A 282,324-nucleotide genomic window follows, 5' to 3' on the forward strand; every position below is an offset into this window, starting at 1 on the left:
CAGGCAGACAGGCCACCCACTACTCACGGGGTCTAATTTTTTTGACAGATAGGCGACAGGTCTCTTCTAAGGTCCCCATTGTTGGGTCAACACTCCTCGAGCTACTCCGCTCCATTCGTCCACGAAAAGGACAAATGGCTTAGTTACGTCTGGCAATGCTAGAGCGGGTGCTGAGAGGAGGGCTTTCTTGATATCATCAAAGGCCTGTTGTTGCTCAGATCTCTAAACAAATGGGGCTGTCCCCTTGGTAAGGGGGTACAGAGGGGCGGCCAAGGAAGCATATCCGGGTATCTACAATCTACAAAACTCCGCTGTCTCCAGAAACTCGCGAACCTGGCGTGCTGTAGTGGGGACCGGAATCTGCGTCACAGTCTGCTTCCAGGCTTCAGTAAGCCACCTTTTCCCTTTTCTCAGGGAATATCTCAAATAAATCACTTGTTTCAGATCTCTGCTTTCTTAGCAGATGCTCTATACTCTAATTTGGCAAGTTCAGTCAAAAGGGCTTCAGTGGCTTCTTGGCAGGTCTCCTGGGTGGGAGCGGCTATCAATAAGTCATCAACATATTGCAGCAAAGTTACCTTTGGGTTTGAACCTCGGTAGAAAGCCAAGTCCTGATGTAAAGCCTCATCGAAGAGGGTGGGCGAGTTCTTGAATCTTTGTGGCAAACGAGTCCAGGTCAATTGCCCAGTAATTCCTGTGGTGGGATCTTTTCACTCAAAGGCAAACAGCGGTTGGCTGTTCTGGTGCAAGCGCAGACAAAAGAAAGCATCCTTTAGATCTAAAACTGAATACTAGATGTTTTTTGGGGCCAGGGAGCTTAGTAGGTTATAGGGATTTGGCACGGTGGGGTGAATGTCCTGTGTCTTTTTGTTAACTTCTCTTAAATCTTGTACTGGTCGGTAATCTCCCGTTCCTGCCTTTTTTACAGGCAGCAAGGGGTTGTTCCATGGGGATTGATATTTTACTAATATTCTTTGTTCTATAAGCTTATGGATATGTGGCCTAATTCTGTCCTTGGCTTCTTTACTTATTGGATATTGCCTCACAGTCACTGGCAAGGCTGAAGCTTTTAGTTTTATGATTACAGGGGGCTGGTTCTTGGCGAGCCCCATGCCAGCCATCTCCACCTAGGCTCCTGGGAATCGGTCGAGCCACTCCTGACTAATTCGGGAGGGCTCTGGTTCTATAAAAAGACAGTATTGGTCTTCTAATCTTATGGTCAGAATACTTACGTTCAAAGGCTTATTTTCCTGATTAGTCACTAGAGGTTTCTCAGCTTGAAAAGATATTTGGGCTCTTACTTTGGTCAAGATGTCCCTTCCTAACAGGGGTGTAGGGCATTCCGGTATAATGATGAACGAGTGACTTACTCTTCCTACTCTTAAGTCTACTGCTCTTTGGGTGGTCCATGCATATTGTTTCTGGCCTGTAGCTCCAATCACTCAAGACTTTTTGCCAGAGAGAGGGCCCTTGTCTTTAGTTAATACAGAATGTTGAGCACCGGTGTCTACTAGGAACTCAACGGGTTGCCCCTCCACTTTCAGAGTTACCCTGGGCTCGGGGAGGGGTTCCGAGCCCCGTCCTCCCTAATCTTCATCTTCTAGCATAGACAACACTTTTTTTGGAGGCTTCTCCAGTGGCTTTTTAGGGCATTCTTTCACCCAATGTCCTTTCTCTTTGCAGTATGCACATTGATCTTTATCTAAAGGAGGCCGGTTGCCCAGGTACCCTGCCTTACTAGTTCTACTACTAGAGGGCGGGCGTCCCTTACCTTCTACTACTGCGGCCAAGATTTTTGTTAAATTTCTCTCATGCTTCTTATTCTCCTCTTTACTTTCTTTTTCCTTTTCCTTCCTTAATTCCTTCTCTTCCTCAGTCTCTCTCTTATGATAAACTTTCTCAGCTTCTTTCACCAAATCTCTCAACGACAAATCCTGTAAGCCTTCTAGTCTCTGAAGCTTCTTTCTAATATCAGTCGCTGATTGCCCAATAAAGGCAAGAGCCACTGAAGCACTGTGTTCTTCAGAAGTGGGGTCAAAGGAGTATACCGCCTGAAGGCTTCCATCAGGCGTCCTAAGAACACTGCGGGTGCCTCAGCGGCTCCCTGACTAACCTCTCTTACCTTGGCCAAATTGGTGGGGCGCCTTGCAGCCCCGCGAAGACCTGCCACCAGAGCCTGGCGATAGATGGTTAGTCGCTCCCTACCTTCTGGAGAATTAAAGTCCCAGTTGGGTCTGGTCAGTGGGAACCCCCTTTCTATATCGTGAGGATGTTGCGACGGTCGTCTGTCAGCTCCAGGCACGTTCTTTCGTGCTTCCAGGAGGATCTTTTCTCTTTCTTCCGTGGTGAAGAGTACCTGAAAGAGCTGCTGACAATCATCCCAAGTGGGCTGGTGAGAGAACATCAGGGACTCTATCAGTCCCATTAGTCTCTGCGGTTCCTCTGAAAAAGGAGGGTGGTTAGCTTTCTAATTATATAAATCGGCAGAGGAGAATGGCCAGTATTGCAGAGATTGGAAAGGCGGGTCTCCTTCCTCCCCAAGAATGGGGGCCCCATAAGACCTGAGGGGAAAAATACCTGATGGGTCCAATGCGGCCCCTCGGCGCCGCCGAGTTCCCTGGGCCTTTCCCAGGGCTGGCCCCGATGCCTCGGTACCAGAGGCTAGAGGCATCGGAGTTGCCAGGGCCGGAGGCACTGGGGCCTCGGCTGCCGGGGCCTCGGGCGCCGTGGCAGTGGCAGGAGGGTAAGGAGGGGGATCATCAACCATGAGCAAGTCTTGAGTGTCAGGGTGTATTTTGGTGGTCTCTTTCCCTTTTCCCTGAGGTTGAGCCTGAGCCAATAAGACTCGAGAGTTCGCTTTCTTTCGCACCCAGGGCTTTACCCAGGGCGGTGTATTTTCTACCAATTCTTGCCAGACCACAATGTAGGGCTGCTGATCCGGATGTCCCCGAGTTGAATTCTGGAAAACAACAGCTTTTACTGCAAGCAGAGTGGAGAGGTCAAAAGTCCCCTCCGGGGGCCATCCAACATTAAAAGTGGGCCACTCGGAGGTACAGAAAGTCTGCCACTGCCCTTTTTTAACTTTTACTGACAAGTCATGTGCCCTTGCTCTCACTTCTGTCCAATGACCTAACGTCAGGCTAAGTGGGGTCATCACGGTCTGTCTCATTGCCAGTATAACAATTATTTTACATGTAAAGGACACATAAAACAGAGACACACAGAGATTAGACACACAGCTGCCGCTTTTTGTCTTCCTCAGATTTCTGACCAAGAACCGGAAGGAATCAGTGGGCTGATACTCTTGGCGCCCAAAAACTAACTCTATCTCATCCGGTTCACTTTTGCGGAAAAACAGGTGGGAGGCCACCAGGCGTCCCTGGCCCTCCAAACTCCCCGGGGCGTCCCCCAGGGTTGCAGCCTGCGGTGCTCCAAGTACGTCTACCGACCGCAGTCGCGACCCCTTACGGGACTGGGACGGCTGCCAGACAGAGGGTACCCTTTTCAGAACTCCGACAGGTCTCACTGAAAAGCAGAACACAGAACACAGACAACTCAAGGCGCCACTAATCTTACCTCTTCCTCTAAGAACGGCTTCGGGAGTGAAGCGGGGTGAGTGCACGATCCCGGACGAGCCCCCAAATGTTGGATTCTCCCAGAGGAGAACGCCGCCCCAAATCACTCACGGAAGGCGTCTCTCGATGCAACAAGCAAGAGGAATTTATTCAGAGGCCAGCTAGCTGGGGTCCATGTGTTAGCCCGACGCAGCGGGTCTCAACAAGGACCCCGAACACACAAAGCCAGAAGTTTTTATAGCATTTTCAAAGGGGCAGTATTTTCCACAGTCACAATACAGTGTTTTTTTTTTTTTTTTTCATAGACACATAAATTTTCGGCTGACGCCTCATCCTGGGGGTCTGGTTAGATAAAATCACTTTCAGAATGTTTAGGGTAGTTCTAGCAAGATAAGCTTAACTGATTGAAGTTGGCTGACTGAAAGTCTCTACAATTAACACTGGCTGACTAACTTGTTTTTCGAAGTTCTAGTAATTTTTCTCCTTCTAGGTTAGAAAATAGTGTTTAAGCCTTTAAGATGGCTGTGCTTATGCTAACTTTTGATTCTTCAGGTTCTACAGCCTGAGGCACTGTTTGCTAAAGAGTAAGATTTTCTCACGTCTTAACTTCTTGGGTATTAAAATGCAATCTTATTTTTAAGGTGGAATCCTTCCTGCCTTTAACTGTGTTGTGAATGCCTGGGCTTACTTGCTAAATTAGTTGCCCAGTTTGCAAAATCACTTCATCAGATCTGAAGAAGAAAGACAGCACATAGGCCTGGGCCTTTTAGTATGCTAAAGAGAACCTTACACATGATTATAAATGGTTAGCATAATAAAACATTTGCTACTCTTCTTTATCTGGGGAACATTAACCTTACTTAAGCGTGATTCTAGAGCTTAATGTTTAACATAGAGTTTTAGCAGGGGGATTGCCTTGCATGCAGTTGCAGTGCTCTGACTGCAAATATCCCACCCTGCCCCCTCCGGAGGCCCTCACCCTACTCTGACCACATTCACAGTCCCTGTCTCAATAACACGTAAAACTAAAAACATACCCACAAGTCTAGCGCTAAACACATTTTATTTACTCTTCATGCATGCAGTTTTTACAGAGTAGCAAAATGAAGTTGTATTCTACCTGTGTAAAAACAATGTTATAATCACATTTATTTTTAGTCATGACTTTTAATGGTGTATATTCCATATTGATATACCATAGTCTCCAAATATGTGATTTGAAGTTTTCGAATTTTCATATTACAAAGTGCAACTACAAATGGAATTATTGAATCAAAGGCAAGGTCTTTAATATCACATATTTATATTAAAATAAATGGGATTTATTGGAATTAAAACTATCCGATTTTTTTTGTATAAACTGTGTGTAGGAAACAAATTATCCTTTGTGTTTTTTACAAATACAATAGTGTTAATAGTATCACAGTTTGCAAAGCCAGTTTGCATATTGCTACTCTTGATACAAATGTCAAGTAGCATTAACATACCACATTCACAAATGTCAGGACTTGATAAAAGCTTACCAGGAAACCCCCAAACACTGTTTTCCCCCCACCTTTGGCTTTTGAGTTTTAACACTGACATTCTTTCATAGACTGTAGCTTTGACCTGTGATTTTCTAGTAAGAAACACAGAGAGAGTAAGTGATTTCAGCTGCGCGAGGAAGAGCAGGGCTCGTCCTAGCCTTCGGTAGGCAGGTTGAGGAACAATTTTCCGGTAGCCCCCTGGGCGAGACGTCGGCCAGGTATCTGTAGACCGCAGACAGCAGCATAGACTCAAAATCCGGTTGGGTCCCTCCTCGCCCGTAGCCACTGGGGAGTTCTGCGCAAGCGCAGCAGTTGTGCGACATCCTTTGCTTACGACCGAAGCGGTGTGTTCTGGGAGTTGCTGGCGCGGTGCAGGGCTCTTAGGAACAGTTGTGCGACATCCGTCACTTACGACCGAAGCGGTTTGTTCTAGGAGTTGCTGGCGCGGTGCAGGGCTCTTAGGAACCGAACGGCTTGGGCGCGGGTAATCAGCTCCCTTTCCCGTTTCCCCACTTCTTCTAGGTTCTTGGGACTACTGTGGAACTTCCGGATCTGATGCGGGATCCTGGTCGTGGACTGCCCCACCGTGCTCCTCTACTGCTCAGGGTGCTCCGCGCCCAGGTGGGGGTGAGGGGCGGGGTCGGGGGCTGGGCTGGACTCCATCCTGGCGTCTTAGGGCTGAAATCTCCCCGGTAACTCACGGTTCTTCTTGTTTTCCAAGACTGGTATTCGGGGACTGTGACTTGCAGGGTCCGCCATGGAGCCAGAGCAGATGCTGGAGGGACAGACGCAGGTACCAGGAGGCCCTGGATTCGGGGTGGCGGTGCGCATGCAGCGGGAAGGGTGGTTGATGTCTCTGTGACCTGTGTTTTGTTTTTTAGGTTGCAGAAAATCCGCATTCTGAGTATGGTCTCACAGACAACGTTGAGGTAACTCGCCCATTTCCTGTGTGTATCTGTGCGTTTTATGAAAACTTGGGATCCATTTTTACTAGGTTGCTTTACACAACGGAAACTTTATGTGAACTGAATTGTTACAAATTATGGATAGCTTGCTGTTATTAGCGGTACTAAAACTTCGTGGTATACAGAAGTGCAAACAGGTTTTGAGTCAAGACATAGGACTTCCGAAAGTGATACAGAGAAACAAACACACATTATGGAGATTGTCAGAATCGTTTTGATTGTTGGCTATTAATGTATCTCTTGGGATATTGCTTTGGAAAAATTGCACATTAAAATTAAGAAACCTATCGTCTTTGTAGCAGAATAGTGGCCTGGTGGAGTCAACATTTGGTAAATGTTGATTTATTTTCAAGTTCATTAGCAGGTGGCCATTGGAAGCTGTAACAACACGTAGTAGCTGTAACACATGGCCTTACATGGTTAATTCAGAGAGTATTTGTGTAACATATACAAAATAATGTATAAAAATTCTTCTATAGAACTTTTTCATGTAAGTAAATAGAAATAAGAGTATTTCTTATTTCCAGTAAAAGGCTTCCTGGAATAGATGTGTATATTTTATTTAAAAAAAGGAAAGGCAGACATTACCAGTGTTGGGATAAACAAGGGCAGGCAGGAGCGTTTCCAAGAAGGCTAATAATAGTAATAACTGCTAATTTTCTTCAGTAGTTTTACTATGTACCAGGCACCCACCTGAGTAATTTGCATATGTTGTGTCTTCAGCCCTCTAAGGCTCAGAGAAGTTGAGTAACTTGTCTAAGGTCACCAGGAAGTAAGTGGAGAGCTTGTGTATTAAACTTAGGTTGACATTTTTGTGGTACAATTCTGTTGCCCATCCTAACCAATTCCTGGAGTTCACTGGGATGTGGAATGGCTACTCTGTGCCTATTAAGTTGCTAGAAATGTTTATTAGTTTGATAGCAGTATTAAGAAGAGAATCTGTCTCTTTTCAATGTGTAGTTTATAACTGAACTGATAGGTTTTGAGTCAAGAGATTGGACTTCTGAAAGTGATACAGAGAAACAAACACCCATGGAGATTGTCAGAATCGTTTTGCTTGTTGGCTATTAATGCATCTCTTGGGATATTGCTTTGGAAAAACTGCACATTAAAATTAAGAAACCTAAGAAACTGATACACTGAATCAAGTGAAGACACTCTGCACCTACCCTGTATACTTTGTATACAAAGGCAGTGCTGTGACGGTAGAACAGTGATACACAAATGCCTTTTCTCAAATCCTCAGACCAGTTTCCATGGGAAGTGAGAAAAATGAGAGTGGAGTTTGATAATGACACATCACTTGGTGAATGTTCTTCCTGTGTCTATAATTTTAAAATGCCCATTCTTTTTTGAATTGATAGTGATAGTAAAATAATAATTATGTTTGTTTGTTTTTAAGTTTTTACTTGGCAAACAGCATTATTTAACAACCCTATGTTACATTGTGTTATTTCTAATTTACTTGTTTTTGGTATCTGCAAGTCTGGATACCAGTACTCTACATTTGTTGCTTCTTTTTTCTCTTATGATTCCATTTTATTTCTTTTATTGGCTCCTTACAAGTTTTTTTAGGTGGTTGTTTAAGGTTTAACTTCACAATTTACCTTCAAGTGGTATATATATATTTACATGTATAGTATGAGAACCTTACAATAGTATTCTTCCATTTCCTTTCTCCTGGCCCTTGGACTATTGTTATATATTTTACTAATGGATATATTGTAAACCCTGCAGTTAATTATTTTTATTATTTTTAAAAAAAGTCAATTATCTTTAAAGAGATTTAAACAATGAGAGGAGTATGTCCTATCTACCTACATATTTACCATTTCTGGGCTTTTCATTATTTTGTGCAGATCTAAATTTCCACCTTGTATCATCTTCCTTCTACCTCAAGGGCTTCTTATAACATTTCTTCTGGTGCAGACCTGTTGGTAAATTCTTAAGCTTCTGAATGTCTGAAAAAGTCATTATTTTGTGTTTGTTGTCGAGATATTTTTTGCTGGGTATAGATTTGCTCCACTGTCAAATCTGCTATCATTTCTGTTTTTCCTTCTCCATACTTTAATGTCTTTTTATGCTTATAAGATTTTATTACAGATTTTAAATGGCTTGATTATGATGTGTCTTGGTGTAGCTATTTTAATTTTTATGTTTCTTGTGCTTGCTAGTCATTGAGTTTCTTGGATCTGTGGGTTTAGAGTTTTCATTAAATTTGGTAAAATTTTAGCCATTATTTCTTCAGATATTTGCAGTTATTTTGTTAACTTAATTTACCTGTGCTTTCCTCTGTCGTCTTGAATACAGGGAATAAGAAATGGTTCAGTGGTGTTGCCTATTCTGTCATCTGTATCTTTTCTGGGTTTGTTTCTGTGGATTTTTTTCCCATTATGAGTAGTATATTCCTGCTTTTTTGCCTACCAGGTAATTTTTTACTGGAGGTGTGGCATCGTAAATTTTGCCTTGTTGGGATACTGGTTATTTCTGTATTCCTTTAAACATTCTTAAGCTTTTTACCTAGGTCACGGTGAAATTACTTGGAAACAGTTTGATCTATTTGAGGTTTACTTTTGAGCTTTGTTAGGTGGGATCAACCAGCCTTTTGGTTAGGTCTAATTTCTTCCACTCATATATTCTACCCAGTGCTTCATGTTTTATAGGTTTTCCCATTCTGGCTCACAGGAATATAACTATTTCTGGCCTTGTGTGAACTCCAGGGATTGTGTTTCCTGCTCTTTCCAGGTAGTTTTGTCCTCAGCCTTGGGTAGTTGCCCTACATCTGTGCACTGATACTCACCTGAAGACCAGAAGGCAGTTTCTTTAGTTTCTTCCTCTGCTGCTCTCTTCTCTCCATGCAACTCTCCTCTTCAGTACTGAACCTTGCAAATTCTAGTTATCTTGATCTCCCTGGATTTACAACTCTCTGCTCAACTTAGGGAGACTGCTGGTTTCTGCTTGGGTTCTCTCTCCCTGCATCGCCTCCTCCAAGTTCTCCAAGCAGAAAGTAGGAAGCTGGAGCAATCATAGCGCCTGCTTAATTTTTTTCCATTTTTGTGATCACTGTTACATACTATTAACAGCTTATTTTTATTTATTTATTTTTTTGGTGGTAGTTTGGCTATATATATATGTATGTATGTATGTATGTATTTTTTTTAAGGTTAATTCAGTATTTAAAATTGGCACATAGTAGACAGTCAATGTTTGAGTGAAATAAATGACAGGATTTGATCAAGGAATTTTTTGTAAAATGTATAGGAGTTGCTTAGGCACTGCTGTTTCTTATTAAAGGCTTTGGAATGCCACGTAACTTTTTAGTTTTTACCATTTATGGATATTAGCTATTAAAATTTACTGATAAACAATAAGTTTCTTACTCTGGGCAAATAAGTAGCTATTTTATACATTAATAAATATAGAAAATGATGTTGAAAAATCATAAGCAAAACTAGATTAGTTGTCTGCCATAGTTGTGGGAATTGTCTTTGGAAACCATGGTATATATGTTGTAGGTGTGTAATTAAATTTTTTTTCTCACTTTTTACAAAATAAAATTAAGTGTAAAAATATAAAGTCTAGAAAAATGTTTTTGTTGTTGACTCATTTATATCAATTTGAGTATGATTGAAGTGGAAGTTCATTTAAATGAAAGTGTTCTTAATAGTGTTTTGTTTTTTAATAGCCACTTATTTCTAAATTTCTAAAGTGGTAGATTTGCTTAAGAAAGCAAAGTTTCAGTGAAGTAGTTTTGATGCTCTGGATGTCAGCTGAATCTATGTGAAAAGCCCAAAATTTGAGAGTTCTTAGGAGGAGAGAGGATAATTAATTATTTCCTAAACATTGTTTAAATATCACATCAATGATCCTTTTCATAGTAGTCATTTCTGGTTTTTTGGCTATTGTTTGCTTAGTATTTTTTCCTGAATCTCTTCACTTTTAAAAATCACTGATGCATTTCTTTAAAAAAGAAACATGACATAAATGGAAAAGCATTCTCATTGTGATAGAGGGTAACCATAAAAATGAAAATAGTGAATACAAAACATGGTAATAAGGTTTAGCTAGATTCTTTTGCCAGTGGAAGGCTCTGAGCCTGAAGTATCCTCTCTCTTAAGAAAGTTTAGCAAGTGTTACAGAAGTTAAAGTTAAAGGTATAGTAGTACCGAACTCAAGACTTTTTCCTTGATATTAAAATAATTGAAACAGGGTTCACTTTCTCACTGTGATTCAGTGCTACTTAGGGTCATAGCCAGATATTTTGAAGGACACTGTAGGAAGGTGTTCTCATGAAAAAAGAAAAAAGGACTTGTATTGATTCCTAAAAAGGCAGACAGGGAGAAAGAGTAGGATCTGGAAATATGACATTAAAAAAATGAAATACAGACATACCTCACTTTATTGCTTTTCATTTTATTGGGTTTTGCAGATGATTGCATTTTTTTTACAAATTGAAGGTTTATTGATACCTTTGATAAAGTCTATAGACACCATTTTTCCAACAGCATTTGCTCACTTTGTGTCTCTGTGTTACATTTTGATAATTCTCGGAATATTTTAACTTCTTCATTATCATATTTATTACAGTGATCTGTGATCAGTGATATTTGATGTTGCTATTGTAATTGTTTTGGGGCACCATGAACCACACCCATATAAGACAGTGCACATAATGTGTGTGTTCTGACTGTTTCATCAACTGGCCATTCCCCATTTCTCTCCCTTTCTTTGGCCTCTCTATTATGTGAGACACAATATTGAAATAAGGCCAGTTAATAACCCTGCAATGGCTTCTAAGTGTTCAAGTGAAGGGGATAGTGTCATGTCTCTCACTTTAATTCAAAGGCTAGAAATGATTAAACTTAGTATGGTAGGCATGTTGAAAGTTAAGATAAGCAAAATGCTAGGCTTCTTGTGACAATTAGCTAAGTTGTGAATGCCAAAAAAAAAAGGGTCTTGAAGGAAATTACAAGTGCTGTTTCAGTGAACATATGAATGATAAGAAATGAAACAGCCTTATTACTGGTATGGAGAAAGTTTTAGTGGTCTGTATAGAAGATGAAACTAGCCACAACACTTCGTAAGCCAGGGTCTAATCCCGAAGCAAGGCCCTAACTCTCTTCAATTCTGTGAAGACTGAGAGAGATGAGGAAGCTGCAGAAGAAAAGTCTGAATCTAGTTGGTTCATGAGCTTTAAGGAGAGAAGCTCGCTCTCTAACCTAACAATGCAAAATGAAGCAGCAAGTGCTGATGTAGAAGCTTCAGCAAGTTAACCAGAAGATCTAGCTAAGATAGTTCATGAAGGTGGCTACAGTAAATAATGACTTTCATTGTAGATGAAACAACTTTTATATTGAAAGCTGCCATTTATGACTTCCATAGCTAGATAGAAGTCAATGTATGACTTCAAAGCCTCAAAGGACAGGCTGACTATTAAGGGTTACTGCAGCTGGTGATTTTACATAGAAACTAATGCTCGATTCCCATTCTGGAAACCCTCAGGCCCTTAAGAATCTACTTTGCCTGTGGTCTATAAATGGAAGGCTGATGACAGCACATGTTTACAACATGTACTGAATATTTTGAGCCCACTTTTGGACCTAATGCTCAGAAAAAAAGATTCCTTGCACAATATTACTTCTCATTGACAATGCATCTATTCCCCCAAGAGCTCTGATAGAGATGTACAATAAGATGAATGTTTTTTTCATGCCTGCTAACACAACATCCATTCTGTAGCCATGGATCAAGGAATAATCTTGACTTTCAAGTTTCAGTATTTAAGAAATACATTTTGTAAGGTCATAGGTGCCATAGATAGTGATTCCTCTGATGTTTCTGGGCCACATAAATTGAAAATCTTCTGGAAAGTATAAACTATTCTAGATGCCATTACGAACATTCATGATTCGTGGAAAGAGGTCAAAATATCAGTATTAATAGGAGTTTGGAATAAGTTGGTTCCAGTCCTCATGGATGACTTTGAGGGGTATGTCAGTAGAGGAGGTAACTGCAGATGTGGTGGAAATAATGAGACCTCGAATTAGAAGTGAAGCCTGAAGATGTGAGTGAATTGCTGCAATGTCATGATAAAACTTAAACACATGTGCAGTTGCTTCCTATGGATGAGCAAAGAAAATGTTTTTTTTTGAGATGGAATCTACTCCCGGAGAAGATACTGTAAGTATTGTTGAAATGACATTAGAGGATTTAGAATATTATGTAAACTTAGTTGATGAAGCAGTGGTAGGGTGTGAAAGAATCGACTCCAGTTTTGAATGAAGTTCTGCTGTGTGTAAAATGCTATCAAACACCATCATATACTACAGAGAAAAAAAAATTGCTTATGAAAGAAGAGTCAGTCAATGCAGCTATACCAAGAAATAGCTACAGCCACCTTAACCTTAAACAACCACCACCTAATCAGTCAGCAGCCCTAAACACTGAGGCAAGACCCTCCATCAGCAAAAATACTAAAACTCGTGGAAAGCTCAAGTGATGAGCTTTTAGCCTTTTTAGCAATAAAACATTTTTAAGTTCAGGTATATACTTTTTTTTTAGGCATAATGCTATTGCAGTCTTAGTAGGCTATAGTACTGTGTAAAGATAACTTTTATTGGCATTGGGAGAAGAAAAAATTAATTTGACTTTCTTTATTGCAATATTAGTTTTATTTGCTGTGGTTTGGAGCTGAACCTGCAATGTCTCTGAGGTATGCCTGTATTATACGTTCGAGAGAACTTTGAATGAAATTTAGAGATGGGTCTGATTTTATTGTGGCAGAAAGATTTGCAGTTCAATACCAGCTTTCTAGTCATTAATTTACCTTCTATTAGTGTTAAATTTCCATTAGTTTTTGCTCTGCACTCAGAACAATCTAGTTATTTGTAATATTCATCCATGTGTTTGAATTCACTAGAGGATAGTAGAAAATGAGAAGATTAATGCAGAAAAGTCATCAAAACAGAAAGTGGATCTCCAGTCTTTGCCAACTCGTGCCTACCTGGATCAGACAGTTGTGCCTATCTTATTACAGGGACTTGCTGTGCTTGCAAAGGAAAGGTAAGAAACTAGTGTCTGCAAATGGAGTTATAAGAAAAAAGTAAAAAGAGGACTTCTCTAATGGAAATAATATTAGTTATGTATAATTATTTTTTACTATATACTGAATTTATATTAACATTTTTTAGAAATAAGCCAGCCATAATCTCAATTCAGACATTTTCATTTTTTTCTACTAGTTTTAGATCATACGCATACTTGTAAAGATTTGTAATTGTGTACCTGTAATTTTATATCTTTTTATTAACATAAAACTTTTTCCATATCTCTGCATAGCCTTTGTGATTATAATTTAAATCATAATAACACCATAGTTAACTTAGCCATTTTCTCATTGTTGATCGTTTAGGTCCAGTTTCTCAGTCACCAAGCAGTTTATCTGTTTTCATGCCTCTTGTTTTTGTTTAATTAAAGTTCCCAAGAGTTGGTTTCCTAGTTCAAAGGACATGACTGTTATATGTTTAACACTTGATATCATGTTTCTGCCCAAAAGTTTATCCTTAAAATTCTTCCAGTATCATTATAGCTTCAACTTTGAGTGTTACAAGCTTTTTGGTCAAGTTGTTTTAATTTATGTTTTATTATTAGTGAGATTACAGTTTTTCTTTTTTTTGTACATGTTCCCCCCCACCAGTAATTCTACCTAAGTTCTTTTTGTAAAAACAGATGCAATAAGAGTTTTTAAAAACGTAGTATTAGTCAACATTTGTTAGATATAAATTACATTTTACTCAATGAATAATAACACTAGAGCAAACTAACGTAACTTGATAAATAACTTGATGGAAATATGTCTCATCTTACAGTGACTTTCTGATTTAGAATAGGTATTAATTAGCTTGTGTAAAAATGAAGTGAATAAACATTAAATAATTGTTTTAGAGTACATATTTATAAAACTGGGTTTATGACTGCAAGATCTTCTTGGCTCTACTACTGAGAATTAAAATACGGGCATCTTTTATGTTTTTTTTTTTGTTGTTTGTGTTGTTATTTCTCTAAAGAAGGCTAATATGTTAGAAGTTCTAAGTACTAATGCCAGATGAAAAAATATGAATTTCCACGTAACATGGTAAGAGTAAGTACAATTTTAAAGTAAGGAGGTCTGGCAAAATAATCAACTTAACAGTAAATAGTATGTGAAAAATGCTGTCTATGTCTAGCAAGTTCAAAGTGCTAAGGGGATGTTTTGACATCACTGTAAATCAGTTTTAAATATGCCTTTTCATCGTAGGGTTTAAAGTAGATGTTACCACCAACTTTTGATCTTTGGACTGGTTTTTTTAGTAAGAATAATTTATGTAAAAGTGATAAACATGAAATAACACCTCTTTATGAAATTTTTTCCAGTTTTATTGAGAAATAATTGACATTAATCACTGTATAAGTAATATGTACAGCATGATGGTTTCATTTACATGTATTGTGAAATGATTGTCTCATAGGGTTAGTTAGTAGCCATCATTTCATACAGACACAATAAAAAGAAAAATGAAATTTTCTCCTTATAAGAATTAGGATCCATTCTCTTAACAACTTTCCTATATATCATGTGGCAGTGTTAACTATAGTCATCATATTGTACATTATATCCCTAGTACTTATTTATCTTATAACTGGAAGTTTGTATCTTTTAACCACCTTCCTCCAATTCCCCTTCCCCCCACCTCCTAATTTAAAATTAGTTTTCACTTCTTAGGTGTGTTTAAATGTTTGAAGAGAAATGTAAGTGACTCTTAAAAAAGAAATAGAACAAAACTTACTTGTCCAAATGAGTACTTCTTCCTGTGATTAGTCAGTTCAGGAGTTCACCTTGTCTCAGTGATGTTACAGCCACTTTTCTATATTGTTTTTATACTCTTCTGGAAGGATAATACTTAGACATGAAATTTTGCCTATCACAGGTGTATACCTTGATGAATTTTCAGAAACCAAACATCCATATAACTTGCCCTCAGATCAAGAAATCGAACACTGCCAGCACCCCAGAAGCTTCCCCTGTGAACCCTTCAAGCTGTTATTCCCCCTGGGTAATCAACTGTCAGTACATTTTTGAAACTTGTACTTCAGAATTGAGTTCATTACTAGGTTTAAGCCATATAAAAATTTTAGTCTCTTTATATTACATTGTTGGCTAACTTGATTGCTTATGTCATTCACTGTTATTTACTACAAATGGCCCTTGAGTGTACGATGAAAAAGTTAAAAAGGAGAATTTTCATTTTGAAGTAATACATTTAAAGTAACATCCAGAATACAAATTTCTAAATTTTGGATTTTTTTTCCCTTACAGACCACCAAATCCCATTGAATTTCTAGCATCGTATCTTTTAAAAAACAAGGCACAGTTTGAAGATCGAAACTGACTTATTGGAAAGAACAGGAAAATTTGTTTTCTACTGTAGATTTAGGTGATTAAGAGGCAGCTTTAATTGCCATGATTCCCCCCTGCCCCACCTTTTTGGAAGCATAAGAACCTTGAGGACAACAGAACTTATTTCTGGAATTGCAGAAGAAAACATATCACCCTTACTTTGATTTAATCACCATAGTTATTTAATGAGTGGTATTCTGTGCAATTTTTTTCTTAGATTGTCTTTAACTTTGTTTTTAAAATGATCTTCAAAATAAACTGTTAAAATGTCATTATTTTAAAATAGTTTTTGTTCTATATGACAGATATTTTATGATTCAGTTGCTTTCATGAATTGCTTCTTTCTCGTATCTTAGAATGCTACAGTTTGAAAATATACCAGAGTCAAGCTGAATATAAAAAAATCTCAGCTACTTTTTCTCAGCATTGTCACTGGATCTCTCAGAGTGTGGGATCTGGGCATCTTCAGCTTTTAACAAACATCACATATTATTCTGTTGCACAATAAAGTTTGGAATACTGATAAAAGCATTGCAGAGGGTAAAATATCCTCCCATGCAACCAACTTTTATGGTAATAATACAGTAATAGCTATCATTTATTGCAATTCTATGGGCCAGGCACAGTTCTGTTACACTTAAATTATCTCTAATATGGCAGCCCTGCAAAGTAGATACTACTATTCCCATTTTGCAGATGAAGAAACAGATTTGGAGAGGTTAAGTGACTTGCTCAGGACCATACTGCTGGTAAGTGCTTGAATGGGCATTCAGACCCAGTCCTACCAATGTGTTCCAGATGGCTAACTGCTACATTGCTCTCTCCTGTGCTTAAAATTCTGGGGGGAGGAAAAATCAATTGCCCTTCTGTGTGTATAGTAGAAGCCCTTTTACCTGGCTAGTGTAACAAAGTGAGTCTTAGTAGGGAGTCATAAATGACATTGAATACTTAAAAATTTTTAAAAACACCTACATTTACTTGGTAATATTTTGATTTCAGTTTTTTCTCTGGGTAAGGGTCATTTGGAATTCTGTATCATTTTTCTTCTGCAAACCACTCCTCTATTATGTGGTCTAAAAATTTCAGTTTCAGATTTTTGGAAAATAGAGTAAGATTTTAGATACTTAAGTAATTTATAGAATTCTACACTTAATTCTTGATTTTTTTTCTAGTCTTCAGTCACCTCATCTGCTTCTAATTTGACAGTTTTTATTGAATCATTTGAAAGCATTCCACCTAATTTTTATACACACATCTTTTGCATTACTTGTATTTCAGTAGTTTATGTAGTATTTAATTAAACTATGTAATGGCAGTACTAGTACAACTGATATAAATAGGTTGGAGAACACAATTGACCCGTGTAGTTATACACAAAAACCTGGGAGGAGAGTGCAATAGTGTGAGAGTTCCCCAAAAAAGTGTAGTCTACCAGCTTCAGGAGTCCAAGCTTGTGGCCATTGTTAGTGTATTTTAGTATGGAAATGGAGAACATCACTTACTCCAGTAAGTTAGTTAGGTAAAAAGCACTCTACTTATACTTTGATATACAATACTTTGATGAGGTATTTTATGTGTAGCTGACCACTATAATATAGAAGCAGTTCCTACTTTGACCACCTAATGGGGAAGATACTGCTTACTAAACAAGTACATAAGTAGAGTAAAAAGTACTGTATCTTATAGAGTGAATTCTTGAATTATGTTGAATTATGATAGGTGGTTTAGTGGGAGGCCCAGTAGAGTAAATTAGGAATAGAATCATAGAGGAAATAGAGACCTTGAATTCAAAAATATCAAAGTACAGTTGACCCTTGAACAGCCCAGGTTTGAAGAGAATACGTACACTTGTATGCAGATTTTTTTCAATAAGTCATTGGATAATTTTTTGGATATTTGTGACAATTAGAAAAAAATTCCTTTCTCTAGCATTATTGTAAATACAGTATATAATACATATACAAGATAGGTATTTTATACATATGTCTTAACTTTATATTATCAGTAAGGCTTCTAGTCAACAGTAGGCCATTAGCAGTTAAGCTTTGGGGGAGTCAAAAGTTACATGTGGATTTTTTACTGTAAGGAGGGGTTTGGCAACCCTGAGCCCAGCATTGTTCAAAGGTTCCTGTAATTTGGATAGGACACTACCTATTTCTGAGGAACCTTTGAGAAGAGTTACTGAACCTTTGTTTAAATCTCATTTAAGAGAAGGTAGGTGGAATTTAAGATTGATAACTTCCTATAAGAAACATGATAGAATAGTTTAGAGACAGTATAAAATAGTATAGCCAGATATTTTCCTGGACTGGATTCCAAAAAGGTCTTAACAAATTGGAGGCCTCAAAGATACCATCAAATGGTAGAAATGAGGGACAAAAGATGAACGGTGTAAATGATATCACTGAGAATCCACTTGTTGAAAAATCTCTAGATTTAAATTAGGTAAGTAGGGAAGTAATATAATAGTGGAAAATTGGTCACCAGAGATAAAAGGGACAGTCAATAATGAATAATGATTTTCTTAAAAACAAAAAACAAGAAACTTGTCAGCCTTTAAGAGAAAGTTTAAATCTTTTGACTCAATTATTTCATTTGTGGGAATCTTAAAAAATACAAACAATAAACTTGAAAAAAAAGCTTTATGTATAAAAATTTATTCCAAAAAAAAAGGAAGTGGACACATTTACATTGTATAAGAATCATTAAGTATGTAAAGTACATAGCCCAGTGTTGGGTACATAGTAAATGTTTAGTAAATGTTACATATTAACTTTGGTTTCTAAAAAAGAAGGGGGTAGTCAGTTGATGCTAGGTTAGAGTAAGCTGTTAATGGAAATCAAAAGTGTATCTTTATGCTACACTCTTGTCTCAACCTTGATTTGTTCAAAATCAAGTGATGTGTGGTATTATCATTATAGAATATTTTTCTTACACAGGGCTTTTAGTAATTAGAGGACTCAAATGTCAGCTTTGGATAAGTAAAATCTGAAAATGGTCAACTTAATATTTCCATGTAGATTCCAAAAATTGAGCCTAAAGATGTAAATAAATTAAGCTTTTTGTTTGGGTAGTTTATTTATATGGCACACAATTCAAAAGATACACAAAGGTGTACATTGAAAAGGTTAAATCTTTTGTCCATCCTTGTATCTCAGCCACTCAAATAATTACTGTTACCAGTTTGTTTTTCCTTCTAGAAGGATTCTGTGTATATAAAAGTGTATGAGAATATAAGTACTCATTTTCACACAAATGGTGGCATACTTCATACATTGTTGTGCAGTTTGCTTTTTTCATTTCTGGGGGAGTTCCTTCCATACCAGTATATAACACCACCTCATTCTTTTAATGGGTACATATGTATGGATGTATCATTTTAACAAGTCTCATATTGATGGACATTGTGGTGGTTTCTAGTCATTTGCTGTTACAGACTGATGCAATGAATTTGTGATGTGCTGTTTCAGAAGCTATGTTGGATTCTGGGACTGCTGGTGCATTATTTATTGAAGTCCGTCCTTAAGACTTTCTATTAATGAAGATTTCTTCTTTGCCCTTCAGTATGAATATTTATGGAGTGTCCAACTCAAATCGCTAATGGATATATGGAAATTGTTAATAATATGGGACTTATACAGTTGTGCCAAATAGGCTTCCCTGGGGATATGAAATGAGTATATTTTGCATTATATGGATCTTTCTTAATTTAGGGGAGGTGGTGAAGTGAAAATTTCAATTTAATTTTTTAAATCAATCTATCCTTGAATAAGGCAGCCAGAATAAGATGAACAAGATGACTAGTGATGAGATACATTGAGCGCTTTCTAGAGATAATAGATGATTTTCTAACCTTTCACTTCAGTTGGCATTGTGGTCTTTGATGTGTTTGATAAGAAATCTGACGAAAGAAGTCTCCAACTGAGCATTTTAATGGGAGGAAGAAGTTTGATTTTAAATTAGATTTAAAACAGCTTATAAATTGTTTTCACATATCTACTTAATGATTCTAACACCAAGCCTGTGTATTAGATATTACTGCTGTTTGCCTTTGACAGATGAGGAAACAGGCTTGAATAGATTAAATTACTAAATGCCCATGATCTCACAGCTGATGAATGACAGAACCAGGACTGAAATCTGGCTTTCTAATTTGGTATGCCTGAAATATGTAGCTTTCTTAGGTAGTTCATTGTCCCTTCTCTCCCTTTTTTGGCCATAGAATCAGAATCAGCAATAATTAACTTCAAGAGCTATCTGTCATCAATACCAGTATAAATCATATTAACAGTTTCCTTTTCTTGAAATTTACAGTGAAATGTTTATTGTTTTATTAGTTACCGTTGAGTTTTGGTACTTCAGGAAGAGTACCATAGAACCAGAACTCCAGCTTTCCCACCCTAAGTTGACTACCTGGCATGTGTTTTTTTTTTCCTGCATAATATCTTAATATTTGGGCAGGTTAGTGGTGGAGTGAGAGGGTTAAAACTTGAGTGAAAAAATACCTAAATTCAGTGGAGATTTTTTAATCTAATAACTGTAGAAAAAGTATGAAAGTGTTTCAGTAACTGATTAGGCTTTAGGATTGGGATCTCACACAGAGCCTTGAAACAAGTTGAAAATGAAGAGAGGTGGGAACAGAGCAGTACTTAAAAAAAAAATGTGTACTATGGCGCAAGGGGAACGATTATTAGGCAGCCAGTTGTTTGCTTTGGATTCTTCAAGGGGAACCATTTAGTATGAAACTCAAATATAACAGTTTTATATTTTTAACCCCAAATCTTTCATTGAAAACATGAAACTTTCTCACTCTACAGTTTTAGAATGGTCTACTTCATAACACTTCCTCAGAGGTCCAAAATACCCTACTTTGCTGTGATTCTAATATGCGTTTAAAGAAATTCTTTGTTCCTGACAGCTACATGGAACTCTGGGATTTTTAAGGCCGGGGCGGGGAGGGGGGTTGAAAGTAATGTTTGTTGTATGCCTACTCTATTAGGCTCTTAGTATTTATTAACTCATATTCCTAGGGACACCACTAGAGTACTGTTGTATCCATTTTACAGATGAGAATAGCTGAGGCTAGCATAATCACTCTTTGGTCTAGGTAGGGAGTTAGACATGCCACCTACATTACTACAAAACATGAAATATGCTTAAGTGCTTAAACGATGTCCAAGCCACAAGTAGGTGGTATGAGTGGCCCTGTGAAGCAAAAACTAGCATTTGCACAACAGGCACACATGTGCCTGTTTCTGCAAATAAATTTCCCAACGTGGCCACAGACGGGTGCGAATCCACTAAGGACTCCCGGGTGTGATGGGGGGACGAACCGGACAATCCTCGTGGAAAGCCGCATCCGAGCGTCCTCAGTATTCTACATGTACGGAAGTTGGCTAGGGTCGGGGGGCTTGACCTGCGGCTGCGTCCTGCTCCCCGAGCCCTCCCCGCTTTCAGCCGCTGCTGCCGCTAAATCCCGGAGAGTGGAGCGTTCACGTTGAGATTCCTCGGCGGGCCTGACAGTGGCTGCTGGGCATGCTCAGTGGGCAGGACCCGTTAGGAGTGGCGAGTAAGGAAGCGTTGGCTCCTCTCCGGTCTGCCTTTCCCGGTTCAGGCCCCGGCCCTGGGCTTTCGTGAGCGCCGGGCTGCAGCCGCCGTTGCCTCCTCGCGGGGCCACTCGGCCCCAGAGGCCGTCTGGCCTGTCCGGTTTCCGCCGTTAACCTCGCAGCGCGGCTGGAGGAGGGGCGGGGCCGGGGCCCGCGGGCCAGCGGCCGGGCGGGCAGAGGGCCCTGCCGGGGGTGGGGTGGGTGCGGGGAGTCCCGCGGGGGGTGGGGGGAGGGGGCGGGCGCGGTGTCACGGGGGTGGGGTCACCGGCGGTGGCTTGGGGAGGCCGACCGGGCGGGGAGGGGTCCGTGGGGGCTGCTTGGCGGAACCAGCCCCGGCTGCGGAGCAGCGGCGACTCCGGAGGCCGGGGCCAGAGCTTTCCGGGCTTCGGGGAGGCCGCCGCGGGCCCCATCTTCCGGCGGTCGCCGGAGTTTGTGGTGATTGTTGCCGCCGCCGCCGCCGCCACCGCCCCCGCTGCCATCTCCTCCTCCTGGGCCGCCGCCGCCTCCTCCTCTTCCTCCTCCTCCTGGGCCGGGCAGATCCCCTCCCCGCTGCCGCCTCCTCCTGGGCTGGGCCCGCGGTGTCTCGTCCCCTCGCGGAGCCGCTCCTGCCGCCGCCGCCGCCGCCTCCTCATTCATCCTCGTGCACCATAGGCGGCACAGGCACCAAGATGTCCAACCGAGTGGTCTGCCGGGAAGCCAGTCACGCCGGGAGCTGGTACACAGCCTCAGGTAGGGCCCCGGGCCGGCCGGCCCGCCCGCCTGCCGCCGCCACCTGGCCCTGCGCCCGGCCGGCCGAGGTCGGCGGCCCGGCCCCGCGCGGCAGCGGGAGGCACCAGGGCGCGGACGGCCGCCGGCCGCGGGCCGCGTGGGGAGGGAGCGGGCGGGAGTCCGGCCTCGTCGCCTCCCCCACCCGGGCGCATCCCGCCGGGCCGCCCTGGCCGGCCGCCCTCGCGCTCACCCCGGAGTTGGGCGAGAGGGAGAGTTGCCGCCTAGGCAGCCTGTGCCCTCCCTCGGGAACAGGCGGGAGGAAAGAATGTGCTCCGGGACCCGAGCCTGCTTGTCGCCTCCTCCGGTTCCCGGGAAGCGGGCGGCCGACCGCTGCCACCCGGGAGGACGGTTTGCCCGGCGCGGGAGCCGCGAGACCCCCCGCTCTCCTGCCAAGCGAGGGACGCGCTTTCCTTTCCTCCCCGCGGGCGGTGCGAGTGCTCTCAGTGTCAGTGTGCACGCCGGTTCTGCTCACCCGTCTCCTGGCAGGAAATCTTCTCCTTTTTCTCCGGCAGTTTAGAACGAGGCAGCACTTCCCCCCTCACCTTTAAGGTGCCCAGCCTCTTGAAAGGAGTGAAGGGTAGTACTTTTTCACGTTGCCAGACCAGAGACCAGGACTCCGCCTGTGAAATCACTAAGAGGAGGGCCTTTCCTGGGATTTGCAGCTCCGTAGGTTGGGGGTAGGGTAGAAGTACTGCTGAGCAGAGGCTTGGGGTGGCCTCCCAGTTCTTTTGTCGGTGTTTTTATTGTTACTGCCTTTCATGAAGAGGGCAGCTGGAGCTGGCTGGCATCAGCACTTCCCTGAGCAGCCTCACCCGTGTCTAGTCGCTCAACACCCAGCAGGTGCTGGAACTACCCAACAAATTAGGCTAGGTTTTGACTGACTTTAGCCTTCTTTCAATACTGTCTAAAACACTTCAGAATTCTTTATGTAAGAAAGTGTAAGGACTTTCCTTTTAATAAAGCTCGTGTTAGAACGACTGTTTTCTGGAATTACTTTCAGGAATCACATTTCTGTAAGTTTACAAAGAAAGTTCCACTGTGATTCCTAATAGTTTTCAGTCATTTGGTATTGGCTTATCACTAACTAGACCTAATTTTAATCTGAATCGTATCATGTTTCTCTTTACAAATAGGTGGATTGGATAGTGACATAGTTTGTGAGAAAAGAAAGATTTGGAAGAAAATTCGTTTTTCTGAGGTTGCTAAACTAGCTCATTAAATACATGCACTTTATTGACTCACTGATGGTTTGCTGTGTTGAGACACCAAAGAATAGTGATGACTGGATTTGCAAGCCTTACAGGTAGTTGCAATTTTGTATTAAGCAAATGACACTTAATGGTTACAGTGACTTCCCTTCATGGTTCTAAAGTACTTCATAAACATTTAATCAATTTTCACAACCTGAGAATGTCAGTTAAGCTTCTCTTGTTCAACATATTGGGATGTGCCCAAGACTCTGTACTGGTCAGTGGCAGAAAGGAATCTGAGAAATGGCAGTCCTGGCTTCTGTGTTTGTCCTCCAATCAGTGTATTATTAATATTAAGGTCATCAATTGATAAAAGTTTCCAGGATTGAAAATCGCTAAGCTTTTTTCTTCAGTGTGTTTGGAAGAGTTAAAAACGTCTTGGTTCACTGTCATGGCCATCTTTTAGTTTATTTCTGTTGCTTTTTTTCTATACCTTTCTATAATGTTTGGAACTTTTTTGTTATTTACTTTTGTTACTTACTTTTTGTTATTTACTTCAAATAACACATTGCATTGAAATGGGGCAAATGATTCTGGAGGAATTGTTATAGATTCTTGAACATTCTTTGGGTAGTAAATAAAATAAGGCACACTTCAGACTTGAAAATACTTCTTTGGTAATATTCTCAAATATAAGAATTCTTTAATCCAGTTCTAAGCATTCTGTGTTATAGCTGTTTGTCAATAGTAAAGTAAAATGGACTACTTCTTTAAAATTTTAAATAACTCCTTATTTCCCTTAATTCTCAATGAAGTCAATAATGCCATTTTGATAATGTGAGTTGTCATAGAGAACCTTACTGTTTAAAAAAAAATTTAGCGTGTGGCTTGTGTATGTCTGACTTTAACTTGGTTCAGGTTTAATTTAAAGCAGTTGTGTTGTAAAAGCTTAATTTACAATTTAAAAAGAAGTGAACTGCTAATAACTTCTATATTTAATATTATCCCATTATCCTATATTGATAACGTTGATCTTTGAAAAAATTCCACTTGTGTTGTTTTCCTAGTAAACTAGTCCTAAAAATGTAATAGGAGAGAGACAGATGTATTTGTAGATTATCATTCTGTAGTATCTACAGCATTAAGATTTGTGTCCAAAGAATTAAAGTGTACAGTTACTGATACAAGTAAGGGTGAAATCTCATTTGCTTCAGTTAAATAGCTAATTCAGAAAAAAAGCGTTTATGTATGTATACACACATATGTATGCACCCATATATCTTCATTTTTTATTTACTCCTTGTTATATGCTAGATCCAGTGATAGAAGTATAAATTATTCCCTGCCCCTGAGGAATTTACAATTTATTTGAAGTAAATAATAACAGCAAATAAGTATCAAAAGTTGAGATGTACTTTTAAAAGTCCTGAGGAGGGTGGAATAACTTCAAAGTAGGATTTGAATTGTGCTTTGAAGGAAGAGTATTTGGGTAGGTTTGGAGGGGAGAGAAAAACATTGGGGATGCTGCAAAGATACAGAAACAGGTTAAATATCAGTAGGTCAATTTAATAAGAGTGGAAGGTTCATGCCAGGATGTACTTCCATCAGCCTGGAATAGTAGGTTGGAGCTAAAGTAGGGAAGCCTGTGAACTATACTTCAATAGGTTTTGACTTATTCAGTAGGCAGTCAGGACCAATGGAGAAATTTCTGAGTAGGGAACTCATGCAAGTAGCATTTTAGGAAAATTAATCTCATAGGAAGGTTAATCCTCACTTCTTTACTGGTGTACAGCAGGGATCAGCAAACTAACTATCCCCACAGCCTAAATCCACCCTGTGGCCTTTTTTTGGTAGAACCCACTAGCTAAGAATGGTTTTTAATTTTTAAAGGGTTTAAAAAACAAACAAAAACCAAGAAATTCAGTAGAGACTTTTTGTGGCCCATAAAGACTAAAATATTTGTTCTTTGGCCCTTTAGAGGAAAAAGTTGTAATTAATGTAATGATTCTCAAAGGGTGATCTCTAGACCAGTAGCATAATGTATCTATACTTTGTATTTTCTCCACATTTATTACAGTTTTTATTTCAGGTCCCTTATTATCTTCTGGACAGTTATAACTCCTCTTACTGGCCTTTCTGATGGCCTTATCCCCTCCTTAAATCCATCTTCTACATATTTCCCTGAGTAATTTATCTGACCCATAATTTCTTTGCATAAAACTCACAGACCCATCTTGCCTGTTGGATAAAGTCTGGGTTCCATCATGACTTGGCATCTTCCTATCTCTTTCACCACTTCTCCCCACCCCACCCCAGTTCTTAATCATTTCTTTAAATACTCTGTGCTGTTTCTTATCACTGTACTTTTACTTAAGCTGTTTCTTCTGTTGGACTGCACTTTGACAGGGTAACTCCTACTCATCTTTTAAAGACTCAGGTGTTAACACCTCCAAGAAAGCCTACCCTGATGCCTTGCCTCCCCCAGCTGTTTTGGATGCTCCTTTTTATTTCCCTAGTATCCTGTGCGTATGTCTACACATTTGTCTAAAGTGGTTTTATGAATTTATACTCCCACCATGAGTGTATGAGAGTTCCAGTTGTTCCACATCATTGTCAACCCTTGGTATTGTCAGTTTTTTATTTTTAGTTATTCTGGAGTGGTGTGTAGTGGTATTACATTGTAGCTTTTATTTACCTGATGACTAATGAAGTTAATCAGTTTTTTATGTTAGCGACTCTGTGTTTATTGACCATTTGAATTTCTATTTTTGTGAAATGTGTGTTAAGTCTTCTGCCCTTTTTCTATTAAGGTGTTTACTTTTTTCATAATGATTTGTAGTTCTATATGTATTCTGGATACAATCATGCTAGATACATGTATTACAGTTATCTTCTACTTTGTAGCTAACGCCCTTTCACGATCTTAGTGTTTTTGTGAATCAAAGTAATTAATTTTAAAGAAGTCCAGTTTATCAGTTGGCTCTTTTTGTTTCCATTTATGAAATCTCTACCTTCCTCAGTGTCCTGAAGTTTCTTTCTATATTTTCTTTTAAAAGCTTTATCTTTTTATCGTTTATATTTAGATCAGAATTCACCTCATTTGATAGCTGTATATGTATGAAGTAGGGGTACATTACATACTTTTATTTGTTGTTGAAATAAACATACATATAGAAAAAGTATACAAATAAAGTATACACTTTGATGAATATCCACAAATATAATATATTATATGTAACCAGCCCCTTAGATCAGTAGTACATTTTCGGCATCTCACAGGGATACGTTACATTTTAACGTTTTCCAAAATTGGTGTATGTAAGTGTATATACTTAGTGTGGGTTCCTCCCCCTCCCCCCCAGAAAGTGGTTGCTATATTGCTGTATCTTATAATTACTGGTGTCATAGAATTGAGGAAATAAAGTCTAAGGACTTCAAAGAACATTTTCCAAGTGTCCTTTGAAGAAAAAAACATTGCAATTTTTCTTAAGTTTGTTTTATTCATTTTGCTGTATTTCTAAACATAATAAAATAATCTTGATAATAATTACACAATAAATGCACAGTAATGATAATTGCATAAGGTTAGCAAAATTGGTGTACTGTAGTTGGAGAACAGCTGTTTTGTTTTTCTGTCATGTACCTTGAGTTCTAGAGTGTCAAAATTAGTATGTGAGAAATTGAAAAACTGAAAATATATTCTCCTTTAAGGAGAAAAGACTATATTGGTTTTGAAATTAACTTTTTTAAGTTATTAAATACGATGTGTATGCTGACTTTTCTTTGCATGTCTATTAAGTTTATCTTGGAGAAAGGCAAGAAGGAAAGAAATTTAATAAGCAAACTGCTCATTATTGCGTGATTACCTCTAGCTCTTTCTCATTTTCTTCCTTGTCCTTTCACATGCAATTTTCAAGTCAAAATTATCCTCTTCCGTACCTCCTTGGTATAGTTTGTATCATATGCTTTTGGGTTTCTGTCCATTTGAAAGAAGATCAAGAAGACAACAAGTAAAAAGGTGCATTATGTGTATTCCATCAGTATATTACATACATCTGTATATAATCTTTAATTCTCCAAAGGGCACTACAAGGTTGGTATTATTTATGGGTGTGGAAACAGTGACTAGGAGAGGTTGAGAAACTTATGTTTAAGGTATAATAAGTAATTGGATGAGCCAGTTTGACTCCTTACCTAGAGTTTTGTGTAAGGGGTTGGGATGTATAGTGAGATATGCTGCCTCAAACAATGAACTTTTCTGTTTCATTTCAGGTTTTTCATAAACTACAGTATGGCCATTTAACTCACTCTTGTATATCATTTATAGTGTACAAAGCATTTTCTTATATGTTTTTGATTTTCACAATAATCCTATTATTAGGTATAGGATAGGTAAGGCAGGCAGATCTTTAATCCACCCTTTCTTTGCTGTTTTATTAAGAGAAACGAAAACTTAGAGGAGGCTAAATTGCCTGAGTCATACTACTAGTCAATGGTGGAGCTAGAATTTGAATGTAGGACTTCTGGATGAAGCCTACTGTTTTTTCTATTTATAGTAATGCCAGAGTAAGAAAGAAGTTGAACTATTTGGAATCAGTAAGCATCTCTATGATTGTCAGGTAAATATTTTAGATTATAAAATGATAAAAAGCATAACCCAAAACTTATGAATAGTGAATATTATTCACAGGGTATTAATACTGATAAAGGAATTGGCTTACTTTAATTAGGCTATTCCCAGAATTTGTATTGGGCCTAACAAAACTTGGTACAGAGAGGCGTTATTTAACATTCAGTGATTCAGTATTGAACAAACTGATATTCTGTGTGAAAGGTGCTGCTCTAGGGACTAGGTGTATAGCAGGAGATGAAACAATAAAAAAATCCCTAGAGTGTATATTCTATTTGAAGGAGACAGACAGTAACTAAGATATGTAAGTAAAATATGTTAGAGGAAAGTACTATGGAGAATTATAAAGCAAATAAAGCAGAGTGGGCATATAAGAAATGTTAAAGGATTGGAGAGAAGTTTGCAATTTAAAAAGCATGGAAAGTGAAGATGTCATCACTGGGGTGACATTTGAGTGAAGACTTTAAGTAGGTGAAAGAATAAACTTTGAATTGCAGATTATTTAGGGACTAGATAATTTTAGGCAAGGGTATAGCAGGTTCAAACATCCTGAGGCTGGAGCAGGCCTAGAGTGTTTGAGGAACAGCAAGCAGGCCATTGCAACTGGAATGAAGTGACCTGGGATACAGTAGCCTGATACTAAGTTACTAGGTAAATGGCTGGAGCAGGGGCACAGAAGTGTTTTGGCCAGATGACATTAGGTCTTGAAGACCTCTGTAAGGACTTTTACTTGAGTGAGATAGCCATTGGAAGGTTTTGGCAGATGATGACCTGATCTCAGTTGGTGAAAGCAGTGGCAAGGGCAGAACCAGAGAGACCCTTATAAGAGGAAAGCAGTAATCCCAGAGAGATATGGTGGCAGCTTGGATTGAGTAATAGCAGTGAAAGTGGGTAACAAGTGTTTGGTTACTTGGATATTCTTTGAAGGTAGAGCTGAAAGGATTTGTCAGCACACTTGAAGTGGGGTGTCAGGGAAAGAGGAAAAGAGAAAGGAGCAATTGCAGTAATGGAGTTGCTATTATCTGAGATAGGGATGATTTAAGACAAATAAATTTGGAGGGGGACGGTTAGAAGCTCCATTTCGGTTTGTTCAGTTTGAATTGTTTACAGTATAGTCAGGTGGATACATGAGTCTGGAGTTCAGGGGAGAGTTCCAGACTGGAGAAGTATAATTGCAAATTATCATTATACAGATGATATGTAAAACCAGTGTCAGGGTGAAATTACCATAAGAATGAGAGTAGCTAGAAAAAAGAGGTTGACTGAGCCTTAGAACATTTCCTACTTGAAGAGGTTGAGGGGACATGAAAGAGATCATGTAAGGAAGACAGATGAAGCATCTCAGGAGGAGAAGAATGAAATGTCTTGGGAGTCAAAGAAAATAAGGCATCTCAACACAATTTATGTGGATTTGCCTGGACATTTTTTCTTTGACATACACTTTTAAGTCTGGTATAAGCCACTCTGTTCTTAGCCATCTCTTATACTGCTATCAGAGCTTCCTAACTGGTTGCGTGTTTTCCACTGTGTTCTTTACACAGCAGCCTAAGAAATCTTCTAAAATGTAAATAAGATAATAATCTTTCCTCAAAATCCTCCCATCATACTTAGAACCACTTTCAAAATCCTTACTAAGGCTTAGAAGGTCTTACATTCCATGACTTCTGCTTAACATTGTGATCAGCTCTGACCTCTGCTTCAGCTCTTCTGGTCTCCTTAGCCTTCCCCAAACACATCAAACTTATTTCTGCCTTAGGACTTTGCATGTACTTCATAAGATTGACTAATCCTGGCTAGGTAGTTAAGAAAAGGATATTTTTATTGATTCCCCCCCTTTTTTTTGGATAGTGACAGGTCAGAGAAGAAATTGGAAGAAGTAATGAAAATGGGTGGGCTAGCTATTCTCACAGTGTTTTGAGAAATAGTAGTCCTGGAGATGACTTTGCAAGAAAAGTTTTATGGTCAAATAAGTTTAGGAAATGTTGGATGTCTTTCTTGCATGGGCCAGATTACTAACAGCAGACTTGTTTTATGGCTCGTGGTTTGTCTTGGTGAGTGCTCCATGTTTATTTGAAAATAATGTATGTTTTCTGTAGTTGTGGGTTGGAATGCTGTCTAATGTTAACTAGGTTAAGTTGGGTTATTTTATTTAAATCTTTTATATTACTATTAACTTTCCTTTTAAAAATTAGTTCTGTCAATTCCTGAGTGCAGTGTTGTAATTTTCAACCATAATTATGGATTTGCTAATTTTTTTCTTTAAGTTTTGTTGATTTGTTTTATGTATTTGAATCTATTATTTGATGTACATGTTTGGGATTATGTTTTCTTGATGAATTGACTCTATCATTATGTATGTCCCTCTTTATATCAGGTAATATTTCTAGTTTTGAAGTGTTCTTGTTTTATACGGGCAAAGCCAATCCAGTTTTCTTATGGTTAATGTTTGCATGGCATATGCTTTTCTCTCTGTGTCAGAAGTCACCAAGACTGCCTTCAGGATTGATGATTTGTTGTGATTCACAGGACTCAGAAAAGCTGTTATATTTTTTATTACATACAATTTATTACAGAGAAAGGATACAGATTAAGATCATGAAAAGGAAAAGATGCGTAATGTGGAGTCCAGGAGAAACCAGGCATGAGTGTCCAGCTGTCCTCTCTCAGTGGAGTTGCTCATACAGTGCTTAATTCTCCCATTAATGGTGTGTGACAACAAGTGTGACATGTTGCCAACCAGGGAAACTCACCCTAGGCCTTGGCATCTACGGTTTTTATTGGGGGTCAGTCATGTAGGCATGGAGCACCCCTGTGACTGATGTTAGCTATTCAATCTTCAGCCGTCTTCTGTCCAGCACAGGTCACAGTGATACAGTGGGTGCCAGAACAGAAACAGGAGTTCAGTATGAGTCACATTGCTAGCATAAAGTATGTGATGAGTCCCCAGGTGTACAAAGACACTTTTTAAAACAAATTGTGGTAAAATATACATGACATAATGTTTACTATCTTACCAGTTTCTAAGTATATAGTTCAGTGTCATTAATTACATACATAAAATTTGCAACCATCACCATACTGCAACTGTAACCAACATTTCATCTTCCCCAACTATGAGTCTGTACTCATTAAATACTAACTCCCTGTTGACTCTTAGCCCCAACCCCCAGCCCCTGGCAGCTGCCATTCTACTTTCTTTATCTATGAATTCGTGTATTCTAGATGCTTCATATACGTGGACTCTTAAAATATTTTCCCTTTTAGTCTGGCTTATTTTACTTAGTATGTTTTCAAAGTTCATCCATGTTGTAGCATATATCAGAATTTTATTCCTTTTTAAGGCTGAATGTATGTAAGTGTACCATATTTTGTTCATTAATTCTTCTGTTGATGGACTGTTGGGTTGTATCCACCTTTAGTTTTTTGTGAATAATATTGCTGTCTATGAATGTTCGTTTGGTGTATATGCTTGAGTCCCTGCTTTCAGTTCTTTTGGGTATTTGTCTGGGAGTGGAATTGCTGGGTCATAGAATAATTCCATGTTTGACTTTTTGAGGAACTGCCAAACCAATGTCCATAGCAGCTGTACTATTTTATGTTCCTACCAGTAGCACATGAGGGTTCCATTTTCTTCACATACATGTCAATGCTTATTTTCCTCTTTTTAAAAATATAATAGCCGTCCAATGAATGTGAACTTGTACATTATGGTTTTGATTTGTATTTCTCTAATGACTAGCAATGTTGAACATTTTTCATGTGCTTACTGGCCATTTGTATATCATCTTTGGAGAAATGTCTATTTAGGTTCTTTTCCATTTTTGTTTGCATTGGGTCATTGCTTTTTTGTTACTGAGTTATAAGAGTTCTTTGTATATTCTGGAAATTAATCCTTTATCAGATATATAAATTGCAAAAAGTTTTTCCTATTCTTGAGATTTTTTTTTACTTTCTTGGTGATACCCTCTCATGCACAAAAGTTTTAATTTTGATAAAATTCAATTTTACCTATTTTTTTCTTTTGTTACTGCTTTGGTGTTGTATTTAAGAAACCATTGGCAAATCTAAGATTTGCCTCTGTTTTCTACTGAGAGTTTTATAGTTTTAGCTCTTACATTTAGATTACTGATCCACATTGAGTTAGGTTTCGTATATGCTGGTGGGTTGGGTTCCAGCTGCATTCTTTTGCACATGGATATTGACTTTCCTCAGCACCATTTGTTGAAAATACTTCTTTCCCCACTGAATGTTCGAATACATTGGCTATGAATGTTTGGGTTTATTCCTGGACTCCCCCTTCTATTCCATTGGTCTACATATCTGTCCACCCTATGCCATTTACCACATTGTTTTGATTACTTTAGCTTTTCATTTTTGAAAGGTAGTTTTATAGGTGTCAAGTTCAATGAGTATGTTGACATTACCTTTTTTTTTTTTAAATTTTAACAATAATATATGTTTATTGGAGAAAAGTTTAAAATTACAGATAGGTATGCATTTAAAAAATCATCTGCAACTCTTTCTTTTTTTTTCTGGTATCATTAATATACAATCACATGAGCAACATTGTGGTTACTAGATTCCTCCTATTATCAAGACCCCACGGCATACCCTATTACGGTTAATGTCCATCAGTGTAGTAAGATGCCATAGAGTCACTACTGGTCTTCTCTGTGCTATACTGCCTTCCCTGTGCCCCACCCCTACGTTATGTGTGCTAATCATAATGCCTCTTATTCCGCTTCTCCCTCCCTTCCCATCCTTCCTCCTCCCGAGTCCCTTTGCCTTTTGTAACTGTTTGTCCATTCTTGGGTTCTGTGAGTCCGCTGCTGCTGTTTTGTTCTTTCAGGTTTTGCTTTGTTCTTATGCTCCACAGGTGAGTGAAATCATTTGGTACTTGTCTTTCTCCACCTGGCTTATTTCATGAGCGTATTACCCTCTAGCTCCATCCATATTGTTGCAAATGGTAGGATTTGTTTTCTTATTATGGCTGAATAATATTCCATTGTGTATATGTACCACATCTTCTTCATCCATTCATCTACTGGTGGACACTTAGGTTGCTTCCATGTCTTGGCTATTGTAAATAGTGCTGCGATAAATATAGGGGTTTATATGTCCTTTTGAAACTGGAATCCTGCATTCTTAGGGCAAATTCCTAGGAGTGGAATTCCCGTGTCAAAAGGTATTTCTATTTTGAGGTTTTTTTTTTTTTTCTTGTAGATAATTATTTTTTATTGAAGGGTAGTTGACACACAGTATAACATTAGTTTCAGGTGTACAACACAGTGATTCAACATTTATATACATGATAATTCTAGGTACCAGCTATCACCATACCAAGTTGTTACAATATTTTGACTATATTCCTTATGCTATACATTACATCCCGGTTACTTATTTATTTTACAATTGGAAGTGTGTCTGTTTTTTTTGTGTGTGAGGGCATCTCTCATAGTTACTGATCAAATGGTTGTTAACAACAATAAAATTCTGTATAGGGGAGTCAATGATCAATGCACAATAATTAATCCACCACAAGCCTAATTTTCGTCAGTCTCCAATCTTCTGAAGCATAACAAACAAGTTCTTACATGGTGAACAAGTGCTTACATAGTGAATAAGTTCTTACATGGTGAACAGTACAAGGGCAGTCATCACAGAAACTTTTGGTTTTGCTCATGCATTATGAACTATAAACAGTCAGTTCAAATATGAATACTCATTTGATTTTTATACTTGATTTATATGTGGATACCACATTTCTCTCTTTATTATTATTATTTTTAATAAAATGCAGAAGTGGTAGGTAGATACAAGATAAAGGTAGAAAACATAGTTTAGTGTTGTAAGAGAGCAAATGTAGATGATCAGGTGTGTGCCTGTAGACTATGTGTTAATCCAAGCTAGACAAGGGCAATAAAACATCCACGTATGCAGAGGATTTCTCTCAGAACAGGGGTGGTGAGGTTCTAAGCCTCACCTCTGTTGATCCCCAATTTCTCACCTGATGACCCCCCTGCAACCGTGCCTGTCTTAGGTTGTTCCTCCCTTGAGGAATCTTACCCGTCTCTGGCTAACCAGTCATCTTCCGGGGCCATAGAGGGAAATGTAAAGTTGGTAAGTGAGAGAGAAGCCTTATTGTTTGAAATGGTTAGCTTTTTATTTCTTTGCATATTTATGCCCTGTAGCTTCTATGCCCAGCATTTGTCTTGAGGTGTCTTTACCACTTGGAAGAATTATGATACTCGGTAAATTTGATATGAGGCATGAACTCTATTTAAGGGTTGTAATTAGGAAGGAAGAAGAAAAGCTATAGAAGTAGCAGGTGGAAGAAAACATGGGAAGATTGATTATTTCTTTGACATATCTTCTTGTAGAGTAACTTCAGCATGTATAGGTTTTAAGCTACTAGTTAAATTGCGCACACACATTAACATAATAGGAGTATAGTTATGTAACCAAAGCATACCTGTAATTACCATCCATCTCCAGTGAAACCAAGAAAACCAGTTAGGCACCTTAGGCATTTGTGAAAACTTATCTATGATATGGTGGATATTGTCCAACTGAACTTGAACAGTCTGAGAGAAATCAGACAAATTAAAACAACCCATTCCTGGGGACTGTTCACATCCCTTATGTTCTTTTAACAGTAAATAGTCTGTAGTTGTAAGATTTTGGAGCACTACAATTTGCACTTCTCCTAATTCTTGGTTGAGTTCCGACAGTATAGATCCAGTCAAATTTGTTGTTTTACTGTATGCACAGGCCAGCTTAGATATCTCCTTCTTCATTCCCATGGCAAGTCCAGGAACTGGTGGGATGAGTGCATCTACAGCTGTAGCAGTGCGTGGATCTTTGTTGAGGTTTTTTGATGATCATCTTCTGGCATGAGTCTTCCAGAGAGTGCTGATGTTGGAAGTTCTTTTTCATATTGTATCTTACTTGATTTTCGGGGTAGCCCAATTAGACTTTGATCCTCTGTATAAACACAAACAGGCCCTTTGCCTACACTTTTATATGCCCTTTATACCCTTGTGTAGAACTCATTGGAGGTCACCACACAGGAACTGCCTTTTTTTTTTTTTTTTTTTGTGGTATCATTAATCTACAATTACATGACGAATATTATGTTTACTAGGCTCTCCCCTCTACCAGGTCCCCCCTATAAACCCCTTTACACTCACTGTCCATCAGCATAGCAAAATGTTGTAGAATCACTACTTGCCTTCTCTGTGTTGTACAGCCCTCCCCTTTCTCCCACCCCCCCATGTATGCTAATCTTAATACCCCCCTTCTTCTCCCCCCCCCTTATCCCTCCCTACCCACTCATCCTCCCCAGTCCCTTTCCCTTTGGTACCTGTTAGTCCATTCTTGAGTTCTGTGATTCTGCTGCTGTTTTGTTCCTTCAGTTTTTCCTTTGTACTTATATTCCACAGATGAGTGAAATCATTTGGTATTTCTCTTTCTCCGCTTGGCTTATTTCACTGAGCATAATACCCTCCAGCTCCATCCATGTTGCTGCAAATGGTAGGATTTGCCCTTTTCTTATGGCTGAGTAGTATTCCATTGTGTATATTTACCACACCTTCTTTATCCATTCATCTATCGATGGACATTTAGGTTGCTTCCAATTCTTGGCTATTGTAAATAGTGCTGCAGTAAACATAGGGGTGCATTGGTCTTTGTCAAACTTGATTGCTGCATTCTTAGGGTAAATTCCTAGGAGTGGAATTCTTGGGTCAAATGGTAAGTCTGTTTTGAGCATTTTGATGTACCTCCATACTGCGTTCCACAATGGTTGAACTAATTTACATTCCCACCAGCAGTGTAGGAGGGTTCCCCTTTCTCCACAGCCTTGCCAACATTTGTTGTTGTTTGTCCTTTGGATGGCAGCCATCCTTACTGGTGTGAGGTGATACCTCAATGTAGTTTTAATTTGCATTTCTCTGATAATTAGCGATGTGGAGCATATTTTCATGTGTCTGTTAGCCATCTGTATTTCTTTTTTGGAGAACTGTCAGTTCAGTTCCTCTATCCATTTTTTAATTGGGTTATTTGTTTTTTGTTTGTTGAGGCGTGTGAGCTCTTTATATATTCTGGACGTCAAGCCTTTATCGGATGTGTCATTTTCAAATATATTCTCCCATACTGTAGGGTTCCATTTTGTTCTATTGATGGTGTCTTTTGCTGTACAGAAGCTTTTCAGCTTAATATGGTCCCACTTGATCATTTTTGCTGTTGTTTTCCTTGCCTGGGGAGATATGTTCAAGAAGAGGTCACTCATGTTTATGTCTAAGAGGTTTTTGCCTATGTTTTCTTCCAAGAGTTTAATGGTTTCATAATTTACATTCAGGTCTTTGATCCATTTTGAGTTTACTTTTGTATATGGGGTTAGACAATGGTCCAATTTCATTCTCCTACATGTAGCTGTCCAGTTTTGCCAGCTCCATCTGTTGAAGAGACTGTCATTTCGCCATTGTATGTCCATGGCTCCTTTATCAAATATTAATTGACCATATATGTCTGGGTTAATGTCTGGATTGTCTAGTCTGTTCCATTGGTCTGTGGCTCTGTTCTTGTGCCAGTACCAAATTGTCTTGATTACTATGGCTTTATAGTAGAGCTTGAAGTTGGGGAGTGAGATCCCCCCTACTTTATTCTTCTTTCTCAGGATTGCTTTGGCTATTCGGGGTCTTTGGTGTTTCCATATGAATTTTTGAATTATTTGTTCCAGTTCATTGAAGAATGTTGCTGGTAGTTTGATAGGGATTGCATCAAATCTGTATATTGCTTTGGGCAGGGTGGCCATTTTGACGATATTAATTCCTCCTAGCCACGAGCATGGGATGAGTTTCCATCTGTTAGTGTCCCCTTTAATTTCTCTTAAGAGTGACTTGTAGTTTTCAGAGTATAAGTCTTTCACTTCTTTGGTTAGGTTTATGCCTAGGTATTTTATTTTTTTTGATGCAATTGTGAATGGAGTTGTTTTCCTGATTTCTCTTTCTGTTGGTTCATTGTTAGTGTATAGGAAAGCCACAGATTTCTGTGTGTTGATTTTGTATCCTGCAACTTTGCTGTATTCCGATATCAGTTCTAGTAGTTTTGGAGTGGAATCTTTAGGGTTTTTTGTGTACAGTATCATGTCGTCTGCAAATAGTGACAGTTTAACTTCTTCTTTACCAATCTGGATTCCTTGTATTTTTTTGTTTTGTCTGATTGCCATGGCTAGGTCCTCCAGTACTATGTTAAATAACAGTGGGGAGAGTGGGCATCCCTGTCTAGTTCCCGATCTCAGCGGAAATGCTTTCAGCTTCTCGCTGTTCAATATAATGTTGGCTGTGGGTTTATCATAGATGGCCTTTATTATGTTGAGGTACTTGCCCTCTATTCCCATTTTGCTGAGAGTTTTTATCATGAATGGATGTTGAACTTTGTCAATGGCTTTTTCAGCATCTATGGAGATGATCATGTGGTTTTTGTCTTTCTTTTTGTTGATGTGGTGGATGACATTGATGGACTTTCAAATGTTGTACCATCCTTGCATCCCTGGGATGAATCCCACTTGGTCATGGTGTATGATCCTTTTGATGTATTTTTGAATTCGGTTTGCTTATATTTTGTTGAGTATTTTTGCATCTACGTTCATCAGGGATATTGGTCGGTAGTTTTCTTTTTTGTTGGGGTCTTTGCCTGGTTTTGGTATTAGGGTGATGTTGGCTTCATAGAATGAGTTTGGGAGTATCCCCTCCTCTTCTATTTTTTGGAAAACTTTAAGGAGAATGGGTATTATGTCTTCCCTGTATGTCTGATAAAATTCCGAGGTAAATCCTTCTGACTCGGGGGTTTTGTTCTTTCGTAGTTTTTTTTTTACTGCTTCAGTTTCGCTGCTGGTAATTGGTCTGTTTAGATTTTCTGTTTCTCTCTGGGTCAGTCTTGGAAGGTTGTATTTTTCTAGGAAGTTGTCCATTTCCCCTAGGTTTCCCAGCTTGTTAGCATATAGGTTTTCATAGTATTCTCTAATTATTCTTTGTGTTACTGTGGGGTCCGTCGTAATTTTTCCTTTCTCGTTTCTGATACTGTTGATTTGTGTTGACTCTCTGTTCTTCTTAATAAGTCTGGCTAGAGGCTTATCTATTTTGTTTATTTTCTCGAAGAACCAGCTCTTGGTTTCATTGATTTTTGCTATTGTTTTATTCTTCTCAATTTTATTTATTTCTTCTCTGATCTTTATTATGTCCCTCCTTCTGCTGACCTTAGGCCTCATTTGTTCTTCTTTTTCCAATTTCGATAATTGTGACATTAGACCTTTCTTTGGGATTGTTCTTCCTTTTTAAAATATGCTTGGATTGCTATATACTTTCCTCTTAAGACTGCTTTTGCTGTGTCCCACAGAAGTTGTGGCTTAGTGTTGTTGTTGTCATTTGTTTCCATATATTCCTGGATCTCCATTTTGATTTGGTCATTGATCCATTGATTATTTAGGAGGGTGTTGTTAAGCCTCCATGTGTTTGTGAGCCTTTTTGCTTTCTTTATACAGTTTATTTGTAGTTTTATGCCTTTGTGGTCTGACAAGTTGGTTGGTAGGATTTCAATCTTTTGGAATTTACTGAGGCTCTTTTTGTGGCCTAGTATGTGGTCTATTCTGGAGAATGTTTCATGTGCACTTGAGAAGAATGTGTATCCTGTTGCTTTTGGATGTAGAGTTCTGTAGATGTCTATTAGTTCCATCTGCTCCACTGTGTTGTTCAGTGCTTCTGTGTCCTTACTTATTTTCTTCCCAGTGGATCTATCCTTTGGGGTGAGTGGTGTGTTGAAGTCTCCTAGAATGAATGCATTGCAGTCTATTTCCCCCTTTAGTTCTGTTAGTATTTGTATCACGTATGCTGGTGCTCCTGTGTTGGGGCATATATATTTAGAATGGTTATATCCTCTTGTTTGACTGAGCCCTTTATCATTATGTAGTGTCCTTCTTTATCTCTTGTTACTTTCTTTGTTTTGAAGTCTATTTTGTCTGGTAGTAGTACTGCAACCCCTGCTTTCTTCTCACTGTTGTTTGCCTGAAATTTGTTTTTCCATCCCTTGACTTTTAGTCTGTACATGTCTTTGGGTTTGAGGTGAGTTTCTTGTAAGCAGCATATAGATGGGTCTTGCTTTTTTATCCATTCTATTACTCTGTGTCTTTTGATTGGTGCATTCAGTCCATTAACATTTAGGGTGACTATTGAAAGATATGTACTTATTGCCATTGCAGGCTTTAAATTCGTGGTTACCAAAGGTTCAAGGTTAGCCTCTTTAGTATCTTGCTGCCTAACTTAGCTTGTTTATTGAGCTGTTATATACACTGTCTGGAGATTCTTTTCTTCTCTCCCTTCTTATTCCTCCTCCTCCATTCTTCATATGTTGGGTGTTTTGTGCTGTGCTCTTTCTAGGAGTGCTCCCATCTTGAGCAGTCCCTGTAAGATGTCCTGTAGAGGTGGTTTGTGGGAAGCAAATTCCCTCAGCTTTTGTTTGTCTGGGAATTGTTTAATCCCACCATCATATTTGAATGATAGTTGTGCTGGATACAGTATCCTTGGTTCAAGGCCCTTCTGTTTCATTGCATTAAATATATCATGCCATTCTCTTCTGGCCTGTAGGGTTTCTGTTGAGAAGTCTGACATTAGCCTGATGGGTTTTCCTTTATAGGTGACCTTTTTCTCTCTAGCTACCTTTAAAACTCTTTCCTTGTCCTTGATCTTTGCCATTTTAATTATTATGTTTCTTGATGTTGTCTTCCTTGGATCCTTTCTGTTGGGGGTTCTGTGTGTTTCCGTGGTCGGTTCGATTATTTCGTCCCCCAGTTTGGGGAAGTTTTCAGCAATTATTTCTTCCAAGATACTTTCCATCCCTTTTCTTCTCTCTTCTTCTTCTGGTACCCCTATAATAGGGATATTGTTCCTTTTGGATTGGTCACACAGTTCTCTTAACATTGTTTCATTCCTGTAGACCCTTTTATCTCTCTCTATGTCAGCTTCTATGCGTTCCTGTTCTCTGGTTTCAATTCCATCTTTGGCCTCTTGCATCCTATCCATTCTGCTTATAAACCCTTCTAGAGTTTGTTTCATTTCTGTAATCTCTTTTCTGGCATCTGCGATCTCCCTCCGGACTTCATCCCATATCTCTTGCGTATTTTTCTGCATCTCTGTCAGCATGTTTATGATTCTTATTTTGAATTCTTTGTCAGGAAGACTGGTTAAGTCTGTCTGCTTCTCTGGTGTTGTCTCTGTGATCTTTGTCTGCCTGTACTTTTGCCTTTTCATGGTGATAGGAGTAGTTTGCAGAGCTGGGACGAGTGACAGCTGGAAGAACTTCCCTTCTTGTTGGTTTGTGGCCCTCCTCTCCTGGGAGAACAGCGACCTCTAGTGGCTTGTGCTGGGTAGCTGCGCGCAGACAGGGCTTCTGCTTCCTGCCCGGCTGCTATGGAGTTTATCTCTGCTGTTGCTCTGGGCGTGGCCTGGCTCGGACTGCTGCTCCAAAATGGTAGAGTCGTGTTGGAGGGGGAGCGGCCTGGAGGCTATTTATCTCTGTAAGGGGCCTCCGTGCTCCCTGCAGCCCAGGGGATTAGGGTGCCCAGAGATCCCCGGATTCCCTACCTCTGGACTTAGTGTCCTGCCCTGCCCCTTTAAGACTTCCAAAAAGCACCCGCCAAAAGAAAACGACCACACACACAAAAAAAATTTTTTTTAAATTAAAAAAAAAAATAAATAAAAAATGGCCGTTCGTTTTTCTTTATTTTCTGGTGCCAGCGTCAGGCATCTGCTCACCGGTCTTGGTGTCCTGTTTCCCTAGTATTGGTGTCCCTATCCCTTTAAGACTTGCAAAAAGTGCTCGCCAAAACAAAACAGAAAAAAAAAGTAAAATGGCCGCTCGCTTTTCTTATGTCCTCCAGTGCCAGGCCTCCGGTACCCGCTCACTGGTCTTGCTGACCTGTTTCCCTAGTATCTGGGGCCCCGCGCATGCACTGTGTCTGCGCTGTGGTCCGGATGGCTGGGGCTGGGTGTTCAACAGTCCTGGGCTCCGTGTCCCTCCCGCTCTGCCTATTCTTCTCCCGCCGGGAGCTGGGGGGAGGAGCGCTCAGGTCCCGCCGGACCGGGGCTTGTATCTTACCCCCTTTATGAGGCACTGGGTTCTCGCAGGTGTGGATGTGGTCTGGATGTTGTACTGTGTCCTCTGGTCTTTATTCTAGGAAGAGTTGTCTTTGTTATATTTTCATAGATATATGTGGTTTTCGGAGGAGATTTCTGCTGCTCTACTCATGCCGCCATCTTGGCTCCACCCTCTATTTTGAGTTTTTGAGGAACTTTCATACTGCTTTCCACAATGGTTGAACGAATTTACATTCCCACCAGCAGTATAGGAGAGCTCCCCTTTCTCTGCATCCTCACCAGCATTTGTTCTTAGTCTTTTCAATGTTGGCCATCCTAACTGGTGTGAGGTGATATCTCATTGTGGTTTTAATTTGCATTTCCCTGATAATTCGCGATGTGGACCATCTTTTCGTGTGCCTGTTGGCCATCTGAACTTTTTCTTTGGAGAAGTGTCTGTTCAGATCCTCTGCCCATATTTTAATAGGGTTGTTTGGTTTTTGGGTGTTGATGCATGTGAGTTCTTTAAATATTTTGGATGTTAACCCGTTGTTGGATATGTCATTTACAAATTTATTCTCCCATACTGTAGGATGCCTTTTTGTTCTGCTTATGGTGTCCTTTGCTGTACAGAAGATTTTTAGCATGATGTAGTCCCATTTGTTCATTTTCTATTCTGTTTCCTTGCGTGAGGAGGGAAGAAGTTGCTCATGTTTATATTTAAGAGAGTTTTGCCTATGTTTTCTTCTAAGAATTTTATGGTATCATGACTTACATTCAGGTCTTTGATCCATTTTGAGTTTACTTTTGTGTATGGGGTTAAACAATAATCCAGTTTCATTCTCTTGCATGTAGCTGTCCAGTTTTGCCAACACCAGCTGTTGAAGAGGCTGTCATTTTCCCATTGTATATTCATGGCTCCTTTATAATATATTAATTCACCATATATTCTTGGTATTATATTTGGGCTCTCTAGTCTGTTCCTTTGGTCCTTGGGTCAGTTCTTGTGCCAGTATCAAATTGTCTTGATTACTGTGGCTTTGTAGTAAAGCTTGAAGTCAGGGAGCATAATGCCACCTGCTTTATTCTTCCTTTTCAGGATTGCGTTAGCTATTAGGGGTCTTTTGTGGTTCCATATGAATTTTAGAACTATTTGCTCTGGTTCGTTAAAGAATGTTATTGGTAATTTGATAGGGATTGTGTTGAATCTGTAGATTGCGTTAGGCAGGATGACCATTTTGACAATTTTAATTCCTCCTATCTGTGAGCACAGGAGGTGTTTCCACTTACTGGTTTCTTCTTTCTCTCAAGAGTGTCTTGTAATTTTCAGAGTACAGGTCTTTCAGTTCCTTGGTTAGGTTCTTTCCTAGCTATTTTATTCCTTTTGATGCATTTGTGAATGGAATTCTTTTCCTGACATTACTTCTTTCAGCACTTTATAAATATTCTATTGTATTTTGGCTTGCACAGCTTCTGAGATTCTGTGATTAAAAGAAAAAAAATTTCTGAGGGTCGGAGCCAAGATGGCGGCATGAGTAGAGCAGCAGTAGTCTCCTCCCAAAACCATATATATTTTTCAAAATACAACAAATACAATTATTCTGAAAAGAGAGACCAGAAGACACAGGACAACAGCCAGACTACATCTACACCTGCGAGAACCCAGTGTCTTGCAAAGGGGGTAAGATACAAGTTGCGGCCAGGCAGGACCCGAGCACCCCTCACCCCAGCTCTTGGTGGGGGGAGAGAAGTTGGAGTGGGGAAGGAGAGGGAGCCCAGGACTGCTAAATAGCCAGCTCTAGCCATCCGCACCAGAGCACAGACACACAGTGCGTGGTGTGCTGGATACTAGGGAAACAGTACAGTAAGACCTGTGAGCGGGTCCCTGCAGCTGGTGTCCCTGGGACAAAAAAAAGCGAGTGCTTTTTAAAAGTCTAAAGTGGACAGGGACCCCACAGCTGGAAGGAAGAGTCCCAGGACACTTCACCCAGCAGCTGGGAATCCCAGGGACCTCCGGGAACCCTAACCTCCAGGGTGACAGCGCAGCTCAGAGGCGCCACCCAGCTGTTTCCCCTCCGATGTGGCTCCACCATATTAGTGCAGCAGACTGAGGCCGGCCACGTGCACAGCAACCGCAGAGCTTAACTCCGCAGCAGCTGGGCAAGAATCAGAGGCCCTGTCTGCACGCAGCTGCCTAGCACAAGCCGCTAGAGGTCGCTGTTCTCCCAGGACAGGAAGACCACAAACCAGCAAGAAGGGACATTCTCCCAGCTGACAAACGTGCCAGCTCCGCACAAATACCTCTATCGCCATGAAAAGGCAGAAGATTTTGATACAGACCAAAATCACAGAATCAACCCCTGAGAAGGAGATAGACCTAAAAAATCTTCCTGAAAAATAATTCAAAATAAAAGTCATAACCATGCTGACAGAGCTGCAAGAGCTTAGGGATGACATCTGGAGGGAGATAACAGAAATGAAACAATCTCTGGAAGGATTTATAAGCAGAATGGATAAGGTGGATGAGGCCATTGATGAAATAAAAACCAGAGAACAGGAACGCCTAGAAGCTGATGCAGAGAGAGATAAAAGGATCTCAAGGAATGAAACAATATTAAGATAACTTGTTGACCAATCCAAAAGGAGCAATATCTGCATTATAGGGGTACCAGAAGAAGAAGAAGAGAGAAAAAAGGATAGAAAGTGTCTTTGAAGAAATAATGGCTGAAAACTTCCCCAAACTGGGAGAGGAAATAATCGTTCAGACCACGGAAGTACACAGGACTCCCAACAGAAGGGACCCAAGGAGGACAACACCTAAGACACATAATAATTAAAATATCAAAGATCAAGGACAAGGACAGAGTTTTAAAGGCAGCTAGAGAGAGGAAAAAGGTCACCTACAAAGGAAAACCCATCAGGCTATCATCAGACTTCTCAACAGAAACCTTACAGGCCAGAAGAGAATGGCATAATATATTTAATGCAATGAAACAGAAGGGTCGTGAACCAAGAATACTGTATCCAGCACGATTATCATTTAAATATGAAGGAGGGATTAAACAATTCCCAGACAAGCAAAAGTTGAGGGAATTTGCCTCCCACAAGCCACCTCTACAGGGTATTTTAGAGGGACTGTTCTAGATGGGAATACTCCTAAGGCTAAATGGATGTCACCAGGGAAAATAAAATCACAGCAAAGAAAGCAGACCAACCAAATACTAACTAAAGGCAAAAAATAAAATCAACTACCCACAAAAGCAGTCAAAGGAAACAAAAAAGAGCACAGAATAAAACAACCAACATATAAAGAACGGAGGAGGAGGAATAAGAAGGGAGAGAAATAAAGAATCACCAGATAGTGTTTATAACAACTCAGTAAGTGAGTTAAGTTAGACAGTAAGATACTAAAGAAGCTAACCTTGAACCTTTGGGAACCATGAATCTAAAGCCTGCAATGGCAATAAGTACATATATTTCAATAATCACCCTAATCTAAATGGACTGAATGCACCAATCAAAAGACAGACAGTAATAGAATGGATAAGAATGCAAGACCCATCTATATGCTGCTTACAAGAAACTCACCTTAAACCCAAAGACATGCCCAGACTAAAAGTCAAGGAATGGAAAAAGATATTTCATACAAACAACAGGGAGAAAAAAGCAGGTGTTGCAGTACTAGTATCAGACAAAATAGACTTCAAAACAAAGAAAATAACAAGAGATAAAGAAGGACATTACATAATAATAAAGGGGTCAATCCAACAAGAGGGTATAACCATTATAAATATATTTGCACCCAACACAGCAGCACCAGCATATGTGAAACAAATACTAACAGAATGCATTCATTTTGGGAGACTTCAACACGCCACTCACTCCAAAGGATAGATCCACCAGACAGAAAATAAGTAAGGACACGGAGGCACTGAACAACACACTAGAGCATATGGACCTAATAGACATCTATAGACCTCTACATCCAAAAGCAACAGGATGCACATTCTTCTCAAGTGCACATGGAACATTCTCCAGAATAGACCACATACTAGGCCACAAAAAAAGAGCCTCAGTAAATTATAAAAGCCTGAAATTCTACTAACCAACTTTTCAGACCACAAGGTATAAAACTAGAAATAAATTGTACAAAGAAAACAAAAAGTCTCACAAACACATGGAGGCTTTACAGCATGCTCCTATGTAATCAGTGGATCAACAAACAAATTAAAATAGAGATCAAGGAATATATGGAAACAAACAACAACAATACAAAGCCCCAACTTCTGTGGGATGCAGCGAAAGCAGTCTTAAGAGGAAAGTATATAGCAATCCAGGCATACTAACGGCACAATTATTGACATTGAAAAAAGAAGAACAAAGGAGGCCTAACGTCAGCAGAACGAGGGACATAATAAAGATCAGAAAAGAAATAAAACAAAATTGAGAAGAATAAAACAATAGAAAAAATTAGTGAAACCAAGATCTGGTTCTTTGAGAAAGAAACAAAATAGATAAGCCTCTAGCCAAACTTACTAAGAGAAAAAGAGAATCAACACACGTCAACAGAATCAGAAACGAGAAAGGAAAAATCACAACAGACTCCACAGAAATACAAAGAATTATTAGAGAATACTTTGAAAACCTATATTCTAAAAGCTGGAAAATGCAGAAGAAATGGACAACTTCCTTGAAAAATACAACCTTCCAAGGCTAACCAAGGATGAAACACAAAATTTAAACAAACCAATTACGAGCAAAGAAATTGAAGCGGTAATCAAAAACCTACCCAAAACAAAACCCCAGGCCAGATGGATTTACCTCGGAATTTTAACAGACATACAGAGAAGACATAATACCTATTCTTCTTAAAGTTTTCCAAAAAATAGAGGAGGAAGGAATACTCCCAAACTCACTCTATGAAGCTAACATCACCCTAATACCAAAACCAGGCAAAGACCCCTCCAAAAAAGAAAACTACAGACCAATATCCCTGATGAACGTAGATACAAAAATACTCAACAAAATATTAGCAAACCGAATTCAAAAATATATCAAAAGGATCATACACCACAACCAAGTGGGATTTATCTCATGGATGCAAGAATGGTCAAACATTCGAAAATCCATCAACATCATCCACCATATAAACAAACAGGACACAAATCCCATGATCATCTCCATAGATGCTGAAAAAGCATTTGACAAAATTCAACACCCATTCATGATAAAAACTCTCAGTATAATGGGTATAGAGGGCAAGTACCTCAACATAATAAAGGCCATCTATGATAAACCCACAGCTAACATCATACTGAACAGCGAGAAGCTGAAAGCTTTTCCTCTGAGATTGAGAACAAGACAGGGATGCCCATTCTCCCCACTGTTATTCAACATAGTACTGGAGGTCCTAGCGACGGCAATTAGACAAAACAAAGAAATACAAGGAATCCAGATTGGTAAAGAAGAAGTTAAACTGTCACTATTTGCAGATGACATGATACTGTACATAAAAAACCCTAAAGACTCCACTCCAAAACTACTAGAACTGATATCAGAATACAGCAAAATTTCAGGATACAAAATTAACACACAGAAATCAGTGGCTTTCCTATACACTAACAATGAAACAATAGAAAGAGAAATCAGGAAAACAATTCCATCAAAAAGAAAAAAATACCTAGGAATAAACCTAACCAAAGAAATGAAAGACCTATACCCTGTAAAGTATAAGACACTCTTAAGAGAAGTTAAAGAGGACACTAACAAATGGAAACTCATCCCATGCTCGTGGCTAGGAGGAATTAATATTGTCAAAATGGCCATCCTGCCCAAAACAGTATACAGATTCGATGCAATCCCTATCAAATTACCAACAACATTCTTCAACGAACTGAAACAAATAGTTCAAAAATTGATATGGAAACACCAAAGACCCCAAATAGTGTAAGCAATCCTGAGAAGGAAGAATAAAGTGGGGGGATCTCACTCCCCAACTTCAAGCTCTACTACAAAGCCATAGTAATCAAGACAATTTGGTACTGGCAGAAGAACAGAGCCATAGACCAGTGGAACAGGTTAGAGACTCCAGATATTAACCCAAACATATATGGTCAATTAATATACGATAAAGGAGCCATGGACATACAATGGGGAAATGACAGTTTCTTCAACAGATGGTGCTGGCAAAACTGGATAGCTACATGTAAGAGAATGAAACTGGATCACTTTCTAACTCCATACACAAAAGTAAATTCATAATGGATCAAAGACCTGAATGTAGTTATGAAACCATTAAACTCTTAGAAAAAAACATAGGCAAAAATCTCTTGGACATAAACATGAGCGTCTTCTTCATGAACATATCTCCCTGGGCAAGGAAAACAAAAGCAAAAATGAACAAGTGGGACTACATCAAGCTGAAAAGCTTCTGTACAGCAAAGGACACCATCAATAGAACAAAAAGGTACCCTACATTATGGGAAAATATATTTGTAAATGACAGATCCGATAAATGTGTGACATCCAAAATATGTAAAGAGCTCAGGCACCTCAACAAACAAAAAGCAAATAATCCAATTAAAAAATGGGCAGAGGAACTGAGCAGACAGTTCTCCAAAGAAGAAATTCAGATGGCCAACAGACACGTGGAAAGATGCTCCGCATCGCTTGTGGTCAGAGAATTGCAAAGTAAAACCATAATGAGATATCACCTCACACTAGTAAGGATGGCTACCATCCAAAGACAAACAACAACAAATGTTGGCGAGGTCATGGAGAAAGGGCAACCCTCCTACACTGCTGGTGGGAATGTAAATTAGTTCAACCATTGTGGAAAGTAGTATGGAGGTTCCTCAAAATGCTTAAAATAGACATACCATTTGACCCAGGAATTCCACTTCTAGGAGTTTGCCCTTAGAAAGCAGCACCCCCGTTTGAAAAAGACAGATGCACCCCTATGTTTATTGCAGCACTATTTACAATAGCCAAGAAGTGGAAGCAATCTAAGTGTCCACCAGTAGATGAATGGATGAAGAAGATGTGGTACATATACATAATGGAATACTATTCAGCCATAAGAAGAAAACAAATCCTACCTTTCACAACAACATGGATGGAGCTAGAGGGTATTATGCTCAGTGAAATAAGCCAGGCAGAGAAAGACAAATACCAAATGATTTCAGTCATATGTGGAGTGTAAGAACAAAGAAATACTGAAGGAACAAAACAGCAGCAGAATCACAGAACCCAAGAATGGACTAACAGTTACCAAAGGGAAAGGTACTGGGGAGAATGGGAGGGTAGGGAGGAATAAGGGCAGGGAAGAAGAAAGGGTGTATTACGATTAGCATGTATAATGTGGGGGGTGTGGAATGGGGAGGGCTGTGCAACACACAGAAGAGAAGTAGTGATTCTACAATATCTTACTATGGTGATGGACAGTGAGTATAATGGCGTTTGTCAAGGGGACTTGCTGAAGGAGTGATCCTAGTAAACATAATGTTCTTCATGTAATTGTAGGTTAATGATAACAACAACAAAAACATTTCTTTCTCTGAGTAGTCTAGTGTCTTTGTTTCTCTACTTGCTTTAAGATTTTTTTTCACTTACTGCCATTTTTCTGCTATTTTATTATCATGTGCCTTTGAATAATTTAATTTGAGTTTATCCTGTTTGGGATTTGCCTAGTTTCCTGGTTTTGTAGGTTATAATTTACAGCAAATTTGTCAAATATTCAACATTTCCACTCTTCAAATATTTTTTTCAGCTCCTTTGTATTCTAGACTCCAATTAAAAGTATGTTAGAAAGCTTAATTCTCTGCCAGAGTTCACTGAGAATTATTTTTAATTTTTTTCTCTCTGTACTTTTGAATAATTTCTTTTGCTTTGTTTTCAGGGTCACTGATATTTTTTGTTATTGTTACAATATCTGATTTTGCTTTTAATCTCACCAGTGACATCTTTTAATTCAAAAAATGTTAATAAGATAACTGCTGGTTTCACCTGAGTATTTTCTTATTAATTCCTTTATTCATTACTGTTTTGGTTTTTTTCATATGATGGATTTGTTTATAGTCTTAAAAAAATTTACCTGTTCATGTCCTAGGAATCAAACTGACTAATGCTTATTCTTGTAAGCAATACTGTTTTTCCTCATAATAGATAAAAGAGTAAAATTTCTTTGGTTTTCTGAGATTAGAACAATCTAGAAGTTGAATATTGGATTATGGTTTAATATTGGTTTAGGATTATTTTCCATTAAGTTAAATTATTAAAAAAAAATTTTTTTTGACTACATTCATGTTTTAATAATTATAGGTATTCATTGAACAGTATCATTCATATACCATCCCTGTGTATTCCATATTCCCCTTCCCTTATAGGCAGTTGCTTTAATTAATGAGTGTCTGTCCAGTGTTTCTTTATGCATATACAAGCACATATGAATACATGATCATTTTCTCTCTTCTTTCAGAAGCAAATGGTAGTAAATTGTGTAATTATTTTATACTTTTTTTTGCTTAACACATTTAATACTTGAGGATGTTTTCATATTATAGAGTCATTATTCTACTTATCACACCTATTTTTGGTCATTGCTTATTCTGATTCTTGAAAGGAAGATACTTATGATGTATTCAATAAAGTGAACCAGAGTTCAGTAGCTAAATAAAATATCATTAAATCTCCACCATTTGTTCTCAGGCGGTTTAGTCTCTGAATCCCTTTACACTTTTCAAAATGATTGATTACCCTAAAGAGCTTTTGTTATATTTAATTTCTATCGGATCAGAAACTAAAATTGAGAAATTTTTAATTTGTTTGAAAATAACAATAATACACCCATTGCACCATTGCATGTTAATATTGATAGCATTTTTAATGAAAATCATTATCTTCCAAAACAAGGACATCCCCAGAACTTTTACTTTTGTAGAATGTTACTTTGAGAACCTCTGGTTTGTAGACATCCTTACTTCTTACTTGGCAATTATGGTAATAATAATACCACCTCCTCCCCCAAAACAAAAGCAAAAACAAAACCCAAGAATTTTCCATTGTAGTAGTTACTCTCCATACACAGAACACATAGAGACACACCCCTAGCGGGTATACTGTATTCTCCTTCCATTAATTATAATGGCTCATTTTGGCAATGTTCTCAACAGGACCGTGGGGAGATATAATTATAAATCGTAAGTTGTTTTGATATACTTCTTTCACTTATGTTTGTTAAAGTGTGGTGAGGAACTGTTGGGAACCCACTGAATTAGGATTGTTGATAGGTGGGACCCAGGTGTCTGCGTTTTTACCATATATTGTAGGTGGTTCTTACAGGATAGAGAACCACTGCTTTGAACCTTTTGGATGGAAACTGGGTTGCTTAGAATAAAAGATGATATTATAATTATCAGTTTTGTATTTACTGCTCAGAGTGGAAGATGACATCACCATTATCATCTTTGTTTCTAGCCCCCAGAGCAGTATATGGTACAGAGCAGGAGCTCACTAAATGCTTTATGAATGATTGAATGACTAATCTGACTAAATTATTATGTTATTTCTATGGTACCAGTTTGCCAAATATATGATGACCGAGTTAGCCTCACATTTTGTATTAATTATATTTTAACGTGTGCTTACAAGTGTATGTTTAGAACTTAAAGTAAACAAATATTGTTGACTGTACTGCTTAATGATTACTGCTTTAATGATTTTCTGTTATATTTAGGTTTCTGATTATAGATTGCTTACATGATGTGGCTTATGCCTGCCTATCCTACCTCATTTTTTGTTATTCTCCCCTTCCTTGTTCATTATATTCATGAAACTGGTAATATTTCCTCCCTGGTTCCTCTAACTTGCTAAGCTGCTTACCTCATGGCTCTACTGAGGTGTAGTATGATTATTAGTCTCTCTAGAAATCTTTTCCCTAAGCTCTTTCCTTGGTTGTTTCTTCTTTTTCTTTAGGTCTCAATTCACTCGTCATATACTTCAGGTGCTTTTCCCGTCTTCCTTCCTCCCTCTCTGCCTCTCTTTACTGCCCATGGAGTGGCTGTGGAATCAATAGTTCTGTGTAATTTATAACATTGATCACAATTTGAGGTTACTTGGTTTACTTATTTGCTTTCTGCCTCCCTTCTCTAGAATATATGTTCCATGAGAACATAGGCCTGCTTGTCTTCTTTATTATTGTTTCTCAGTACCAGAAACAGTCTAGGCATTTTGTAAACTTTATTAAATAAATAGATGAATAAGTGAGTGAAAAGAATATGGAAGAAAATTATTATTTTTCTCAGTAATATCTTAAAGGTAACAGTTATTTTTATTAATAATTAAGGACTTTACATGAGTAACTTTGTTCTACTGGATTATCAAGTTAACTATCTTACACAGATTAGGTTTCTGGTTCATAACATTACTTGTGGAATAGACATTTCTCTATTTATAAATAAATAAGCATGATTCTAAACAGTTGTTCAGACAAATAAAAGGGGGAGCAATAGTAATTTCTGGTGGGAAATAAGCTTGTAAATCAATCAGCCTTTGCTATTTATGACTATCCAAGAAGAAGTCATTTTGGATTGAGTATTTAGATATATTACCACTTTCAGCATTATAGCTTATATTTTAGCAATTTGGAAATATGCGGCCTATCTTCTATTTCCAAAAATACACTTATCTCCTTTTATCAGCTTTATTGAGGTACAGTTGACATGTAACATTGTGTGAGTTTAAGATGTGCAATGTGATGATTTGGTACCCTTATTGAGAAATGATAATGATTACCATAGAAAGGTTAGTTAATAGTTCCATCACTTCACATAATTACCATTTCCTTTTTGTGGTGAGAACATATAACATTTACTCTCAGCAAATTTCAAGTAGACAGTACACTTTGTTAACTATAGTCACCATGCTGTGCATCAGATACCCAGAAGTTACTTATAATTGTTAGTTTTTACCTTTTGACCAACCTTTCCCCAATTCCCCCACCCCATAGCCCCTGGTAACCATTATTCTACTCTCTGTCTCTATGAGTTTAATGTTTTTAGATTCCACATGTAAGTGACATCATACATTATTTGTTTCTCTGTCTGACTTGTTTCACTTAGCATAATGACCTCAAGTTCCGTCCATGTTGTTGCAAATGGCAGGATTTCCTTTTTAATTGCTAAATAATATTCCATTGTGTGTGTGTGTGTGTGTGTGTGTGTGTGTGTGTGTGTGTGTGTGTGCAGTTGTATCACGTTTTCTATATCCATTCATCTGTTGGCAGACACTTAGGTTGTTTCCATGTCTTGGCTATTATGAATAATGCAGCAATGGAGAAATGGGCTTCTCTGGAAGCTGTCCTACACAACTGGGGAAGCCAGGTGCATCCTTTCATTTTTGCCTCATGGGAGAAATTATGGGCAGAGAAGGTTTCTCTTGGCACTGAGCTGTGCCTTGGGTCCAAGTGACAAGGGTAAAGTCAAACTGGTCTCTTACCTTCTCTAGTACATTTAAACATGTAATTCTTTTTTTTGCTCCAGTGGTGTGCTGGTACTTCACCAGACTCCTAGATTTGCACAAAGGTTCTCTCATTTGTGGGTGATTATGTAAGACAGTGTTCTCTAGGGGCTCCCAAACTATGGCCCAGAGAGGTTGGAGCTTCCTCACAGGCCACTGCAGGGTCTAGAGCCAGAATCAAGGTCTGTTTGCCTATTACTCTACACATGGGTGAGTGAGAGTCCTCCCAGGTCTGTTGGCATAAAGTGCTGGATCCCATAGCTCCCACAAAGGAAATTTTGTTCGTGGATGCATGCCAAATTGATCTGTTGAGTCAAGACTCTTCCAGGAATGTGGATTCTGGCCTCTGTGTGTATGTGTTTAAAGCTGTACAGGTGTTTCTGATGAGTATTTTTGCCCTAGTGCTTTGCCATTTGGAGATTCAGGGTTTGCATCTTCTGAAATGGTGGTATTGACTAACTTAAACTGAGAAGTAGAAGGGAGGGAGCTGTTTAAATTAGCTAGGCTCTGTACTTTGTGTAAAATTCTTTGACTCCTGAGGATACCTCATTGGCTGTTGGCCAGCCTACAGATTGACTCTTCTTGGGTTCAGTTCCTTGTCCCTGCATTCCTGACATAGTCAGCTGTGACCAGATTGGAAAGGTCATATGGCCTTATATTACTATACTTGGTATTACTTGTCTCTGCATTTGACTGTGGTGAAGAGGTAATACAGAAGTGACTAGGGGAGAAATTAGTCTAAATAGTGGTTAGAGGAGCCTTTCTCTGGAGGCAAAAATTAAACTGACATTCCAAATGCCGTGGAGTTCTTGGGGAGATTGATTTCCAGTTAGAGGGAATATGAGGCTGAAATACAGTGAAGAACATTGGTAGTGGAGGCTTCGACTACATCATACAGAGTCTTGTAGGGCTGGTAAAATGATTTGGGTTTTATTCTAATTATAATGGGAAGCCATGTGAAATGAAAGAACTCAGAAATAGTTTTGATCAGGCATTAAAATGTTTATCATTTTAATTATATGAAATGAACAGTAGTGATTTGAAAATCAAAAAGTTCTTAAAATGTTTAAAAATTATTTTGCTAATGTGAGTTTTAACATTAATATCATTTAATCATCAGTTTTAAATTCTTTTAAAATTTGAAAGTGTTGGGTTTGAATAACTCAGTTAAAAGACATTTTGTGTTTGGACTTCGACAGTGTTTATCAGTTTGTCCATCTTGATACAGTAACAAGTGGCTGATTTCTACATATCAGTTAATCAAGAAGTGTTTACTTTATACGTGGTAGTGTTTCAGTAAGAACTTTAAGAAGTAGACGATACGTACAAATGAACCCTCACCAAACTTCAAATGAGCCAACAATTAGTGGAAGAGCTTTCTGGATTCTATTTAATGGTATAGCCAACATTTACTGGGTCCTTACTCTGTGTCAGGTACTTGCAATTGCATTTCTCTTTAAATTACAAAAACCACACGAAGAAGCTGAGGCTTGGGTTGTTCAAGGTCATGAAGTTGACACTGGTGTTCCAACCATAGGGACTCTAGGGCTGGAGCTCTTAACCATTGTTTCATATTGCTTCCCATACAGGAGTTTTAATAAATTAATGTCCTAGATTATTAAATGTGCATGTTTATTTGAAAATGTTAAGTAATCACTCAACTTGTAAAATATTTTATTTTGTGGGTTTTCATAGTGTAATATCAATAAAAGCAAGGTGATCTTTAAAAAATTCCTAAATATGTAAAGTTAGTTTTTAGCCATGAATATTGTATAAACCGTACATTGCACATGTTTCTATGTGTTGTTTTGTAATTAAAACACATTTTCAAGCATAAGAACTTTTAGTGGCTCCCTTTTTTCTGTCTATATGGAAAACAAGCAAATTTCTTAACATGGACTTTAAGGGGTCATTGTAAATCTCCCCTTCTCAACTATGCAGGCTTTTGTTTCACGCTATTGGAATTGTCATTTTCACTTTTTGTGCTTTTGTTCATAGCTTCCTTTTGTTTGCAAATACCCTGCCATTTTCTCCTCCCCTGGCTCTACTCTAAAATCTAAGTTGATTTAAGTCATTTTTCTTCCCAGCATTTTTTCTTTTTCTGAACTCAAATCCCTCATTAAGCATTGGGTATATGTTCTGCCTTGTTTTATTTAGTTGTTTCCCCAGCTAGATAAACCTCCCAATGGAAATGCCTGTCATTGATACCTTTTTGTGGTTGCTGTCTTATACACACAAGTTGCTCAGTCATTGCTTGCTAGTGAAAAAGAGGATAAAAAGCTGTACATGCAATGTCAGTAATGTTTTAAAGAAAACATTTCATTTTGTTCATCCTGTTTTAATATAAATCTGAAAGTTTGTAATCTGAAAATTTATATTCTTGTGGAAAATTTTGGTGTTTAATCAGGATGTGAAAAGTTGGAGCTCTAAAAAAGGGGGAAAAAGCTGTGTTCTATGTTAATCTGTGTAAATAGCAAGAATATGATATAGTAATATTGTGAATTTTTAGAAAATGGATATTCCCTTGACATTTGATACATTTAACTATCCATACTTCAGAGCAGTTTCCTTGAATATCTTACACTGGTTTTGAAAATACATTCCTTATAGTTCAGCATATTTCTAAATTTGGAATGTTCATGGGGTAAGCTTTTAAGTTTAGCTTGTTTGCACTGTTTATTAGTGTTTTTCAATGTTTAAAAACTATAAACTCATAATTTGCTTCTTCATTTGCCACTTTATTCAGTGTTTAGTTGAGGAGCACTAATTTCAGGAGAAACATCTATTACAAGTAATTGAAATATTAGTTATATTAAGAGTCTAGATGGAACATAAACTTATGTTCACAATTTATGGACCATTTGAAGAGAAACTGGTTTGTATGTGCAGTGAAACTTTCTAGACATTATGGGTTCTTTTTTTATTGTCTCTGTGTATTTTTATTGAAGTATCATTGATACACAATCTTACATTGGTGTCAGATATACAACCCAGTGGTTCAATAATTACCCATATTATTAAATCTTCACCCCCACTAGTGCAGTTACTATCCGTCAACATAAGATGTTACAGAACCATTGGCTATATTCTCCATGCTGTGCTGTACTGCACTCCCCATGACCAATTTATATTATGATTGAAATTTTTCTTCTCCTTTATTCCCCTCCCTACTGCAGCCCCTCCCCCATGGTAACCCCCAGTCACTTCTCAGTGTCTATGTCTACTGCTGTTTTGTTGGTTTTGTTTTGTTTTTATATTTCACAAATATGTGAAATTGTATGGAATTTATCTTTCTCTGCCTGGATTATTTCATTAGTGTAATACCTTCTAGGACCATTCATGTTGTTGCAAATGGCATTTCTTTATGTTTTTTAATATATGAGTAGTATATATATTTTAGAATGTTTTAGAAATGTGGCCTGTTAGTGACCACTAAGGCTATGTCATTATAAAATATATATTTTGACATTTTCAGCATTTTACATTTTTGCCAGTTAAAATGTTTTAGAGTCTACAGCCCTTTCTCAGCTCAGCATTGCAGTGTACTTCTTTTCCTTTCCTTTCAGTCTCTAGAGAGACTGCTTCTAGAGACACTTTGTTTCTAGGCAAAGACAGTTTGTATTTAGTACTCAGCCCACATGGGGTATAGGGAAGAAATCAAAGTAGGAAACTGCCTCTTTCTAGATACTCCGCTAAATGATGTGTAAGCTCAGTACTCTTGAGATCTGGGTGGCATCTTCCCTGTGTCTAGGTGGTAGAGCATGGTTTGAGGAGGAGTGTAGACTTTCACCTCACTGAGGCCATTAAGGCCCTACTGTATGTACATACATTGCCTGCTGACTCCTCCCTGTCGCACAGATCTGGAGAGAGAATTTGGCTAGTAAGAGGAGCTTTGTCTTAGGAGAATGCATAAATTATGGTATCATAATACTCACCAAACTGGTATTTATGTTTTTTAACATTTTAATTTTTTTACATTAGCTTGACTTTCCTATTGCAGTGTTTAAATGGGAGAAACCTTATTTTTTAATGGTATTTCTCTTCTGGCTTAAGAAAAATTAGTGTGCCCCTTATAAGTTCTATGATTTCATTAGTTATTTTTATTATTTATGACCATTGTTTTTTGTGTGTGTGTGTGGCATGCAGTTACAAACACAAGATAGAGTTGATTTAGATTTTGTTACTCTATATCTGTCCATAGTCCATAGATTTTCATAAGTCTATTAGTGTTTTGTTGTTTGAAATGCTATATTTCCTGAGATATCGAAGCCATGAGAAAACAAACTGTATGCATGTGCATGTTTTAAGTTTTACTTAGAAGCCAGTTTGAGTCATTAAAAAAATATCCATTACATAATCATCTTAAGTATCCATTAAATAAATCATCTTTTAGGTATGTGTAATGTAGTTTTTTTAAAACAATCATGTTTTGAATGTAAAACCTGGAAGTGTGATTTTTTCCAACCAATATTATGTTAATTGTAAATAACTTTCACCTATTTAAATTGTTAACTGCAAATGATATGATAAAGTGACTTAGCTTCTTTTTTGAGTGTCAATCAAAAACATAGTAAATAAGTGTTCATCCCTATTTTAGTATTATAGAACAAGTTAGTATCTTTTGTGGATGTCCATGATATTAAGCAGGTACAAAAGATTGGAGGGAGAGGGAGAGAGAGAAATTAGCAGTTTCTGATTTGCTGATTTTCATTTATATCATCTTTATGAATTTACACTAAAGATTTGTCTAAGTTGTCTTTTTTGTTAGTGAGGTGAAATTCAGATAATATAAAATTAGCTTTTTAAAAGTGTACATTTCATTGGCATTTAATACATTCACAATGTTATGTAACCTTTCCCTATATCAAGTTCCAAAACATTCTTACAACCTCAAAATAAAACCCCATACCTATTAAGCAGTTATTCCCCATCCCTGCTTCCAGCCCCTATCAACCACCAATGTTCTTTCTGTCTCTGTAGATTTACCTGTTGGGGATATTTCATATAATTGGAACCATACAATATGTGACCTTTTGTGCCTGGCTCCTTTCACTTAATATGCTGTTTTTGAGGTTCATCCACAATATAGCATGTATCAGTACTTCAGTCCCTTTTGTGGTTGAATAATATTCTGTTGTATGTAATACTATATTATATCTGTTCATCTGTTGATAAACTTGAAGTGTTTTCATTTTTTGGCATTTGTAAATAGTACTATTAGGAACATTTGCATGGAGCAATCTTTTGAATGCCTGCTTTCAGTTCTGGGTATTTACTTAGGACTAGAATTGCTGGATCATATGGTAATTCTGCATTTAATTTCCCTGGGAATTGCCAAACTGTTTTCCACAGTGGCTGCACAATTTTACATTCCTTATCAACAAAACATGAGGATTCTAGTTTCTCCACATCCTCTCCATCACTTGTTATTGTTGATATTGTACAAATAGCAATCCTAATGAGTCTGAGTGGTATCTCATTGGGGTTTGATTTGCATTTCCTAATCATTAATGATGTTGAGCATCTTTTCATATGATTATTGGCCACTTGAATATCTTACTTGGAAAAATGTTTATTCAGGTCTTCTGCACATTTTTAAGTTGGGTTGTTTGTCCTTTTGTTGTTAAGTTGTAAGAGTTCTCTGTGTATTCTTGTTATTAATTCTTTGTCAGATACAGGAATTGCAACATTTTCTCATATTCTGGAGGTTGTCTTTTCACTTTCTTGAAAATATCCTTTTATGTACAAAAGTTTTAAATTTTGATGAAGTCTGATTTTATCAATTTTTTTCTTTTGTTGCTCATGCCTTTGATGTTGTATATAAGAAACCATTGTCAAATTCAAGGTCATGAAGATTTGCCCCTATATTTTTTGCTGAGAGTTTTACAGTTTTAGCTCTTAAATTTAGGTTATTGATCATTTTGAGTTAAGTTTTGCATATGGGGTGAGGTGAGGGTCCAAGTTTATGTGGATATACAGTTGTTGAAGAGACTCTTCTTTCCCCACTGAATGTTCAAATCATTTGGCCATATTATGTTTGGCTTATTTCTGGGCTCCTAATTCTATTCCATTGGTGTATATGTCTATTCTTATGCCAGTACCACACTGTTTTGTTCACAGTAGCTTGTAGTAAGGTTTTGAAATCTGGAAATGAGAGTCTTCCACCTGTGTTCTTTTCTGAGATTATTTTGGCCATTTAGGGCCCTTCGAAATTCCATGTGAATTTGAGGATCAGCTTTTCCATTTCCACAAAAACGGCTTGAAATTGTAATAGGGATTGCATTGGATCTGTAGATTTCTTTGGAAAGTATTGCCCATTTTAACAATACTAAGTCTTTCAATTCATAGGTACTGGATGTTTTTTCATTTATCTAAATTTTCTTCATTTCAGTAATGTTCATAGTATATATATATCTTTCACATCCTCTATTAAATTTATTGCTAAGTATTTTTGATTCTATCATAAATCAAATTTTCTTAGTTTCCTTTTTGAATTGTTCATTGCTAGTGAACAGAAATACAACGGACTTTTGTTTGTTGATCTTATATCCTACAACACTGCTGAATTATGTTATTAGCTCTAATAGTTTTAATTAGATTCTTTAGTATTTTTTTTATGTAACATCATGTCATGTTACATATAAAAAATTTGTGAATGGAGATAGTTTTACATCTTTTCAATTTGGATGCCTTGTTTTTCTTTTTCTTGCCTCATTTCTCTGGCTTGAACTTTTAGGTACAATATTGAATAGAAGTAAGTAGGGTTTCTTGTCTTACTCCTAATTTTGGGGGCAATGCTTTCATTAGGTTGAGGAAGTTTCCTTCTATTTCAAGTCTATTTTAAATCCTAGTGTGGGGTTTTGTGAAATGCTTTTTCTGCATCAGTTGAGATGATCCTGTGTTTTTTTCCTTTAATTTTACTAATGTGGTCTACTACATTGTTTTATTTTCATATATTTAACTACCCTTGCATTTTGGGGATAAATCCCACTTGGTTGTGGTGTATAATCCTTTTAATATATTGCTGGATCTAGTTTGTTAGTGTTTTGCTGAGGACTTCTGCATCTGTATCATATGGGATGCTGGTGTAGTTTTCTTGTGACGTCTGTGTCTGGCTTTGTTATCAGGATAATGCAAACATCATAGAAGGAGTTAGGATTTTCCACTCTTCGGTTTTTTGGAAGAGTTTGAGAAGGATTGGCATTAATTCTTCTTTATATGTTTGGGAGAGTTCATTCTTTCTTTGTTGGGAGGGTTTGATTACTGACCCAATATCTTGTTATACATATGTTCAGGTTTTCTATTCTTGAGTCAGTTCTGAAATTTGTGTGTTTCTAGGAATTTGTCCATTTCATCTAAGCTATCTAGTTTGTTGGTGTACAGTTGTTCATAGTATTCTCTTATAATCTGTTTCATTTCTGTAAGGTCATTAACCTCTTTTAAATTGTTTTTTAATAGACCTTTAAGTTTTTTCTTGTTAAATTGTTACTTGAATTGTTATGTTTATGACATAGCCCAGTGTATTTCATGTACTTCAACAGTTGGAGGAATTGGAAACAAAGAAGTACGACATCCAGAAGAGGCTGTGTACTTGTTTTACTGTGCATTAGTTCAAACAGTTACGTTTGTCAGACATTCAGACCACATCCAAGCTACATCAGTTATATAAACATTTGAGTAAAAGATTACTAACAAAAATTGTATTACACACCTAAATTTGTACCTGTCTGGATCTTGCGGCGTAAGACTTACTTGATGCAATTTTATGTCATTGCATATTCCCTGTGCTTGGTTTTAGTTGTACTTTAATTATGTTTGTACTCAAGAAAGAAAGGTCTGCCTACAATCTTTATAATTTAATACTCATTACTTGCAGGATATGTTATTAGCGTCCATAAGAGTCTACCAATGTGTAAATTAAGAACCCAAAGATGTAAAAAAGGGAAAATTTTAAAGTGAGGTGTGGAGGGAGTTAAGCTTTTTTTTTTTACCATAGTCTGGGTAATGGGTGACTATATGAAATAACTTTCAACCTGCAGTGTTGTTTCAGATGGGGCAAAGCAGTCAGCAGTGCTAATGAAAAGTGTTTTGCTTACTTAATCCCAGTAGGAATGAAAGTGCCTTTTTTTTTTAACTTGTTCCCAGTGTGAATGACAGTACTTTCTAAGTGTAAATGGGAACGAAGCTGTTTGGTCAAGAAAGATGTTAACAGATAGTGCCCCAAGATTGATTAGAAAGCCAAAGCCAGGCTGTGTGAAATGTCTAGCACTGAATAGGTACTTAATAAATGTTTGGTTAAATGGATGAATCAATAAAAACAAACTTTAAAACTGCTTGAGTAGTGTTCTGAAATATAAAAGAGGCTGAGATCAACTATCATTAGCTCTTTAAAATACACTACAAAAAATTCAAATACAAGAATAGGATTACATACTATATGTAAAACTGTTGAGAGAGTCCAGGAACAGAGTTGTTCCTTTTTTGGAGAAATGGCTGTTGCAAACTATAAAAAAGAAAAATTTGTGTTAATTTTATTACAAAAGTAATTCAGGTACATTATAGAAAACTTGTAAAATATAGATAATCTAAAGCTTCTGGAATAAATTGTGATCCTAAAATAAATTTTCTTACCTTTTTTTAATGCCTTTATATAAAAATGGGATAATTTTACACACACACACACACGTCCAGCATGTGGAACTTTTGGTTGAAATATTGGGGATTAGGTATCCTGCCAGAAAATTTCCTGTGTAATTAATATACTCTTAAATGGCTAACTGGATGTAATAACTAGCTTTTCCTTTGCAAGAGATAAGTATTAAATTGTTTATAACATCCAAAATAAACATTAGTAAGTATGAATAAAAATGTACTATGCACATTAGATCAAATCAAATGGTTTGGCATTTTAATTTTTTAGTAGCTTATCAACCAATACTACTACACCTTTTTTTTAAGTTTAAACTTCAAAATTTGTCGTTTCAAATATGCTGTAGACTGAGAAAGGGCTTTGGTATTTCTAGATTATGAGAAAGGGTTAAACACTTGGAATAGAAATGTTCTGTTTAGAGAGAGAACATATTCACTATCTAAATGGACAACACTGACAATACAATTAGGATGAAAACGAAAAGCACAAATAGGCATTGCATTGTAAAACAAAACACTTAGTATATATGTCAGGAATTTTGAGGGGAAGCATGGAGTTTGGAATGCAAGGATATGAAATGGAGGGTACTTTTGAAATCAAGGAGATAAAAATGAAAAGGAAGGAGAGACCTCCTTTGTAATTAATCTGAGGCACTTGGAGGATTTATCACTCTGTAATTTGGTCACTAGCAGAACAGAGACTGTCTAATAAGTATAAGGTTTGCTACCAGAAGATGGAAACCTGCTAATACTGTTAGGAGAAGCAGGCAGTGCAAGATTCAGAGACTTCCACATCAGATTATCATGAGAGCTGAGCAGACTTGGTGATCCCAGGGTGACTGAGTATTTGCAGTAAGCTCTGCCTTGGGTGTTGGCAGACCTGGGCACTGTGGTGGTAATTGAAGCCAGAAGGAGCTCATGTCTGCAGATGTATGTTATTGCCAAGTGAGGCAGAAACAGTACTAAGATCACTTCACAGGATGACATATACTTGGAACTGTTTAAATGATGTGAGATGGTTTCATGGGTTGGCTGGGGGAATATATTTAAGGCTTATTGGAAGAAAATTAAAAAATCTTCAATGAAGTGCTTTTATGTGCGAGGTCCTGGCTTGATACATACTCTGTTTCAGTCTTTTTGGGTTAGGCTTTGGTGGGGGCCGGGGTGGGGGAAGACTGGATTTTTATAAAAGCACACCAGCATTTTCTTGAATGTGGTTGTGAACCACAGAATGAGAGACACAGGAGGACTCCTGATTCTTGGTTGGCAGTAGTGAGTTTTGATGATGATTGTCTAAACATTCTGGTCAGTCCCTAATTTTTTTGAGGTCTCAGGTGGCTCTCCCAAGATAATAATTGAGAATAGAGGTCAGAACAGTAGTATCATGGTGACTACTATCAGAACTCTTTAACTGTATAAACATCAACTAAAAAATTTAAAACCTTCCACTAAACACACACACTAAAAAAAAAAAACTATGAAGTTTTATTAAGGAATTATATATATTTTAAAAATAGTTTCTATTTACTGACTGCCAAGTGATTGAGACTAACATCTTTTTTTATTTTTTTACATTAGAACTGCCTAGGTATCTTTTTTTTTTTAACAATCCTATGAGGGTTTTACATGAACAACATTGTGGTTACAACAGTCATCCATATTATCGGGGTCCCCCCCACCATTGCGGTCACTGTCCATCAGCATAGGAAGATGCTACATGAGTCACTACTTATCTTCTCTGTGCTATACTGCCTTTCGTGTGCCCCCCTCTATGTTATGTGTGCTATTCATAATACCCCTTAATCCCCTTCTCCCCCATTCCCACCTACCCTCCCCAACCCCTTCCCTTTGGTAAATGCTAGTCCATTCTTGGGTTCTCTGAGTCTGTTGCTTTTGTTCCTTCAGTTTTTGCTTTGTTGTTATACTCCACAGATGAGTGAAATCATTTCATACGTGTCTTTCTCCACCTGGCTTATTTCACTGAGCATAATACCCTCTAGCTCCATCCATGTTGTTAGAAGTGATAGGATTTGTTTTCTTCTTGTGGCTGAATAATATTCCATTGTGTATATGTACCACATCTTTATCCATTCATCTACTGATGGAAACTTAGGTTGCTTCCATTTCTTGGCTATTGTAAATAGTACTGCGATAAACATAGGAGTGTGTATGTCTTTCTGAATCTCGGATCTTGTTTTCTTCAGGTAAATTCCTAGGAGTGGAATTCCTGGGTCAAATGGTATTTCTATTTTTAGTTTTTTGAGGAACCTCCATTTTGGTTTCTATAATGGTTGAACTAATTTACATTCCCACTAACAGTGTAGGAGGGTTCCCCTTTCTCTGCATCCTCACCAGCATTTGTTGTTGCCTGTCTTTTGAATGTGGACCATCCTAACTGGTGTGAGGTGATATCTCATTGTGGTTTTAATTTGCATTTCCCTGATAATTAGCGATGTGGAGCATCTTTTCATGTGCCTGTTGGCCATCTGAATTTCTTCTTTGGAGAAGTGTCTGTTCAGATCCTCTACCCATTTTTTAATCAAGTTATTTGCTTTTTGGGTGTTGAGGCGTGTGACCTCTTTATATATTTTTGGATGTTAACCCCTTATTGGATATATGTCATTTATGAATTTATTCTCCCATACTGTAGGGTGCCTTTTTGTTCTGCTGATGGTGTCCTTTGCTGTACAGAAGCTTTTTTTTAGTTTGATATAGTCCCATTTGTTCATTTTTGCTTTTGTTTCCCTTGCCCAAGGAGATATGGTCATGAAAAAGTTGCTCATGTTTATATTCAAGAGAGTTTTACCTATGTTTTCTTCTAAGAGTTTTATGGTTTCATGACTTAATTCAAGTCTTTAATCCATTTTGAGTTTACTTTTTTGTATGGAGGGGACTTACTAACATCTCTCTTATAGCAATTTTCATTTAATGAAATTGTGTCAATAACTACAAAACAATTTAGTGTTCATTATTGTATCTGTCTTCCTTTATGGAAGGAAGTCCTGTTTTATTCTATATTTATACAAAGCTTCTTCGCCATCATAAAAATACTTGGTTACTATAGAAAAATTAGAAGCTATAGGGATGACCAAAATAGGAATATATATTTTGACACTGAAAAATAACCATTGCACAAATACTGATTTTATACCATTTGCAAATTTGGCAACATCTATGTGAGGTTATTTTTGCCCAAATACAATATTCTTTTCTAAGATTTTTTAGCTTAAATTTTTAATTCTTAATAAATTTTATCTAAAAGAGTGTATGTGAGATCCTTGAAATGCATGGAGAGCCAGCATCAAGTGGTTTAGCATTCTCTGGGATCTGAATATCAGGCCTAGTTTTAATGGCAAACAGTTAATAGAGGAAACGGTTATAAATACCTTATCTTTTTCAAAAGAAGTGTGTCTACTTAGAACTGTAATGATAAATCATCCAAACAACCAGTAGTAATAAGTAACAGTGGGCAGATGACTGGCAGTTGGCAACTTTGTAAAATTTGTTACTTCTAAAATAAGTGTCCATTTAAGCATGGGGAGTACACAGAGTAACTATGTAAACTGGGAATGAAGAGGTGGTGTTAGGAAAAAGTACCTAACTGCATGTAGACTTTTGAGGATTTTCTTTAGTTTTAAAATAAGAATAAGCTAATTGAGCTAGTGTTTGTTTAGTATTTTAGAATAGGTGAGGGAGTTGGCTTTTAAGAAACATGTTTTTACAAGTTACTCTAATGCTAAACCACCCCATATAAGGTGTTTTATCCTTATTTTTATAGATGAAGAAACTGAAATTCAAGGTTTTTTGTTCGGGTCACACACTCAGATATTTCTGACTTTGTCTTCCTTTCTTTCCCTTATGTTTACTATGATCTGATCTCAAAAGTTCTTTCCAAGTCTAAAATCTGTGATTTTACTCATATGGAGAGAATAATATAAGGAATTCTCATTTATCCCTTAAAGAACTACAAGATTATTAGCCCATTGCTGACTTGTTTCATCTTATCCTCTTACAGTTGTGTCCCCAACACTATTTTTCCCCCCACATTACTTTGACAGAGATCCCAGAATATCATTTTATCTGTTAACATTTCAGTATATAGCTCTAAAATAAACTATTTAAAAAAAATTTAAAATCATACTTTTACTGTTAAAAAAGCCCATTAATTACTTCATATGCAGTTAATGTTCACATTCTTCCTGATGTCATAATTCCTTTTTTTTCTTTTTTTAAAAAGACAATATTGATTCTTCCTATTCTTGAATGTGGAATATCTCTCCAATTCTTTGATTTCATTCATCAGAATTTTGTAGTTCCCTCATAGAGATTTTATACATATTTTGTTAGACTGTAATTATCTAATTTTTTTGTGTGCTAATGTAAATGCTATTGTGTTTTAATTTGAAATTATACTTGTTCATTGCTGGTATATAGAAAAGTGATTGACTTTTGTTTTTTATCCTGTATCCTGCAACCTTGCTATAATCACTTATTTATTCTAAGAATTTTCTTTTTTGTCAGTTCTTTTGAATTTTCTGCATAGATGATCATGGCATTTACTTCGATGGACACAGTTTTGAGTCTTTAATCCTATCTTTATACCTCTTATTTCCTTTTTTGTCTCACTGTATTAGCTAGGGTTTCTGGTTTCATAGAAAAACTGTGATGAGAAATGGGACATTCTTGTTTTGTTCCTGATGCTAAATCTGTAAACCTACATATTCCCCCTCTATCTCATTCACTGTCTCTTGTTTTATTCCTTGCAATTATATTTCATTGTTTTTGAAGAAACCCATGCACCCAATTGGATGGAGTTCATCCATTTTAGGGAAGGCAGTCTGCTTACTCAGCCTACAGATTCAGATGTTAATCTCATCCTGAAATTACTGAAATTTATCAGAAACACCCTCATAGATGCACCCAGAATAAAATTTGACTGTCTGGACATGCCATAACTCAGCCAGAGTGACATATAAACTTAACCATTACATCTGGTATGAGATGTTCTAAGGCTCATTTTACATTTCCTGCCCCAGATGTGGGTAGAATCCACTATTTTTCCAAGAAGCCCTGATCTTTTTACTCACTTAAACAAAATCAAACTGTCAAAGTCTCCTTGATAATGTTGGCAATTAATTAATAACTGGTGATTCTTTTGATGGCAAAGATATATTGAAATTCCTAATTTTCAAAGCTTTATTTTAAAAGGTTTTGTATGAGGATTTTTATCAAGAAAGATAATTTCTTAAGAGTCATTAAAATGTTTTATGTAGTACTTAATATTCTTACTTCTTTTCTCACTTTTGGAAAAAAGGTTCTTGGTATTTGCTCTATCAACTATTAATGTTGATCTTTGTTTCTGATAAAACACAGAATAAAAGGTTTATCTAGTAATCAGGGTCATACCTAGTAAAACACATACAAATGATTGATAATTTATCTTCTTTAACCATCAACCTAAATAATTCTACCTGTTAGTATATTACACTAGACTGTAATTACAGACATAATTGAGTTTACCCTCTTTGTTTTACAGAAGAGGAAGTTGAGGCCCACATCTGTGAGAAAGTATATAACCTTTATCTCTTGCCTCTAGGAGTACGCAGTGTGCTGTGCAGTAAGACAACCCTGCAGTTCAGAGACAGACCAACGAGGCTCAAAATCTTGGCATTGCCACATACTAGCTGTATGAACTTAAGGAAACTGGCTTTTTGTTTATTTGTAAGCCAGAGATAATAGTAAGTGTATCATAGAATTACTGTGGCATTTAACCAAGAATAACATTTTAAGGAACCCAGTACTGTGCCTATCACACTGTAAGTTCTGCTTATTGCTGTCTTCCCAGTTTGCAGTTCTGTCTGCCATATTTTACCTCCTTTTTGAATCAGACATCAAGTATATCTAAAGTAGCTGAAAACAGTACACTTTTGTTGCATTTGTTACCTTGTTCATAGTATTTGCTTAAGAAATTTTTTCTTAAATAGAATAAAAAAATTTGGTCTGGTTCTTCTCTGAATTTTTTTGGATGACAGTTACTGAAGTTCAAATTGAATAGATCTTTTCATTCTGAAGAACTTTATACAAAATAACTTGTATCTCCATTTGTTATAATTATTGAATATTAATCACATGTTTTAAATTACATTTTGTGTCATCAGGGTAGAATGGAATCATGTTCATGCTTGTATTCTGCTGCAGCAAACAGGATAGTTTAAACATCATAATTAATAGATGTTTTAAAGTTGTTTGATGTCCTTTGATGAAAATAATGCTACCAAAACCAAATGCTAGTATTTTTTTTCCTTTTTAAAACTTGAAGTATCATTGATATACCATCTTACATGATTTTAGATATACAACACAGTGGTTCAGCAGTTATCCTATTCAGCAATTACGTCATCCCCTGAAGGGCAGTTAACTATCTGTCAACATAGGAAGATGTTGCAGAATCATTGCCCATATTCTCCGTGCTGTGCTGCTATCCCCATGATCAGCATATATTATGATTGAGAATCTTTGTGCCTCTTTATACCCAAATGCTAGTATTTTTAATTACCTCTCTCTTTTTTAACATAAAATACTGATTTGAGTTCTATAGAGCAGCTGCAGGATTGTTTACCTGTAATACATGTTTAACGTGAATGTTGAGAAAATCTTAGAAACTGTCTTCCAAAAATTACACAGATTTAGGTTGTTTCCTCTTTATTTGGATAAAATTCTAATAGCATACCTGAGTGTTAACTTTCCTAAGACGTTAATAGATGGCCTTCTTTGTTGAGAGATATAAAAATATGATTACTAATGCCTAACATTATGGTTCATAAGTTGAGGTGTTGGAGACTTTAAGTTGGGAGACCTAGATAGAGACAAGGAAAAAAAAGGAAATGATAGTTGCTTTCCGTTCTTCTTGGAGTGAGTGGCTTTCAATTGCTCTCTCCATTATCTTGTCTGTAACTATTTGTAAACTTACTTTTTACCCCCAACCACTGAAAACTACTCCAAGGTTACTGAGTAATCACCAAATACATTGACTGGCATTTTCTTTGTTCTTATTGTGCTCATTCATTACAGAGCATCACATTCTATTGATCTTGAAGATCTCATCTTTTTGCCTCCCTAATACTGTCTCTCCCTCTGTCTCTTGAGCTGCACCTCTTTTCCGCCTTCCTTTCACTCAGCTTCTTGCTTATATTCCCAAGTAAGACCAAGACTCACATTTTAAACATTTGTGCTATTATCATCAGTCTAGACACACTCAAATGGCTCTTACCCATTCCCTTGTCTTTCACCTTCTTAATTAAATGACTCTGAAATCTATGTTTCTGTCCTTGATTCCTTTTCTGCATTTAAGCTCTTACTCTTTACCAGTTAGGCAACTTTACTTGGTTGCTTTATTGTCTCCTAAAACTTTCAGTATGTCCAAGTCTAAATATTCATCTTAGAACAGACTTCATGGTATTCCTTAAATCTGTCATTAATACTGGTACTCATTCATCTAGCCCCTAGTTATAGCCATCATTGATTCTTTCAATCACCCCCTCCAGTTTATTTAGCTACAGAATTCTAGTAATTTTAATTTTGCTTAACACAGTTTGGGAAATGCTGAATTACAGAATTAAGGTTGGTTGAGTGGATATCTCTATCTGTCTATATATAAATTGGCCTAAATATAGAGGAGTTTGAGAAGGAATTTTCTTTCTTTTTTTTAAAAATTTCATTTTGGTATCATTAATCTACAATTACATGAAGGACATTATGTTCACTAGGCTCCCCCTCTCACCAAGTCTGCCCCACATACCCATTCACAGTCAGTCCATCAACATAGTAAGATGCTGTAAAATCACTACTTATCTTCTCTGTGTTGCATAGCCCTCCCTGTGCCCCCCCCCCCCACTATACATGTTAGTCGTAATGCCCCCTTTCTTTTTTCCCCACCCTTATCCCTCCCTTCCCACCCGTCCTCCCCAGTCCCTTTCCCTTTGGTAACTGTTAGTCCATTCTTGGGTTCTGTGCTTCTGCTGCTGTTTTGTTCCTTCAATTTTCTTTTGTTCTTATACTCCACATATGAGTGAAATCATTTGATACTTGTCTTTCTCCACCTGGCTTATTTCACTGAGCATAATACCCTCTAGCTCCATCCATGTTGTTACAAATGGTAGGATCTGTTTTTTTTCTTATAGCTGAGTAATATTCCATTGTGTATATGTACCACATCTTTATCCATTCATCTACTGATGGACATTTAGGTTGCTTCCATATCTTGGCTATTGTAAATAGTGCTGCGATAAACATAGGGGTGCATCTGTCTTTTTCAAACCGGAGTGCTGCATTCTTAGCGTAAATTCCTAGAAGTGGAATTCCTGGGTCAAATGGTATTTCTATTTTGAGCATTTTGAGGAACCTCCATACTGCTTTCCACAATGGTTGAACTAATTTACATTCCCACCAGCAGTGTAGGAGGGTTGCCCTTTCTCCACAGCCTTGTCAACATTTGTTGTTGTTTGTCTTTTGGATGGTAGCCATCCTTACTGGTGTGAGATGATATCTCATTGTGGTTTTAATTTGCATTTCTCTGATGATAAGCGATGTGGAACATCTTTTCATGTGTCTGTTGGCCATCTGAATTTCTTCTTTAGAGAACTGTCTATTCAGCTCCTCTGCCCATTTTTAATTGGATTATTTGCTTTTTGTTTGTTGAGGTATGTGAGCTCTTTATATATTTTGGATGTCAACCCTTTGTCGGATCTGTCATTTATGAATATATTCTCCCATACTGTAGGATATCTTTTTGTTCTGTTGATGGTGTCCTTTGCTGTACAGAAGCTTTTCAGCTTGATATAGTCCCATTTGTTTATTTTTGCTTTTGTTTCCCTTGCCTGGGGAGATATGTTCAAGAAGAGGTCACTCATGTTTATGTCTAAGAGATTTTTGGCTATGTTTTTTTCTAAGAGTTTTATGGTTTCATGACTTACATTCAGGTCTTTGATCCATTTCGAATTTACTTTTGTGTATGGGGTTAGACAGTGATCCAGTTTCATTCTCTTACATGTAGCTGTCCAGTTTTGCCAGCACCATCTGTTGAAGAGACTGTCATTTCCCCATTGTATGTCCATCCTCTGCTCATTTTTTAATAGGGTAATTTGCTTTTTGTGTGTTGAGGTGTGTGAGCTCTTTATATATTTTGGATGTTAGCCCCTTGTCAGATATGTCATTTACAAATATATTCTCTCATACTGTAGGATGCCTTTTTGTTCTGCTGATGGTGTCCTTTGCTGTACAGAAGCTTTTTAGCATGAGGTAGTCCCATTTGTTCATTTCTGATTTTGTTTCCCTTGCCCATGGAGGTACGTTCAGGAATAAGTTGCTCATGTTTGTATTCAAGAGATTTTTGCCTATGTTTTCTTCTAAGAGTTTTATGGTTTCATAACTTACATTCAGGTCTTTGATCCATTTCATGTTAACTTTTGTGTATGGAGTTAGACAAGAATCCAGTTTCATTCTCTTACATATGGGTGTCCAGTTTAGCCAACACCAGTTCTTGAAGAGGCTGTCATTTCTGCATTGTATATCCATGGCTCCTTTATCGTATATTAATTGACCGCATATGATTGGGTTCATATCTTGGCTCTCTATTCTGTCCCATTGATCTCTGGGTTGGTTCTTGTGCCAATACCAAATTGTCTTGATTATTGTGGCTTTGTAATAGAGCTTGAAGTTGGGGAGGGTAGCCTTCCAGCTTTATCCTTCCTTCTCAGGATTGCTTTGACTATTTGGGGTCTTTTTGTGGTTCCATATGAATTTTAGAACTATTTGCTCTAGTTGATTGAAGACTTCCATTGGTATTTTGTTAGGAATTGCATTGAATCTGTAGATTGCTTTAGGCAGGATGGCCATTTTGACAATATTAATTCTTCCTGTCTATAAGCACAGGATGTATTTCCATTTCTTGGTATCTTCTTTGATTTCTCTCCTGAGGGTCTTGTAGTTTTCAGAGTATAGGTCTTTCACTTCCTTGGTTAGGTTTATTCCTAGGTATTTAATTTTTTTTTATACAATTGTGAATGGAATTATTTTCTTGATTTCTCTTTCTGCTAGTTCATTGTTAATGTATAGGAATGCAACAGATTTCTGTGTATTAATTTTGTATGCTGCAACTTTGCTGAATTCAGATATTAGTTCTAGTACCTTTAGGGTGGATTCTTTAGGGTTTTTTAATGTACAATATCATGTCATCTGCAAACAGGGACACTTTATCTCCTTCCTTACCAATCTGAATGCCTTTTATTTCTTTGTGTTGTCTGATTGCTGTGGCTAGGACCTGCAGAACTATGTTGAATAAAAGTGTTGAGAGTGGGCATCCTTGTCTTGTTCCTGATCTTAAAGGAAAAGCTTTCAGCCTCTTGCTGTTAAGTATGATGTTGGCTGTGGGTTTGTCATATATGGCCTTTATTATGCTGAGGTACTTGCCCTCTATACCCATTTTGCTGAGAGTTTTTATCATGAATGGATGTTGAATTTTGTCAAATGCTTGTTCAGCATCTATGGAGATGATCATGTGGTTTTTGTCCATCTTTTTGTTTATGTGATGTATGATGTTGATGGATTTTCAAATATTGTACCATCCTTGCATCCCTGGAATAAATCCTACTTGATCATGATGGATGATCTTTTTGATGTATTTTTTGAATTTGATTTGCTAGTATTTTGTTGAATATTTTTGCATCTATGTTCATCAGGGATATTGTTCTGTAATTTTCTTTTTTTGTGGTGTTTTTGTCTGGTTTTGGTATTAGAATGATGTTGGCCTCATAGAGTGAGTTTGGAAGTATTTCCTCCTCTTCTACTTTTTGGAAAACTCTAAGGTGGGTGGGTATTAGGTGTTCACTAAATGTTTGATAAAATTCAGCAGTGAAACCATCTGTTCCAGGGATTTTGTTCTTAGGTAGTTTTTTGATTACCAATTCAATTTTGTTGCTGGTAATTGGTCTGTTTAGGTTTTCTGTTTCTTTCTGGGTCATCCTTGGAAGGTTGTATTTTTCTAGAAAGTTGTCCATTTCTTCTAGGTTATCCAGTTTGGGTATAATTTTTCATAGTATTCTCTAATAATTCTTTATATCTGTGGTGTCTGTATTGATTTTTCCTTTCTCCTTTCTGATGCTGTGTGTGTGTGTAGACTCTTTTTTTCTTGGTAAGTCTGGTTAGGGGTTTATCTATTTTGTTTATTTTCTTGAAGAATCACCTCCTGCTTTCATTGATTCTTTCTATAGTTTTATTCTTCTCGGTTTACTTATTTGTCATCTAATCTTTATTATGTCCCTCCTTCTACTGACTTTGGGCCTCATTTGTTCTTCTTTTTCTAGTTTAATTTTGTTAGTTTAGACCATTCATATGGGGTTGTGCTTCTTTACTGAGGTAGGCCTGTATTGCAGTATACTTCTTTCTTAGCATGGCCTTTGCTGAATCCCACAGATTTTGCAGTGTTGAGTTATTATTGTCATTTGTCTCCATATATTACTTGATCTCTGTTTTTATTCGGTAGTTGATCCATTAATTATTTAGGCGCATGTTGTTAAGCCTCCATATGTTTGTGGGATCTTTCATTTTCTTTGCTTAATTTATTTCTAGTTTAATACCTTTGTGGTCTGAGAAGCTGGTTGGTACAATGTCAATCTTTTTTAATTTACTGAGGCTCTTTTTGTGGCCTAGTATATTATCTATTCTTGAAAATATTCCATGTGCACTTGAGAAGAATGTGTATCCTGCTGCTTTTGGGTATAGAGTTCTGTAGTTGTCCGTTAGGTCCATCTGTTCTAATGTGTTGTTGAGTTCTCCATCTCCTTACTTATTTTCTGTCTGGTGGATCTGTCCTTTGGAGTGAGTGGTGTGTTGAAGTCTTCTAAAATTAGTGCATTGCATTCAGTTTTCTCCTTTAATTCTGTTACTATTTGTTTCACATATGTGGGTGCTCCTTTGTTTGGTGCATTGATATTTATAATGGTTATGTCCTTTTGTTGGACTGACCCCTTTATCATTATGTAATGTCCTTCTTTTACTCTTGTTACTTTCTTTGTTTTGAAGTCTATTTTGTCTGATACAAGTACTGCAACTACTGCTTTTATCTCCCTATTAGTTACATGAAATACTTTTTCCATCCCTTCACTTTTAGTCTGTGTATTTCTTTGTGTTTGAAGTGAGTCTCCTGTGGGTAGCGTATAGATGGGTTTTCCTTTTTTATCCATTCAGTGACTATGTCTTTTGAAATGCATTCAGACCATTTACATTTAGGTGATTATCAATATGTATGTATTTATTGCCATTGTATGCTTTAAATTTGTGGTTACTAAAGGTTCAAGGATAACTTCCTTACTATCTAACAGTCTTATGTTACTGACTTAGTAAACTATTACAAACACAATCCAAGGTTCGTTTTTCTTCCTCGTCCATTCTTTTTATATTAGGTATCATATTCTGTACTCTTTACTATCCCTTGACTGACTTTGGGAGTGGTTGATTTGATTTTTGCATCTGCTTAGAAATTAATTGGTCTACTTTCTTTGGTATGGTTTTATTTCTTCTGGTGATAGCTATTTAGTCTTAGGAACATGTCCATCTATAGCAGTCCCTCTAAAATACACTGTATACAATGCTTGTGGGAGGTAAATTCAGCTTTTACTTATCTGGAATTTGTTTAATCCCTCCTTGAAGTTTAAATGATAATTTTGCTGGGTAAAGTTTTCTTGGTTCAGGACCTTGTGCTTCATTGCATTAAATATATCATGCCGCTCCCTTCTAGCCTGTAAGGTTTCTGTTGAGAAGTCTTATGATAGCCTAATGGGTTTTCCTTTGTAGGTGATCTTTTTTCTCTCTCTGGCTGCTTTTAATACTCTGTCCTTTTCTTTTATCTTTGCCATTTTAATTATTGTATGTCTTGGTGTTGTTTTCCTTGGGTCCCTTGTGTTGGGAGATCTGTGCACCTCCATGGCCCAAGAGACTATCTTCTTCCTCAGACTAGGGAAGTTTTCAGCTATTATCTCCTCAAGGACACTTTCTATTCCTTTTTTTCTCTCTTCTTCTGGTACCCCTCTAATGTGAATATTGTTTCGTTTGAATTAGTTGCATGGTTCTCTCAATATTCTTCCATTCCTAGAGATCCTTTTTTCTCTCTGTGGCTCAGCTTCTTTGTATTCCTTTTCTCTAATTTCTGTTTCATTTACTCTCTCTTCTACTTCACCTAATCTGCTTTTAAATCCCTCTGTTGTATTTTCATTTTAGATTCTGAATTCTTGAACGTTTGTATCTCATTCCTGAATTCCTCTCTGAGGTCATGAATATTTTTCTGTAGCTCTGTGAGCATGTTTATGATTTGTATTTTGAAATCTCTTTTAGGGAGATTGATGAGTTCAGTTTCCTGTGTTTGTGGGATTTTGATTTGAACCAGGTTCCTTTAACGTTTCATATTTGTATGTGGTGCCCTCTAGCGTCCAGAATCTCTACTCTTTGGAGGTGCTTATCCCCTGGCAAGATGGCAGTGGTTGCAGGGGAGCTGCGTTGGTGCCTGTTGGGAGGAAAGATGTTTTTCCTGCTTCCTGGCTGCAGTGCCTTTCTCCACTGCAAGAGTCAGTGGGCAGAGCATGCAGGGAGAAGTCTGTATGCTTTGCAGTTGTAGTGCTAGTGGGCGGGGCTGCCCCCTGGCTGGCCTGGCACAATTGCACGGGAAGCCGGTTTGCAAGCCTTTTTTCACATTACAGGTCCTGACCAGGAGGAGGGCGCAGCAGGCTGCATATAGTGGAGGGGCCTCGTAGCTGTGTAGCCAGCCAGGGGAGTGGAGTGCCTTTAGCTCCTAAAAGTTCCCAATCTGCTGTGCAGAATGTGCCCAGAGAATTTTGCCCACCTGTCTTTTCTCCTGAGCAGCAACCTTTGTGCAATCCTTGCCCCTTTAGCAGCTCTCTTGCTGTTAGGAAGTCTCTCACATTGCCTGCCTTTCTTTTGTCCCAGAGTGGCCAGATGTCGATCCCCTTTTTCACAAGTGACTGGAATCTCAGTCTCTCCAAGTAGTCTGCCTGTCTTAGCTTTCCAGCCCTGCTAATCTCTGGAGCACCATGTAATGTAGTTTTGTGCTCCCAGAGCAGATATCCAGGTCTGGGTGTTCAGTTTGTCCTTGGCCTCCACCCCTTCCTGGCTCTGTTTCTCTTCCTCCCTCTGTTGGGCTGGGGTGGGGGAATGGTTGCATCCCTCTGGATCACGGCTTTGGTAGTTTACGCTTTTCTTTGAGTTCTGCTGGTTTTCCCAGGTGTAGACAGTGTGCTGCCGCTTCCTTTCCTGTTGCTTTTTCAGAATTTCATGTATTTGCTATGGTTTCATATTATATGTGGTTTTAGGAGGAGGTTTGTTTCACTTCTCATGCCTCCATCTTTAGTCCTCCTCTAGTACATCATTGAGAAGGATAGGCAATTTGTATAAATAGGATTAGGAATAGAGAATTCAAATTTAAACATTGTTGATAATGCTAAACCTATTTTCAGATTACAGTTTTGTAAATGGCCTGGAGGGAAAAGTATACCGTGATCCTCCAAATTTGCAATCCTTTCAGGTATGAAATGCTTATGGAATGATATTAAGTAAGTACATGAAAAATTTGAGAGTCTGTGTATGAGTTAGTAGAAAAGTGGTATTCAGTTGCCAAACACAAGAGTTGGTTGGTGGATCCCAAAAGAAAGATTGTTCATTTAGATGGTTAATTGCCCCTGTGGAATTGTATTCTGAATTAGAGAGTTAGCTAAAAATGTAAGTAAATTCTTACAATGTTTAAACACACTAGTGGGTAATAAGGAATTCAGGATACTTGGATTTGGCCTAATCTTTGAGGTTTATATCAAGGAGAACAATTAATGTTATTCACAGCAAGAGTTTATTTTTTGATTTGATGCAGTGCTGCTCTGGATGGGTTTTAGGTCAGATTGAGTGTAACAGTTCTTATGTTCCCAAGGGCTTATTTTTTTTCTGTGTGAGGAGCCCTATCATAGATACATAAAGCAAACAATATCTCTTGAGTTGTATCAAAAAATAAGACACTAAGTTTTGCAAATTGTCTTAAGAAGAAAACCACAGGTGTAAAGATGGAGTCACTCATGTTTGTCTAGGTCACCAAACCAGTAATTAATTCCTAATCTGTTGTTTCACAGTCCCCCATCCCCAACCCGGTGTAATGTTAACTAGTCAACATGGAATTTCTTCATGAGTAGTAGGAAATATAATGATAAACCCTTTTGTTTTCCCTTAGGAGGGTGAGCTTACCTAAAACAATGACTACTCTGCTGATAATTTCCTTTCTCCTCTGCTTCTACCTTTAGAAACCTTCTCTGCAGCTCAGTGGCACTCCCCTTTACTAGATAGATGGAATGTTACCCCATTTTTGAATTGATTAATAAAGCCAATAAGGTAACTGAACTTAACCCAGTTGAATTTTTGTTGTTTAACAGGAGTACAACAATAAATATTAAGTATGTGAAAATAGTAGGATGTCAGTAATTAGAGAAAGGATTGGGGAGGACTGCTGGAATGTTTTTTATTTTTAAAATTAATGAGATTATTGTAGTTGATGTGGCTTCTCAGAAACTTTTCATTGTGTGAGAAGCAATAGTTCCCAAATGCTGGTCTTTGAATTTTTTGCTGTTCTGCATTGAAATAAAAAATATAAGAACATTTTAGTGAGTGTAGTTTTCATAGTGTTAGCATATTTCATTGATTTTTCAGATGTACATTTTCCCACATTTGAACATTTCTGAAATAAAGATGTGTTTTATAGTCAGTGACATCTTAAAATCATTGTCCATTTTATAATAATAGTTCTTGCTGTTTATATGTATGTGAATTTCATGGTTAATCCTGCTGGTATGACTGGACAGTTGCATCCCATTGACATTTCAGTTAACAAGCCATTTAAGGACCATCTATGGAAGAGATTACCATTACTGGGTTGTCTTTTGAAACCTGTGAGTTACATCTGCTCATGTTACCTTTTAGTAGGACCAGGAAAGGTATGGCATTGAGGCTTGGACAATGTGTGTCAGCTGCTTGGATAAGAGTCCTAGAGGCAGTGGAGGAACACTTTTTAAAAAAATTTTTTTATTAAGGTATGATTGATATAAACTCTTATGAAGGTTTCACATGAAAAAAGAATGTGGTTACTACATTTACCCATATTATCAAGTCCCCACCCATACCCCAATGCAGTCACTGCCCCTCAGTCCCCTTCTCCTTCCCTCCCCACCTGCCCTCCAACACCCCTCCTCTTTGGTAACCACTAGTTCATTCTTGGAGTCTCTGAGTCTGCTGCCATTTTTTTCCTTTAGTTTTGCTTCATTGTTATACTCCACAAATGAGGGAAATCATTTGACATTTGTCTTTCTCTGCCTGGCTTATTTCACTGAGCATAATGTCCTCCAGCTCCATCCATGTTGTTGTAAATGGTAGGATTTGTTTCTTTCTTATGGCTGAATAGATTCCATTGTATATATGTACCACATCTTCTTTATCCATTCATCTACAGATGTACACTTAGGTTGCTTCCATATCTTGGCTATTATAAAAAGTGCTGCAATAAACATAGGGGTGCATATGTCTTTTTGAACCTGAGAAGTTGTATTCTTTGGGTATATTCCAAGAAGTGGGATTCCGGGGTTAAATGGTATTTCCATTTTTAGTTTTTTGAGGAACCTCTGTATTGCTTTCCACAATGGTTGAACTAGCTTACATTCCCACCAGCAATGTAGGAGGGTTCCCCTTTCTCTGCATCCTCACCAGCATTTGTTGTTCTTAGACTTTTCGATGCTGTCCATCCTTACTGGTGTGAGGTGATATCTCATTGTGGTTTTAATTTGCATTTCCCTGATGATTATTGATGTGGAGCATCTTCTCATGTGTCTGCTGGCCATCTGAAGTTCTTCTTTGGAGAAGTGTCTCTTCATATCCTCTGCCCATTTGTTAATGGGGTTATTTGCTTTTTGGGTGTTGAGGTGTGTAAGTTCTTTAAATATTTTGGATGTTAATCCCTTGTCAGATATGCCATTTACAAATATATTCTCCCATACTGTAGGATCCCTTTTTGTTTTGTCGATGATGTCCTTTGCTGTATAAAAACTTTTTAGTTTGATGTAGTCCCATGAGTTCATTTTTGCTTTTGTTTCCCTTTCTCGATGAGATGGGTTCAGGAAGAAGTTGCTCATGCTTATATTGAGGAGATGTTTGCCTATGTTGTCTTCTAAGAGTTTTATGGTTTCATGACTTACATTTAAGTCTTTAATCCATTTAGAGTTTACTTTTGTGTATGGGGTTAAACAATAATCCAATTTCATTCTCTTGCATGTAGCTGTCCAGTTTTGCCAACACCAGCTGTTGAAGAGGCTGTCATTTCCCCATTGTATGTCCATGGCTCCTTTATCATATATTAATTGACCTTATATGGTTGGATTTATATCAGGGCTCTCTAGTCTGTTCCATTGGTCTATGGGTCTGTTCTTGTGCCAGTACCAAATTGTCTTGATTACTGTGGCTTTGTAGTAGAGCTTGAAGTTGGGGAGCATAATTGCCCCAGCTTTATTCTTCCTTCTCAGGTTTGCTTTGGCTATTCGAGGTCTTTTGTGGTTCCATATGAATTTTAGGACAATTTTCTCTAGTTTGTTGAAGAATGCTGTTGGTATTTTGATAGGAATTGCATTGAATTATAGATTGCTTTAGGCAGGATAGCCATTTTGACAATATTAATTCTTCCTATCCATGAGCATGGGATATATTTCCATTTCTTGGTATCTTCTTTAATTTCTCTCGTGAGTGTCTTATAGTTTTCAGAGTATAGGTCTTTCACTTCCTTGATTAGGTTTATTCCTAGGTATTTTATTCTTTTTGATGCAATTGTGAGTGGAATTGTTTTCCTGATTTCTCTCTCTGCTAATTCATTGTTAGTGTATAGGAATGCTGCAGATTTCTGTGTATTAATTTTGTATGCTGTAACTTTGCTGAGTTCAGGTATTAGATCTAGGGGGAACACTTTTAAGATAAATGTTGCATCATTAATTCTCTAAATGTTACCTAGGATGATAACTATGGAAAAACAAGATTACCAATGACTCTTCAGATAAAAAGTTATCCCTCCTTTTCTTTTAGGAACCTACATCATACCAGAAAGTACAAAATTTCCTGTATGACAGTAGTTCTTTATTAGATGATGATTGGGAAAATATAAATTTAAAAAAGGGAAGGGAAATTTCATTAACACTTTTAAATGAGTGCATATGTCTTACCCATATTGATCTTGTATTTTTCTCTGGGTAAACCTTGGTGAGTATATAGGTTTGTGGAACCAGGAGCGTTAACTATAGGTCAGCAAACATTGCTGTCACCTGGGGAGTCCATTTGAGAAACTTACTCCAGACTATGCTACAGAATCAGAATTAGCCTTTTAATAAGATCCTCGGGTGTTCATTGTAACATTGTTTTGAACGAAGTTTATAGAACACATGACTTGTGTTCTGAATGAGGAGGCCATTGATATTTTTTGTTGCAAAGAGGAATAGGAGGAGTAGGCAAACAGGAAAGTGTAGAAAACCAATTTGGCTTACCTAATTACCATATCTTAGAGTGGTTTATTAATTAGTTGCATAGAAATTTCTGAAAAGCGGGGCTGTATATATATGTGTGTTTCAGACTCTCTGGTTTTGTCACTAGGTGAAATCTTGTTTGATTTAAGGATTGAAACAGAAGTTACTGAATTGACCTGTAGGACATTCTTTATCGTCTGTTTCTTAGGGAAATACCTTAGCAATGATCCTTTGAGAATCAGGTTTGACTATTTTACCAAAGAAGTAAATGCCTGTTTATCCCTCTCAGGGTAAGAGTGCGCAGCCATTAAGTAGTTTTGCTAGGATTTAATAATGCTTTAGATTTTTCCATTCGGCATTGTGCCTTTATCCAGTGGTATTTGAAATACAAAGGATGTAGTCTTTATCAACTTCATGTATTAAGGATACCATATTGCCAACTATAAATTAGCCTCTGTAGAAGAACACAAATTCATTTTTTTACTTGACAGTTTATAGATGAGTAATTAAGCAACCACATGTAATAAATGGATACACTCAATCTTACTAAAAAATAAATAAGAAACTTAAAGTTTGGTTTTACCTTAGGATCTGTCTGAAGAAATTGGTCTTTTTGTAGAAGCTCTGATAAGAAAGCTTGGTTTAGTACTTAAAATCAGTGAAGTTCTTGGCAGTGGGGTGGCTGAATTGGAAGATATTATTTTCTTTGCTTTTATCTGTTACTCAGTTTTTGTTCTGTAAACTTCCTGTAATGTTGAAATATTTAGAACAATACTTATTTTATGAAATTTATTAAGCACTAAAAAAATTTACTTTGGAAATAGGAACTTTTTCATTGAGTTAATGAGATTATGTGATATAAGTTTTTTGGGAAATTTTGCTTAAATTTAAGTTTTTAAAATAAACTACATCATTTGATTGCTGAGTCAGACCTTTTTGTACTTCAGTAATTTACAGATGGACTGTTCATTATAAACTTGTTTATATGTATAGTCCTAAATATAAACAGGGGAATTTCTAAATCAGTAGATACTTAATCTCAATGGCTATTAGGGAAATACAAATTAGAAGAAATAAAGGGATACCATTTCATACCTAATAAGTGGCAAAAAAACTAATTTAATTCAGACAGTACCAAATTTTGGCAAGGATGAAGGGAAATGGAAATTTTAATCGTTGCTGATTTTGGAGAACTATAATTTAAACCAAAACCTCCATCCATCTCAGAAAGCCTCACTTCAATAGTAAGAGAGTACAATTTTATTTTTGAGTAAGTATTAAGCCAAAATGCAATGCACATCTGTAACTGTGGGGAAAGAAAATCCCCAGGCAAAATACCTCTGAAACTGAAATCAGTCAAAGGGAGAAATAAAGTTTAAAACCCATTTATTGCTTACAAACTGCAGTACAGAGCTATCTCTTTCCTGCTCCTGCAGAAGCAAGCAAGAGCTCCCCCTAACCTCTCAGGTTCAGATAAGCCCTCTGTTGCCCAGGTAATTGCCCACTGATATGGAGAGGAACTCCTGCTCTTCACTCCTGAGGAATGCCTGTTAATATGCAGATGTACCAAAGCCAGGCGAGATATTCTGAAAATATTACAATTTTACCCACAACATCATAGGCAATCTACTAAGAGATTGCAAAGACCTAAAAGAACTCACCCTTTTTTACAGCCAAGCATATAACAACCCTTTACATATGTGTTCTCAAGATAAACTGTAAGTTGTTCTCAAGAGGACTTGTTAACAATATTTGCCACACACAGTTCATCCTAAATTCGCTTGGTAATTGGGGTAATTGTATGTATTAACTAATTGGCTCAAAAAATCCTTGTATCTTTATGACCAGAGTTAATTTTGCAACTTGGAGCTAGATGGCCAGCTAAAGTTAGGCTCCTGTCTTCCAACAGAAACTGGCAGAAAGGAGCCCTGTCTCCCTTGATGATCCCATTTCAAGGAGATGCCTACCAGGTCCTTGGGAAAGACAGTCCTGACTTGCTGGGTAAAGGCTTATTTAGCTTCTAAAAGGTTTTTCATAGATTTCAAAGGGAAAGAGAAAGAATTTACAAGTTTTCTGGAGACAATGCTGTAAGAAAAGTGTGTGTGGGGGGTGTCTCTTGCCTTATTTTTAACAGAGAATCAAACCTCTTATTTTTATTTGCCCCCACACTGATGGGTAAATTGATCTGTCTGCTAAGTGGGCAGTTTAGCAGGGTTCTAGTATAGTTGAAGATGTGCGTACCCTATGATCCAGTACTTTTATTTTTAGATCAATCCCAGAGAAACTCTTAACACACATTTATAAGAGACTTGTAGCCTTTTATATTAACAGCGAAACAATGAAAACAACCAAAATGTCTGTGAATAAGAGAATGAATTGACAAATTTTGTCATACAGTACAATACTATACAGCATTGGAAGTGAATGAACTAGGGCTATATATATATATATATCAACACATATAATTGTTAAACATAATGTTGAGTGACTAAAACAAGTTGCAGAATAATACATATAGTATATTTTTATAACATTAAAAATGCAGAACAATACCACATATCATTTATGGATACATATATTAGTGAAAGTATTTACCAAAAAAGTACCAAAATCAGGAAGTGTTTACCTCTAAGGAGGGAGGTATATAATGGAGTCAGCAAGATATTCAATGGTGGCTTTAATATTTTATTTCTAAATAGAGGAAAATCTGAAGTGTAAATAAGAGAATGTTAAGATTTATTTGGATAGTGGTGCATGGGTGTTATATTATTATCTAGATTCTTTTGTAATATTTAAGTATTTTATGATTAAAAGTTTAAAAAGAGAGCTGGAGAAAAAGGGTGCCAGAAAAATGGGGTGGTAGTTGAGGGGAAATCAGTCAGCTAGTATCATTTATTTGCATGCTGATGATCTAGTAAAAAGGGACAAGTTAGTGCAGGAGACAGAGGCAGTTGTAGGAGCAGGGTCCTTGAGTAAGAAAATCACAGGGGGAGTCTGTCAGTAATTTCTTTGGCTTTTGACAGGAGCAAGGACAATTTGTTCACACAGGAGGGAAAACAGAATAAGTGATGGGAAAGAGGAAGTACTTCTCTGAATTTAGGGTGACAATCATTCAAAATTGCCTGGGGCTGAGAGGTTTTCCAGGATGCAGTACTTCCAATGTTAAAACTGGGAAAATCCAGGTAAACCAGATGGTTGGTCATCCTGCTTCAGATTGTTTTTCCTTGACAAAATGAAAAGCATAATCATCTTCTGAGAGAGAGAAGGAGATGAAGGTTTAAGTTGAAAAGAGAAGCTGTCTAGCATACTGTTCTAAAGATGGGAGAGCACATTCACTAGATTAATGTGGTATGATTTCTGAACTTTGCTAAGTGTCTGTTGAAAGTTATAGGTATAATTTCAAAGTAAGTATGATTATGTTTCTTAGTCTCATTCAGCTGTTCAGGGAGAGGCACTGGTTTAAGTGGAAGGTTGGCTTTAACTATGACTTGATTATGATGGAGGAAGAGAGGAGCAAAGAAGTGAGGCCATAGGCACAGGGGTGCTTAGAGTGATGGATCAAGTCTCAGGCTGGATACGAAGGGAAGAAGAGAGGATGAAGGACAGTGGTAAAAGTGACTCCAAATCTGTTGGCGTCGACAGATTTCTAGGAGCGAACTAGAAAGAAAGGAAGTGGAGAGAGAGTGAGATGCTTGAAATAGAGGTTTTTGAGGTGGTGTAGTTACCGGTTATTGATATGATCGTGGGAGTAGGGAGCTGGAGTGGATGGAAGAAAAAGTCTCTGGATGTGGGAGCGATCATTCTGTGGATGTGATTTCAGTGATTATAGCAGGTTTTGATGCTCTAAAAAATATTCACTTGATTCTTTGCATATACTAATGGTCTTCTGCTTCTCGTTTTAGTTTTTTTAGGCAGTGCCTCAAATTGTAGATTGTGTTGTTCTGGAATGAAGACTATTGTAAATAAATAAGTAAATGGAAAAAAGCAAATTTTATTTAATAAGTACTTGGTCTGATCATTTGACTTGCTTAGTAGTTGGTTAGGTTCCAAACATTAACATCCAAACTGATGATCCCACTGCCCAGTAAGCTATTTTAGTTCCAAATATGTTCAGTGAGGACTTTGTGTCACATTTGGTTATCTATAGTACGTTGCTTTGCTGACTCCAATTTCCCTCTTCTCTTTTTATAGGACCGCAGCTGAACGCACAGCTAGAAGGTTGGCTCTCACAAGTACAGTCTACAAAAAGACCTGCTAGAGCCATTATTGCACCGTAAGTTTTAAGGGTCTTTACCCTTTACCCAGAATCTTTCATATGCTAATTATTAATAAAGAAATGGGTATCTACAATTTCAACTAAAAGTTAAAAACCAAATGCTATGTTGAGCCAAAGAAATTATATGAAGCAGTTTTTCATAATTCCTGTGGCTTTCACTTTAACTCAAGGAGAAAGGAATTGGCTACTTTGTTTTGTTAGATGCAGTGATTTAAAATTTATTTTTGTTAATAAAACTGACTTTTAAAGCAGAGGGTTGTTTACAGTATGTAAACATAGTGATTTCAGATTGGTATAAATGAATAAGTTCTATTTTAAACGTTAAATAGATATATTTTGATCTAGACAATTTTTTACTTATAATGAAAAAAATGCATTAACCAGAATACGGTGCAATATGGAGTAGCAACCAGATTTTTGGGGGAGGGGTTGATTTTTTAAAATAAATCTGCGACTATTTTGTCTTTGAATGTTAGAGGGCTTTTTAGAACTATAAGGTAGCAAACACACAGTTAATGATATGTTTATATATGATATGAATTCAGCTGACTTTGATTTGGTTTCCAGTTCTAATCTTCAAACGCATTGTTTTAAGACATATGTTAACACTTTTCTGAGAAGCATAAATTTTGGAGTTTGTGTTATTTATCTCTCAGTAGCATCTTTTATGTAACTTCTGTTGAGTTATTTTTGGTGTTCTGATAAATAATAGTGAAAATAATAGTGACAAAAGATCTACACACACCTATGTTTATTGCAGCATTATTTACAGTAGCCAAGATATGGAAGCAACCCTAGTGCCCACTGATAAATGAATGCATAAAGAAGATGTAGTACATATACACAATGGAGCATTACTCAGCCATAAAAAAGAAGGAAACCTTGCCATTTGCAATAATGTGCATGCCCTAGAGGGTATCATGCTAAGTGAAATGAGTGAGACAGAAAGATAAATACTATATGATTTCATTTATATGTGGCATCTAAAAAACAAAACAAACAAGTAAAAAGAAATAGACCCATAAGTACTGACAATAGACTATTGGTTACCATAGGGGAGGGAGGTGGGAAGATGGATATAATAGGTGAGTAGGGATGTAAGAGGTACAAACTTCAAATTATAAATTAATCCCTGGAATGGAAGTACAGCATAGAAAATATAACCAGTGATATTATAATATCTTGGTATGATAAGGGGGTAACTACACTTAACTATGGTGAATATTTAATAATGTGTATAATTACTGAATCACTGTGTTGTAATGAGAAGCCAATATAGTATTGTATATCAACTATATTCCAATTAAAAAGAAATAATGGCAACAACTTAAACAATATGGGAATTAAATGAGTAAATACATATAAAGAACCTGCATTAATGTTTGACACATAATAAGTATTCCATAAATGTTAGGAATTTTATATGCAAACATTTTGTTAAATACTCCATTTGTGTGATCTAACAATCTCATTTAATAGATACGGGAGGCTGACTGTACCTCTTAAAAGCTGTGTGACATACAAGTTATTTAATCTCTTACGCCTTTGTCTCAGTAGTAAAATTGGAATAATAATAGTACCTCCATACAGTTTTTTTTCATGATTAAATGAACTAATCTTTATAAAACCTTTTAGCACAATGCCTTACTATTGGTTATTAGTCACTCAGGCTGTGTACCAGGCTAACTGCCTGGTGTTCTTAGTACTGCTTGTTTCATTAAGTTTTTTTCTGAGGTTTTATCTTGTTCTTTCATTTGGAAGATATTCCTTTGTTGCTCATCTTGCTTGACTGTCTTTGTTTTTTCTTTGTATCAGGTGAAGCAGCCACCTCTCCTAATCTTGAAGGAATGGACTTGGGTGGATGGACCTTATCTTTCAACCTTCCCTAGTACTTGGTTTCATGAACTCTTCTGATTGTCTGGGTATCCTGATTTATTCTTGATAGGACCCAGTTATTGACGATGTGTCAAGACCTGTCTGTCCCAGAGGGAGGGATTAGTCAGCACCTGGTTTCAGGCTGAGTTACAGCTCAGATAGCAGCTTTTAAAATATGCAGTCCTGTGGCAGTCCTACCCAGGCAATCTGAAAGTGTCCTCTGGGTAACGGTTACAAAAACTGGGACTTCGGATGAGTGTATGATCTCCTTTCTGGGAGGTACCAGTGACTTGTAGCGAGGCTGAGGGAGAGTACAAAGATGGTGTCCTCTGGCTTAACATTGCCTGAGAACCTTTATAGCCTCCAGATGTGTGGCAGATACCCAGGGAAAGAGGGCTTCAGGTTGAGGAACAGCAAGCGCAAAGACTCTGGGGCAGGATATCCTTAGTGAGTTTGAGGAAAGCAAAGAGCACAGTGTAGCTGGAGTGGCATGTATGTGCAAGGGAAAGAGTAGTGGATGAGGTAGGTAGCAGGAGCTAGATCATGGAGAGACTTTGTAGACCATTACTAAAACTGGTTTTTTTATTCCAAGTGAATATGTCAAGTCATGAGAAGTTTTGAGCAGAAAAGTGACTTGATGTGACTTAGGTTTGAAAAGGATTATTCTTGCTGCTGTATGGGCATTCTGTTTTATGGGAACAGGTAGTGCAGTTTAGGAGGCTTATTAATAATTATGCTGAAAAGAGAGGTGATGTAGTGACTTTGACTGGTGGCTAGTGGTGGAGGTTGTGAGAAGCAGTGTATTCTGGATATAATTCAAAGGTAGGACCAATAAAATAGGTGAATAGTCAAGAATGACTCTTAAGTTTTTGGCATGGGAAATTGGAAGATGGAGTTGCTTTCATACTGGTAAGAGGTGAACAAGGTGGAGGTAGGGAGTAGATTTTGAAATATATGTGTAGATCTAGAATTTTATTTTGAGCATGTTAATGTTGAGATTCCTATTAGCTGTCCAAGTGAAGATTTCAAATGGACAGCTAGATATGTGAATCTGGAGTACAGGAAAGAAAGGCCAGGCAGTGCTGGTGTATATATCACACTTCAAGTCTAAACAGGCTGTTATTGCCTAGGGAATACAATAAAGATGAAGATAAAAGGTTCAAGGACTAAGCCCTTAGGCAAGACAACTTTAGAGGTCAGGATGAAGGTGAGCATTTCCAAAGAAGATAATGAAGGCAGACCAGAAAGGAAGGAGGAAAACCAAAAGTGAGTGGTGTCTGGGAGGCAAAAGGATAACACATATGTCGGTAAAAAAAATAATCATCTGTGTAAAATTCCGCTAGTAGGTTTAATAAGATGAGGACTGAGAATTGACAGTTGGATTTTGCTCACTGGTGATCTTGATAAGAGCAACATGAGGATGAAAACGAGATTGCAGTGGGTTCAAGAAAGAATCACAGAGGGCAATGATGACAGTGAGTGTGGATAGTTTTTTTCTTTTTTTTGAGAGATTTTGCTATAAATCAAAGAAGTAGGGCAATGGGAATATGGTGTCAGGGGAGGATTTTTATTTAAGGTGGGAGATGTTATTTATAATGTTGATCCAATGGAGAAAGAAAAACAAGATAGGGATTTTTGGAGAAGAGAGGAAATTTGCATAAGTGAGATCCTTGATTGGATGAGAAACAAAGGATTAATAATCATCTCTTTATAGTAATTCCTGATACAGGTTCTTTTCTCATTCCCATTACTTTGCTGATATATTTGGCTGTTATGGTATGCTACCTTCCTAGTTAAAACTTGTTCTAAATGTAGAAGTTGAGCTGTATCAACATATAATTAAGTTGAGGTTAGTTTTTATGAAAATGTAGTTTGACTTGTTCTTTCTTGTAGTTAGTTTTAAATTAAAATTGTTGGTAGTGGCCTGGGAAGTGAAATGTTTGACTCTTAAGTTACAAATACATTGATTTGTAAAAGATTCCCAAGTTACTTTAGATTTTAAAATGAATTTTTGAAAATAGTTTTGGCTGTGGTGTTCATGTTTCTGCTATATACTGACTTTGAAATTGTGTTTATGCATGTAGGTCATTTCCATTTTGTTAACATGTGGAAACTTTGAATACAGTCAGGTTTATCTTATTATAGTTTCCAGAAGTAATTATTTTTCTTTTCAGTGTTACATTTTTTTTTGTTATCATTAATCTACAATTACATGAAGAACATTATGTTTACTAGGGTCCCCCCTTCACGAAGTCCCCCCCACAAACCCCATTATAGTCACTGTCCATCAGCGTAGTAAGATGCTGTAGAATCACTACTTGTCTTCACTGTGTTGCACTGCCCCCCACCACATTATACATGCTAATCGTAATACCCCCTTTCTTTTTCCCCGCCCTTATCCCTCCCTACCCTCCCATTCTCTCCAGTCCCTTTCCCTTTGGTAACTGTTAGTCCATTCTTGGGTTCTGTGATTCTGCTGCTGTTTTATTTCTTCAGTTTTTCTTTGTTCTTATACTCCACATATGAATGAAATCATTTGATATTTGTCTTTCTCCGCCTGGCTTATTTCACTGAGCATAATACCCTCTAGCTCCATCCATGTTGTTGCGAAAGGTAGGATTTGTTTTCTTCTTATGGCTGAATAATATTCCATTGTGTATATGTACCACATCTTCTTTATCCACTCATCTACTGATGGACACTTAGGTTGCTTCCATTTCTTGGCTATTGTAAATAGTGCTGCGATAAACATAGGGGTGCATCTGTCTTTTTCAAACTGGAGTGCTGCATTCTTAGGGTAAATTCCTACAAGTGGAATTCCTGGGTCAAATGGTGTTTCTATTTTGAGCTTTTTGAGGAACCTCCATATTGCTTTCCACAGTGGTTGAACTAATTTATATTCCCACCAGCAGTGTAGGAGGGTTGCCCTTTCTCCACAGCCTCGCCAACATTTATTGTTGTTTGTCTTTTGGATGGTGGCTATCCTTACTGGAGTGAGGTGATGTCTCATTGTGATTTTAATTTGCATTTCTCTGATGACTAGCGATGTGGAGCATCTTTTCATGTGTCTGTTGGCCATCTGAATTTCTTCTTTGGAGAACTGTCTCTTCAGCTCCTCTGCCCATTTTTTAATTGGATTATTTGCTTTTTGTTTGTTGAGGTGCCTGAGCTCTTTACATATTTTGGATGTCAACCCTATATTGGACCTGTCATTTATGAATATATTCTCCCATACTGTAGGGTACCTTTTTGTTCTATTGATGGTGTCCTTTGCTGTACAGAAGCTTTTCAGCTTGATATAATCCCACTTGTTCATTTCTGCTTTTGTTTCCCTTGCCTGGGGAGATATGTTCATGAAGAAGTCACTCATGTTTATGTCCAAGAGATTTTTGCCTATGTTTTTTTCTAAGAGTTTTATGGTTTCATGACTTACATTCAGGTCTTTGATCCATTTCAAATTTACTTTTGTGTATGGGGTTAGACAGTGATCCAGTTTCATTCTCTTACATGTAGCTGTCCAGTTTTGCCAGCACCGTCTGTTGAAGGGACTGTCATTTCCCCATTGTATGTCCATGGCTCCTTTTTCATATATTAATTGACCATATATGTTTGGGTTAATGTCTGGAGTCTCTATTCTGTTCCACTGGTCTGTGGCTCTGTTCTTATCCCAGTACCAAATTGTCTTGATTACTGTGGCTTTGTAGTAGAGCTTGAAGTTGGGGAGTGAGATCCCCGCCCCCCCCCCCACTTTTATTCTTCCTTCTCAGGATTGCTTCGGCTATTCAGGGTCTTTGGTGTTTCCACATGAATTTTTGAACTATTTGTTCCAGTTTGTTGAAGAATGCTGCTGGTAATTTAATAGGGATTGCATCAAATCTGTATATTGCTTTGGGCAGGATGGCCATTTTGACAATATTAATTCTTCCTAGCCAAGAGCATGGGATGAGTTTCCTTTTGTTAGTGTCCTCTTTAATTTATCTTAAGAGTGTCTTATAGTTTTCAGGGTATAGGTCTTTCACTTCTTTGGTTAGGTTTATTCCTAGGTATTTTATTCTTTTTGATGCAATTGTGAATGGAATTGTTTCCTGATTTCTCTTTCTATTGGTTCATTGTTAGTGTACAGGAAAGCCACAGATTTCTCTGTGTTAATTTTCTATTCTGCAACTTTGCTGTATTCCGCTATCAGTTCTAGTAGTTTTGGAGTGGAGTCTTTAGAGTTTTTTATGTACAGTGTTATGTGTTCTGCAAATAGTGACAGTTTAACTTCTTCTTTACCAATCTGAATTCCTTGTATTTCTTTGTTTTGTCTAATTGCTGTGGCTAGGACCTCCAGTACTATGTTAAATAACATTGGGGAGAGTGGGCATCCCTGTCTTGTTCCTGATCTCAGAGGAAAAGATTTCAGCTTTTCGCTGTTCAGTATGATGTTAGCTGTGGGTTTATCATATATGGCCTTTATTATGTTGAGGTACTTGCCCTCTATACCCATTTTACTGAGAGTTTTTAACATGAATGGATGTTGAATTTTTTCAAATGCTTTTTCAGCATCTGTGGAAATGATCATATGGTTTTTGTCCTTCTTTTTGTTTATATGGTGGATGATGTTGATGGATTTTCGAATGTTGTACCATCCTTGTATCCCTGAGATGAATCCCACTTGGTCATGGGGTATGATTGATCCTTTTGATATATTTTTGAATTCGGTTTGCTAATATTTTGTTGAGTATTTTTGCATCTATGTTCATCAGGGATATTGGTCTGTAGTTTTCTTTTTTGGTGGGGTCTTTGCCTGGTTTTGGTATTAGAGTGATGCTGGCTTCATCGAATGAGTTTGGAAGTATTCCCTCCTCTTCTATTTTTTGGAAAACTTTAAGGAGAATGGGTATTATGTCTTCTCTGTATGTCTGATAAAATTCCGTAGTAAATCCTTCTGGCCCGGGGGTTTTGCTCTTGGGTAGTTTTTTGATTACCACTTCTATTTCTTTGCTGGTAATTGGTCTGTTTAGATTTTGTGTTTCTTTCTTGGTCAGTCTTGGAAGGTTGTATTTTTCTAGGAAGTTGTCCATTTTTTCTAGGTTTTCCAGCTTGTTGGAATATAGATTTTCATAGTATTCTCTAATAATTCTTTGTATTTCTGTGGGGTCCGTTGTGATTTTTCCTTTCTCATTTCTGATTCTGTTGATGTGTGTAGATTCTCTTTTTCTCTTAATAAGCCTGGCTAGGGGCTTATCTATCTTGTTTATTTTCTCAAAGAACCAGCTCTTGGTTTCATTGATTTTTTTCTACTATTTTATTATTCTCAATTTTATTTATTTCTTCTCTGATCTTTATTATGTCCTTCCTTCTGCTGACTTTGGGCCTCATTTTATCTTCTTTTTCCAGTTTCAATAATTGTGACTTTAGATTGTTCATTTGGGATTGTTCTTCCTTCTTTAAATAAGCCTGGATTGCTATATACTTTCCTCTTAGAACTGGCTTTGCTGCATCCCACAGAAGTTGGGGCTTTATTCTGTCGTTGTCATTTGTCTCCATATATTGTTTGATCTCTGTTTTAATTTGGTCATTGATCCATAGATTATTTAGGGGCATGTAGTTAAGGCTCCATGTGTTTGTGGGCCTTTTTGTTTTCTTTGTACAATTTAGTTCTAGTTTTATACCTCTGTGGTCTGAGAAGCTGGTTGGTAGAATTTCAATCTTTTTGAATTTACTGAGGCTCTTTTTGTGGGCTAGTATGCGGTCTATTCTGGAGAATATTCCATGTCCACTTGAGAAGAATGTGTATCCTGCTTTTGGATGTAGAGTTCCATAGATGTCTATTAGGTCCAGCTGTTATAGTGTGTTGTTTGGTGCCTCCGTGTCCTTCCTTATTTTCTGTCCAGTGGATCTATCCTTTGGAGTGAGTGGCATGTTGAAGTCTCCTAAAATGAATGCATTGCATTCTCTTTCCTCCTTTAGTTCTGTTAGTATTTGTTTCACATATGCTGGGGCTCCTGTGTTGGGTGCATATATATTTAGAATGGTTATATCCTCTTGTTGGACTGAGCCCTTTATCATTATGTAGTGTCCTTCTTTATCTCTTGTTACTTACTTTATTTTGAAGTCTATTTTGTCTGATACTAGTACTGCAACACCTGCTTTTTTCCCCCCTGTTGTTTACATGAAATATCTTTTTCCATCCCTTGACTTTTAGTCTGTGCATGACTTTGGGTTTGAGGAGCATATAAGTGGGTCTTGCTTTTTTATCCATTCTATTACTCTGTGTCTTTTGATTGGTGCATTCAGTCCATTTACATTTAGGGTGATTATTGAAAGATATGTACTTCCTGCCATTGCTGGCTTTAGATTTGTGGTTACCAAAGGTTCAAGGTTAGCTTCTTTAGTATCTTACTGTCTAACTTAACTCACTTATTGAACTGTTATAAACACTGTCTGGTGATTCTTTATTTCTCCCCCTCCTTATTCCTGCTCCTCCTTTTTTTATATGTTGGTTGTTTTATTCTGTGCTCTTTTGTGTTTCCTTTAACTGCTTCTATGGGTAGTTGATTTTATTTTTTGCCTTTAGTTAGTATTTGGTTGGTCTGCCTTCTTTGCTGTGATTTTATTTTCTATGGTGACATGTGTTTATTTTAGCCTTAGGAGTGCTCCCATCTAGAGCAGTCCCTCTAAAATACCCTGTAGAGGTGGTTTGTGGGAGACAAATTCCCTCATCATTTGCTTTTCTGGGAATTGTTTAATCCCTCCTTATTTAAATGATAACCATCCTGGATACAGTATTCTCTGTGTTCCTGTTGTGCCTTGGTTCAAGGCCCTTCTGTTTCATTGCATTAAATATATTATGCCATACTCTTCTGTCCTTTAAGGTTTCTGTTGAGAAGTCTGATGATAGCCTGATGGGTTTTCCTTTGTAGGTGACCTTTTTCCTCTCTCAAGCTGCCTTTAAAACTCTGTCCTTGTCCTTGATCTTTGCCATTTTAATTATTATGTGTCTTGGTGTTGTCCTCCTTGGGGCCCTTGTGTTGGGAGTTTTGTGTGCCTCCGTGGTCTGATCGATTATTTCCTCCCCCAGTTTGGGGAAGTTTTCAGCAATTATTTCTTCAAATACACTTTCTGTCACTTTTTCTCTCTCTTCTTCTGGTACTCCTATAATGCGGATATTGTTCCTTTTTGATTGGTAACACAGTTCTCTTAATATTGTTTCATTTCAGGAGGTCCTTTTATCTCTCTCTGCGTCAGCTTCTCTGTATTCCTGTTCTCTGAGTTCTATTCCATTTCCAGCCTCTTGCACCTCATCCAGTCTACTCTTAAGTCCTTCCAGAAATTGTTTCATTTTTGTAGTCTCCTTCCAGACTTCATCCCTTAGCTCTTGCATATTTCTCTGAAGATCCATCAGCATGGTTATGACCTTTGTTTTGAATTCTTTTTCGGGAAGATTGGTTAGGTCTATCTCCTTCTTAGGGGTTGACTCTGTGATTTTGGTCTGGATCAAATTCTTCTGCCTTTTCATGGCAGTAGAGGTAGTTATGGGAAGCTGGTGTGTGTGTTGGCTGGGAGAATGTCCCTTCTTGCTAGTTGTCTCCTTCCTCTGCTGGGAGAGCAGCGACCCCTAGCAGCTTGTGCTGGGCAGGTGCGCACAGACGGGTTGTCTGATTCTTGCCTGTCCGCTGTGGAAGAAGCTCTGCTCGGTTGTTCTGGGTGTGGCTGCTGCCGCTATGGTGGAGTTGCGTCAGAGGGGGAATGGGCGGGAGGCTGTTTATCACTGTGAGGGGCCTCGGAGCTGCGCTGCTGCCCAGGGGGTTGGGGCACCCAGAGTTCCCTGGGATTCCCAGTTACTGGGATAATTCCGCCAGGGCGCTTCCATCCATCTGTGAGGCCCCTGTCCCTTTAAGATTTTCAAAGATCACTCGCTTTTCTTTTGTCCCAGGGGTGCTGGCTGCGGGAACCCACTCAGAGGCCTTACTGTCCTGTTTCCCTAGTATCCAGCACACCACGCACTGTGTGTCTGCGTTCTGGTGCGGATGGCTAGGGCTGGGTATTTAGCAGTCCTGGGCTCCCTCTCCCTCCCCGCTCTGTCTCCTCTCCTCCCGCTGGGAGCTGGGTGAGGGGTGCTCGGGTCCCGACAGGCCACGGCTGGTATCTTACCCCCTTCATGAGGCGCTGGGTTCTCTCAGGTGTAGATGTAGTCTGGCTCTTGTCCTGTGTTTTCTGGTCTCTCTTTTCAGAATAGTTGTATTTGTTGTATTTTCAAAAATATATATGGTTTTGGGAGGAGATTTCCGCTGCTCTACTCACACCGCCATCTTGGCTCCCCAGTGTTACCTTTTTTTGAAGTAGATATGCAACAACAAATAATGCTGTTACATAAGCGCAAAAAGGTCATTGTAAGAGCATGCTTATCTAGTATTTAGAAAACTTAAGAATTCTAAATTTCTATTTTTATTTCAAATCCAGTTTACGAAATTTATTTCAAGTCTACCAAAAACACACTTTAAATTTTATAAATTCTATCTCTTTGGGACCAGCTTTTCTTAGATGTTGCCTTCATAGGCATAAATCATATAAGGAGAAACCTTAAAAAAAGAAGCTCAGAATCTACATAGCACTTTTTAAAGTGCTTGTATAGATTACTTGTTTTCATATTGATGTGGATTAAATAGAATGGTGTCATTGTTAGAATAAATATTGACTCATCAACCCAACTATTGATCACTCTAAATGAATTCTAATCTATATTGCATAGGTAAGCACATTTGGGAGATTCATAATAATTTATTTTGATTAAAAATATCATTGTGGTTGAATATGGAACTACCTTATTTCTCTTAAGGTGCAGCAGACTGGAGTATGTATATTGAAATGATATATATCCCCAGGAGCACCAGTATATATATCGAAATGATTTCCTGAACTAGGAGTTCCAAAAACCTTCCTACCATGATTGTCAAATATCTTGATACCAAAATTGTTATGATAAAATAATTTTTACTCTAAAGCAGATACTATGAATATTGAAGCCCCTCTCATACATCTAAAATAGTTTGATTTGTTAGCAGTAACCTCATAGGCATAGTAGGGAGTAAAGGATACTTCAACTTTTCACTGTGATTCTTCTTTATTGTTTGACTTTTCTACTGTGTACATGTGTTATTTTAATATAAAAACTACTTAATAAATTTTAAAAGCTAAGAAATGTTTATAGACAATACTAGTTTATATATAGTGAAGTGTACCTGTAGAGCTCTACAAGTGTATATCATGAGATAATGAATCTTCATAAATGATACAGTTAATTTAAGTTATTGGAGGTATGTAACTTGTTTATTTCTAACCCTTTTTTACATTAAGCAGTTGGCTATTCATGGCATTATCCTTGATCTTATATTTTTTGCCATTAAAAACATCAAGATATTCAACACTGGTTAGTTTATTCTTATTTGGCTTGAATAACACTGATAACTTTCCTTAGCTCATAGTGTTGTTATTTAGTATTTGTGAGATGGCATTTTATAAAAATAAAATATTCTGAATAATGACTATGTAATAATCTGGACATTTTTTTGGATATAATCATCTCATATTTTTTATTGAAGCAGGGATCTTGAGAATCACTGAGCGTGCATTTGAAAGAAAAGAATAAAAGGCTAGGTGCAGAGAAAGAAAATAGAAAAAGGCAGTGTGGCTTTTGCTTCTGCAAACTATTTAGGGTTAATTGTCATTAAAGGTTTATCCTATATGTTCAGAGGTATTTTAAATTTTAGTTTATAGCTTTCTAGATCATAGCTTAAGTAGATCTTTTTTTTATTATTATTGCTGCAGGACATCTTGTTTTATCTTGTCCAATCTTTCTATTTTTCATTTTTGCTGCTATTAAGTAGAACTAGGACAGGGGAGCCAGACTTTGTTGAATCCAAGTAAATGTCCTTTTGTTGTTTTCTTATCCTCTTTGATGAAAAGCCTTTCCGAGAATGTGTGGTATACTTTTGGCATTCACAGTTTATACTATTCACGTATAACCTTGAAGGGCTCAGAATGAACAAGTGAAAGTCCATATTATGTAGTAATTGGCAATTTTCCTCACCTAGGAATTTAAATTATACCTACTCTGCAAGGCTGCTGTGTAGGAAGTTGTCACTTAACCAGTAAATGATCATAGACAGTCGCCTTGCGTCCTTATTTGATTGCAACTCTGTGTGGGGCACAGAAATTCTGGAGAGTTAGGGGCTGGACCTGCTGATGTAAGGAGTTTACTATGTAGCATAAAAGGAGAAACAAAGGTACTCTGTTAAAAGAAGGATCAGTATTTAGAGGCATGGTCGTAGCTAATGACGAATTACAGATATTAAGGGGTAATTTTGCATTTGCCTTCATGAGAAGTTACATTGGGAATCAGAGTGACCTGGAAAAGCTAGCAGGAATGACTTTGCATTAAGGATTTTAAGAGCTTTTAGGAAAATGACTAGGATACACATATTATGATGTATATTTAAATATCTACTGAGCTCAAATTTTCATTGTTCTGTTATGCACAAAAGAAAAATTCCTTTGATGTTCACTTAATAAAGCCTCCTTTATTGTGAGTGATCCCTTGATGAAACTGTGTTTCCACATACATGTAGAATCATAGATTCTTTTAGCAAGAGAAGGGTTTAGGAACAGGTTAGAGATGAGTGGTGATATTTGTTGATCATTATTCTGGCTTTTTTCATTACCATGTATCTGGGCCAGCGTAATGGAAAGTATTAGAAATTCTCTTCTTTGACTATAGTCATTGTCCTTACATGAAGTAGTTTCTCATGATAGGAGTGAAGAGAGAGAGTACACTTAATGATTATTTCAAAAGATACTCTGCAGTGTATTCTCTATCCACGTTAATACTCTCCCTTTCTTTTTGCAACTTTTTAACCTTTACTTCAAGCAGGCTTTTAAGCTGTCAACTTCAGAAAGGCCTGAAACCATGATAATTGAGTTGTCTTATACAACATACTTAATTTATCTCAGTTAATCATGTTTTTGAACTATTACCCTTCTCTGCAGTCTTACAGGATATATGATTCTGTAAGGATTCTTCTAGCTTTTAGGGTTATTGCTTTTCATACTCCTTCCTGTCTTCCTTCAAATGTGTAAAGTTCTCCTGCAGTGATTAAGAATGGGTTCTGGAGCTCTTACTATGGGCTTTAAATCCTGGCATGACCTTGAGCAAGTTTCTTAACCTTTCTACTTTAGTTTCTTCATCCAAAAAATGAGAAAAGTAATAATTCTTATCTCATAGGGTTTGTGTGAGGATTAAATGAGTTAATGCTCTGTATTGCACAGATGAGTGCCTGACACATAATAAACTCTCAGTAAATGTTAGTTATTCCCATTATCACAATTGTCCACTTCTGAATATACTTACTTGGTCACTAGGCTATGTCAGTTTTTCTTTTTCAACTCTAGAGCATTCATTTCTCATTTCTCACTGATACCATTCTAGACCATGACATTATTACCTCATGCCACAATTTCCAAGAGAGCTTCATTTACCACCTCCTACCTCTGATCTGTCCTTTGTGCTCATGTTGTTCAGTATTAGGCTAATAACAGTTTCATATTGCCACTCCTCTGCTCATGAGCATACAGGTAACTTGTTTTATCAAGCCCAGACTCTTCAGATTGACTGTGGTTTAGCATTATTCTCTTGTTGCACTCAGGGTAGTCTCATATTTTCTCATCTACATCATATACTTGGACATTTCCTCATGTTCTTTCTTCAACTTTTATGCCCTTCTTTCGTGCCCTTATTACCTTCTACTCTTACTATTTCTGTCCTGTCCATACTTCCAGAATCCAATATTTTTAAGAAGATTTTCTGTCTTTTCAGACCTGAGCTTGGAAATAGGAATAGGATTGATAAAACCAGGGGAGACTCACAGACTAGAAAGAAAGGTTGATTTAGAGAATAGAGTGTGGATGGGGGTAAGGACCTCTAAATTCAAGAATGGAAAATAGGAACTGAAGTCTGATCTAACTGAAGATCTAAGACGGACTAGTTTACGTATAAGGATTGGGACTTGGAGGGGTGGAATATGAGTGACTACCGAGAGAGCGAAGCTGTGTCAAAAATCTGAGATGTCATTCTGGTTTGGGAAAGATCAGGGCAGATCCATATGGATCACATGTTTTTAAGGTCCACATGGCCAGGCAAGATAGCATATTTCTGAATTGACATAGGAATCTGAAGCATTCAGTATTGGGGTCTTGGGTACTGAAATATTGGTGATACAACCAGAAGACAAAGAGCCCCTGGTTAGGCTAGAGTATCCAGATCTGTGTAGGATGGCAGCAAAACTGAAGGTGCTGAGCAATAGAGCACCTGTATTTCCTTCAGGCTAAGTTTAGAACTGGGTTGCAAGACTTGCTATACTGAGACAACTTGACAGGCTCCTTTGCCAAAGATATAAGGATAAAGTGAGTAACACTAATCTAACCAATAAAGCCTTCAGTGATTTCAGTGTGCTTAAATGTATGTCCCATACATCACTTAACTCCTGATTAGCATACTACTTATCTTGTGTTGCTGTGATTGACATATGTGAATCTCTCTCAGTTCCTATCATAAGCTTGTTCAGATGAGAACCGTTTTCAAAATAGAGCTTTATTGTGCTATGATTAACACATGGCTGCATATATTTAGAGTGTCCTATTTGATTTGTGCCCTCCTGTGAAACTATTACCACAATTAAGATAATTAACAAATTCATCATCCTTAAAAGGTTTCTTGTGCCCCTTTGTAATTCTAACCTTCAGTCCTCTGCCATTCCTCCCATACACTGATTTACTTTCTGTCACTATAGATTAATTTTGATTTCCTAGAGTTATTTAAATGGAATCATGTAGTATGATCTCTTTTTGTCTGGCTTCTCTCAGCATATTTCTTTCTGTAATTTTTTTACCATTTTTTTAGCATAGTTATTTTGAGTGTGCCAAAAGTACTCTCCTTTCTAATGCTGAAAAGTATTCCATTGTAAGGATAAACCTCAATTAGTTTATTCATTTACCCTTCTGAGGGACATTTGGATGTTTCCAGTTTTTGGCTATTTCAAATAAAAGCTGGGATGAACATTTGTGTACAGTCTTTGTGTGGACATAGTGCTTTTTCATTTTCCTTAGGAGTTGAATGACTGGGTCATAATGTAGGAGTATGTTTAACTTTGTAAGAAATCGCCAACTGTTTTCCAAAGTATTTGAACCATTTTCCATTTCCACAAGCATAGATTGAGTTTCAATTTAATATCATTACCTTACTTGGTATGGGCACTTTTAAATTGTAACTATTTTAGTGGGTGTTTTGTGGTAGCTTACTGTAGTTTTAATTTGCCTTTCCTTAATGACTAAATGATGTTATTCTTCTGTGTGTTTATTTGCTATCCCTTTGTGTTCTGTGATGAAAAATCTGTTGGTATCTTTTCCTATTAAAGAAAATTGTGGTAAAGTACACATAACATAAAAATTGCCTTCTTAACCACCATAACCACTTATTCACTTCAGTAGAGTTAAGATAATAACATTGTTATGCAACTAATCTTCAGAACTCTGTCTTACAAAGTTACCTATTTCTTTTTTTTTTAAGTATTGGATTTGTTTTGAAATTTCTTGATATATTCTGATATAAATCCTTTATTAGATAATGTTCTTTACAAATATTTTCTCCCAGTCTGTGTTTTGTCTTTTCAATTTAACTGTGCATCTTGAAATTGGCTGTGGTGGCAATGATTTACTCCACATTAATTGGCAAATTGCTATAAATCGGAACTTTATTTACTGTTTGTTGATTGTCTAACTTAAATTATGGGGAAAATGTTAATAATGCTAAAATTATGTTATGTCTGTAGCCTTTACATTGTGAATATCACAAAAAAATGAGGAAAGAGATATTCTTTCTAGTACCTGAAAACTGTAATCAGTAAAGAAGTCAACATCACATTTGAAAGAGTGAAGTTTAGGCATATATCTTAATTGTTCCACTCTTGAAATTGCAATCATTGACTGACTATGCATATAAGAGCTCAGCAAAATCAGTAAAAGCATTCTGTGATAATCAGTTGGTCATGGGTATTGACCATGTAAATTGCAGTAAAGAGATTTATATATTTTTTCATCATTTTAAAATTGTGTTATACATACCTTTATGTACATATGCATACATTATTTTTTTTCTGCAGAGCTAGCTGTTAAATATTTACCAGTGTAACACTGACCACACACTAATAAATAAGCACTGAGGGAAATGTTTCTAAACTCATGTAACTTGAATGAGTCAAGAAAGAAAAATTAGGTCAGGAAACAAAGTTACTCTATAGGTGGTAAGTGAAGCAATCTGATGCTTAGTTTAGACCAGAGGATAAAAGAGAAAAGTAATAGGGAAAGAACATGAAAGGCATGATGCACAAAAAGCCATGTTAATTCTTTTGCCCCTGAAGACACAGAAATGAGTGGCTAGTTGCAGGGTGTTTGTTTTGGTCTGATTTGACTTGCTCTTGGTCTTACTGTTATGTGATAATCTGCTAATGGTACTGAAAAGGAATGTTAAAAAACATATATCATTAGTGTTATATTAGCAACTTCAAGTAGGCTTTGAAATATCTTAAGATATGATTGTCCTTTGGACCAAAAAAATTACAAATACTTTTTAAAATTTTAAATTAGAATACAGAACAATTGTGTGTTCTCTATTATTTTCTGGAGGTTACATCATTAGCTACACTCCTTTTTAATCTGTACACTCAATTCTGTTATATTTACTATAGTTACTATATTCTTTCAAGTTTTTTTTCCCCCTAGAATATCTTGATTTTTATTCTGATGATTAAGTCTAAATATATTTTGTTTTATAGCCATGCAGGATACACATATTGTGGGTCTTGTGCTGCTCATGCTTACAAACAAGTGGATCCGTCTATTACGTAAGTAATATAGTTATAGTTCTGTTTAAGTGGGAGAAGATTGGGAATTACATCATAATCACTTGTCACAGTAGTTTGTTTTGCATACTTATTGTTATCATAAACTTGATTTCATCAGGAATTTGACCTTTTATGTATTTGATTATACCTTTTACAGGTTATGAAATCTTTAATACTATTTTCCATTGTCTGAACATTTAGTTTTTACCTTTCCTTTGATAGGTAAATGTTTAGTTCTCGAAATGTTAGAAGGTTAAATACTTTTTTTAAATTTTTCCTTGAAAACCTGGAGATGAACAATTTAAAGGAAAATGCAAAGTTCTTTGTCCTGTTTTGATAACTTTGTAATTTAAAATTATTTCACTTGTTGTGGTTAATGAAAGAAAATAATTTCTCACTGACAGGATAAGATAATCGATTTTTTAAAGAATCTAAAGTGAATTAAGTACTATATTAACTCTTTAATAATTCAATGACAGCTCTGAAATTAGCTTTAAAAAAATCTTCCTGGCAAATTGGGACTGATTAAATAGTATACTACTCTAGAAAATAAGGTATTTGTAGAACTTTCAAACACTTCTGCTGGGAAATAGCCACCCACATTACTTAATTTGCTGACCAATGTTTTACTTAAATAGTTAATTCATTATATGTGAACCAATATCAGGCTCCAATCTGTATTGCCAGTTGTATACACACTATGTGAATAAGTAAAATGGATCATCTTAATTTGGCCAAATATTTATTATTAGGTTAGATTTGTACCTGTAGAGATGAAGCATAATCATCGAAAGAAGTAACTCACAGCAGAATAAATTCACAACTCATGAATTTAAAAAGAAAGTCTCACCCCCAGTTTACTCCTTTGCCTTTGAATGATTTCTTCAAATTTTTAAAACAGAAAAAAGCTGTTCTTTTTTGAAAATCATTCTTAATAAACTTTTAATAATAAAATGATGAGTTGGTAAGGTTTCAGTCCTGCCTCATTCACAATGCTTTGAGGAGTGTTTTTAACAAATCTCTTGATACATACTTAATATACAATTTTAACTAATATGTTTTATGAATAAGAGCAAATAGAAATTGTAAAAGTTTTTCAGAAGCTTTCATCGTTTGATCTTGGTTCTATAAATGTGCTATAATCAAGATTAGTTTATATAACAGTGTTTTCCAAACCTTTTTCTATTTGACAGAATTTTTATTGATGATGTTATGTGTTGAAAGAGTACCCCTGAATTAAATTTGGCCTAGGAACATATAGTGAGGTACAGAACCTATATTGGTAGAAGTGGAAAGTGTATGTTAAATAAGTTGATGGAAAGTGAGAATAGAAGGAGAAAGAATAAAAAGGGAAACGAGCCAGGGACTAAGAAGATAATGATAAAGGAAATCAGCAAAAAGAGAGGCAAATGATGCATGAGAATATGATCAGTTTATTTTTGTAGTTAGTGTATAATAATTGAATTCTGAATAAATTTGAAGATCTAAGTGTTAAAAATAATGATTGACAATCATAGTTGTATTCTCCTGTAAGTGGCCATACCTGAGATCTGCAGTGTCTTTAGAGTCCTTTGAGAAAACAGAAAAAGAGCATCCTTTTGGATTTTGGGAGCTATGAAGTGTAGAGAAAAATAACAGTTCTAGAGAGAAGGTTAAATTCTATACGATTACCTTCCATTCTTACCTTCCACACTTATCCATTCTCTACATATCAACTAGGGTTATCTTTTGTACTGTCTTGCACTTTGATGGATCTATGATTTTGTAACATCTTGCATGGAACATTGGAGAATATTTTTCATTGAGTTATGCAGATCTTTCAAATGTTGACATTTCATCATACAATGTCAAAAAATCCCGTTTGTTAATATCACCACTAATTTTATCAGAAAAATCTTTAATTATTGGGAAGCTATCAATCTCACAGTGATAAAAGTTTTACAAAAGTCTAATTTTCACTTAAAAGTTTCAGTTTTATCACTGGCAATGTTTTTGTTGACATGACAGGCTCATTTTGTTTATTTTCTAGAAAATTCCTGCCAAATAGCTAAATTGGAGTAATAATTTGTCTACTATCATTTTTTGTAGTAAAAATTGTAGTCCATGAGAAAAGAGATTAGTCTAGCTCATAACTCAAAATCACACAAATGCTTTACCAAGCCGTACTTCAGTATGCAGCAAAAATGCTGATGTATTTTTTACCACAAATTGAATCTATTTTGTTGTCATACAGAGTATTTCTATAAAACTGTACTCCAAGTTCAAGAATTAATGAAGTAAGTGAAATTGGCTTTAAAAAAGAAAAAAACTTGGTGTGGGTGAAGGTGAAGAATAATGACAGTAATGTATTGATTCCATTACCTTGATGGTAGTTCTAATTTGGCAGTGGTTTACTTAGCCTCACTTTTGTACTGTAAGTGTGAATGTCTACAGCATGGAAAAGATAAATAACTTCCTTGTATTATTATGAAAATAGTTTTGATTTTGTGGACTCCGTGAAAGGGTCCTGAGGGAATCCATAGTTCACACTCTAAGAACTGCTGTAACACAGGGTGACTGGATTTAGGTTGTAAGGATAAGGTGTTGGGAAGGCATCTCTGAAGGACTGATTTTTAAGCCAGGCAAAAGAAATAATAGTTTGAAAGCTTTGAAGTAGGCAAAGTTGTTCGTGTATACGAGAAGTATTGTGATCAGTGGGGGAAGAGTAATACAAGAAGGGGTTCGGTTAATTTGAGACGGTAGAATCCATTTTAAAGATTTTGAATGTTATCTTCTGACCATGAAAAGCCTTAAGTAGGGAAGTGATATGATCTGATATATTTCAAATGGAGCGCTCTGGCTGTTTAAGGAATTTAAAAAACAATACATTTAATTAAGTTCTTTTCCCTATTTGTAGTTGCAAAATCTCTCTCTTACTGAAACTTAATTGAAAGCCTGGAATTCAGGATGTACTTAGCTAGAAACTTGATCTTTCAGAAAACCTGTCAGTGCAGAAAAAGGGAGTAAAATGGAACCTTCTTCGGAGCCACATGACATTTTATTCTTCTATTTAAAATATCTCCACTTGCTATGAAACATCTTGAAAAAATTACTTGTGTACCGTTATTTAGAATAAATAGTTGAATATTTATGAGTGCAGACAATTGGGTAACTTATTTATGAGGCACACAGGCTACACCAGACTATACTCATTATGGTCAGTAAATCCACAAATGTCAATTCTCTTGCATATTATATGTGAACTACATTTATTTCTAAGAGAATGCATACTAATTGCTTTTTCAAATTAAAGGTTTTACATGTGTGGCAAAAGTTAAGATATGCTAATATTTAAAAGTTACTCCTTTAAAGACAAAGCACCTTGCAGTTAGTTGAAAGGACAAAGTGGCATTGCTCCCAATGTCTGTATTACTTATTTCTCTCCAAAATACTCCTATAGCCTTGGTGTTTATGGATCCAGCAATCAAGGAAAAAAAGATAATGCATATTTTTTATTTACACTGTTAATTTTCTTTTTGTTAGAATATAACAAAGAGAACCATTTTGAGATTACTGCTGGTTTAATATGATTTTTTTCTCCTTTTTTCCAATGACACTTAGCCTTTTTTGATTTGTTTGGGGTGCATCACTTTTAAGGGTTTTGTATTGATGGGACCTAAACTGCTTTTTTCCTGTGATCTCTTTTAACCAAATGTGGAACTTCACTGTCTTACTAATGGGTAAGTTTCTGCCAAACAGAAAGAATCTATTGGGTATGCAGTTGGTTAATTCACACTGGTTGGAGCTCTTTTCCCCACCAACTCTTAATCTTTTCATTTAAGTTGTGTCTGACAAAAAAGCACGTAAGGTAAATAGGCATTGGAGGAGGCAGTTAAGCTTCCCAAGCCCACACATCCAGTGTTTATTTCTGGAGTAGTGCTCATCTTTTGGCCACTGTTAGAATCTTTCTACACTTACCTATGAAAGGTATCTATGCCTTGAGTTTAAATTGATATTTTAGAAGTCGTTTCTTATTTTAATTATATATCCTAGATTGCCCAGGAACGTTCTGATTTTAAATGTTCTATCCCTCTTTCTTTTCATAGAAATGCATTCCTCAATCATAAAACTGCCTTTTTTTCATACTTGATTTTACCTGTCTTTAGGCAAGTCACCTAAACAGAGTTACCATTATCTATGTCCCACATTAGACTTTAATTTAAAAAATTGTGATGATATTTATATATGTTAAGAGAGAACATAATTGTACCTCTTTTGTTCATTTAGGAATCTACAGATTTTATCTTTTTTTCTGAAATGGTTATTAGGTTGATCATAGAAATGATGTCAAGAAGGGAGTATTAGCAGTGGAGGGAGGGGGAGAAAGAGGTGGTATTTCTGACTAGAAATGGTCTAGAGATGAAGTCCTGTGTTTGTGTGGTGTTGCTATGAGTGACATCTCGAAGTTTTGGGACTCTAAACTGAGAATTGCTTTTTCCTTATCCACCCCTGCCCCCGCCTTCCCTCTACAAGTAACATATATCAGACCATAGGTTAATTGTCTTAGCTGTAATAGAATTTTATCAAAATAAGTATTGCTAACAGTTTTTGTCCTGCAAATTTTTGATATGAAAGAACTAGCTCATTTCTCAGTCTTTTGTCTATTAATAAGTGAATGAATAGTGCTTAATTTTCTAAGGCACAGAAACTATCATATATTCCCTTCTTTGTCATAGTTTTATTTGTTTTGGGTCTGTAACTTTGGTGTGTGTGTGTGTGTGTGTATGTGGTAGGGGAAGTTCTGTTCCTATGAATCTGGATCGTTTTGGAATTTAGATTGTAGGGATGTTTGAGATAAAATGAGAGGAACTTAATTTTACTCTTGATGTTGGGATAAAGGGATTGCAAAGATTTAAGCTGCAGTTCAGCCCAGTTCTTTTCTTTAGACTACTGTGCAAATAACACATAATCAAGTTTCTCTGTTTTTGAGAATGACTGCTACTTGAATGGGAACAGAGAAAGTTTATTATACAGAATTTTCTCAACAAGATGCTGTTCTTCTTTGCCATGGAAGAAATGTGGAAGTATCTTTATCAGAAAGCTTCTTTGTAGTGATATTTTGTATGGATTTCTAGAATTTATACTATTACATATTTCTATTAAAATTGTGGTAGGTCTTAGAAGGCGAGTTTAGAATGTGTTAGAATTTTGAGATTTTACTTAATAGCTGAAATGTTCAAAATTCAATTAATATAGCTATTGAAAACTTTCTGTATCCTAGCCATTGTGAATACAGAGATGATTTTAAGCATAGAAGATTTATTTACTATAGATAATCATCAACTGGTATTTCCAGGTGTTGAACATGGTTCTTTTAAAGGCTTTCCAACAAAACACAGAGATAAGGAATTGAACCTCATTAAAATTAGGAACACATCATTAGTAGGTATATTAGTTTGTTAATACTGTCACAAAAACAAACTGTCTGAAAAAAGCAGAAATTTATTTTCTCACGGTTCTGGAGGCTGAAAGTCCAAGATCAAAGGTGCTGGCAGGGTTGGTTTCTCCTGCAGCCTCTCTCCTTGGCTTGCAAATGGCTGTCCTCTTGATGCCTCTTCACGTTGCCTCTCTCTGTATGTGTCTTCCTTTTTTTACAAGGACACCAGTCATGCTGGATTCAAGCCTCACCCTACTGGCCTCATTTTAACTTAATCACTTCTCTGAAGACCTTATCTCCAAATACATTACATTCTGAGGTACTGGGGGTGGGATTTGAATATATAAATTTTAGGGGAACTCAGTTTAGCCCACAGTAGTGGTTGATGAAATTAGTGAAGAAGGAAAACAGTACCACATGTAATTTTTAAAAATTATATTTTTTGGTCCCATTATTTAGTAAGTCTTGTGTAGAAGTGCCATTGTTCTTTGTTTTTTGTTGTGTATCTCCTAGCCGGAGAATTTTCATCCTTGGGCCTTCTCATCATGTGCCCCTCTCTCGATGTGCACTTTCCAGTGTGGATATATATAGGACACCTCTTTATGACCTTCGTATTGACCAAAAGAGTAAGTATATAGAAATCTTACAGCTTTTAAACAGCTAAAGATTTTTTAGAAGTAGGAGTTACACTAATTAAAAATAAGAAATATGAATATCATAGGTAATATCTCCAAGTTATAATTAGAGATTGTTGTAACTAATCTGCAGAAAACAAAAACAGTGAAAGAAAATCCTCCATATGCATAGAAAACAACTACAGTTTTTCTGCCAGTCACAAAAATCTGTCAGAATCACTAGTCTCTAGACTGTAGTGCATTTATATTCAGGGACATGCCATTTACTCATTGTACTGTGAGACAAGAAATTAGTACCCACAACAACTTGATGAAAAATTCTGGGCATGGTAGTCTGCCTCTTTGTATATCACTTTCCTCCTTGTAAATAGATAATGGTGATAATGCCTTTGTTTCCTCTCAAATGATGTTTATGAGAAAAAAATGAGACAGTAGTTGTGAAACTGAAAGAAACGTACTACATAAATCTTAAGTGTATTTTATTTTTAAAACATGTCTATTATTTTGATTTATTTTTTCCATAGGATTCCAAAATTCACATTTTTTCATATAGTTGTGTTTCATCTTATACATTGAATGTGTAAAGTAAAACCTTTTGACTTTATAATAATATTTTTGGATGAGTGGGGGAGCATAATTTAAAAAATATAGAACAGTACAGAGAATAGTGTAACCAATACTCATGTTCTTATCTACAATTGACTCAGAATTTTCCCCTCATTAAACTCAATTTACATTGTAACCGTCAAAGTAACCACCATCATGAACTTGCGATGGGTCCCTCCAGCTCATCAGTGCACCTTGAACAATGTGGGAGTTGGCTGCGGCAATTCCCTGTGCGCTTGAAACTCTGCATAACACTGACTTCCCCGAAACTTAACTCCCAAAACTTAACTACTAATAGCCTGCTGTTGACTGGAGGCCTTACCAATAACAAATAGTTGATTAACACTTATTTTGTATGGTATATGTATTATATACTGTAGTCTTAAAGTAAGCTAGAGAAAAGTTTTTCCACACTGATGCAAATCTCCAACAAATTTTCCTCTATATTATTGAAAAAAAATCTCATAAGTGCATCCATGCAGTTCAATCCCATGTGTTCAAGGGTCAACTGTATATTATAAGTATGTAGGGTGCTTATTGTTTCAAGAAATTTTGCAACAAATTCTTCTGTAGAATGAAACAAGCCATTTGCAAAGGAAATGAGCACCTCTTTTATTTTTTATACCTATGTTTTAATACTGTAGGGTTTTAAGTATGATTGAGGATTAGCAATTTGTTGTTAGAATATATATCTTATGAATGAAGTTGGAGTATAACTAGCCTTATTCCTGGGATAGTTTTAGGGAACACACTTTATTTTTAAAACATTATTGGGACATTCAGAAAATTTTGGTTTTGGCCTGCTAATGAAAGAATGGCAGAATGATTTTGTAGAAAAAAGTCATTAACACTTTCTTTCTTTGGTATTGGTGAACCCATTTAAGGACGTAGTTATAAAAATCTTGGTTCTGTTCTATATCTCTCTAAAAACTGTCTTATATCTCCTTTTTTTACATACTAAGTTATTTCTTTTTCTTATATAATATCTACTTTTAAGTTCATCAGAAGGGTCTGAATTGCTAGATTGTTTTAGTATCACTTACACCATGGCACTGTGGTCAATTTATGTACTGGTCAATCCCACAAACTTAATATTTAACTTTGAGGGAAATAATATTCTTAATGGGGTTTTCTGTTCTTAGTATGGCAGGATCCTGAGGTGGCAGATTGAATCCCATATATATTATTAAAAGTAAAAACCCAGAAACTATATTATTAACCTCATGAATAAGCAGCACAGTGGTTTTTTCATATTTTAATAGAGTTCTAATCAACTATGTTCTTGCTAGCATATGCTGACTGAAGTCAAGGAAATGCTTAGGTCCAGAGCTGATTTTAGATATAATGAAAGGAACTGATGAAAGTTCTGAGTTACTATTTTTTATATAAGTAATATACATATATTTTTTATGTAACTATATAACATAAGAAAATGCTCAGTAAGTCATTACATGTATTTTTGTTTTTGCTGGTATGTAAAAAATTAGTTTTTCTTACTTTTAAGAAATATAAATGAAGGAAAATATTATGTGGTGCTTTGTTTCTTGCCAAAGCATGTAGGTATTTTGTGTTACTGGGTGGAGTCTCACAGGTAAGGATATACATTAATATATTTGTTTTACTATATTTTGAAATCTCTTTAGTTTACGGAGAACTGTGGAAGACAGGAATGTTTGAACGCATGTCTCTGCAAACAGATGAAGATGAACACAGTATTGAAATGCATTTGCCTTATACAGCTAAAGCCATGGAAAGGTACATTAATTAATATTAGACATCCCAGAGAAATCATAGATACTCATTTCTTTGGAATTATTTTGACTAGAGTAAGATAATCATTCAGATAAGGATATTTAAAAAATTGTTGACATTTGAAATAAAATAAAAATTTTAAATTGGATTTTCCTAACGTGGATTGAAGTTGATTTTGTGTAGTTTGCCTTTGAAAGCTGAACAAATGAATTGACATGTTATTTTGTTAGGTGGAAATATAAAAACTCATGTGTGTATATATGTGTTGTATGTTGGTTTGCCTGTTATTTTACTTATTAGACATTTACTTTTCTCAGAATCACAATTAAATTATTTTATGGTAATATTTTACATTATTACTTATTACTGTAAGTAAGTAATCACGAAATTGTAGATTTGGAAGTAACATTGGAGTTCATTTATTTCAGCCTTACATAAAGTTCATGAATCTCTTTTATAATATGCTTGACAGATTAGTATTTGGTACCTGCTATTAGTGCTCACTAGACCAATTAAGTAGAGTGAGGGCACTATTTATTTTATTCTTCATGTAATATCCCTGTGCCTAGCACAATACTCATCACATAGTAGTCATTAATTTATTTCGGTAAAATGAAAGAATTGTTTAAAGAGCTTTCTTTCTTCTTTTAGGGCAATATTCAAATTAGAGAGTCTTCTTTTATAGTTCATATTTCTCTAATTTTTTCAACCATTTCTTTTATATGGACTTAATATTCCAAAAATAGTTTGACTAGTTCTAAATAAGGTAAAATTACTCCTTTCTTGAATCTTGGCACTGTATTCTCTTAGTAAAGTAATTGGTGTATTATAGGTTCTCAGTAAATATTTTTAATTAAATGCGTTAATGAAGTCTGAGATTACATTAACATTTTTTATGCTGATGTGGCTTTCTTACTATTAGCCAATATACTGTGATCTAAAACCCAAAGCTTTTCATTATGCTAAGGTGGGATTATTTTTTCCTCTTGTACTTTTGTGGTTGATTTATTTTTAACCCCAAGTATGTATGTCGTCTCAATTACTTTTGTTTAATTTTTTCTTGTTGGTTTCAGTCCATTATTGTAGTCTTTTTGGGTCATTTCCACTCTGAATCCTACTATAGTATTACTTAATTCTCACTTACATTATCCACATCTATTTGCAGTAACTGAGGAATTATATAAACCTTTTCTAAAATAAGTGTGATATTAAATTACAGGTGGTATAATTTTAGGTTAATTGTGTTTTAATACATTCTAATTCTTCAGAAATTGTTAAGCCAATATATGCTGTTTATTTCTTGGGTATAATGAGAATATCTCATTCTTCAACTAGATAGAATAATAGAAAACTTTTGTTATTTGCTAACATGTTTGCATATTTTGTCATGAGGAAATATATTTTAGGCTTAATAAATTTAAATGCAGTAGAAGCAGTATAAATTGCCAACAATATCCTTCAGGAGGTTTTAACAAAATAACATTTGTGTTGTTATTTGAAAACTAAAACATGTACAATATGGAAAATTTAGGAAAACAAACTTAAAAGAAACAAATGAAATTCCTATTCATAATTCCCCCTGTATTAAATTGTGTTAGATAGCCACTGTTAAAATATCACTTCTCAAGAAAACCTTCCTTAAGTCCCAGATTATAGTAGGATTCCTATTACTGACTCTTAGAAAGTACTCTGCACTTTTCCAATGTAGCCTTTGTTGTACTCATTACCTTTATCAGTTATCCATTCCTGAATAACAAATTGCCCCAAAAGCCAATGGCTTAAAATTACAACTATTTTACTGCTCACCATTTTAGAGTCAGGCTTTGGGTGGGAATACCTTGGTGTGGTCCCCAAGATGTTGACTGAGGTAGCCGGAATGAGGCTAGAGGATCCAGGGGGGCCTTACTGCTGGCCTTAGCCACCTCATTTGTTCTCTTTGTGACCTGTTTGCTCATCAGCCAGGGCTTTCCTCTCTTCTTGGCCTCTGTCTCTAGAAAGATAGCTGAATTTCTTTACATGGTGAATCAAGGTAGTAAGAGAACAAAAACAAGTTTCTTGGCTTATTAAGGGCTAGGCCTGTAAACTACATAGCATTCATTTATACCAAGTCTGTTTTTCAAAGCAGAACACAGTGTCTGCCAAGATTTAAGGGAAGGAGAATTAGATGGGAGGAGTAGTCTGTGTATAGCAATAGGAGGAATTGTTGGCAGCCTTTTCTGCAGATAGACTACCACAACTCTCCTCTGGAGAGCTGACGTCTCTCCAACCTGCAGTACACACTCAGTCTTCCTAAGGTGCCCAGAAATCTCATCCAGTTATGACCTCAAGTTCAAGGTCCAGTATCTTATGATTGTTTTAGGTTGTATGTTAATGAACCTCCGTGGGTGCAGCTCCTTTTGATTTGAAAACCTGGGAAGTAAGAAGAAAAGTTAAAACACCCCTCCCCTCACCCCCCTTCAATACACACACACACACACACACACACACACACACACACACACACACACACACACAAAAAAAAAAATACACAATTTTGAGACAGGACAGTCAACCACAATAGGTACTCCCATTGGAGAGTGAAACAACAGGAAGCTTATAGCAGCCTTTGGGCCAGAGCAATTCTGAAACCTAACCAGGGAGTACAGAGTGCTCTTTGATTATATCTTGGTTTTGTCTACTGGTAGTGGGTTCATAATTCACTATTTTCTACAGCTCTTGGCTGGGTCCCTTGGGCTCTTGGCTCTATTCTCTGAGTTCTTTTTACTTTTCCATAGGAAGTGGGTCTTGTTTGCTTCTATAGAGCAGTTTGTCTATGTATGTGACAGTTTAAAGGCTTAAAGGCATTTTTCGACTTCAAACTGTTTTGTTTTTTGTTTTTGTTTAGTCCAAACTGATAGAATTCTATTGAACACTGTATTTTCTAAGTGCATTCCTTTAGACAAAGTCATATCCACATTTTTTTCTAAGACAGGACTCTCTACTTTGGATCCCAAATTACGGTCCTATAAGTTTCTTAGAAGCCCTTTAGCCTGTCTGAGAGAATATGCAAGGACTGTCTTATTAAGTCTTTTGCAGGTCTTAACAAGGATCACAGAAATGTATTTTTGATTTAATGATTGTGAGCCCATGTTTTATTGGGAGCACTGTGGATTTGATCTTTGTCCTCATGTTGTTGCTTTGACAACTTTTGCTATCTATAGAACCTAGTGATGAGAAACAGTTATTTTCCAGCCAAGCAACTCCTGGTTAGAAATATTCCTTTAAATACTGCTTGTAATTCTTTAGCTTATGTTTTTCTTCATGTACCTTCTCATATTTGGCTATAAAGAAGCCACTGACACTTTGAATATTTTGCCAGGAAATGTTCTTAGCTAGATCTAGAGGTTCACTAGGTTTATTTTTAATATTCTAAGTTACTTCATGTGATAGTTATGCTAATTATTCTTCCTGTATATATGTGGCTCACCCTAGCCTCCTATAGCAGTGTCCTTACTTCTATTCTAGTTTCCTTCTTACCCTTTCAGCTCCTGCTAGCCCCTCTGTCCTAAAATCCAGTATTGAATGTTTTAGTGTTATGGGACTACCCTTTCCAAGTACCATTTTTTGTCTCAGTTATCTATTGCAGCAAACAAATCACCTCAAAGTGCCTTTTTTTTGGCATATGATTCTGTGGGCTAGAAATCTGTTCAAGGGTGAGTGGTGACATCTCATCTCTGTTTCATTTGCTACCATTGGAGGCACGTTGTCTTAAGGTGAAGGCTCCAAGATGCCCTTATTTCCGGTGTGGGGCTGTGATGCTGGTTGTCTACTGAGGCACCTTAGTTCTTATCTTTGTATTCTCTGCCTCCACCTGTTGTCACTCACCCCATAGGGCTTCTCTCTTCTCTTGGTATCTATCTCCTGCGGGATAGTTTTGGACTCTCATAAAGTACGTGGCCTTTCAGGTAGCAAGAAAACAAAAGTACAAACTTCCAAGCCTCTTAATATCTAGGCTTGGAACTGGCCCAGTATTACTTAGGCCACATTATACTTGTCAGAGCAGATTGCAAGCCTAGGGTCAAGTGGAGGGAGCAATAGAGTTTTATTATTTTTTTAATGGGAAGAGTGGCATGAGCATTCAGAGGTGGGAGGAATTTTTGGTGACTGTACTTGTAGATAGTCTACCGTGGTACCCCTACACTTGGATAGCTCTTTGGGTGATCACTCATGGATAAGTCCCCCTCTCCTGGTAGTTCCTGAATCTTTTCCCTGCCTCAGGGCAGCTCATCCTCTCCATGTTTTCTGTGCCCAGATCATTATGATGACATAAAAGGAATTCAGTAATTGACTGTTGAATCAATTAATAATAGTCTTTCCATTTTTCAATACTTTTATTGTCAATGTTTTTATTAAACTTTCCAAAAATGAGGCCAAAATGTTCTTTCTTATTAATTGTTTTTCATATCATGATCATATTTCTATGTTATTTTTTTCTCTTTATTGGGTATACATAGGACTTTTTAATGCATGTCTGTGTAATACTTTAATCAGTTGCCCACTTAATTCTTCTTGCTTCCTTAATTTTTTCATTATTTTAAATAATCATTACAGGTTAAAAAATAAATATCTAAGGTATTTATAATTCTGTTATCTTAAAGAGATTTACAAAATGATATTCATTAAAGTTAAAAAAAATAGTATAAAGGAGAAAATATAAAGTGACCCATAATCTCTATTCAAGTAGTCCTATTAATGTGAAAAAAATGCAGCTACATGTTTTGAAAATGTAAACAGTATCAAGAAGTACAAAACGAGCAGTTAAAGTCTTTCTGCCTCTCCTATATATGTTTGTATGCATATATAAGATTTATACATACATGTGTTTATTTGTATAAATTAAAACATAAATAAGAGATCATGTGTACTTTATTCTGATTCTTTTTTCCATATGTTGTCTTTCCTATTGAAATTAATAATAGTTTTTATTATTGCATATAATTTTGTTTGTAAGAATTAATTGGAGTATGTAAAAATCATCTATCTTGAAAAAACTAGTTAGCTCTTAAAATTAACTGCTTTGGATCCCAACTTCTTACTCTTAGCATGTTATTCTGTTCTGTTAACTTCCTCTTCCTTCCTCCCCTTTTACTCCTTCCTCTGTATCATCCCCAATCACTGTTTGTCTGTAGTTTAAATTTTTAATTAATTTTTTGGTAATATACATACAGTAAAATGTATTATATCATAGAATTCTGTGAGTACTGACAAATGTGGCATCATGTATGTCCACCACAGTAAAGTTATAGAACAATTCCTCTCCCCCAGTTTCACTGCTTTTTGTTCAGAAAAATGTGCCAAGTAAATAGGATGCTTCAGGTACTTTGAAAATGCTGGACTGAGAAATACAGTACTGTAAACTGTTCCTTTTCACTGTAAATATATCATCATTAACTTCTTAGCCATATAATACTTTTTATTATTGCCAATATTTTGAAACATAAACAACTTGAAAACATGGGACATTGTATTGAAATCTCTTCCATCTTCTGGTTTAGGTTCTAGCCAATCTTAAAAATTCAGAGTGGTTAGGATTTGGTAGTTCTTGGAGTACTTAGACTGTTACTAAGAAAACCAAAATCTTGATTTTATACAGTTTACCCAGATGGGTAAGCCTAAGTCTTGTAATTATTATGTTTATTCATACTGATTATATTTTTGAGTTTCCTGAGTGAGAACACTACTATCAGATACCTTTCTATGGTGTTAGATACTATTAACTGAACAGTTTTTCCTGTTCTTAATAACTTGCATTAGTATGGTACATTTGTTACAATTGAAAAAATACTGATACGTTATTGTTAACCTAAGTCTATAGTTTAATTAGGGTTCCTTCTGTGTTATATAGTGTATGGGTTTTACCAAATGCCTAATATGTATCTACCATTTTAGTACCTTGCAGGATAATTTTACTACCTTAAAACTCCCCTGTTATTCTACCTGTTCATCCTTTCCCCCAACTTCATGCCTACCTATTCCCTGATCTTTTCTCTATCTCCGTAGTCATATAGTTTCTGGAATGTTATATAATTGGAATCATATAATATGTAGCCTTTTCAGGTTGGCTTCTTTATTTAGTAATTTTAAGATTCCTCAAGTCTTTTTTTTTTCCAATAATTTATTTCTCTTTTTCTGAGTAATATTCCATTTTGTGGTTTATCACAGTTTACCTATTTCCCTATTAAAGGATTATTGATATTGCTGGATTCATGCTTACCATATTTGTTACTGTTTTCTATTTACTGACCTTGTTCTTAATTTCCTTTTTGTCTTCCCCTCTTTTACTGTCTTCCATGGTTTTAATTGAGTTTTTTATGATTCCATTTTTTCCCCTCTTCTAACATAGCAATTATACTTTTTTCCCCTTTTTTAGTGTTTGTGCTAAAGTTTGCAACACACATTTGCAACTAATTCAAGTGCACTTTCAAATAATACTGTACTGCTCCACAGTGGTACAAGCACCTTATAACAAGTATTCCCAATTTCTCTTTCCTGTCCCTTATAACATTTTTCATTAATAAGCTATAATTACATAAAATATTATTGCTGTTATTACTTTGAATAAATTATCTGCTAGATCAAGTAAGAATAAGAAAAATAAAATGAACTAAAGATTTTTTTTTATCTTCATTTATACTGCCTCTCATGTGCATCCTTTTTTATGTAGATCTGAGTTTCTGACCTATATCATTTTCCTTCTCTCTGGGGAATTTTTGACCAGTTTATAGCTCTGATTTTATCATTTAAAACTTGCTACTTTGAATTGGAAAAGAAATTCTTTTCCCTTTACTACTTTCTCAGGAATATACAAGACACTCCTTTTCTGATATTATTTTAAATTATAAATTAAGAATAATGTATTTTATATTTGGGGACTAATTAGTACACTAGTAAGCAAAATTCACTTTGGCCCCCAAATGGTAATTTTTCCCCCTTAAGTTGTATTAGTTAATTTATGTAAAAAATTTGTTTTTAAGGTGACATTTACCCTCACAATTTAAAAATTTTGTTTAATACAGATTTTTCAATCTGTATTAAATTTGTCATAGAGCTACCTAATTACACTAATCTATGTCCAGCGAATCATGAGGAATACAAAAATAAGCAAACATTGTGTAGTTCCTCAGCATAGAGCCTGGTAGGAGAGAGAAGAAATGTTATATAAATAAATGTAACATTCTGAATGTACCAGGTGTAACTGAAGAGTTTATGGGAGTAGAAAAGGGGGATGTGGGCAATATAATAGATAACCGCTGAGTTAGTGGAGGACAGAGAAGGCCTCATTGTAGAGGTGGCATTTGAGTAGACTTTGAAGATGGCTGTAATTTCACAGAATGGAGCAGAAGGTTTTTATGGGAAAGGGAGTTCTGTGAATAAAACAGGAGTAGGAAGCCCAGCCCTTACTTTAAGAACAGAATACTAATTGACTTATCTTGTGGGAGTTGCAAAAGTCTTGGCTAGTAACAGAGGTCTGCTGTAGATGTTTTTGTTTGGTTTGCATAATGAGAAAAAGTTTTTTCATATATATATATATATATATATATATATATATATATATATATATATATATGAGTGTTTTTAGTTGGATATTAGTCCTACTACTATTTGTTATCTTATAACTTAATTCACTTACACACACATGTGGTACCAACCTGGAACTGTAGACATTTAAGTAGATGACCTTTGGAGACATACAGTAAGAGGGACAGGATTAGGAAGTTGAAACAGTCAGTTGGGACCAGATTATGGAGTACATTGAGTGTAATTTTAAGATATTTGTACTTTTTAAATTATGACAATACTGTATTTTATTGGTAAAGAACTAGTAAAAGTTCCTCAGCAAAGGAGGGAAATGATTCAAACTTGACTGTAAGACTATTATTCCTTGGTGGTGATGTTACTGTGAAGTATAGATTAGAGCTGGACATTTTTTAGTAAGGAATCATGGAAGCTATGAACTAAGGTAGTGGAGGATGGGGTTGCCAACTGAGCAGATTATGGGAGACATTTAAAGGTTAGGATCAACAGAATTTGGTAGATGTTAGTGTGTGAGGGAGTGAAATGATTTTAAGATAATGTCAAAGTTTAATTAATGCCTAATAGTATTTCATTATCTAAGAGGGTAAAGCCAAAAATAGGTATAAGTTTAAGGGAATAGTAGAACATGGAAATGTTGATTTGTTCCTAACAAAATACTGGAATTTCTCTTTAATTTTTATAGCAAAGGTGTCCAATTTATGATAGGATTGTTTTACTTCCAATGGTTGAGTTTCCAAAGTAGAGTTTAGTGTGGTTCTCTAGTCTCTAAAACATAACCCTCCCTTTGTTAAACCTTTCTTACCAATATACCTACTTGAATGAAAATTAAGATATACCCTTTGAAATTAATTTTGATAATCTCATTAGATTCACCTAACTGATTAGATAATAAAGATTTAATAGACTTAACTGTTAATTTTAATTGTCATTGACAGCTAGCTCACCTTGGTCCCCCTTTTCCTTCTCTCTTACCCCTCCTCAAGTTTTTTGCCTCTACTTGGTGTTTTCTAGATGTTTATAGTTTGTTCTTTCTCATAATGAATCAGGGTATTTTGTATGAAGTTTGTATGTGTGTCCCTGTGGTCCAAAGGTGCATTTGATCAAGAGGAAAAGCTGAGAGATAATCTTTCTTATGGGGCCCCTAAAAATGGCAGTTATGATTCCTTTATGTCTCTTCGCTTTTATCACTTGTTTTGAGGGTTCCACAACAATCCTCACATTTGAAGACTCATTAGGACTCATGGTTGTATTCATGACTATGGTTTATTATAAAGGGTATAATACACAGCAGGAACAGCAAGAGAAAAAGATACATCAGGCAGAATCTGGAGGAATCCAGGTGTAGGCTTCTATGGATGGGCCGAACAAGATGTGCTTCCTTTGGTATATGCAATGTTTCTGGCTATGAAAACTTGGTTTAAGATACAAAATCTAGGAATTTTATTTGTAATTGGGGCTAGTCCTGTAGGCACTCTCTGCCTGGGTAACTAGCCACAGCTACTGAAATTCCAGACTTCCAGAAGGAAAGCAGGTGTTTGCCATAATCACATTGTTTATGAGCAATCTAGGCAAGCTGGTACCATGTACCAGGTGGATAAAAGAGCCTTCATCAACATTAAAGGAACATGTAAAACCTAAGTTTCTAGATGTCAGTGAAGGGCCAGTCTTTACAAGCAGACACTTGTAAAAAATGCAGTGAAAGACCTGCTATGTTAACTGTCCTGCAGAATTCCCATTTCTTTTTTCCAGGTCCAGACTCCTGAATTGCCATTCCAACTTTTTGAATTTTTGACTCACTTAAATGCCATCCTAACTCTTATAATACCTTAGGTTTGTACTAGTTCTTAAAGTTTTGCTTTTCCTTACTGCTTGTGGCTTCAATCAAAGTCTTCAAATATTAGTATGGCAGAAAGAGAAATATGGTAAGATTTGCTCTTGTATAGTCTTTAACAGAGTGGGACGGCTGGTCTCTGGATGTAAAGAAGCCTGAGATTTTCTACCTCTGTTCATCTTAAATGACAGCCCACAAAAGCAGTGCCATTTTCAAATAAGTGTTCTTATTCTGTGACTTTCATACCAATGGCTACTTGTATTTCTTCATGTTTTGTGGTTCAATCTTTTTTGTTGTCATTTATTGAGATTTTAGAGCAAATGCCATTTTTATACGTTTCTTAGTTTACTTTTTCATGAATGTTGATTCCTCTTGAGTCTTACCTGTACATCAGACCAGTTTTTAGAATTACAGAAGATGGAGGAACTCTGGAATAATAGATAAAAATTCTTTTTTGGTTGTAATGGGACAATGTCAGTTTCTATGACCATGAAAAGTATGACGAGGTAGTGTAAGACATTTGAGAAGATTGGAATATACTTTATTTTTATCAGAGTTTTTTGTACTTATCTACATATGTTTTGTTCTCTTTTTTTTTCATGAATATTTTCTTTCTGAAAAAGGAGAGGATAATCATGTAGTGGTATTGTGACAACAGCCTTAGCACCTTAAGGATAAGGATACTTTTTCTTCTGACTGGATTAGTTATGATTTGGCTCTGGACTGCTTCTAAAACCTTTGAGAAATTGGGAGAACTTGTATAGAAAAGAAAAATTCTTGTATTTATCAATGTTGTTCAGGGGAGAAATAACCAAATTAATGCCAGAGGAAGAGTAAGCACATAACTATTTGTATGTAATACTTCACCTAGTTTAAAATGTCATCATTTTTAAGATTTTAATTATTTATGTACCACTAATTAAGTAAAAGCACTGCCAATTAAATTAAGTTTTCTTATTTTTTACAACGTTAGTATTAGAATTCACTTTTTTTCTTGTAGTGAGAACTTTTAAGATTTACTCTTAGCAACTTTCAACTATGCAATATAATATTAACTGTAGAATTAATTATGAAACCATACTAACTGTAGAATTCAAATTTTTTATTAGAATTTTGACAATTAAAAGTGCCATTAAGAATATTGGTAATATAGTATATTGTTTGTTTTTCAAGTGAGTGCTCCATTATTGGTTCTGGGATTTTAATTTCTTTTTTGTCTGTTACACATTTGGGTATATTACATTCTGCCTCATGGTTTAAGGTATAGAACAGGAAAAGAAGGTATAAAACTTTCTATTACTAAACTGCTCACAAAAAGCCTTGTAAGGTTAATTATTATTAGCTCTAGTTTTATTGGTGACAAAATTAAGGGTTATGATAGTTTTAAGTAACATGCTGCAGGTAGCATAGCTTGCAATTGGTAAAGATTGATTTCTTTTTCTTAGTCTTATAACAGTTTTATTAAAGTATGATTTATATTGTATAACATTTACCCACATGAGAACAACTCAGTGATTTTTAGTACATTTATAAAGTTTTTAACTATTCTCACAATCTAGTTATAGACCATTTTCATCACCCAAAAAAACAAGCTTCGTTTCCATTTGTGGGCAGTTCTTGCTCCCACTCTCAACCTCAGGCAACCATTTACCTGCTTTCTGTCTCTGTAGATAAGAATTTTCTGGCAATTTCTTAAAAGTAGAATCATATAAAATGTAGTCTTTTATGTCTGTCCTTTTTCGTTTAGCATACTATTTTGAGGTTTATCCATGTTGTAGCATGTATCAGTGGTTCCTTTTTATTGCCAATAGTTATTCCATTATATGAACATACCACATTTTGTTATTCATTCACAGTTGGTGGACATTTGGATCATTTCCAATTTTGGCTATTAGAAACAATATTATAAACATTCTCATACAAGTCCTTATGTGAATATACATTTTCATTTTTCTTGGATAGGTACTTAGGAATGGAATTGCTGGGTCATATGATAAGTCTTTGTCTTAACTCTTTCAGAAAGTGCTACACAGTTTTCCAAAGTGACAGCACCATTTTATACTTCAGGAGCAATCCACGAGGGTTCTAGTATCTCCACCTTCTGGCCAATCCATCTTATTGTCAATCTTTTTTATATAACCATTCTGATAGATGCGTAGTGTAACCTCATTGTGGTGTTGATTTACATCTCTCCAATGACTCATGATGTTGAGCCTTTTTCCAGTGTTATTATTAGTCATTTGTATCTTCTTTTGGTAAATGAGATTCCATATATCTGCCCTAGTTTTAATTTGATAATTTGTCTTTTTACTGAATCATAAAAATTTTTATATATTCTGGATACAATTTATTTTTTCATATATATGATTTGCAAAGATTTTGTCTCATTGAATGACTTGTCTTTTCATTTTGTCATTGAAGTGCAAAAGTTTTTGATGAGTTCAGTTTATCATTTTTTTCTATATGAAGTCTGCTTTTGGTATCATATTTAAGGAATTTTTGCCTAATCCAGGGTCACAGAGATTTTGTCTTCTTGAACAGGAATCAGCAAACTACAGCTTACAAACCACATCTGGCCCACAACTTGTGACTGTACATCTTTTATTGGAACATAGCTGCAACTATTCATTTACATCTTGTCTTTGGCTGCTTTCTCTTTACAGTGACAGTTGAGTAGTTGTTACAGAGTTTGTATGGCCCAGAAAACCTAAAATATTTACTTTATGGCCCCCTTCCAAAGATGTTAGCTACACCTTTTTTAGACATGTTACAATTTTAGCTCTTATAGCTATGTCTATTATCTACTTTGAGTTAATTTTTGTGCATAGTATGAGGTAGAAGTCTAAGTTCACTTTTTTTCACATGGATATGCAATTATTCTAGCACTATTTATTGAAAATACTATACTGGAAGTGATGAGTCATTTTCCCTTTAGTGCTTTCAAGATTTTCTCTTGTCTTTGGTTTTTATCAGTTTCATTATGCCACATTTAGGTGAAGGTCTCTTTATGCATATCATACTTTGGGTTGTTCAGTTTCTTGGATCTGTAGCTTGTTTTTCATAAAATTTGGAAAGTTTTCAACCATCATTTCTTCTAATACTTTCACTGTACTCTTTCTGGGACTCCATTGTATGCATCCAGGTGTGTTTGATGTTGTCTGTAAGTCTCCAATGCTCTATATATTTTTCTTAAACTTCTTTTTTCTCTGTTCTTCAGATTGGATAATTTATCTTTAATATCACTGCCTCTTTATGTAATATTGCATTGCATTGGGTTTTCAGACCATCTACTATATTTTGTATTTCATTTTTTATACTTTTCAACTCTAAAATTTCCATTTGGTTCTTTTTATTTTATTTTATTTTTTTAAGAGGGCATCTCTCATATTTATTGATCAAATGGTTGTTAACAACAATAAAATTCTGTATAGGGGACTCAATGCACAATCATTAATCCACCCCAAGCCTAATTCTCATCAGTCTCCAATCTTCTGAAGCATAACGAGCAAGTTCTTACATGGTGAACAAATTCTTACATAGTGAATAAGTTCTTACATGGTGAACAGTACAAGGGCAGTCATCACAGAAACTTTTGGTTTTGATCAAGCATTATGAACTATAAACAATCAGGTCAAATATGAATATTCGTTTGATTTTTATACTTGATTTATATGTGAATCCCATATTTCTCCCTTATTATTATTATTATTATTATTATTTTTTTTAATAAAATGCTGAAATGGTAGGTAGATGCAAGATAAAGGTAGAAAACATAGTTTAGTGCTGTAAGAGAGCAAACGTAGATGATCAGGTGTGTGCCTATAGACTAAGTATTAATCCAAGCTAGACAAGGGCAACAAAACATCCACGGATGCAGAAGATTTCTCTCAAAACAGGGGGGGTGAGGTTCTAAGCCTCACCATTTGGTTCTTTTTAAAGTTTACATTTATTTGTTCATATTTACCATTTGTTTAGTAAACTTCATCATATATATATATATATATACACATACACATATACATGTGTTTATATACACACATCTATTATACATATTTATATGTAACTTTATGTGTGTATATATAAATCTATCTATATATCTATATATAATAAAACTTCTTTAAGCATAGTTTCCTTTGAACACATTTATAATAACTGTTTTGAAGTCTTTGTCTGCTGAATCTAATATGTGGTCCCACTTGAATACTTTTATTTTTTTCCTGAGACTGGGTCACACATTCCTGTGTCTTTGGCTCATGACTTTTTCTTGAAACTGGACTTTTTACATAGTATATTATAGCAACTCAGTTCTGATTTTACTTTCTTGAAGGTGGTAGTGGTGGTTTCTTCTTTTTTCAAAAAAGTAACTTTCATGGACACTATCTGCAGAATCTGTCTTTCCTGCAGTGTCTGGCTACTGATGTATCTCCTCAGCTTTTAAAAAAATTCTTGTTTATATTTTTTACCTTGGCTTTCTAGAATTTGCCTCTGTGTCTGCATTGATTAGTGCTTAGCTAGGAGGTTGTGCTTGAACAACTCAAGCCAGTAAATAAAGCTTTCACCCTCTACTGGCAGATTGTGTGTGTGCTGGGGAGCACATTCAAAGATCAGGCTGTTTTCAAGCCTGCCTCCTTCGTTTCCTGTTGGGTCTTCTCTGGTCTTCCTGTGTGTGCCTGCAGAATTCCAGTCAGCTGGGGATATGTGAGAGCATGGTCACTCCCAGGTCTCCACTTCCCCTTTCGTGTGCCGTCACCCTCTCAGTTAGCCAGCATCTGGGGAGCTTGGTTTCTTATGGGTCTCCCCTGCACATATGTACTGCCTCCTAGTCAGTATTATATGGAGCACGTTAGTCCTCTCAGAATACATGAATTTACCAAGTCCCTCTGTGATTCTCTCCTTTCTTTCCAAGGTTTCCCTGTTAAATTTCTAGGTATTCCTCAGGTTTGTGGTTTTCCTCAAATGGTGCAACTCAGGCTACAAGAGCTGCAGGAGTTTGTGTTTCCTTCTGGGTGTGTGGCTTTTCTGCTCTCTGCTCCAAATCAAAGTCGGCTACCTGCAGCTGGTTTTCACAGCCAACCTCCCCTTGCTGAAACTACCATGTTGGTGGAGTTGGGCAGGGGGATAGAGACAGCCACTGGTAAGATGCCAGATTTCCACAGTTCTTCTCGAGAAGTTCAGTTATTTTTCGTGGATAAATTCTTCTCACTGTGTTTTTTGCCTTTGGTTCATTTCTAGAGCATGAAGTGGTTGTTTCTGACAGTTCTGTTCAGTTTTATTATTGTTTTTTGAGGGCAAGATTTTGTACTCCTTCACTGGGGAACACCAGCTTCACAAACTGATTTCTAAAACCTAGGATATTACATTTCAAAGCAGAGTGCTCTTTTCTCTAATTCATGCTTTATGGGATAAAGAACAACAGGTAATTTTTTAAAAAGAGAAATGATGAAGAGATGAATGGATGAATCTTGATTCAAAGCTTAGATTTCCAAGTAGCATGGGACTTACCTCTGCATACATAGATAGACAAACTTTCAGGCTTAAACTGAGGTTGCTTAAATGGTTCCGTGGGTCTTGTGGAGAGCAGAAGTGATGTTTCTTCAGAGTGCACCAGCTATTGCTGACAAAATACTTTCATATGGTATTCCTCATTTTGCAACAGTTTTACAAAATAGGTATTGTAATTGTAATCATCTTACAGATAAGGAAATACATTTTTAGGTTAGTGACTTACCCATGCTTTCAACATTTGTATGTGACAGAGATGCCCTGAGCCCATTTCTTCTGACTTCTTGTTTTTTATGCTCTGTGTAACTGCTTCTCTATCATGTCATAACCACTTGCAGAATCTTTGATGATCTTAGTGTATTTATTTATATAGGTAGTACTTGAAATAAGAATAGTTCATAACAATCTTCTGGAATTTTTACTAGAGCTCAAATTCTTTTCTTTCAAATCACAGTGACTCTTAACTTATTGAAGAGCCCCTATTCATTCATGCAGTTGTTAAGCAAACTGGTAAGAGCCAGAGAAAGAAATATCCCATGGCAGCTTCCTCTGCCAGCTTCCTCTTTTTTTCTTACTCCATAGATGCAGATTCTGCCCAAGAAGCCCCTGCATTGCAGAGGGACTGGAGATCTGTATGATCTGTTTATTTCGCAATTGACAAGGGTAAGGGGGCCTTTATGGGGGAGGCGCTTGGGTGCCCTGAATTTAGCTTTATCAAGCTGGGCTATCATTTATTTTGGGAATACTTAAATTTAGTATTAAAAAAAATCCTTTTATGAATTCTGTTTGCCCTACATCAGTTAAGTGTCAGATTATCCTATTAAAAAGCATTTATTATAATGGTGATTTTTTTTTTTTTTAAAGTCCTGTTCAGAGCAAGTCAGACAAACATGATTCACGCTTCTAAAATTCCAAATCTGGGATCATTTAGAATATAAATAATATTGAATATATGTAAGTAAAATTTCACTACAATGAAAGTTTTTAAAGGTTTTGGATAAACATCTGTTTCTGTAGCCTGCCATAGTTATTCTTTATTGAATCTGCTCTGTTCCTTTTCCATAAATCTGTCAATCTGTAGAATGAAAAAGGGACTTGTGGATATGCCATAAACATTGTGGGTGGGCATGTTGTCTTTTTCTTGCTGCTAGAAATTAATATCTACTTCCTTGAATTCTATGTCCACCAGTGAAATTTGAGTTGTATGTATCTTCAGACTGTCCTGTATCTGCTTTTATTAGTATAGGTGTAAGGTGCAGTTGGTGACTCTACGGGAGCCAAGATTAAGTTTTGTAGGTCTCACTTGGCAGGTTCATAAAACAAGTGCCAGAAATGGTGGTATTTATAATAGGATAGGGTTAATAGGTGAGAAAGAGTTTAATGCTCTTTTAAAATTGGAGAAGGATTGGGTAGATGATTGACGCTTTGATGGGTAGTTGAGAAGACTTGACTTGGTGATGGTCTGATAGGCTTATTTTATTTTTGAAGATATTATTTTACCTGGTAGTATAAGAGCCTTGTTTACCTAAAAAAGGATTGTACATTTCTATGATTTAAATAGATATTTTTAGTATTCTATACTTCTCATCTTTTTAAAAAATGGTCTTCTTTAAACAATTTATAGATTTTAAGAATTCAACAGTATTATGTATATTATCCTTACCACTATTAATAAATGTTCCACTTTTTAGTGCCAACACATTGGACAATTATTTTTATTTTTGTACTTCCTAAATGACTTTTTTTTTCTGTTTTCTTTAAGCCATAAGGATGAGTTTACCATTATTCCTGTACTGGTTGGAGCTCTGAGTGAGTCAAAAGAACAGGAATTCGGAAAACTCTTCAGTAAATATCTAGCGGATCCTAGTAATCTCTTTGTGGTTTCTTCTGATTTCTGCCATTGGGGTAAGTTCTAGATTTTAACATATCATGGTAGATACTGTATACTTGTCGTTAAAGGTATCTTTTCATTCCTAGCTCTGATTTTCAGTTCTTTATCACTTTCCTTGGAAAGTTTTACTTTTAGCAGTAATGTTAAAAAGTGAATAAAAAAGTCTTCTGGTCATTAAAAAAGGATCAGATTATAATAGTGGATTATGGATACATTTCCAAAGGCGACTGGTATAACTGGATTCACACTGTGAGGGCATCCTTGCTTAGATACTTACGTTAGTGGGAGTTAAGATCTTTTAACTCCATTTCCAGGTAGAGTTGTGTGTTGGATTTTCTGAAGTTAGTTTTTTGGTAAATAAAATATGCTCTTCTTTAGAATGTAGAAGAGCACTGTGTGCTATGCCAATCCTTTTGCACATTTCCTTTTTTTGTAATTAGTCTTTTTCTCTTTCTATTTTTCCTTCGGTTCTTAATTTTTGTCCATAGTTGCCAAGAGTTTAGACCTGCCCTCCAAAGACTATAACATGAGGCTTGTAGCACTGTGGTCTTTACTGGTAATGGTTTATAAGGGTAAGGACCTGTAAGCAATTTCTATTATTACTGTGAATTAAAAGAAAAAGGAAGCTTCACAGTGAATAGTAAAAGAAATAGTGAATAGTAAAAGTAAAAGAAATGAGACATTTGTGGAGCCCTTTTTAGGGAATTTTGTTATTTCTGATTTCTTTGGATACAGTTTGCTCTTATTTATTCATTACTGTTCTAGAGTATTTCTGAATATCTTATTCCTTTTGGGACATCTCTTTGACTTATTTATTCATTGATTTAAGGATTATCTGTTCATTCTTGTTATTTCTTTGATTTTAGGGAGAACATAAAGCACAAGACCGTTAATTTTAAGGTAGAGTGCTAGCATGGCCCGAAAAACATCCTCACTGAGATATAGTGAGCTGTCGCTTTTTGTGTCTTCCACATAGATTGCCAGAGTTGATTCAGTATTTATCTGGCTTCATTAGGCTGGTATCTTCTTCTCTTACCTCTTGTTATGAGTGGCCTTGAGATTTCAGTTCAGGATAACTATCCTCCCTAATAGTGTAGTATTTTTGTTTAAGGCATTCATTTCTCATGTGGGGCTGATCGTCCTCCCAGAGGGCATTTGGAAATGCTGGGAGACATTTTGGTCATCACAACTGGGGTGGGATGGGGTGCAAGGTGGGGACAGCTGTTGGCCTCTAGTGAGTATAGTCCAGGGAAGCTGCTAAATCAACATCCTTTGCACAGGGCAGCCCCCACATCTAAGAATTACCCTGCCCACTGTCAGTATTGCTGAGGTTGGGAAGCCAGGTTAAGGGTATACAGATAGCTGTGCTACCTCTCCAAACTCCCTAGGAGGTGCTCACGGTTCTTCAATGATGAATTCTGTTGGCTAGTTGGGTGCCTTTGGCATAAGTTATTTTTTGTGGATTTAAGTATGTTACTTAGATCTGAGAGCTAGGTTATGTAGAAAAAGCCCTTGGGAAATTTGAAGTTTAGTTATAGTTGATCTTAAAAACTAGAATCATTATAAAAAATGGGCTATTTTTTTAGTATTGTGTATTCTTGTTGGTAGTAGAGCATGTCTGTATGTTTTAGAAATTAAAAATTCTTGAAGCATGTGTCCTCTATCTCTTTGCATAAGGCTCTTATGAATCACTTTAAATCACTTTATGATTTAATTAGTTCCGCTGATATTGTTCTTCAGAGTCTAGGCTCTCCCACTAGGTTGGCACCATGAGTAACCACATCATAAATCCACATAAAACATTAGTAGATACCTTAATATTGCTGTTTTCTGTGGAACCATCCTTTTTACCTCATTAATATATTCTAAAATAAACAAACCCTCATCCATTACTATTTTTCAGTACAATGGTTAGAGAGAAAAATGAATTTTATTAGTTTTATTTTCTATCTTGATTCTCAGAAAATTATTTAGGCCATTTGATATCCTAATTTCTGGGAAATTGTAATGTTTAAATTGTAAGATAGGATTTCCTGGTAATAGTTACAAAAAAAGATTCAGAATTTACAAAGGTTGATAAATGTTACCTAGGGTAATAATCCAGAAACTAAGCATATTTATATTTACATTTGGTGGTTAATAGAACTTTTCCAAGTGTTTATTTTTTTTAGTATCACTGTTACTAACAATACTCGTTAAGTGCTTGTTTTATTCTTGTGGAAAGCACTTCACTAATTCTTATTAGGAAATTTGATGCAGACCTGGGGGTAAGTGGATGGTGTTGGCACAGATACTATTTCAGAATTGGTAGTCTCCCTTCTACTATAGTAACTGTCATTCTTGTTAAGTAGATTCATTTTACATGCCTGTTGAATGAAGTAATATGAATCAATGACTAGTTATGGGTTAAAATGTCTTTATTTAGAAATTAAGTTTCATGTTTCTCAAAGTTATGCTCTAGTGGCACTGGCCATCTTTCTTAAATTAATTATTGCTATATTCCCATCTCAGAAATCTAGGTTTTTCTCATGAAGATAATCCTTAGTGGTTTTTTTCCTCATCTTCCTTTTTTTTAAAGATACTATACAGATTGAATTTACCATACTAAAGTAATGATTGCACTTAATACTGTATCATTTCACAGAAAGGATAGGATTCCATTTCTCAAGTACTCAGGGACCTTAAAAGTTTCATTGAGTTAGGTTCTTAACACAGTCCACATTTCTAAATAGCTTATTTTTGAAGAAAAATCACTTAATTGATTATGGTATAGTTGACAGATTACTCAGATACAGGAGAATTTTATTCTCGTTTTATTGTGTAATATATTAGAGTATTGGCAGTGACTACATTTTTTATTTCTAGCCCTGTTTCTCTTTATATTTTGTCCAGCCTCTGTGAAAAATAAAATGAGAACATTGGTGATAGAGACATTCGGAGACTTACATGTAATTGGAAGGATTTTGCCTGGTTGACCTTATTTGTTAGTCAATGTACGTTACAAGAATGACTTTTTTAAAAAAATGTATTTTGCTTTAAAGATGTTCATCTTTCAGATCCCATTTAACTTTAATTTAGATTTGAAAGAGACAGAGAGATAAAAAGTAGAAAGACTAAAATACTTCCCAGTTTTCTTTTTCAGTGAGACAAGCCAAGGGAGAGTTGGGAAATGTACCCCTCTATTATGCATTCTTTTTCTATCCCCTTTTATAAATTCCTCCCCCAAGCCATGCATTTCAACTTGTCTTTTATCTATAGTCTTATCTTATGACAATGCATTAGTCAGCCCAATAAGATGATGTTTCCCTGGTAACACAATGACCCTTCCTTGGCTACTATCAGTATGAATAAAAGAATGTTAGCTGCTAGTGTTTGATTTTTACTATGATTAGGTAATGTTGTCCCTGTATTTTGTATATTTATCAAGTTCCAACATTCTATAAGATGTCTTCAAATAAAGGAGTTTTATCCCAACCTCTTTTAGTTTTTCTAATAAATAAAATTTTCATTCTATTTTCCTAAGTTTCATTTTTATTCTTCTTCATATATACTGTTAATATTTGTGTTTTTCTGACCTCCCTGAAATTTATGTTTCCAAACTTAGAAAATTGACAGCTTTCATTAATTGAAATAATTTAATTTTCAGTGATCTAAGAAGTATCTAAATGAGACTGGATCTAACAGAAATTGATTCTTTTAAAGTTGATTCATGCTTCCTTTTAATTTTCCTTTTCTGGTGGCTCTAAGTAAAAATCAGTTTCAATAAATTTACTCAGTAAATGTTGATAATAAATTATTTTGTTAAAATACGAAGTTTACTGTAGTCACTTTAGCAATTTTGGATTTTTATCTATAAATATATTTGTCCAAATTCACATAATTTCTTTTTCATAAATATGTGCCACTAATTAGCAATGGCATTCCCCTAAATACTTATGAAATTTATATCTTTATTTGGATTTCTAGTTTACTATTAAATAGTTTATCATTAGCTGTTATCTAGTAAATTATTAAGTGATTATTCATGCATATTCATCTCCCTTTCTGTTGTTACTCCTTTGAGTACTAGGGTATTACTCTTTTCTAAATATTTATATCAGTTCAAGTATAAGTTAGCTAATTTCTGAAATACATCCTATCCAAGCTTTCATATTTGTCTTCTCAAATATTTGTACGTACTGATTTCATATATTTAGGTTTTGATCTTTTTCAAGTTTGAGAGAAGGCTGATACTTTTACATTATAATTAAGACTTCAGAATGAAAAGATTATAGTATTTTGCTTATAAAAACGATTACCTTATTTGATGCTGCTTAGATAATATTTCCTTTATGAAGTACATTTTTGCTTTGGTAGTGATTTCAATTATGAATATTCCCACTTTAGGTCCTTAGAATAAAATGGCCTATTAATTCATCTCACAGGTGGTTGTGAGTTTTAACTCTCAAATACTTGAAAACGTTTTAATATATAAACATAAAGTGATTAAGTGAATATATAACAATTCTATTTTTACTAGACATATGTCTGAAAGTCTTTCTTATTGACTGATCTTTTGGGGACTTTACAGATCAGCTTTACAAACTCATTATTTATTTCTACAATACAGTATATAGCTTAATGTTGAGGTATTTAATATTTTTTACTTTTTGTTTTGAGGTACTAAAAAAGTAGTGTTGGTTCTTGTACCATTCATTGTTATGTTTGTCCTCATTAGTTGATTGTTGTATGTTAAACAGACATCCCTGGAGCTTATTCTCCACACTCTGTGAATCCACTCATTAATCACCAGTCACCTTTGGAGATGGGAAAATTACTTACCTGTATTTCTTTTTCTCAGAAAGCGTGCTCTGGAATGGATTCACAAATGAGCTACCCTCCTTCCCTCAAAGAGTAAGGTTTCTGCTTTACAGGATTTTTTTTCTTGGGTTATTTTTCCTCTCATCTTTTGAATTTGAAAAGAACTTGAGGGAAGGCACCTGAAGAAACTACTGACATACTCACTAGGGGAGTTCCAAAGCTTGTACTGCCCCTAGGGGCAGTGTCAATGGCTCTTAAAGCTAGAAAGCTCATACTTGGAGTTGAAACAGGGGCTCAAAGAATCCATTTTCCCAGTGTACCTTCTGAAAGGATAAGTTTCAGGTAAGTAATTTTCTCTTACTATGTGATATGCTTTATTCATACTTATAAAAGTACACAAGTCCAATTCTCCAGGTATATAGGAAACTGTATTTGTTCAGTTTAGATGCATGAGCTTTACTGAATTTAGAAATATTACGAAGCAAAACACATCTGCTCATGAGGTACATGAAATCATAATATATTTTAAATCAACAATAAACATTAAAGGTACATTAATGGTCAGCATATTGTACTAGTGTTGTCATTTATTTCTTATTAAATAAAATCATGGTAAACCTTTTCTTTTAAATAGTTAGAAACAAGAAGAGATTTTTTTGAACTCGAATTCCAAGAGGTGTTTTACTAAAGTTGTATGTGTTCGTGTGTGCATACATATATAACATACATACGTATAGGCTAGGATGATGGCAACTATTTACTTCAGATTAGATGCTTCTAATCTGTATGTATATTTCTGTATGTATATTGACAAGAATGAATTACTCAAATAATTTTTAAATATTTGTACAATTAAATATCATTAGACAGTTTGATCTGTTACAGGTGAGATATTTTTTCAGTGCAGTGGCTACATGTAGGATAGATTTAGCTTCTTAATTCATATATTCCTTAGAGCTCATGAAATATTTCCTAGCAGTTCTTTAGCTACTAACTGTGAGGTGGTACTAAAGAATAGCAAAGGTAGATAATAGAATATTAAACATTTGATCATTGATTTTCTGTGTATTTTGTCATTCTTATTAGATCACATGTGTTGATTTAGTATTTTAAAGTATTTCAAACATTTTATTTACTTTTCTCATACTTTAGAAGTAGTTTTTAAGTGAAAGTTACTTTGAAAATGGTCCATGATCCAGATAGCATTCTAAAATACATTTATACTTTTCACTTAAGATTAAGGGAGGTTTGAACAACTTCAACCATTTGAAACAGCAGCTCTGGGCTTGGAAATATGCAGAAAAGACTTTTGGGTAGCACATGGCTGTCACAAAGTACATGCATTTTTCTCTGCACCTGAGAGTAGCAGTTTTCAGATAAGACAATTATATTCCATCCACAGGACTATTAACAGGTATAACTAACAGCTATGTTCATTAGAAAGAGTGCATTAGTATTAATCTGAAGCAGTTCAGGTTCAAAGAATATTCATCTTGATTTCTTCTGAGGATATTATTGCTCTTACTACAGTGACAGTGAGTCAGAATTTTCTTATCTAAGATTATTCATTTAATTGTTCATTTCACAAAAGATTTTGGTCAGCTTATCAAAAGAACTTTGAAATAGAAGTAGAAATTTAGTATCAATTAATTGAGTTAGTTACTGTGACAAATTTTAGATTAGGTTTTGAGCCTTCTGAGAGCCACCTGGCAAAGAGGAACAATAGGGTCATTATATAGTGCTCATTATTAGGTAGGAGGAAGTACATACATTCTTTAAAGAAAAACAAAGCCATACCTAACTGTAAACTTTTAAAGAACTGTCTGATGAATTATTTAATATAGGGGCATTGAGTGCTGAATTGTCACTATTTAAGAATTTTTTTTTAGTGCAAGGACTGTAATGGATCTTACAGTAATGACAACATGCAGCAATCTTTAGTATTTACAAAAAAAAAAGGTTGTTATATTCAGAAAGCAGATAATTGCCTCAGAATCTTAGCTTGAGTCTAGAATATCATGAATTTTAAGATGTAATATTGATTTAGTAATGGCACTTGGGGGAAAGTAAGAACCGTCACATTGAGTAATTGTTCATACAATGTATGTGAAAAGTTAAAATATGAAGTTAAGGAAATATGGTGTATTTTAGAAAGGTGACCATTAAAGATGATCAGCAAGTAAATGAAGTGTTAAGAACTGTGTGTTTTTTCCAAAGAAGGAAATTGAAAGGGTTTTACAAATTTGCACTGCTCATTATTTATAAGTGATTTTTTTTTAGTAAGAAAAACAGAAAACTTAAAAATCATAATTATCCAGCCAAAAGAAACCCATCTCCTCAGGTGTGGGGATAATTGGATATGTGACCTTTGCTCCACAAAATGGAGCCCGAGACACATAGTGTGTGCTTACGTAATTGGTGTACTCTAATACATTTTGAAACGCGTTTTGGTGAATCTTTAAAATTAAGGAAATATGGAAGTAATGAGTTCTTGAAAATAAAGACATTGTTGAAATATGGTTTAGATGTATCTGAAATAAAACATAATCAGCTGAATAATAATTCACAGTAGTTTTCATACAGTTATAGTAGGGAGCAAAGTTTTCCTGAGCCTTTTGTTTTCTGTTTTCTGTCTTCTTTTTAAGCTTCTTCCATTTTGCCCTTTCTGTTCTTTGGAGAACAGCTAAATATTGAATTGAATGTTCTTACTTGTACCTTCCTGAGATTTCATTGTCAAGAGTAGGACATTTATTATATTTATCCTTTGTGCTTCCTATTTTAAGGCACTTGTACTGATCCTTTTCCAAGTAGATAGTTTTGCAAAATTGAGATTAATTTTTAAAATCAAGATCATGAAAATTATACAAGCCACATCTATCTCTGAACAACACATTTTTTTTCTGAGATCAAATAACAGAGATCAAATCTTTGCATTTGTGCAGCAAAGGCTAAGCTTTCATTGATTTGGTACATTGAGGTAGTTCCTTAAACCACATTTTCTTGAATCATATTCTTCAGGTTTACTTTCTATTATAGACTGATTATTATATGTTTAACAATGCTTCTAACTTTTAAGCTGTTTTGTTTCCTTAGTCTTTTGTAATGCTTGTGACTTTAAGGTTCTACAATTTGAAATAGTTCTTAACATCATAAAACACTGATGATATATCATTTCTTTACTACTTTCCCAAATACGCCTTTTATTTTCATGTACAAGGGCTCTTGGGAATGATTCTCCCAGAGGCTTAAGCTGTGCTTTGCCTTCCGTGAGAACTGAAATTATTTGGTAAGCGCTTGCTTTCTTTTTAGCTTCTAATTTTTCCCTATTTTATTTTGTACATGATATTTGTTTCAAGGTCAAAGGTTCCGTTACAGTTACTATGATGAATCCCAGGGGGAGATTTATAGATCCATTGAACATCTAGATAAAATGGTAAGTCTTTCAGGTGTGGGGTTTTAATGCTGTAAGGTTATTTTCTTTAATTTCAGATTAGTGATTCAACATATTTCATTTAACATGTTGAAGTATACAATGGACTAATAATTCATTCCCTATCTTTATATGTGCAAAGTATAGTTTACTATCATATAATTATTGATTATAACATAATCCCTGTTCTATTAGTAGAAAGTTCCTTCATCTTTATTTGATTGAGACTATTTAAGCACAATTAGATACAGATTTTAGATACTGTCTGGGGGAGTATCTTAGTTTGAGAGACAACAGGATACTAATGCCAATATTTACTGTTAAGCAGAAAGAACTATATCAAATTCTTGGTTTATTTTATTTAATTCTGTTTTTTTGCTATCTGGATTTTCTTAAGTGGAATTTCAATTTGTTGTTTTAAATATATAATTTTAACAATATGATTGTATTCTGACCTAGCCCGGTAGTGCATTTAGACGTTGATCCTGCTGTCATTATCCTTGAAGTAGTATGGTAGTCATAGTTTTAATATTTAAAAAGTTATACAAATCATTTTGAAACCTGCTTATAAACAGAATAGTAAATCTAGCAGATACATCACTAACTTGTTCTGACCTTCAACAGATCATTTCAGTTCTCTCATACTCAATTCGTCATCTCCAAGATGAGAGACTTGGGATAGATGGTCTCTAAATTGTCCTTCAACTCTGTCAGTCTTGAAGTCTGTGATCTGTTATAATCAACTTTACCACTGTGTGAAAAGCTTTATGTATATGTTTTAGTACAAGAATATTTAGTCTAAAGCAGATGAAACATTTTAGTAACTAAAACTATAGGTAGGTTATATTGCATAATATATTTTATTGAAAGCCAAATGGAATGAATGAAAATTTAGTAGCTTGGAGATTTTATCATAGTTTAAGTTATCTTCTTACTTTCAATCCACTCATGGCCTAATATTTTTACCTTTGGAAATTTGTTTGGATTTTAATCTACTGCCTTTTCTTTTCTCTTTATGATGATGTCATTTCATTCTTTTTTGGCTTTTAGTTTTAATCTTATTTTTCTGAGATTTATTTCTCAGTTGCCTCAGAAAACATTTCTGGTTTTGTCATAATTTATTTTCCTCATAAAGCAAATGATTAATGAATCTTCTGTGTGTTTGATACTGTGCGAAATATTGAAAATACTAAGAAGAGAAAACATGGTCTCTGACTTAATGGACTTACAATTTAGTTATTGAAGAGACTTAGAAAATCTATTACCATATAAAGATGTAATAGATATTTAGGAGGAAGTATGGACACAGTGGACTCCTAACTTGTCTTGATAATGCCATAGATGTTCTTAGCCTATGGATTTTACCTGTTTTGTACTTGACTATCTATCTCACTTAACCTTATGACTTTTCTCAGCATTCACCTTTCCAGTGAAGCCTACTGATCACCCTATTTAATTTTGCATTCTGCACTCCACCTTTTTAGTATTCCTAATCCACTTTACCCTGCTCCACTTTTTCTTCTAACCAACCAGATACTTTATTTACTTATTACTGTTTTGTCAGGATATTTGTTCTATTCACTGGTATATCCAAAGTGCTTAGTATAGTGATTAGAATGTAAGTAGATGCTCAATAAATATTTTCCAAATAAATGAATTAGTGAATATACTCTTCCTACATACGTAAATAAATACTGTAACTATAATTTGAGAAAGAAATAAAATGAAAATACTTTATAATAAATTATATATATTTAATAATATAAATGCTCCAGACATCAATTATATTAGAAGGCACGATGAAGTGATGGTTACACATAATATCATTAATACAAAAGCTACAAATACAAAGTTAAACACTTATTTTATATTTCTGACTCACATTACTAAGTTGCATTACTGGGTGATTTGATTTTCTAAAATGGTGAAAAATTCTTAGTGAAGTTGTAAACTAAACAAAGTAGTGTTCTCTCACATTCCTGGGCAATCTACTGTATTTTAAAATCATACAAAACTTCTTTGTATGTAAAATGGAGTTAGTGTGTAGCTAATTGTAAGTAGGTTTTTCACCCACATGGACATGTGACAACGTTAGGGGATGAGAACAATTCTTTGTTTGTGGTACTGTCCAGTATTAAAAGACAATCAGCATCCCTGGACCCTACCCACTAAACCCTCTAATTTTTGGGACAACCCGAAAATATTCCCACAATTTTCCATTATGCCCCTGGGGTGAACTGTTACTCTACGGCTTTACCCTTCTTTTTTTTTTTTCCTTAGTATTTATTACTGATTACTGTGTGACTTATTTGTTGATTTATTTGGTGTAACCTCACTTACTAGATTATAAACTTTGTGAGGTCAGGACCTTTGTCTGTTTTGTATCAGTCTTTTAGTGGGTACTCATATTTGTTGAATGAATCAATGAATGGCTGGGAGAATGTTGAGGAATGAAGCTAGAGAATTTAAGACAGGCTGTTTAAAGGATATGAAATAGGAAAATGATTGTATTTGATTATATCAGATTGTATTTGAATAATATAGCTGCATTGTAGCAAATGGATTGGAGGGAGGCCCAAGGAGAAATGAATAGGTTAGTTTGGTAATCCAGCTGAGATATGGTAATTTAGACAGTGGATGGGATGGTGATGGGACAGAGTGGATATATTCAGTATATTTAAAAGACAAATTAATGATAGGACTTGGAGATCAGTTGAACTTTACAGAGAAGGATGTTCGAAGATGTCTCTTACTTAGTGGTTTATGCTTCTGGTTGGGTGTTGGTGCTCTTCACTTAGTTGGGAATAACAAGAACATAGGACCAAAGTTTTTAGGAAGAAGGGAGATCATAAAAATCCTTTTAGGGATTTTATATTTGCCTTTGCCTTTAAAACATCTAAATGGAGATGTCAATCAAGTAGGTACATGCAGTTTCATTTTGCCAGTTATTTTTGAGTCCATTTATAATCCTAGGCGCTAGTGGACTTAAGGCAGTCAACAAGCAGACTTGCTTTCACAGAAGCTTTGGAGGAAAGGAGGAGATACACTTTTTTTTTCCCTTAAAGGTAAGGGCATATATAAATTGGTTTCCAATAGTGATGTATATTGTACAGACAATATTAAAAATATTTTGAAATAAATGATTTGAGGCTGCTTTAGATTGAGTGATTGGATAAAGACTTCACTGGGGTGAAATGTTAAACTGAGATATAAATGATATGAAGGGAACAAACCAAGTAAGATAAGAGTGAAGATCATTCTAGACAGAAGGAACTGCCAGTGCAAAGACTTTAAGATGGGAAAAGGCTGGTGTGTTAGAAGAAAAGAAAAAAAGCCAGTGTTGCAGGAATATAGTAGATAAGGGTAAGAGTGATACAAACTGGTAAGAGAGGTAGGCAGGGATTAGGTTATGTAGGGCTTTATATTCCAGGTTAAGAAATTTATGTAAGTAATGGGAAGTGAAATGGTGTAATTTTCATTATTTTAAAGGTAACTCTGGTGTTTGAGCAGAGAGTGGATTCTATCAGGAGTAGCAACAATGAGCATTGGCACTGGTTTAGGGGAGGATGATAGTAACTTGGACCGGGGTGGTATTGGTGGAGATGGAAAGAAGTTGATAGATTTGACATCTCTTTGAGAAATAGTCAACAATTAGCAGGGCTTTGCTAATAGATTTACTATATTGGTTTGTAGCTCAGAGAAAAGGTCTGGTGTAAGTTTGGGAGTTGTCAACATGTAGATGGTAATTAAAGCTAGGGCACAGATGAGACTGTTGACTGTAATAATCCTGTCTATAGTAGTAAATGATGTCTTTACAACTGAAACCATCTGTGGAACTTTTTCAAAACAGACTTGTCCATACCTATCCTGGGAGATACCCTGATAGTACTATGGAAAGAGTTCCAACATCTTTATTCCTAAATTAGGTTTGTAGGTGAATTTGAACTGGCCTACAATGGCCCCTGATGTGTTGAAGTAGAACAAAATTTCCTGTTCATCTTTTCTTTCTTTGTATTCTATTCAATTTAAATCATTTTCTAAGTTTAATCAGGCAACATTTAATTTTGCAAATGTAAGCATTTGTAAATCAGTGAATTGATACTTTCAGCACAAAGGAGATGTTTCCCCCAAACATTGTGCTTTGAAGTTACTGAACATAATAGCATCCTTTGGAACTTGGTAGAACTGTGGTCACATTTAAATACTTTGATATTATTTGTTACTTTGCGTATTTGTTATACATAAACATTGATACTTAACACTTCTTTAAGGTTTTCTTCTTACCCTGTCATGATTGTTGCTTATATTAAGAAAACTAGCTTTATTTATCCTTCTTGATGCATATTATCATTTAGATAGGTAGACCTTGATTTCTTGGAGGTGGAGCAGAAAGAGTATCATTTACCCATTGGCATGATTCTCATAGCTTCTCCTGAATTTGTGGTCTTTTCTGTTAGCGTTTAATTTCTGTCTTTGAAACTAGATACTTTTGTTCAAAAAGTGTAAGTAAACCCAGTAAGCTGTAGGTTGACTTCAAGATCTGCATCTGATTTACCTTGCTTTAGATGTTCAAAATTGCCAGAGCATAACTTAAAAAACTGTATTTAAATAACCTGGAATACAATTTCTGAATAAATATTGAGTATTTGTTTCATATTAATGTTTGAATTTAATATTTAATATAACATTTAGCTTAGAGTTTTATTTGTATGGTCCATTTATTGAAACATTTTTATTTACAGGTAGGATTTTTAAATGGCTCCTATATGATCTGTTCTTTTATAAGTATTCTGTTAATTTGAGTTAAAAGCCTATTCTGGGAGTTAGAATAAATTGGTAAAAATGGTTATCTCTGTATGTAAACTCATGTATATATTTTTTATACATATATGTATACATGTACACTCACTGTAAGGCAGACTCTTACATAATATGTTTTCTTAATTGATTTATATAACCAAATGGTGAATATCCTCTATATTCCCTTTCTAAAGTGTTACTTTATGTTCTAAGTAATTTCATTTGAGAACCAATATCTTAGTTGCTATATGCAGCCCTTTTAGAGCAAACATATTTGGATTTTTTTAATATAAGTATACAAAAATGTTAGATATTCTGAATTGTAATAATTATACATTTTGAAAGTTTAATAGAATGAAAAGATTATTTTTAAGTACAGAATTTTAGATTTAATCTGTTAAAATTAGTGTGTTAAATTTTGGTTTTTCTGTTATCAGAAAAGTCTTATTAAATGTTAGAAAATAAATGCTAAAACAAAACCTTTAGAGGTTCCAAAAGCAAAAGAAAAATAGCTCTTCTTATTGCAAAATGTTTCTATCTCCAGTATTTGAATATTTTAGAAATTAATCATGTGGAAAAACACATAAGTATAGAAAAACATGTAGGAAAAGAAACTGGATCATCCAAATGTTGTAGTTGGGACAAAAATGTAGATTCTGAAACTTGTGTTATTATCAGCCCCTGATCATTTTTTTTTTTTTGGTAATTACTACTATGCAATTTCAGTAATTACAGTGACCAAAACAGAACATATTTAAAGATACTTATTTTTGTAAAATGTTTACTTGAAACATTAGGTATACTTATACATATTTTATGTATTATGTTATCATGTTATTTTTTTCTGTACTGCTTTGGCGTAGACCAGTGTTTCTTTATGGATATTCTGTGCCTTGGCAAGTTATTTCTGATTGGGCAGAGAGAATCTGAAAATGTCCTTGTAGTCATCCTTATAACTTCTTTCCTTCCAAATTTATTAGTAGTCACTTCATTTAATTTTGCCTTCAATGACTTTTCTTCTTTTCTTTCTACTCTTTTGAAAGTGAAATTGTTCATATTTGTTTATTCATGCTTCTTTCTTTTGAACTTAGGTCATTAGTTTCTTTAGTAGTCTTTAGTAAGTTTTATAAGATCATCTTCAAGTTAGCTATTTATTACTAGTAGTATATTGCTTCTTAGCACTGTTAACTTTAGGGTGTTTTTTTTTCCCATAAAATTTCTTTAACTATAAAATTCCATCTTGATGCCTCTTAAAGAAACCAGAAATTTTCCTTGCCGCACTTTACTTCCCTGTATGTGTTCCCATCTCTCTAACACAATTATAATCCTTACTTTAAAAAAAATGAGGTAACATACTATGTTGATAGATAATGACCGCACTAGAAGGAGTGGGGATTTAGTAATGTGGGTAACTGTTGAACCACTGTGTTGTATATTTGAAACCAACATAACATTGCATATCAATGATACTTAAAAAAAATGAGATCACAGTCCTAATGATTTGATACTATGACAAATAATTATACGTTCATAAATAAGAGACATGATTTTTAAAAGTTCTTTTTTTTGTTATTTTAGAGGGAGATTACTTCTGGGTGATAGTATTTAAAGTTAGATATTTTATTATTATAGAGATAAAAGTTTTTTAAAAGAGAAGATTTTTATTTTATCAAAGTCATAAATTTGCAGCTCTGTCAGTTAGAAATGCCTATTTAGTTTAGGATTGCCAGTTGGGATTTGACCTTCCAAGCTTTCATCCATTACTTGGAGAGTCAGCACAATGCTCTATTCCCTCCACCCTTGCCCCCCTAAGGTACAGAATTAGTTTCAGACTGAGGATTTCTTGCTGAAGCTGCTGAATTCATCAGAAACCCTCCCTAATCATGGTGGATGGGCTTTTTTGGTGTTCATAATGTCTGTTTCATATCTTGAGCTGATTATGTAGTGACCCACTTCACTGATTCATATTAAGTAAACTTCATGTGAACAAACTCTCAATATACTAGGCCCTAGGTAAGCTTTCTATCACCTGACCTTCAGATTCACTGATCATATATTCTAGTATTTTAAGGAATAGAAAAGTTAATTACATATATTTGAGAAGTACTTTGTCTTTTATCTTCTTGGAATTTTGGTAATAGTAATTTCCAAATTGTTAGCATAAAAAATGTAAATATATACCAAAACATATTTGCCAATGTTTTGTACTAGTTAAATGTTGCCCTGTTTTACAGTTTTATGATCTTTATTGATGTTGCTTGCGTAATTCGTGAATTTTCCAGCTGGTCAGGTTCACTTTTGAGAACCTTTTCTATTCCTCCTTTATAAAAAGGCATACCTGTTAACTGAATTGAGTGTATTGGAATTATTCTTGCCCTAGGAGGTACATAACATACATTAGGGTATTAAAAGTTTAAATTTAATCCCTTAACTTCTATCATCTCAATTTTTAATTTTCCGTTCTAATTTATTATATGTTCATTTTGAGCACTTTATTTAATAGTGTCTTCTCAACATTTATAATTTTATATCTGTTTATATGAAATTTCTTGGCCAATTATTTTGAATTGTTTGTCTTCTACAAATGTGATTATTAGTATTCTTCTCTTTGAATTTCCTATGTTGGTATATAAATATATGTGATGTTTGTTCAAAATATGCTTTGAGATTTTAATTTAAGACATACATTGGAACCTCAGTGTCACATAATTTATTAATGAGTGGAGTCCTATTTAAGGTAAGCTGTCCCAGACTTCTTCCAGGAGCATTAAAAGTTCTCTTACAATATGAATACCAATTGTAGCTATGTGAGAGTATTTAAGGAATTGTTAGTATATCTCTTGTTACACTGAATGAAGCAGAGTAGTCAGTGAGAAAAACTAGGATTAGAACTTCAGAGGCAATCTTTTAGCCTATTTTATGCCTCAGTTTCTTAATCCTTAAGCAATTATATCTTGATTATCCCTATTTATGGAAGAGATTTGCAACTCTATCTCTGCATTACTACTTGGTTTAGCAATACACTGTGTGGTTTTCTTTCCAACAGAGTTATGCTAGTAATTGTTTATCTTAGATTTTACTTTTAAGTTAGTTCGTATTTCTCTGAACTCTCATCAAATGTTAGCAGAGACTGTTGACCTTGTTGGCAGGGGAAAACCAACTTAGCACTGAGCACTCATGGCTAAACTAGAGAGTGGCTAATTGATGTGCAAGCAGTTGAAAGTTGATTATACACACGTATGCCTATCTTTCAGATATACTTGTAGAGAAATGTGATAACACTTGTGGAGGACTTTGAATATTATGAAAAGGGATTCTTTGTAAAATAAAATTTTGATACTGCCACTGCAATATTTGTATGTCACCTGCTGATTATTCCCATTTTTCAGATGAGTGTGTATCTGATTACTTTAGTTACTTTTGCACGTGCTTGTTTTGTTAAAACATGTTGAAATATAATTTTAAAAACCATACAAAATATATGTTAATTCCCTAGTTAAACCATCATTTACATGTTTTCCAAAGGATAGTAAACCAGTTTATTGAACACAAGTCTAGTTTATCTGAATAAGAAAACAAGATAAGGTAATTAGTGAACAAATGAGTTAGAATCATTATTTGCCTGATTCTGATGAGTTAATGTTGCTCTATATTAGTGTATTATGGACACGTTATTTAAATACATTAGCAGAGTATGGAATTTAGTGTAAACAAGAGTCCCAGTCATAGTGGTTGTGCTAGTAGCAGTCTAAAAATTTTGATTCTGAATTAAAATCTGACTGAAGTAAAGCATTCTAGTTTAGAATATAAAGAGACAAGAAGCTTTTTAAAATTTGTTCATAGAAGACCTGTTTTGCTTAAGGTTTTAGCAATCTTCTATGAGCTTTAAATTGATTAAAAATATGTTAAATTTTTTCTTAGTTTGTACTCTCTTTATCACATACTGATAATTACTGATAATTCAAAATGCTTTGCACACTGTTGATGTATAAGTATAAGGTATGGACATAAATTACAACAGTTCTTGATTATTTATGCCAATGGTAGGTAGGAGAAATGGATTTGGGGAAAAACAGCCATTTATCAAATCTAATTTTAGATTTCTTATGATTACAAAATCATGAAATGTTTGAAGATTGTGAGCTAAGTGATAATGGTGAAGTTGGTGTAGAAACATACTAGGAGGTGAGAGAAAACTAAACTAGGGATAAAGTTTTCTGTTAATAAAGTGTATATATTATTGAGAGTTGACTATAATGAGAGTACCTTTGATGAATGAGTTTGATATTTCACAAGGCTTATTTAATATATTTTCTTCTACTTTATTGAAAAATTATGTTTAGCTCTAACTAACAATTTAAAAATGTAATTAGGAAATAATAAATTGTATCCTTTTTTTCTCTTTCTTTCATTTTCTTTTTCTCTTCTTTCTTTTAGGGTATGAGTATTATAGAACAATTAGATCCTGTATCTTTTAGCAATTACTTGAAGAAGTACCATAATACTATATGTGGAAGACATCCCATTGGGGTGTTATTAAATGTGAGTATCCTTAGAAAGTGTTGATAAAAACATTTTATTTTATGGTTGAGAATATCTTGTTGCTATTTGTGATACCTTATTAACATTGGCTTTAGCTACATATGTCAAGTTTCTTTCTAGTACCTTAAGATAATACGGATGTCCATTGTTTTGTTATGTGAATAAAGTTATTTGTCACTGGAAAGCAGGCCAGTGCTTTCTTTTAAATACAGAAAGTTATTTAGAATAGAAACCTACTTTCTCTCTTGACTTGGCTGATTCCTGTATGTTCTGTACAAATATAGATGAAGTAATCTTCCAAGAGACTTCCAATAAGTAACCTGCTAATATTTTGGTTTTAAATATTTAGCGTTCTAGACTCTATAAAAATAAATGAAAGATTTTGCTCTTGAATTTTAGATACTCATAATTTAACAATGCAAGACAGATTTCATGTTTTTGTCTTTACAACAAAATAATACTTCATTTAAAGAATGATAGGCAGACTTTTGATTAGCTTGAGTTTTTGAAAGAGATTGTATTTTTTCCTCTAATAAAACAGCATGGATTTCTTGAAAGAAAATGGGAGACTCTTTAAGAAGAAGAAAGTGTACACTTAGGAACAGGAAGAAGAAGTAATGGACTCATTGTTTGGAGAGGCAGAGAAATAATGGAGAATGGTCTAGGGTAGGAACTTGAAGTCCAGTGTTAGTTTAATGTGATTTGAAAGATAGCAAATTGTACATTTTTAGGAAGGATTTTTTCTTAAGCAATATTCATTGACTGGAAGAAAAGCCTATTAAGGGATTAAACTGATTTCTGAAATTTAAACTAGAATAAGGTATGCTTGTTTTCTCAAGTCTGAATTGGATCAAACAAAATTTTAACAAGTAAATGATGAACCAATTCCCAAGTAAAGTAAAAATTCCAGTATGCTCCTTATACCTAGAACTTAATTTATATGCATTTCAAATTTAGTCAAAGTCAGACAAAGAAAAGACTCCAACATTTCAAATAGAAGTGGCCACAATTTGGTTGAGAGATTAGAGGAAAAGATACTATAGTTTCTTTTGTTGTTATTTTAAAAATTATTATGAAGTAATTTATTAAATAATGGGTGGGAGATGACTGGTGTTTATCAAGAAGCTAGATTAAAAGAAGTTCTTTGAGAAAATGAAATAAGGAATTCTCTTTTTCCTATGTAATGTAAGGTGACAAATTCAAGAAATGAAGAGTTAAAGATAAGATCAAGGCTTCAGTTGTGAAGTGAACAAAGTTAAGCCACCAACACTTTGAAAGAGTGCTCACTTTTTTATATGTTTGTAATGATCAAATTTTTCTTTTTCTAGGCTATCACAGAACTCCAGAAGAATGGAATGAATATGAGCTTTTCTTTTTTGAATTATGCCCAGTCAAGTCAGTGTAGAAACTGGCAAGACAGTTCAGTGAGTTATGCAGCTGGAGCACTCACGGTCCACTGAAGCTCTGAGTCCTCAGGGATACCGCCTGCACACACTCATACTCTGTCCGGGGTCCCAGCCTAGCCCTTACCAAGATACTGGTCCTGGTTTGGGGGGATTCTGAAACCTCAAACTAATAGAACTTTCTTCTTTTCTAGTAGGTGTAGTCCTTCCTTAATTTCAACTCATTAAAAAATGCTTTATAGTTTAGGCAGTGGAAGGAAGGCTGGCATCAAAATATGTGATCAAACACCATGGCAGTGTAAAGGCCCAGTTGTGGCAGACAGGCTTTTGAAAGTAACTTGTAAAGCATTTACCATATCCTAAATTTGCACTCTTTGCAGACTTGTGCACATATATTCCGCTTTCAGAATAGTTTTGCAAATTGTACACAAACAAAAAAAGGGTGGAAGCTTTTTAATAAAGAAATTGCATTTATAAATGATCTGTATTAAAATATAATAAATCTCCAGTTATAGTCAATTACTACCCATGTTGTACAACAGATACCTTCTATTTTAGTTGCTAATAAAGGGCTACACAAATCAAAATAGTCTGATTTAAACTTATTGCTTTGTGGTATATATGAAAATTGTTTTTTTATTAATTCCATCTCAGAATTTTTATGTTAAAAGTGGTAAACTTCAGCTCCTATGTAAAAATATGTTAGGATGTATTTTTTATTTTACGTATGTGATTTATTAATCACAGATATTAGAACCATATTTTCAAAGTTATCTTTTAAAATTACATAGTTTGCCTTTTTGTGTGTGACATCACTTTGTGTCATTACTCTATTGTAGTAGAATATAAATTCAACATTGATGAAAGAACATACATGTAGTCTTTTACTTCAAAGATTGTGTTTGATAGGCAGTAGTCTGCAAATGAGGAAACATTGAAGAGTGTTTGTGTTTTTCAAATCATTGCAGACCATACACTGCTGCTATGCCTTTTTTAGTGCTTTAAGCAATTTGACTCTCTTACTTGAATTTTTAGCAAGAAATCATTAATAATCATTAATAATAACAACAATAACCAAAAAGTTGTTCTACAATTTTTTGTTATGATTTTTGGTGCGGCTCTTCCAACTAAAATAATGGTATGGTGTTGTATTTCTTCCTATAGCATAGACCCATTCTAGTCATTTGGGGGAAAATATGTAATTCAGTTAGTTACTTTAATATTGGCCACCATGCATATACTATATTTTACCAATTTTAATCTAACACTGGGTATTTATGTTACATTGGAAAATGTTTATATCTTCAGTGTTATGCCAGAATAGCACAATTTTTAGATGCCTTGCACCAATCTTATTTAAAGATTTGCTTTTCTTATTTATTAAATGTCAACTTTCTAGACTCAAGAATTGAGATAAAATGATGTTACCATTTGGATTCAAAATTACCCACCTCTACATGTATGGAAATTATACTCTTACATATTAATGATTTGTTTTTCATCATTTAGATATGCTTTTGAGTACTATATTTATTCCTTATTTATTATATAGACTATAAAAATTTCAAATTTGGTGATTTTTTAATGTTTTCTGAGTATAAAACTAATATGATTATTATAGAAAATTTAGAAAATACTGAAAGTATAAAGAGAAATTATCTGCAGTCTCACCAGAGATAACACTGTTAATATTTTTTGTATTTCCTCTCAGTCTTTGTTTATGCTACTTATGTGTATGAGTGTATGCGTGCATAATAACAAAATTGAGATTATACTGACCATATAGTTGTATGCCCTACTTTTTATAACAATATCCTATCATAAGGACTTCCCCATGTCTTTGAAAATGTGATTTTTAAAAACTGGCTGCCTAATATTTTATTGTATGAATATACCATAATTGAATCAGTTCTTTCTTTGGATATTAGATTGTTTCTAATGTTTCACAATTATAAGTAATAGTGGGATGGACACCTTGTATGTGAAATTTGAACTCTATAGTAGACTAGTTCTTTCAGAAAAAAATCATGGGAGTGGGATAATTGGTTTAGATGGTGAAACTGTTTTGCCTCTTTAAAAATGTGGCCAATTACCCTTCAGAAAGTTTATACCAAATTAGCAATTTATGAGTACCCAGCATTCTGCCCCTTCTCCACTGTTGATTATTATCTTTCCTAATCTTTGACAATTTGTTAAGCAAATAATTGGTTGTTCTTTTGATATTCTAATAAGAGTGGCTTAAAAATGAATCTTTTTTTCCTTTATAATTTTATAGTTTATTGATTAATAAAAAACACGAGAGTGTTGCTTAGGTTGAATGAGCTGTAGCCGTAATGAATATGTTCACTGTACATTTAAAATTCTAGAATATTTCATCATTCTACCTTTTCCTAGACTTATGAGCATATCTTTCATACTCAGTCATAAAGTAGAAAGAGTTTCAAACTGATAGTTGAGTGTTGGGTTCTAGTTCTGTCTCTGCTAATGATTAGTTCTCTCACCATAAATATTTCATGTTGTATTGACTTTCTTATCTGTAAAATTTGGAGGTAATCTCTTAAGGACTCTCCAATTTCAAAGTACTTTAATGTTGTGACTTCACTATTTAGAGATTCAGGTGTCACTTTAGATGATTGAATTTAAAAGCATTATATTTTTATTTCAACTTTACATATGTGAAAATGAAAGTCTTTTTGACACAAAAGGGAAATTAATTTGCATTATTTAATGCAGTTAATATTACCTAAATTGTTGAACATAAGCTTTCGTACTTGAAGTGCCTTTAAAAATATTTTGTATTTGAAGTCTGAAATGTAAAGGAAATTATTATGTAGTCCTGTACAGTTTCTTCTTTATTACATACATTTATTTGTAGTAACCTTTTTGAATCTTAGATTGTTCGCACAGAGCAGTATATTCATGGATTCTTCATTCACTATTCCACTAGTGAGCCCTTGACAAATGTATGTCAAAGATTAGCTCAGTGAACAGGTAAGTAAATGCTCCATCTTGGGCTGGCAACAACTTTTCAGGAATAGGATGAAGGACTATTCAGATACTCCACTGTTTCTGTATTCCAATGTGGATGGTAGGTGTCCTGAGTTAGTTACTGGTTATTGTTGCAGATCTCAAGTTTCTCTTTGGTAGTAAATAGTTCATTACCCTAGATGAGAGGTTGGCGAATGTTTTGTGTAAAAGGCCAGATAGTAAATATTTGGGGTTTTGCAGGCCTGTCGCAGCTATTCGTCTTTGCCATTGTAGCACAGAAGCAGCTGTAGACAGATGTGTAAATAAATGAGTGTGTGTGGCTGTGTTTCACACAAGAAGGTCATAAGCTTTATTTGGTCCATAGATCATAGTTTGCTCTTTCCCTGTCTTACATGGGGTAGGTCACTTGTAGTTCAAGTTATTGGCTATTGATATAAATTTCAACAAATGGTTGTGAGGTTCTACCATCCTAACCCTTTCTTAATTTGATGTAGTCTAGTTGGCTCGGTTTGAGTGTAATTTAGGATTATAAAGGTAAGTGGGGAGTGGATAAAAGAAACTAGGAACTCTTAGGAACTAGTGTTAAAACACCCTTTTATCTGCTGGAGACCATTGGGAGGTTTACTTTGCTGATGTAAATTAATCAAAAGTGATAAGTGGAGTTTCTGATTGATTGTTACAAATTATATAAATTCTAAGCACTTCAGTACCTAGATGGTAGCAGAGGGTGATCAGGTGAATTTTTGAACCTAAGTATTCTAGGACAGTAGACCAGCAATTGAAGAGAGACTGTGAAATGTGAAACTTTATGTTGCCTCATAAAGGCTTGGGAAAAATAACTACCATCTTCCATTACCATTACTTTATTTAAGACTTGCCTGCTCTTTCTCTTCTCCCCTTCTCCCTCACCAATATTTAGGAAGGACAGAAACTCATAATAAGAGAGTTATAAACTTGAATAAGTTGATGGGAAAAATTACTACACTGTTCTTTTGACATTTACTTTGTATTACTGAAACTTTGTCAAGGAGTAGTATCAGTCCATAGACTAGCAGTTCAGAAGTGCTGTGATACACACTAATGTGGTTATAAAACTATTACTGATTAGGGGCTGTAATAAACCACATGTACTCTGATACTCAGACTGAAACATTTATATTACTGTGTTAAGTTTTAAGGACCACATATTAAGAGGGGCATATGAACTATAGTGTTCATAGGGAGGCAACCAGAATGATGGAAGGCCTGAGAGCTGTGGAGAGTGGGATGCAGTCAAAGACACTGGTAATTTTGGAGAAGACAAGTTTAAAGAGAGGGAATGTTCTTCAAATATTTGAGTAGCTGCCATGTGTAAGAAGGAATAGAGTTGTTCTGAACTTATTCTAGATGGAAAAATTGATTGTAAAAAATGGAAGTTTCTGGTTCCAAATTTAGTGTTCTGTATGAGAACTTCTAAATGAAAATTAGCTCCATCATAAAGTTATTGAAAGTATTCAAACAGAAGCTAGATCAGCAGTTCTCAAAGTAGGATCCTTATACTATCAGCATCACCTGGGTATATTATTGGTACAGATCTAAAATTATGGATCTCCAAGCTGAAAAAAAGCTAATGGAATTGAGTAAAATAAAATGAAACACTTCATTTGTATAAAATAGCTAAGGGAAATAACTTTTAAATAAAAATTGATTTCGATAATTTAACCTTAACTTTCAACACAGAGCATAAAGAATAAGAATTGTTAATGATGGAACACTGGACCTGTAGAATAGAATAATTAATATACTTTTTGGAAGGTTTTTAAAACACTTAGATATAAGGTAAACTTCTATCATTTATTGAAACATTTAAATTGGTCTTTGAATAAGTGACTTAGCTTTCTTAAACAGGAGTGCTGCTTCAATCTAAAACAGAGCCATATCAGGAGAAGAAAAGAGTATTGAGAGAGCTTGCTATTTTCATACCAATTACTGTCACAATATTAGAAGGGGAGCCAGGAGCAGCTGACAGATAAATTTTCTCTGATCTCTTCCTGTTCTCCTGCCCTGTAAATACAACTGAGTGGCATGTCACATTATCATCACTGACCTTGCTATATATTTGGTAAAAGTGCCCTCAAGTAGTGCTGGTAACTGGGACTTCTGCTTTTAAAATCACTGCTGTGGATGGATTTTGTTTGGCTATCATTAGGTCATTAATGAATTCCACCTGTTGGGTTCTTTGTGAATAACTTTAGAGTTTTAGATTTGTCATTTTTCAAGGGTTCTGTGGTGATCCAAATGTGGTTTGTACCCATTACTCTGTGTGTTTTTAATTCTGATGCACTTTTGGCCATTACCCTATAAAAATAATGGGGAAAAAAATTAAAGCCAGTTCTCCTGATTTTGAAAGCCATAATACAATGCAAGTTGATTTTTCATTATAAATTATGAATTATGTTCGAATGCATATTTCATACTGTAAAGTAGTGTTGTAACTTTACTAGATGTCATTCTTTTCCTGTCATCCTACATAACCAAAGAGAATATAAATACCATTAGTAAGAAACTACTGAAGACCAAGTGTATTTGGCTATTGAGCAAAACCTGAGTTTTGATCTTTAAATGTAAACTTTCTAAAATATTTTAGTTTTTCTGGCCACATATTCTCTGAATTACTGAATGTGATGTTATATACATTTAAGTGAAAGTATTAAAACAAGATGAAAATTTAAAAAAACTAGAATGATACATGATTGACATTTGAATGACAGACAATTTTGTGAGTTTTTAAAATTAAATACTTGGACCATTGTACTAGATTTAATAAAAGTGTTTTTACCTTAACAGTTTTATAAATGAAAATATTTTTCTAAGAAGTTTTCTTTCCATTTAAAATTTATCCATTTGATTCTAGCACATAGTAGATGTTCAGTTGGTGTGTTTGTTCAATTTGATAAACTGAATTTTAAAGCGAGAACAAAGGCATTCTTCATGTGAAGTGTTTTCTAAAGGACAGGAAAGTGTAAACCGTTTCACTGGAAGCACTTGTTTAATTGGGTTGTTTCATTTTCAGTTTTTAATTGTGGAAACCAGCCTCCTTGCTAATTTTTAAAAGATGGTAGAGTTTACTATTCCTAGGCTCTTTGTAATACCAAGTGAAATGAATGGTAATGTAAATGATCTGGTAAGTGTGAAACCACTGCCACATGATTGTAGCTCAGATTTTGAAATATCCTGTGGTGTTTACTGCTATTGAAAAGTGTTGCAGAGTTTTTAAAACAACTAAAATGGGCTTTAGCTGCTTCCCAATGGCATCCAGCCAACTCTCAAGTAGAAAGATACTGAGAAGTGCTAGAAGCTGTGCATTGGAATCCATTTTCATCTTTGCCAGTGAGTTGCTACTAACTTGCCGAAATAAATCACTGCTATTTTCTAGAGCAGAGTTTATTTCGTTATTAATAATGAGCTATAATTGAATAATATGACTCATAAGGGCCTTTCTACCTTTGACTTTTTATGGCAATAAAAATATTAAATATACTGTACTTTCAATTTGTAGAATGTTTCACAACTGTTTCTTTCCTCAGTAATAAACTGGCGACCCATTATTACCTTATTGTTAACTGTTAGAGAACCTGATGCCCATACAAATAATATGACATATTAGTTTGCATGGCTAATAGTGTCAGAGCTATGACACAAATTCAGCTCTTCTAATTTTTAGTCCTGTGGGTTACAAACACTATATCATTATTCTGTGTTTTGTTTTTGGTGCTGTTTGTTTGACAGCATACTGAATTCACATAGTAATGGGGTTTGCAACTTCAATAAAAATGGGAATCATTCATGTAAACAACTATTTTGGTTAATGCAGGCAACATTTTTTTTATTGAAGTATAGTTGATAATATTATTTTAAGACAATTCTTTTGGTGGATTAAAATACTCCTAATAATTCTGTAGATTTGTTTGCTGGAAAGTTTAAGACTTCAAAACTTCTACTCTACTGCTTGCATCAGTAAAATGCATTCTCCTTTGTAATGCGACAGTGACAAAAGTGAAATTTAAGATACTTGTTACGTGAGTCTTTCTGATGGTGAGGCTTTGCAGCGACACTTGATTCTCACCATTCCAGGCCAGTCATAAAGTGTCATGCAAGCTCCTGCAACTCTGCTTTGGATTTTCTCGCCTGCACACAGGGCAGATTGGAAGGGCTGGGAGGATAATGGCCCAGGAGCAGCCCTCAGCCAGTGATGGATGGGAGCTAGATAATTATTCTAGCCTCCTTGCCCTTCTGGTTATGTGCAGGCATATTTCTCATTGTCTGCTAGAGTTTAAATGGGACTGGACTTCACTGCCCACAGCAGGAAACTGTTAAATATGTATTTTTTATTTTCTTCCTCTTTTCTGTCTCACCATTCATTTACCAATGTTTCCTGGGATTCCCTCCAAAATGAGCAACTTGTCTTTGAATCCTTGTCTCAGAGTCTGTTTCTAAAACACATTTGATTTGGGAAATAACACTATTAGTGTTCTTGTTAGATATATGTTAGGAAGATTTTTCTAAAGTAATTATCTTTAACAACATCTAAAACAATTATTTTAATATTCCATTTTCACATCCATGTTCAGTTTTAACTTCCTTTATTTCATTTTATGATATAGGAAAGATTCAAGGTAAAAATGTTAGGTAGAAATTCAAGGTAATTATCTTGTGTGGAAATCTTTGTACCAGATCTGTTTATTCTTTTCTTAAAAAAAAAAAAGGCTGATTATCCAAATGACTTAAGAAGAACACAGTGGGTTATCTATTTTGGTAGAAACTGAATTAGAATTTGGTTCAACCAAAGTTATAGATTATTTTTTACTTGGACCCAACTTTTTGATTTCTTACCAGGATCATCTTACTCACAATCAGGGACCAGGATTAGTCTTGCTTAACATTTATTGTAAGGATAAAAATAATTCCTGGAAAATTTCCCCAAAGATTGTTCTGTGATCCTTGTTAAATCAAAACTTTTTGTGAGCTTCTTAAGGATTAATGAATATGGAGTTTATAAATGGAAAAAGCTCTGTGCTAAACTTAGTATATTGTAAATGTATCTTTTATAGTTCTTTTATATAATTTTTTTAAAATTAGAAATACTGAGTTTTATATGTTTTCAAAAAATGATGGAAATTTGTATTCATTTTAAGTATATGTTAGTTACTGATCTTCTTTCTTTTCCCATGTAAAATTGTGATTTATATGTCTGAAAAGTATGCTCTGTTGATTTGGTTTATGAGATGGAACCTAGATGAATTTAAGCAAGTTTATAGTTCCATTAATAGGGCCATCCTAAGATTAGCATGCACAAATATTTTCACACAGGAAAAACAAAACATTTAAAGAATATATTTTAATTAATTATCCTGATTTTAAAGTAACATCTTTAAACATCTCTGCATTTTTTAAAGCAAAAATGCGAGAGTATATACAAAGTATTTTTCCTTAGTGTAGTTACCTTAGGGTATCTTCAGTTTTTGCCAAGTTCTTTTGAATATATGTCAGGACATTTCATGACTTTTGGGGTTGTATTTGTCTGTTAGAAATTGTGAAAGGTCAGCTGGGTTATTAGATTGGATAATATGGTTTAGGCGAAAAATATAGTAGTTATAAAGGAGTAAGTATGCCTCTTTCCAGGGACACATCAAATTGCTCTACAGGGGAAACTCTCCCCAGAATCTCCACAGTGACATATTAGAATAAACTTATAGTTTGTTAAAGTTAAATATTTGTTCGTAAATAAGTTCTTTTACTTCAAAAAATAAATCTTGTTACTTTTTAGACAATGTTATATTTAAACATCTTCCTAACTTACTAAATTAAATCAGGGTCTTTGGCATTTCAAATATCTCAATATGATAGATTGAAAAATCTGGTGAAGAACCAGAGAATTTTTAAAGTATATCAAGAAAGCTGGCTATATTTGCTAAACACTAAATGCTTTCTATAAAGAATGTTAGATAAAATGATTATGGGGAATATCTTCACTGGAAGATGACTTTTTGTGTTGAATGTGAGCAATCTTATGATAACTTGATTTAAAAAAGCTTGAAAAATTCTCTCTTCAAAAGTTTACATATTTTCCAATATTGCCACTTTTAACTCTGTATTAAATATTGAAGCACAGCCTGTTCTTTTTATCATTTAAAAGTGCTTCCTCCTATTTATGTTAAATGCTTGTATTTGACAATGCTGATTTTAGATGTTTGTTAATCTGATGAATCTTGCAGAGTTAGTGTACTCTTGAAAATTCTACTTGGTATAGTTGTCAGAGAAAAACAATGATGCATGTTTTAACGAATATTTAAAATTTTTCTATTTAAGAAGCAGATCTCCATAATTGCCACACATAATTTTTTGCATTTTTTGCTGTTCAAGTTTTCACGTTTAGTATCTCAAGTTATTTTAACTAAATGTTTATATTATTGAATGGGGAAAGTTAAACCAGTTGAAAGTGCTAAAACAGGTTAAAATTTAGGTCTGCTGTGTGCATGGAGTTCATGGTCAAATATCTAGAGGATATCAGTTTCAGATATTTATGGTAGAGTTAATACTAGATTCAAAGTTGCTTGACTAATTTACATTTTAAGAGTAATGGTAGAGGTTTTACATTAAGGTTTCTTTTATATTTCCACATTCATTTAAGCTTGCTTTTAAAATGGTGATTTAAATAAATTTTTAGGTAATATAAATATATGTAAATATACAGTATTTAAATCATTACTATTTAACTACTTGAAAGGAACTTTGGCTCAGTGTGTGATAACCACTTACATGTTCCTTTGTTTTTCCTTTAAATTTTACCTCTTTAACTGAAGAGATGGCTGTCCATAATAGCCTCAGTTTTCTGTGACCAACTCATGACTGAAGTTACTTCTATAAAATGAAATATTAGAAAAATATTAGAATATTAGAAAAATATTCTTTAGCAGAAATTTTATAGTAATTTCAATACTCTATGGTAACAAAAGCTTTCTGGTTAGATCTTTAGCTTTTCTTCCCTATTATTTTTCCCAACTCTTTTAAAAAAATCTACATTGCTGGCATCTTCTCTACAATTTTAGAAAAACTGGACAATTGAAAGGAGTTACTTTCACTGAAATTTAATTGTTCTGCCCCAGATAAGCAATACTGTGATAAGGAGATATATTTTACTTCCCGCTCTTAAAACAGAGCTTACAGCACTTAATATTCTTAAAGAATAAACCTTTATCAAATTTTGTACTCATTTTCAGATCAGCTTAGGAAAGTAACAGATGGATTTTGTAGCAAAACAGAGATACTGAGATTTGTGAGTATGGGGATTTTGTCATGTTAAATGAAGAATAATGTTCTTTCAAATGAGAATGAGGTTTATAAGTAGAAAATATAAGGCAAATTAATGTGAATAGTCAAAATTCTTTTCAAAGCTGTAAACCCTATTGAAGACAAATTGTCTATTCCCAAGAAAAGGATACTGTATGTTTTAATTATCTTGTCTGTATTTGGGAACTAAAGCAGTCAATGCCTAAGATTTATTTTTCTCTTCCCCTTTAGTTAATTGACACTGGTAATTCATACTAGTATTGCTAGTTTAATTCTGTAATGCTTATTATCTCTTAACATTTAAAAAGACATTTCCTCTAAGATAAAAGACTGATACGAAGAGAAAACACACTGATTTGTGTCCATCCTCCTGCGTTTATGGTCCTGAAGAGAATGCTTTTAACCTGGGAGAAACTTCTTTAAAGTAGCCCTGAATGTTCTGGTAGTAGGTAATCTATTCATTCTCTGGTTTTCTTACTCATGGTTTTTTTTAGTGGAGATGAGCACAGGAGATTTATGCAACAGCAGCCCCATGTTTGTGAGCAATATGGTGTTGCGCACATTCTGCCCCTGTAGTGGTTTTCTATGATCTTTATGCTCACCCTCTTCCCCCTCCCAAAACAACCTTTCCACACTCCTTGTGCCCAAACCAACCTCCTTAGCCTTCCTCCCTCTCACGTTTTCCTTTTCTGTTTCACTTTCCTCCTTCATTGAAACACATCAGGGAGAATAGGACCCTGCACATACGCAATGTCTGTATTTTATAATCTTTATTAGATCTCAGAACTTTAGCATTATCTCCTAACAGAGTCGTCCTAACATTAGTTATACTACTTTAGTTCTTCATCCTCTGTCAGTGTAAGTAGGCTTTGAAGTGTATTGAATTTAAGGAAAAGGGTGAAGGGAGGAAATGACCATTTATAAAGGTACTGGGTTTCATTCTTATGGTAAATAATATTTTTCTCTTGTGCCAAATGAAAAAAACTTTTTTATGCAAATGTTTGTAAGCATGTATGTAAATATGTTGTTTTCTTTACCTCCAAAAAATTCATTAATAAAAATGGATTGTAGTTTCTTCTTGAATGGGGTTCCTTTGTGTACACAGTAGGGCCAATCCTGCAAATCTGAAACAACACTTAAATCTGAGTTTCTTTTATCACATGATATGAGAAGAGATACAGCTTTTTTTATTTTATTGGTATTTTAAAATCAATGTCTTTTTCCGTTTATGTGAGAAAGAATATCATTCATGTCATCTTTTTTTAATTGAGATGTATTTGACATATAACATTGTATTAGTTTAAGATATACAACAGTGATTTGTTACTTACACATATTGTGAAAAGATCACCACAGTAAGCCTAGTTAACATCTGTTACCATAAAGTCACATGTATGTTTTTTTTCTTGTGATGAGGGTTTTTTTAATTGGAGTATTGATACACAATCATATTGGTTTCAGATATATAACACAGTGGTTCAACAGTTTCCCATATTATTAAATCCTCACCCCCACTAGGGCGGTTGCCATCTGACAACATACATGTTACAGAATCACTCGCTATATTCTGCATGCTGTACTACCATCCCTGTGACCAACTTACATTATGATTGAGAATTTTTGTGTCCTTTTATCCCCCTTACCCACTCACCCAACTCCTCCCCCATGGTAACCACCAGTCACTTCTGAGTGTCTATGAGTCTACTTCTCTTTTGCTTTGTTTTTATATTCCACAAATAAGTGAAATTATATGGTATTTCTCCAACTGGCTCATTTTGCTGAGCATAATACCCTCTAGCTCCATCCATGTTGTTACAAATAGCAGGATTTCTTTCTTTTTTATGGCTGAGTAATATTCCAGCGATGAGGAATTTTTTAATTTACATAGCAACTTTGAAGCATGCAGTACAATATTAATTATAGTCACTGCTGTACATTATATCCATGTGACTTATTTATAACTGGAAGTTTGAACCTTCTGGCCACCTTCACAAATTTTGCCCACCTGCCATCCCTGGCGACCACCAGTCTCTTCTCTGGGTCTATGAGTTTTTGTATGTTTTTGTTTTGAGATTCCACATATAACTGAAATTGCGTATTTGTCTTTCTCTGCCTTATTTCACTTAATACAAAGCCCTCAAGTTCCATCTGTGTCGACACAAATAGCAAGATTTTATTTATGACAATATGTAAACTTCCATTGTGTGTGTGTCACACACATATTTACATAATTTATCCATTCATCCATTGATGAATACAGGTTTTCATAGTGCTACAATGAGCATGGGTGCATATATTTTTTTCAAGTATGTGTTTTGCCCTCTTTGGGTAAATACTCAGAAATGCAACTGTCACAGGATCATATGGTGGTGCTATTTTAAATTTCTGGAGGCATGCTGTTTTCCACAGTGGCTGCATCAAATTTACCAACAACAGTGTACATGGGTTCCCTTTTCTGTATATCCTCACCAGCACTTGTTATTTCTTGTCTTTTTGATATTAGCTATTCTGAGAGGTGTGAGGTGATAACCTCATTGAGGTTTTAATTTCCCTATGACTAGTAATATTGAGCATCTTTTCATGTATTTGTTGGCCATCTGTCTGATCTTTGGGAAAATGTTTATTTAGATCTGTCCATTTTTGGTCAGTTATAAAATTTTGCTTTTAAGTTATGAGTTCTTTATATATTTTGGATATTGATCCACTATCACATATATGATTTCCAAATACTTTCTTCCACTTAGTAGGTTGCTTTTTCATTTTGTTGTTGATTTCCATTATTGTGCAGAAGCTTTTTGGTTTCATGTAGCCCCACTTGTTTCTTTTTGCTTTTGTTGCCTTTGCTTTTGGAGACAGATCCAAAAAAATCACTGCCAAGACTGACATTGTGGTCAGTCTTGATTTCCTTACCACCTGATTTCTTCCCGGAGTTGTATAGTTTTGGGTTTTACATTCAAATCTTTAATCCATTTTGAGTTACCTTTTTATATCTGGTATAAGTTAGTGGTCCAGTTTCATTTCTGTGTTGGTTTCTGTGCATTAGATGAAAACAGCCACCTGTCTCAGTCTTGAGGAAGTAAGTGGCCTTAGGGAGATGAACCTTAATCATTCAACCCTTCTCTAGCTCTTGGTTGTCTCTCAAACCTTGGTGATTGTCCAAGCAGCCTATTTTATTCATAGTGGCTTCCTGTAATGGAGGGTGTGTCAAGACTTGTCAGTGTCCCAAAAGGGGATCTCAGTACCTACATTCAGGCTGACTGGAAGCCAGATCCCGAGGCAGCAGTTTTTAAACTGTGCAAATATATCCAGTCCTGTGGGACTGCAAGCGCAAGCCCTGCTGGCCACCAGAGCCAGGTGATCTGGCGGTGTCCCCAGACGACAGTGGCAGAAACTGGGGCCTCAGATGAGTAAATAAGCCCCTTTCGGGAATATTCTGGTGAGCGCTAGTGAGGCAGGGGGAGAGTGCAAGGATGGTGTCCTTGAGAGCAGTTCTATTTCCCTCCCGCTGTGGGCTAAACCTGAGGCCTGCTTCTCAGGCCGAATCCAGGACAAATAGGCCTCTTTCTCAGGAAGACTAGACGGGTGTTTTCTGCCATTCTTGCAGTGCGCCCAGCGGGTGGAAGTCTTCCAAGAACTGTGTCTCCGATTGTTACAGTTCCGTGGGATCCAGGAAAGCCAGCTCCATGGCCACCAGGGCCAGGTGATCAAGGGGCATTCCCTGAGCAGCCAGATGCAAAAACCGGGGCAGCTGATGCGATGCTATAAGACTTCCCTCTGGGACATGCCGATGCTCCTGAGCTTGGAGGAGGGAGGGCGCAGGAGCCAAGATGGCGGCCACGGCCTCCTCTGCCCTGGGGGTATCCCAGCAGGCCCTTCCCGGTCCACCGCGCTCTACCATTAGCCAAAGAACCTCTTACACATAAATCCTGGACGCTTTTCAAATGCATGTTTCAGCTTTCAGCTCTGGAGTGAGTGAACCTGCGCGGAGGCCCATTAAGAGCTGTTGTCAGGTTGTTGCGCCCCTCAGGTCTCCTGGACAGGCGCCTCATTGGCTCTCAAAGCCAGATATTTTGGGGTATTGTCTCTCAGGTGCCGGTCTTAAAGGTTGGGGCGCTCAGTGTGGCGTATGAATATTCACTTCTCAGGAAGAAGCTCTGGGTTTTTCGGTTACCTCTCGATTGTGCGTCGCTGTGCTGAGGGCGGGTTTTATGGAGAGACTGGGTCCCAGCTTCTATCTGCTTCAATGTGTCCTTTTTCTCATTTACCTGATGGAAGGAATTGCTTAGCTAGTTTTCAAGTCTGTTTTAGAAGAAATTGTTCCATATATAGCTATGGACTCAGGGTGGCTGTGGGAGGTGAGTTCAGGATATTCCTATGTTCATAATCTTGAATCACCTCTTTTATTTTTAAATATTTTTTGGATGAATTAGATTGGTTAGTTTCTAGATTGTGTGATCAACAGCATTTACAAAACCATTGAAAAACTGATGATCAGTTGGTCATCTGTCTCTGATATACTGTCATTGATGAAAACCAATGAGTTTTCAGAGAAATGAAAACTCTTGGAAATAAGAAATTTGTGTATTGCCATCAATTTTTAAAATGGCATTTTATGTACATTGTGGGGAAATGGCCATCTGTAAGAGTTTTGTGCTTGATTTTGGACTCCACACATGGAAAGAGAAGAAAAAAAATTCAGAGGTAAGTGGTACACATGAACGATTTGAAGAAATAGGGTTTGGAAAAATAATTAAGAAAACATGTTTGATTAGTAAAACCAAGATTGACTGTATCTTTAGGTATGAGAAGGAACATGCTCTGGGTGATGATAAGCCTTTGGTTTTAGTCAATAGTTTTAAACAGTCATAAATAAGTGTGACTGGACTCGGGGGAAAAAAATTAGCTTGTGCATCTTCAGGAGCAAACAGTACACAGTCATGGAAAGATCTGGTGAAGAAAAGAGAGATAACTTCATCAAGAATGGTTTAGGTAAGGTTCTGTCCAGGACAAGTTTCAAAGATTAAGTGACCTTCAGAAATTTCTTCTGATTTAAGGTGAGATTGTAGAATTCATTATTAAGGGTGATGGCAGAGGCCCTTTGTGTTTTGTATGTTGTGGGTATGGGATGGGAATGGAAGCAAGAAAGAATACACCTCAAAAGTTTTAGAGTCATTCTTTATCTTAAATCCAAATTGATAGGCAGGATGGTCAAGATTTTAACTTGACTAATGGACTTTAGGCCATGTAACAATACAAATTATTCTAATATTTAGAGATTATGTATGTGAAACTCCTAGGCATTCCAGTGAAAACTGATAAATGATATAAAAGTATAGCTCTTGAGAATGCCAAAGTTTAAAGAGTTTGTGTGCATGTGTGTATGTTTTTAATAATTACAGTCCCTTAGAACCACTGTGAAATTTGGGGAAATCTGAATTAGTGATTTTGACATAGAAAAATCTTCTAATTCATTAAAATTTAGAAGAGATGTTTGAATTGAAATCTTTCAGTTTTACATTTTTGGTAATGACTCAGTGTTCTTTAATCTGGCACAGAAATCAAGGCATCTGTAGCCTTGATTCTTAGGAAAAGTAATGTCATTTAAAAACTGTTAGCAGTGCTTTTTAAATAGCAGCATACTTAAAACAGTCTCACTTTTTTGGCAATGCTCTTAACAATCTCTTTTAAAATGTCACATAACATTTAAAAGTTTTTTTTTGTAAAAGCATATCATGAGCATTTTGAGTGTATGATAACCTAGTAATTGATAATGATACATAACATTGTACTATTCAGTCAATTTGTAGGTCTAATCTCATTAATACAGGTCAAGTCTCATCACAGAAAGTACTGTTTAAAATAAATACTGCATAGCAATACAATTCAAATAATACACAAACAGTAAACCTGCAGTAAGAAAATTTGGATACTCTGGGATGATCCCCTTGAGTAAAGTATGCTTATCAAGCAAAGAGACCTTTGTTTTCTACCAGCTTACTAGGATTCATGTACTCAGGTAGCTTCTGTCCTGTGGCAATACCTTTGGGTGGCTGATCACCTATTCAGCACTTTGGCACCTTCTGTAATTGCCTTCACAGCTTGAAGCATGTTCTTTTCAATATTCTTAATGGTCAAAAATCTTAAAAAGGACAGGGAACATATTAGGGTATTTAAATTAGTTTGGGTTCTTATCAGATCACCTATATCTATGAAACCAAGTTTCTAATTTAATATTTTTAAAGTAAGACTTTTTTAGAACAATTTTAAGTTTGCAGAAAAACTGAGCAGAAAGTACAAAGTTCCCATATATCCCCTCCCCCAACACATGCACAACCTTTCCTAATAACCAAACTAGAGTGGCATATTTGTTCAAATTCATTAACTTACATTGACACATTATTATCACCCAAAGTCCACAGTTAATGTTAGGGTTCATTCATGGTTTTGACATTCTGTGGGTTTTGAAAAACATGTAATGACATCTATCCACCATTATGGTATCATACAAAATAGTTTCACTGCTCTATTCATCCATCCCACACTCCCAGTGAATCCCTGACAACCACTGATCTTTTTACTTTCTCCAAAGTTTTACCTTTTCCAGGATGTCATATGCTTGGAATTATATAGTATGCAGTCTATTTATTTATTTATTTATTAAAAACAATTTTTTATTAAGGTATTATTGGTATACACTCTTATGAAGGTTTCACATGAAAAAACAATGTGGTTACTACATTCACCCATATTATCGAGTCCCCCCCATACCCCATTGCAGTCACTGTCCATCAGTGTAGTAAGATAGTATGCAGTCTTTTTAGATAGGCTTCTTTCACTTACTGATATACATTTAAGTTTCCTCCATGGGGTTTTATGGCTTGATACCTCATTTCTTTTTAGTACTGAATAATACATTCTTGTCTAGATGGACTATAGTTCATTCATCCATTTACTTACTAAAGACATCGTTGTTTCCAAATGTTGGCAGTTGTGAGTAAAGATGCTATAAACATCTTTGTGGAGGTTTTTGAGTAGATATAGTTTAAAGTTTATTTGGGTAAATACCAAGTGGTTTGATTCTTGGATCATACGGTAAGTGGTCTTGTGAGAAGTTGCCAACTATCTTCCAAAGTGGCTGTAATATTTTGTGTTTCCTGCAGCCTTGAATGAAAGTTCCTGTTGCTCTGTATCCTCCCCCAGTATTTGGTGGTGTCAGTGTTTTGAATTTTAGCCTCTGAAGTAGTTTGAAGATTTTTATAAAGGGAATTTACCCATGAATTGCTGAATTGGTGTGGTCATTGGGAGGAGGGTCCAAGGCTTCCTAGGCTGTCATCTTACTGATGGTGACATCCTACAGGGCACTTTTATGTTGTGACCTCAACCAAAGGAATAATTGGCCAGAAAAAAAAATTTTTTTTTAATCTCGTAAAGTTATTTTCTTTATTTACTCAGAACTCAGAAGAGTTCACATCCTTTGTATGAGACCTATCTAGAATGAAACTATGTTATCTGCAATAAAACTGTGTAAAAGTATTTCAAGAACCCAACTTCACTATTTGTTTCTATGTCCCCTTTTTCTGTTTCCACTCAAAAAGTGAGACAAATTCTCTTTCTGCAAACTCTGGTTGCACTGATTTGATTTGGGAAATGGTCAGTCTTTTAAATCAACATGGGAGATGATTTAGTGCAGTTTTGTGGTCATTTTGTGCTACTTTGAAGTAAAAAATTAAGGAGTTGAATGGTGACCATTTATTTACAAGCTTCCCTTAGAACCTTTCTGACAGAGTTTAAATTGAGGGTAAAAAGGAAGATTTTATTTTGATATTTAAATTCATGTTCAACCTATATACAGTATACACGGACTTTTCTAAGATACAGCTCTCTAGACAACCAAAGATTATAGCAACAGTAGTAATAATTATCACTCCTTTGGATAGGCATGCCTACATACTGTGAATTTCTATAGCCTGTTTCCCATGCAATTTTAGCACTTGATTACTTTCTTGTTGTGTATCAGTCTCAGCTGGATGATAAACTCTCTGAACACAGCATGTTTAATGCTTTTATACTCACAGTTCCTTGCCTTATGTTCAACACAGTAAAATCAGTAATTTTTTTTTTTCCCAGGACAAGGGCTGAACATAAACATGATCACACAGGACCTACTCTGGAAGGTTTTACCAGGGTTAGTGTGATCTGGTACTGAATATTTTGAAATGCTAACCCATACAAAACTCCCCAAACTCCATTCTTCCCTGAGAATGTAAAGATCTGGCCATTTAGTTCTGTACACTAACTTCAGCAAGAGTTCTAAGACAGCAAGAAACTGCGTCCTTCTCCACCAACCAGGCAAATGTTACCTGGTACTGCAAGCCTATAAGTTCCCCTTGTCCTGTCCTGGGACACATCCTAACCCATATATTAAAAAAAAAGAAAAAGAAAAAAAACTTGGCAGGGAGAAATCGAGTAGTACATATTTATTTTAAAAAGTAAACATGTAAATGAAAGGATAGACACAAGTCCCCTATAGTGTCATGCTCCAGAGATTATCACTGTTAATATTTTTGAGCATACATGTTAGAGTGTCTATTTCTGTGTACTATATATATTTTTAAAGTAGAATCACACCATATATACAGTTTGGTATTCTGCTCTTTTTCATTTAACATGAAAAATTTCCATTTATTACAGTTCTTCCAAAATGTGTTTACGGCCTCATAATATTCCAGTGGATATATGAGGATTTGGATGCCATGTCTTAAGTCACACAAATATAACCATTTAAAAAAAATTTGGTATCATGAATATACAATCACATGAGCAACATTGTGGGTACTAGATTCCCCCCATTATCAAGTACCCACTACATACCCCATTACAGTCACTGTCCATCAGCCTAGTAAGATGCTATAGAATCACTACTTGTCTTCTCTGTGCTATACTGCCTTCCCTGGGCACACCCCCTACAATATGTGTGCTAATCGTAATGCTTCTTTTGCCCTTATCCCTCCATTCCCACCCATCCTCCCCAGTCCCTTTCCCTTTGGTAACTGTTGGTACATTCTTGGGTTCTGTGAATCTGCTGCTGTTTTGTTCCTTCAGTTGTTGCTTTGGTCTTATGCTCCACAGATAACTGAAATCGTTTGATACTTGTCTTTCACTGCCTGGCTTATATCACTGAGCATAATACCCTCTAGCTCCATCTATATTGTTGCAAATGGTAGGATTCATTTTCTTCTTATGGCTGAATAATATTCCATTGTGTATAGGTACCACATCTTCTTTATCCATTCATCTACTGATGTACACTTAGGTTGCTTCCATTTCTTGGCTATTGTAAATAGTGCTGCAATAAACTTAGGGGTGCATATGTCTTTTTGAAACTGGAAAACTGCATTCTTAGGGTGAATTCCTAGGAGTGGGATTCCTGGGTCAAATGGTATTTCTATTTTTAGTTTTTTGAGGAACCTTTGTACTGCTTTCCAGAATGGTTGAACTAGCTTACATTCCCACCAGCAGCGTAGGAGGGTTTCCCTTTCTCCAAATCCTCGCCAACATTTGTTGTTTGTCTTTTGGATGTTGGCCATCCTAAATGGTGTGAGGTGATATCTCAATGTGGTTTTAATTTGCATTTCTCTAATGATTAGTGATGTGGAGCATCCTTCATGTGCCTGTTGGCCATCTGAATTTCTTTGGAGACGTGTCTCTTCAGATTCTCTGCCCATTTTTTTATTGGATTATTTGCTTTTTGTTTGTTGAGGTGTATGAGCTCTTTATATATTTTGGATGTCAACCCCTTATCAGGTATGTTTACAAATATATTCTCTCATACTGTAGGATGCCTTTTTGTTTTGCTGATGGTGTCTTTTGCTGTACAGAAGCTTTTTGGCATGAGGTAGTCCCATTTGTTCATTTTTGCTTTTGTTTCCCTTGCCCAGGGAGATGGGTTCAGGAAAAAGTTGCTCATGTTTATATTTAAGAGCTTTTTGCCTGTGTTTTCTTCTAAGAGTTTTATGGTTTCATGACTTACATTCAGGTCTTAGATCCATTTTGAGTTTACCTTTGTGTATGGGGTTAGAGAATAATCCAGTTTAATTCTCTTGCATGTAGCTGTCCAGTTTTGCCAACACCAGTTGTTGAAGAGGCTGTCATTTCCCCATTGTATATCCATGGCTTTTTTATTGTATATTAATTGACCATATATGCTTGGGTTAATATCTGGGCTATCTAGTCTGTTCCGTTGGTCTATGGGTCTGTTGTTCTGCCAGTACCAAATTGTCTTGATTACTATGGCTTTGTAGTAGAGCTTGAAGTTGGGAAGCGAGATCCCCCCTGCTTTATTCTTCCTTCTCAGGATTGCTTTGGTTATTCGGGGTCTTTTGTGGTTCCATATGAATTTTAGAACTATTTGCTCTAGTTTGTTGAAGAATGCTGCTGGTATTTTGATAGGAATTGCATTGAATCTATAGATTGCATTAGGCAGGATGGCCATTTTGACAATATTAATTCTTCCTACCCAAGAGCATGGGATGGATTTCCATTTATTAGTGTCTTCTTTAATTTCTCTCAAGGGTGTCTTGTAGTTTTCAGGGTATAGGTCTTTCACTTCGTTGGTTAGGTTTATTCCTAGGTATTTTATTTTTTCTGATGCAATTGTGAATGGAATTGTTTTTCTGATGTTTCTTTCTCCCAGTTCATCATTAGTGTGTGGGAATGCAACAGATTTCTGTGTATTAATTTTGTATCCTGCAACTTTGCTGAATTCAGATATTAGTTCTAGTACTTGTAGGGTGGATTCTTTAGGTTTTTTATGTACAATATCATGTCATCTGCAAACAGTGACACTTTATCTACTTCCTTACCAATCTGGATGCCTTTTATTTCTTTGTGTTGTCTGATCGCCGTGGCTAGAACCTGCAGAACTATGTTGAATAAAAGTGATGAGAGTGGGCATCCTTGTCTTGTTCTTGATCTTAAAAGAAAAGCTTTCAGCTTCTCACTGTTAAGTGTGATGTTGGCTGTGGGTTTGTCATATATGTCCTTTAGTATGTTGAAGTACTTGCCCTCTGTAACCATTTTGCTGAGAGTTTTTATCATGAATGGATGTTGAATTTTGTCAAATGCTTTTTCGGTATCTATGGAGATGATCATGTCATTTTTGTCCTTTGCTGATGTGGTGGATGATGTTGATGGATTTTCGAATGTTGTACCATCTTTGCATCTCTGGAATAAATCCTACTTGATCATGCTGGATGATCTTTTTGATGTATTTTTGAATTCGGTTTGCTAATATTTTGTTGAGTATTTTTGCCTCTATGTTCATCAGCGATATTGGTCTGTAATTTTCTTTTTTGTGGTGTCTTTACCTGGTTTTGTTATTACAGTGATGCTGGCATTGTAGAATGAGTTTGGGAGTATTACCTCCTCTCGTAACTTTTGGAAAACTTTAAGGAGGATGGGTATTAGGTCTTCAGTAAATGTTCGATATAATTCAGCAGTGAAACCAGCTGGTTCAGGAGTTTTGTTCTTAGGTAGTTATTTGATTATCAATTCAATTTTGTTTCTGGTAATTGGTCTATTCAGATTTTCTGTTTCTTCCTGGGTCATCCTTGGAAGGTTGTATTTTTCTAGAAAGTTGTATTTTCCATTTCTTCTAGGTTATCCAGTTTGTTAGCTTATAATTTTTCATTGTATACTCTAATAATCCTTTGTATTTCTTTAGTGTCTCTATTGATTTTTCCTTTCTCTTTTCTGATTCTGTGTATGTGTGTAGACTCTCTTTTTTTCTTGATAAATTTGACTAGAGGTTTATCTATTTTGTTTATTTTCTCAAAGAACCAGCTCCTGCTTTCATTGATTCTTTCTATTGTTTTATTCTTCTTGATTTTATTTATTTCTGCTTTAGTGTTTATCATGTCACTCCATCTACTGAATTTGGGCCTCATTTGTTTTTCTTTTTCTAGTTTTGTTAATTGTGAGTTTAGTCATTTGGGATTGTTTTTCTTTCCTGAGGTAGGCCTGTATTGCAATATACTTCCCTCTTAGCATGGCCTTTGCTGCATCCTACACATTTTGTGGTGTTGAATTATTGTTGTCATTTGTCTCCACATATTACTTGATCTCTGTTTTTATTTGGTCATTGATCCATTGATTATTTAGGAGCATGTTATTATGCTTCCATGTGTTTGTGGGCTTTTTTGTTTTCTTTGTGTAATTCATTTCTAGTTTCATACCTTTGTGATCTGTGAAGCTGGTTGGTACAATTTCAATCTTTTTGAATTTACTGAAGCTCTTTTTGTGGCCTAGTATATGATCTATTCTTGAAAATGTTCCATGTGCACTTGAGAAGAATGTGTATCCTGTTGCTTTTGGGTGAAGTGTTCTGTAGATATCTGTTAAGTCCATCTGTTCTAATACATTGTTCAGTGCCTCTGTATCCTTGCTTAATTTCTGTCTGGTTGATCTGTCTTTTGGAGTGAGTGGTGTGTTTTAAGTCTCCTAAATGAATGCATTGCATTCTATTTCACATATGGAGGTGATCCTATGTTGGGTACATAGATATTTATAATAGGTATATCTTCATGTTGAACTGACACCTTTTCTTTCTCTCTTGTTACTTTCTTTGTTTTGAAGTCTATTTTGTCTGATACAAGTACTGCAACTCCTGCTTTTTTCTCCCTATTAGTTGCATGAAGTATCTTTTTCCATCCCTTTACTTTCAGTCTGTGAGTGTCTTTGGGTTTGAAGTCAGTCTCTTGTAGTCAGCATATGGACAGATCTTGTTTTTTTATCCATTCAGTTACTGTATGTCTTTTGATTCGTGCATTCTTGCCATTTACATTTATGATGATTATGGATAGGTATACACTTATTGCTATTGCAGGCTTTGGATTTGTAGTTACCACAGGTTCAAGGCCCTTACTATCTAACAGTCTAATTTAACTCACTTAATGTGCTGTTACAAACACAACCTAAAGGTTCTTGTTTTTCTTCCTCCTCCATTTTTTATATATTAGTATCATATTCTGCACTCTTTGTCCATCCCTTGATTAACTTTGGGGTAGTTGATTTGATTTTGCATCTGCTTAGTAATTAATTGTTTTACTTTGCTGTGGTTTTATTTCCCCTGGTGACAGTTACTTAGCCTTAGGAATACTTCCATATATAGCAGTCCCTCTAGAGGTGGTAGCACTATAGCACGATAGAGGTGGTTTGTGGGAGGTAAATTCTCTCAGCTTTTGCTTATCTCAAAATTGTTTAATGCCTCCTTTAAATTTAAATGATAATCTTGCTGGGTAGAGTATTCTTGTTTCAAGGCCCTTCTGTTTCATTGCATTAAATATATCATGCCACTCCCTTCTGTTCTGTAAGGTTTCTGTTGAGAAGTCTGATGATAACCTGATGGGTTTTCCTTTGTAGGTGATCTTTTTTCTCTCTCTGGCTGCGTTTAATACTCTGTCCTGGTCTTTGATCTTTGCCATTTTAATTACTATGTGTCTTGGTGTTGTCCTCTTTGGGTCCCTTGTGTTGGGAGTTCTGTGTGCTTCCGTGGTCTGAGAAGTTATTTTCTCCCCCAGTTTGGGGAAGTTTTCAGCAATTATTTCTTCAAAGACACTTTCTATCCCTTCCTCTCTCTCTTCTTCTTCTGGTACCCCTGTAATGCGAATATTTTTCTGTTTGAAATTGGTCGCACAGCTCTCTCAATATTCTTTCATTCTTAGAGATCATTTTTTCTCTCTGTGCCTCAACTTCTTTGTATTCCTCTTCTCTAATTTCTAACATTGTATGTTTCATTTGAGATACGGAATTTCTTAATGATTGTTTCTCCATCCTAAATTCGTCCCTGAGTTCTTGAATATTTGTCTGTACCTCATAAGCATGTTTGTTTTTATTTTGAACTCTCTTTCAGGAATACTGGTGAGTTCAGTTTCATTTGACACTTTTTCTGGTGTTTGCGAGATTTTTGTTTGAATCAGGTTCCTTTAATGATTCATATTTGTATGTGGCGCCCTCTAGTACCCAGAAGCTCTAGTCTCTGGAGCTGCTCAGCCCTTTGCATGATGTCGGGGGTTGCAGGGGACCGGCACTAGTGCCTGAGGGGAGGAAAGAGCTGTTTCCTGCTTCATCACTGCAGTGCCTGTCTCCACTGTCAGAACCAGTGGGCCAAGCACACAGGTGTAAGCCTCTGTGCTTTGTGTATGTAGCTGCTGTAGGCGGGCCTCTCTCTGGCTGGCCTGACGCCCTGGCAAGGACTGCCTGTTTGTGAGCTGGTGCTGGCAGGCCAGGAGGAAGGTCAGCAGCCTGCGTATCACAGTTAGGGGATTGGAGCTGAGTAGTCAACCAGGTGGATGGAGTGCCTGAAACTCCTGAAAGCTCCCAACCTGCTGGGCAGAGAATGCCCAGACAACCTTGCCCACCTATCTCTTCTCCCGTGAAGCAAGCTCCATGCAAACTCCACTGCTTCAGCAGCCCTCTTGCTGCTAGGAAGCCTCTCAGACCACCTGCCTTTCCTTTGTCTCAGAGCATCCAAATGTGGATTCCTGTCCTCCACAAATGGCTAGAATCTCAGTCTCCCTGAGTATTCCACCTGTCTTAGCTTTTCAACCCCACTGATCTCCAGAGCACCTTGCAATGTAGGTTTGTGCTCACTCCCATAGCAGATCTCCAGGGCTAGGTGTTCAGGAGTCCTAGGCTTCCACCTCCTATGCACTCTGTTTCTCTTCCTCCCACCAGTGAACTGAGGTGGGGGAAGGGCTTGGGTTCTGCTGGATCAAGGCTTTGTTACATTACCCTGTTTCAAGAGGTCTGCTCTGTTCTCCTGGTGTATGCAGTCTGGTCCAGCCTTATTTCCTATTGCTCTTTTAGGATTAGTTGTATTAAGTATATTTTTGTAATATATATGGTTTTGGGAGGAGTTCTCTGTCTCACCTTTCATGCCACCATCTTGAATCCTTAGTTCCTTGAAATATAACTATTTTTATAATTCAGTTTTTATCTGGGGCTTCCAGATGTTACCTTATGACAGGAAAAAATAGTATAATCAATTCCAGGTGTTCTCAATCAGCTCAAGAAAAAATTTCTCTGTTGATTTATTAGAGATTTTCCCTTTTATTCTTTCTTCCTATGTGGTATCTGGGTGACATACATGAAAAAGTGAGTTACATGTCAGCTAGGTGTTACAAGTATGTCTGGTCCCTGTTTTCCCACAGATAGACAACTAGAAAAAATAGAACAACAGTCATACATAGGATAAAAGTGCAGGATTGGGCTCCATGGCAAAGGGAAACAAGTAAGTTCAACCATGTGACTATACCAGATTACTACCTGGAGTTAGGTGCCAAGTCTCAGTGTAGTGCAGTAGATGAGCAGAGTTTGGGAAAGCCAAAATGTCTTGAATTTTTTGAGCTAAGTAACAGAGAGAAAGTTTGCTTTATAAAGAAAGGCTGTAGAGATCTGCAGTGGGGTCCCACTGAGTACCAACCTGTGCATCTGTGATCTGTGGATAAGGAAATGAACTTAGGCTACGAAAAGGACTGTGAAAGAGTAGGTGTAATGGTTTGCAAAGCTGATATGACCAGGAGTAGTTTGTTCCCATTATCCAGAGTGGAAAGACATTACAGTATATGGGAAGAATCCTCAGAAAGGCTTAAATTAGCTCTAGACTAGGGGTCTGCCCTATTCTTTTTTAAAAAAGCTTAAAAGCAATACTCAAGAATCCAGTTGGCCCCAAAAAACCCTGCCAGAATAAAATCCAACCTTATTTAAAGGGATTTGACAAAATCCAGTGTTCAGCAATGAAAATTCAAAATATCTAGCATATTGCAAAAATACAATCCAGTATGCAAAGAGACAGAAAAATATGAAGCACAACCAGCTTTGAGTGGCATGAATCAGTCAACAGGAGACCCAAAAATGCTTGAGGTGAAAATATTAGCAGATGAAGGCATTAAAGCTGCTCATAAATAATGCTCCATGTAGTCAAAAAGCCACAAGAAGGCAGCCCAGCAAGTGAAGTGGAGATATGAAAGAAGACCAAATTGTAATTTCTGGAAATGAAAAATACACCAAATGGGGTTAACATCAGATATGGCAATAAATTAAAGATAAGACTATGCAGAATGAAACAAATCCATAAAAGAATTGGGGGGAAACAGCATCTGTGATCTGTGGAATAATTTTAAGTAACTTAACATGTAGTTGGAGTCCCAGAAAACAGGGAAAGGGACAGCAAAAGCAATTGAAGAAATAATGCCAAGATTTCCCCAAATTTCATAAAAACTAGAAACCCACAGATTCAAGAAGCAAAATGAACAAAGAATAAATGTGACTAAACTACAGCAAGGCACATTGTAATCAAATAGTTGAAAACCACTTATTAGCATGGAATATTTTTCAAACATTTACTCAAAGTTTTATTTCAAGTTGAAATTTTAGAAATGTGATTCAGGGGCCACTTGTATCAGAATTATCTTGGATGATTTTTAAAACTATATATTCTTAGTCTCCATAGCAGGGCCGTTGCATCAGAATTCCCTGAGGATGGTCTAAGAATCCCAACTCTTAACAATCTTCCCATGTGAATTTACACACTGAATGTCAAGAACTCCTGAAGTAATTACAAAATGTGTACAGTTAGAAGAATGATGAAATTAATGTTACTCTGTCAGATATTAGATATCTTTAATATCATCAGTTTTTGGACAAAGGATTTACTTTCCTGGAACAGACTGTAAGTCAGTGATATGATTCAATCTGATATTCTATAAAAGGAGCCACATTTCTGGCTATGGACTTGTCCAACTTTTGTAGAAATAGTATAGTATTAAATCAACTCTAAATTTCTACTTCACCTAAAATGTCCCTAAATCATGAAAACGACAGTCATTAATTACATACATTTCAGTTAATTTCTTACAGAGTTTTCCAGAAAAGGACACTCTGGTTGATGGAAACTGTGTCCAGAATAGAGAATATTCTTGACTACAATCCAAAAGGGCAACATTGCTGGTTTCACATTTATATTTAGAGAACAGTTTCAAACTGAAATCCAGGTCTTCTGGACAAAAGCACTTGCTTCTCTTACCCAAAAGGGGTAAAAAAAAAGCCCAATTTTGGGCTTGGGATTTATAGTTGTAAAGAGTGTTGGTGTGTTTTAGAGTCAAATGTTAATCTGGAGCCTGACCTTGGATTAATTACTTAATTTTTCTGAGTCTGTTCATAATCTGTGAAGTTGAAACAATAACAATAGTTTTCTTTCACTATTGTCAAATGAAATACTCTGTGTGCTGTGTTAAGCAAAGAACCTGCGTATGCCAATTATTTGAACAATGTTAGCTTTTATTATCGTCTCTAATTACACTTTTTTGAGAGTCTCTATATACTAGACACTGGAAATGGGGAGTAAAACTAGTATAGTAGAACTAGTCTAAAAGTATTTTGATAGTTTCTATGGAGGCATAATTACAAAAGTTTAATTACAGGCTGATCCAAGAAAGTTGAAAGGAAAGCCTTGGAAGCAGCCAAGCTATCCTTGATCTAACTGAGAAACAGGAAACTGAGCATGTTACTTAACCTCTCAGCAATGTTATTCCCACTGCACTAAAATAGTTGATGCATCTTAGTAGCAGATTTGAGACAATGAAACTGTGAGGGAAGGAAAAGAGATGGAAATAAAACTTGCCCTTGAAAGAGCCCTTAGACAGAGACAGTGGCGTAGCAGCAGACACTGTCAGACCCTGGGGACCATGTTTTCTTACAGAGAAGCTAAGCAGCTCACTTGGGGTTTGTACTCACAACCACAATTTAGCACCAGGCACTAAGCAAATGAACTCAAATGTCTGTGTATACTAAATAAAAGGTGCAAAGAAAAGTACTTTAGAAAATAAATAACAGATTCTTGGCCTTTCATCAATATATTTAGCACATTATTGAGTACCCACTCACTGTATGCCAAATTTTTTGCCTTCAAAAATGAGAAAGGCACATGTTCTGGCTTCTTGGAGCACTCAGTCTAGAAGAAAAAACAAGATAACTTGAGGAAATGTAGGCTCACCCCACAAAGAACTATATAATAATGTATATGGATTATAGGATAAGGATTCTCCTTTTTTGAAACACCCAGAGGTAACCAGAATCTACCCAGAAAACTCAGAGTCTTCTCTGCCTCACAGGAAGAATGAGAAGGCAAAGGATCAGGACAACTCTAGGGCTGATATCCTGCTACAGAAAGAGACATTGAATCAAGAGGAGAGCTGGCTCATTTGCAGACCTTAGGTTTGTCATATTTTCTACCTTAGCCAATGAATAGTATTGAATGAAGTTTGTATAAACATGTACTCCAAGTGAGTACATAGAAACTAACGTAACCATCCAATAAAGCAATCCAACTCGATTCCTTTAAAAATAATGATTGAGTGCTCCAGCTCCAGAGTCAGACAGATCTGTATTTGAATGGTAACTTCTGCAATAATTAAATTTGATTAAACTCTTTAAGCCTTTTTTCCCTTTTTTTTGTGAAGGTGTGAATTGTTCATAGTTGATGACATAAATATGTTTAAAGTACTTAGCACAGTGTATAATATTTAGTGAGTTCTCAATAAGTGTTTTCTATTATTAAACTATATCCTACCAGCCATTCTTGAAAATAAGGAAAGAGCAGGAGGGGTGGAGGGATGAAAGAAAAGGAAAAATAGAATGAATGAAAGAAAATAAGTCAATACACTAGGTGTCAGCATTGTGCTGCAGATAGTCATGTACGCCAAATGCCTACTCTGATTTTATATAGAGGGTATCCAGGATGAACTGTCTTGGAATAGAAAGATACTTAAACAAATCTGGAAAATTCAGAATGCTAAACTGCGAAAGAAGGGTATAACACTGCACTGAGTTAGGCCATTATACACCAATTATCTTTCAAACAGGCAAGCTGTGAAAATAAGAGAGCTGCCTATCTCATTTGACTCCTCTATTTCCATAAATTCAGCATATCAGAAATTAAGGAGTTTCATCTTTGTCTAGAATGTGAGCACTGTTCTCATCTCTAGGCTTTAAGTCTTGGAGTCATTATCAAGGAAGAACTGTGTATGAATCCTGCCTTTAATTCTTCTTAGTCATGTAAATAATGATAATATCTGTCTTTACTACACAGGGTTATCAGAAACATTTGAAAAACAATATTTTTATTAAAGTATCATTGATATACAATCATATGAAGGTTTCACATGAATAACATTGTGGTTTCAACATTCACCCATATTATCAAGTCCCCACCACCAGCCCCCATTGCAGTCACTGTCTATCAGTGTAAGTAAGATGCTATAGAGTCATTACTTGTCTTCTCCATGCTTTCTGCCTTCCCTGTGATCTACCTATACTGTGATTGCTAGTTATAGTGCCTCTTAATCCCCCTTCTCCCTCCCTCCCTATGCACCCTCTCCAACCCCTTCCCTTTGGTAACTGCTAGTCACTTCTTAAGAGTCTGTGAGTCTGCTGCTGTTATGTTCCTTCAGTTTTGCTTTGTTGTTATACTCCACAAATGAGGGAAATCATTTGGTATTTCTATTTCTCTGCCTGACTTATTTCACTGAGCATAATACCCTCTAGCTCCCTCCATGTTGTTGCAAATGGTAGGATTTATTTTCTTCTTATGGCTGAATAATATTCCATCATGTATATGTACCACCTCTTCTTTATCCATTCATCTACTAATGGACTCCCTAAGTTGCTTCCATGTCTTGGCTATTGTAAATAGTGCTGCAATAAACATAGGGGTGCATACATCTTCTGGAATCTGATAAATTGTTTTCTTTGGGTAAATTCCTAGGAGTGGAATTCCCAGGGCAAATGGTATTTCTGTTTTTAGTTTTTTGAGGAACCTCCATATTGCTTTCCACAGTGGTTGAACTAGTTCACATTCCCACCAGCAGTGTAGTAGGGTTCCCCTTTCTCTGCATCCTCGCTGGCATTTGTTGTCCCTAGTCTTTTCTATGTTGGCCATCCTGGTGTGATATGATATCTCATTGTAGTTTTAATTTGTATTTCCCTGATGATGAGTGATGTGGAGCATCTTTTCATGTGCATATTGGCCATTCAGAAAAAGAATCATGTGATTTTTCTCCTTCTTTTTGATGATGTCATACATAATGTTGACGGATTTTCAAATATTGTACCATCCTTGCATCCCTGAAATAAATTGCACTTGTTCATGATGGATGATCTTTTTGATGTATTTTTGAATTTGGTTTGCTAATATTTTGTTGAGGATTTTTGCATCTATGTTCATCAGGGATATTGGTCTGTAATTTTCTTTTTCTGTGGTGTCTTTGTCTGATTTTGGTATTAGAGTGATGCTGACCTCATAGAATGAGTTTGGAAGTATTCCCTCCTCTTCTACTTTTTTGGAAAACTTTAAGGAGGATTGGTATTCAGTTTTCTCTAAATGCTCGATAAAATTCAGCCATGAAGCCATCTGGGCCACGAATTTTAGTCTTAGGTAGTTTTTAAATTTCCAGTTCAATTTCATTGCTGCTAATTGGTCTGTTCAGATTTTCTGTTTCTCCTGCATCAGTCTTGGAACATTGTATTTTTCTAGGAAGTTGTCCATTTCTTCTAGGTTATACAATTTGTTAGCATATAATTTTTCATAGTATTCTCTAGTAATTCTTTGTACTTCTGTGGTGTCCGTCGTGATTTTTCCTTTCTCATTTCTGATTCTGTTTGTGTGTGTACACTCTCTTTTTTTCTTGACAAGCCTGGCTAGGCGTTTCTCTATTTTATTTATTTTCTCAAGTAACCAGCTCCTGGTTTCATTGATTCTTTCTATTATTGTATTCTTCTCAATCTTATTTATTTCTGCTCTGATCATTTATTATGTTTCTCCATCTACTGACTTTGGGCCTCCTTAGTTCTTCTTTTTCTAGTTTCACTAATTGGGAGTTTAGACTGTTTATATGAAATTGTTCTTTCTTTTTTTTTTCACAATTTTTTTATTAAGGTATTATTGATATACACTCTTATGAAGGTTTCACATGAAAAACAATGTGGTTACTACATTCACCCATATTACTGAGTCCCTCCCCATTCCCCATTGCAGTGTAGTAAGATGCCACAGAGTCACTACTTGTCTTCTCTGTGCTACGCTGTCTTCCCCATGATCCCCCCTACACCATGTGTACTAATCATAATACCCCTGAATCCCCTTCTCCCTCTCTCCCCACCTGCCCTCCCACACCCCTCCCCTTTGGTAACTGCTAATCCCTTCTTGGAGTTTGTGAGTTTGCTGCTGTTTTGTTCCTTCAGTTTTGCTTCATTGTTATATTCCAGAAATGAGGGAAATCATTTGGTACTTGTCTTTCTCTGCCTGACTTATTTCACTGAGCTTAATACCCTCTGGCTCCATCCATGTTGTTGCAAATGGTAGGGTTTGTTTTTTTCTTATGGCTGAATAGTATTCCATTGTGTATATGTACCACTTCTTCTTTATCCATTCATCTACTGATGAACACTTAGGTTGCTTCCATATCTTGGCTATTGTAAATAGTGCTGCAGTAAATATAGGGGTGTACATGTCTTTTTGAATCTGAGAACTTCCGAATTCTTTGGGTATTCTTTGTGTAAATTCCTAGGAGTGGAATTCCTGGGTCAAATGGTATTTCTATTTTTAGTTTTTTGAGGAACCTCCATATTGTTTTCCAATGGTTGAGCTAGTTTACATTCCCACCAGTAATGTAGGAGGGTTCCCCTTTCTCCGCATCCTTGCCAACATTTGTTGTTGTTTGTATTTTGGATGTTGGCCATCCTACCTGATGTGAGGTGATATCTCATTGTGGTTTTAATTTGCTTTTCCCTGATAATTAGTGATGTGGAGCATCTTTTCATATGCCCATTGGCCATCTGAATTTCTTTTTTGGAGAATTATCTGTTCATATCCTCCACCCATTTTTTAATCAGGTTATTTGCTTTTTTGTTGTTGAGATGTGTGAGTTCTTTATATATTTTGGATGTTAAGCCCTTGTTGGATATGTCATTTCCAAATATATTCTCCCATACTGTAGGATGCCTTTTTGTTCTGCTGATGGTGTCCTTTGCTGTACAGAAGCTTTTTAGTTTGATGTAGTCCCATTTGTTCATTTTTGCTTTTGTTTCCCTTGCCCAATGAGATGCATTCAGGAAAAAGTTGCTCATGTTTATATTCAAGAGATTTTTGCCTATGTTGTCTTCTAAGAGTTTTATGGTTTCATGACTTACATTCAGGTCTTTGATCCATTTTGAATTTACCTTTGTGTATGGAGTTAGACAATAATCCAGTTTCATTCTCTTGCATGTAGCTGTCCAGTTTTGCCAACACCAGTTGTTGAAAAGGCTGTCATTTCCCCATTGTGTCTCCATATCTCTTTTATCATATATTAATTGACCATATATGCTTGGGTTTGTATCTTGGCTCTCTAGTCTGTTCCATTGTTCTATGGGTTGTTCTTTCTTGAGGTAAGCCTGTATTGTTATATACTTTCCTCTTAAAACTGCCCTCACTGTATCCCACAGGTTTTGGGCTGTTAAGATTTCATAATTTGTCTCCATATATTGCTTGATTTCTGTTTTAATTTGTTCATTGATCCATTGATTATTTAGAAGCATGGTATTAAGCCTTCATTTGTTTTTGGGCTTTTTTGTTTTCTTTGCATAATTTATTTCTAATTTCCTACCTTTGTAGTCTGAGAGGCTGTTTGGCACAATTTAAATCTTTTTGAATTTACCAAGGCTCTTTTTGTGGCCTAGTATGTGATCTATTCTGGAAAATGTTCCATGTACACTTGAAAAGAATGTGAATCCTGCTGCTTTTGGGTAGAGTGTTCTGCAGATGTCTGTTAGGTCCATCTGTTCTTATGTGTTGTTCATGCCTCTGTCTCCTTACTTATTTCCTGTCTGGTTGATCTGTCTTTTGGAGTGAGTGGTGTGTTGAGGTCTCCTAAAATGAATGCATTGCATTCCATTCCATCCAATAAATCTGTTAGTATTTGTTGCACATAATAAGGTGCTCCTATATTGGGTGCATAGATATTTATAATGGTTATATCTTCTTGTTAGACTGACGCCTTTATCATTATGTAATGTCCTTCTTTGTCTCATGTTACTTTCTTTGTTTTGAAATCTTTTATTTCTAATATAAGGACTTCTACTCCTGCTTTTTTCTCCCTGTAGTTTGCATGAAATATCTTTTTCCATGCCTTCACTTTTAGTCTGTGTATGTTTTTGGGTTTGAAGTGAGTCTCTTGTAGGCAGCATATAGATGGGTCTTGTTCTTTTTATCCATTCAGTGACTCTCTGTCTTTTGATTGGTGCATTCATACCATTTACATTTAGGGTGATTATCGATAGATATGTACTTATTGCCATTACAGCCTTTAGACTCATGGTTACCAAAGGTTCAAGGGTAACTTCCTTACTAACAGTCTTATTTTGCTGACTTAGTATACTATTACAAACACAATCTAAGGTTCTTTTTTCTTTCTCCTCCATTCTTTATCGCTATCTCACAGTCTATCTTAAATCACTTATCACTCTATTTCAAAGATAACCTAAATGACATTTTTTTATCCCTTTCTTCTTCTTCCTCCTCTACTCTTTATTTATATATTAGGTGTCATATTCTGTATTCTTTGTATATCCCTTGACTAACTTTGTAAGTAGTTGATTTATTTTTTATTTGCTTAGTTGGTCTACTTTTATTTACTGTGGTTTTATTTTCTCTGATGACAGTTATTTAGCCTTAGGAGCACTTCCATCTATAGAAGCCCCTCCAAAATATACTGTGGAGACAGTTTGTGGGGAGTAAATTCCCTCAACTTTTGCTTATCTGAAATTGTTTAATCCCTGCTTCAAATTTAAATGATATCTTTCTGCTTAGAGTATTCTTGGTTGGAGGTCCTTGTTTCATTTCATTAACTATATCATTCCACTCTCTTCTGACCTGTAAGGTTTCTGCTGAGAAGTCTGATGATAGCCTGTTTGGATTTTCTTTGTAAATGATCTCTTTTCTCTCTCTGGCTACTTTCAGTACTCTGTCCTTGTCCTTGATCTTTGCCATTTTAATTATTATATGTCTTGGTATTGTCTTCCTAGGGTTCCTTGTGTTGGGAGATCTATGCACTTCCATGACCTGAGTGTCTATTTCCTTCCCCAGATTGGGGGAGTTTTCAGTAGTCATCTCCTCTAAGAGATTTTCTATCCCTTTCTCTCTCTTCTTCTTCTTCTGGTACCCCTGTAATGCAAATACTATTATGTTTGGATTGGTCACACAGCTCTCATTATTTTTTCATTCCTAGTGATCCTTTCTCTCTCTGTGCCTCAGCTTCTTTGTTTTCCTGTTCTCTAATTTCTACTTTATTTACTGTCTCCTCTCCCTCATCTAATCTACTTTTAAATCCCTCCATTGTGTTGTGTGTTTCATTTTAGATACTGTATTTTTCAAAGTTTCTATCTCTTTATTGAAGTTCTCCCTGAGACCTGAATAGTTTTCTGTAGCTCCATGAGCATGTTTATGCCTTTTATTTTGAAATCTTTATCAAGAAACTCTGTGATTTCAGTCACACTAAGCCTTCTTTCTTGAATTTTTGGATGCAATTCCTCTGTCTCTTAATTTTTTTTAGTATTTCTTATGGGATAATAGGTTTGTTTAGGATGTGCCCTCTAGTGCCCAGAAGCTCTACTGTCTGGTGCTGCCATGCACCCATAGCAATGGTAGAAGTTGCAGGTGAGTGGAACTGGTGCCTGCTGGGTGGAACGTACTCCGCTTGGAGGGTTTCCTGCCTTCCCAACTGTAATGCTTGCCTCCACTGCCAGGTCCAGTGGGCCAATCATGCAAGGAGGAGCCTCTGTAGCTGCCATAGGTGGAGCCATCCTCTACTTGGCCTGGTGTGGTGGTGCTGGCAGCAGGTGAGCAGCACCAGCACCTGCTGGGAGGAAGGAGCAGCAGGCTGTGTACTGCAATGGGGGGCCTTGGATCTCTGTTACCAGCCAGAGGGATAGAGCATCTGAAGCTCCTGAAAGTTCCAACCTGCTGGGCTGAATGTGCCAGGATGATTTTGTCTACCTGCCCTTTCTCCTGAGCAGCGATCTCTGTGTAATCTCTGCCCCTGTAGCACCTCTCTCACTGCTGGGAAGTCTTTCAATCTTCCCACCATTCTTTTGTCCCAGGGGGGCATGGTGTGCATACCTGTTCTCCACAAGGGGCTGGAATCTCAGTCTCTCCAAGTATTCCACCCATCTTTACCTTCCAATCCCACTAATCTCCAGAGCACCATGTAATGTGGTTTCGTGCTCCTGGAGATCTCCAGGGCTGCATGTTCAGCAGTCCTGGGCCTCAGTTCCCTCCCTGTTCCATTTCTGTTCCTCCTGCCTGTGGGCTGGGTTTGGGGGAGGGTTTGGGTCCTGCTGGGTCATGACTTTCCTTCTTTACCCTTTTCTGTGAAGTCTTCTCTTTTCTCCAGATGTAGGCAGTCTGTTCTGCACTCTTGGTACCCTTTTCAGGATTAGCTGTATTTGCCATTTTTTTTTCAACTCTTAGTACTGTCTGTTTCTGTGAATGTTGGTCTGTCTTCCAGGGCTCAAAAACATCTGCACTGGGATAAAGACAAATCAGTCAAACAGAGGGACTGTGCTAGCTAATGTCTTATTGTTTCTGATGGAGCAATATGTTGTTTAAAAAAAATGTACAAAACTATACCTCTAGAAAACTAACCTCAGCAAATGGGACTCATTTCACATGTAACCCTTTAGTTCAACAAAGTAAACAATATTTGCTTGGAACCTGTATCTTCTGTTTATAAATTCAGACCACATGACATACTGAGAGCATTTAAAGAGTCATAGTAATTTATCCCCTGCAATTTGGTTTGAAGTAGGTGAAAAAAAGTTTAATTTCATAAAACAAGGGTAGGAGAAAACAAATTATATAGAAACATACACAAGGTCTTTCAACAGGTGTCTTGGCTGCAGACCCTTTGAGCTGCTTTCCCATCTTTCATGCTGCCCCTCTGCCTGAGAAGGCCTGATGACAATTTCTACTGCTTAGTTCTTGGATTTGTATTATACAAATGCACCAAGGGGAAATTAGTCAATTATTTCAGAGAAATACTAACCCTGTTGGAAAGAGCCCAACAGGGTTAGAATTTCTACTTTTTAAATATTCTTTTAATTTTCTACAGTAGGAAGGAAATGATTATTGAAATCTGAAGACTTTCCAGGAAAGATTTAATATTAAGGTCAATTAAAGGATCTTACCAAAGTCTTTAGAAAGAAGTGGGTTGTATTTTAAATTTACAGTATTCAGGGGAGAAGAAAAACCAAAGGAAAATCAACCAGGGGACTCAAACTCACAAAAGTAAAAGCACTTTCTATACCAAATACAGCATTCTGCTGAGCAGTTTGTAAGATGTCAGACAGACCTGTGTTCCAATCTCTAAGTCTGATTAGCTGTGTGACTGTGGACAGATTGCCAGTCTCTGTAAGAGGGCTTCTAATACCTACCTCACCAATAGAGATGTGATAAGTGAGAGAAGGGATGTATTGGATGGTGCCTGGCCCAGACTATCCATAAATGATCATTTAGTCCCATCCCTTATCTTCAGAGAATAACCAGGGTCACAGTTGAGAGGGCAGACATAGAGTCTGCTGCAGGGTACAGACTAACCCCAGTCTCCCTCGTTTTGCTGCTTTTGCTGTACCCTCTTTTGGAGTGTGAATGATATACAGCTTCTGATATACAGCTGTGGTTAGGGGTAGCCAGGAAAGTAATCTGTCTGATTTTCTCCCTGTTGCCCTATATTGCTGGCCAGGCTGCAGCCACAATACATTGGTCTTGCCAGGCTCTAGTGCTGAGCCCTCATTTCTGAGAGGGTGTGAGGTGAAGGGGCCGACTGCATAGGGAGTTCAGAGATGATATTTCCAAATTCTTGTGAACTGCCCCAGAGAGGCACCAGCCTTGGTACAGGCAGCCTTCTTCTCCACAACAGTCAACTTATCCTTTAACCTTCCAAATGTCCTTCACTCTATTGGGGGAGCAGTCTGTGTCTTCATCACTAATGGAAAGGAGATATCTTATTCCAAAGGGGAGGTACTTCTGTTCTGGGTCTCAATTTTTATTTTGTCTTTAAACTTTAGTTTTTCTTTTTTCGGAGGGGTTTAAATTGGCTTACAATAATAATCATCATTTGTTATATGCCACATGTTTTCAATTTATTAACTCAATTCTCACAATAATCTGCAGGATACATGTGATTAATCCCATTTTACAGATGAGAAAATGGAGGCTTAAACAGATATTAAGACTTGTGCAAAGAAACATAGTGACAGTAATATTAGAGCCCAGATATGTTTTACTTAAGAGCTATTAAACATTTTGTCTCTCAGTCATATTTACCTGCTGCTTCTCTACTTTTAAATAGGAGAAGGGCAAGTACTTGGCCTGGGGCAAGTATAGTTTAAAAGATTTATTTACCATGTAAATCCTGAGATGTGATATCTCTTTCTAATTGTTTTACCCCTAGGATGTCAATAGACGGAGCTTGCCAGCTGGGAAAAGATACAAAGGACCCCATAGCAGCAGTGAGTACAGAGTGTCCTCATAAAAGTGGTGCTCTAAAAACAGCCACATTTTACTGAGAGAGTTAAATAACCAGAAATTGAGGCTAATTTTTGCAACTGAATGAGTGAGGCTGCATTAGTTATCTATGAACGTTATTCCAAAGAAGTCCTCAATTCTAAAATTCCAAAGGAAGCAAGTACAGTATGCAGTGTTCTCTGAGGTGGATAATCCTGTCTTCTCAAGTTAGAAAATCTCAATGGGAGTAGTTATACTGAATTATTTTATGGTTTTACTCTTCAAAAGGCTCTTGTCAGCCCACAGAGCAGAGCAAGCTGGCCTCAGAGCACAAGGGCTAGAACAAAAGTGCATCAACTTTTCTTTGTAGCAAAATAAAAACAATATTTCCTCTAAAATTGAAAAATAAAAGTCAATGACCAGAACCCAAGAATGGACTAACAGTTACAAAAGGGAAAGGGACTGGGGAGGATGGGTGGGAAGGGAGGGATAAGGGGGGAAAAAGGGGCATTACGATTAGCAGACATAATGTAGCGGGGGGGCACGGGGAGGGCTGTACAACACAGAGAAGACAAGTAGTGATTCTGTAGCATCTTACTATGCTGATGGACAGTGACTGTAATGGGGTATGTGGGGGGGACTTGATGATGGGGGGAGTCTAGTAACCATGATGTTGCTCATGTAACTGTAGATTAATGATACAAAAAAAAAAAAAGTCAATGAGGAATAGTCTGAGAGATGGGGTAAAAAAGGACCATTTTGGATTTTGTAAGAATTGAGCTTTCATTCAGAATCTGATCTTAGTGTGAATTGAATCTATTCTGACTTTCCTTCACATTTACAGGTGCAGAAAAGTTACTATAACATTCCATGGAAGACTTGCCTTTGCTGTCCACCTGTAAGTTGAATGACGGGTGCAGTAGGATCCTGCCCCTCTGAATGGTGGCAGAAGCATGGATGGACATGCACTGCACAAAGCTGTTAGCATCACTCAGAAAGAAGTTTAATCTCATTGCAACAAATGAGGATTTTATATAAAAAGAGGATTTGGAGCTTATGGTGCTTTTTAAATTTTAAAGCGTTCAGGATAATTTAAAGGTTTTTAAATTTTTTAAATCTAAAAAAGTGTTCAGTATGACAAACTTTTATTGCCTTAGAATTTATTTGTTATTCTAGGTGTTCAAACATCTCATTTATTCTGTGTGACAGAATCACTTTTTATTATGGTAATTAACTCTTGAACAGGTGAGAAAATTGATGCCTGATGTCATGACATGAGCTCCTCTCTCAGGTATATCTGAGTTCAATCTGTGATTATCAAGTGGCTTGGCTCTTCTGCAGCTGCAAAGCTAGCTCAGGCTTTGGAGTCAGGTGCTGATAATTATATATATTGGCTTTGGGAAAATCACTAGTGATTCTTAAAATTTAAATGTGCATGCAAATCACCTGGGGCAGCTTGTTAAAATGCAGACTCTCCATGTAAAGTCATATTCTCAGGTTCTAGGGTCTTAGGATGTGGGCATCTCTAGGGGGTCATTTTTCAGCCTACCACATTTCCCCATCACCTACACAAGTAATTCCAAGTACCTTAGCCAACATACCAATCTCTCTTTGTCTTAGTCAACACCTATTTTTCTAGCCTCATTTCTTTCAACTCACCACCTCCCACTTTAACTTCTGTAAATACTAGTATCAAATTGGTTGTAGTTACTCACCCACTGCCATATGCTGGGTATTTTTTCCTTCTTTTTTTTAATTGAAATATTGTTAACATACAACATTATATTGGTTTCAGGTGTACAACATAGTGATTTGACAGTTATCTATATTATTAAATGTTTACCCCAAGAAGTGTAGTTACCATCTGACAACATACAAAGATATTACAATATTGTTAACTGTTTTCCCTATGCTGTAGTTTCATCCCCATGACTAATTTTATATTACAACTGTAATTTTGTGCCTCTTTATTTCCTATTTCACCACCACCATGGTAACCATCAGTCTATTCGCTGTGTTTATGAGTCTGTTCTGTTCTGTTCATTTGTTCTGTTTTTTTAGATTCACATATAAATAAAATTATATAGTATTTGTCTTCTGCCTGGCTTATTTCACTTAATGTAATATCCACTAAGTCCATCCACATTGTTGCAAATGGCAATATTTCATTCTTTTTTATGGGTGAGCAATATTCCATTATATATATATATATATGTACCACGTCTTTATTCATTCATCTATTGATGGACATTTAAGTTTCTTCCTTATCTTGGCTACTGTAAATAATGCTGTAATAGACATACCAGTGCATATATCTTTTTGAATCAGGGATTTATTTTCTTTGGATATATTCCCAGAAGTGAAATTATTGTGTCGTATGGTATTTCTATTTTTAGTTGTTTGAGAAACCTCCATACTGCTTTCCACAGTATCTACACCGATTACCTTCCCACCAGCAGTGTACAAGGGTTCCCTTTTCTCCACAACCTTGCCAACACTTGTTATTTCTTGTCTTGATGGTTTTAGCTGTTCTGACTGGTCTGAGGTGATATCACTGTGGTTTTGATTTGCACTTTCCTGATGATTAGTGACGTTGAGCATGTTTTCATGTGTCTGTTGGCCATCTGTATGTCTTCTTTGGAGAAATGTCTCTTCAGGTCCTCTCCCCATTTTTAATTAGGATATTTGTTGGGTTGAGTTGTATAAGTTCTTTATATATTTTGAATATTAGCCCTTTATTGGAGATATCATTGGTAAATATATTCTCCCATTCAGTAGGTTGCCTTTTTGTTTTGTTGATGGTTTCCTTTGCTGTAGTCCCACTTGTGTATTTTTGCTTTTGTTTCCCTTGCCTTGTATCCAGAAAAAATTGTATCCAGAAAAAAATTACTAATGCTGATGTTCAAGAATTTGTTGCCTATATTTTCTTCTAGTAATTTTATGATTTTGGGCCTCATATTTAGGTCTTTTATCCACTTTGAGTTAATTTTTGTATATGGTGTAAGATTGATTCAGTTTTATTGTTTTGTACATAGCTGTCCAGTTTTCCCAACACCATTTATTGAAGAGACTGTCTTTTCTCCACTGTATATTCTTGCCTCTTTTGTCATATATTAACTGACCATTTAGGCATGGGTTTATTTCTGGGCTCTCTATTCTATTCTGTTGGTCTATGTATCTACTCTTGTGCCAGGGAGTTTTTGTTGATTTATTTATTCTTCTTTGAATGGTCCATACTTCCCTGTTTCTCTGTATGCCTAATGATTTTTTTCTTGAAATGTGGACACTTGGATTGAAAGTATGATATCTTTGTAAATCATATTCTCTTTCTCTAGAGTTTGCTATTTTTTGTTTTTGTTTGTGTGTGTGTTGAAGTTGTAGGCTGTGTGAAAGATCAGTCTGAGGTGTAAACTTAAGGTCTTCTCAGGTCTTTTATAAGCCTCTGCCTTTCCTTGTGCATGCACAGTCACTTTTTAATTTTCCCAGTCTATGCAGTTGTTTTTCAATGTCCTAGATTTTAATGTTTGGCTCCCAAAAGTGGAAAGAGAGAAATGAAAGGAGGAGATAAAGAGTTCAGGCCCTTTGATATCACTAGGAAGTTTAGCCAGAGGAGAAGGGACTTGCAACAGTTGGGAAGGAAAAAAAAATCCCCTTAAACAAATGAAACAGAGAAAAAGTGAAACAAATAAATGCCCAAAATATAATAAGTGGAATTAATGTCAAATGTATTAAGGTTCACCCCAAATTCAGTTAAAATTTCAGTAGGTTTTCAGAAAGACCCCTAAAGAGGATGTCTCCAGCTGCTGATCTCAGACCAGAGCTGTTTTTGAAAGTAGCTGGGAAACAAGGAGAAGCCAGCATACTTAGTTTGGAACAATGGAAACAGGGTTCATCAGGTGGAGGACGGTACCTGCCAGGATCTTGTTGACACCACAGGATGAATGTATAAGCTATGGGGGGTGGGGGGGGCAGAGGGAAGAGGAGATGGGACTGGATAGGAGACATTAGTGCATCCTGTGGGAAACACCCTAGTACTATGGGAAGATGGAGATGAGATTCTGTTTTGTGCATAGCTCTCTGGCTGTTTAAGTCTGCTAAACTTGCTGAGAGTTGCTGGTCCAGGAAGAACTTATGTTAAATTCCCACCAATAGTGCACAAGGGTTCCCTTTTCTCCACAACCTTGACAACACTTGTTGTTTCTTGCTTCTTGATAATAACCATTCTAGCAGGTGTGAGGTGATATCTCAGTATGATTTTGATTTGCATTTCCCAGGGTCATGTTGAGCATCTTTTCATGTATGTGTTGGCCACCAGTAAGTCTTCTTTAGAAAAATGTCTATTCAAATCCTCTGCCCATTTCTTAATTTGATTAGTTGGGTTTTTTTTTTTTGCCATTGAGATAGGCGTTCTTATATTTTTTGGATATTAGCCCCTTTACAAGATATGTGATTTGCAAATAGTTTCTCCCTTTCAATAGATTGCCTTTAAATTTTGTTGTTTTATTTGAGATCTTGAAGTTAGGGATCCAATATCGATAAACTCTACCTAATTTTATCTGCACTATCTATAAGTTTGGGTGATTTCCTCTTGAGGTCCCCCAAATAGCCTAAGGCTACTGGCCTTATTTATTTATTGTGTAAATTAATCAAAACAGAGCTCCTTTAAGAGACTTCATGATCTAATTTATTAATACCCTTGGAAGACAGGAAAACGTTATACACTCACAAAAAGGTATAAGCTTTTCTGAATTACAGACACATAGACATGCAGACAGAGAGTTTAAAGCTTTAATCCTATAATTTCAGCCACAAGTTGGGAGTTGACACAGAAAACACCATAACATTGTGGTCTTGATATCAAACAACAGTTCTTCCCAGTAAGCGTGAAATTCTTAACTGGTTTGAGCTCAAAATAGAGCTCAAGTACGCAAACAAACAAACAAACAAAAACAGAAAAAAACTAACCAAATTCTCTGTTTTTGTTTACTCTAAGGAAAAAATAGAGATCTCCATAATCTATTAATCCAGTTTTAGAGTTCATACAAAATTGTAAAGTTTCATACATTGAAAACAAATTTTTAATCTTTGTTGACACCAATGGGGAATAATTTATCAGTCCTAAATGAAACACACACACATACACACACAATTAGTAGAAAGAATAAAAACAAACTAGAGAAATGGAGAGTCAGCAGAGTTCAAGTTCTATGATTGTTTGGCATTCATCTCTAGGAGGAAAGAAAACATGTGCCTGATCTTAAGGCACCCACCGGGTACACTTGCCTGGCAATGAAGTACTTGGTTCTGTCAGATAAATTCACTGGGCATCTTGGTGGAGCACCTCCAGAAAGATCATTTTTTTAAAGGTAAAACTGTGATGCCAATAAAAATTAAAAATAAACATGTCAAGATTTTATTTAACCCATTTATTAATGAGGGAACCAGTATGATATTACAACCAGTTCTTTGTTTCCAATAATTGAGAAAAGACAAACCTAAGACTCAGAATGGAGTCTTATTGGTCTGGCTTACTTTATTTATGCCCATATTTGTACTGATAATTATGGCCAGGGAAATGGGATGCTTTGATTGTTTATATTTGGCTCTATGACTACAGATGAACTGAGAATTGGGGAGGGGTAGTTCCTCAACAAAAAATTGGGGTATTGTTATTGACAATAAGGCAGAGGATGGGTGCAAACAGACAAAAACAGCTGTCTACTCTGTCAGTATTTGGCTAGATAAGAGTGAAAAGACTAGAGATTGGGAACCTAATTTGTTGACTATATAAGCCATCTAAAAATGAAGGGTCTGATAAGAGAGATACTGTGGATGTAGACTTGACCAACCTCGGCGGAAGGATTAATATGGGAGGAAAAATATGGCAGAGTCTCTAGCATGTGGGTCTGGGATGATGATGGGGTCATAATAAAAATGAATGCAAAGAAAGATCAGATATGGAGGTTACGATGATGAGAGCGTTCTAAACACCTTAAAGTGTTTTGGGTCATTGGTGCATTTCCAGGCTTAGTCAAGGAAGCTAACAGAGGGGAGGAGGTAAGATAAAAAAGGAGCAGTAGATGGGGCAAGAACTCAGCAGAGAGGGGATTAAATGGAAGGATTAGTGGTACAAATAAGTTGATGTGCTTTTTCTCCAGAAACAAAAGGCAAAGGTCAGAGGATAGCCAACGATGTGGAAACATTCTGAAATAGAAGAGAGAGGAATTGAGGACGTTCATGTAGGATGACTTCAAATCTCTTAGAGGAGGAGGAGACAGAGGTGGATTTACCATAAATCTAGTGACAGTCAAAGGCTTCCAAATCTCTTACTTTCACAGGCCCTTCCCTTTCCTAGCAATGTGTTCACGTGTTTTTATTAAATTTGCACAACTGTAATATTTAAACTGCCTGTAGTTAAGATTGCTGTTTCTTTCCACTCCAGCTTCTTTTTTTGTTGCACTTTTCCCTTCTGTGAATTGGCAATGGAGAGGCTAGGGTGTAAGGATCTGGCTAATGGGAAGTTGAATTGGGGATACAGTTAATTTGGGTTTGGTGGGGTATATTTATTTTTTGCTCAGTCATTTCTGTGTATTGTTAAGCCATTTCTAGCAATCCTGGAATAGGAACGGCTTCCAGGAATACTCTACTAACCACTGAACTGACTTCACCTGGTATCATAACTTGAAGGCAAAGGACCAAGGTTATAACCCAACATGAACATTTTCTACAGTGCTTGCTATCAGAAGTGTGCAGATAGTGGAGGAAAAGCAAAGTTTGAAAAAAAATGGAGTCAGAAGCTAATCTGTGGGAATTTCTTCCATCTTAGGGCCTATATATGAAAGTAATTTATTAAAGGTTTAACTAAATTTGACAATGATTCTAAAACTTTACATGACATCCTCAATAGCAGAATTGGGAAATTAAAAGAAACTTTTAAAAATTACCAGTTAAAACTCCCCACAGATTTTGATCAACCATATTAAGGCAAAGACTGCATTATCTTTCTGTTCTCATAATAGAAAATTATGTTATAAAGCCATTGTCGTATGAAGAGATGATCAGAGTATGCAGGTGAAAAAAACTGTAAGAAAAAATACTAGATGTTTCAGGCAGTTAATTCATAAAAAATTATTTAATTTTTCTGTGTAGTATGGCATTGTGATATTTTCCAGCCTTAAAAAATGTGAGCTTTGTGTAATTTCTTATGAATACAAAATATTATATTCATAATTGTGTGTTCTTTTCTTTGAAGAACCCCTCTCCCCAAGTTGTATAAGCTTCAATCTTTACAAAATTTCCTAATAGGAGGTTAGGTCATCTCTGCATTTGGAGGTGGGAGGTGGAGTGGGAGAATGTGGTGCATGTTTCTACTTGATGACTTAAAGGAAAAGTCTGGAGTGATGGTTATACAACAGGGCTGGAGAACCAAGCATGGAAGAGTGAAGGGACAGGAGAGTGGCCTGGGGGTTCCAGCCTTGTCTGGATGGCATATCTTTATTTTTGACATGGAGATCACTGAATGGGAATCCCTTGTAAAAAGCATGGTGCCATTAAATATTTTGAGTAAGTGAAGCACCAGTGTCAGATTTAAGATTTTAAAAATGGATCTGACAGCTGATAGAGTGGCTATAGCTGACTCTGGCAGAATCTCATGAATCCTCTTACATGTGATCCTGAGATGATCTCACTTCTCACTGGGCTTGGACCTTGTCCGGTACTGCTTTATTTTTTATTTTTCTTTCTTTCTTTTTTTAAAAAATTAATTAATTAATTTTGTTATCATTAATCTACAATTACATGAAGAGAATTATGTTTACTAGGGTCCCCCCTTCACCAAATTCCCCCCACAAACCCCATTAGAGTACTGTCCATCAGTGTGTAAGATGCTGTAGAATCACTACTTGTCTTCTCTGTGTTGCACAGCCCTCCCCATGCCCCCCCTCCACATTATACATGCTAATCGTGATGTCCCCTTTCTTTTACCCCACCCTTATCCCTACCTTCCCTCCCTTTCTCCCCAGTCCCTTTCCCTTTGGTGACTGTTAGTCCATTCTTAGGTTCTGTGATTCTGCTGCTGTTTTGTTCCTTCAGTCTTTCCTTGTTCCTATAGTCTTTGAGTTTGAGGTGAGTCTCTTGTAAGCAGCATAGAGATAGGTCTTGATTTTTTATCCATTCTATTATTCTGTGTCTTTTGATTGGTGCATTCAGTCCATTTACATTTAGGGTGATTATTGAAAGATATGTACTTATTGCCATTGCAGGCTTTAGATTCGTGGTTGCCAAAGGTTCAAGGTTAGCTTCTTTAGTATCTTACTGTCTAACTTAACTCACTTATTGAGCTATTTTAAACACTGTCTGGTCATTCTTTATTTTTCTCCCTTCTTATTCCTCCTCCTCCGTTCTTTATATGTTGGTTTTATTCTGTGCTCTTTTGTGCTTCCTTTAACTGCTTTTGTGGGTAGTTGATTTTATTTTTTGCCTTTAGTTAGTATTTGGTTGGTCTGCTTTCTTTGCTGTGATTTTATTTTCTCTGGTGACATTTATTTAGTCTTATAAGTACTCCCATCTAGAGCAGTCCCTCTAAAATACCCTGTAGAGGTGGTTTGTGGGATGCAAATTCCCTCAACTTTTGCTTGTCTGGGAATTGTTTAATCCCTCCTTCATATTTAAATGATAATCATGCTAGATACAGTATTCTTGGTTCAAGACCCTTCTCTTTCATTGCATTAAATATATCATGCCGTTCTCTTCTGGCCTGTAAGGTTTCTGTTGAGAAGTCTGATGATAGCCTGATGGGTTTTCCTTTGTAGGTGACCTTTTTCCTGTCTCTAGCTGCCTTTAAAACTCTGTCCTTGTCCTTGATCTTTGCCATTTTAATTATTATGTGTCTTGGTGTTGTCCTCCTTGGGTCCATTCTGTTGGGAGTTCTGTACACTTCCATGGTCTGATTGATTATTTCCTTCCCCAGTTTGTGGATGTTTTCAGCAATTATTTCTTCAAATACTCTTTCTATTCCTTTTTATCTCTCTTCTTCTTCTGGTACCCCTATAATGCAGATATTGTTCCTTTTGGATTGGTCACACAGTTTTCTTAATATTGTTTCATTCCCAGAGATCCTTTTATTTCTCTATGCGTCAGCTTCTATGCATTCCTGTTCTCTGGTTTCTATTCCATCAATGGCCTCTTGCATCTTATCCATTCTGTTTATAAATCCTTCCAGAGATTGTTTCATTTCTGTAATCTCCCTCTGGACGTCTGTAATCTCCCACCGGACTTCATCCCTTAGCTCTTGCATATTTCTCTGCAGCTCCATCAGCATGGTTATGAGCTTTATTTTTAATTCTTTTTCAGGAAGACTGGTTAGGTCTATCTCCTTCTCAGGGTTTGCCTCTGTGATCTTTGTCTGTATCAATTTCTTCTGCCTTTTCATGGCGATAGATATATTTGTGGGGAGCTGGCGCATGTGTTGGGTAAGAGAAGTTCCTTCTTGCCAGTTTATGGCCTTCCTGTCCTGGGAGAACAACGGCCTCTAGCGGCTTGTGCTGGGCAGCTGCGTGCAGATGGGGCTTCTGATCTCGCTCAGCCACTGTGAAGTTTATTTAGCTCTGCAGTTGCTGTGGGCATGGCCTGCCTTGGGCTGCTGCTCCAATATGGCAGAGCCACATAGGAGGGGAAATGGCTGGGAGGCTGTTTATCTCCGTGAGGGGCCTCTGAGCTGCACTGCGGGAGTTCGGGCACCCAGAGTTCCCCCGGATTCACAGCTGCTGGGCTAAGTGTCGCAGGATGCTTCTGTCAAGCTGTGGGGTCCCTGTCCCTTTAAGACTTCCAAAAAGCACTTGCTTTTCTTTGTCCTGGGTGCACCGGCTGCGGGGACCCACTCACAGGTCTTGCTGTCCTGTTTCCCTAGTTTCCAGCACCCCACGCACGCACTGTGTCTGAGCTCTGGTGCGGATGGCTGGGGCTGGGTGTTCAGCAGTCCTGGGCTCCCTCTCCCTCCCCGCTCCGACTCCTCTCTTCCCACTGGGAGCTGGGGTGAGGGGCACTCGGGTCCTGCTGGGCCGCGGCTTGTATCTTACCCCCTTCGTGAGGCGCTGGGTTCTCATGGGTGTGGATGTAGTCTGGCTGTTGTCCTTTGTCTTCTGGTCTCTCTTTTAGGAATAGTTGTATTTTCAAAAATATATATGGTTTTGGGAGGAGATTTCCTCTGCTCTACTCATGCTGCCATCTTGATTCTCTTCTCTTTCTTTCTTTTGTATATATATTTTAAATTCTGGTATCATTAATATACACTTAAATGAGCAACATTGTGATTACTAGATTCCCCCCATTATCAACTCCCCACCACATACCCCATTACTATCCATCAGTGTAGTAAGATGCTATAGAATCACTACTTGTCTTCTATGTGCTATACTGCATTCCCTGAGCAACCCCCACCACATTATGTGTGCTAATCATAATGCCCCTTTTCCCCTTATCCTTCCCTTCCCACCCATCCTCCCCAGTCCCTTTCCCTTTGGTAACTGTTAGTCCATTCTTGGGTTCTGTGATTCTGCTGCTGTTTTGTTCCTTCAGTTTTTTCTTTGTTCTTATACTCCACAGATGAGTGAAATCATTTGATACTTATCTTTCTCTGCCTGGCTTATTTCACTGAGCATAATACCCTCTAGCTTCATCCATGTTGTTGCAAATGGTAGGATTTGTTTTCTTCTTATGGCTGAATAATATTCCATTGTATATATGTACCACATCTTCGTTATCCATTCATCTACTGATGGACATTTAGGTTGTTTCCATTTCTTGGCTATTGTAAATAGTGGCTTTTGGATGTAGAGTTCTATAGATGTCTATTAGGTCCATCTGTTCTAGTGTGTTGTTTAGTGCCTCTGTGTCCTTACTTATTTTCCTGTCTGGTGGATCTGTCCTTTGGAGTGAGTGGCATGTTGAAGTCTCCTAAAATGAATGCATTGCATTCTCTTTCATCCTTTAGTTCTGTTAGTATTTGTTTCACATATGTTGGTGCTCCTGTGTTGGGTGCATATATATTTATAATGGTTATATCCTCTTGTTGGACTGAGCCCTTTATCATTATGTAATATCCTTTATATTTTGTTACTTTCTTTGTTTTGAAGTCTATTTTGTCTGATACTACTGCAGCACCTGCTTTTTTCTCCCTGTTGTTTGCATGAAATATCTTTTTCCATCCCTTGACTTTTAGTCCATGCATGTCTTTGGTTTTGAGGTGAGTCTCTTGTAAGCAGCATATAGATGGGTCTTGCTTTTTTATCCATTCTATTACTCTGTGTCTTTTGATTGGTGCATTCAGTCCATTTGCATTTAGGGTGATTATTGAAAGATATGTACTTATTGCCATTGCAGACTTTATATTCTTGGTTACCAAAGGTTCAAGGTTATCTTCTTTAGTAACTTACTGTCTAACTTAACTCGCTTATTGAGCTATTTTAAACACTGCTGATTCTTTATTTCTCTCCCTTCTTATTCCTCCTCCTCTGTTCTTTATATGTTGGTTGTTTTATTCTATACTCTTTTGTGTTTCCTTTAACTGCTTTTGTGGGTAGTTGATTTTACTTTTTGCCTTTAGTTAGTATTTGGTTAGTCTGCTTTCTTTGCTGTAATTTTATTTTCTCTGGTGACACCTATTTAGTCTTAAGAGTGCTCCCATCTAGAGCAGTCCCTCTAAAATACTCTGTAGAGGTGGTTTGTGGGATGCAAATTCCCTCAACTTTTGCTTGTCTGGGAATTGTTTAATCCCTCCTTCATATTTAAATGATAATCGTGCTGGATACAGTATTCTTGGTTCAAGGCCCTTCTCTTTCATTGCATTAAATATATCATGCCGTTCTCTTCTGGCCTGTAAGGTTTCTGTTGAGAAGTCTGATGATAGCCTGATGGGTTTTCCTTTGTAGGTGACCTTTTTCCTGTCTCTAGCTGCCTTTAAAACTCTGTCCTTGTCCTTGATCTTTGCCATTTTAATTATTATGTGTCTTGGTGTTGTCCTCCTTGGATCCTTTCTATTGGGGGTTCTGTGAACTTCCATGATCTGATTGATTATTTCCTTCCCCAGTTTGGGGAAGTTTTCAGCAATTATTTCTTCAAATACACTTTCTACCCCTTTCTCTTCTTCTTCTGGTACCCCTATAATGCAGATATTATTCCTTTTGGATTGGTCACACAGTTCTCTTAATATTGTTTCATTCCTGGATATCCTTTTATCTCTCTCTGCATCAGCTTCTATGCATTCCTGTTCTCTGGTTTCTATTCCATCAATGGCCTCTTGCATCTTATCCATTCTGCTTATAAATCTTTCCAGAGATTGTTTCATTTCTGCAATCTCCTTCCGGACATCGTCCCTTAGCTCTTGCATATTTCACTGCAGCTCCATCAGTGTGGTTATGAACTTTATTTTTTATTCTTTTTCAGGGATATTGGCTAGGTCTATCTCCTTCTCAGGGTTTGCCTCTGTGATCTTGGTCTGTATCAAATTCTTCTGCGTTTTCATGGCTCTAGAGGTATGTGTGGGGAGCTGGCACATGTGTTGGGTAAGAGAAAGTCCCTTCTTGCTGATTTGTGGCCTTCCTCTCCTTGTAGAACAGCGACCTCTAGCAGCTTGTGCTGGGTAGCTTCGCGCAGGCGGGATTTCTAATTCTTGCCCGGCCACTGTGGAGCTCTGCAGGTGCTGTGGGCGTGGCCAGCCTCAGGCTGCTTCTCCAATATGGTGGAACCGCGTTGGAGGGGGAACGGGTGGGAGGCTGTTTATTGCCGTGAGTGACTTCCAAGCTGTGCTGCCTCCCAGGGGGTTAGGTCACCTGGAGTTCCCTGGGATTCCCAGCTGCTGAGCTAAGTGTCCCTGGACACTTCTGTCCAGCTGTCGGGTCCCTGTCCCTTTAGCACTCTCAAAAAGCACTCGCTTTTCTTTGTCCTGGGTGTACTGGCTGCGGGGACCTGCTCACAGGTCTTACTGTCCTGTTTCCCTAGTATCCAGTACCTCACACACTGTGTGTCTGGTTTCTCAGTGCAGATGGCTAGGGCTGGGTGTTTAGCAGTCCTGGGCTCCCTCTCCCTCCCTGCTCCTACTCCTCTCCTCCTGCTGGGAGCTGGGGTGAGGGGCGCTGGGGTCCCACCTGGCCGCGGCTTGTATCTTACCCCCTTCACGAGGCCCTGGGTTCTCGCAGGTGTGGATGTAGTCTGGCTGTTATCCTATGTCTTCTGGTCTCTCTTTTAGGAATAGTTGTATTTTCAAAAATATATATGGTTTTGGGAGGAGATTTCTGCTGCTCTACTCACATCACTATCTTGGTTCTCCTCTGTCCAAGAGATTTTTGCCTATGTTTTTTCTTAAGAGTTTTATGGTTTTATGACTTATATTCAGGTCTTTGATCCATTTTGAGTTTACTTTTGTGTATGGAGTTAGACAATGATCCAGTTTGATTCTCTTACATGTAGCTGTCCAGTTTTGCCAACACCAGCTGTTGAAGAGGCTGTCATTTCCCCATTATGTATCCATGGCTCCTTTATCATATATTTATTGACCATATATGCTTGGGTTAATATCTGGACTCTCCATTCTGTTCCACTAGTCTATGGGTCTGTTTTTGTACCAGTACCAAATTGTATTGGTTACTGTGGCTTTGTAGTAGAGCTTGAAGTTGGGAAGCGAGATCCCCCCTGCTTTATTCTTCCTTCTCAGGATTGATTTGGCTATTTGGAGTCTTTGTGGTTCCATATGAATTTTAGAACTGTTTGTTGGAGTTTGTTGATGAATACTATAGGTATTTTGATAGGAATTGCATTGAATCTGTAGATTGTTTTAGGCAGGATGGCCATTTTGACATTATTAATTCTTCCTAGCCAAGAGCATGGGATGAATTTCCATTTATTAGTGTCCTCTTTAATTTATCTTAGGAGTGTCATGTAATTTTCAGGGTATAGTTCTTTACTTCCTTGGTTAGGTTTATTCCTAGGTATTTTATTCTTTTGGATGCAATTGTTAATGGAATTGTTGTCCTGATTTCTCTTTATGCTAGTTCATCATTAGTGTATAGGAATGTAACAGATTTCCTTGTATTAGTTTTGTATCCTGCAGCTTTGCTGAATTCAGGTATTAGTTCTATTAGTTTTGGAGTAGATTCTTTAGGTTTTTTTAATGTACAATGTCATGTCATCTGTAAACAGTGACAGTTTGACTTCTTCCTTACCAGTCTGGATGCCTTTTAGTTCTTTGTGTTGTCTGTTTGCCATGGCCAGGACTTCCAGAACTATGTAGAATAAGGGCGGGGAGAGTGGACATTCTTGTCTTGTTCCTGATCTTAGAGGAAAATCTTTCAGCTTCTCACTGTTAAGTATGATGCTGGCTGTGAGTTTTTCATATATGGCCTTTATTATGTTGAGTTACTTGCCCTCTATGCACTTTTTGTTGAGAGTTTTTATCATGAATGGATGTTGAATTTTGTTGAATGCTTTTTCACCATCTATAGAAATGATCATGTATTTTTTGTCCTTCCTTTTGTTGATGTGGTAGATGATGTTGATGAATTTTTGAATGTTGTATCATCCTTGCATCTCTGGGATGAATCCTACTTGATCATGATGTATGATACTCGATGTATTTTTGAATTCGGTTTGGTAATATTTAGTTGAGTATATTTGCATCTGTGTTCATCAGGGATACTCGTCTGTAGTTTTCTTTCTTTTGTGGTGTCTTTCCCTGGTTTTGGTATTATATTTTCTTTCTTTCTGTATAATTTTTATTTCCATTACTTTTTTTCTTGTTGACACATCTGTATGTACAGTGATGGGATTCACAGTTTTTGAGTCATTCACCGTTGTGGTTCTTCAGATGTGCATCTGTGCACAGCCTCCTTCATGGGGGCAGTTCTCTTTTTTCTTATGGGACAATCTGAAGGCAGAGATGTGGTCTGACCTCAGTTAGTGTCCTTGAAGCAATCCTGATAGCTGGAGCAGATTCTCCATGTTTGGGTGGTATTTCAGCAAATATTTGGGACCAGACTGTAAGTGCCAAAGCTGGTGAGCAGAGAGGAAATGGAGTGTTGTTTGGACTTTGCTCTTGGTAGCCCTTCCCTAAATCTAGGAAACTAACCCAGTGGATTTCCAAGGGGGTAAGTCGTCTTTAAGATGCAGAGGGAAGCTTCAGCAATACACCAAGTAAAGACTGATGACTGATCTCACAAACCATTCCTATTACTAATATATCTCTTGACAAGGTAAAGTCCGCTAATTTAGGATGGCTGGGTTGCAGGAGAAATTCTGTAAATGTTAATGCTTAATTTGATCAGGCTTCCATTCTAATTGTTTACAATATCTTACTGTTTTATTTAGCAGGGAGTTCAGAACATAAGCTACTCTTACACAGTAAACACAGGCCCATGAAAACTTCACAGTAAAGGAGAGGGGTGGAAGTGGATTGGGTATTTTTGTGATACAGTAATAAAAGTATAGGTAAGATTTATCCAGTGGTTAATGTATGCCAGACATTGTGATAACTTGTGTACACAATATCTATCTATCTACTTATCTATCTAGCATCTATCCTCTATCTATTTTTGTTTATCTGTCTATATCTATCTACCTATATCTCTCATCTCACTTAATTTTCATTGTAGTATGTAAGGCAGATACTCTTATAATCTCTCTTGTACATATAAAAAATACTGAGTCAAGGAGGATCCAAGATGGCGGCGTGAGTAGAGCAGTGGAAATCTCCTCCCAAAAACATATATATTTTTGAAAATATAACAAATACAAGTATTCCTAAGAGAGAGACCAGAAGATACAGGACAATAGTCAGGCTACATCTACACCTGCGAGAATCTAGCCTCACGAAGGGGGTAAGATACAAGCCACAGCCCGGTGGGACCTGAGTGCCTCTCACCCCAGCTCCCGGCGGGAGGAGAGGAGTCAGAGCGGGGAGGGAGACGGAGCCCAGGATTACTGAATACCCAGCCCTAGCCATCCGTACCCAGAGCGCAGACACACAGTGCATGGTGTGCTGGATATTAGGGAAATGGGACAGTAAGACCTGTGAACGGGTCCCTGCAGCCGGCACCACTGGGAAAAAAGAAAAGTGAGTGCTTTTTGAAAGTCTTAAAGGGACAGGGACCCCACAGCTGGATGGAGGCGTTCCGGCACACTCAGCCTAGCATCTGGGAATCCCGGGGAACTCTGGGAGCCCTAACCCCCTGGGTGGCATCCGAGCTCTGAGCCCCCTCATGGCGACAAAGAACCTCTGCCCGTTCCCCCTCCAGAACAGCCCCGCCATAGAGGAGGAGCAGCCTGAAAACAACCACACCCACAGCGGCTGGGCAAGAATCAGAGACCCCATCTGTGGCATATCTTCCGAGCACAAGCCACTAGGGGTCACTTTTCTCCCAGGAAAGGAAGGCCAGGAGCAAGTGGAAAGGGTCTTGTTCTCCCTGCTGACACATGTGCCAACTGCACATGACTACCTCTATCACCATGAAAAGGCAGAAGAATTTGATACAGACCAGACTAACCCAGACATCCTCCCCTGAGAGGGAATCTGAGGAGATAGATTTAACCAATCTTCCTGAAAAAGAATTCAAAATAAAGGTCATAACCATGCTAATGGACATGCAGAGAAATATGCAAGAGCTAAGAAGAGAGAATACAGAAATAAAACAATCTCTGGAAGAACTTAAAAGCACAATGGACGAGATGCAAGAGGCCATTAATGGAATAGAAATGAGAGAACAGGAATGCAGAGGAGCTAAAAGGATATCCAGGAATGAAAGAATATTAAGAAAACTGTGTGACCTTCAAAACAGAACAATATCCGCATTATAGGGGTACCAGAAGAAGAAGAGACAGAAAAAGGGATAGAAAGTGTCTTCAAAAAAATAATTGCTGAAAACTTCCCCATAGTGGGGGAGAAAATAGCCTCTCAGTCCACAGAAGCACACAGAACTCCCAACACAAGGGACCCAAACAGGACAACACCAACAGACATAATAATTAAAATGGCAAAGATCAAAGACAAGGACAGAGTATTAAAGGCAGCCAGAGAGAGAAAAATAGTCATCTACAAAGAAAAACCTATCAGGCTATCATCAGACTTCTCAACAGAAACCTTACAGGCCAGAAGAGAATGGCATGATATATTTCATGCAATGAAACAGAAGGGCCTTGAACCAAGAATACTGTATCCAGCATGATTATCATTTAAATATGAAAGAGGGATTAAACAATTCCCAGACAAGAAAAAGTTGAGGGAATTTGCCTCCCAAAACCACCTCTACAGGGTATTTTAGAGGGACTATTCTAGATGGGAGCACTCCTAAGGATAAACAGATGTCACCAGAGAAAATAAAATCACAGCAAAGAAAGCGGAACAATCAAATATAACTAAAGACAAAAAATAAAATCAACTACCCACAAAAGCAGTCAAAGGAAACACAAAAGAGCACAAAATACAACACCAAACATATAAAGAATGGAGGAGGAGGAATAAGAAGGGAGAGAAATAAAGAATCATCACACTGTGTTTATAATAGTTTAATAAGCAAGTTAAGATAGATGATTAGATAGTAAAGAAGCTAACCTTGAACCTTTGGTAACCATGAACCTAAAGCCTGCAATGGCAATAAGTACATATCTTTCAATAATCACCCTAAATGTAAATGGACTGAATGCACCAGTCAAAAGACACAGAGTAATAGAATGGATAAAAAAGCAAGACCCATCTCTATGCTGATTACAAGAGACTCACCTCAAACCCAAAGACATGCACAGACTAAAAGTCAAGGGATGGAAAAAGATATTTCATGCAAACAACAGGGAGAAAAAAACATGTGTTGCAAGACTAGTATCAGACAAAATAGACTTCAAAACAAAGAAAGTCACAAGAGAGAAAGAAGGACATTACATAATGCTAAAGGGGTCAATCCAACAAGATAATATAACCATTATAAATATATATGCACCCAACACAGGAGCACCAACATATGTGAAAAAAATACTAACAGAATTAAAGGAGGAAATAGAATGCAATGCATTCATTTTAGGAGACTTCAACACACCACTCACTCCAAAGGACAGATCCACCAGACAGAAAATAAGTGAGGACACAGAGGCACTGAACAACACACTAGAACAGATGGACCTAACAGACATCTATAGAACTCTACACCCAAAAGCAACAGGATACACATTCTTCTTAAGTGCACATGGAACATTCTCCAGAATAGACCACATACTAGGCAACAAAAAGAGCCTCAGTAAATTCCAAAAGATTGAAATTCTACCAACCAACTTCTCAGACCACAAAGGTATGAAACTAGAAATAAATTGTACAAAGAAAGCAAAAAGGCTCACAAAAACATGGAGGTTTAACAACATGCTCCTAAATAATCAATGGATCAATGACCAAATCAAAATAGAGATCAAGCAATACATGGAAACAAATGACAACAACACAAAGCCCCAACTTCTGTGGGATGCAGCAAAAACAGTTTTAAGAGGAAAGTATATAGCTATCTAGGCATATTTAAGGAAGGAAGAACAATCCCAAATGAATAGTCTAACATCACAATTATTGAAACTGGAAAAAGAAGAACAAATGAGGCCTAAAGTCAGCAGAAGGAGGGACATAATAAAGATCAGAGAAGAAATAAATAAAATTGAGAAGAATAAAACAATAGAAAAAAATCAATGAAACCAAGAGCTGGTTCTTTGAGAAAATAAAATATATAAGACTCTAGCCACACTTATTAAGAGAAAAAGAGAATCTGCACACATCAACAGAATCAGAAATGAGAAAGGAAAAATCATGACGGACACCACAGAAATACAAAGAATTATTAGGGAATACTACAAAACCTATATGCTAGCAAGCTGGAAAACCTAGAAGAAATGGACAACTTCCTAGAAAAATACAGCCTTCCAAGACTGACCAAGGAAGAAACAGAAAATTTAAACAGACCAATTACCAGCAAAGAAATTGAATAAGTAATCAAAAAACTACCCAAGAGCAAAACTCCTGGGCCAGATGGACTTACTGTTGAGTTTTATCAGACATACAGAGAAGACATAATACCCATTCTCCTTAAAGTTTTCCAAAAAATAGAAGAAGAGGGAATACTTCCAGACTCATTCTATGAAACCAGCATCACCCTAATACTGAAACCAGGCAAAGTCCCCATCAAAAAAGAAAATTACAGACCAATATCCCTGATAAACATAGATGCAAAAATACTCAACAAAATATTAGCAAACTGAATTCAAAAGTACATCAAGAGGATCATACACCATGATCAAGTGGGATTCATCTCAGGGATGCAAGGATGGTACAACATTAGAAAATCCATCAATATCATCCACCATATCAACAAAAAGAAGGACAAAAATCACATGATCATCTCCATAGATGCTGAAAAAGCATTCAACAAAATTCAACATGCATTCATGATAAAAACTCTCAGCAAAATGGGCATAAAGGGAAAGTACCTCAACATAATAAAGGCCATACATGAAAAACCCACAGCCAACATCTTACTGAACAGCGAAAGCATTTCCTCTGAGATTGGGAACAAGACAGGGATGCCCACTCTCCCCACTGTTATTCAACATAGTACTGGAGGTCCTAGACATGGAAATTAGACAAAACAAAGAAATTCAAGTAATCCAGATCAGTAAAGAAGAAGTCAAACTGTCACTATTTGCAGATGACATGATATTGTACATAAAAACCCCTAAAGACTCCACTCCAAAGTACTAGAACTGATTTCGGAATACAGCAAAGTTGCAGGATACAAAGTTAATACACAGAAATCTGAAGCTTTCCTATACACTAACAATGAACTAATAGAAAGAGAAACCAGGAAACAATTCCATTCACAATAGCATAAAAAAGAATAAAATACCTAGGAATAAACCTAACCACGGAAGTGAAAGACCTATACCCCAAAAACTACAAGACATTCTTAAGAGAAATTAAAGAGGACACTAATAAATGGAAACTCATCCCATGCTTTTGGCTAGGAAGAATTAATATTTTAAAAATGGCCATCCTGCCCAAAGCAATCTACAGATTTAATGCAATCCCTATCAAATTACCAACAGCATTCTTCAACGAACTGAACAAATAGTTCTAAAATTCATATGGAACCACCAAAGACCCAAAATAGCCAAAACAATCCTGAGAAGGAAGAATAAAGTGGGGGGGGATCTCGCTCCCCAACATCAAGCTCTACTACAAAGCCATAGTAATCAAGACAATTTGGTACTGGCACAAGAACAGAGCCATAGACCAGTGGAACAGAATAGAGTCTCCAGACATTAACCCAAACATATATGGTCAATTAATATGTGATAAAGGAGCCGTGGACATACAATGGGGAAATGACAGCCTCTTCAACAACTGGTGTTGGCAAAACTGGACAGCTACATGTAAGAGAATGAAACTGGACCATTGTCTAACCCCATTCACAAAAGTAAATTCATAATGGATCAAAGTCCTGAATGTAAGTCATGAAACCATAAAACTCTTAGAAAAAAACATAGGCAAAAATCTCTTGGACATAAACATGAGCGACTTCTTCATGAACATATCTCCCTGGGCAAGGGAAACAAAGGCAAAAATGAACAAGTTGGACTATATCAACCTGAAAAGCTTCTGTACAGCAAAGGACACCATCAACAGAACAAAAAGGTATCCTACAGTATGGGAGAATATATTCATAAATGACAGATCCAGTAAAGGGTTGACATCCAAAATATATAAAGAGCTCATGCACCTCAACAAACAAAAAGAGAACAATCCAATTAAAAAATGGGCAGAGTTGCTGAACAGACAGTTCTCCAAAGAAGAAATTCAGATGGCCAACAGACACATGAAAAGATGCTCCATATCACTAGTCATCAGAGAAATGCAAATTAAAGCCACAATGAGATATCACCTCACACCAGTAAGGATCGCCACCATCCAAAAGACAAACAACAACAAATGTTGGCGAGGTTGTGGAGAAAGGGGTACCCTCCTACACTGCTGGTGGGAATGTAAACTAGTTCAACCATTGTGGAAAGCAGTAGGGAGGTTCCTCAAAAAGCTCAAAATAGACATACCATTTGACCCAGGAATTCCACTTCTAGGAATTTACCCTAAGAATGCAGCTCTCCAGTTGGAAAAAGATGCACCCCTATGTTTATCGCAGCACTATTTACAATAGTCAAGAAATGGAAGCAACCTAAGTGTCCATCAGTAGATGAATGGAGGAAGAAGATGTGGTACATATACACAATGGAATATTACTCAGCTATAAGGAGAAAACAAATCCTACCATTTGCAACAACATGGATGGAGCTAGAGGGTATTATGCTCAGTGAAATAAGCCAGGTGGAGAAAGACAAGTACCAAATGATTTCACTCATATATGGAGTATAAAAACAATGGAAAACTGAAGGAACAAAACAGCAGCAGAATCAGGGAACCCAAGAAAGGACTAACAGTTACCAAATGGAAAGGGACTGGGGAGGATGTGTGGGAAGGAAGGGAGAAGGGGGGAAGAAGAAAGGGGGCATTACAATTAGCATGTATAGTGTGTGGTGGGGCATGGGGAGGGCTGTGCAACACAGAGAAGACAAGTAGTGATTCTACAGCATCTCACTATGCTGATGGACAGTGACTAATGGGGTATATGGGGGGGACTTGGTGAAGGGGGGAGTCTAGTAAACATAATGTTCATCATGTAATTGTAGATTAATGATACAAAAAAAAAATACTGATTCTTAGAGAAACCGAGTAACCTGCCATGGTCACATCATGGCAGAGCCGGAATGCAAGTCCAAGTATGTCTGATGGCAAGTCCCATGCTCTTTGCCCTCAGAAGATGCTGAGAGGTTGATAGATGAAGGTGGCTATAGGTGGTTGTGGATAGGAAACAGTAGTAGGTGTAAAAAAGAGTAAGTGGTCATTACCAGGATGAAGGAACAGGCATGACTTCTGGTTACAGTTGTGAACTGCACTGCAAGTCATTTGTGTTACTAATAATTTGTTATTACTAATAATGGAATGTTGTGAATGGCTTTCATGAAAATAAATTAGGACAGATTTTAATATCCCTCTTGCCTAGATTCCGTTATACTTCTCTTGAAGTGAGAGAAGGAAGTGGAGTTGCAGATGGGTCTTCCTGCACTGGTGAAGTGATCCCAGGTGTACATCAACTCTCATGAGATTGAAGTGGAAATGAGGTAAGAACCACTAGACTCATGCTATATGCAGAAGGATTGTTGCAGCTCTCAAATGTCCTCTCCTTTGACTCCCAGGCTCTTTGAGTAGAGGTGGGGGTATGTTTATCAGGGAGCAAAACCTCTGTGCAGAAGATAGTTTGACCCATGCATAGGGCAGGACCCAAGGTTGACACAGAGGTCAGCAGCAACGAGGTCAAGTCTGCTGCCCACTAAAGTGTACAGCCCTGAGCAAGTCACTTAGTTTTCCCCAGCTTTAGTTCCCTTCTTTGTAAAGTGGGGGTTTTAGTATGTGGTATACCCACTTTATGGGTTTAGTTTAAGAACCAAATATTATGAGTTCAGCTGTGATTACTGTTCTGATGGATCTGGTGGCAAGGAAGACCTTTAGTTTCAGTGGTTGGCGGGCTCTGGGAAAGGGCTTAACTGCACATTGGCGTGCCCTTAAATCCCAAGTCTTTTCCTCTATCCTTCCCACACTCAGACTCACACGCTGTCAGTGACCTGGCTACCCCTCCACTGCCCAGGCCTCGGCTTCCCAAGTGCTTGTACATGCACTTCTCAAACGAGAATTATTAGGAAAACTTTTAGAGGAATTGAGGCCTCTGAGAAGGCTGGGCCCCATTTTTGGTAACATGTTGATAGGATGTTTGTGAATTAATTCTGAAAGCCATTACTTTTCCCCTTAATGGAATTTTCCTGAAAGACCATAAAAATAGAATGGATTAAAATTTTTACTAGGTTGATCAGGTTACCCACATCCTCTGGCCTGATACCTCACAAACAAGAAAATAATAAAAAGCATTTAAACAAAGTCTTTTTTGCCAGGAGTCTCCTCAACACATCATAAAACGTAAGAACATGACAAGTAAGAGATTGGAATCAGCTGTGCCTATAAACCAGCACTCGCTCACAGCCTGTGCATTCAGGGTGGGAGAAAACTTGGAGGGAATGTGATGTTGCATAAACAGGCTTGTGAGCCAGCCAGAGTGTAGTCTGGGTCTGCCTTCCCCGCTCTGTTTGACTGTTGCAGTGCCCTCTACCCAGGAAATCTGGAGCCTAGTTTGCCCAAGGCTGTTCTGACCAGCAGCTTCAGCCCCACTCTGTTTCTGATGCTGGGGACATCCAAAATGCTGGCCATGATATTTTATCCAGTGCCTAAAGCTTTTTAAATTCAGTCTTTGAAAAGATAAGGCTGCAAGAATGATATTAACAATAAAAACGGTGATTTCCTTTGGAGGAAGTTGAAAAGTTCAGATTCTAACAACATTTTAGTCATTTAGTTCACATTTGTTGACTCTTATTCACAGTCCATCCCTGTGACTGGGTGGGGAGCTAGGGTAAAGAGGGATCCTGCCGCCCTCTCCCGCTCTATGCTTCGCCCATGTTTCTTCACAGCACGTGCCCTCGCCTTGTCTCCCCCACTGCGCAGGTGCGCAGAGCCTGATGTGTTAGGGTCCAATAAACGTTTGCCCTTATAGCCTCCAGCACTTAATAATTCCTCCCGATTTAAAAATCATCTCTTCACTGATACAATTTCATCCCACGTTATATGATCTCTGCTCAGCAATGATCGATTTGACATATTTGTGGGTTTCTCGTAGAAATCTCAAAGTCAAAATGGAAAAAAATGTCACAGAAGTCTATTCCCTACCACCTGCCCTTCCTGCCCATCCCTAAAGTGTCATCTCAGTAAATGACACCACATCTACTCAGTTATTCAAACTGGAAAATGAGCAGTCACCTTTGCTTCTATCCTTTCCCTGACTCAGACATTCAATTTACCGTCAAGGCCATCTCCCATGTATGTCTCAAATTCTTCCTTACCTCACATTTGCTTCATTCCCTTAGTCCAGATCACCATTACTTCTCATCTGGACACAAAAATAGGCTCCTAGCAGGTGTCCTTGTCTATATTCTTGTTCCCACCAGTCCATTCTCCCATTCTTCACACAAAAGTCTGTTTTTTTCTGGCATCTACACCACCATCCATTTCTTATTTTCCTGTGTTGGTTTTAAGGAAATCTCAGACACCTTAATATTTTCATCCATAATTATTATATGTGTGTGTATGTAATAGATACATATTATATATATGTGTGTGTGTGTAGTAACATATATATATACACACATACACATACACGCACACATATATACACACTCCTGTTTGATAAACTTAACCACAATAGTATTATAGCAGTTAGAATGGTAATAATATTTAAAAATATCTTCAAACACTTTTGAGTCAGTATTTAACATCTCAAGCATATCACAAATTTCATAGTTTTAACAGTCTTTAAAATATCAGAATCCAAATATCTGTGTACTCTGATTCCTTTGATATGTCTTATAAACCTATTTTAATCTCTAGGTCCTCCCAACCCTCTTTTCTCCCCCTTGCAATTTATTGTTAACAGAAATCAAGTTGTTTGTCATGAACAAACTCACAGACTGGATTTTGCTTATAACATCTTTATGAGATAATTTAACATGTTGCCTTGTCTTTAGTATAAATTCGTAGATAGATCTGGAGCCTTGTTAGATTCAGGGTTTTTTTTTTTTTAGGGACAACTACTTCATAGTGTGTCTGTGTTTTTCCACTAGGAGGTTTGTGATGTCTCTCTTTTTGAGATAGTAGCAGCTATTAAATCAATACTTAAATTCATTAATTCATTAGATGTTATTAAACAATGATATTCAAAATTTGTCATTCCTTCATTAATTAGATGAGCTACCTGTAAGGAGAAATATACTCTTATCTACTATTTGAAGAGCAATGTTACTAAAATGAAAAGGTATCTTCTCATTTGGTAATAACCCTCCTCTAAGACAACTAAAAAAGCTGGACAGAAAAAAAAAAGCCTTAAATATAATGAGGAAAAAGAGTGAATAGTTATGAGGTTGTGTCAGCTTAAGAAAGATTGTTCAGAGTAATGAGGCTCAGGTGCTTCTGCCCTGGAGGTGTTCAACAAATGGAGCAGAGTTATACTTTTGGCAGGTTAGCATGGGAATGAGACGAGTTGGAGTCAAGAGGTTGAGACCCTGAAGAGCTGCAACATTCAAAAATGGTTTTGCCCTTGGGATGTATGCCATTCCAGGGAAAGGGATGAAAGGTGAAACTATTCTCTTCCTTGGTACAGACAAGGATTGGGGTCCAGCCCCCTCCAAGGGAGGAACAACTGTTGAAATGCTCCCTGCTCAGGACTGGGACTTCAGTGGGATGTTCCTTGGGAATGGGCTGTGACTATACTTCGAGAGGTTCCCAATAGCTGCGGCTTCAGGTACCCAGGAGAAGAGGAACAAAATCCTCTGTGGAGGAAGACAACACCATCTAATACCTCAAATAGCTTCTACAACTAATTGAAAAAGAAAACATCCTGAAAACTATCAGAAACAATGACATACACCAAGAGATGAAACAATATAAGCCAGAACCAGCAGAAAAAAGTAGATCCACAGAGATACCAGTTTTGGAATTATGACATATGGACTGTAGAACTATTATAGTTACTAAATTCTTGGAGATAAATTTGAAGCTTACAAGTTTCAGCAGGGAATTAGTTACTACAACGAGTGACACTGAATGTTTCAGCCTAACATAAGGAACAAGAAAAGAATATTTCCTTTCATCACTTCTATTTATCATTGTACTAGCGGTCCTAGAAATTAACTATGAACATTCTGAAAATGAAATTAAGAAAACAATTCAATTTACAATGCAATCAAAAAAATATAATACTTAGATATAAATTTAACAAAAAAGTGTAAGACTTGTACACTGAAAACTACAAAGCACTGGTGAAAAAAATGGAAAAATATCTCATGTTCATGTATTGGAATACTTAGTGTTGTTAGGATGGCAATATTCCCCATAAATAAAAAAAATAAAATTGACTTTAGTTACAAATTCAAACAATCCCTATGAAAATCCCAGCGGGTTTTTTCCCAGAAATCACAAGTTAATCTTAAAATTCATACAGGAGTGCAAGGGACTCAGAATAGTCAAAACAATCTTGAAAAAGAACAAAGTTGTAGGACTTCCACTTTCTGATTTCAGAACTTATTACAAAGCTGTCATAATCAAGACAGTGTGGTACTGGCACATGAAACACAGATAGATCAATGAAATAGAATTGAAAATAATACATTATTGTAAATTGATTTTTGACAAGAGTGTCAAGACAATTCAATGGTAAAAACAATTCAATTTACGCTGAAAACTACAAAGCATTGGTGAAAATAGTCTTTTCAAACAATGTTGCTGGGCCAAGTGGATAGCCATATGCAAAAGAATGTATTTGAACCCTCACCTTGCTTTAAACTCAAATTAACTAAAAATGTATCATAAGCCTACATCTAAGCTAAAACTACAAAACTCTTAGAAATAATAGTAGTAAATCTTCGTAGTCTTGGATAAAGCAATTATTTCCAAATGTGACATCAAAAGCACTAGCAACAAAAGAAAAAACAGATGAATTGTACTTCTTCAAAATTAAAAACTTCTGTGCAAAAACAATCCCATCACAAAAGTGAATGAAAAGAGAATCCACAGAATTAGTAAGAACATATTTGTAGGTTACATATCTGAGAAGGGATTTGTATACAGAATATATAAAGAACTCTTACAACTCAATAATAAAAAGACAATCCCATTTAAAAGTGGGCAAAGGATTTGAGTAGACATTTCTTTATAGAAGATATACAAATGACCAATAAACACCTGAAAAGATACTCCCTATCATTAGTCATTCAGGGAATGAAAATCAAAAGCACAGTAAGAGTCTACTTCACAACTACTCGAATGAGTGTGATTAAAAAGGTGAATAATAATTGTTGGTGAGGATGTGGAGACATTAGAAACCTCATACACTGCTGATGGAAATGTAAAATTACTTCAATAGATCCATACTAAAGAAAAATGTAAAGGGTGTTGTTCATTAAGAAGGAAGATGATGCCAGATGGAAGCTCTGTGGTGTAGCAAGGAAAGCAAAGAAAGTCTAAATAAGTAGGTGAATCTAAATAACCATTAACTGTATAAGGCAATAAAAATAATATCTTGTGATATTTTAAATGTGTACTATCAAAATACATGACAACATTACATATAATCTGGGAGGCAGAGGTAGTCAAAGCACACCAATGTCCTTGCATTTCCCAGAAGGAGAGTGAAAGTGAAGATCAGCATCAGACTTTGACATGCAATCATGTGCTAGGAAAATCATTAAGAGAATAGGCAAAGTGTGTGCAGCTTCCAAACTGATAGGTGGAAAACTGAATGATAAAAGTAATCGATTCAAACAAAGGTATGAAAGGACAGGAAAAGGAACATAGAGCAGCAGGCTTAAATAGAAGGACATGATAAGATGATGGATTGAAATCCAAAAATAGCAGTAACTTCTTTAAATGGGCCAAGTACTTTTGCTACAAGACAAAGATTTTTTTAGATAGAATTTAAGAAATCCAATGATCGGCTGTGTACAAGAGAAAGATTAAAACATAAGATTTAAAAAAGGTTGAAAGTTAAAGAATGAAAAAAGATACCATGGAAACAACTAACTAAAAGAAAACTGGTGTATTATTAGAAAAAGTAGACTTGGAGATAGAAAGCATTATTAGAGTGGGTCACTTCATAATGATAAGTTCAAATCACTAGAAAAATTTAATAATCTAAACTTTTAGTTCCTGTAAGCTTTCACAAAATTCTAATTTATGTGATTTTCTTTCTCATTCTAAACAGACTTACTTTTGTATATAATTTTGTATTAAAAATTCTGTATTTTTTTCTTAAAAGAATTCTCCTCACCAACTAGTTCCCTTGTTGTGTAAGTCTGCCCTTTGCTCACTATACTTCAGTCTCTCTGGCCTTCTTTCAATTTCTGGAATGCATATAAAGTCCCAGAGCCTTTGCATATCCCTGGAATGCTGGCTATTCCTTATCCTTTCAGTCCCAACTGATGTGACACCTCCCCAGAGCACCTTCTCTGACTACTCTGTGATTCCCTGCCACAATTCACAAGCCCCATTATTTTCTTTCTCAGTCCTTTTTTTCTTGCTAGCACTTATCATAATTTTAAGTTATTTATTTCCTTTTTTGAGGGGTTAGTGGTGAGAGCCTGCCTTCAATTTTAAAAAGCATGTCTTGCCTACTTTTGTATTTCCAGAACTTAGAGAAAGATTGAATGAATTAATTAATGTGAAGGAGTGAATGAAGAAGAATGGATAAAGGGGGCTGTGGAACTAGTGTGCATCTGCTCAGGGCAGGTCTAAGCAGTGGGGGAGAGTCTGGAGCAGAATAAAAGGCTTAGACTTAGCTAAGTGGCAACTCCCAGCAGGGAAACTGGGAAGCCATGGAGATCCAGCAAAAGAAGACGATCCCATGCCCAGAGCTGATCCAGGGTAGCACAGAGGGAGAAAGAGAAGCAGGATGAACCTCATCCAGGGGCCACATGGGATCCTCCTAGAACTGATACTGCTCTCCATCAGTAGTGTTTATGTTCCTGGCCTTTAAAGTTAGAGACCCATGTTCTAAGAACTCTGACTGAAAGCAAAGCCCTGTTTTCTACAGCCCCAGTTTTTGCCTGGAGTCGTCATCTGTAAAACACACCACTTGGACAAGATAATCTGTAAGGAATTCTCCAGGTCTAACAGTTTATTTTCTCTGCCCTCCCTTTTTTCCTCAAACCTTTCCCCTCCCAGCCATGTAAGCTAGAAATCTTTAAATCAGTCTTGATGTTTCCCTCTCTCCTCTCATCTTTCCCAAGTTTATTGATGCATCTTTTTTGTGTGTGTGTGTGTGTCTTTTTAATCTGCTACAGTGAAGTCCAGACTTCCTACTTCCTACTTTCTAACTAGTGTGTCCGTTCCAGTGCAGTCCCCTCATCTCCCTGGTATCTGATTCATCTTTCAAAATCACCATCTTGTTCAAGTCATCCAAGTATTAAAATATTTTTAAGAACATCCCGATGTCTCAGGATAGAGTCTAAACTCTCTGTTTGATCCTTATGGGGCCTCAGAGTTTGATGCACTTCCCTGAAACTTCTGCTCCCTCCAAACTGGTTTGTTTATTTTTCTCCCCAACACATCATGTTTCTTTTGATTGTCACACTTTTGCTGATTCCCTCCTTCCTCCTTGGAGCACCCTAGATGCTCTTCCATCAGAGATCTGGTTAAGTCCTACCTTCTTAAATAATACTTGGCCTACTCCTTGCTGATGTGACACCAATTACTTATATGGTACTTGACAGATGTTACTATTTTGTATCTCTACATATCTAACTTCAAGTTCCTCTTCTGTAAAATAAAGTGTTTAGAGGAGATAGTCTTTATGTTGCCTCCAGCCAGAATAGTCTATAGTTTGCCAGTGTCTTTGTATAAATGTCTTTTTTTTTCATATTTGATTGCAATATCTTTTAATTTTCCAAATATTATTGAGACTCTGTTCTGTGTCCAGATCTGTTTTAGGCCCTGTTGGGAGTCCAAAGGTGAGTGGTATCGAGTCCTGTATTCCCAGGGCTCATTATCAAGTGTGAGTGTGTATGTGGGAGGGATGGGTGAGAGGGCAGAGGGGAAACAGAGACAGATCTACTCACAAAAAATTATGACAAAAGGCAGATTAAGAAAGGCAATTGAAGAAGTATAAAGTGGAATAGGAGAGGAGAGAAGGAGAGATTAATTTTGACTATGATCATCTGGAGAAGCCCCAAGGCACAGATTTGATGGAGCTGGACTTTGGCTGATAAATAAGACTCTAGGAGTAGACATAGAGTTTTGAGGAGGGCCTGAGCATGGAGATGGGAGAAAACAGAGAGGGTTCCAGAAGTGGTATGGACTTCAGTATGGCCAAAACATGGGGGACACAGAGCATTCATCTCTGAGATAAGGTTATGGAAGGCCCTGCATCACACATTGAAATATTTGGGTTTTATACTTTGTGATTTAAAAAAATTTTTATGTCATTAATATATAATCACATGAGCAACACTGTGGTTACTAGATTCCCCCCATTATCAACATGACATAATTATTAATGTCTGTTGGTAAATGAAGGAACAAGATTGAACAGAAGTTTGGAAGGAAGACAGGTTCAAGGCAGAATTTGTTTTTTAACATAGAGGGGTCTTCCCACCAATAATCAATATATAATTATTGATGACAGTGCAGAGGAAGACAGAATAGTATATTTGAGAGACAAGAGGAGAATTGCTTTTAATTATTTGGGCCTATTGTGTACCTGGAGCCCAACTGATCCCTTTCTAGTAAGCATCTAGGCTAGGGAAAACCTTGATTTTATTCAATATTTTATTCATTGATCCTGAGGTTGTCTTTCTGACACTGGGAGGTAGAAATGGAGTAGGTTGGGCAGAGGAATATGCTGGTAGAGAATTCCATGGAATGTCACTTGTTCCTTAACTCTGTGACAAGGTAGTGAGGGACCCAGCTTATCCATTCTCCCACCAGGGTGCTGTGGTGCAGAGGTATTTCTGTATATATTACCCTACTTAACTTCTCCAGTAATCCAGAGGTTTTATAGACCTAACACTTCCAGAAATAATAGAAAGAGATGAGATTAAAAAGAAATCTTTTAGATTGGAGTGTGTGTGTGCGTGTAGAAACTCAATTGGCAAGACTGTCTTTTGTATGTTCTTGCTGTGTTCCTGTCTTTTGGATTACTTTTCTCAATTCTCTGGTTCTTGTTTTTCTACCCACCTCATAAGTGTTCTACCATCAACACCTCTTCCTGCTTCAGACTTTTTCTGGTGCCCTCCATGGCATCAGTTTTCCAGTTACTCATGAGTCCTAGCTATTTATTTTCAGATAAGAACTAGAGCTAGAGGCTTTCAAACACAATTTCTTCTGAGATTTCAACTAGCCAACTGATAATAGTATGAAGTTTTCTTCAGCCGTGGAAATTGATGGGGGGGTTAAGTGTTGGGATTCTCTGCCAGCCTAGTCGAGGAATCTAGTTGTGTTGCAACAGTTTAAGTACCTGTAGAAAATGAAGGTAACTGCTCCATCAGGTAAGGAAACATGCTTCCTCATTTGCTTGCTGGTAATATGAAATGCCCCAAAGAAAGAAACAGTTTAACAAGGTGTTTTTTTTTTTTTTTTTTATTGAAGGATAGTTGACACACAGTATTACATTACATTAGTTTCAGGTGTACAACACAGTGATTCAACATTTATATACATGATAATTCTAGGTACCAGCTATCACCATACCAAGTTGTTACAATATTTTGACCATATTCCCTATGCTATACATTACATCCTGGTTACTTATTTATTTTACAATTGGAAGTGTGTTATATATATATATATATATATATATATATATATATATATATATATATATATATATATATAATTTTTTTTTGTGAGGGCATCTCTCATATTTATTGATCAAATAGTTGGTAACAACAATAAATTTCTGTATAGGGGGGTCAATACTCAATGCACAATCATTAATCCACCCCAAGCCTAATTTTCGTCAGTCTCCAATCTTCTGATGCATAACAAACAAGTTCTTACATGGAGAACAAATTCTTACATAGTGAATAAGTTACATGGTGAACAGTACAAGGGCAGTCATCACAGAAGCTTTCGGTTTTGTTCATGCATTATGAACTATAAACAGTTCAAATATGAATATTCATTTGATTTTTAAACTTGATTTATATGTGGATACCACATTTCTCTATTATTATTATTTTTAATAAAATGCTGAAGTGGTAGGTAGATACAAGATAAAGGTAGAAAACAGAGTTTAGTGTTGTAAGAGAGCAAATGTAGATTATCAGGTGTGTGCCTGTAGACTATGTGTTAATCTGAGCTAGACAAGGGCAATAAACATCCATGTATGCAGAAGATTTCTCTCAGAACATGAGGCGGGAGAACAAGTGTTTTTTATCCTTGTTTTTCAAACAAAAAGTTGGTGCTATGATTAATATCAGCAGACATCATCAACCTCTTAAAGAAGAACATGCTGCTGCTCTGGAAATGTCTGTCCAATAGCTTGTTGGTGTTCCCCATGCTCTGCCTGTTAAAACATTATTTCATCCCTCATTCTTCTTGAAATGGACTCCTCCTTTCCTTTTCTGATTTCTGCTGCCCTGTTTTAAGTCCTCATCTCTCATCTCGATTAACACAACTCTGTTTTCTGTCTGTGTCCACACTGCTGTTGAATGATGAATCCATGGTACACACTGGTCTCTGTCACCTCTGCCCAAAGTCCTCCTGTGACCTTCCACCATGTCACTGTTAGGGTGATGAAGCTTAGCCCCCTCAAGGACTGGCTCTGCCCTGTGCCCAACTGCATCTCCTCCCACTCTATGAGTCAAGCTAGAAACTTAGACACATCTTTAGCTCTGTGTGTTCCCCGACACTGTAGCAATGTGATGGGAAGAAAAGAGGGGAGAAATAGAGATGGGGAGTTTGGGAGGCAAATTCTTCAGTGAGACAAAGAATGCATGGGTAGTGGGGAGGGAGGTGCTGAGTGGTGGGAAAAGGCAGGCAGGGGCCAGATTTTAAAGGGCCACATAAGGCATGGTAAAGAATTTGGACTTGATCCTGGAAGCAACAGGGCTCCATCTATTGGAGGACTTTAAGGAGGGGAATACATGCTAAATTCTGGGTTTTAGAAGGCTTAATCTGACTATAGTGTGAAGAATGGATTACAGGGATTCAAACTTGAAATAGGAAGAATGTCATTACCTGGATGCAGAAGGGGAAATGACATTGAAGAGAAGAGGTCCTGTATGGAGGCAGGAAGGTAAAGTTAGATTTTAGGTGAATAAGAATCCTTGGAAGATCAGGAAAACAATTCCATTTACAATTGCATCAAAAAGAATAAAATGACTAGGAATAAACCTAACCGAGGAGGTGAAAGACCTATACCTTGAAAACTACAAGACACTCATGAGAGAAATTAAATGGAAATTAACACCAATAAATGGAAATACATCCTGTGCTCATGGATAGGAAGAATTATTGTCAAAATGGCCATCCTGCCTAAAGCAATCTACAGATTCAATGCAATCCCTATCAAAATACCAATAGCATTCTTCAACAAACTAGAACAAATAGTTCTAAAATTCATATGGATCACAAATAGCCAAATCAATCCTGAGAAGGAAGAATAAAACTGGGGGGATTATGCTCCCCAACTTGAAGCTCTACTACAAAGCCACGGTAATTAAAACAATTTGGTACTGGCACAAGAGCAGACCCATACTTCAATGGAAAACAATAGAAAGCCCAGATATAAACCCAAGCATATATGGTCAATTAATATATGATAAAGGAGCCCTGGATATACAATGGCAAAATGACAGCCTCTTCAACAGCTGGTGTTGGCAAAACTGGACAGCTACATGTGAGAGAATGAAACTGGATTATTGTCTACTTCCATACACAAAAGTAAACTCAAAATGGATGAAAGACCTGAATGTAAGTCATGAAACCATAAAACTCTTAGAAGAAAACAGGGAAAAGTCTCTTGAATATAAACATCAGCAACTTTTTCTGGAACATGTCCTTGGGCAGGGGAAACAAAAGCAATAGTGAACAAATTATGATTGGTACACATGGTGTGTGTTGGGGGGTCATGGGGAAGACAGTGTAGCACAGAGAAGACAAGTGGGGACTCTGTGGCATCTTACTACACTGATGGACAGTGACTACAATGGGGTATGGTGGGGAGGGACATGATAATAAGGATGGATGCAGTAATCACATTGTTTTTCCTGTGAAACCTTCATAAGAGTGTATATCAATGATACCTTAATAAAAAAAAAGAAGAAAAACAATTGACAGTGCTTCTTTGTCAGAATATGAAAGGAGAAATGGAAAAGTGAGGAAAGAGGAATTACTCATCTGTAGTGCCTCTCCTAGCAGAAACTTGGAAGTGTAGCAATCAGGAACATTTGTTGTTTTTCTTGGGAATAATTAGAGTAAGAAAAGAGAGAAAAGTCAATTTCGTTATCAGTGTGATCTTGGGACTGATGAAGGGAGGTGTGATGTGGCCGAGAGCACGAAAAGTCAGGTCAATTTCCATTAGGCTCTTTAATTTTCTGGAAAAAATTACTAGGGTGAAACTTATGTTACTGGGAAGGAGATTGGAGAATCCATCCTCCCACCCACGCAGTCAAGTAGAGGCTTCCCCATTAGTTTGGTTAAGCAACTTTATAAGTCTTTGCTTAAACAGTTAATATAAATCTTAGCAACTTTTTTTTCCTCATGAAAAAGAACTCAATGAAGATGAAAGTTCACTCACTAACTCTTCTAATTCACATGTGATTTTTGTTAGTGAATATCCAGATGCATTTGCATAGTTCATGCCTGGCCTTAAGAATCACTCAGACACTTGCATCATCTGCTTTGCAGGCACGCTGCAAGAAATGGGTCTTAGGTGGTCTAGTCCTTTCAACAGCTGAGAGTGTGCTGTTTGAATCACTCTTACATCTAAGCATTTAAAGGCTGCATTTTCACTTACATGTGCTTGATGCAGTTCAGAACTAGTCTTACTATGCAACCAAACTTTGTTTATTGAGCTGTCCTCCATAACATGCATCTGAGCAAACACAGAGAAATAGACATCAAAATTGTTAAGTCAGGTGCTCTAGAAAAGAACACACAGATTTCTTAAGAGGCACAGGACCTGGGCTATCGCTAAGTTTTAAAAGAGGATGGAATATCATTTAAAACAGGATCTTGATGGTCTTGTTGAAGTACATAATCTCACTTTTAAGTGAAGATTCATTTTACAGTATTAATATTACAGATGTGGACAAAGTATTCCAAAGATCTAGCCATCAAAAATGATAAAGATCTAAGCCCTAAAGACTTAGTCTCTGAAATTCAGTTTTTAAAAAAAATCAATGATTGTTATTAACTGGGAGAGTAAGGCCCTCAAATGTGTCTTCTCTGTACCTTTTTAGTTCTATTGTTAAGCAGTCTAAATTCTGTTGATGTCCCATCCTGAATTGCCCTTCATATGTTTTTGTTCTTTCCCTTCCTTGTATACTAAAATTAATGAAAAGAGAAAAATTGAAGAAATGACACTAAGTCAATGGGCCTGCGAGATCTTGTTACTTTGTTAACTGAGAAACCAGAAGCTGGTAGTATTGCCTTTCATGGATAGATGAGGAGGCTCAGGTGAAAATTTCCATTTCAAATATGATTTTCTGAAGTGAAAATGTGATAAATTTTAACTTAATGAACTGTATATTGTTTGAATAAAAGGAATATTGATAGGTGGTCTGTACTTTATACCAGTACTATAAGAAAGCCAGGGAAATGATGTGACTTGAAGATAACCAAAATTTATGGTAGCATAGCTGTCTGATGGGTATCAAACATGGCACTGGTTTGTTCCAGATGCGTGGAGTGTGCCTCAAACTGTGTCATAAAATCAGACATATTTGAAAAGAGATATGCACCCCATGTTTGTTGCAGCATTATTTACAATAGCCAAGATATGGAAGCAACCAGTGTCCATTAGTAGATGAATGGATAAGGAAGATGTGGTACATTTATACAATGGAATATTATTCAGCCATAGAAAAGAAAGAAATCCTGCCATTTGCAACTATGTGGATGGCCTAGAAGGTATTATGCTCAGTGAAATAAACCAGGAGGAGAAAGACAAATACCATATGATTTCACTAATTTGTGGAATATAAAAACAAAACAAAACAAAATGAACAAAACAGCAGTAGACTCAGACTCTGAGATGTGACTGGTACTTACCATGGTGGAGATGTTGAGGTAGGTGGGTGGAGGGGTGAGGGGAATAAAGGGTCACAAAAATCTCAATCATAATATAAGTTGGTCATGGGGATGGAAGTGCAGTATGGAGAATAAAGCCAGTGGTTCTGTAACATCTTTCTATGTTGACAGATAGTAACTGCACCAGTGGGGGTGAGGATTGAATAATGTATGTAGCTGTTGAACCACTGTGTTGTATACTTGAAGCCAATACAGTATTGTGTATCAACTATACTTCAATTAAAAAACCCCACACATTACATTTTGGGAGGCCAGAACGCTGAAATCAGTTTCACTAGCACCAAACCATGGGTCTGGGAGGGCTGTATTCCCTGCAGAGGCTCATGGAATCAGTTTCCTTGACTTCTACAGCTGCTGGAGTGGAATTGCTTGCACTCCTTGGCTCATGGTCCTTTCCTGTATCTTCAGAGCTCACAGTGAACGCCTTCAGATCTCTGCTGAGGTTGTCACATTACCTTATCTCCTCTGCAGTAGAATTGTCCTCTATCTGTCTCTCTTAAGGATACATATGATTACATTTAGGGCCCACTTGGATAATCCAGGATAATCTTCTCATCTCAAGATTCTTAACTTAACCACATGGCAAAGTCCCTGTTAATATATAAGATGACATTAATAAATTGAAGGGATTAGGACCTGGATGTCTTTGGGGCCATTATTCTACCTACTAAAGTCATGGCCCCCCCTTTTGCCCTTTCTTTCTTTGAGTACCTGTAATGTGTCCAGTGCTATGGTGTTCCTTAAAAACACAGATCGATGGATTTACCTCTATTCTCAAGAAACTCAGTCCAGATAGGGAAACATATATGCATATAATAATGACTGTAATGCATAGGCACCACCAGAAAGTTTTATAAATAAGGTTTTCACAATACCAAGGGAGATGGTTGATTCTCAGTGAGACACTGGGAAAGAGTAGAGATCTGTCCTATGAGAATATTTTAAGTGGATGTTAGCAATGCAATCCAAAGAGGGTGAGAAGATGGAAAGGAGTCTGAAATAGTGTCTGAAAACTGCCACATGAGGGACAGACAATAACCTAGAAAACTTGTTAGAGGATATTTATGGAAGAGGATGTGTTCTTACTTTCTGTTGCATCGGAGAGAAGAACTCAGAGTAATGGGTTGAAATGACAGGGAGGTAGATTGGCTCCACATGAGAGAACACTTCACAATTCTTCCTCTCAAGATAGTGCATGCCTGTCCTGTAGAGTGAGGGGCAGGCCGGGATGGTTGTCTGCTGGGACTGAAGCAAAGAGCACTTCTGTATTTTATGGGAATTTGGTACAGACTTCCTTCAAGGAAGATTCCTGGATCACACGAACCGAGGAGGCTTTAAAATGACTTGGAGAACTCACATAGGAATACTCAAACCAATCACAATATGCTGTGTAATATTATGGCAACAAAAACACCACAAAATAGGTTTATTTCTGCTCATGGTGCGCGTCCACTTCAGGTTAACGAGGACCTCTGTCCTGTATTGTTCTCACTCAGGAGCCCAAGATGACAGAGTCTCCATCATGTGGAATGTTGGCAGTGGCTTAAGCTGAGAAGGGGGTTCCCTTCCTTCTCACACACAGAAGCCTCCATACCCTCCATAAAGGATATGACCCCCAAACCAAGGATTTCTGGGTGCAGACTAGAGTCTCTGTTTGTAGTCCAGGTGTGGCTCTGGATTGTGAGATTTATGAACTAAGAAGACAAGTTATCCCCCCCACCCCTGTGGCTCACCCTGTGTCCAGTGGTGGAACAGGAAAAGAATAATCACAATAAACATTTCCATTTAGAAAGGAAATAAATGCGAGCAATCGATACTGATCTGTAACAATTCTGAAATCCACCTAGGTAGATATTTTTGAGAGTCCTTTAGCCTTGATGTTCCCTAGAGACACACAGCTGAATAAAAGTTTACACCTACCCTCAGGAAACTCAGTTTAGATGGATGTACATGCATATAAAGGACTAATGCAAGAGAGGTTTCAAAATAGTTTATTCACAACATCAAGGATGAATGGTTAATTCTCAGTGAGAAAGTCTGGAAAGCCTTAGAGATCTGTTCTCTGAGACTATTTTAAGTGGAACATTACTAGACTAGGCTCCAGTTAGGCTCTCCGAGAGGGCTGTGTAGTCTAGACCTGTGGCCCTTGGCCATACCCTTAGGTAAGGTTCTTCCCTTGACATTAGTCTCATTGGCCACAAATGAAATGAACATTGGGAAAGGGTGTGAGCAGCCTTCCTGGACCACTTGCTGTCTGTAGATATTTCGAGTTCAAGGATTGGCTTAAATTTTGAACAGAGACCCTTTCAGTCCAAACCCAGGCTTCCTTTGATAGTTCAGGATCTTAAGATCTTAAAAGACTTAGTAGTCTAACTATTTGATACAATCAATTCTGTGTGCCAAATAGTCATATCTGCAGTTCTTTTTAAGACCTAGTTCTCAGATTTTCTCTGTTTGCTTTTTCATCCCTCTCTCTCTTGACTTAACTGTGCCTACATAGGCCTTGAGTTCACTGGGCTTCAGGAGGAAAGCCGCTCTTTCAGCATGTTTTCCCTGAATTATTTTGCCTCATTAAAAGAATTTCCTTGGTGGAACACCTATAATAAGATTTTTTGTTTGAAATGCCTGAATCCATTCACAGGTGTTAACTCTCAGTATAATGGCTCTTGATTTGATTCTTCAAGCCTGATTTTAATGAAGTTTTGTTTGTCAAATTTATCTTTACTGAATAAATTTGGAGTTGAGAAACAGTTATCTTCCAATCCTGCTAGACTGCATATTTCCTTTTGTTCCGGTTTCCAAAAATAAAAAGCCATTTCTTTTATGGACTCACTTTTTTTTTTTTGCAGTTCTTTGCCAAGTGCAGCAATAAACACATACAATTCTCACTCTGTTTTCAAATTCTATATATACAACTGCACTGAATATGTAATTGCCTCGCAAGTTACTGTTAGTGAGTTTTGCCAAATGATCTGCCACTAGGTAACTTGAATTTTGTTTTCCCAGCCTCCAATATGAATTTCCTCACTTTCTGCTGCATGATCTTTTAGCCAAGGCCACAGATTTTAGCTTACCATTTATCATTATCCTTTACCCTTTCTGTTATAAATAATAAACCTATATAATCTAATAGGTTAGATTATATAAACAACCCCCAAATCTCTGTGGCTTGAATTAATAAAGATCCATTTCTTGTGCTAGCAAAGCCCACTATGGGTTGGGAAACTCTCCACAACAACTGGCTTCCATAGGATAGGTCAGCATTTCACCCCCATATCAACATTTGCTTCTTTGGCTATTCCAAGAGTGGAATAATAGGGTAGAGTGTTAAACCTCAGCAATTAAAAATTTCCATATAGAATTAAAGTATGTGACTTCTATTCACATTTGTTTGGCTAAAGTAAGCCACATCTAACCTCAGGGAACTCAAGGAAAGTCAGTTCCACAATAGACCTGAAAGAAAAAGAATTAGATAGTCCTGATAACCACCCCCATTGCCAACTTTTAATTTTGTCAGGTAAGAACATTAAGCACACACACCCACATAAGCACACACATCCACACCATGCTATCCTCCAAAAAATCACCATCATCTCCTTAAAGAAATTACTTTTTAAAACGTTTTGTACAAAATCATCTGTTGAAAATTCTGCACCATTTTTATTTATTATGCTCTTCCCTGTGTCTTGGGGGTTGAAACCACACTTTTCTGAATCCCTAACAGTAGGATTCTTGGTTTTACTCTTTTAAGGAATGGCATTCACATGTGATTTGGAAGGCAGAAAAGAAGGGAAAGCCATTATTGTTCCTAGGACAGTGTAAGCAGAGGGTGGGGTTTGGTGAATGGCAGATAGGTTCTCTGTGGCCTCCTAAAAAGTTGCTCACTAAAGTGGTCTATGTCACCTGAGATTGCTGGTGATAGCTTCCTGGGATTCAGTATCCTGGCCTTTTCTGCATTTTTGAAAGCCTCTAACTCCAGATGTATTCCTTCCCCCTTGAAATATCTAGAGAGGCTTTTCTGATGGATAAAGTATATGGCTCTAAGAAACAAACCCTGAAATATGGGGATCAGACCTATTGAGATTTGTAGCAGTAATGACCTCATTCACTGGAGAAAAACACATATTGGTGGGCTATGAAGTATAGTGGTAAAACAGCTACTTAAATTCCAACTGGAGTTGCCTCTAACAAAGTGCCTGTTGAAGGCAAGGCTTTGAGGAACCAAATATTGCTTCAATAGAATATTGAAACAGAAAGAGGACCGTGAGGACAATGGGGTGGGATAATGGCTTCTGTCTGCACAGGGAAACATTTAAAAGACAATAAGAAAAACTCAAGGTTCAAGTTTCTTGGCCTAAAGCATAGTCAGAAAACCAGAGAGCTTTTATGACTGCCTTAAAAGAACCTTTTAATCTCTTGTAGTCATAGCCATAGTTGATGTATCAAGAAGATCAGACCCAAAATTTGATGCTGTGGATTGCACAGTTGGAGCAAATTGGTATTTATGATTCACTATATCTTCTATAAAAGTGGGGCATTGATTGGAAAGAATGGGATTTTAGCCAGAATAGAGATATCCAGATGGATTCTAGTGATCTGGGTTCTTCTAATAACCACCCTTGCTTGAAGTCTCTATAATGACCTCAACTAAATTCATTTCAAAGGGAAGCTTATTTATGTCAAAACTCATTCTAACACATTACTTCCAGATCCATAACCAGAGTTAGATCCTCAGTGATCCTCAGGGACAGGTAAAAAGTCTGACATTAGGGGAGAATTACAAGGTTTTGCTCAGACTTCTTGGGAGCTTCCTTTGACTGACTAATGAAGGATAAAAAACTGGCTTAAAGAACATCGCAAATGATTTTCTGGCACCAGCTACAACATCATAGCCACACTCCTGGGTAGCACTGAAGAACAGGAAGTAAAGAATGACCTCTTGTCTACTCAGTTATGTGCCCACAAGAAGACAACACCTGATAGGCTGTGGTGCTGTCCTACAAGATGTGGTGTATACTTGGAGCCAGCAAGTTATGTGAAGTGCTGTTTCCCCAATTCTCCATAGTCCACCAAGGGGAGGAAGTAACGGGCTCCTCTCCCTATCGTACCTAGCCCACTTTTCTTCCCATTTCTGCAAATTTGGGCTCTGTTGAGTTAGAAATCTTGGAAGTGTAGTTTCCAGTGGAGGTGTGTTTCCCCCAGTGGACACAGGAAGATTCAGTTAACCTCGAAATTGAAAATGCTACTTGGTCACTTTGGATTCCTAATGGAACTGAAACAACAGGCAAAGATGGGGATCACTGTACTGAATGGAGTTGTGGATCCTGGTTGTTAAGGGGAAATAGAGTTGCCACATAATGTAGGTAAGGAGCAGTATATTAGAACCTAAGCAATTCTCGAGGGCATCTCCTGGTACCTCCATGTTCAGTGATAAGAGTTAATGACAGACGATAGCACCCCAAGACGGGCTAGTGACTGAGACTCTTAAGGAATGAAATTTTGAATTATCCTATTAGATCAAGAAACATTTCTGGCTGAGGGACTGGCTGAGGGCAATGGGAACAACAGAATGGATAATAGAAGAAGGAATTTATGGATACCTATGGTGGAGCGGTTGTAAAAACAAGGATTGTAGTAGTTATACATATTTTCTTCTGAAGAACCTCCAAAGTAGCTTCCATAGTAGTTTTATGTTACAGATAAGGAAACCAAGAAAAACAGAAGTAATTTGCCTCAATTCACACAGCTGTCAAGTGACAGGGCCCGATCTGTCAGACTCTAAAGTCTATGTTTTTTCAGTTATACTATGAAGAAGATAAAATAGGAATGTCACTTAAAAGAAGACAGGTAAGTGATAAGGAAATGATGATATAAGGAAAATGGTTCATTTCAGTTGCCTGGAAACATCAAAATGAAACTCAGGGGGATAATTTTGCCATAATTTCAAATCCTGTGGCAGGGGGCACAGAAGGACGGCATGGAAGGAGACTCTAGCTGAGGAGCCTTCTAGCATGAAGGGCAAGGGCACCCATCCCATTCTCCCCTCCCCAGCAAACCAATTCTGTGCATGTGGCTGTTAGAGAGGTAATTCCCACATTGAGCCCAGACCTAATCTCACAAAAAAACAAAGCCATATGTTCTTCATGCACTTTGCAATTCTCAAGTGCCATGACATTGCTAAGTGAGCAAGATGCCAAGTGTTTACTTAGAACATTGTAGGATGAGACTTCAAGGGAGTCTGTTAGGCATCATTTTGAATTCTCTTCAGTCTGGGATGGGGCTCAGAGAGATCCAAGACCACAAAGAGCATTTTTGGGTCTCAGCCTGCTATTGTTTGGAATTCAGGTCTGCTCCTGGCATTCTGAGGAATTGGAGGGCACATCTGGAGGGTTGCCTTAGTGTTCATGGCCCTGAAAACTCTTCCATTTCTTCTTCCTAATGTGCTACAGAAGAATTTCCCAAGCTCGTGCATGAAGTGTCAATTCCAAACTTTGTCCCTTTGGGACAGCAGAAATATTAAAGCCCTCTTTAAAGGCAGAGCATTCATAGTGGAGGAGCAGAAAAGTTTTGACACTGGGGAGAAGTTCTCACAAAATGCCCCTTTCAGAATCAGGGATGCTGGGTATTACTAGTCCTGAGGTGTCCCTGCCAAATTCCCGTTGCTCTTTGCGAGACCTTGTTTGGGCCACATTCTGCTGGGAGAACTTAAGAGAAGACAAATGTAACCGGAGTGCTCTGGGCTGGAGAGAACAGCACCACCACTGTCTCCAGCTCCCTTCCTTCTGGGAGCTGCCTTTACAAATGGCTCCTGGAGTTCCGATTGGGCTGGGGAGTTGCCACCACTCCATGCAGTCCTGAGGGCAGGTTCCTTACAGGGTACTCCTGGACTGCCTGCATCAGTGTCATCTAATGGTACGAAAAAGGCAGATTCCTCATATCGAACCCAGGCTCTCTGACATCTGTTTTTAGAGAAGCTTCTCCAGTAGTTCTTAAACATTAAAGATGAGACCCACTTTGCCAGGGACTTCTCCTTGTTACCCAGTGCTAATAGTTAACATCTGCTGAATGTTATTATGTACCAGGTGTTATTCAAGAGCTTTGTCTGTATTATTTCATTTCATGTTGACTCTATTTCTCAAGATAATTATCATCTCCAGCAATTTTACAGAAGCCAAACCTGAGGCACAGGGAAAACAAATAACTCATTCTAAGTCATATAATAATTAGTGAGTGAGGATTTGAACTCAGGTAGTCTCACTACGGAAAGCACGCTCTTAGTCACTATGCTCTACCTTGTGAATTTTTTTTTTTTAATAATTATTTTTTATTGAAGGGTAGTTGACGCACAGTATTACATTACATTAGTTTCAAGTGTACAACACAGTGATAAAACATTTATATACATAATTCTAGGTTCCAGCTATCACCCTACCAAGCTGTTACAATATCTTGACTATATTCCTTATGCTATACATTACATCCCGGTTACTTATTTATTTTACCATTGGAAGTCTGTCCTTTTTTTTTTTTTTTTGGGAGGGCATCTCTCATATTTCTTGAATAAATGGTTGTTAACGACAATAAAATTCTATATAGGGGAGTCAATGCTCAATGTACAATCATTAATCCACCCCGAGCCTAATTTTCGTCAGTCTCCAATCTTCTGAGGCATAACAAACAAGTTCTTACATGTAGAACAAATTCTTACATAATGAATAAGTTACATAGTGAAAAGTACAAGGGCAGTCATCAGAGAAACTTTCGGTTTTGCTCATGCATTATGAACTATAAACAGTCAGTTCAAATATGAATACTCATTTGGTTTTTATACTTGATTTATATGTGGATACCACATTTCTCTCTTTATTATTATTATTTTTAATAAAATGCTGAAGTGGTAGGTAGATACAAGGTATAGGTAGAAAACATAGTTTAGTGTTGTAAGGGAGCAAACGTAGATGATCAGGTGTGTGCCTGTAGACTATGTGTTAATCCAAGCTAGACAAGGGCAATAAAACACCCACGTATGCAGAAGATTTCTCTCAGAACAGGGGGGGTGAGGTTCTAAGCCTCACCTCTGTTGATCCCCAATTTCTCACCTGATGGCCCCCCTGCGACTGTGCCTGTCTTAGGTTGTTCCTCCCTTGAGGAATCTTACCCGTCTCTGGCTAACCAGTTATCTTACGGGGCCATACAGGAAAATGTGAAGTTGGTAAGTGAGAGGGAAGCCTTATTGTTTGAAATGGTTAGCTTTTTACTTCTTTGCATATTTATGCCCTGTGGCTTCTATGCCCAGCATTTGTCTTGAGGTGTCTTTACCACTTGGAAGAATCATGATACTCGGTAAATTTGATATGAGGCACGAATTCTATTTAAGGGTTGTAATTAGGAAGGAAGAAGAAAAGCTATAGAAGTAGCAGGCGGAAGAAAACATGGGAAGATTGATTATTTCTTTGACATATCTTCTCGTAGAGTACTTCAGCATGTATAGGTTTTAAGCTACTAGTTAAATTGCGCACACACATTAACATAATAGGAGTATAGTTACATAACCAAAGCATATCTGTAATTACCAGCCATCTCCAGTGAAACCAAGAAAACCAGTTAGGCACCTTAGGCATTTGTGAAAACTTATCTATGATATGGTGGATATTGTCCAACTGAACTTGAACAGTCTGAGAGAAATCAGACAAATTAAAACAACCCATTCCTGGGGCATGTTCACATCCCTTATGTTCTTTTAACAGTAAATAGTCTGTAGTTGTAAGATTTTGGAGTGCTACAATTTGCACTTCTCCTAATTCTTGGTTGAGTTCCAACAGTATAGATCCAGTCAAATTTGTTGTTTTACTGTATGCACAGGCCAGCTTAGATATCTCCTTCATTCCCATGGCAAGTCCAGGAACTGGTGGGATGAGTGCATCTACAGCTGTAGCAGTGCGTGGATCTTTGTTGGGGTTTTTTGATGATCATCTTCTGGCATGAGTCTTCCAGAGAGTGCAGATGTTGGAAGTTCTCTTTCATATCATATCTTAGTTCATTTTCGGGGTAGCCCAATTAGGCTTTGATCTTCTGTATAAACACAAACAGACCCTTTGCCTACACTTTTATATGCCCTTTATACCCTTGTGTAGAACTCATTGGAGGTTACCACACAGGAACTGCCCTTTTTGTTTTGTTTTGTTTTGTTTTGCTTTGTTTTTGGTACCACTAATCTACACTTACATGACGAATATTATGTTTACTAGGCTCTCCCCTATACCAGGTCTCCCCTATAAACCCCTTTACAGTAGCTGTCCATCAGCATAGAAAATGTTGTAGAATCACTACTTGCCTTCTCTGTGTTGTACAGCCCTCCCTTTTCTCCTACCCCCCATGCATGCTAATCTTAATACCCCCCTACTTCTCCCCCCCCTTATCCCTCCCTACCCACCCATCCTCCCCAGTCCCTTTCCCTTTGGTACCTGTTAGTCCATTCTTGAGTTCTGTGATTCTGGTGCTGTTTTGTTCCTTCAGTTTTTCCTTTGTTCTTATATTCCACAGATAAGTGAAATCATTTGGTATTTCTCTTTCTCCGCTTGGCTTTTTTCACTGAGCATAATACCCTCCAGCTCCATCCATGTTGCTGCAAATGATTGAATTTGCCCTTTTCTTATGGCTGAGTAGTATTCCATTGTGTATATGTACCACATCTTCTTTATCCATTCATCTATCGATGGACATTTAGGTTGCTTCCAATTCTTGGCTATTGTAAATAGTGCTGCAATAAACATAGGGGTGCATCTGTCTTTCTCAAACTTGATTGCTGCGTTCTTAGGGTAAATTCCTAGGAGTGGGATTCCTGGGTCAAATGGTAAGTCTGTTTTGAGCATTTTGATGTACCTCCATACTGCTTTCCACAATGGTTGAACTAACTTACATTCCCACCAGCAGTGTAGGAGGGTTCCCCTTTCTCCACAGCCTCGCCAACATTTGTTGTTGTTTGTCTTTTGGATGGCAGCCATCCTTACTGGTGTGAGGTGGTACCTCATTGTAGTTTTAATTTGCATTTCTCTGATAATTAGCGATGTGGAGCATCTTTTCATGTGTCTGTTGGCCATCGGTATTTCTTTTTTGGAGAACTGTCTGTTCAGTTCCTCTGCCCATTTTTTAATTGGGTTATTTGTTTTTTGTTTGTTGAGGCGTGTGAGCTCTTTATATATTCTGGATGTCAAGCCTTTATCGGATGTGTCATTTTCAAATATATTCTCCCATACTGTAGGGACCCTTTTTGTTCTATTGATGGTGTCTTTTGCTGTACAGAAGCTTTTCAGCTTAATATAGTCCCACTTACTCATTTTTGCTGTTGTTTTCCTTGCCTGGGGAGATATGTTCAAGAAGAGGTCACTCATGTTTATGTCTAAGAGGTTTTCGCCTATGTTTTCTTCCAAGAGTTTAATGGTTTCATGGCTTACATTCAGGTCTTTGATCCATTTTGAGTTTACTTTTGTGTATGGGGTTAGACAATGGTCCAGTTTCATTCTCCTACATGTAGCTGTCCAGTTTTGCCAGCACCACCTGTTGAAGAGACTGTAATTTCGCCATTGTATGTCCATGGCTCCTTTATCAAATATTAATTGACCATATATGTCTGTTTTAATGTCTGGATTCTCTAGTATGTTCCATTGGTCTGTGGCTCTGCTCTTGTGCCAGTACCAAATTGTCTTGATTACTATGGCTTTATAGTAGAGCTTGAAGTTGGGGAGTGAGATCCCCCCTACTTTATTCTTCTTTCTCAGGATTGCTTTGGCTATTCGAGGTCTTTGGTGTTTCCATATGAATTTTTGAATTATTTGTTCCAGTTCATTGAAGAATGTTGCTGGTAGTTTGATAGGGATTGCATCAAATCTGTATATTGCTTTGGGCAGGATGGCCATTTTGACGATATTAATTCTTCCTAGCCATGAGCATGGGATGAGTTTCCATCTCTTAGTGTCCCCTTTAATTTCTCTTAAGAGTGACCTGTAGTTTTCAGAGTATAAGTCTTTCACTTCTTTGGTTAGGTTTATTCCTAGGTATTTTATTTTTTTTGATGCAATTGTGAATGGAGTTGTTTTCCTGATTTCTCTTTCTGTTGGTTCATTGTTAGTATATAGGAAAGCCACAGATTTCTGTGTGTTGATTTTGTATCCTGCAACTTTGCTGTATTCCGATATCAGTTCTAGTAGTTTTGGGGTGGAGTCTTTAGGGTTTTTTATGTACAGTATCATGTCATCTGCAAATAGTGACAGTTTAACTTCTTCTTTACCAATCTGGATTCCTTGTATTTCTTTATTTTGTCTGATTGCCGTGGCTAGGACCTCCAGTACTATGTTAAATAACAGTGGAGAGAGTGGGCATCCCTGTCTAGTTCCCGATCTCAGCGGAAATGCTTTCAGCTTCTCGCTGTTCAATATAATGTTGGCTGTGGGTTTATCATAGATGGCCTTTATTATGTTGAGGTACTTGCCCTCTATTCCCATTTTGCTGAGAGTTTTTAACATGAATGGATGTTGAACTTTGTCAAATGCTTTTTCAGCATCTATGGAGATGATCATGTGGTTTTTGTCTTTCTTTTTGTTGATGTGGTGGATGATGTTGATGGACTTTCGAATGTTGTACCATCCTTGCATCCCTGGAATGAATCCCACTTGGTCATGGTGTATGATCCTTTTGATGTATTTTTGAATTCGGTTTGCTAATATTTTGTTGAGTATTTTTGCATCTACGTTCATCAGGGATATTGGTCTGTAGTTTTCTTTTTTGGTGGGGTGTTTGCCTGGTTTTGGTATTAGGGTGATGTTAGCTTCATAGAATGAGTTTGGGAGTATCCCCTCCTCCTCTATTTTTTGGAAAACTTTAAGGAGAATGGGTATTATGTCTTCCCTGTATGTCTGATAAAATTCCGAGGTAAATCCATCTGGCCCGGGGGTTTTGTTCTTTGGTAATTTTTTGATTACCGCTTCAATTTCATTGCTGGTAATTGGTCTGTTTAGATTTTCTGTTTCTTCCTGGGTCAATCTTGGAAGGTTGTATTTTTCTAGGAAGTTGTCCATTTCTCCTAGGTTTCCCAGCTTGTTAGCATATAGGTTTTCATAATATTCTCCAATAATTCTTTGCATTTCCGTGGGGTCCGTCGTGATTTTTCCTTTCTCGTTTCTGATACTGTTGATTTGTGTTGACTCTCTTTTCTTCTTAATAAGTCTGGCTAGTGGCTTATCTATTTTGTTTATTTTCTCGAAGAACCAGCTCTTGGTTTCATTGATTTTTGCTATTGTTTTATTCTTCTCAATTTTATTTATTTCTTCTCTGATCTTTATTATGTCCCTCCTTCTGCTGACCTTAGGCCTCATCTGTTCTTCTTTTTCCAATTTCGATAATTGTGACATTAGACCATTCATTTGGGCTTGTTCTTCCTTTTTTAAATATGCTTGGATTGCTATATACTTTCCTCTTAAGACTGCTTTTGCTGCGTCCCACAGAAGTTGGGGCTTTGTGTTGTTGTTGTCATTTGTTTCCATATATTGCTGGATCTCCATTTTGATTTGGTCATTGATCCATTGATTATTTAGGAGCATGTTGTTAAGCCTCCATGTGTTTGTGAGCCTCTTTGCTTTCTTTGTACAGTTTATTTCTAGTTTTATGCCTTTGTGGTCTGAAAAGTTGGTTGGTAGGATTTCAATCTTTTGGAATTTTCTGAGGCTCTTTTTGTGGCCTAGTATATGGTCTATTCTGGAAAATGTTCCATGTGCACTTGAGAAGAATTTATATCCCGCTGCTTTTGGATGTAGAGTTCTATAGATGTCTATTAGGTCTATCTGTTCTAGTGTGTTGTTCAGTGCTTTCATGTCCTTACTTATTTTCTGCCCAGTGGATCTATCCTTGGGTTGAGTGGTGTGTTGAAGTCTCCTAGAATGAATGCATTACAGTCTATATCCCCCTTTAGTTCTGCTAGTATTTGTTTCACATATGCTGGTGCTCCTGTGTTGGGTGCTTATATATTTAGAATGGTTATATCCTCTTGTTGGGCTGAGCCCTTTATCATTATGTAGTGTCCTTCTTTATTTCTTGTTACTTTCTTTGTTTTGAAGTCTATTTTGTCTGATATTAGTACTGCAACCCCTGCTTTCTTCTCGCTGTTGTTTGCCTGAAATATGTTTTTCCATCCCTTGACTTTTAGTCTGTACATGTCTTTGGGTTTGAGGTGAGTTTCTTGTAAGCAGCATATAGATGGGTCTTGCTTTTTTATCCATTCTGTTACTCTGTGTCTTTTGATTGGTGCATTCAGTCCATTTACATTTAGGGTGACTATTGAAAGATATGTACTTATTGCCATTGCAGGCTTTAAATTCGTGGTTACCAAAGGTTCAAGGTTAGCCTCTTTAGTATCTTACTGCCTAAGTTAGCTCGCTTAGTGAGCTGTTATATACACTGTCTGGAGATTCTTTTCTTCTCTCCCTTCTTGTTCCTCCTCCTCGATTCTTCATATGTTGGGTGTTTTGTGCTGTGCTCTTTCTAGGAGTGCTCCCATCTAGAGCAATCCCTGTAAGATGTTCTGTAGAGGTGGTTTGTGGAAAGCAAATTCCCTCAGCTTTTGTTTGTCTGGGAATTGTTTAATCCCACTGTCATATTTGAATGTTAGTCGTGCTGGATACAGTATCCTTGGTTCAATGTCCTTCTGTTTCATTGTATTAAATATATCATGCCATTCTCTTCTGGCCTGTAGGGTTTCTGTTGAGAAATCTGATGTTAGCCTGATGGGTTTCCCTTTATAGGTGACCTTTTTCTCTCTAGCTGCCTTTAAAACTCTTTCCTTGTCCTTGATCTTTGCCATTTTAATTATTATGTGTCTTGGTGTTGCCCTTCTTGGATCCTTTCTGTTGGGGGTTCTGTGTATTTCCGTGGTCTGTTCGATTACTTCCTCCCCCAGTGTGGGGAAGTTTTCAGCAATTATTTCTTCTAAAATACTTTCCATCTCTTTTCCTCTCTCTTCTTCTTCTGGTACCCCTATAATACGGATATTGTTCCTTTTGGATTGGTCACACAGTTCTCTTAATATTGTTTCATTCCTGGAGATCCTTTTGTCTCTCTCTCTGTCAGCTTCTATGCGTTCCTGTTCTCTGATTTCAATTCCATCAATGGCCTCTTGCATTCTATCCATTCTGCTTATAAACCCTTCCAGAGTTTGTTTCATTTCTGCGATCTCCTTTCTGGCATCTGTGATCTCCTTCCGGACTTCATCCCATTTCTCTTGCGTATTTCTCTGCATCTCTGTCAGCATGTTTATGATTCTTATTTTGAATTCTTTTTCAGGGAGACTGGTTAGGTCTGTCTCCTTCTCTGGTGTTGTCTCTGTGATATTTGTCTGCCTGTAGCTTTGCCTTTTCATGGTGATAGGAATAGTCTGCAGAACTGGGACGAGTTACGGCTGGAAGGACTTCCTTTCTTGTTGTTTTGTGGCCCTCCTCTCCTGGGAGAACAGCGACCTCTAGTGGCTTGTGCTGCGCAGCTGCGCGCAGATAGGGTTTCTGCTTCCTGCCTGGCTGCTATGGAGTTAATCTCTGCTGTTGCTGTGGGCGTGGCCTGGCTTGGGCAGCTACTCCAAAATGGTGGAGTCGCGTTGGAGCAGGAGCTGCTGGGAGGCTATTTATCTCCGTAAGGGGCCTCCCTGCTCCCTGCAGCCCAGGGGTTAGGGTGCCCAGAGATCCCCGGATTCCCTACCTCTGGATTAAGTGACCTGCCCTGCCCCTTTAAGACTTCCAAAAAGCACCCGCCAAAACAAAACAATGACCACCAAAAAAAAAAAAAAAAAGAAAAAAATTTTTAAATTAAAAAAAAACAAACAAACGTGGTTGTTCATTTTTCTTTATTCTTCGGTGCCAGCCTCAGGCCTCTGCTCACTGTTCTTTCTGCCTTGTTTCCCTAGTATTGGGGTCCCTATCCCTTTAAGACTTCCAAAAAGCGCTCGTCAAAATAAAACAGCAAAAAAGCAACAACAACAACAACAAAAAAAAATGGTCGCGCGCTTTTCTTATGTCCTCTGGCGCCCAGCCTCCAGTGCCCGCTCACTATTCTTGCTGCCCTGTTTTCCTAGTATCGAGCGCCCTGCACTCTGGCCCGGATGGCTGGGGCTGGGTGTTCGGCAGCCCTGTGCTCCATCTCCCTCCCGCTCAGCCTATTCTTCTCCCGCCGGGAGCTGGGGGGAGGGGCACTCGGCTCCCGCCGGGCCGGGGCTTGTATCTTACCCCCTTCGCGAGGCGCTGGGTTCTCTCAGGTGCGGATGTGGTCTGGATATTGTCCTGTGTCCTCTGGTCTTTATTCTAGGAAGGGTTGTCTTTGTTATATTTTCATAGATATATGTTGTTTTGGGAGGAGATTTCCGCTGCTCTACTCATGCCGCCATCTTCCGCCCCCTATCATACCTTGTGAATTTATCCTTCTTTTCCTTAATTTGACCAAGACGAATTGGATGTTCTAGAGATAAACTTTGCTGAGAGATGAAGGGAAATTGTGTTTTCAGAGGAGAGTTTCTTTATCCCTACATCCCAGGCCTGGGCATGGTTGGATCGTTAGCATGGCTTCCCTGGCACAAAGTCCCCATCCACCTCCTGTCCTTAACTTGTAGGGAGACCTGTTGCTCTCACTCTGCTTTGACCTACTTTCCAAACGTATTTCCTGCCCCCTTGCAGGAACCCAGCTGCAGGTCGGCAGGTCTGTATACTTCCTCCTACCTACATCTTGGCCCAGCTTCAACCTTCCCACTTAGTGAAGGACAAAGGCATCCTCACACAGCCTTTAAATACCCTCACACATACCAGCTCAAATCCTCCATCCTCAGAGAAGCTATGAGGAGGCCCACAAAGGTCCTTTCTCCTGCAAGGCCCAGGCCCACTTTCAGCCCCAGATGAGCTTACTTTCCTGTAGCAGGTGGCAGGGCTTAGCTTCCACTCTTCTTAGAGCTTCTCTAACTGGAGGCTTTCTGTTCTCTCCATGACAAGTGATGTGTCGGACCTAGTGTCCTCATTGTCCTAAAGGCACACACATGGGTGTCCTTTTCATCCAAAGGGTCTTAGTGCCACTCAGTATGTAAGCATGGTAAATGCACTTTAAGGAGCCTGACTCTATTTTTGTTCTGCCTCATGCACAGCTCTTAATCTTGCTGACGTGGCTACTGAGAGGGATTTTCTGCTCCCCACCAGCCTGTCTTCTCCTCTTGTCAACACCAGGATGTGAACATAACTCAGACCCCTTACCAGTGCAGCTCTTCATGTCCCAAGAGAGGCATCTGCACTCCACCTGTCTTCCTCCATGGCCCCAAGCTGGTGTCCTGCTCAGGATGGGCTGCTTTGGGACTTTTCTTCTCTAAAGTTTTGCCTGCCCATTTTTTCCAGAGATGAGTTCCTCAATTCTTAAGTCATGCATGAGAGAACAGCCCTACTCCTAGCTTATAATCATGTTACTGTAAATGTAAGTGCTTCATTTTATTTATTATTTATTGTTTGTTAAGAATTTTTGCATCTGTTATTCATGAGGGGTATTGGTCTACAGCTTTCCTTTCTATTTTTATTAAGGTATCATTGATATACAGTCACATGAGTAACATTGTGGTTACTAGATTCCCCCCATTATTAAGTCCCCACCACATACACCATTATAGTCACTGTCCATCAGCATACTAAGATGCTAGGGAGTCATTACTTGTCTTCTTCGTGCTATACTTCCTTCCCCATGCCCCCGTACATTATGTGTGCTAATCATAATGCTCCTTAATACACTTATCCCTCCCTTCCCACCCACCCTTCCCAGTCCCTTTCTCCTTGGTAACTGTTGGTCCATTCTTGACTTCTGTGAGTCTGCTGCTGTTTTGTTCCTTCAGTTTTGGCTTTGCTGTTATACTCCACAGATGAGTGAAGTCATTTGGTACTTGTCTTTCTCTGCTAATTTCACTGAGCATAATACCCTCTAGCTCCATCCATGTTGTTGCAAATGGTAGAATTTGTTTTCTTCTTAAGGCTGAATAATATTCCATTCTGTATATCTGCCACATGTTCTTTATCCATTCATCTATTGATGGACACTTAGGTTGTTTTCATTTCTTGGCTATTGTAAATAGTGCTGCAGTAAACATAGGAGTGCATATGTCTTTTTGAACCTGGGATCCTGTATTCCTTGGGTAAATTCCTAGGAGTGGAATTCCTGGGTCAAATGGTATTTCTATTTTTGGTTTTTTGAGGAACTTTCATACTACTTTCCACAATGATTGAACTAATTTACATTCCCACCAACAGCGTAGAAGGGTTCCCCTTTCTCAACATCCTTGCCAGCATTTGTTGTTCCTTGTCTTTTGGATGGTGGCCATTCTAACTGGTGTGAGGTGATATCTCATTACGGTTTTAATTTGCATTTCTCTGATGATGAGCAATGTGGAGCATCTTTTCATGTGCCTGTTGGCCATCTGAATTTCTTCTTTGGAGAAGTGTCTGTTCAGATTCTCTGCCCATTTTTTAATTGGGTTATTTGCTTTTTGCTTTTCAGTCATGTGAGCTCTTTATATATTTTGGATGTCAACCCCTAATCGGATATGTCAATTATGAATATTTCTCCCATACTGTAGGATACCTTTTTGTTCTACTGATGGTGTCCTTTGCTCTACAGAAGCTTTTTAGTTCGGTATCGTTCCACTTGTTCATTTTTGCTTTTGTTTCCCTTGCCTGGGGAGATATGTTCATGAAAAAGTTGCTCATGTTTATATTCAAGAGAGTTTGCCTATGTTTTCTTCTAAGACTTTTATGGTTTCATGACTTACCTTCAGGTCTTCAATCCATTTTGAGTTTACTTTTGTATATGGAGTTAGACAGTAATCCAGTTTCTTTCTCTTACATGTAGCTGTCCAGTTTTGCCAACACCGGTTGTTGAAGAGGCTGTCATTTCCCCATTGTATATCCATGGCTCCTTTATCATATATTAATTGACCATATATTCTTCGGTTAATATCTGGACTTTCTAGTCTGTTCCATTGGTCTATGGGTCTGTTCTTGTGCCAGTACCAAATTGTCTTGATTACTGTGGCTTTGTAGTAGAGCTTGAAGTTGGGGAACAAGAACCCCACTGCTTTATTCTTTCTTCTCAGGATTGCCTTGGCTATTCGGGGTCTTTTGTGGTTCCATACGAATTTTAGAACTATTCCAGTTCATTGAAGAATGCTGTCAGTATTTTGATAGGGATTGCATTGAATCTGTAGATTCCTTTAGGCAGGATGGCCATTTTGACAATATTAATTCTTCCTAGCCAAGAGCATGGGTGAATTTCCATTTATGAGTGTCCTCTTTAATTTTCTCTCAAGAGTGTCTTGTAGTTTTCAGGATATAGGTCATTCACTTCCTTGGTTAGGTTTATTCCTAGATATTTTACTCTTTTGTATGCAATTGTGAATGAAATTGTTTTCCTGATTTCTCTTTCTGCTAGTTCATTGTTAGTGTATAGCAATGCAACAGATTTCTGTGTATTAATTTTGTATCCTGCGACTTGGCTGAATTCAGATATTCTAGCATTTTTGGAGTGGATTCTTTAGGGTTTTTTATGTACAATTTCATGTCATCTGCAAACAGTGACAGTTTAACTTCTTCCTTACCAATCTGGATGCGTTTTACTTCTTTGTGTTGTCTGATTGCCGTGGCTAGGACCTCCAGAACTATGTTAATAGAAGTGGAGAGAGTGGGCATCCTTGTCTTGTTCCCAATCTTAAAAGAAAAGCTTTCAGACTCTCACTGTTAAGTTGACCATGGGTTTGTCATATATGGCCTTTATTATGTTGAAGTACTTGCCCTCTATAGCCATTTTGTTGAGTGTTTTTATCATGAATGTGTGTTGAATTTTTGTCAAATGCTTTTTTGGCATCTATGGAGATGATCATGTGATTTTTGTCCTTTTTATTGATATAGTGAATGATGTTGATGAATTTTGAGTGTTGTACCATCCTTGCATCCCTGAGATGAATCCCACTTGATCATGGTGTATGATGCTCTTGATGTATTGTTGAATTTGGTTGCCAATATTCTGTTGAGTATTTTTGTATGTCTGTTCACCAGGGATATTGGTCTGTAGTTTTCTTTTTTTGTGGTGTCTTTGCCTGGTTTTGGTATTAGAGTGATGCTGGCTTCATAGAATGCATTTGGAAGTATTCCCTCCTCTTCTACTTTTTGGAAAACTTTAAGGAGAATGCATATTATGTCTTCAGTAAATGTCTGACAAAATTCAGTGGTGAATCCATCTGTTCCAGGGATTTTGTTCTTGGGTAATTTTTTGATTACCAGTTCAGTTTCATTGCTGGTAATTGGTCTGTTCCGATTTTCTGTTTCTTTGTGGGTCAGTCTTTGAAGGTCGTTTTTTTCTAGAAAGTTGTCCATTTCTTCTAGGTTATCCAGTTTGTTAGCATATAATTTTTCATAGTATTCTCTAATAATTCTTTATATTTCTGTGGTGTCTGTAGTGATTTTTCCTCTCATGTCTGATTCTGTTTATTTTCTTGATAAGTCTGGCTAGGGTTTATCTATTTTGTTTATTTTCTCCAAGAACCAGCTCTTGTTTTCATTAATTCTTTCTATTGTTTTAGTCTTAATTTTATTTATTTCTTCTCTGATCTTTACTATGTCATTCCTTCTACTGACTTTGGGCTTCATTTGTTTTTCTTTTTCCAGTTTCATTAATTTTGAATTTAAACTATTCATTTGGGATTGATCTTCCTTTTTGAGGTATGCCTGAATTGCTGTATACTTTCCTCTTAGAACTACCTTCATTGCATCCCACAGAAGTTGAGGCATTGAGCTGTTGTTTTCATTTGTCTCCATATATTGCTTTATCTCTGGATTTAATTTGGTCATTGATCCATTGATTATTTAGGAGCATGTTGTTAAGCCTCCATGTGTTTTGAGACCTTTTTATTTTCTTTACACATTTATTTCTAGTTTCATTCCTTTGTGGTCTGAGAAGTTGGTTGGTACAATTTAAATCTTTTTGAATTTACTGAGGCTCTTTTGTGGCCTAGTATGTGATCTAATCTGGAAAATGTTTCCTGTGCATTTGAGAAGAATGTGTATCCTGCTGCTTTGGGTGGAGTGTTCTGTAGAGTTCTGTTAGGTTCATCTGTTCTAATGTGTTTTTCAGGGCTTCTGTATCCTTACTTCTTTTCTGTCTGGTTGATCTGTCCTTTGGAGTAAGTGGTGTGTTGAAGTCTCCCAAAATGAATGCATTGGATTCTGTTTCCCCCTTTAATTCTGTTCATATTTGTTGTACATATTTGGGTGCTTCTGTGTTGGGTGCATAGATATTTATAATGGCTATATCCTCTTTTTGGGCTGACTCCTTTATCATTATATAATGTCCTTCTTTGTCTCTTGTTCCTTTCCTTGTTTTGAGGTCTATTTTATCTGGTACAAGTTCTGCAACTCCTGCTTTTTTCTCCCTATTGTTTCCTACCTTTTTCCATCCCTTCACTTTTAGTCTGTGTATGTCTTTGGGTTTGAAGTGAGTCTCCTGCAGGCAGCATATAGATGGGTGTTGATTTTTTATCCATTCTGTAACTCTGTGTTCTTTGATTCGTGCATTTAGTGCATTTACATTTAGGGTGTTTATCAATAGGTATGTACTTATTGCCACTGCAGGCTTTGGATTTGTGGTTGCCAGTTGTTCAAGGCTAGGTTCTTTTCTATCTAACAGTCTAACTTAACTCGCTTATTATGCTATTATAAACACAATCTAAAGATTCTTTTTCTTTTCTCCCTTCTTTTTCTTCCTCCTCCACTCATTATATGTTAGGTGTGATATTCTGTGCTCTTTCTGTATCTCTTGACTGACTTTGTGGGTAGCTGATTTAATTTTGCATTTGGTTAGTAATTAATTGGTCTGCTTCCTTTACTGTGGTTTTATTTACTCTCGTGACAGCTCTTTATCCTTAGGAGCATTTTCATCTAGAGCAGTCCCTTTAAAATACACTGAAGAGATGGTTAGTGAGAGGTAAATTCCCTCAACTTTTCTTATCTGGGAATTGTTTAATCCCTCCTTCAAATTTAAATAATAATCTTGCTGGGTAGAGTATTCTTGTTTCAAGGCCCTTCTGTTTCATTGCATTGAATATATTGTGCCACTCCCTTTTTTTGTAAGGTTTCTGCTGAAAAGTCTGATGATAGAAAGATGGATTTTCCTTTGTAGGTAGTCTTTTTCTCTCTCTGGCTGCTTTTAATACTCGGTCCTTGTCCTTGATCTTTGCTATTTTAATTATTGTATGTCTTGGTGTTGTCTTCCTTGGGTCCCTTGTGTTGGGAGATCTATACACTTCCATGGCCTGAGAGACTATTTCCTTTCCCAACCTTTCTTTAAGAAAGGTTACCAAGCCTTTGAGATCAGCAAGATACTTCATTCTGGGGATGAGGAATATGAGATGCAGAGGTTGAGGTGACTTTCTGGAAGCCATATATTGAGTAATGGTAGATCCAGGGTGGATCCTAGGACCTGTTGGGCCCACTCTGGGGCTTTTATACCAAGTTGCACAGGTTCCTGATTGTGGTAGAGAACCAGGATCCTTGAGTCCCATTGAGGTCTCCTGCAGAGTTCTCCCTGGTGGATGTGCCCCCTGCAGAAATTGTACTCTGGACCGTGGTATGTACTTCTTGGCTCACTTGACCAAACTCAAGCCAGTGTCTCTGTCAAGATCTCAGACCTTTATATTACCCATCTATTTGCTATTTTCCATATGTGAGAATAGTAAAGATAACTACCACAAAGCAAATGTTTATGGGTAAGCTGTTATAGATGAGCTTTTAAAAGAAGTTTCCCTTGCAGTAGAAGCCAAGCTTTTTGTTTTAATGGTTGCCTCTGGAAACATACCTTGTACTCATTAATAAAGCAGAACAGGAATGTTGCCAGGTATGGGCAGAGAATACGGAGAGTTGAGCACATGTGAGAGATGACTCACTGGGCAGCAGGCTGTGTTTCTTGACCTGGTGAACAAAAGCAACTCCCTCTGGGTCATGGTTTATGTCCAGCAGCCTCAGGACACAGGAGGGAGCTTGGACCTGCACATTCCTCCCCCTCCCTCTCACCCCCATTCCACACTTCACAATATTCTGGGGATATGCTCCACACTTTCTTTTTTCCACACCTTTTCTCATGAAGTCCCCTCTGCAATGGATGCTCTATCTGATTTTCTCTCTAATCAATCCCTATTCCATCTCTAAAGCCAAGTTCCAATTCTGCCTCTTTTGTGAACACTTATTCATCCCTCACATGGGATAAACACTTTTCTACTTAGACCTCCCATTGCTTGGCTTCTCTTATATTGTTCCACTAAATGTTGCCCTGTTTTGTATCAACTTACATTTCTGTCTTAGCTGCAGTATCAGAAGTTCTGTGAGAAGAGGGAATCCTGTCCTTCTCATCTTGTCTTCCCAAAGTGCCTCACATAGTACCTTACAGGGCAATGGAGTGGTTAAGGAACACAATACTGAACCCTTCCAACAAGGTCTCCAAACATAGAGCCCAGCATTAAAACACTTGGATAGCCTTCCACCACCTAATTTCTGAGTGTGTTCTGTCTGGACAATCTTAGAATGACTTTCCTCATAGCCCTCAATTTCTTTGCTTCTTTCTGCAGCTCTGCTTGAGGGAGAATTTTCATTTAGTGGTCTTTTTAGAGCAAATGGCTGGGTGCTGGGGCATAAAGGAGTCCTGTTTCTTTCTTGGTCAAGATCCATCTAGAATCCTGGAAGAGTAACTCCTGTCCTTTGTTGACTTAGGGTAATTGGGACTTGGTTTTCACTGGGGTTGAAGGGTAATTGTGTATTTATGTACACAGAAACTATGCAACTGGCCAATTTGAAGAGGAAGCAAAGACAATAAAATGAAGCTTGAGGGGAAGGGAAAATGGAGGGTCTTTGAGAGGAGGGTTAGAATTTCCCCCCAGCTCTCCTCCCCTGAGAACATCAGAAGCCTTCTGGTGTATGCAGGGCCTTCTATTTGCTAGTCTGCAGTAACTTCTAAACCCCAGCTCTTGTTTCTGTCCTCAGATTCCATGCTGGGAACTGTTGGTGGCAGCTGCAATTCTCCATATGTATGGAATAAGTCTGTAGTCCCTATTCTTTGAGGTCTGCTGGTTCAATCCTTTCTCCAGTTCTCTAGTTCTTGGTTGCTGGTGTTGTCCATAGTTCCATTTCCTCAGTTACTCTTGGTTTCTATTCATGTGCACATGCGGTAATGGTTAATTACAGTAGGGATTCTGGAGGCCAAAACTGAAAAAATTGGTGGGCATGGGTCAAGCCCTTAAGAGCTGTTAGAGTGCCTGCCACCTAAATCAAAGACTCCAGTGTTAGGATCCACTGGTCCCAGAACAGGTTAGATTGACACCGGGTTACCTGCCAACCTCAAGAAAACTTAGGTGCCATGAGGTATACCCTAAAATGCACAAAATCTCCCACCTAGAGGCATATGCCTTTTAGGTATTAGTTCAGTTCCAAGAGCTTTAGCTAATGGGATCCTTACATTCAAAAGAGTCAAGTATGCCACCTCATAACACACCTGCTTCTTTTATGTTTAAAAACTGCATCACCTTGGAAGCTGTGAATATTTACAGAAATGGCAAATTTTTACTAAAAACAGCTTTGATGACAGTGATCTATAATCCATTTGATCAAGTGTTTTAAAACTTTTTTGACATTTTTGGCCAAGTTCCTCAAAATCAAATTCTAAATAAAGTCCTTTTTACCTTTTTGTAACTTTTAGGTATTTCAGAGGGTCCTTGAAACATATCAAAGAGATATATTAAACTAATTAGGCCTATTTGGCATGTTAAATAACATAATAGGCATTGTCAAGTAAGTGATGATAAACATTAGGTTACAATTCTGTGGGTTAATGTTATTAATATATATTCTAGAAATTATATTAAATTCCCCAGATTATGATTTGTCCTAATATAATATTATCAGTCATAATTTTAATTATCATCTTAAAATGTATGTCACAGAGATAACCAAATTTCATTGTCAGTTACATTGTGTTGAATTCTGATCAGACCTTTGACCATGTCATTTAAAAGTCTTTTGACATTTTTGGTTACTGTTTTACTCAGATGCTTTTACAAAAGCTTCCTGAAGATTTGTTTGATCTTCAGAGAAATTAATAAAAAAGAATCTGACAAGTACTCTAGAGTACAGATTTCTGATAACTTTCAGATCATGTAACTGAACTGTAAGAATAAAGGCTACACTTGAATCTACTGAGAAGGGACTATACAAGCCCTTCTTTACTACCTACATGGAAGCCAAACTTCAGGGATTTAATCTCTGGATAAATATCTCACAGCTAAAGAAGGCTCCACCTGACATCTGATGCTATATAAGCATTGGAGACATCTGAATCAAGTTGACTAGGAAGAGACATAACTGACATCTAGGTAGACTGCTTCCTCCCAAGAATCATGATTTCATACTTTAAACACAAAGCCCTTTCTTCTTCCCTTCCTTTCCTTTACTCTGACACTGGCCTGGAAAGATAATGCCATTATTCATATCTCTCAGGCCATTGCTAAGGAGGGTAAACTTTGCCTTTAAGACTGCTGAAGTTGTCATAAAAAGCTCCCGTCTGTCCATTACCAGTGTCACCTTAGTGGAAGGGGTTCGTGCCCTGACAGGGTTTATCATTGTGGTGGTTATCATTCTCCTTGGGCCTATCAATGCCTAGATGGCTGGTACAGCCAGGCAGTGTGGCTTCGGTTATCCAACTGCACCCCTACAAGGAAACTAAGACATTTCATTGTGGACTCTTCATTTACATGGTCGAGTTAGAAGAGGCCTACCCAGAGGCATTCATAATCAAGATTTGCCTCGTTTGGCAGGGCCATAGTTCCCTGGTTAGGGGTAAATGTAAGTGAGAATGTGATCAAAATCCTCTCAGCTCTTGAAGATACTACTGAGTCTGTTGCTAAGATAATAGCCACCCAACAAAGATCGGTAGATTCTCTGGCCAAAGTTATTGACAACAGAATAGCTCTGGATTATCTTGCAACTGATCAAGGTGTCTGTGCTGTGGCCAACACCACCTGATATACATGGATTAACATTTCTAGGGAAGTAAAAACTCAATTATATAATAGATCACTGAACAAGACACCTGACTTAAAAAGATGACTCCTTCCATGGGGGTCTTTCTTTGACATTTGATTTTGATTGGTTTGGGTCTTGGGGACCATGGCTCTGAAGTGCACTCCAAACATTGGGAATTGTCCTGCTTATAATAGTCATGATCATAGTAATCTCTCTGTTTGTATTATATTCTCTCAAAATCTTTAAATGCATGTTTGCAACCATTAACCACAAAGCAAATGACCACTCTAAGACTAAAACGGCAGAAAAGGAATGAAGAGGATGATTGACTCAATAATTGTAAACCTGAAATCATATACTGCAAATATAACAGAGATTAAGTAAACACATCATGACCTGTGAATACTACACAAAAGATCAATGAAAGTTGCAAGAACTAAGGAGTGGTAGCTGAGAGGGGCACTAATGCTTTCAGTTTTGATCCCACCTCTCAGTTAAACTGAGAGTCTGATAAGAAAACAACAGGCCCCAAATGAAGTTACTTATGTTAATGCCAACATCAATAATCCAAGGTTTAATACCTAACCTAACTGAAGTTCCAAGTCCTCCAGGAATGTAACATTTTTAACCAGCCAAACTGGAATTTCCCAGTCAGCATTAAGAGATAATCTGTTGATTAGGCATTTTGTTTTCCTGAGGAGGGCCAACCCTGCCTAAAACAATGCATTCTTTGCAAATAATTTCCTTTTTTCTCCTCCTTTCTGCCTTTAAAAACTTTTCTTTTACTGCAGACAGCATCCCGTTCTATTTGCTAGATGGGATGCTGCTCCATTTATGAAATGTTTACTAAAGCCAATTAGCTCTTCTAATTTCCTCACCTGAATTTTGTTCTGACACCCAGAACTCTAAATTTACTCAACTTCAAAGTTATTTTTACACCTGGTAATTTCCTAATAATTACTAAAGTTAATTGTTTATTAACTTTAAACAAGTTAATAAAATAATTGTAGACTGAACAGTTGGTATCTGGAAAGAACACAATGGAGAGAAAAGTGAGGGTGGGAAGAGCCCAGCACTGTCACTGATACAGACAGAAAGTCCCCAGACAGTAGGTGAAGTGACTTCAGGGCCTTCTGCAGGCAAATTTTGTTTCTGGGCAGGCAGCATCAGAGCCAGATCAGGTATGTATTGGACTGAGATGGGCTCTGTTTCCATCAGTCTCATACACGCTCCTTGTTGGGGATGCCCAGACTGGAGTGTTTGATCTGGAACCACCATCTTGTGTTATAGCCCATCCCTGTCCTGTGTCCCACCTATGTCCCGTAGGCCCACCTGAAATTGTCAGTCTATTTTTGAAGGTCAAGATTAAGGTCTTTGTTAGAGATTTTTCCATGGTTGGATAGAAGACATACTTTCATAGTGGTTGGCCCATGCCTGTGCTTTCTTTCCCCAGCAGCATCTGGCAGAGCCCATTGCTTCTCTCAGCCCTCACTGCTCTGTGAAGACTCGTCAGCTCAGGTTACAGTCAGGTTAGTCCTGTGGCCTTGCACAGTCTTCTGGGAGAAGCAGAGGGAAGCAGTTATTTCTCACAGTTACTGTGAGTAGGGAGTAAAGAGGAAATGATGGAGGGGTGGGGTGGGTGGGATTGTCTTATTAATTTATTGGAATGGGTATGGGTGTGCTTATGAAAAATTGGCCTATTTTCCTGTGAATCTTCATAATTAAACTGAAGATGATTTTTTAGGCAGGAAATTCTATTTCTAAAATGGTACAAACTGTACTTTCCAAAAGTTACCCCTTAAAAAAAAATCAAACAAAGGGAAAAATATGTTTTGATAAGACATCAGATGATAATTGGAAGTTGGAGCCTATCCATTTGATGATAAATGGAGCAAGTTGTATTAGGAACTGGGTTCCCTGTGCCACCAGACTCCCTAGTGCCCTAGTAGTGCCTTTCTTGGCATCCTGGAGAATGTAGTGGAAAAAAAGACTAACAGGGCCTGTAGAATCTGAGGAAACTGGCCTGGGTGTGCCAGTATAGTGTGGCACCACTATGGAGTTTTCTCCTTTCTTCCTTTCTATCAGGTATATTGAATCAGTAAAAAAGAAGCAACAGGCACTTCTCACTTTGCATGGTTCCAGTATGCATACATTTCTATGAACACAATTTAGTTGAATAACAGCAGTATCCCAACAACACAGTTCAAATTTCAGTTACCACCAGTATAGTAACTGCGATTAACTAAATAAAGTACAAACTTTGCTGCTGAGTCTTCAGTCCACAAATCACTACATATATAACAGATGCACATCATGATCCCTGACCAATCATATCACTTCTTTCAAAGTCTGCTGCTAATTGGTCACTGAGTCCCTGTTACTCAGGTCACACACAGACAGGGTGTAATCATGTTGTTTCCTTGTTCCTAGCGATGAACCCATGTGGCATTAACAGTGATTTTATATAATTGTGAAATTTAAGAAAATTGAAAAGAAATTGAATGAAAATTCAAAGCATAATTTTCCCAACTAAGATGCAAGTGCCAAAAAGAAACAAGAATTGATGACACTGGGAGGATTCTCAAGAGGGCGGCGTGAGTAGGGTGGTGGAAATCTCCTCCCAAAACCATATATATATTTAAAATACAGCAGATACAACTATTCCTAAAAGAGTGACCACAAGATATAGTACACGAGCCAGGTTACATCTGCAAGAACCCAACATCTCATGGAAAAGGGTAATATACAAAGCCGTGATCCACCGGGACTCAAGCACCTCCCCTACCCCAGTTCACCCAGTGGGAGGAAGGGAGAGAGTGGAAGCACAGGACTGCTAAATAACCAGCCCTAGTAATCTGCCATGGGAGCACAGACACACATTGCATGGTGCTCTGGATATAAGAGGAACAGAAAAGCAAAATTTGAGACTAAGACTGTGAACAGATTCCCATAGCTGGCTGCCCTGGGACAAAAGAAAAGCAGGCACTTTAAAAGTCTTAAAGGGATAATGGTTTAACAGGTGTACAAAATCATCCTGGCACACTCAGCAGGCTGGGAACTTTCAGGAACTTCAGGCGCCCTAACCCCCTGGGTGGCAACTCAGCTCCAAAGTCCCTCACAGTGATAAGCAGCCTGATGTTCCTTCCACCCTGCTGGCACTGCAAGCAAACACTGACCTGCTATTGCTGTGGGACAACCCCAGAGCGGCCCTGCTTACAAGCAACCACACAGAGGCTTCTCCCCACCTGTGACTAACCAGCCCAGACCCAGAGGCTGCTCCCTGCACATCAGCACAGACAGTGGAGACCGGTGCAGAGTCTGGGAGGCACAATGACAGCTTAGTGGATTAACCCAGAGGCTGCTCCCTGTGTATGGTTAACCGGCCCAGAGAGTGGAGACAGGCAAAGCAACTGGCAAGCAGGAAGGGGCTTTGTTCTCCCAGCTGACACACATGCCACTCACCAGCGACCAATCCCATCACCATGAAAAGGCAGAAGAACCTTGTTCAGTCCAAAATCCCTCAAACACCAGAGAGAGGGCTTGGTGAGACTATAATCACCAATATTCCTGAAAAATAATTCAAAGTAAAAGTCATAGACATGCTGATGGAGCTACAGAGAAATATGCAAGAGCTAAGGGATGAATTCCAGAGGGAGATAATAGAAATAAAACAAACAATGTAAGAACTTAAGAGCAGACTGGATGAGGTGCAAGAGGCCGTTAATGGAATAGAAATCAGAAATCAGAGTATAGAATACAGAGAAGCTGAGGCAGAGAGAGATAAATGGATCTTTAGAAATGAAAGAATATTAAGAGAACTGTGTGACCCATCCAAATGGAAGAATATTTGCATTATAGGGTACCAGAAGAAGAAGAGAGAGAAAAAGGGATAGAAAGTGTCTTTGAGAAAATAATTGCTGAAAACTTCCCCTAATCTGGGGAAGGAAATAGTTTCTCAGACCATGAAAATCTACAGATCTCCCAAGGGACCCAAGGAGGACAACACCAAGACATATAATAATTAAAATCACAAAGATCAAAGACAAGGGCAGAGTATTAAAAGCAGCCACAGAGAGAAAAAAGATCACTTACAAAGGAAAACCCATCAGGCTATTATCAGACCTCTCAGCAGAAACCTTACAGACCAGAAAGGAAGGGCATGATGGACGATCTATTTGATGTATTTTTGAATTCGGTTTGCTAATAATTTGTGGAGTATTTTTGCATCTTTGTTCATCAGTGATATTGGTCTTCAATTTTCTGTTTTGTGGTGTCTTTGTCTAGCTTTGGTATAGAGTGATACTGGCTTTGTAAATTGAGTTTGGAAGTATTCCCTCCCCTTCTACTTTTTGGAAAACTTTAAGGAGAATGGGTATTAGGTCTTCCCTAAGTGTTTGATAAAATTCAGCAGTGAAACCATCTGGTCCAGGACTTTTGTTCTTAGGTAATTTTTTCATTACCAATTCAATTTCCTTGCTGGTAATTGGTGTGTTCAGATTTTCTGCTTCTTCTTGGGTCAGTCTTGGAAAGTTGTATTTTTCTAGAAAGTTGTCCATTTCTTCTAGGTTATCCAGTATGTTACAGCATATAATTTTCCATAGTATTCTCTAATAATTCTTTGTATTTCTGTGGTGTCCATAGTGATTTTTCCTTTGTCATTTCTGATTCTGTTTATGTGTGTAGACTCTCTGTTTTTCTTGATAAGTCTGGCTAGGGGTTTATCTATTTTGTTTATTTTCTCGAATTTGAGATTGTTCTTTTATCCTAAGGTAGGACTGTATTGAAGTATACTTCCCTCTTAGCAAGGCCTTCACTGCATCCCACAGATTTGCAGTGTTGAATTATTGTTGTCTTTTTGCTCCATATATTGCTTGATCTCTGTTTTTATTTGGTCATTGATCCATTGATTATTTAGGAGTATGTTGTTAAGCCTCCATGTGTTTGTGGGATTTTTCATTTTCTTTGTGTAATTTATTTCTAGTTTCATACTTTGTGATCTGAGAAGCTGGTTGGTACAATTTCAATCTTTTTGAATTTACTGAGGCTCTTTTTGTGGCCTAGTATATCATCTGTTCTTGAAAATATTCCATGTGCACTTGAGAAGAATGTGTATCCTGTTGCTTTTGGATGGAGTGTTCTGTAGATGTTCATTAGGTCCATCTGTTCTAATACGTTGTTCAGTGCCTCTGTCTTTTTACTTATTTTGTGTCTGGTTGATCTGTCCTTTGGAGTGAGTTGTGTCTTGGAGTCTCCTAAAATGAATGCATTGCATTCTATATCCCCCTTTAATTTTGTTAGCATTTGTTTCACATATGTAGGTGATCCTGTATTAGGTGCATAGATATTTATAATAGTTATATCCTCTTGTTGGACTGACCCCTTTATCATTATGTAATGTCCTTCATTGTCTCTTGTTACTTTCTTTGTTTTGAAGTCCATTTTGTCTGATACAAGTTCTGCAATTCCTGCTTTTTTCTCCCTATTGCATGAAATATCTTTTTCCATCCCTTTACTTTCAGTCTGTGTATGTCTTTGGGTTTGAAGTGCATCTCTTGTAGGCAGCATACAGATGGGTCTTGCTTTTGTATCCACTCAGTGACTCTATGTCTTTTGATTGGTGCATTCAGTCCATTTACATTTAGGGTGATTATCGATAGGTATGAACTTACTGTCATTGCATGCTTTAGATTTGTGGTTACCAAAGGTTCAAGGGTAATTCCCTTACTATCTAACATTCTAATTTAACTCACTTAGTATGCTATTACAAACACAACCTAAAGGTTCTTTTTTTCCCCCTCCTTTTTCTTCCTCCTCCATTCTTTATATATTTAGGTATCACATCCTGTACTCTTAGTCTATCCCTTGATTGACTTTGGGGGTAGTTGATTTGATTTTGCATCTGGTTAGTAATTAATTGGTCTACTTTGCTTTGGTTTTATTTCCCCTGGTGACAGCTATTTAGCCTTAGGCATACTTTCATCTAGAGCAGTCCTTTAAAATACATTGTAGAGATGATTTGTGGGAGGCAAATTCCCTCAACTTTTGCTTATCTGGGAATTGTTTAATCCCTCCTTCAAATTTAAATGATAATCTTTCTGAGTAGAGTATTCTTGTTTTGAGGCCCTTCAGTTTCATTGCATTAAATATATCATGCCAATCCCTTCTTGTCTGTAAGGTTTCTGTTGAGAAGTCTGATGATAGCCTGATGGGTTTTCCTCTGTATGAGATTTTTTTTCTCTCTCTAGTTTCTTTTAAAAGTTTGTCTTTATCCTTGATCTTTGCCATTTTAATTATTATGTGTCTTGGTGTTATCTTCCTTAGGTCCCTTGTGTTGGGAGATCTGTGCACCTCCATGGCCTGAGAGACTACCTCCTACACCAGATTGGGGAAATTTTCAGCAATTACCTCCTCAATGTCACTTTCTATCCATTTTTCTCTCTCCTTCTTGTGGTATCCCTATAATGCAAATATTGTTCCATTTAGATTGGTCACACAGTTCTCTCAGTATTCTTTAATTCTTAGAGATTCTTTTTTCTCTCTGTGCCTCAGCTTCTTTGTATTCCTCTTCTCTAATTTCTATTCCATTTACCATCTCTTTTACTATATCTAATCTGCTTTTAAATTCCTCCATTGTATGTTTCATTTCAGATATGGAATTTTTTAATGATTGAATCTCCATCTTAAATTTGTCCTTGAATTCTTGAATATTTTTCTGTCCCTCCATGAGGGTGTTTATGATTTTTATTTTGAACTCTCTTTCAGGAATATTGGGGAGTTCAGTTTCATTTGGCCGTTTTTATGGGGTTTGTGAGATTTTGATCTAATCCAGGTTCATCTGATGTTTCATATTTCTATGTGGCGCCCTGTAGTGCCCAGAATATCTAGCCTCTGGAGATGCTCAGCCCATGGACTGAGGTTGGGGTTCACAGGGGAGTGGTGCTGGTGCCTGGGGGGAGGAAAGAATTGTTTCTTGCTTCCTGACTGAAGCGCCTGTCTCCACTTTCAGAGCCAGTGAGCCAAGCACACTGGTGAAAGCCTCTGTGCTTTGTGCCTGTAGCTGTCATATGTGTGGCCTCCCTCTGGTGGCCTGAGGCCAGCCCAGTGACTGCTGGTTTGCTAGCTGGTGCCGGCAGCCAGGAGCTAAGCGCAGCAGGCTGTGTATCACAGTGGGGGGCCTTGAAGCTGAGTAACCAGCCAGGAGTATGGAGCACCTGAAGCTCTTCAAAGTTCCCAACTTGCTGGGCAGAGTTTACCCAGACAACCTTTTCCATCTATCCCTTCTCCTGTGCAGCAAGCTATGTGCAATCCCCGCCCCTTCAGCAGCCCTCTAGCTGCTAGGAAACCTCTCAGACAGCCTGCCTTTCCTTTATCCCAGAGTGGCCGGATGTGGATCCCTGTCCTCCACAAATGGCTGGAATCTCAGTGTCTCAAGTATTCTGCCTGCTTATCTTCCAACCCCATTAATCTCCAGAGCACCATGTAATGTAGGTTTGTGCTCCAGTACAGATCTCCAGGGCTGGGTGTTCAGCAGTCCTAAGCTTCCACCCCCTCCCCCGCTTCATTTTTCTTCCTCCTGCTGGTGAGCTGGGGTGGGGGAAGGGCTTGGGTCCCACAGGATCAAGGCTTTCATAAGTTATCCCGTTTTGTGATGTCTGCTCTGTTCTCCAGGTGTATACACTCTGGTGCAGCTTTCTTTCCTGTTGCTGTTTTAGGATTAGTTGTTTTAACTATATTTTCATATTATATATGGTATTGGGAGGAGTTCTCTGTCTCACCTCTCATGCCGCCATCTTGAATTGATCTGTGTATTTGATCTTTGTATCCCTCATTGTGCAGAAGGTGTTCACTTGTCCTCAGTTTTTCCTGAAGATGAATTGCTCTGTGTGTAGGTGTGGATTTGGTGTGAAGGTGTAAGGAGATGGGTTCATGCTCTCTCTACATCATCATCTTCCTCACATCCCCCTACCATTTTTATTAGTTTGTTATGCATTCTTTTACTATTCTTTCGGTGGTTACCATAGAGATTACAACATGCATCCTTGACTTATTACACTTTAATATAAATTGTTACTTTTACCATTCTCTTGACAAAAATAAGCCTTGAAATATTTAACTGTAAATAAGTCCTTCCTGCCTCTACATTGCTGTTGTCAAATGCTTTATTTATTTACAAAGTTTAAACCTTACAAATTCAAGTTTGAGTAAGGAAATGTTAGTTTTATGACAGCAATATGCATCTCTGTCCAGTTTCACCTAGATTAGCATTAGCAAAGTCATTGTAAATTGGTTCTTTTCTAAATAATTAATCTTAGTCCTTAATCTTAGAGAAATCTTAGACTACATTCTAAATCATTGGGGGCCTACAGACATTTCTGATGCTGCTCCTCATTCATAGAGGGCATAGACTTTACTCCAAGGCTAAAGCTGTCTCTCTTAACCTCTTCTACTCTTTTGGAGAATCTGTAAAATTATAATTTAAGATCAAATTCTCCCACAGCATTCTCAGGTTAAGGGGTGGGGCTCAGAGGTTTTCTCCTTTCCTTTGTGATTCTCTCTTCTTGCAGCATTAAGTCATATGTAGAGTGATCATATGAGTTATTGTCAAACATAATTTAGAGAGTTAAGGGAAGTCTTCTCAGTTATTACTCCAGGACAGTAGATGTAAACTAAGACTGCATTATAGCATTAGGCCTCCCCAAGCAGATGGCACATGTCAAGAGCATGGCTTAGGTGACCATCTCAAGCTTCTGTGCCAACACGTGAAGGGAGTCAGACTTAGTTCCGGTCAAAACCACTATTCCTGCCATGCCTATTCAAGTGTGGACAGGCCCCCTGTGATGCCCATTTCCTCCTTTATCCTGCAGCAACCTTAGAGACCTCAAAGCTACATAACAAATCCAAAATTGGGGTAGATTAAGCTCTGTTACCTATGCTGAGGAAACAGCTATTTTGAAATGCTCCTGCCTAAGCATTTTACAGTATAACAGCCCTGCTCACATCCTGAATCTGGACATTTAGCAAAGGACCTGAATTTAGGATTCCCACTAGTTCCCACCTTGCTTTTCTCAGGGCATCTTTTTTTTTTTTAATTTTAAGGGGAAGGCACGAATGCAGTCCCCCACTACCAGAAATGATGCAGCTGAGTTTCCCACATTTGGGGAAATCGCAGGGGTCAGCACAGCCGGAGTGCAACGGATAAGCCTTGCCCTGGGAAAACCACTTTCATGATCATGGTATTTCCCCTGCCAGGTAAGTATCTCTCAGGGCATCTTTTAAAATGACCACTCAGAGTTGAGCCTATGAAAAACTAGTGACCACTGTCCCAACTAACTTACAAGGACTAAGCCTTACTACCCTGCTCTCTATCTCCTGCTTGCTCATGATTTGGGACAAAAGATTGCCCTTCCCAGGGCTCACTGAAGCCCATTTTGGGACTTGTAACTAAAAAACCTTGTGACTTAATTTCCTTTGTTTGTATTAAAACTTCCTCTAATCAAAAGAGCCCTGATGTTTTTATTTCCCTGAAGTGAGAGCTCAGGTGTGCCAAGGGAACTACCTGCCAACCCAGTGTGGGTGGCTTGTTCCTCCTCATTCCACAGGTCTCTTCAGCAGCTCTGAATTTTCCAGTATACTGAACTTAGAGAGATCCACCCTGCATAGTCTTTCAGGTGATATGTATCAGGTTTTAGAAAGACTTGAAAATTACAGTCATTTGGCACCTACTTTCACAACTATCAAAAATGGTCTATTATTTTGATTATACATATTATTGAGGCCCTATTAATCACCAGATAAGGGATTTTAAGATGATGGTTAATTCTAATCTTTTCCAGGAAGTGGGTTGACTCTACTGTATCATCTTAGAGCTGCTGTGTTTCCCCTTCCTTACTGTAGGGCTAGACTGTGATCTCTGGAGAGTGATTTCCCCAGCAGCTACTCCTGGCCCCAAGGCCCGAAGGTAATTTTTTGCTAGTTTGCAAAAGTAGCATTTATATCACTAGGCTCCTGACCTTTTCTTTCACTAACAGAAGATTTCTCCCACCCCATAAGGAGCAAGAGGTCTAATCTCTGGAAATACTGAATCAGAGAGTCTCTGCACTTGAAGACATGAGGCAAAGTGGAGACGTGCAACTGAAAGAAGGCTAAAGAGTGAATATCTCATTCCTAAACATGAGACTGTTACCCTTCCTTCAATTCGCTCCCAGCAAGCATTCCCAGGCATGAATTTTGAAGATACTTCTCTGGAAATACTAATCTCTTCAGAGGAAATACCTACCAATATTGACACATGAAAGTCTCCAGTGCAAAGTGGACTAAATACATGATCACTTCACAGAGAAAGCTTTCTAGCAGTCATGTCCCACTCATGCGCACAGAACTTCTACTTACATCTTTCACTGTGCTCCTCTTACAGAAAAATGAAAATTCAAGGATCAGCAGACATTTTTTTAAAAAAGACCTGAATACCAAGGAGATCAAAATAAGAGAGCAACAAAAATAATAAGATGCAACAACAAAAATAAACAACAAGAAAAAGGAGCTAGATGAAAAGAAGGACTGCAAGGAACAAAAGCAAACTTCAAGGAAACTATAAAGAGATACAGAAGATGTTGCAATAATAAGCAAGAACAGGATGCTACATAAAAGACAAGTCAGAGATCCAGAAAGAGCTCTTGGAAGATTAAAACAGGATATCAAAAATAAACCATTCAGTGAAAGGGTTGGGAGATGAAGTTGAGGAAATACCACCAAGAAAGAACAAAGAGAAAAGAGAAGAAAAATAGAAGAGCTGAGGAAATTAGAAGATTAAAATTTGAAGTCCAGCATCTGATTCATAAGAGTTTGCAGAAAATGAGCCTCCTAGTTGAGGGAGAATAAATTATTTAAAAAGTGAGATAATTTTCCATAGTTGAAGAATATAAGTTCCAGATTGAAGTGACAGGGTGTCCCTAACAAGGAATGGAAAACGACAGAACACGAGAAACATCAGTATGAAATTTCAGAAGAAACAGCCACATGCAAAAGAAAAAAATTAAAAATAGTTTCTAAATTGTTAATCTCAATCTCTGGAAGCTAGATGACGGTGGAAAAATGCAATTCTGTGTGAAAATGTTTTTTAACCTAAAATTACATGTGATCAGAGTAAGAAGCTAGAATGACATTTTTTTTTGAACATGCAAGGTCTCAAAATATTTACCTACCATGTACATTTTATCAGGAATTTACCAGAGAATATGCTCCACCATAATAAGAGAATAAACCAAGAAAGAAGATACAGGATCCAATTTAGAATAAACGTATGGGAAGTCCCCTATCGCGTTCGCCCCTTGTGGCGGTGACGACAGCGATACGTACACAGACCTGGTTCACTTCAGTTCTTTATTGTTGCTCGGAAGGTCGGGAGAAGGTGAGTGAGAAGAAGCAACAGCCAGAGGGAGGGAGTGAGAGGAAGAATGAGAGGAGAGATAGAGAGAGAGAGCTTCTCTTTCCTGCTTATGCCTTATATAAAGGAAGCTGGCCTATGGTGATCAAGATCATGTGTGACCTTTAAGCTGATTGGTAGCATGCCTTCTGCATGAGTTGAGCATGAGCGCGGAAGCATGGGGCAAGCCTATAGGAGCAACTTCCTTATGCTAATGCCACCAAACCAGGAAGGGTGGCGCTCAGGAAGCGGGCGCCATCTTAGGGCGTTGGTCAGCTACAGTGGAAGGGCGGTGTTCAGCCATAGTGGGACTCAGCCTCGGCCGTAGGCCGGCCCCTACAGTCCCCAAATGCTAGCTGTGCAGCTCTCCCAGAGAAGCAATCTGCAGAGCGAAGCCAGAAGTGGTCGGCTGTGGAAGGGTGGAGTATGCTAGACAGAGTATGGTATACTTACAAGAGAGGCAAAGAAAATTCACCCATTTTGAATTGGAGACCCTAAAAAAGAAACACAAAACAATGAAATAGGACTAATATATAAAAATTATAATACCAGAAAAATCTCCTGAAATAAAACTTGCATTTACATATTGCAAGTACATATCATGACTTTGGGAAAAATTTCCCCTTATAGTTAATTCTAGATATGTCTTAATAAAAGTTTACATCTGAAAGGTAAAGAAAAAAATCTGTAGGCCTCCAGGTAAAAAACCAAGGCACTTGCAAAGAGAAAAGTAGGGCTTTATCAGACTTCTCAGCATCCACATTCAATGCATAAAGTTGTTGAAGAATTTCTACAGATACAGAAGAAAGTATGTATTATACACAATATTTTTACATCCATTTGATTTATTCTTCAAATACCAGGGGTACCTAAAAGTTATTTTGAATATGCAAGTACTTGTTAATTCATTCTGTGCAGTCTACTGGAAGATAAGATTCAGCCAACCAGGAGATGATTGGAGGAGATACTTAGACCAAAGAATGGATGGTAAGCATTGGATGCAATCTACCATAGACCTAAGACTTAATCAAAGGTGGAAATAAGAGTGGAAGAATATTATTTAAATATTATATGTATGACAAAGTAAAAAAAAATAAAAACTATAAAAATAGGGAAAAGGAAAAGGGGAAATAAAGCAATTTAAGTGAGTGCCACACAGGTGGGAATTAAAGGATATAATGTAAAGCTATCAAATCCAATAGTAGAAGACAAAATAAAGTTAAACTTGGTAAGAGATGTATGAAAACTATTATTAAAATGATATCCCAGTAGCAAAGTACCCCAAGTGGCCAGGTTTTGATTTATCAATACCGTTTCCCACAAAAAGGAACAGGACACCTTGAGGAGATGGCCGGTTTCAGGGGTGAGCTTAAAATGTATAAGATGAGCCTGGAAAGCAAGTAAGCATTTAAAAAGCAATAGGATAAGACAGGCACAGTCGCAGGGGGCCATCTGGTGAGAAAATGGGGAGCAGCAGAGGTGAGGCTTAGAACCTCCCCCCTCATGTTCTGAGAGAAATCTTCTGCATACATGGATGTTTATTGCCCTCGTCTAGCTCGGATTAACACATAGTCTACAGGCACACACCTGATCATCTACATTTGCTCTCTTACAACACTAAACTCTGTTTTCTACCTTTATCTCGTATCTACCTACCACTTCAGCATTTTATTAAAAATAATAATAATAGAGAAATGTGGTATCCACATATAAATCAAGTTTAAAAATCAAATGAATATTCATATTTGAACTGACTGTGTATAGTTCATAATGCATGAACAAAACCGAAAGCTTCTGTGATGACTGCCCTTGTACTGTTCACCATGTAACTTAATCACTATGTAAGAATTTGTTCTCCATGTAAGAACTTGTTCGTTATGCTTCAGAAGATTGGAGACTGACGAAAATTAGGCTTGGGGTGGATTAATGATTGTGCATTGAGCATTGACTCCCCTATACAGAATTTTATTGTCGTTTACAACCATTTGATCAATAAATATGAGAGATGCCCTCACAAAAAAAAAAAAAAAAAAAAAGGACAGACTTCCAATGGTAAAATAAATAAGTAACCGGGATGTAATGTATAGCATAAAGGAATATAGTCAAAATATTGTAACAACTTGGTATGGTGATACCTGGTACCTAGAATTATCATGTATATAAATCTTGAATCACTGTGTTGTACACCTGAAACTAATGTAATGCAATACTGTTGTCAACTACCCTTCAATAAAAAATAAATAAATAAATAAAAAATAAAAATAAAAAGTAATAGGATCATGTCAAAAGGATACAGGAGCCAGCCTTGAGGGCTCCCACTGGTCAAAGTGGAACAAATTGAGGACTGAAGAAAAAAATGACTAAAATGATGAAAACATGTAGAACATACTTAAAAAAATCAATAAATCTCAAGTCATACTTAGAACAATCCCAAACAAAGCAAAACCTTGCTTGCACAATTGAGACTAAGTACTACAACAGCTTCTTACTCTGGATTTTAGTAATTAAAGGAAAAGAATCCAGCACAGGGCAGGGACTTATGTCAGGACAAATGCATTGCTTCAGGTGTTAAGAGAAAGCTCTTCCTTACTGAAGAATGCCTGACAAAAAATAAGCTGGGAAACTGGATAGTCATGTAGTATCACTGCCCAGACCCAGAGCCGGTCCCGAGGGGAAAAATATGAATTTATAGTGGAGGGATCTGGGGAATCACCACCTTACCCCAATGATCAGGTCAACCCCAATGGTGGGATAACAGGTGCCATGTGCGATCTCCAGGTGTGATACAGGGTGGTGCATACAGCATCACCTTGGAAGTAGTAGTGCTTAAAATGTTTAGCCAGAGTTTAATTGAGCCTTTAGATCTAACTTGAGTTTATGAGGACTATGGAGAACAAAGGAAAAAATTTTAAATAAAACCACAAGGAAACCTATAGACAATTTAGAATGTGGCTGTTCTCTAAGACAATTACTTTGGTCTCTTCAGTAAGAAAGGAGGGGAAAAAAAGGAAGGGTGGCTGTTCTCCCTTTACAGAGATTTACAGGGACACATTCACCAAATGTCATGTGTGGTACTTGATTGGATATTGGTTTGAATAAACCAGTTCTAAAAGGTATGTTTTTTGTGGGAAGCGTGGTGGATAACTGAGAGATTTGAAGGTAGACTAGGTATTAGGTGACATTAGGAGATAATTATGAATTTTGCTAGCTGTGGAAATGCTATTGTGATTATGTGGAAACAGGTCCTTACTTTTCAGAGATGATATAGAGGGGTGAGCACTAGCTGTGCGTTTTCCCTGGTCAGAAGCCATTCAGGAAGCTCTGCTGCAGGCTATGACTGTTCTGTCAGTCATTTTTCCATAGCTGTTGCCAGTGCTTCACTCTTTTAAGGGCATTTGAATAGACTCATGTTACCCGTCGCCTTGGCAGAGTCATCCTCCCTCTAGGAGCTCATCTGGAATGAAACTGTCCATCAGGAGCATGTAGGATGGCATGCACGTGTGGAGCAATGGCCACAGCACAGGTGGGCTTCTAGGGGCATTACTCCCACCTCACAGGCAGTAAACAGGAGGCACATGGATGTGAGGTGAGGTGAGGTGGCATGAGGTGATGACACCCAAATATGATATAACAAATCAATGGAGGAGCTGGCTCTAGAACTTAGAAACTTGTATGGAATTTATTATAATGGCAAACATGAGTTTTTAAAGAAAGTATTCAATTATCAAAATAAAAAGCTAGCAATTTTGGGATCCTAAATTTAAAAAAATTGGATGTGGTCAGTGAAATTTCAAAGTGTAGAGACCACTGTTTTTAGTGTTCCAAGGAAAAATCAGCTTCCCAGAGACTTAGGACTGGGAGGGAATGTGTTTTGAAAGCTCCTTCCTTCTAGAGTCACTCAGCTACTGCTCCCCCCTGTTCTTCTGTCAGACCTCATCTGCTCTTAGTCTTGCCCCAGTTTCCTCCTCATGTGGACCTGCCTGTCCAAGAATGCAGTGAACCTGGCCCAGCAGAGCTGTGGTCTGTGTCCACTCCCATAGCTTATGTCCTTTGATGTTTTTACTTCTGCCTGGCTAATGGCCCATTAATTCTCCTTCAGGACACACGGCGGGGTATCTCTTGTTCTTCCTAATGATATTTTTGGCTGACTACTAGGGAAAAGGATCACATTAATGCACAAAATGTCCCATGGAATAGAGTCTAATTTGATGATATGATTTGAAAGCTATGTGTGACCCTCAAATAACTTTCAGAAAGATCTGCTACCATATCTAAAAATCTTCACTGAGTCCACTGAGTCATTATTCAGGGATTTTCCAAAAAAAATAAGTCAATTTAGTTGAGGCTTGATATCACCGGGGAATGGCAGCATATAGGCACAGTTTAATAGAGCTGAATAGCCTACTATCTTAAAAGAATTTATTTAATCACCATTTTCTAACTACCATATCAAAGGGCCCTAAGTAAATGGGACAGGGGCAGGTAGATTTTGATGTACGGTGAGATGGAAAGTGCATTAGAGTTTTCTTTTCTAACTAGCGTAGGTTTCCATTCTAAGTATAATAGGTTGCTACAGAAAGTCGTGTGTGTGTGTGCCCGCGTCCAAGCATAGGGAAGTGATGATTTGTGAATAAGGATTAAGAGGCTAGGAACTAAAAGAAGGTATTACATGCCCCAAAATGTATGGATTTAAAGGCATTAGCCACAAACTCTGCCCGCCTCACAGTTCTGTCCAGGCCTGGCCCTTAGGTCAAGGAGCAGGCCTGCCTCTAGCATCTGTGGGGATGGGTAAGAGTCAAAATTGAATCTTCAATTCCATATGTCTAAATATTTAAAAGTTGTAAATCAAGCCAGTAAACTACTAAATAAAATATTTTATATCTTTCTAACTAGACAAATGTAAGTTGGTCCTTGTTATTTGTGGATTCTGTATTTTCAAATTTTAAGTTGCCCAATAGGCATGTTCCCAGCTGAGGTCAAACAAGGCAATACTCTGCCTTCCTTTTTTTTTTAATTGAAATATAATTGATATGCATTATATTAGTTTCAGGTAGACAACATAATGATTCGATGTTTGTATATATTTTGAGATAATCACCACAGTAAGTCTATAATACCCATCATCACCACACAGTTACAAATTTTTCTTATGCTGAAAACTTTTTAAGAAAAAAATCTTTTTTTTGCAACTTTTAAATACACAATACTATAGTATTAGCTGTAGTCACCATTATGTACATTATATCTCAGGAATTATTTGTTTTAGAACTGGAATTTTGTACCTTTTGATCATCTTCACTCATTTTGCCCACTCTTACCTCCTGCCCAATCTGTTCTATGTACTTATGAGCTTGTTTTATTTTTGTTTGTTTGTTTTTAGATACACATATAAGTGTGAACATATGGTATGTGTCTTTCTTTGTCTGGCTTCTTTCACTTAACATGGTAGCCCCAAGGTCAACCTATGTTGTCAAAAATGGAAAGATTTCCTTCTTTTTCATGGCTGAATATTATTCCATTATGTATATATAACATTTTCTTTATCCATTCATCCATTGATGGACATATAGGTTGCTGCCATGTCTTGGCTATTGCAAATAATGCTGCAGTGAATATGGGGGTGAGTATATCTTTTCAAGTAAGTGTTTAATTTCATTTGGATAAATACCCAGAAGTGGGATTTCTGGATTATATGGTAGTTTTATTTTTAATTTTTTGAGGAACCCCCCCATGCTGTTTTCCATAGTGGCTATACCAATTTACATTCCTACCAACAGTGCTTAAGTGTTCCCTTTTCTCCATAACCTCACCAACACTAGTTACTTCTTGCTTTTTTTTTTTTTTGATAAAAGCCATTCTAACAGGTCTGAGATGATATCTCACTATGGCTTTGATTTGCATTTCCATGATTAGTGATTTTGAGCAATTATCATGTGCCTGTTGGCCAAGCGTGTGTGTTCTTCAGAAAAATGTCTACTCAAGTCCTCTGCCATTTTTTAATTGGGATAATTTGTTTTTTTTTGGTGTTGAGTTTTTTGAGTTCTTTATATATTTTGGATATTAGCCCCTTATCAGATGTATCACTGGTAAGTATATTCTCCCATACAGTAGGTTCCCTCTTTGTTTTGTTGATGGTTTTCATCTTATGCAGCAGCTTTTTAGTTTGATGTAGTTCAACCTGTATATTTTTGCTTTTGTTTCCCTTACTCAGGGAAATGGATGCAGAAAAAAGTTACTAATGCTGATGTTCAAGAGTTTACTAATTGACCATGTAAGTGTAAGTTTATTTCTGGTCATTCTATTATTTTCCATTATTCTCTGTGCCTGTTTTTGTGCCAGTATCATGTTGTTTTGGTTACTATAGATTTATAGTATAGTTTCAAATCCAGGTGTGTGATGTCTCCAGCTTTACTCTTTCTCAAGGTTGTTTTGGCTATTTGAGGTTTTCTGTAGTACTACACAAATTTTAGGAGTATTTGCTTTAGTTCCGTAAAAAATGTCATTGGTATTTTGATAGGAATTGTGTCGAATCTATAGATTGTTTTGGGCAGAATGGCCATTTTAACAATACTAATCTTCCTATCCATGAGCACTGAATAGCTTTCCATTTATTTGTGTCTTCAATTTCTTTCATAAATGTCTTAGAGTTTTCAGAGTACAGGTCTTTCACCTCTGTGGTTAAATTTATTCACAGGTATTTTACTCTTTTTGATGCAATTGTAAATGAGATTGATTTCTTTATTTCTCTTTCTGTTCATTATTTGTATATAGAAACACAGTAGGTTTCTTTATATCAATTTTCTTTCCAGTGACTTTACTGAATTCATTTATTAATTATAGTAGCTTTTTGGTGGAGTCCTAAGAGCTTTCTATCTATTGTATATGTCATCCTCAAAAAGTGACAATTTACTTCTTCCTTACCAATTTGGATGCCTTTTATTTATTTTTCTTGATCACTGGGTGTAGAACTTCCAGTGCTATGTTGAATAAAAGTAGGGAGAGCAGACATCCTTATCATGTTCCTGAATTTACAGGAAAAGTTTTAGCTTTTCACCACTGAGCATCATGTTAGCTGTGGGTTTGTCATATTTGGCTTTTATTATGTTGAGGTGTGTTCCTTCTATACACCCTTTTTGAGAGTTTTTATCATGAATGAATACTGAATTTTGTCAAATGATTTTTCAACATCTATTGAGATGAACAGATAGTTTTTATCCTTTTAGTTAATTTGTGTGTCTCATTAATTGTTTTGTGGATATTGAACCATCTTTGTATTCCTGGAATTAATAATACTTGGTCATGGTAAATGATAGTTTTAATGTATTTTTAAATTCAATTTGCTAATATTTTGTTGAGGAGTTTTGCATTTATGTTCTTCAGGGATATTGGTCTGTAATTTTCTTTTACATTTTTTTTATCATGTTTTTGTCTGCTTTTGGTATTGGGATTATGCTGGCCTGATAAAATGAATTTGGAAGCTTTCCTACTTCTTCAATATTTTGGAATAATTTGAGTAGGAAAAGTATTAACTGTTCTTTGAATGTTTGGTAGAATTTTACTGTGAAGCCATCTGGTTCTAGACTTTAGTTTGGGGAAGTTTTTTGATTACTGATTCAATTTCATTACTAGTAATCAGTCTGTTCACATTTTCTGTTTCTTCCTGGTACAGTCTTGGAGGATGGATAGTTCTAGGAATTTATCCATTTCTTCTAAGCTGTCCAATTTGTGGTTAATTTTTCATAATACTCTCTTGGAGTCATTCTTATTTCTGTAGTGTTGGCTGTAAGTATTTTCCTCTTTCATTTCTGATTTTGAGTCCTCTCTCTTTTCTTAATGAATCTAACCAGAGTTTTATCTATTTTGTTTATCTTTTCAAAGAATCAGCTCTTAGTTTCGTTGATCTTTTTATATTATTTTATATTTTGTCTCTATTTCATTTATTTCCACTCTGATCTTTTCCTTCCTTCTACCAACTTTGGGCTGTGCTTGTTCTTCCTTTTTTAGTTCCTTTAGGTGTTGGGTTAGATTGCTGAGTTAAGTTGAGGTATCTTGCTTCTTGAGTAGGCCTGTATTGTTGTAAACTTCCCTCTTAGAACTTTTCCTGCACCCCAAAGGTTTTGAACTGTTGTATTTCTATTGTTGTTATTCTCCCCAGATCTCTCAGTAACATCTCTCCCTTCAGCAGGACACAGTGCTTGGGGTGGGGTTTCCACTGTTGTCCCATCTCCATCTCTCCTGCTTTTTATGTGATTTTTCTACCCATCATTGTAAAGGAGGTGTTCATTCAGGCCTCAATTCTTCAGGATGAAATGCTCTGTGTATAGGACTAGATTTGGTGTGTTGGTTAGAAGAGGTAGGTTCTTTCTATGCTGCCATCTTCCTCCACCCTCTTTCTTGTTTTTTGATGTTGGCAGTTTTTGCTATGGACTTCCCTCTTAGAACTGATGGTGCTGCATCCCAGAAGTTTTGGTATGTTGTATTTTCATTTTCATTTGCTTCAAAGTATTCTTTTTTCATGTTTCCCTTCTGTTTATTGGTAAGAATATTTAAGTTCTACTCTCTTAGCAAATTTCTTTTTTTTGTTGTTATTTTGGTATCATTAATATACAATTACATGAGCAACATTGTGGTTACTAGATTCCCCCCATTATCAAGTCCCCACCACATAGCCCATTACAGTCACTGTCCATCAGCATAGTAAGATGCTGTAGAGTCACTCACTACTTGTCTTCTCTATGCTATACTGCCTTCCCTATACCCCCACACCTACATTATGTGTGATAATCATAATGTTCCTTATTCCCCTTATCCCTCCCTTCCCACCCCCCACCCCCAGTCCCTTTCCTTTTAGCAACTATTAGTCAATTCTTGGGTTCTGTGAGTCTGCTGCTGTTTTGTTCCTTGAGTTTTTGCTTTGTTCTTATGCTCCACAAATGAATGAAATCATTTGGTACTTGTCTTCCTCTGTCTGGCTTATTTCACTGAACATAATACCCTCTGGCTCCATCCATGTTGCTGCAAATGGTAGGATTTGTTTTCTTCATATGGCTGAATAATATTCCATTATGTATATGTACCACATCTTCTTTATCTGTTCATCTACTGATGGACACTTAGGTTGCTTCAATTTCTTGGCTATTGTAAGTAGTGCTGCAATAAACATAGGGATGCATATGTCTTTTTGAATCTGGGATCCTGCATTCTTAGGGTAAATTCCTAGAAGTGAAATTCTATTTTTAGTTTTTTGAGGAACCTCCATACTGCTTTCCACAAAGGTTGAACTAGTTTACATTCCCACCAGTAGTGTAGGAGGGTTCCCCTTTCTCTGCATCCTCGCCAGCATTTGTTGTTCCTAGTCTTTTCTATGTTGGCCATCCTAACTGGTGTGAGGTGATATCTCATTGTGTTTTTAATTTGCATTTCCTTGATGATTAGCAGTGTGGAGCATCTTTTCATGTGTCTGTTGGCCATCTGAATTTCTTCTTTGGAGAAGTGTCTGTTCATATTCTCGGTCCATTTTTTAATTGGGATATTTGCTTTTTGGGTGTTGAGGCATGTGAGTTCTTTATATATTTTGGATGTTAACCCCTTGTCAGATATGTCATTTACAAATATATTCTCCCATACTGTAGGATTCCCTTTTGTTCTGCTGATGGTGTCCTTTGCTGTACAGAAGCTTTTTAGCATGATGTAGTCCCATTTGTTCATTTTTTAATTTTGTTTCCCTTGCTCGAGGAGATGCGTTCAGGAAAAAGTTTCTCATGTTTCCCCTTGAAATCTTACCCTGTATGGCTGTTCATGTGTGTGTGGTTCAGTCTGTCATATCAGACCATGAGGTCTGGCTTTTCTTTTTGCTGTGGCTTTAAAAAGTGATGCTTTAGTACATCACTATTTTCAAAGTATTATCCTGTGCTTTTTGATGAAGGGTAAGATGTGAGCAAGTTTATTTCATTGTTTCTGGTTCAATCTCAGCTTTTTTGACCTTTCCTGTATGCCTGCACCACAGAGGGTGTCTCTCTATGCACTCTTGCCCTTTCCCCATTAATAGATTGCCATTGCTTATAATTCAGTGCTTGCTAGATTGGTATCGGATGGTGTTGCTTTCTGTTGTCAGGGCCCAATACCAGTCTAGGTTAAATGTTTTACCAGTAAGGTTTTAAGTTTGATTTGAAATGGGAGAAGAATATCACACACTTAAGAACTGTATATTTCTGAATAAAGTATAATTTGAGATTAATATTAGCTAATACTAATACATCCCTTGCTGTGTGTCAAGCCCCGTTCTAAGTGCTTTACATACATTAATTCATTTAATCATTAAAATGATTCTATGAACCTAAGTCCTTTCACTGTTAAGTAAATTTACTAAAACTATGTGCTTTAGATTTTTCAAGTACAGACTTACCTTATACAATAACTATTCAATTAGCCTTGGGACATAACTGTTGAAAAATTATACCACTTTTTGGCAATTATTTTTTTGTTTGTTTCACCATGAAGCACACTAAAATGCATATAAGAAGTAATATTTCAACATTATGATTTTAGGTGAAGACTCTCAAGTTTACTTGACAGAGCAGTTACTAATCAGAAAACAGCATGTGAAACAGATTTGAATCACACATGTTTGGATGAGCCCTAAACGTTTTGCTTTATGTACATATGCTGAAAAAGTAGCATGATTCTTCAGTCTGATGCATGTGTGTGTGAGATTCCATATGTCTTAAAATTTTTATTGTTTTTGGCTTTTGTTTTGTTCTATTTGTGTTTTCCTTTTCACTGTTAAGTGCATATTGAATGTATGATAACCATGAGCCAACAAGATTGAATTATTTATGAACAAAATGGTGCAGAAAGAAAAATGTGACTTCCAAAGAATTAACTCCTTTGTAGCCTTCCTACACTACCACCTATTAAATAGGCTTTCCTTCCCTTCCTTACTGAGTACAGTAAACCTTTCAATTACATTTTTTATACAAACTTCATTTATTCATTTGAAAATTGCTGTATATTATGTATATTTAGTTATTTCAATGTTCATTTGACATTTTGTTTTTGAAAAGAGTTTGGGTGTCTTAGTTTGGGATTCATCTTGACTTTTCTCATTCAGATTAATGGCATGTTTACCCATTTAACATCTTTTCACTTGGCAGGTTTTTGAGGAATGAGTTAAAGTTGTTAGGTGATGGATAGATGTCCTGATATTTTTTTGTTTATAACCATTTAGGTACTATGTAACAATAATCATGGAACTAATATATGAACTCTTCTCCCAAACTGAAAATATATTAATGAATTAGAATTACGCACAGAAAAAATGAGCAGTTACAATTCATATGTGTCAGTTGCTCAAGTGTAAATCTGCAAGGTGTATGTTAAAATGGGTATTTAAAACCAGTTGTCTTACTTTGGTTGCCAGTGTTCAATATTGTTTATTGGTAATCAGCACTCATATCCCTCCCTCCTCTGACCTCCTTGTATTACAAAGGCTAGCCTGAAAAACACTTCCTTGCAGTTACGATTTAGGTCCTGCCAGTGAGATGCATTTCCACATGGCTCAGAATGTGAAAGGGAGCCGGAGGCCAGCCTACTTGCCCTCGTGGTGGCTCTGCGAGGGCGCAGTAGAAGTGAGCCTTTGCAGCTGCCAGACCCTCTTTCCAGTGTATGTTCATCAGCTTCATGGGCCATATTAAGATGCTAAGAACAGTTTCTAGACCTCTGTATGTCAATTGCAGTGATGTGTCTATGAAGTCGATAGGGATGTGAATTTGAAGTCCAGCAGCAGTGCCTTGACTTTCGCCCTTACTCTAGCCCTTCTAACAATTTCATAATTCCCTGCAAGATAGGTCTTTCTCCTTGAAATAGTTCGAATAGTTTCTATTCTTTGACTAACCTGTGACTAAGTCCCACCCCTTTGTGCCTTTGTGCACATACGTGCACACATGTACACACACACTCTATGTGAATTTTTGGTCTTGTGATATTATCGGTGAAGGCCTCCTGGCAATAAGATGGGCACAATATGTATTCCAGTAAGAGTAACCTGTACCTTTGGACAGTATTTCTTCCAGGAATATGACTTAAGCAGGGGTAGAATTTTCTTAGGAAAATGATTTCTTCAAAGAGGAATCTACTTCTTAGATTCCAAGCATTAAGGCCTGCCTAAATCTGTAGCCACTAGATTAACCTGCCTGAGAATAAAGGAGAGGAAAGCAGAGTTAATAGATGATGAGTGGGAGAGTCTAGTGACAGTGTTTGAACCCTATATCCAGCCTTGCCTTGTAGCCATCCCTTGAATTTCCCACTTATGAATATGTATGTGTATACACATATATGTAATATTTTTTTCTTGCTTAAATCTAGTCTGAGTTAGGTTTCTGTCACTTATACCTTAAAAACTATTGCCCATTATAGTAGTGTTATACCCATGTTACTAATGTAGAAAATCAGTCTTAGAGAGTTTAAGCCAGATGCTCAAGGACATATAATTATTAACAGAGGAAAGAGCCAATGTTTGACTGCAAGCCTATTTTCTTAACTGTTATGCAATACTGATCTCAAGTTCATATTCTAACAGAGGAAACAGGCATTGAAACAGAGACTTGTGAAAACCGTGGCCAGTGATATAATACAGACATGCAGAAAGTACCATGAAAACATAGAACAGGGAATAATGAATTCTTCATGAGAAAGCACCATAGAGGAGGTAAATTTGATCTGGGTCTGGAAGAGTGATTATTTTGTTGGTGTTATAGAAACAATGCTGAATCTAAAAGTTTAGGTATTGATACCATTCATTTATTGGTAAAATCCTTATTTATTCACGTATTTATTTGGAATCTACCTAAAAAATCACTCTTTCATACAAAACATTTCATATCTCTAACAACAATCAAAATATCTTTTTATTGGTGAAGTTGCTATGGAGAAAACAGCTGTGACAGATAGCCCTTATTAGCCACTTTCTAGTATTTTTCTCTTGAATTGAAATTGGCTTACCCAAACCAAGGTGGAAATGCTAAATATCTCAGAGCTTCCCCTCTCTCAACCACAGGGCCAGAAACACAGGGCTACAGGCTTCCGTAAGCCACACTTAGAAGAGAGAAGACTGCTTGCCTCGCAAGGAAGCCTGTTCTGAAAAAAGGAAGAAGGGAGCCTGAGCTGCCTATACAAATATCCTTCTTCAAATCTCCCCACCACATATATCAGCCGCACTCCATACGCCTGCTTCATGCACCTCCCTTTTAGGAAAAATGAGTGAAGGAAGAGGAGAGAAGCTCTCTTCTTTCCCTTCTTTACAATTACTAAAAGTTCCTCTTTTTTGGGCTGGAATAGAAATTTAAAGAGAGAGAGAGAGAGAAAATTGTTCCTCCTAGCCAGGAATGTTAAAAATTGGAGCTGAGGAGCATGGGTAATGTTTCAAAAGATTTATGAGAAAGGAAGTAGCTGGGAAGACCCAGAGAGAACAAAGTTGAATCTGTGCTACATATACTTCTCTGTCTGGGAAGCATCTACAGAGCCCATCTTGAGGGCCAGAAATGACAAGTTTGGGGATTTGAATGGTGAATAAAATGGTTCTGAGGCAAACTCATGAACAGTTGTTTTAAATGTGCTACACTGTTACTTAGGGATCTTCAGATGCAAGCAAAAGAAATTGACTCTAAAATTGTTATTGGTGAAGCTACTAATAAATGAATAATCCAAGATTAACTATTTTAGGAGTTTCTAATTAAGGCTAAAGAAAGAAGGTTGTCATTATTTCAAGGGATTTGGACACTGAAAAAAAGAAAACTTATTTCCTGCTAAATTCAGAGGAAAATTTTTAAAAACTCAAATTTCATAATGGTTCTCCTTTGAGAGATCTAATGTTATTTAGTGATGTTTTATTTCAACTGATCAATATTCTTAGTAGATACTGCTTTTCTATTTCTACTTTACATGCTGCTGCTTTATCACAACTTGTTCTTCTGGTTTGCATAAGAGTTGATACAATATTGTATCTATCTATCATCTATCAATATCATCATCTATCATCTATCCATCCATCCACAAATAGGTATAACTTCTATCTCACCAAAGGGGATTAAATAACCTTAATTAAATAGAGCAGGCTTAAAAGAAACAACATTAAGTCTTCATATATATGTTAAGTACAAGACACTCAAGTATGTCTAAACCAGTGATCTCACCTGGGGAAATTTTGCCTCCCCAGGGGACATTTGGTAATGTTGACACATTTTTGGTTTTCACAACTGGGAGTGTATATACTACTTGTATTTATTACCTTATATTTTGTGTTTGACTCTTTAGCATAATATTTTTGAGATTCATCCATGTTATTGCACATCTTTTGTTCCTTTGTATGGCTGAGTAGTGGCCCATGGTATGGCTTTACTCTACCTTTTGTTTACCCACTCACCTGTTGGTGAGCATTTGGGTTGCTTCCAGCTTTTGGCTATCATGAATAATGTTGCTTTGAACATTCAAATATATGTTTTGTGTGGACATTTCTTTCTTCTTGGGTAAATATTCAAATGAGTGGAATCAGTGGGTCACATGGTACATATATATTTGACTTTATAAGGTACTGCATATACTGTTTTCCAAAGTGCTATAACATTTTGCATCCCCATCAGCAATATATGAGATTTCTAGCTGTTTGTTTCACTTAGGATTTTCGTTAAAATTGGGGAATAGAGGGATGGTATTAAAGGATACAAACTTGCAACTAGTAGATAAATAAGTTTGGGAGATCTAACGTACAGCATAATGACTTATCTTTTTCACTTTCCTCATGACATTGCTTGCAGAAAAGTTTTTTGTTTTAATGAAGCTAAATTTATCTAGTTTTTCTTCTGTCACTTGTGTTTTGTGTCCTGTCTAAGAAATTATTGTCTAATTTAAGGTCATGATTTACACCTCTGTTTTCTTTTAAGAGTTTTATAGTTTCATCTCACACTTATCTGTTTCATCCATGTTGAGTTAATTTTTGTATATGGTGTGAGAGATAAGGGTCCAATTTCCTTCCTTTGCTTGTGGAAATCCATTTGTACCAACACCATTTGTTGAAAAGGCTATTCTTTTCCTTTTGAATGATCTTGGCACTCTTGCTCTGAGATGATGGATGAAAGTTTACTTCACATCTTATTTTACAGCAAGAGAGGAGAAGGCGAGGGGGTCAGTGCTCAGAGGTGAAGACCCTTTTCCTCTGCTCTCATATTTATTATGTGCTTTCACATCTTTACATCATGATTAAAAATACCACAGGTGAAGATCACAAGAGTGCAGAAAGTCAAAGGACATAATCATTCTTAAACCTTTCATACAATCAAAGGTTTTCATGTGTTGATCATTATCAAAGACACAAAGCAGCTCTATGTGTGCAGTGTACTTGGTTAAACTAGAACTATACTATGCAAAAACAGCATTTGTGAAAAACACCTTCAGACTCATGGAAACAACAGGAGCAGGCGACTCTCGTGATTTTACAGTTATAAAGTCTTTACGCAGACCCAGCTTTCCAAGAGTCTATGATGCCCTGTCCAGTAGTCCCATGATGCCCTCTAGAAGTTTCTGTCTATATCTCAGCAAGCCAAGCTTCAGGCTCATGGGAACAATAGGAGCAGGTGACTCTTGTGGCTTTCCAATGATAAAGTCTTTACACAGACCTGGCATTCCAAGAGTACGCCCCATCCAGTAGTCCCATGATGCCCTCTGGAGATCCCCATCTATATTTTAACAAGCCAAGCACTGTGCACAGCCCTGTCATTAACATTTCCATCCCCCACATTTTTGAAATCATAGATGTATAAATTTATATCTGAAGTCTCAATTATATTCCATTGATCTGTATGTCTATTCTTATGTTAGTAGTATACTGTCTTGAGTACTGTTTCTTTGTAGTTAGTTTTAAAATCAGGAAGTACAAGTCCTTCCATTTTTTCTTCTTTTTAAAGGTTGTTTGTCTATTCTGGGTCCTTTTTATTTCCACATGAATTTTAAGATCATCTTTTTCATCTCTGAAAAGTCAGCTGGGATTTTGATAGGGAGTAATTTGAATGTGTAGGTCAATTTCAAGAATGTCAGTCTGCTCAGGCTGCTATAACAGAATACCTTGGACTGGGTGGCATAAACAAAAAGAGTTATTCTCACAATTCTGGAGAGTAGGAGTCCAAGATCAAGGTACTAGTCAGGATGGTGTCTGGTGAGAACTCTCCTCTTGGATTGAAGATGGCCACCTTCTCATTATGTCCTCAGAAGGCAGAGAGAGAATCTCTTCCTCCTCTGATAAGGCCACTGTCCTGCATCTGATTAGAGGTCCATTCTTATGACCTGATTTAACCTCAATTACCTTCGAAAGCCCCCATCTTTAGATACAGTCACATTGTATGTGGGGGGTTAGAGCTTCAGTATATTAATTTTCTGGGAACATATTTCAGTCTGTATCAGGAGGTATGACACCTGAATATTAAGTTTTCCAATCCATGAATATGGACTATCTGTCCATTTATTTAATGTTCTTTCTTTCAACAATAGTCTTTGCAGTATTCAGTACACAAGTATTGTTCTTCTTTTGTTAAATTTATACCTAAGTTTTGTTTTGGGTCTACAGTAAATGGATTATTTTTGTAATTTCACTTCAGATTTTCATTGCTAGTATGGAAATATAATTGATTTTTGTGTATTCATCCTGTGTCTTGCAGTCGTGCTGAGCTTGCTTATTTGTTCTAATATTTTTTAGTAGATTCCTTAACATTTTTTTATATAAGATCATGTCATTTACAAATAGAGATAATTTCATTTCCTCCTTTCCAAGCTGTTCTAACCATTTAACTCTTTGTGTTTTGTTCTTGTTCACCTTTCCTGTTCCTTCTTTTCAGGATTATATTTTTTTAGATTTTATTTTAATTTTCTTGAATTTCTAGTTTTTTTATTGGGATATAATTGACATATAACATTAGTATGTATTGCAAAATAATCACCACAGTAAATTTAGTTAACATCCATTCCTATGCATAGTAGTATTCTTTGTTAAAATCTTTTAAGAGCTGCCCTATGGATTTCAACATACATTCAAAACTTTCACAGTGTAGTTATAGTTGCAATGTACTGCTTCACTTAAAGAAAAGAAACACTACAACATTCTAAACTCATATCTCTCCATCTTTTATAATTGTTAAATGTGGTATATCAACATACATTGTAACTTCATAAAACAATATTATAATTTTTAACTTTTAAACAGTTATGTAGATTAAAGAATGTGAAGAGGAAAAAACAAAAAAATTGCATTTACCAAGATGTCCATTTATTTTCTACATTTTTGGGGGAAGATACACATTTTCATCAGATATCTTTTCCCCTCAGCCAGAAGAACTTTCTTTACCATTTATCATATGAAGTTATGAATCCTCATAGTTTTTGTTTATGTCACCATTACTGAATAATACTTTTCTGTATATATAGTAAAATTCTGGGCAAAGATTTCTTTCTTTCACATTTTAAAGATGTCACTCCATCTCTTCTGATCAATATGTTTTCTGATATGAAGTTGGCTGTTAATTAGATTGCTGTTCTCCTGCAAATGTTTTTTTATTGCTGCTCTTAAGATTTGTTCTTTATCGTTGACCTTCAGCAACATATATGATTTGCTTCAGCATGGTCTTCTTTGTGTTTTTCTGCTTATTGCTCATTGAGTATCTTGAACCTGTACATTTCTACATTCTGTCAAATTTGGGACTATTTCAGCCAATATTTCTTTCAATGCATACTTTAATGTACCAATCTGTCTCTCCTGTCCTGATATTTCAAATTACATGTGTATTTGTTTCATATCATTTATAAGGTCTTTAAGACTATATTTATTATTTTTCATTATTTTCCTAATAATCTATCTTCAAGTTCACTTATTCTCTCTTCTGTCTTTATTCAGCTGTTATATATATACTATATTTTAAAAATTTTCATAAATTGTATTGTTTGGTTCTAGAATTTCCATCTTTTAAAAAAATAGTTTCATTATCTCTGCTGATACTTCCCATTTCTATGCTGTGATTTCTTGCATTGAAGGCATGTTTTGTTTTATACTTTACTGAGGTTAATTATTGTTATGGATTGAATTGTGCCTCCTCCAAAATCTTAAGTTAAAGTCCTAACCCCAAGTACCGAAGAATGTGATCTTATTTGGAAATAGGATCGTGGAAGATATAAGTAATTAAGATGAGGTCATACTGGAGTAGGGTTGGCCCTTAATCCAGTATGACTGTTGTCCTTATTAAAAGGAGAAATTTGAACACAGATACATACACACAGAGGAAAAGCTAAGTGAAAATGAAGACAGAGATTGGGAAGATTCTTCCACATGACAAGAAATGCCAAGGGTTGCTAGCAAACCACCAGATGCTAGAGGAGAGGCATGGAACATATTATCCCTGACAGTCCTCAAAGGAACTAACCCTGCAGACACCTTGATCTTGGACTTGTAGTCTCCAGAACTGTGAGGCAATACATTTCTGTTGTTTAAGCCATCCAGTCTGTGATACTGTTTTAGTAGCCCTAGAAAATGAATACAATTATAGTAGCCACTTTAAATCTTTGTCTGTTAATTCACATGTTTGGTTCATCTTAGTATTGGCCTTGATTGTCTTTCTTTGAAGAGAACTGGGATTTATTGAATTGCTTATGAATCATCTTGATCCCCTTGGGTGATTGGCTTGACATTTTGTTAGAGAGGTAGCCATCACTCTAAAAACAGATCATTCCTAGCACTAGAGCATGACCTTCTAGGATCTCTACTGAATATCCCAGTCTCTCTCCCATGCATGTAAGCACACATGCGTGCACACACCACCATACCCAACTACTCTTACATCAAAATTGGTCCATACTCTGGACCATTATTCTCCTGTTCTGACCATCCCTCTAGAGTCAGGTACCAGACAACTAAAGATAGTCTCTACAAAAAAGAGCCCACTGAAATTACTCAAACTAGTCAGTCTTAAACCTGCTTACCCGATCTTATCTAATTCCTTCCTGTGGAAAACCAAAATACAAGCTCTTGTCCACATTTTCCTCTCATTCCCTCTGCCTCATGTCTGACCCTGGTTCTGAACAAGGTCTTGTGTGGCATGCTTTCTAGGGATCTGTGAGAATAAAATTCCTTCATAACAGTCATTTCTATGTCTGTGCATCTCACCAAACCTGATTAAAACTGATCTTGCATACCATTAAAACACACACAAAGAGTGAACACTGTATAATTACATTTATATAAAATTCAAAAAGCAGGCATAACTAACTATGGTGCTAGAAGTCAGAGTAGTACGTATTCTGAGAAGGGGTGTAAGGAGGCATGAGAGGAGCTGCTGGTATGCCAATAATCAGTTTCTTGACCTAGGTGCTTATTACAAGAACATGTTAAGTTTGTGCAAATCAGTCAAGTGGTCAATTTACAATTTGGGCACTTTCCTAATGTAATAGGGTAGTTGCATTATTGCTTCTAATTCCATACCTCTCCCTGTATCCCTGTCCTTTGCAATGTAATTGTACAGTACTCTTCCACTGTGGCATTGGAATCCACCATTTGATTTGATTCACGCAGTAAAATGAATAGGAAGAAAGAATGTACTAGTTCTTGGCCTAAGTCTCAAGAAGTCTTATGTGTTTCTTGTCCTGGTGTGCTTCTGTTATTGCAACTAAAAGATATGCTGGGGTTAGCTCTCTAATCCCAGGATGAGAGCCATGTGGAGCACAGCTGCCTCAGCTAAGGATCTCTATCCAAACCCAGCCTAGAGCAGGGCTCTCAGCTATTCAACCAATGAATAGGTGAGCACAGTCAAGATCAGGCAAGCTCATCCCTATCCGACTCACAGATGCATAAAGTAAAGGTAGTTGACTTCTAGGGTAATTTGTTATGAAGCCAAAGCTAACTGATACAGTAGTGAGAAAAAGATAATGAGGAACAAAAAGTTAAAAGAGAGGAAGGAATTGAAACAGAAATCTCATTATGAAAAAAATTTGGGTTTGAAATGTCACACTGCTTGTCCTCCTGATACTGTATCACATCAAGAACTCTAGAAAAAGATGGTGGTGTGAGAAGTGAGACACAGGCTTCCTCTTAAAACCACATATAATATGAAAATGTAATTAATATAACTAATCCTGAAAGAGCAACAAGAATGAGGACTGCGCCAGACTACATACACCTGGAGAAAAGAACAGACCTCATGAAACAGGGTAACATATCAAAGCTGTGGCCCAGCGGGACCCAAGCCTTCCTCCACCACAGCTTACTGGCAGGAGGAAGAGAAATGGAGTGGGGAGGGAGTGGAGGCCGGGGACTGCTGAATACCTAATTCCGGAGATCTTCTCTGGGAGCACAAACCTACATTTCATGGTGCTTTCATGATACTCTTGTGATTAGGGGATTGGAAAGCTAGGACAGGCAGAATTCTTGGAGAGACTGAGATTTCAGCCACTTGTGGAAAGCAGGGATCCATATCTGGCTGCTCTGGGACAAAAGAAAGGTGAAAATCTGAGAGACTTCCTAACAAGGAAGCCCTTAGCAAGAGGGCTACTAAAGGGGCAAGGACTGCACAGAGCTTACTGCTCAGGAGAAAGGACAGGTAGACAAAATTGTCCAGGTGCACTCTTCCCAGCAGGTTGGGAGCTTTCACGATTTCCAGGTGCTCCAGCTCCCTGGCTGGCTACACAGCTCCAAGGACCTCCTCTGTGATAGGCAGCCTACTGCATCTTTCTCCTGACCAGCCCCACCTGGCTTGCAAACTGGTGAACCCTACCCTGGTGTTAGGCCAGCCAGAGGGAAGATCTGTCTACAGCAACTTCAAATGCAAAGCATAGAGGCTTATACCTGTGTGCTTGGCCCACTGGTTCAGGCAATGGAGACAGGCACAGCAGCTGGGAAGCAGGAAACAGCTCTTTCCTCCCCCCAGTCACCAGCATCACTCCCCTGCGATCCCCGACATTGCTTCAGGGGCTGAGCAGCTCCAGAGAGTAGAGCTTCTGGGCAATAGAGGGCGCCATATACAAATATGAAATGCCAAAGGATCCTGGTTGAGACCAAAATTAATATAACTTCTGAGAAAGGTGACATGGACCTCATGACTCTTCCTGAAAGGGAGTTCAAAATAAAAATCATTAACATGCTAATGGAGGTATGAAAAGATATTCAAGAATGTGGGAATGAATTCCAGTCAGAGATCCAATTGTTGAAGAGCACAGTGGAGGGAATTAAAAGCAGATTGGATATGGTGGAGGAGACAATAAGTGAAATAGAAACTAGAGAAGAGGAATACAAAGAAGCTGAAGCACAGAGAGAAAAAAAGATCTCTAAGAATGAAAGAATATTGGGAGAACAGTGTGACCAATCCAAATGGAACAATATTCTCATTATAGGGGTACCAGAAGGAGAAGAGAGAGAGAAAGGGATAGAAAGTGTCCTTGAAGAGGTAATTGCTGAAAACTTCCCCAAACTGGGGAAGGAGATAGTCTCTCAGGCCATGGAGATGCACAGATCTTCCAACACAAGGGACCCAAGGAAGACAACACCAAGACACATAGTAATTAAAATGGAAAAGATCAAGGATAAGGACAGACTATTAAAAGCACCCAGAGACAGAAATAAGATCACATACAAAGGAAAGCCCATCAGGCTAACATCACACTTCTCAACCGAAACCTTACAGGCCAGAAGGGAATGGCATGATGTATTTAATGCAATGAAGCAGAAGGGCCTGGAACCAAGATTACTTTATCTGGCTAGATTATCATTTAAATTTGAAGGAGGAATTAAACAATTTCCAGATAAGCAAAAGCTTAGAAAATTTACCTCCCAGAAACCATCTCTGCAGTGTATTTTGGAGGGACTGCTATAGATGGAAGTGTTCCTAAGGTTTAATAGCTGTCACCAAAGGTAATAAAACCACAGTAAAGGAAGTAGAACAGCTAATTACTAAGCAAATGCAAAATTAAATTAACTATCTGCAAAGTCAATCAAAGGATAGACAAAGAATACAGAATATGATACCCAGTATATAAAGAATGGAGGATGAAGAAAAAGGAGGAGAAAAAGAAAAGAACCCTTAGATTGTGTTTGTAATAGCATATTAACTGAGTTGAGTAGACTCTTAGATAGTAAGGTAGTTAACCTTGAACCTTTGGTAACCACAAATCTAAAGCCTGCAATGGCAATAAGTACATATGTTTCAATAATCACCCTAAATGTAAATGGACTGAATGCACCAATCAAAAGACATAGGGTCACTGAATGGATTAAAAAACAAGACCCATCTATATGCTGCTTACAAGAGACTCACTTTAAACCCAAAGACACACACAGACAAAGTGAAGGGATGGCAAAAGATACTTCGTGCAACTAATAGGGAGAAAAAAGCAGGAATTGCAGTACTTGTATCAGACAAAATAGACTTCAAAACAAAGGAAGTCACAAGAGACAAAGAAGGACATTGCATAATGATAATGGGGGTCAATCCAACAAGAAGATATAACCATTATAAATATCTATGCTCCCATCACAGGAGCACCTACATATGTGAAACAAATAGTAACAGAATTAAAAGGAGAAATAGAATGTAATGCATTCATTCTGGGAGACTTCAACACTCCACTCACTCTGAAGGACAGATCAACCAGACAGAAGATAAGTAAGGACACAGAGGCACTAAACAACACACTAGAACAGATGGACCTAACAGACATCTACAGAACTCTACAGCCAAAAGCAATAGAATACACACTATTCTCAAGTGCACATGGAACATTTTCAAGAATTGATCATATACTAGGCCACAAAAGGAGCCTCAGTAAATTCAAAAAGATTGAAATTTTACCAACCTGTTTCTCAGACCACAAAGGTATGAAACTACCTTTGTGAAATAAATTGCACAAAGAAAATGAAAAATCCCACAAACACATGGAGGCTTCACAACATGCTCCTAAATAACCAAGGGATCAATGACCAAATAAAAACAGAGATCAAGCAATATATGGAGACAAATGACAACAATAATTCAACACCACAAAATCTGTGGGACACACCCAAGGCCATGCTAAGAAGAAAGTATACTGCAATACAGGCCTACCTCAGGAAAGAAGAACAATCCTTATATAAGCAGTCTAAACTCACAATTAATGAAACTAGAAAAAGAAGAACAAATGAGGCCCAAAGTCATTTTCTCTTCTTTTGTAGAGCAAATGGAGGGAAGGAGATAATAAAGATTAGAGCAGAAATAAATAAAATTGAGAAGAATAAAACAATAGAAAGAATCAATGAAAGCAGGAGCTGGTTCTTTGAGAAAATAAACAAAATGGATAAACCCCTAGCCAGACTTGCCAAGATAAAAAGAGAGTCTACACACATAAACAGAATCAGAAATGAGAAAGGAAAAATCACTATGGACACCACAGGAATACAAAGAATTATTAGAGAATACTATGAAAAATTATATGGTAACAAACTGGATAACCTAGAAGAAATGGACAACATTCTAGAAAAATACAACCTTGCAGGGCTGACCCACGAAGAAACAGAAAATCTGAGCAGACCAATTACCAGCAACAAAATTGAACTGGTAATCAAAAATCTACCTAAGAACAAAACCCCTGGAGCAGATGGTTTCACCGCTGAATTTTATCAAACATTTAGTGAAGACTTAATAACCATTCTCCTTAAAGTTTCCAAAAAAAATAGAAGGAGAGGGAATACTTCCAAACTCATTCAATGAGGCCAGCATCACTCTAATACCAAAACCAGGCAAAGACACCACAAATAAAATTACAGACCAATATCCCTGATGAACATAGATGCAAAAATACTTAACAAAATATTAGCAAACTGACTTCAAAAAGACATCAAAAAGATCTTCCATCATGATCAAGTAGGATTTATTCCAGGGACACAAGGATGGTACAACATTTGAAAATCCATCAACATCATCCCCCACATCAACAAAAAGAAGGACAAAACCACATGATCATCTCCAAAGATGCTGAAAAAGCATTTGACAAAATTCAACATCCATTCATCATAAAAACTCTCAACAAAATTGGTATAGAGGGCAAATTGCTCAACATAATAAAGGCCATATATGACAAACCCACAGCCAACAATATACTTAACAGTGAGAAGCTGAAAGCTTTTACTTTAAGATCGGGAACAAGACAAGGATGCCCACTTTCCCCACTTCTATTCAACATAGTACTGAACGTGCTAGCTATGGCAATGAGACAACAGAAAGAAATAAAAGGCATCCAGATTGGCAAGGAAGAAGTTAAACTGTCCCTGCTTGCAGATGACATGATATTGTACATAAAAAACCCTAAAGAATCCACTCCAAAACTACTAAATCTAATATCTGAATTCAGCAAAGTTGCAGGGTACAAAATTAATACACTGAATTCTCTGGTATTCCTATACACTAACAATGAACTAGCAGAGAGAGAAATCAGGAAAACAATTCCATTCACAATTGCATCAAAAAGAATAAAATACCTAGGAATAAACCTAACCAAGAAAGTGAAAGACCTATACCCTGAAAACTACAAGACACTCATGAGAGAAATTAAAGAAGATACCAATAAATGGAAACACATCCCATGCTCATGGATAGGAAGAATTAATATTGTCAAAATGGTTATCCTGCCTAAAGCAATCTACAGATTCAGTGCAATTCCTATCAAAATACCAACAGTATTCTTCAGTGAACTGCAGAAAATCATCCTAAAATTCATATGGAACCAGAAAAGACCTCAAATAGCCAAAGCAATCCTGAGAAGGAAGAATAAAGCAGGGGAAATTATGCTCCCCAACTTCAAGCTCTACTATAAAGCCACAGTAATCAAGACAATTTGGTACTGGCACAAGAACAGAACCATAGACCAATGGAACAGACTAGAGAGCCCTGATATAAACCCAACCATATATGGTCAATTAATATATGATAAAGGAGCCATGGACATACAATGGGGAAAGGAAATGATAGCCTCTTCAACAGCTGGTGTTGGCAAAACTGGACAGCTACATGCAATAGAATGAAACTGGATTATTGTTTAACCCTATACACAAAAGTAAACTCTAAATGGATTATAGACTTGAATGTAAGTCGTGAAATCATAAAACTCTTAGAAGATAACATAGGCAAATATCTCCTGAATGTAAGCATGAGCAACTTCTTCCTGAACGCATCTCCTCCAGAAAGGGAAACAAAAGCAAAATGATCTCATGGAACTACATCAAACTAAAAAGTTTCTGTATGGCAAAGGACACCATCAACAGAACAAAAAGGCATCCTGTACAGTATGGGAGAATATATTTGTAAATGACATATCCGACAAGGGGTTAACATCCAAAATATATAAAGGACTCACATGCCTCCACACCCAAAAAGCAAATAACCCGATTAACAACTGGGCAGAGGATATGAAGAGACAGTTCTCCAAAGAAGAATTTCAGATGGCCAGCAGACACATGAAAAGATGCTCGGCATCACTAGTCATCAGGGAAATGCAAATTAAAACCACAGTGAGATATCACCTCACACCAGTAAGGATGGCCAGCATCGAAAAGTCTAAGAACAACAATTGCTGGTGAGGATGTGGACAAAGGGGAACCCTCCTACACTGCTGGTGGGAATGTAAGCTAGTTCAACCATTATGGAAAGCAATATGGAGGTTCCTCAAAAAACTAAAAATAGAAATACCATTTGACCCGGGAATCCCACTCCTTGGAATTTACTTTGAATCCTCAAATTCAATAAGACATATGCACCCATATGTTTATCCCAGCACTTTTTACAATAGCCAAGATATGTAAGCAACCTAAGTGTCCATCAGTAGATGAATGGATAAAGAAGAGGTGGTACATATACACAATGGAATACTATTCAGCCATAAGAAAGAAACAAATCCTACCATTTGCAACAACATGGATGGTGCTGGAGGAGAGTATGCCTAGTGAGATAAGCCACACAGAGAACAACAAATGCCAAATTATTTCCCTCATTTATGGAGTATAACAATGAAGCAAAACTGAGGGAACAAAATGGCAGCAGACTCAGAGACTCCAAGAATGAACTAGTGGTTACCAAAGGGGAGGGGTGTAGGAGGGCAGGTGGGAATGGGGAAGAAGGATATTGAGGGGTATTATGTTTAGTACACATGGTGTGGGGGGTCACAGAGATAACAGTGTAGTACAGAGAAGGCACATAGTGAATCTGTGGCATCTTGTTGCACTGATGTACAGTGACTGCATTGGTGTATGTGTGGGGAGTTGATAATATGGGTAAATGTAATACTACATTGTTTTTTATGTGAAACCTTCGTAAGAGTGTCTATCAATCATACCTTAATAAAAAATTTAAAAAAAGAATAAAAAGAGAAACCTATAGCTTCCTGAGTCTACAATCCAGGGTGAATATATTGTGGGTTCAGAAGAGGTAACAACCAGGATTGTACAGGAAGGATCCAGGTGTGATGGAGCATGGAAAGGAAGGGAAATTGGTTCAGCTTTGAGTAAGGTTGAATTTGAGGACTCTGAAGGACATGGAAGCAGAGTTGTCCAGCAGGGAGGAAATGCAGATCAGAAGCTCAGGTCTTTGTGGGAGATGTAGGTTTGGGTGTACTTAACTAGCAGGTTGTAATTGAGTAAGCTGTGACTGGATCTCATTGCAAATACAGCCAGTATAAGAACAGCTCCACGGAGCTGTGAGAGCTGACAGTTACTCCCTTGGAAAGTGTTTCAGTCAGTATGGGTGGTTCTTATGTAATGACCAAATTAAACACTGAAGTATGGTTACTATTTAATTTTCAACCCAACGGGTAGATGTTAGGTACCTCTTGGTCAGCTGGCAGAGGGTGCTCTGTAGCACTGAAGTGTCACCATATACCACATGTTGCAGGTATCAGGAAAAATGCCCAAACTGGCAGATGGGCAGATGGGAACAGTGTGCCTTTCATTGGA

At 37.0% G+C, this 282,324-nt stretch overlaps 2 protein-coding genes and 1 non-coding gene across 8 annotated transcripts; 2 read left to right on the forward strand and 1 right to left on the reverse strand.

Moving 5' to 3' along the window:
• The first annotated feature begins 5,458 nt into the window (after nucleotides 1–5,458).
• DPY30 (dpy-30 histone methyltransferase complex regulatory subunit) lies at nucleotides 5,459–15,774 on the forward strand. Of its 2 annotated transcripts, none has more exons than XM_036903637.2 (5): nucleotides 5,459–5,585; nucleotides 5,823–5,894; nucleotides 5,983–6,030; nucleotides 12,986–13,128; nucleotides 15,422–15,774. In XM_036903637.2, the coding sequence occupies exons 2-5, from the start codon at nucleotides 5,859–5,861 to the stop codon at nucleotides 15,492–15,494; spliced, it is 300 nt and encodes a 99-aa protein (XP_036759532.1). In that variant the 5' UTR covers nucleotides 5,459–5,585; nucleotides 5,823–5,858; the 3' UTR covers nucleotides 15,495–15,774. The 2 variants fall into 2 exon arrangements, with proteins under 2 accessions (XP_036759532.1, XP_036759533.1); XM_036903638.2 differs by having other exon boundaries at nucleotides 5,542–5,722.
• A 4,446-nt stretch (nucleotides 15,775–20,220) lies between these two features.
• MEMO1 (mediator of cell motility 1) lies at nucleotides 20,221–145,445 on the forward strand. 5 transcript variants are annotated; one of them, XM_036903632.2, is made up of 9 exons: nucleotides 20,221–21,071; nucleotides 83,777–83,858; nucleotides 100,607–100,675; nucleotides 106,605–106,717; nucleotides 108,976–109,087; nucleotides 125,755–125,897; nucleotides 134,040–134,116; nucleotides 143,351–143,455; nucleotides 144,784–145,445. In XM_036903632.2, the coding sequence occupies exons 1-9, from the start codon at nucleotides 21,038–21,040 to the stop codon at nucleotides 144,913–144,915; spliced, it is 867 nt and encodes a 288-aa protein (XP_036759527.1). In that variant the 5' UTR covers nucleotides 20,221–21,037; the 3' UTR covers nucleotides 144,916–145,445. The 5 variants fall into 5 exon arrangements, 4 of the variants coding, with proteins under 4 accessions (XP_036759527.1, XP_036759530.1, XP_036759528.1 ...); XM_036903633.2 differs by lacking the exon at nucleotides 20,221–21,071 and adding an exon at nucleotides 21,319–21,837; XM_036903635.2 differs by lacking the exon at nucleotides 125,755–125,897 and having other exon boundaries at nucleotides 21,049–21,071.
• Nucleotides 145,446–253,000: 107,555 nt separating this feature from the next.
• On the reverse strand, nucleotides 253,001–253,164 carry LOC118921664 (U1 spliceosomal RNA). Its single transcript, XR_005028454.2, has one exon. It is a non-coding gene; the product is annotated as a U1 spliceosomal RNA (small nuclear RNA).
• Between the last annotated feature and the right edge of the window lie 29,160 nt (nucleotides 253,165–282,324).

The sequence above is a fragment of the Manis pentadactyla genome, chromosome 2, assembly GCF_030020395.1.
Source record: "Manis pentadactyla isolate mManPen7 chromosome 2, mManPen7.hap1, whole genome shotgun sequence".
NCBI classification, from domain to species: domain Eukaryota; kingdom Metazoa; phylum Chordata; class Mammalia; order Pholidota; family Manidae; genus Manis; species Manis pentadactyla.

What these genes read in the sequence shown, in the direction of transcription:
- MEMO1 (XM_036903633.2), top strand. Translation starts at nt 21,777, where the DNA reads ATGTCCAACCGAGTGGTCTGCCGGGAAGCCAGTCACGCCGGGAGCTGG. An exon ending in CAAGTGGATCCGTCTATTAC is followed by an intron (nt 100,676 to 106,604) that starts GTAAGTAATATA and finishes TGTATCTCCTAG; the next exon opens with CCGGAGAATTTTCATCCTTG. An exon ending in CCTTCGTATTGACCAAAAGA is followed by an intron (nt 106,718 to 108,975) that starts GTAAGTATATAG and finishes AAATCTCTTTAG; the next exon opens with TTTACGGAGAACTGTGGAAG.
- DPY30 (XM_036903637.2), top strand. Translation starts at nt 5,859, where the DNA reads ATGGAGCCAGAGCAGATGCTGGAGGGACAGACGCAG. An exon ending in GTCTCACAGACAACGTTGAG is followed by an intron (nt 6,031 to 12,985) that starts GTAACTCGCCCA and finishes TGAATTCACTAG; the next exon opens with AGGATAGTAGAAAATGAGAA. An exon ending in GCTGTGCTTGCAAAGGAAAG is followed by an intron (nt 13,129 to 15,421) that starts GTAAGAAACTAG and finishes TTTCCCTTACAG; the next exon opens with ACCACCAAATCCCATTGAAT.